This window comes from Trachypithecus francoisi, unplaced genomic scaffold, assembly GCF_009764315.1.
Source record: "Trachypithecus francoisi isolate TF-2019V2 unplaced genomic scaffold, Tfra_2.0 Lachesis_group4, whole genome shotgun sequence".
NCBI classification, from domain to species: Eukaryota; Metazoa; Chordata; class Mammalia; order Primates; family Cercopithecidae; genus Trachypithecus; species Trachypithecus francoisi.
In genome coordinates this window covers 112,498,939-112,786,213 of record NW_022681469.1, presented here as the reverse complement: position 1 = coordinate 112,786,213, position 287,275 = coordinate 112,498,939, and the positions used below count along the sequence as shown (strand labels likewise).

At 46.0% G+C, this 287,275-nt stretch overlaps 4 protein-coding genes, 2 long non-coding RNA genes and 1 other non-coding gene across 19 annotated transcripts in view; 3 read left to right on the top strand and 4 right to left on the bottom strand.

The window, feature by feature from the left end:
• The window catches only part of EIF2AK1 (eukaryotic translation initiation factor 2 alpha kinase 1), a 40,738-nt gene extending 6,429 nt beyond the window's left edge, over positions 1–34,309 (bottom strand). For 3 of the 6 annotated variants that reach the window (XM_033194903.1, XM_033194905.1, XM_033194907.1), the window contains exons 1-11: positions 34,055–34,309; positions 28,808–28,966; positions 21,849–21,982; positions 20,739–20,776; positions 18,272–18,371; positions 17,351–17,431; positions 15,423–15,522; positions 13,749–13,809; positions 11,670–11,997; positions 9,278–9,389; positions 8,137–8,237 (exon numbers count right to left, since the gene is read on the bottom strand). In XM_033194903.1, coding sequence (XP_033050794.1) covers positions 8,137–8,237; positions 9,278–9,389; positions 11,670–11,997; positions 13,749–13,809; positions 15,423–15,522; positions 17,351–17,431; positions 18,272–18,371; positions 20,739–20,776; positions 21,849–21,982; positions 28,808–28,966; positions 34,055–34,172 — 1,332 coding nt within the window. In that variant the 5' untranslated portion in view covers positions 34,173–34,309. Of the gene's footprint in view, positions 1–8,136; positions 8,238–9,277; positions 9,390–11,669; positions 11,998–13,748; positions 13,810–15,422; positions 15,523–17,350; positions 17,432–18,271; positions 18,372–20,738; positions 20,777–21,848; positions 21,983–28,807; positions 28,967–33,877 lie in introns of all 6 variants that reach the window. The other 3 variants (XM_033194904.1, XM_033194906.1, XM_033194908.1) reach the window with 2 other exon arrangements.
• Positions 1,811–6,937, top strand: ANKRD61 (ankyrin repeat domain 61). 3 transcript variants are annotated; one of them, XM_033194914.1, is made up of 3 exons: positions 1,811–2,240; positions 3,166–3,263; positions 5,833–6,931. In XM_033194914.1, exons 1-3 carry the CDS (start codon positions 2,106–2,108, stop codon positions 6,833–6,835), a joined length of 1,236 nt encoding a protein of 411 aa, XP_033050805.1. In that variant the 5' UTR covers positions 1,811–2,105; the 3' UTR covers positions 6,836–6,931. The 3 variants fall into 3 exon arrangements, with proteins under 3 accessions (XP_033050805.1, XP_033050804.1, XP_033050803.1); XM_033194913.1 differs by having other exon boundaries at positions 1,812–2,321; positions 3,169–3,263; XM_033194912.1 differs by having other exon boundaries at positions 1,813–2,321; positions 5,833–6,937.
• Positions 32,593–32,696, top strand: LOC117073833. Its single transcript, XR_004433393.1, has one exon. It is a non-coding gene; the product is annotated as a U6 spliceosomal RNA (small nuclear RNA).
• Positions 34,310–71,402: 37,093 nt separating the features above from the next.
• Positions 71,403–144,246, top strand: USP42 (ubiquitin specific peptidase 42). 5 transcript variants are annotated; one of them, XM_033194888.1, is made up of 18 exons: positions 84,097–84,271; positions 91,899–92,148; positions 96,958–97,158; positions 117,504–117,614; positions 120,764–120,866; positions 121,799–121,866; positions 122,584–122,654; positions 124,633–124,715; positions 126,077–126,188; positions 127,520–127,660; positions 128,154–128,254; positions 129,765–129,918; positions 131,576–132,295; positions 132,405–132,499; positions 136,450–137,889; positions 139,461–139,762; positions 142,175–142,218; positions 143,256–144,246. In XM_033194888.1, the coding sequence occupies exons 2-17, from the start codon at positions 91,908–91,910 to the stop codon at positions 142,180–142,182; spliced, it is 3,951 nt and encodes a 1,316-aa protein (XP_033050779.1). In that variant the 5' UTR covers positions 84,097–84,271; positions 91,899–91,907; the 3' UTR covers positions 142,183–142,218; positions 143,256–144,246. The 5 variants fall into 5 exon arrangements, with proteins under 5 accessions (XP_033050778.1, XP_033050779.1, XP_033050776.1 ...); XM_033194889.1 differs by lacking the exons at positions 142,175–142,218; positions 143,256–144,246 and adding an exon at positions 112,170–112,260 and having other exon boundaries at positions 84,128–84,271; positions 139,461–142,168; XM_033194887.1 differs by lacking the exons at positions 84,097–84,271; positions 142,175–142,218; positions 143,256–144,246 and adding an exon at positions 71,403–71,423 and having other exon boundaries at positions 139,461–139,794.
• LOC117073684 lies at positions 74,280–84,929 on the bottom strand. The gene is made up of 3 exons (XR_004433317.1): positions 84,815–84,929; positions 76,522–76,845; positions 74,280–74,992 (listed from the first exon to the last, which is right to left on the bottom strand). It is a non-coding gene; the product is annotated as an uncharacterized LOC117073684 (long non-coding RNA).
• Positions 144,247–144,454: 208 nt separating the features above from the next.
• CYTH3 (cytohesin 3) lies at positions 144,455–258,885 on the bottom strand. 2 transcript variants are annotated; one of them, XM_033194891.1, is made up of 14 exons: positions 258,721–258,868; positions 173,208–173,290; positions 170,484–170,548; positions 169,878–169,944; positions 160,956–161,074; positions 156,419–156,499; positions 153,896–154,008; positions 153,528–153,676; positions 153,228–153,339; positions 148,404–148,480; positions 148,216–148,287; positions 147,945–148,099; positions 147,596–147,690; positions 144,455–146,042 (listed from the first exon to the last, which is right to left on the bottom strand). In XM_033194891.1, exons 1-13 carry the CDS (start codon positions 258,752–258,754, stop codon positions 147,618–147,620), a joined length of 1,200 nt encoding a protein of 399 aa, XP_033050782.1. In that variant the 5' UTR covers positions 258,755–258,868; the 3' UTR covers positions 144,455–146,042; positions 147,596–147,617. The 2 variants fall into 2 exon arrangements, with proteins under 2 accessions (XP_033050782.1, XP_033050781.1); XM_033194890.1 differs by having other exon boundaries at positions 144,455–147,690; positions 258,721–258,885.
• On the bottom strand, positions 165,126–169,869 carry LOC117073685. The gene is made up of 2 exons (XR_004433318.1): positions 169,127–169,869; positions 165,126–165,347 (listed from the first exon to the last, which is right to left on the bottom strand). It is a non-coding gene; the product is annotated as an uncharacterized LOC117073685 (long non-coding RNA).
• Positions 258,886–287,275: the final 28,390 nt, after the last annotated feature.

Genomic DNA, 287,275 nt, shown 5'->3' with positions numbered 1-287,275 from the left:
ATTAATGTAGAGCATGCTTTGTACACAAGTGCCTCCCAATCCTTACTGCACATCATTACCCAAGAAGCTCTTAGAAATGACTGTCCTCGGCCGGGCACGGTGGCTCACGCCTGTAATCTCAGCACCTCAGGAGGCCAAGACGAGTGAATCGCCTGAGGTCAGGAGTTCAAGACCAGCCTGGCCAACATGGTGAAACCCCGTCTCTACTAAAAGTACAAAAATTAGCCAGGTGTGGTGGTGCATGCCTGTAATCCCAGATACTTGGGAGACGGAGGCAAAATTGCTTGAACCTGGGAGGCAGAGGTTGCAGCAAGCCGAGATCACACCACTGCACTCCAGCCTGGGCGACAGAGTGAGACTCTGTCTCAAAGACAGAAAGAAAAAAAAGGTAAGGGAAAGGGAAAGGGAAGGAAAGGAAAACTGTCTTGTCACATCCAGAGATGTGATTTTCTATGTGTGAGAAAATATTTTAAATGGCTTTTTCAAGGCATGATAAATCTAAGCACTGGCAGCTAGCCTGCATCCGCCTGGATCATCTACCTAGAAGATCACAATAAGCGAACAGGATGTAAAGGAGAAGTCAGCCCATAAAAGGGAAGACAGTTTCGTTATTGGAAAATCCAAACTTAAGTGGGGAAGGGACCAGGGTATAAACTTCTAAGGGGATAATGCAACTCAGGCGACTTCTGGGAAGATCCGTAACCTTGTAGTCCTTGACCAATGAGGAACCGAGGTAGGGACTTGCACGCCAGGAGATAAATTACCTGTTGTAACTGCCCTGGGTGTACCTGCCTACCAGACACACGACCTTACAAGACTGCTATTAAAAGTCTGACTTTCACTGTTCTTTGTGCCTCCAAGTTCATTCTTTGGGTTTGGATGGGTGAGCATGCTTCTTACACTATGAAAAAACTTTGATTTCTTTTTTAAAGACAGAGTCTCGCTGTGTTGCCAGGCTGGAGTGCAGTGGTGCCATCTTGGCTCACTGTAACCTCCGCCTCTCAGGTTCAAGCAATTATCCTGCCTCAACCTCCTGAGTAGCTGGGACTACAGGCGCATGCCACCATACCCAGCTAATTTTTGTATTTTTAGTAGAGACGGGGTTTCACCATGTTGGCCAGCATGGTCTCAATCTCTTGACCTCGTGTTCTGCCTGCCCTGGCCTCCCAAAGTGCTGGGATTACAGGCATAAGCCACCACGCCCAGGCAACTTGAATATTTCTTAAAAGCTCCCAGATAACTCATATGTATTAGCCAGGGTTAGGAACTAATAAATCACACTAAATGGCTTTATTTAAGCAATGAGTGCAGACCCAAAACATCTCTCAAACTATTCCTAGGCCAGAGAAAAATGGAACCTGTAATGGGGAGAGGGAAGATTCTATCATAATAAAAACTAAAAAATGGGTTAAAACTTTTCTTACTTTAGGCCGGGCGTGGTGGCTCAAGCCTGTAATCCCAGCACTTTGGGAGGCCGAGACGGGCGGATCACGAGGTCAGGAGATGGAGACTATCCTGGCTGACACGGTGAAACCTCGTCTCTACTAAAAAAATACAAAAACTAGCCGGGCGAGGTGGCGGGCGCCTGTAGTCCCAGCTACTTGGGAGGCTGAGGCAGGAGAATGGCGTAAAGCCGGGAGGCGGAGCTTGCAGTGAGCTGAGATCTGGCCACTGCACTCCAGCCCGGGCGACAGAGCGAGACTCCGCCTCAAAAAAAAAAAAAAAAAAAAAAAAACTTTTCTTACTTTAAAAGTAATAATTTTAACTTTGTATTTTAATGTATAAATTCCTCTTTTTTAGCTTTGATCATTGTTTCAGCTACACTTGAACTGGAGACAAATCAGAAATAAAGGTGTAAGATAATAGCTTGGATATGTCTTTATGATAGAGTAGAAAACCCTTAAAACTGCTGACATTTGACATTATATGATCAAGGAACAAAGTCTGGATGCTTGGTTCCAAACTTTGATGGACTGCCTTCACAGATACAATTCTTGACAAATTCTAGAACAGTTCTAGAACTGAACTGAAAGAATCATCATAAAGAGACTGAAACTGACCAATTCCATAACAACATTTTCCCTTGAAATCTTAACGTTTTTCTCATGGGGAATATACCCAGGAAAGGAAGCAGAGACCTGGTGGTTGACAGTGCCATGTCCCTGGAAGATGGCCCATCCGCAGCACTTCACTCGAAACTCTATGAAGCCATCATGAGAGAAGACTGCACTACGATCGAGGTACTCCTGAGAAATCACCCTGTCAACCAGCCCATCACCATTCTGCCCAACTCCACCAGCAGCAGATTACTTCTGAGCCAGGTACCCTCTTTTCTGCTCAGTCACTTCTGGAAAAAAGTCAGGCTGCTTAGAAAGGAGCATCATCGGCCAGGCGCGGTGGCTCAAGCCTGTAATCCCAGCACTTTGGGAGGCCGAGACGGGCGGATCACGAGGTCAGGAGATCAAGACCATCCTGGCTAACACGGTGAAACCCCGTCTCTACTAAAAATACAAAAAACTAGCCGGGCGAGTTGGCGGGCGCCTGTAGTCCCAGCTACTCGGGAGGCTGAGTCAGGAGAATGGCGTAAACCCGGGAGGCGGAGCTTGCAGTGAGCTGAGATCCGGCCACTGCACTCCAGCGTGGGCAACAGAGTGAGACTCCGTCTCAAAAAAAAAAAAAAAAAAGTTGGCACAAACAGCTCTACTAATCATAGACAGAACATATGCTGCGTTATATTTGAAAACCCTTAAGATTCAGGTTTTACTGCTGATAATACGACTTTGGCAATGACACAGCGCCTACTTGTCCATCACCCTGTGGGTTAATTTAAGGACTAAGTGACTTCATAGCAAGTACCATTAATATCACACCACAGGCTCTTCTGAAGAATCAACTTTCAAAACTTTCCAAAGCTTTCGAGTGTTATTTCTGTTGCCTCAGTAAATGTACGTTTCTGTAAAACACAGATTTTATAGTAGGGAATCCACTGAGTTTTGATCATTTAAAACAGGTAGTAGAAAAGGAAACTTTCAATGCACATACCAGAAAAAGAGTGAGCCAATGAGACAGTAAATAAATGTATTGCCTTTGAAATGGCAAGCTAACACAAACAGTATTTTTAACTACACAGGGCCACTTGTAATGTGTTTTGTTTTCCCTCCAAAGCAGACAGAGTCCATCATCCCCATCCATCTGGCTGCCAAGTACCACAAGGCCCAGAGTCTGCTCTGCCTATTACAGCATGGCGCTGACCCAGAAGTCAGGTAAGTTAACTCCACCCAAAATCGTATCTTTTTTTCTTCTGTTTTTTTTTTTTTTGAGGCAGGGGTCTCGCTCTGTCGCCCAGGCTGGAGTGCAGTGGCACAATCTCGCCTCACTGCAACCTCTACTTCCTGAGTTCAAGAGCTTCTCCCACCTCAGCCTCCCGAGTAGCTGGGACTACAGGCGTGCACCACCATGCACAGCTAACTTTTGTATTTTTAGTAGAGACAGGGTTTCACCATGTTGGCCAGGCTGGTCTTGAACTCCTGGCCTCAAGTGATCCACCTGCCTCAGCCTCCCAAAGTGCTGGGATTACAGCCTTCAGCCACAGCACCCAGCCTCACTGGCAATCATTTCTAAGTGAGGATATACCTGATGTAGATTTTTTTCAGTTCATACATTTTTTTTCCACTTAGGTTTGGACTTGTTCGTTCTTCAAGGTGATAGACTACACATTATCATGTTATGAATGAACCAATGTCTTTACTGAGTAGATGAGATAATCTGAAACACTGAGAAAAATTCAACATCACAAACATTTTGCCAAATTAATGCACATTCTGAGGATTAAGTGTTCAATGGTGGTGTTGTGAGGAATGCAGTAAAGTCCTTGCCATGGCCCTCAATAAGTTTAACCACCAAAGTTAGGTGTGAAAAATAAAATATAGGTAGACAATAGATTTTCTTTTTTGTTTGTTTTTTGAGATGGAGTCTCACTCTCTCGCCCAGGCTGGAGTGCAGTGGTGCAATCTCGGCTCACTGCAAGCTCCGCCTCCCAGGTTCATGCCATTCTCCTGCCTCAGCCTCCCAAGTAGCTGGGACTACAGGTGCCCGCCACCATGCCTGGTTAATTTCTTGTATTTTTAGTAGAGACGGGGGTTTCACTATGTTAGCCAGGATGGTCTCGACCTCCTGACCTCGTGATCCACCCGCCTCAGCCTCAAAAAGTGCTGGGATTATAGGCGTGAGCCACCGTGCCCGGCTGATAACGGATTTTCTTGTTTATTACTCTCCACTAGAAGGTAAGTTGCATGAAAGACAAGTTCACCTTGTGCACCACTGTATCTCCACCACCTCAACCAAATCAATGCCTGACACTTAGCAAGTGCCCAGTAATACTATCTGAGTGAATGAAAGAATTAAGTAGTAATTGATGACGGTGACTCACGCCTGTAATCCCAGCACTTTGGGACCCCGAGGTGGGTGGATCATGAGGTCAGGAGTTTGAGATCAGCCTGACCAACATGGTGAAACCCCATCTCTACTAAAAATACAAAAATTAGCCAGGCGTGGTGGCAGGCGCCTGTAATCCCAGCTACCAGGGAGGCTGAGGCAAGAGAATCACTTGAACCCACGAGGCAGCAATTGCAGTGAGTCGAAATCACGCCACCGCACTCCAGCCTGGGCGACAGAGCGAGACTCCATCCCAATAATAATAATAATAGAACTTCTTGCCCCAAATCCTTACCATGCTCCAGAAGAACCCACCCGACCTGTCTTGCTCCCAGACTCTCCCTGAGCACCTCACCCCAGCTCTGCAAGTCCTCTCGAAGTCCCTTCCACATCTCGACCATCACAGACTCGCCCCGTTCTCCTCAGGGGACCCTTTCCTACCCTGCATACCGCATGCGCTATGTGAGGCTTCTGCACCCCTCTAGAACTCTGCCGGCTTCCAATATTTACTGAGGCGTTTCACTGTTTCACGTCTATCTTCCCTACTAGACTGTAAGCCCTACAAAGGTAGGGGCCACCTGCTGTTTCACCATATCCATAGCCTAGGGCCTCACGCTAAACAAATATATGTGAACTAAAATCATTTTCTAATTTCAGCAGAGCAGTTAGATTTACATAATAAACCTTCCCTTTTCTCTGCCAAAACAAAGGAATTTTTGAAAGTGCTTCTGCGATGAGGGCCAAGTTGTAAAATGCTCATTCCACCTGGCTTGGAGCAGGGAATGAACTTCGGAATGACCACAGGTCTTCAGATTCAACCCCTGTCACTTCTTCTGCTCCCTACACACTCACGCATAAAAATGTCAGGTAGGAGAGCAGAGACAGAGCCACTAAGAAAGGAGTCAAAAGGAGTTTGGGCCTTCACGGCTCACTTCTATGGTGATAACAGATCACACTCGAGTCCACACAAGTTCAGGGAAAGCCAGTAACCCAGCCCAGCACTATGTGAGGTGCCAGGCTGCAGAAATCACTAAGATACAGCCTTGAAGGGACACAGCCCTAGTGGGGGCAGCACGGGTAAAAATAGGCCGCTCCAAGAAGCTGGGCCTCCTTCACGACATTGTAAAAAAGTGAAAAGAATTTTTCAAAAAAAAAAAAAAAATTTATATATACAAAAAATGAAGCTAGGCCCCATCGTGTAGGGATGCGTCCCACCACATCCCCCGAAAAACCCTGGGATAGCGAGAAACTACCCAGCAATACAGATTGTGAAACACATCCTTAAGGTAACTAAAGGGTCTGACTTCAAATAAATATTGGCTTCTTAAGCATTAACTGTTCACGTAGAGCCATTCCCACTGTGAATTCAGTGTAACGTGTAATCAGTACCCATTCTAGGGACACGACAGGCCTCACCACACTCAACTTAATGCTACTGCACTGGCCAGTCACTTCCACCACGTGGGCAAAACCAGGCAACAGAATGCACAGGATCCTAACAGACATTCAGAATAACGCCATCACGTGTCTCCGCATCTTGTGTGCACACGGGGCTCAAGTTAACGCTCAAGGGGAAAGCAACAAACGTTCACCACTCCACCTGGCCATAGCATATGATTGCTATCCAGTTCTCTCCATTTTGGCCCAAAATGGTGCCGATGTCAATGCTATTAATGAAGCCAGCATGACGCCCCTTCACATGGCCGCAAACATGCTGAATAAGGAGATGATGGAAACGCTCATTGCCTGTGGAGCAAACGTCAACTGTGTTGTCTCTTCCACGGGAAACACGGCCCTGAAGCTTGCAGTGTGCACCGCATCAAGCAAAGCAGGCCGACTGCTCGGGGCGGGGGTCAGCTGCATCCATCTGCTGCTCACTCACGGAGCCAAAGTCAATGCCCAGGACTACAAAGGCCAAACAGCCATCCACGAGGCATGCTTTGGAGGCAGAGAGGCAATCATCAATCTCCTGCTTGACTTTGAAGCAAATGTTAACATTTTAACAAGAAACGGGGAATCTCCAATTTATATGTACCTTCAGCGCAGTTTCAATGTAAGAGATACGGCACTTCTGGCCAGGCTACTTGATCACACTTATCCTCTGAGAATGACCAATAACCAAGGAATTCTCCCTGCAGGAATCATGCTACCAGAATTCCGCCTCTTAAGGGACACCCTAACAAAGCAATCGCGAAAACCTTTATCCCTACAGGGTATCTGCAAAAGAAACATCAGGAATATTTACGGGGAGAAATACAAACAGCACTTGAAGCAACTTCTCCCGGTGGCAATATGGAATTCTGTCTACTGCTGTTACGACCTGGCAAACCTCCTGAAACAAGACCTCCGAGCTTCACAGCAGCAGGGACTTTCAGCCACTCCAACTGCATTTTCTGGCTAGACATGTCCCAGAAAATGCTTAACCTATCACCTTTGACATCCCAAATGTACAAACTACTGGTTCTTGAACACTTTCCAAAAAATAAAATGATGTGCCTAGTAACATTTTTGTTCCTAGGTTTGTTTTTTCGTGCCCTTTCCATGATTTAACTTCGGGCTGAAAAGTAAGCAAATTAATGTCAGTCTCTTCAACCAAAGACACAAATGTATTTTCTCTCTTTCTTGATAGTCTTTTGCAGATAAAAAACAAATAGTCATTACAGACTTTTTTAAAACAGCAAAAAAAAAAATAAAATAAAAAAAAATAAAACTTCCCATTTTGTTAAACTTTAAGATGAATAATTATAGAGTTTACCTCTAAGTCTGCAACAATAAATGAGTATTTCTGTCAGCACTAAGTACATTTAGCACCACTGATTTTATCAGTACTCAGAGCACACTTACTACCTGAAAAAAAGTATTCATACTCCACAGAGGATTTTCAAATGCCCAAAAATTACTACTTTAAAAAAGTCAACTTACAACCAAGTGCAGTGGCTCACACCTGTAATACCAGCACTTTGGGAGGTCGAGATGGAAGAATCACTTGAGCCCAGGAGTTCAAGATCAACCTGGGCAATACAGCAAAACTCCATCTCTACAAAAAAATTGGCCAGGCACGGTGGCTCATGCCTGTAATCCCAGCACTTTGGGAGGCCGAGGCGGGCGAATCACGAGGTCAGGAGATCAAGACCATCCTGGCTAACACAGTGAAAACCCGTCTCTACTAAAAATACAAAAAATTATCTGGGCGTGGTGGTGGGCGCCTGTAGTCCCAGCTACTTGGGAGGCTGAGGCAGGAGAATGGTGTCAACCCGGGAGGCGGAGCTTGCAGTAAGCCGAAATTGTGCCACTGCACTCCAGCCTGGGCAACAGAGCAAGACTCTGTCTCAAAAAAAAAAAAAAAAAAAAAAAAAATTAGCTGAGCAAGGTAGCACATGCCTGTAGTCTCAGCTACCAGGGAGGCTGAGGTGGGAGGATTGCGTGAGCCGAGGTGTTGGAGGCTGCAGTGAGCTGTAATCGTGCCACTGCGTTCCAGCGTGGGTGACAGAGTGAGACGCTGTCTCAAAAAAAAAAAAAAAAAATTCAACCTAATGTTTTCTCACTCTGGATCTATTGAACAATGATTTGTCTGACAGTAATTATAACCTCCTAAACAAATGAACTAGGACATGTAATCTTATTTAATTCAATGAACCAACATCAAGTCATCCCTGATACAAAGCTACCACTGCTTTCAATGATTTCATCACCCCCACTTACCTTCAGATCTCGATGCACAATTCCCATGTTATGTATGTAAAACACACCTTCTACCAATTCTTGAAAAATTTTTGTTGCAACATTGGCCATAACATAAGGACCTTGAAGTAAAAAAAATAGCTTTATTTCTGTGATTTTTTTACTCATTACATTGGCATTTGAATATTAATGTCATTCTAAATACATTAACATCTGACACTTAAGAACAATCAGATTTTCAACAAAGTCAAGGCAGAATGGTCTGAAACCTAGAAATAAGCAGAAAGGGTTCCTCAGCTAGCAAACACACCATCACAAAGCAGCACTCAACAGTTGATGGACTCTGTCAACCAGAAAGAAAGTACCTGTAACTTCACTCAGAGCCCTCCCCTGTATTCATGACTTTTTTAAAAATAATTCTTGGGTATCAGGCAACTAGATGTGATAAAGTTTAAGTTCCCTTCAATTCTTGACATTCTGGGATTTAATGCTAATAAATCTGGTATCCTAGCCCACAGAGGATTAAAGATATTATTACAAATAACGGAGTAAGAAAAAAGATAAAATATGTTAGTTCCAGGAGTATGAGTCAATCATCCAGAATGCCTCACTTCCCAAACATGACACAGCATATGGCCGCAAAAATGTAAGTCCATTAATTCATCTATTAATATGATGACATACATTTAGAGGATGGAGAGGTTTTATAGCACTAACACAAAAATTGGTAAAGAAAAAATTCTGGCCAAGCGCAGAGGCTCACGCCTATTAATCTCAGCACTCTGGGAGGCGGGGACCGGAGGATTGCTTGAGACCCGGAGTTGGAGACCAGCCTGGGCAGGATAATGAGACCTGGTCTCTACAAAATTTTTTTTTTCAAAATCAGCCAGACATAATAACAAGCACCTGTAGTCCCAGCTACTCAGGAGGCAGAGGTGGGAGGATCGCTTGAGCCAGGGAGGCCAAGGCTATAGTGAGCAGTGAATGCACCACTGCACTCCTGCCTGAGCAACAAACAGAGCAAGGCTCTGTCTCAAAAAAATAAAACAAAATAAAGAAAAAAGAAAAATGAAAACAAAGCACCTGGAGGCAACTCCTACATGAGATGGGGAAGATGTGACTGTGTCTATTTCCTGGCCCGGCAGACCCAGATGGTACTCACAGGCAGACTCGTCCACACACTCCCGGCTGCGCTTGTTTCTCTCGGCTATCCAGTCCCACAGCGAGAGCTCACACAGCTGCATCTGGATGTGCAGCATCAGGTGGTATTGGGCCTAGGAGAGGAGGTAGTGCCGGCTCCCATCTTTGCACGATTCACTCGCATTATTCATTTAGCCAACAAATACTCATCTGCCTATTCTGGGCCAAGACAGTAGGCCTCTAGGGAAGTCATTTAATCTGTGTGGACTTCCCTTTGCAAGACAGAACTGCTGAGGACACAGGCCCACCCAAGAAGGCCAAAGTCTAATGAAAGCAACAGATAATGAGAGCGATAATTAAAACAGGGTGTTGTAATACCAGCAGAAGGGGGGGCCAGGCTGAAGTCAGGCAGGAGTCCAGTGGCAGAAACTCTCAACTGTGACCCGGAGTAACTGGTCCTGAAACTGGGCTGCTTGCTACATAAACAGTTTTTAAAGCTAAGAGAAAGCAACAAAGAATGGCTGTATGATATTCTACTACTCTATATATTTCTACAAAGTATATATACTTTGTCTGGCTTCACATCGTACATAACTAATAACTTATTCAATAAAAAGGTAAGCAAACATTAAGCTTACCGTAGCCCACTGTATATACCATCTGAATGAGGCATCGAACAAAATTTTCCAAATAAAATAGAGAAATGAATCAATTCTGATTAAAAGTCCCCCAAACTCAAATCATCCAGATTCAGGTGAAAGTGTTCAAAGTTCTATGTTTCATAAAAAAGCACAGACTCAGCCAGGCGTGGTGGCTCACACCTGTAATCCCAGCACTTTGGAAGGCCAAGGCAGGCAGATCATGAGATCAGGAGTTCGAGACCAGCCTGATCAACATAGTGAAACCTCGTCTCTACTAGAAATACAAAAAAATTAGCCAGGAATGCTGGCGGGCGCCTGTAGTCCCAGCTACTCAGGAGGTTGAGGCAGGAGAAGCGCTTGAACCTGGGAGGTGGAGGTTGCAGTGAGCCAGGATCGCACCATTGCACTCTAGCCTGGGCGACAGAGCAACATTTTTTGGAGACTCCATCTCCAAATAAATAAATAAATAAAATAAAAGCACAGGCTCGGTTGTGTACAGTGGCTTATGCCTGTAATCCTAGCACTTTGGGAGGCCGAGGGGGGCGGATCACTTGAGGTCAGGAGTTCAAGACCAGCCTAGCCAACATGGTGAAACCCCATCTCTACTAAAAATACAAAAAAATTAGCTGGGCAAGGTGGTGGGTGCCTGTAATCCCATCTACTCGGGAGGCTGAAGCAGGAGAATCGCTTGAACCCAGGAGGCAGAGGTTGCAATGAGCCGAGATCATGCCACTGTACTCCAACCTGGGTGACAAGAGCAAAACTTTGTCTCAAAAAAAAAAAAAAAACAGACTCAGAAACACATATTCCATGACAAGAATTAATTCTGCACTGTGTCTATGTAGATGGTATACACAGTTTTATAATCGTAACAAGACAGATTATGTGTAGACCTGTTAATTTTCATGGTTTTAGTTTTATTTATTTATTTATTTATTTTGAAACAGAGTCTTGCTCTTGTCACCCAGGCTAGAGTGCAGTGGCGCAATCTTGGCTCACTGCAACCTCCACCTCCCAGGTTCAAGTGATTCTCCTGCCTCAGCCTTCTGAGTAGCTGGGACTACAGGCACACACCATCACGCCTGGCTAATTGTTGTATTTTTAGAAGAGACGAGGTTTCACCTTGGTGGCCAGGATGGTCGCAAACTCCTGATCTCAGGTGATCTGCCCTCCTTGGCCTCCCAAACTGCTGAGATTACAGGCGTGAGCCACTGCACCCAGCCCAATGTTCCTGGTTTTAATATTACTACTTAAAATACTGGTGAAAGCATGGTGGCAGCATGGCCATGGAAGGAGGGTTATATCAGTATAACCCTCAACAAGAGCACCCTGAAAACTACAACTAAAATAAAATCAATTTTAAAACGAAAAAGAGTATCCTGAATACTGACCTGGTAATCCTACTGGGACTCACCTAAAGTCATGCTGCAAAATCTTTTTGCATAAATATATCTTTAGGGCATGATGCTAACATACAACAGAAACAGAGCGTGAGTGAGGCCGCTAACTCCAGGGTACAGACTCAAGATGATCTGGAGCTGAAAATGGCCGGGGAGGGGGGAGGCCAGAAAAGGATGTGGAGGAGTTAAGTAAGTGAAGAAGGGAGAACTGAACACAAAGGTCACATGGCAAGGGGAACATGGCTAGCACAAGAGACCGAATGCAGGGCAGAAGTGCCGGAGCTGAGAGTGGGTGAGAGAAGGCCACACACCTGCACAGTCCTCAATACAATCACTACTGGACAAACTAGGAAGGTCTGGGAAAGTAATCTACCTCTGTCTGACCCAAAAAGTTGACATTTTCTTCGGAAGGTTCTTCGGTGGATGTGAAACTATCCTCTAGGTGGGAATTACGCCTGAGTGGCAACTGCTGTTCCACAATTGAACTGGTAGACAAACCAGCCGAGTCATTTTCCTGGAGCTCCAGGGTTGACTCAAGTTCACCAGAGTCTCTTATGACTAAACTGGTGGTATACTTCACCGACTTGTTATTCTGATTTTCAGTGTCAGATTCTCCAAAGCGTTTTCCTTTTTCTGGGGTGGGCTCAGCAAAGACAATGGATGAGCTGCTACTTTCATCATTTTTAACATCATATTGTTCTCTGAAAAAAAAAATAGTAAACATAAAAGTCAATGGGCTGAGCGCAGGGGATCATGCCTTTAATCCCACACTTGGGGAGGCCGAGGCGGGTGGATCACTTAAGGTCGGGAGTTAGAGACCAGCCTACCCAACATGGTAAAACCCCATCTCAACTAAAAAATACAAAAAGTAGCCGGGTATAGTGGCATACGCCTGTAATCCCAGCTACTGGGAAGGCTGAGGCAGGAAAATGACTTGAACCCAGGAGGTCGAGGTTGCAGTGAGCCAAGATCGTGCCACTATACTCCAGCCTGGGCGACGAAGTGAGTGAGACTCCGTCTCAAAAAAAAAAAAAAAAAAAAAGTTGGCCAGGTGCAGTGGTTCACACCTGTAATCCCAGCACTTTGGATGGCCAAGGCAGGCAGATCACAAGGTCAGAAGTTCGAGACCAGCCTGGCCAATATGGTGAAATACCATCTCTACTAAAAAATACAAAAATTGGCCAGGCATGGTGGCATGCACCTATAGTCCCAGCTACTCAGAAGGCTGAGGCAGGCGAATTGCTTGAACCTGGGAGGCAGAAGTCGCAGCGAGCCGAGATCGCACCACTGTACTCCAGCATGGCCAACAGAGTAAGACTCTGCCTCAAAAAAAAAAAAAAAAAAAGTCAATGTACAGGTCTGGAATAGTGGCTCTCGCCTGTAATCCCAATACTTTGGTAGGCCAAGGCGGGAGGATCACTTGAGCTCAGGAGTTGGAGGCTAGCCTGAGCAACATGGCAAAACCCCATCTCTACAAAAAATACAAAAATTAGCCAGACATGGTAGCACAAACCTGTAATCCCAGCTACTGAGGCAGCTAAGGTAGGAGGATTGCTTGAGTCTAGGAGTTGGAGGTTGCAGTGAGTTGAGATCATACCACTGCACTCCAGCCTGGGCAAAAGAGCGAGACCCTGTCTCAACAAAAATAATAAAAAATAGGCCAGGCGCAGTGGCTCACACCGGTAATCCTAGCACTTTGGGAGGCCAAGGTAGGCAGATCACCTGAGTTCAGGAGTTCGAGACCAGCCTGGCCAATACGGTGAAACCCCGTCTCTACTAAAACTACAAAACTTAGCCAGGCATAGTGGTGCAGGTCTATAATCCCAGCTACTGGGGAGGCCAAGTCAGGAGGATCGCTTGAACCTGGGAGGCAGAGGTTGCAGTGAGCTGAGATCACGTCACTGTACTCCAGCCTGGACAACAGAGCAAGAATCCATCTCAAAAAAAAAAAAAAAAAAATACTGACAGGAATATCTGAAAGGAAGAAATAATTTAACATTTTGTAATGAAAATAAGCAAAGTCGAAAACACTCCTCCTAAGGTCCTTGTAGCAAAAGACAAAGATAGCTCAAAGCAGGCCAGGCGCGATGGTTCACACCTATAATCCCAGCACTGTGGGAGGCCGAGGCGGGCGCATCACAAGGTCAGGAGATCAAGACCACCCTGGCTAACATGGTGAAACCCTGTGTCTACTAAAAATACAAAAAATTAACCAGGTGTGCTGGTGGGCGCCTACAGTCCCAGCTACTGGGGAAGCTGAGGCAGGAGAATCGCTGGAACACAGGAGGCGGAGGCTGCAGTGAGCCGAGATTGAGTCATTGCAATCTAGTCTGGGCAATAGAGCGAGACTGTGTCTCACACACACACACACACACACACACACACACAAAACCCAGTGCAGGTGACAAGAGGTAATGTTCTAATATACAACAGGACACACCAGTTCACATACCTGTCCTCTTCCTGGTCGGAGAGTACTTCCAGAGTTGGCAACTCAATGGCAGCTCTGTCTGCTGCACAAAAACAAACAATCATCTTCAAACAGCCCAGTTTTTCAATTTGTAGTCAAAGACTGAGTTAAAATATACAAACTGTGTCAAATGAGACTATAAGTCTAAAACTGTCATGACCTTCTGGCAAAGTACAAAAAGTTTATTCAAATGGCACGTGTTAGGAACCATAAAAACAAAGCCATGCAACTACACTAGGGGTCGGCAAACATTACAGAGGACTTGATAGTAAATATTTTAGGTTTTAGGGCCCTCTGGGACCCTGCTGTAACTGATCAATCCTATTATGGTACAAAAGCAGCCATAGGCCCAGTGGCTCATGCCTGTAATGCCAACTCTTTGGGAGGCCAAGGCTCAAGGATCACTTGACCTCAGGTGTTTAACAACAGCATGCACAATATAGTGAGATTCCTGATCTCTATTTTTAAAACAAAATTAAATTTTTTTTTTTTTTTTTGAGACAGATTCTTGCTCTGTCGCCTAGGGTGGAGTGTAGTGGCATGATCTCAGCTCACTGCAACCTCCACCTCCCGGGTTCAAGTGATTCTCCTGCCTCGGCCTCCTGAGTAGCTGGGACTACAGGTCCTCACCACCATGCCCAGCTCATTTTTGTACTTTTATTAGAGATGGGGTTTCACCGTATTGGCCAGGCTGGTCTCAAACTCCTGACCTTGTGATTCGCCTGCCTCGGCCTCCCAAAGTGTTGGGATTATAGGCATGAGCCACCGCCCCCGGCTAAATATAAATGTAAAAAGCAGCCATAGACAATATATAAATGAATGAGCCTGTGTTCTAATAAGCTTTATTTATTGACATTTAAATTTTGGGCCAGGCACGGAGGCTCATGCCTATAGTCCCAGCACTTTGGGAGGCCGAGGCACATGGATCACTCGAGGTGAGGAGTTCGAGACCAGCTTGGGCAACATGGTGAAACCCCGTCTCTACTAAAAATACAAAAATTAGCCAGGCATGGTGGCACACACATGTAATCTCAGCTACTCGGAAGGCTGAGGCAGAATAATCGCTTAAGCCCAGGAGGTGGAGGTTGCAGTGAGCAAAGATCATGCCACTACACTCCAGCCTGGGTGACAGAGCGAGACTCTATCTCAAAAAAAGAAGTTATTTTCACAAATGAATTTCACAAAATCTTTTGATTTTGTTTAAATATTTAAAAATATAAAAACTGGCTGGGTGCGGTGGCTCACGCCTGTAACCTCAGCACTTTGGGAGGCCAAGGCAGGCAGATCACGAGGTCAGGAGATTGAGATCATCCTGGCCAACACAGTGAAACCCATTTCTACTAAAAACTACAAAAAAAAAAAAAAAAAAATTAGCCAAGCATGGTGGCAGGCACCTGTAGCCCCAGCTATTCAGGAGGCTGAGGCAGAAGAATGGCATGAACCTGGGAGGCAGAGGTTGCAGTGAGCCAAGATCATGCCACTGCACTCCAGCATGGGCAACAGAGCAAGACTCCATCTCGAAAAAAATAAAAATAAAAATAAATGTAAAAACCATTCTCACCTTGTGGTATGTACAAACACAAGGGCAGGCCAGATTTAGTCCACGGGCTGAAGTTTGCCAATGCTTCAACTACCACGTCATCAAAAACGGCTTACCTCGTGGCTGAATCACGTGAACATGTTCTATCCACGCAGTGTGATAGCCAACGATATTGGGGTGCTGAAGACCTGCCAGCACCTTCACTTCCCGTAGGACCTAGAAACCAAATGGAATTAGATCTGCCTTTTGCTGATAACTTGTTAAATGTTTATGCAATACTTCTTGTTCCAGAGCAAAATACAGACGGCCCCTGACTTACAATGGTGTGAAGACATCACAATTTTTGACATACTTTGAATTTTGATCTTTTCCCTGGCTTGCAATATGCAGTGCATGAGATATGTGGTATTTTATTATAAAATAGGCTTTGTGCTAGATGATTCTGTCCAACTATTGAGTGATGTAAGTGTTTGGAGCACATTTAAGGTAGGCAGGGTAAGCTACAAAGTTCGGTAGGTTATGCATATTAAAATGCATCTCCATAGCGTGAACCCAGGAGGCGGAGCCTGCAGTGAGCCAAGATCGCAACACTGCACTCCAGCCTGGGCGACAGAGCGAAACTCTGTCTCCAATTTACAATATTTTCAATTTATGATGGGTTTATCAGGACATAATCCCATCATAAGATGCAGGAGCATCAGTAATGAAAACTCCTCTGTATAAGGCATCTACATTATGTTAAAATAATGGAATTTTTTTTTTTTTTTTTTTTTTTTTGAGGCGGAGTCTCGCTCTGTCGCCCGGACTGGAGTGCAGTGGCCAGATCTCAGCTCACTGCAAGCTCCGCCTCCCGGGTTTACGCCATTCTCCTGCCTCAGCCTCCCGAGTAGCTGGGACTACAGGCGCCGCCACCTCGCCCGGCTAGTTTTTGTGTTTTTAGTAGAGACGGGGTTTCGCCATGTTAGCCAGGATGGTCTCGATCTCCTGACCTCGTGATCCGCCCGTCTCGGCCTCCCAAAGTGCTGGGATTACAGGCTTGAGCCACCGCGCCCGGCCTTTTTTTTTTTTTTTGAGACAGAGTCTCGCTCTATTGCCCAGGCTGGAGTGAAGTGGTGCCATCTTGGCTCACTGCAACCTCTGCTTGCTGGGTTCAAGTCTTGCTGGGTTCAAGTCATTCTCGTGCCTCAGCCTCCCAAGTAGCTGGGATTACAAGCATGCACTACCACATCCGGCTAATTTTTGTGTTTTTAGTAGAGACATGGTTGTGCCATGTTGGCCAGGCTGGTCTCACACTCCTGGCCTCAAGTGATCTGCCTGCCTTGGCCTCCCAAAATGCTGGGATTGCAGGCGTGAGCCACTGCACCCGGCCAATATAATGGAAATATTTTTGAGAGACAAATGGCAATTGTTATAGCAACTAAATAACATATTTATATAGTACTTTACACTTTTTATAGCACACTTATCACCATTCTCTCTTTTGATTCCTACCCCAGTCCTCCAAGGTAAGTAAAATCACTACTGTCACTACTATTTCAGGGCAGGTGACAGAAATGGCTCAGAGGACTGGGCAACTCATCCAGAACCACACAGCATGTCAGGGAGAAGACTGAACTGGAACTGGGCTCCTGTTTTTTCATAACTAGCTATATTATATATCAATCATTCATTTTAAGGAACTAATATATTTTTTAAATTATATATATATATATATATATATACACACACACAAATTAAACAGGCATGGTGGCAGGCACCTATAATCTCAGCTACTTGGGAGGCAGGAGAATCCTTGAACCCAGGGGGGTGGAGGTTGCAGCGAGCCGAGATCACACCACTTCACTCCAACCTGGACAAAAGAGTGAAACTCCATCTCAAATAATAATAATAATAATTTAATTTTGGTACTTTACTGTAACCCCGTTGCTAGTAAACTAGAAATCCACACTGCCTACTTTTGCCAAATATACACACATACATGTATAACTTTCAAAAAGAACTAAATACACAATTATTCAAAATAAGTAATTTTAAAAAATCATACCTTCATGCAATCTGTTTTAGTTGCACCCTTAATCAGGATCTTTTTTATTGCATAATACTGACCATCTAATTTATTCCTGACCTGAAAAGTAGAAGAAAAGACAAAGTATATTGTGTCATTCAACTTTAACTGAACAAAGAAGTTCTTTTAATCTGAGCTTAGACAATCCAAACTAGCCAAAGAGTTAAAATATAGCTAAAGACATGTCTCCTTACTATGTTCAGGGAAGTCAGCCAGATCAAGAGCTTTTCAGATAGTGTTGGGAGTGTAGCTCCGAGGAAGCTCTCAGTTGAAGAACAGGAATGTTAACAAAAAGTCTATGTAAGCTCAAAACACAGTGGCACAACTTTTTGTAGTAACACACTTTTAATTAAAATTAACTATAGGTCAAAAATTCAAAGTTTCCAAAACCCATGTAAAGAATCAACACAGTTAGAAAAACATTACAACCTGCCCACTTCCCGTAAATGACAAATGTTAAAGAAAAGTAAATATACGTGATTTCTTGGAATTTTCCTTTGAGTACTTTATATAATAATAATGAAAACAGGCCAAGCACGGTGGCTCACACTTGTAATGCCAGCACTTTGGAAGGCTGAGGTGGGTGGATCACGAGGTCAGGAGATCAAGACCATCCTGGCCAACATGGTGAAATCCCGTCTCTATTAAAAATACAAAAATTAGCTGGGTGTAGTGGCGCATGCCTGTAATCCCAGCTACTCAGGAGGCTGAGGCAGGAGAATAGCTTGAACCAGGGAGTCGGAGGTTGCAGTGAGCTGAGACCGCGCTGCTGCACTCCAGCCTGGCGACAAAGCGAGACTCCATCTCAAAATAAATAAATAAATAAAAGAATAATGAAAACAATGTCTGAAAACACAGTTATTTAGGGTACTAGGTCAAAACAAGTACGTGGAAGATTACCTTGTACACTCTTCCGTATCCACCTTTTCCTAAGATGGCAACTTCTTCAAATTCATTTAAGTAACGTGAAGTCTGTGCTTCAAAGGCTACTTCCCTTGATCTGAAAGTTAAATACAATCAATCAATATTAAAACGTGAGAGAATCAAAATGTTCTAGGATACTTCATGCTCACGGGATTACTAACCTCACAAACCTCATGTATCACTAAGTTGTGCTGATTTGGAAAGGATGGGCTAAAATGAAATTTTTCATCCCTATGAAGAAAACACAATCAAGTGTTTTACCAGTAACTGGTATTCCAAGTAGAAATCATTACCAGTGTTCTACAGCAGAAATCCTAAGAATCACTAACAGCCAGCAGTTGGTTTGCTAAGCTCAGAAATAAATTTACTGAAATTTCAGCTGGGCGTGGTGGCTCACACCTGTAATCCTAGCACTTTGGGAGGCCGAGGAGGGTGAATCATGAGGTCAGGAGTTCAAAACCAGCCTGGCCAACATGGTGAAACCCGTCTCTAGTAATAATTCAAAAATTAGCCAGGTGTGGTTGTGGGTTCCTGTAATCCCAGCTACTCGGGAGGCTGAGGCAGGAGAACTGCTTGAACCCAGGAGGCGGAGGTTGCAGTGAGCCAAGGTTGTGCCACTGTACTCCAGCCTGGGTGACAGAGAAAGACTGTGTCTCAAAAAAAAAAAAAAAAAAATCACTGAAATGTATTTTTTATTTCTTTTTCTTCTAAGACAGGGTCTAGCTATGTTACCCAGGCTAGACTGCAGTGGCTATTCCCAGGTGTGATCCTGCTACTAAGCAGCACCAGAGTACTGACCTACTCTGTTTTCAACCTGGGCTAGTTCACTCCTCCTTAGACAACCTCGTGGTCCCTTGCTCCGGGGAAATCAAGGTCACCATACTGATGCCAAACTTTATGCGGACATCAGACTGACATAGTGCACTATAGCCCAGGACTCCTGGGCTCAAGCAATCCTCCTGCCTCAGCCTCCCGAGTAGCTAGGACTACAGGTATGTGCCACCACACACAGCTACTTAAATTTCTTTTTTTTTTTTATTTTGAGACGAGTCTCGCTCTGTCGCCCAGGCTGGAGTGCAGTGGCCAGATCTCAGCTCACTGCAAGCTCTGCCTCCTGGATTTACGTCATTCTCCTGCCTCAGCCTCCCGAGTAGCTGGGACTACAGGCGCCCGCCACCTCGCCTGGCTAGTTTTTTGTATTTTTTTAGTAGAGACGGGGTTTCACCGTGTTAGCCAGGATGGTCTCGATCTCCTGACCTTGTGATCCACCCATCTCGGCCTCCCAAAGTGCTGGGACTACAAGCTTGAGCCACCGTGCCCAGCCTACTTAAATTTCTTAATGATGTAGACCAGTTAGATTTTTTTTTTTTTTAAATATAGAGTGCTTTATTTTTATCAAGCTATAATTCACACATTGTCAAATTCACCTCTCTCGAATGTACAATTCAGTGGTTTTTAGTACACAGAGTTGTGCAACCATCCTTGCTACCTAATTTCAGAATATCTTCATCACCCCCAAAATAAACACTATATCCATTAGCTTTCACTCCCCATCCTTCCCTTACCCGACTATTTACCCACAACCCCATATAAAACCCCTATTTACATCTCCATGGATTCACCTACTCTGGACATTTCATAGAAATGAAATCACACAATATGTGGCCTTTTATGACTGGCTGTTTTTACGTAGGATGCTTTCAAGATTCATCCATATTGTAGCATGAATCAGTACTTCACTCCTTTTAATAGATTAATAACACTTTATTGCAGGGATAGACCACATGCTTATCTATTCACGAGCTGATGAATATTTAGGTCAGACCAGTTAGATTTTAAACTAGTATTTAAACTAGCCAAAATTCAATGGTCCCCCAGCAGAGCCTGGGTATCAGGAATCTGAATTAAGAGTGTGACCATGGAATCCACACTAAATGCTGAAAGGCAGAGGATCAAAGAGGAGGGAATGAGAAGCAAAGTAAGTCTTGCAGCAGTACTCAATTGCTGAGAACCAAGTGTTTCATGTTCATAAACAATACTAGGCCGGGCGCGGTGGATCAAGCCTATAATCCCAGCACTTTGGGAGGCCGAGACGGGCGGATCACAAGGTCAGAAGATCGAGACCATCCTGGCTAACATGATGAAACCCCGTCTCTACTAAAAAAATACAAAAAATTAGCCGGGCGAGGTGGCGGGCGCCTGTAGTCCCAGCTACTCGGGAGGCTGAGGCAGGAGAATGGCGTGAACTCGGGAGGCGGAGCTTGCAGTGAGCTGAGATCCGGCCACTGCACTCCAGCCTGGGCGACAGAGCAAGATTCCATCTCAAAAAAAAAAAAAAAAAAAAAAATACTAACGATATTATGTTTTAACCTCAAACCAGTATTTTCTTGATATTGATTTCTTTTCAATAGTCTGCATAATCAAGAAAGTTTCTCACACATACCTGATTTTCTGAACATGAGAAATATCCTCACAGGGATCCTACAATTAAAAAATTGTTTTTTAAAAGCATTTGGAAAACTTGCATGGAATAAAGAATCTATCAAAATTCAGTATCACATAACAACCCCAAATACACAAACAGTATTTTAAAAACCATTGGCTTCTTCAGTATTACTTAAGAGTTTACAAATGAAAATATTTCAAAGCTGAGAATTGACCAGGAAGCAGACAAAACTGACATCATCTTCAAAATCCATGCAGGAGATCCCCACCCCCCTGCCTGCCCACCTCTCTTGCATGTATGGTGGCACCTGGCACCCTGCTTCTGCCTGTGCCCCCTCAGTTCATTCTCACCACAGCAGTCAGTGTGACCCTGCTAAAATGTAAGTCAGATTGTGTCACTCCTCTAATCAAAATCCTGTACCACCTCCTATTTTACTAAGTAAAAACCATAAATTAGGCAGGGCGCGGTGGCTCATGCCTGCACTCCCAGCACTTGGGAGGCTGAGGCAGGCGAATCACGAGATCAGGAGTTTGAGACCAGCCTGGCCAACATGAAGAAACCCTGTGTCTACTAAAAATATAAAAAAGTAGTTGGGCATGGTGGCAGGTGCCTGTAGTCCCAGCTACTTGGGAGGCTAAGGCAGGAGAATCACTTGAAACTGGGAGGCAGAGATTGCAATGAGCCAAGATTAAGCCACTGCACTCCAGCCCGGATGACAGTGCAAGACTCCGTCTCAAAACAAAACAAAACAAAACAAAAACAATAAAATCATCTCAAGATCCCAGTCCATCTATGCCCTCTCCTTTGCCTCTCCTCTCTCTCTCTCTCTCTTTTTTTTTTTTAGGCAGGTTCTCACTCTGCTGCTCAGGCTGGAGTGCAGAGGCACGATCATGGCTCACTGCAGCCTTGAACTCCTGGCCTCAAATGATCCTCCCATCTCAGCCTCCCAAAGTGCTGTGATTACAGGCAGGAGCCACCACCCCTGGCCTAGAGTTTATACTTTTAAAAACTTGTTTTATAATTAGAATTACATAGTGCTTTAAAATATGTTCTCTTAAAATTAAAGTATATTTTTGTCATACCCAAAGTACATTTTTTAGGGCTTACCTGACGAACTCTCTCTTTAGCGGACCTCATTAGGTGAGTAATAGCTCTGTTGTGATGTAGTCTCAATGAGCTAAACTCATCACTACAAGTGAAAGAAGACAGCAGTCCCATTTTGATAAAGGTCTGGCAAAGTACTATAAAAAGAATATGAAAAACTATTATTAGAAACATCTTTAATGGCAATTTTAAAGCGTACACAGAGAAGAGTGTGTAATAACAGCAATATATACCAAAACCTCAATAGGAAAAATACTACATTTATAAACACGTTAAACTTGGAGAATGTTCTCTAGAATAACTTAAAGTTTTTTTTTGGAGGGACAGTCTCATTCTGTCACCCAGGCTGGAGTGCAGTGACAATTATCTTGGCTCACTGTAACCTCTGCCTCCCAGTTTCAAGTGATTCTCCTGCCTCAACCTCCCAAGCAGCTGGGATTACAGGCATGCACCACCATGCCCAGCTACTTTTTCTATTTTTAGTAAAGATGGGGCTTGGCCAGGCTGGTCTCGAACTCCTGGCCTCAAGTGATCTGCCCAACTCCACCTCCCAAAGTGCTGGGATTACAGGCATGAGCCAACATGCCCAGCTCTTAGATGAATTTTTTTAAAAAGCGAAGAAATTTGGGGAATGATTCTCTAAAAGGAGCAACTAGTACACTACACGCATTGATGAAAAGCACAACTATACTTACTTCTCTTACCCTGTGCAGTCACTTGTTTACCAAGACTAGTCAGTAAAGTACTAAGCTTTCTAAAACAAGGGCAAACAAAAAAAAGAGTAAACAAAGTCTTCTGACATTCCACACATTACCCTTTGCTGTTAGTCAGCAAGAGAATAAGGGCAGGAGAGCAAACATATGATGAGAACTTACAACCAAAGTGACCATTCGTCGTCATGAAATACCTTTAAACAACATACAAAGAGCCCATGGTACACACATGTATAAACCAAATACCAAGCTCCTTAGAAAAAGAAGTTTCCACAAAGGTGTCTTCGCTCCTACTCATTCAACAAATACAGATACCAAAGAGGATATTGTTGGTTTTTTTGTTGTTGTTGTTGTTTTAAGACAGAGTCTCGCTCTGTCATCCAGGCTGGAGTGCAATAGCAAAATCTCGGCTTACTGCAACCTCCACCTCCAGGGTTCAAGCAATTTTCCTACCTCAGACGCCTGCGTAGCTGGGATTATAGGTGCACACCACCACGCCCAGCTAATTTTTTTTTTTTTTTTTTGAGACAGAGTCTCACCCTATTGCCCAGGCTGGAGTATAGTGGCATGATCTCAGATCACTGCAACCTCTGCCTCCTGGGTTCTAGGGATTCTCATGCCTCACTTTCCCGACTAGCTGGGATTACAGGTACCCGCCACCACACCTGGCTAATTTTTGTGTTTTTAGTAGATACGGGGTTTCACCATGTTGGCCAGGCTGGTCTCGAACACCTGACCTTGTGATCCGCCCACCTCGGCCTCCCAAAGTGCTAGGATTACAGGCATGAGTCACCATGCCCCACCAAGGATATTCTTTCTACATCAAAAACTCTACATTTATGAAAGCCAAATTTGTTGCTTAAAATAAAAAAAAGAAAGGAAATTCTCCATTTAGATTATCAACTCACTGATCACATCAAAAACATTTATTTACATAACCTGGTTTTAAAATTCAGTCATCTAGGCCAGGCGCAGTGTCTCACGCCTGTAATCCCAGCACTCTGGGAGGCCGAGGCAGGCAGATCACCAGGTCACCAGATCGAGACCATCCTGGCTAACACAGTGAAACCCCGTCTCTACTAAAAATACTAAAAAGACAAAAAATTAGCCAGACGTGGTAGCGGGCGCCTGTACTCCCAGCTACTCAGGAGGCTGAGGCAAGAGAATGGCGTGACATAGTAAGAGTCCGCCTCTAGAGAAAAAATAAAAAAAGAATAGTTCCAGCCAGAGATTCTGAGGTTCTTTTTTTTTTTTTTTTTTTTTACCAAAACAGTCTCAAACTTACACTTTTATGTGGTCTTAAAACTGAATGCGGTTTTAGTTAAAGATACATTATCAATGCTGGGCACAGTGGCGGAGGTTGCAGTGAGCCGAGATCACGCCACCGCACTCCAGCCTGGGCGACAGAGAGAGACTCCGTCTCAAAAAAAAAAAAAATGTTCTCTTAAAATTAAAGTAAATCAGTAAATTCTACTAATAAATTAAATCAGTAAAATTCACAGGATTGCTTTCATTATGGGGAAGATTGCTGTATTATCCTAATCTGCTTCTCTATTTGATGAGACTAATACAATAATCCCCAGGTACCAACGCTTCAGAACCTAAGGAACACACTTCCTGTTTACCCCACCTCCCACCACATATGCCACTGCTTGGAATGCAGAGTGTATTATTTGCTTTATTCAAGAAACAGTAAGTATACAATGTACAGATATTTGTACCATTTTTCATGTCCAGTCAAGTTTATCAAAATGATAATGTATCTTTTTGTTTTGTTTTGTTCTGTTTTTTTTTTTTTTTTTTTTTTTTTTTTTTTTTTTGAGGCGGAGTCTCGCTCTGTCGCCCGGACTGGAGTGCAGTGGCCGGATCTCAGCTCACTGCAAGCTCCGCCTCCGGGTTCACGCCATTCTCCTGCCTCAGCCTCCCGAGTAGCTGGACTACAGGCGCCCGCCAACTCGCCCGGCTAGTTTTTGTATTTTTAGTAGAGACGGGGTTTCACCGTATTAGCCAGGATGGTCTCGATCTCCTGACCTCGTGATCCGCCCGTCTCGGCCTCCCAAAGTGCTGGGATTACAGGCTTGAGCCACCGCGCCCGGCCTGTTCTGTTTTGAGACGGAGTCTCACTGTGTTGCCCAGGCTAGAGTGCAATGGTGGAATCTCGGCTCACTGCAACCTCTACCTCTCGGGTTCACGCAATTCTCCTGCCTCAGCCTCCCCAGTAGCTGGGATTATAGGCGCCCGTCACCATGCCCAGCTAATTTTTGTATTTTTAGTACAGATGGGGTTTCACCACATTGGCCAGGCTGGTCTTGAACCTGACCTTAGGTTGACCTGATCCACCCGCCTGGGCCTCCCAAAGTGCTGGGATTACAGGTGTGAGCCACTGTGCCCAGCATTGATAATGTATCTTTAACTAAAACCGCATTCAGTTTTAAGACCACATAAAAGTGTAAGTTTGAGACTGTTTTGGTAAAAAAAAAAAGAACCTCAGAATCTCTGGCTGGAACTATTCTTTTTTTATTTTTTCTCTAGAGGCGGACTCTTACTATGTCACCCAGGCTGGAGCGCACTGGCTACTCACAGGCATGATCAAAGCACACTGAAGGCTGGGCTACTTGAGAGACTGAGGCTTGAACCGGGAGGCGGAGCTTGCAGTGAGCCGAGATTGCGCACTGCACTCCAGCCTGGGGGACAGAGCGAGACTTCGTCTCAAAAAAAAAAAAAAGCACACTGAAACCTTGAACTCCTAGGCTCGAGTGCTCCTCTCACCTAAGCCTCCCGGGTAGCTGGGATTACAGGCACGTGCCACCATGCCCAACTTGTGACCAGAACTATTAAAGAAGCCACAATGGTCTCAGTCAATAAACTGAACCATAAACATCATAATCTATGATTCTACTCACTTTTGTGCTCAAGTTTCTCATATAAGTACCCTACAGCAGGCATAAAAATAAACATTTTCTTTTTTTTTTTTTTTTTTTTTTTTTTTTTTTTTTTGAGACGGAGTCTCGCTCTGTCGCCCAGGCTGGAGTGCAGTGGCCGGATCTCAGCTCACTGCAAGCTCCGCCTCCCGGGTTTACGCCATTCTCTCGCCTCAGCCTCCCGAGTAGCTGGGACTACAGGCGCCCGCCATCTCGCCCGGCTAATTTTTTGTATTTTTTTAGTAGAGACGGGGTTTCACCGTGTTAGCCAGGATGGTCTCGATCGCCTGACCTCGTGATCCGCCCGTCTCGGCCTCCCAAAGTGCTGGGATTACAGGCTTGAGCCACCGCGCCCGGCCAAAAATAAACATTTTCAACCACACAATGTGCAGTTGGTTCCAGTTCTCTGGTCAAGAATTGGTTCACAGCCGGGCGTGGTGGCTCAAGCCTGTAATCCCAGCACTCTGGGAGGCCGAGACGGGCGGATCACGAGGTCAGGAGATCGAGATCATCCTGGCTAACACGGTGAAACCCCGTCTCTACTAAAAAGTACAAAAAACTAGCCGGGCGAGGTGGCGGGCGCCTGTAGTCCCAGCTACTCGGGAGGCTGAGGCAGGAGAATGGCGTGAACCCGGGAGGCGGAGCTTGCAGTGAGCCGAAATAGTGCCACTGTACTCCAGCCTGGGCGACAGAGCGACACTCCGTCTCAAAAAAAAAAAAAAAAAAGAATTGGTTCACAATGAGTTTATGTGATTTTCTTTTACCTGCTCACCAGCTACACCATAACGGAGCTTCAAAAATTGTATGAATTAGTTGGGCATGGTGGTTCAGGCCTGTAATCCCAGCACTTTGGGAAGAAGAGGTGGGTGGATCACCTGAGGTCAAAAGTTTGAGACCAGCCTGGCCAACATGGTGAAATCTGTCTCTACTAAAAATACGAAAAATTAGCCAGGCGTGGTGGTAGGTGCCTGTAATCCCAGCTACTCAGGAGACTGAGGCAGGAGAATCGCTTGAACCCAGGAGGCAGAGGTTGCAGCGAGCAGAGATGGCACCATTGCACACTCCAGCCCGGACAAGAGCAAAACTTCATCTTAAATTTAAAAAAAAAAAAAAAAGGGCCAGGTGGTGGCTCACACCTGTAATCCCAGCACTTTGGGAGGCCGAGGCAGGCAGATCATCAGGTCAGGAGTTCGAGACCAGCCTGAACAACATGGTGAAACCCTATCTCTATTAAAAATACAAAAATTACCCCGGCTTGGTGACACGCGCCTGTAATCCCAGCTATTTGGGAGGCTGAGGCAGGAGAATTGCTTGAACCTGGGAGGTGGAGGTTGCAGTGAGCAGAGATCACACCAATGCACTCCAGCCTGGGTGACAGAGTAAGACTCCCATTTCAAGAAAAAAAAAAAAAAAATTTGTGCATTATCATAGTATAGATGAAATACTATCATAGTATAGCAAAAGAATTATCTTTCATTTATCCAATTTTATGCAATTATGAGATCCACAGTTAACATATTCATAAGGAATTACTCAAAGGAAAATGTAAGCTGAATTGAAGTGGGGAAATCATTAATATTTATTTTCTCCAGTTTTTGTATACCAGCTGCTTTCCAGACTCCCAGCATTAAATAACATACTTTATTTTGTATTTTTAATTTTTGTGAGTACATAGTAGGTGTATATATTTATGGGGGTACATGATTTATTTTGATACAGGCATGTAATGTGTAATAATCACATCAGGATAAATGGGGTATCCGTCATCTAAAGCATTTATCCCTTCTTTGTGTTACAAACAATCCAATTATACTCTTCATTATTTTTATTTTTTGAGACAGTCTCGCTCTGTCACCAGGCTGGAGTGCAATGGCGCGATCTCAGCTCACTGCACCCTCCACCTCCCAGGTTCAAGCAATTTTCCAGCCTCAGCCTCCCGAATAGCTGGGATTACAGGTGCCCGCCACCATGCCCAGCTAATTTTTGTATTTTTAGTAGAGACAAGGTTACACCTTGGTGGCCAGGATGGTCTCGATTTCTTGACCTCATGATCTACCCGCCTCAGTCTCCCAAAGTGCTAGGATTATAGGCATGAGCCACCATGCCCGGCCCATTCTTTTTTTTTTTTTTGAGATGGAATTTTGCTCTTGTTGCCCAGGCTGGAGTGCAGTGGCATGATCTCAGCTCACTGCAACCTCCACCTCCTGGGTTCAAGCAATTCTCCTGCCTCAGCCTTCCAAATAGCTGAGATTATAGCTGTGCGCCATTATGTCTGGCTACTGGCTACTTTTGGATTTTTTTTTTTTTTTTGAGACGGAGTCTCACTCTGTCGCCCAGGCTGGAGTGCAGTGGCATAATCTCCGCTCACTGCAAGCTCTGCTGCCTCCCGGGTTAACGCCATTCTCCTGTCTCAGCCTCCCTAGAAGCTGGGACTACAGGCGCCTGCCACCACGCCCGGCTAGTTTTTTTTTTTGTATTTTCAGTAGAGACGGGGTTTCACCGTGTTCGCCAGGATGGTCTCAATCTCCTGACGTCGTGATCCGCCCGCCTCGGCCTCCCAAAGTGCTGGGATTACAGGCGTGAGCCACCTGGCCCGGCCTACTTTTGTATTTTTTTAGTGAGACGGGCCTTCACCATGTTGGTCAGGCTGGTCTCAAACTCCCGACCTCAAGTGATCCCTCCACCTTGGCCTCCCAAAGTGCTGGGATTACAGGCATGAGCCACTGTGCCTGGCCGTCTTTTTGTTATTTTTAAATGTACAATAAATTATTGCTGACTGTAGTCACCCTGTTGTGCTACCAAATACTAGATTCGATTTATTCTAACTATATTTTTATACCCATTAACCATCCTCCACTATCCTCCCAGTCTCTGGTAACCATCATTCTACTCCATCTCCATTAATTAAAAGCTGTTTTAATTTTTACCTCCCATGAGTAAGTGAGAACAGCAACACAGTATTTTTACAAGATTTATTTATTTATTTATTTATTTATTTATTTCTGAGACAAAGTCTCACTCTGTCGCCCAGATGGGAGTGCAGTGGTACTGTCTTGGCTCATTGCAATCTTCACCTCCCCCATTCAAGTGATTCTCCTGCCTCAGCCTCCCAAGTAGCTGGAGTTACAGGCACCTGCCACAACACCCAGCTAATTTCCATATTTTGAGTAGAGAGGGGGTTTCGCCATGTTGGCCAGGTTGATCTCAATCTCCTGACCTCAGGTGATCCACCCACCTCGGCCTCCCAAAGTTCCAGGATAACAGGCATGAACCACAGAGCCCAGCCTTTACAAGCTTTATTTAGCAAGATTAATTTATTCTTACTTACACTTAAACACCTGTCTTGAACGAAGTGGATTTGGTTCATGCACATGGCTCAAGTGCTCCAGCAAAGAAACAAGCAAGAGTTGGTTTGCAACTGCAAAAGGGAAGGTTGGCTGTTGTAGGGGTTCTTTTAACACCTGGAGTTCTGCTGGAACATCAGATTCTAAAAATTAAAAAGGAAAATATTTTTAAGTTAACGGTAAACCTGTCTCATAATGACAAAACAGTATATTCTAATTACTGAAACACAAACTATTTAAATGTAAGCAGATAAAAACCAAAAGAATAGTTATGCTGAGTTGGGTTAATCAAGAAAGGCTTTCTGGAAGTGAGTTTGGAGTTGAATCCTGGAAGCTGGAGGATCAGCAGAAAGATGCCATGAGACAGAGGAGAAACAGTTTTCTGATGGGTCCAACAGTAGAAATAAATCAATATGCAAGGAAGTGGGACTAGAATGGCTTCCTTCCTTTGAGAAGACAGCCAAGACCCAGGCATAAAGAAAGAAGTTAGGCAGAAGACGGCTGGGCACGGTGGTTCAGGCCTATAATCCCAGCACTTTGGGAGGCCGAGGCCGGTGGATCACCTGAGGTCAGGAGTTAGAGACCAGCCTGACCAACATGGAGAAACCCCGTCTCTATCAAAAATACAAAATTAGCCGGGCGTGGTGGCGGGCGCCTGTAATCCAAGCTGCTAGGGAGGCTGAGGCAGGAAAACCGCTTGAACCTGGGAGGTAGAGGTTGTGGCGAGCCGAGATTGCGCCATTGCATTCCAGCCTGGGCAACAAGAATTTAACTCCGTCTCAAAAAAAAAAAAAAAAAAAGAAGTTGGCCAGATGAGAGAGGGAAAGATAGGAAAAATGGAAACTGTTCTTGTTGAGCATGTGCCATTTATGTACATGCACAATCTCCTTCAATGCTCAAAAAATGTAAGGTAAGTGTTCGTGTTCATCCCCATTTTACAGATGAAAACACTGATCTCAGAGCGGCTGAGGAACCAGTGAACCAGGCAGATCAGACTGACTCCCAACCCCATCCTCTTTGTGCCATATGAGACCATGCAGACAGACAAGTTGGCACTAAGGCTGAAGGTCGTAAGTTCTCACTTACTGTTTATTTAAGACATTATTAAACAGGTTTTAAAAAACTGGCTGGGCGTAGTAGCTCATGCCTGTAATCCCAGCACTTTGAGAGGCCGAGGCAGGCAGATCACATAAGGTCAGGAGTTCGAGACCAGCCTGGCCAATATGGAGAAACCCTGTCTCTATGAAAAATACAAAATTAGCCAGGCGTGGTGGCGCATGCCTGTAATCCTAGCCACTCGGGAGGCTGAGGCAGGAGAATCGCTTGAACCCGGGAGGCAGAGGTTGCAGTGAGCTGAGATGGTGCCATTGCACTCCAGCCTGGGCAACAAAGTGAAACTCTGTCTCAAAAAAAAAAAAAAAAAAACCAGCCAGGTGTGGTGGCTCACATCTGTAATTCCAGCACTTTAGAGAGACCGAGGCAAGCGGATCACCTGAGGTCAGGAGCTTGAGGCCAGCCTTGCCAACATGGTGAAACCCCGTTTCTACTAAAAATACAAAAATTAGCTGGGCATGATGGTGTGCACCTGTGATCCCAGCTACTCAGGAGGCTGAGGCAGGAGAATTGCTTGAACCCAGGAGGCGGAGGTTGCAGTGAGCAGAGACTGCGCCACTGCACTCCAACCTGGGCAGCAGAGCCAAACTCCATTTCATTCAATAAATAAATAAATAAATTGCCAAAAATGTTAAAGTTACATTTAGGTTTTGAACTTTCTGACTCTGCCATTAGCCGGCAGAGTGACTTCTTCAAATCATACAGACTGCCTGCCAGAAATTATTTACTTATTCATTTTTACATCGAGTGAAAAACGATCAGGTGAATTCTAGTGTTCTAAAATTAAAAATAAATACATGCAAAAATAAAAAGGAAAAAAATGAAATGGGCCGGGCGCAGTGGCTCACAACTGTAATCCCAGCACTTTGAGAGGGCAAAGCATGAGGACTGCTTGAGCCCAGGAGTTCAAAACCAGCCTGGGTAACATACTGAAACCCTGTCCCTACAAAGAAAAACTATAAAAAATTTGCTGGGCATGGTAGTGCGCACCTGTAGACCCAGCTACTCAGAAGGCTGAGGCAGGAAGATAGCTTGAGCCTGAGAAAACAAGGGTGCATTAAGCTGTGACTATACCATTGCACTGGGTGACAGAGCGAGATTCTGCCTCTAAAAAAAGTTTAAAAACATAAACTGTGGGCTGGATGCAGTGGCTCACACCTGTAATCCCAGCAATTTGGGAGGCTGAGGCGGGCAGATCACGAGGTCGGGAGTTCAAGACCAGCCTGGCCAACACAGTGAAACCCCGTCTCTACTAAAAACTACAAAAAATTAGCCAGGAGTGGTGGCGGGCGCCTGTAATCCCAGCTACTCAGGAGGCTGAGGCAGGAGAGTCGCTTGAACCCAGGAGGTGGAGGCTGCAGTGAGCCAAGATCAAGCCATTGCACTCCAGCCCAGGCAACAGTATACGACTCAGTGTCAAAAAAAAAAAAAAAAAAAAGGGCGGGCACGGTGGCTCACATCTGTAATCCCGGCACTTTGGGAGGTTGACGCAGGTGAATCACATGGTGAGGAGTTCAAGACCGGCCTGGCCAAGATGGTGAAACCCCGTCTCTACTAAAAATACAAAAAATTAGCTGGGTGTGGTGGCAGGCATCTATAATCCCAGCTACTCCGGGGGCTGAGGCAGAGAACTGCTTAAACCTGGAGGGGAGGAGGTTTCAGTGAGCCGAGATCGTGCCACTGCACTCCAGCCTGGGCGACACAGTGAGACTTCATCTCAAAAAAAAAAAAAACAAACCAAAAAACATAAACTCTGGACATTCCAGGCCTCTTTGGAAGAAAAGGCCATCATACGTCAGCACAACAGTATTATCGGCAACCCAGGAAAAGAAAAATTTTAAAAGCTTATCTAAGATCACTCCCTTCAAGAATAATCTTTAGTCTGCAGAAACGCTTATCACAATGTTACAGAAAAGACACACTTGCATGTTTACAGCTGGGACTTTTCCCATGACATAACACTTTCTGTATTATTGGGCTATAACATACCTACCACCTTATATGTGGTGGAAAAGTTGTTTGTCCGTTAAAAAATAGTTTTTAAAATTTTCTTCTGTTGGCTGGGCACGGTGGCTCAAGCCTGTAATCCCAGCACTTTGGGAGGCCGGGAAGGGCGGATCACGAGGTCAGGAGATCGAGACCATCCTGGCTAACACGGTGAAACCCCGTATCTACTAAAAAATACAAAAAACTAGCCGGGCGAGGTGGCGGGCGCCTGTAGTCCCAGCTACTTGGGAGGCTGAGGCAGGAGAATGGTGTAAACCCGGGAGGCGGAGCTTGCAGTGAGCTGAGATCCGGCCACTGCACTCCAGCCTGGGCGATAGAGCCAGACTCCGTCTCAAAAAAAAAAAAAAAAAGGCCGGGCGCGGTGGCTCAAGCCTGTAATCCCAGCACTTTGGGAGGCCGAGACGGGCGGATCACGAGGTCCGGAGATCGAGACCATCCTGGCTAACACGGTGAAACCCCGTCTCTACTAAAAAATACAAAAAAACTAGCCGGGCAAGGTGGTGGGCGCCTGTAGTCCCAGCTACTCGGGAGGCTGAGGCAGGAGAATGGCGTGAACCTGGGAGGTGGAGCTTGCAGTGAGCTGAGATCTGGCCACTGCACTCCAGCCTGGTCGACAGAGCAAGACTCCGTCTCAAAAAAAAAAAAAAAAAAACTTCAGCAGCACATATACTAAAAACTGGAATGACACAGAGAAGATTAGCACAGCTCCCGCACAAGAATGAAACACAAATTCCTGAAGCATTCCATAAAAAAGAGGAAAAAAAAAATCCCTGAATCAATACATTCTTTTTTTTTTTTTTTGAGACGGAGTTTCCTCTGTCTCCCAGGCTGGAGTGCAGTGGTGCGATCTCGGCTCACTACAACCTCCGCCTCCTGGGTTCAAGCAAGCGATTCTCCTGCCTTAGCCTCAAAAGTAGCTGGGATTACAGGCGCCCGCCACCATGCCCAGCTAATTTTTACATTTTTAGTAGAGAGGCGGTTTCACCATGTTGACCAGACTGTTGTTGAACTCCTGACCTCAGGTGATCCGCCCACCTCAGGCTCCCAAAGTGCTGGGATTACAGGCGTGACCTCATTCAGCCAATGTATTCTTTCTTAATAGCACAATTTAATTTTTAATATTGCTAAAACACCTGGCAGCAACTAAAGACTCTATTTCACTTTCATAAAAATAGTGGACACTTTTACCTAGAGTCAATGTTTTAAGCCTCTCTTACTCTATGCTAAGTAACTTAGCTACCCCATATCTCCTAGTAACCAAAAGCCTCAAGAAAACTTGGGGGCTGAGAGTGGTGGCTCAAATCTATAATCCCGGCACTTTGGGAGGCCGAGGCAGGAGCATCGCTTGAGGCCAGGCGTTCGAGACCAGCCTGGGGAACACAGCAAGATCCCATCTCTGCAAAAAAAAAAAAAAAAAAAATTAAAACATTAAAACATTAGCCGGGCATGGTGGTGTGCACCTGTGGTCCCAGCTACTCGGGAGGCTGAAGCTGGAGGATCACTTGAGCCCAGGAGTTGGAGGCTGCAATGAGCTATGACTGTGCCACTGCACTCCAGCCTGGGTGACAGAGCAAGACTGTCTCCAAAAAAAAAAACTTGGGCCTTTTTATTCTTTAAACCAAAGACGTTTATTTATTTCCACGCTGCCTCACTATGAGAAATCTTTAGTTCTCCTTCCAATTAACCAAAAGACAAGAAAAGTTACAAATCACAACTGTTAACCCAAACTATTCAGCTTACAGTTTGCAAACTCTCGCTGCAGTATTGAAAGAAGATCGTTCTCAACCAATGACAAAACCCAAGGTTGGGGGCAGGACGGTGACCTCAGGGATGTCCCCAGCCGTCCGAGGGCCTCAGTCCCCAGAGAGGAAGCCAAGGAACAGAAATGTAAACAAAGGAGCGAGAAGCAGACGTCCTTTTCAAATAATATTTACCTTACCCCGACGGCCCGCCCGCCGCCCCCCAGCACTGCGCGGCTGGTCCTCCGGTTCAACCCTAGAGGCAGCCGAATTCACCCGGGTCTTCAGGTAAACCTCAGGGCTGCCTATACCGCCCGCAAATGCGGGTGGACAGAGAGAGCAGAGCGGCGACACTGCGATCCGATCCCTCACCGTCATATTTGGGGTCCAAGCTCTCGGCGGGAAAGTCGATGGCCGGCGGCGCAGCCACAGCCCCCTCCCCGTCGCCCTCCTCTTCGCGCTTGCGGACCCCAGAGTTGCCCCCCTGCATCGCCGGCCGCGCGCGGGCCGCAGCCCGGCCAGCCAAGCACTACCACACTCGGCGGCTGCACCTAGCGCCGTCCGACCCGGAAGTAGCCCCTCACCAGGCGGAAGACCAGCCCCAGCCACGCGCGCACCTTAACTAGGAGGCGGGGCCTGTAGCAGACTCCGCCCTTTTTCGGACCAGAAGAGTTGGGCGTGTCTGATGCCGGAGCACCCCCTGCGCATGCGCTCTAGTGGGCTCATCTGCCGGCGGCGGGGCTTAAGCGGCGCCCAGGTAAAGCGTGGCCTAGTTCCCACCTATCCCAGAAGGGTTTAATGCTCACGTTTCACGCCCAGACTCGAGTGTCAGTGTAAGAATCAGGTGTCTGCGGAGACTAATCGAAATATATTTACCTTTTGCGGGTACAGCAATGACTTTGGTCATTGCTTTTTCCAGGAAAAAAATTTTAAAAAGCATTTTCAAAACCTGTCTCAATGAGACCTGAACCTATTTTGGTCAACCGTTATGCCACAAAGAAACGGGAGATGCCAACTACATTCCAAAATGCAAAGTGAATTCAACCTAACAGAAATTCCTCTTAGAATTTACAACTGAAATGTTTTCCTTAAACAAAAAAGAAACAAAAAAAAAAAAACAAAAAAAAACTTCTAGGTTCAGGGATACATGTGCAGGTTAGTTTTCCAAACTAAAACCCCCCGCCCTGGCCACACTCCATCCACTATGGTTTGAAACCCTCAGATTCAAAAATCCACCCTAAGCCGGGCGCGGTGGGATTACAGGTGGGATTACACCTGTAATCCCAGCACTTTGGCAGACCAAGGTGGGCGGATCACCTGAGGTCAAGAGTCCGAGACCAGCCTGGCCAATATGGTGAAACCCCCGTCTCTACTAAAAATACAAAAATTAGCTGGGCTTGGTGGCAGGTGCATGTAGTCTCAGCTACTCGGGAGGCTAAGACAGGAGAATCGGTTGAACCCTGAAGACAGAGGTTGCAGTGAGCAGACATCAGACCACTGCACACTGCACTCCAGCCTGGGTGACAGAGCAAGACTCCATCTCAAAAAAAAAAGAAAAAGAAAAAATTATCCTTAATTTTCATGGATCAGCTACAGTTGAAATAAAAATATTTCAGATTTTGGACCTCAACCACAGCACAATGTGTAAAAGTGGTATTGTTTAAGAATTCTATTTGAACTTGTTTTCCATAGACAGTCATACTTGGATGCACTCAGCCTGGTAGAGGCAATTAAAGGTGTAGTTCTCTTAAACAGCAACTCAAAGTACTGTAAAGATAGATAAAGAAAATAAAGAAAAATAAAAAATAAAGGTGTAGTCCTCCAGATAGATTAGATTCCAAACATTAGAGTTGGGCCAGGCACGATGGTTCACCTCTGTTATCCTAGCACTTTGGGAGGCCACGGCAGGTGGATCATCTGAGGTCAGGAGTTCAAAACCAGCCTGGCCAACATGGTAAAACCCCCGTCTCTACCAAAAACACAAAAAATTAGCCAGGCGTGGTGGTGCATGCCTGTAATCCCAGTTACTTGGGAGGCTGAGACAGGAGAATCGCTTGAACCCAGGAGGCGGAGCTTGCAGTGAGCTGAGATCCAGCCACTGCACTCCAGCCTGGGCAACAAAGCAAGACTCAGTGTCAAAAAAAAAAGAGATTAGAGATGTTCCTTCCTGTGCCTTGCTGATGTTCCAGAAGAGCACGCCCCTTCTGAGGAGTGTTTTGTCTCCATGTATTCACAGCTTTAAAAATACAAATACTGTAAAAAAAAAAAAAAAAAAAAAATACAAATACTGGCCTGGCGTGGTGGCTCACGCCTGTAATCCCTGCACTTTGGGAGGCTGAGGTGGGTAGATCACGAGGTCAGGAGATCAAGACCATCCTGGCTAACACGGTGAAATCTACTAAAAATACAAAAAATTAGGCGGGCGTGGTGGGCGCCTGTAGTCCCAGCTACTCGGGAGGCTGAGGCAGGAGAATGGCGTGAACCTGGGAAGTGGAGCTGGCAGTGAGCCGAGATTGCACCACTGCACTCTAGCCTGGGTGACAGAGTGAGACGCCATCTCAAAAATAAATAAATAAAATAAAAATAAAAATACTTTTTTTCTTCAACAATTCAACTGTCAGAAATGTATCTTAAGGAAAAAGTTAAAAACAAGCAAAAATACATAGTTTAAAAGCTAATGATTGAAGCAATGCTTATAATTGCCAAAACTAGAAGACAAGATAATTGGCTCAACTGACGACGAACATTCATACAATGGCACACTTTACTTGCATTAAAAATGTTAGCATGGGCCAGGCACGGTGGCTCACACCTATAATTCCAGCACTTTGGGAGGCTGATGCAGGAGGATTGCTTGAGGCCAGGAGTTCGAGACCAGCCTGGGCAATTTAGTGAGACCTCCTCTCTATAATTTGAAACGAATAATAATAACGTTAATATGCAATATCTGGTTCTCACCATTTTCCACCATCAATGGAAATGCCCAGTGTTACTGAAGGCATAGAGAAAAAAAGCAACACACTCTATACAGCTGCTCTAAAATCCCTGACCTCATGATCCGCCCACCTCGGCCTCCCAGAGTGCTGGGATTACAGGCATGAGCCACCACACCCGGCCGAAATTAATTTTTTTTAAAAAAATACAATAGCGCGGCCGGGCGCGGTGGCTCAAGCCTGTAATCCCAGCACTTTGGGAGGCCGAGACGGGCGGATCACAAGGTCGGGAGATCGAGACATCCGGGCTAATACGGTGAAAACCCGTCTCTACTAAAAAATACAAAAACTAGCCGGGCGAGGTGGCGGGCGCCTGTAGTCCCAGCTACTCCGGAGGCTGAGGCAGGAGAATGGCGGAAACCCGGGAGGCGGAGCTTGCAGTGAGCTGAGATCTGGCCACTGCACTCCAGTCCGGGCGACAGAGCGAGACTCCGCCTCAAAAAAAAAAAAAAAAAAAAAAAAAAAAAAAAAAATACAATAGCGCATATCAGCTTGCGATATTAAACATACAGTTAACCAAAGAGGAACACCAAATGACCAATAAGATAGAAAAGCTGCACAAGTTTCATTAGCTACAAGTAAATGCAAGTTAAAGGATGAAATATCGTTTCAAAATATATTTGCAAATTTAAACTTTCTCATACCAAGTGTTGGTGTGGATACGAAAAAAGATAAACTATCAGTCGGGCGCAGTGGCTCACGCCTGTAATCCCAGCACTTGGGGAGGCCGAGGCGGGCGGATCACGAGGTCAGGAGATGGAGACCATCCTGGCTAACACGGTGAAACCCCGTCTCTACTAAAAAATACAAAAAATCAGCCGGGCGTGGTGGTGGGCGCCTGTAGTCCCAGCTACTCAGGAGGCTGAGGCACCAGAATGGCGTGAACCCGGGAGGCGGAGCTTGCAGTGAGTGGAGATGGCGCCACTGCACTCTAGCATGGGTGATGGAGCGAGACTCTATCTCAAAAAAAAAAAAAAAAGAGAGAGAAACGATCGTACTTTGCTAATGAGCAATTTAGTAATCTTGAATAAAGTCAAATGGTTAATTAAGATTCTCTTCTTGACTTATCTCTAGTCAGACCCCTCTGATTTCTCAACTAGGCCCTGATTTTGGAGCTCACATGTTCATCTCTATATTGTCCAATTCTCACAAGAATCCTAGTAAGTCGCTTTAGCCTGAATCCCTCATTCTCAATATCTGGTCATCCTCTACAACTGGTTGGATTCCTCTTCCCCTAACATCCCCCAGGTGATGTCGATGTCTCATCACCCTGGCCTGCTTTCAGCAAGAATCCTATTAGGTGGATTCAGCCAGAAATCTGCCCTTAACCCCTGATTTTCCTCGTGGTAATTTTTGTTTGTTTGTTTGTTTGTTTTGTTTGAGACTGAGTCTGGCTCTGTCACCCAGGTTGGAGTGCAGTGGCGCTATCTTAGCTCACTACAAGCTCTGCCTCCCGGATTCACGCCATTTCCTGCCTCAGCCTCCCGACTAGCTGGGACTACAGGCGCCCACTACCACGCCTGGCTAATTTTTTGTATTTTTAGTAGAGACAGGATCTCACCGTGTTAGCCAGGATGGTCTCGATCTCCTGACCTCGTGATCTGCCCGCCTCAGCCTCCCAAAGTGCTGGGATTGCAGGCGTGAGCCACCATGCCTGGCCTCCTCATGGTAAATTTCCATGCACTGACCACCCCTGCCAACACTCTTATATTTGGCTATAGATTCTCACTTTTCCTTGTTGTCTTTGAAGTTAAATCTGACCTCCTCCCCAACTACAAAATGCCATTATAGTACTCCTCTGATATAGTTTGGCTCTGTGTCCCCTTCAAGTCTCATGATGAAATGTTAACCCATAGATACCTTTGTTTCCAGTTGAGCAGCCCGTTGGGAAGTGGGCATTGTAAACAAGTGAGTATCTAACACCTATATGCTACAATTAAAAAAAAAAAAAAAAAAAAAAAAGAGGCCGGGCACGGTGGCTCACGCTTGTAATCTCAGCATTTTGGGAGGCCAAGGCAGGCAGATCACCTGAGGTCAGGAGTTTAAGACCAGACTGGCCAATATGGTGAAACCCCATCGCTACCAAAAATACAAAAATTAGCTGGCCGTGGTAGTGGACACCTGTAGTCCCAACTACTCAGGAGGCTGAGGCAGGAGAATCGCTTGAACTCGGGAAGCGGAGGTTGCAGTGAGCCGAGATTGTGCCACTGCACTCCAGCCTGGGCAACAAGAGCAAAACTCCGTCTCAAAAAAAAAAAAAAAGAAAGAAAGAAAGAAAAGAAAAGAAAGAAATGTGAATCCCAATGTTGGAAGTGGGGCCTAGTGGGAGGTGTTGGACATAGGGGCGGATCCCTCATGAATGGCTTAGCGCCATCCTCTTGGTGATGAGTGAGTTCTCACTCTGCGAGTTCACGTCAGATCTGACGGTGATTTTGTTTTTGTTTTTTTTTTTTGAAAAGGAGTCTCGCTCTGTCCCCCAGGCTGCAGTGCGGTGGTGCAATCTCGGCTCACTGCAAGCTCCGCCTCCAGGTTCACACCATTCTCCTGCCTCAACCTCCTGAGTAACTGGGACTACCACGCCTGGATAATTTTTTGTATTTTTAGTAGAGACGGGGTTTCACAGTGTTCGCCAGGATGGTCTCGATCTCCTGACGTCGTGATCCACCCGCCTTGGCCTCCCAAAGTGCTGGGACTACAGGCTGAGCCACCGCACCCGGCCAGATCTGGTTGTTTAAAAAGAAGTCTGAGGCCGGACATGGTGGTACACGCCTGTAATCCCAGCACTTCGGGGGACTGAAGCGGGCAGATCATTTGAGGTAAGGAGTTTGAGATCAGCCTGGCCAACACGGAGAAACCTAGTCTCCACTAAAAATTCAAAAGTTAGTGTGTACCTGTAGACCCAGCTAATCGGGAGGCTGAGTCAGGATACTACTTGAAGGCAGGAGGTGGAGGTTCCAGAGAGCAGAAATGACACCACTGCACTTTAGCCTAGGTGACAGAGGGAGACCCCATCTCAAAAAAAAAATGAAATAGGCTGGGTGCCATGGCTCATGCCTATAATCCCAGCACTTTGGGAGGCTGGGGCGGGTGGATCACCTGAGGTCAGGAGTTCAAGACCAATTTGGCCAACCTGGTGAAACCCCGTCTCAACTAAAAATACAAAAATTAGCCGGATGTGGTGGCACCTGCCTGTAATCCCGGCTATTTGGGAGGCTGAGGCAGGAGAATCACTTGAAACTGGGAGGCAGAGGTTGCAGTAAGCCAGATTGAGCCACTGCATTCCAGTCTGGGCCACAGAGGGAGATTTGTCTCTAAATAAATAAATAAATAAAATTTAAAAATAAGTAAAATAAAAAGGAGTCTGGTGCCTCCCTTCTTTCTCCCTTGCTTCTTCTCTGGCCGTGTGACACACCTGCTCCAACTTTGCCTTCAGTCATGAGTGGTAGCTTCCTGAGGTCTCACCAGAAGCAGATGCTGGCACCATGTTTTTCTACAGTCTGTAGAACTATGAGCCAAATAAATCTCTTCTCTTTATAAGATACCCAGTCTCAGGTTTTGGGTTTTTTGTTTGTTTGTTTGTTTGTTTGAGATGGAGTCTCACTCTGTCGCCCAGGCTGGAGTACAATGACACGATCTTGGCTCACTGCAACCTCTGCCTCCCGGGTTCAAGCAATCCTCATGCCTCAGCCTCCTGAGTAGCTGAGATCACAGGCGCCCGCCACCATGGCTGGCTAATTTTTGTATTTTTAGTAGAGACAGGGTTTCACCGTGTTGACCAGGCTGGTCTCAAACTCCTGACCTCAGGTGATCCACCCACCTTGGCCTCCCAAAGTCCTGGTGTTACAGGTGTGAGCCACTGCACCTGGTAGAATAATTTTTTTTTTTTTTTTTTTTAGATGGAGTCTCATTTTGTCTCCCCCAGGCTGGAGTGCAGTAGCAACATCTTGGCTAACTGCAGCCTCAACTTCCCAAGCTTAGGTGATCCTCCCACTTCAACCTCCCGGGTAGCTGGGACCACTACCATGTGCCGCTATGCCTGGCCATACATACTGCTATGCCTTTGTATATTTAGTAGAGACAGGTTTTGCCATCTTGCCCAGACTGATCTCGAACTCCAGAGCTCAAGGCATCTGCCCTCCTCGGCCTCCCAAAGTGCTTGGATTAAGGCATGAGCCACCACACCTACCCTATTAATACTTTTTTATATTAACATGTTGCATACCCATGATCTAGTAAGCCCCCTCTAGGTTCCCTTTGGACACTCTTATGTATGTCCATGGATATTATATAAGCCTGTTTATTGCAACATTGTTTATAATAACAAATTGGAAAAAACCTAATACCCATCAATAGGAAAATAGAGATATGTATTATATATGAAAACAAATATTAAGTCAGCAAGGTGGCTCACACCTGTAATCCCAGCACTTTAGGAGACTGAGGTTGGGAAGATCACCTGAGGCCAAGATTTCAAGACCAGCCTGGGCAACACAGTGAGACACAATCTCTACTATCTATATATGTACAAAAATTAGGTCAGGCACGGTGGCTCATGCCTATAATCCCAGCACTTTGGGAGGCTAAGCGGGCGGATCACGAAGTCAGGAGATCAAGACCATCCTGGCAAACATGGTGAAACCCCGTCTCTACTAAAAATACAAAAAAAAAATCATCCAGGCATGGTGTCGTGCACCTATAGTCCCAGCTACTCTGGAGGCTGAGGCAGGAGAATGGTGTGAACCTGGGAGGCGGAGCTTGCAGTGAGCTGAGATCATGCCACTGCACTCCAGCCGGGGTGACAGAGCAAGACTCTGTCTCAAAAAAAAAAAAAAAATACAAAAATACAAAAATTAGCTTGCCATGGTGGCAGGAGCCTATAATCCCAGCTACTGGAGCTACTGGGGAGGCTGAGGCACAAAAATCGCATGAACCTGAAAGGAAGAGGTTACAGACAGAGCGAAACTCTGTCTCAAAAAAACAAAAAAGAAAAAGTGTTAACTGAATTCTTTTAACAAACTTACTAGCTAGATGCTAGCTATAATTATCTCATTTTATAGATAAGAAAAGGAAGGCAAAGAAAGCTTTTTTTTTTTTTTTTTTTTTTTTTGAGATGGAATCTAGCTCTGTCAGCCAGGCTGGAGTACAGTGGCACCATCTCGGCTCACTACAACCTCCACTTCCTGGATTCTAGCAATTCTCCCGCCTCAGCCTCCCGAGTAGCTGGGACTACAGGTGCACATCACCACACCCACTTAATTTTTATATTTTTAGTAGAGATGGGGTTTCACCATGTTGGATGCAGACTCCCAGAGTGCTGGGATTACAGGCATGAGCCACTGCGCACAGTGTAAAGAAAGCTTTTTTTCTTTTCTTTTTTTTTTTTTTGAGACAGGGCCTCATTCTGTAATCCAGGCTGGAGGTCAGTGGCATGATCTCAGCTCACTGCAACCTCTGCCCCCTGGATTCAAGCAATTCTCCTGTCTCGGCCTCCCAAGTAGCTGAGATTACAGGCTTCTGCCACCACACCCAGCTAATTTTTGTATTTTTAGTACAGACGGGGTTTCACGATATTAGCCAGGCTGGTCTCGAACTCCTGACCTCGTGATCTGCCTGCCTAGGTCTCCCAAAATGCTGGGATTACAGGTGTGAGCCACCGTGCTGGACCCATGAAAGCTTTTTAAATACCTTGTCCAAGGCCACGCAACTCATAGTGCATCCAGGGTTTTTTTTTCCCCCACATATCAGCTTTCATTGTTACCTGTCTTTTTATAATAGCTTTATTGAGATATAATTTACATACCATAAAAGTCACTCTTAAAGTGTAGAATTCAGCAGCTTTTAGCATACTCAGAGAATTGCGCAACCATCACCACTGTCTAATTTTAACCACTCTCATTGCCCCAAAAACAGATCTCTGGCAGGCAGAATTTATACCCATGCACTTTGACTCTAAATTCAGCCTCAAAAAGTGCAGAATAGGCCAGGCGCGGTGGCTCACGTCTGTCATCCCAGCACTTTGGGAGGCCACAGTGGGCGGATCACAAGGTCAGGAAATAGAGACCTTCCTGGCTAACATCGTGAAACCCCGTCTCTACTAAGAATACAAAAATTAGCTGAGCGTGGTGGCAGAAGCCTGTAATCCCAGCTACTTGGGAGGCTGAGGCAGGAGAATTGCTTGAACCCAGGAGGCAGAGGTTGCAGTGAGCCAAGATAATGCTGCTGACCTCCAGCCTGGGTAACAGAGTGAGGCCCTGTCTCAAAAAAAAAAAAAAAAAAAAAAAATGATTTCTTTAGGCTGGTCGCAGTGGCTCATGCCTGTAATCCCAGCACTATGGGAGTCCACAGCCAACATGGTGAAACCCCGTCTCTACTAAGAATACAAAAATTAGCTGAGCGTGGTGGCAGAAGCCTGTAATCCCAGCTACTTGGGAGGCTGAGGCAGGAGAATTGCTTGAACCCAGGAGGCAGAGGTTGCAGTGAGCCAAGATAATGCTGCTGACCTCCAGCCTGGGTAACAGAGTGAGGCCCTGTCTCAAAAAAAAAAAAAAAAAAAAATGATTTCTTTAGGCTGGTCGCAGTGGCTCATGCCTGTAATCCCAGCACTATGGGAGTCCACAGCCAACATGGTGAAACCCCGTCTCTACTAAAAATACAAAAATTAAGCGGGCATGGTGACGAGCACCTGTAGTCCCAGCTACTGGGGAGGCTGAGGCAGGAGAATGGCGTGAACCCGAGAGGCAGAGCTTGCAGTGAGCCGAGATTGCGCCACTGCACTCCAGCCTGGGCAACAGAGCAAGACTGTCTCAAAAAAAAAAAAAAAAAAAAAAGTGAATGATGCCATGTGTGTAAAAAATTTTGTATATACAAAAAATGTACGTTGGCCAGGTGCGGTGGCTCATGCCTGTAATCCTAGCAGCTTGGGAAGCCAAGGAGGGCAGATTGCCTGGGCTCAGGAGTTCGAGACCATCCTGGGCAACACGGTGAAATTCTGTTAAAATACAAAAAGTTATTCGTAGTGGCAGGCGCCTGTACCCCCAGCTACTCAGAAGGCTGAGGCAGGAGAATTGCCTGAACCCGGGAAGCAGAGGTTGCAGTGAGTTGAGATTGAGCCACTGCACTCCAGCCTGGGAGACGGCAAGACTGTGTCTCAAAAAAAAAGTATGTTATTTACGGACACATACTTTACTAGTAAAAATAAGATGAAAATGATGCCTGACTTTAAGAATGTGATTACATTTGGGCCGGGCTCGGTGGCTCACGACTGGAATCCCAGGACTTTGGGAGGCTGAGGCGGGAGGATCATGAGGTCAGAAGATCAAGACCATCCTGGCTAACGCAGTGAAACCCCATCTCTACTAAAAAATACAAAAAATTAGCTGGGTGTGGTGGCGGGCGCCTGTAGTTCCAGCTACTCGGGAGGCTGAGGCAGGAGAATGACGTGAACCCGGGAGGCGGAGCTTGCAGTGAGCGGAGATCCAGCCACTGCACTCTAGCCTGGGTGAGAGAGCAAGACTCTGTCTCAAAAAAAAAAAAAAAAAAAGAATGTGATTACATTTGGAGAGGGAGAGAAGACAGTAGGATCAGGAAGGGTTACCATTGGAATATACCTATATCTGTAAACTTTATTTCTTTAATTTTATTCATTTTTTTATTTATTTTTGAGATGGAGCTTCAATCCTGTCATGGCTGGAGTGCAGTGGTGCAATCTCGACTCACTGCAGCCTCTGCCTCCCAGGTTCAAGTGATTCTCCTGCCTCAGCCTCTCGAGTAACTGGAATTACAGGCACCTGTCATCGTGCCCAACTAATTTTTATATTTTCAGTAGAGATGGGGTTTCACCATTTTGTCTAGGTTAGTCTTGGACTCCTGATCTCAGGTGATCCGCCCGCCTTGGCCTCTCAAAGTGCTGGGATTACAGGCATGCACTGCACCCGGCCCATGATTTCTTTAAGAAAAGCAATTTTCCTCCAGGTAAATTGCCTGTAAATTCTCCTTGACTCATGCCTGTAATGCCAGCACTTTGAGAGGCTTAAAGGGGAGGATTGCTTGAGTCAAGTAGTTCAAGACCAGCCTGGGCAACGTAGCAAACCCCCATCTCTACAAAACAAAATTAAAAAAAATTTTTTTTGAATTAGCTGGTTGTTGTGGCATGTACCTGTACTCCCAGCTACTCAGGAGGCTGAGGTGGGAGGATCACTTGAGCATGGGAGGTGCAGCCTGAAGTAAGGTATGATTGAGCCAGGGCACTCCAGCCTGGGTGACAGAGAGAGCAATTCTCAAACAAATATAGCGTAACATCAGTGGTTGTTAAATTTGATTATGGAAACATTGGTGTTTACTCACATTATTCTTAGTAGCTTTTTATATGTTTGAAATATTTCAATTTTTTTCCAAGACAGCAAATATATTAGTCAGGATTCTCTGGAGAAAAAGAACCAGGAAAATAGGATGTGTATGTATCTAGAGAAATTTATCTGGCTGGGAGTGGTGGCTCATGCCTGAAATCCCAGCACTCTAGGAGGCGAAGGCAGGCAGATCACTTGAGGCTGGGAATTCAAGACCAGCCTGGCCAACATAGCGAAACTCCAACTCTACTAAAAATACAAAAAATTAGCTGGGTGTGGTGGTGCACGCCTGTAATCCCAGCTACTCGGGCTACTCGGGAGGCTAAGGCATGAGAATTGCTTGAATCCAGAAGTCGAAGTTTGCAGTAAGCCCAGATTGTGCCACTGCACTCCAGCCTGGGTGACAGAGCAAGACCCTGTCTCAAAAAAAAAAAAAAAAAAAAAAAAAACAGAGAGGTAAAGATAAATTTATTTTAAGAAATTAGCTCAGCCAGGCACGGTGGCTCACGCCTGTAATCCCAGCACTTTGGGAGGCCAAGGCAGGCAGATCACCTGAGGCTGGAAGTTCAAGACTAGCCTGCCCAACATGGAGAAACCCCGTCTCTACTAAAAATACAAAATTAGTCAGGCATGGTGGTGCATGCCTGTAATGCCAGCTACCTGGAAGGCTGAGGCAGGAGAATTGCTTGAACCCGGGAGGGCTGCGGTGAGCCAGGATGGCACCATTGCACTCTAGCCTGGGCAACATGAGCAAAACTCCATCTCGAAAAAAAGAAGAAAGAAATTGGCTCATAGGATCATGGAGACTAAACCCAAAATCTGCAGAGTAGACTGGCAGACTAGAGACCCAGAGAAGGAAGAGTCAATGTTATAGTTTGAGTCAGAAGGTTATCTGCTGGCAAAATTCTTTCTTCCTCAGGGCAGGTCAGTCTTTTTGCCACATCTGAGTTTTCAGCTGATTGAATGAGGCCTCCAATACTCCACATTATAAAGACAATCTGCTTTACTCAAAGTCCGATTTAGGTCAGGCGCAATAGCTCATGCCTGTAATCCCAGCACTTTGGGAGGCCAAGGCGGGCAGATCACCTGAAGTCAGGGGTTCGAGACCAGGCTGGCCAACATGGTGAAACCTCCTCACTACTAAAAATACAAAAATTAGGCAGGCGTGGTGTAATCCCAGCTACTTGAGAGGCTGAGGCAGGAGAATCACTTGAACCCTTGCAGTGAGCCAAGATTACACCACTGCACTCCAGCCTGGGCAACAAGAGGTAGACTCCATCTCAAACAAAAACAAAAACAAAAAACAAAACCAAAAAAAAAAAAAACAGGCTGGGCGCGGTGGCTCATGCCTGTAATCCCAGCACTTTGGGAGGCCAAGGAGGGTGGATCACGAGGTCAGAAGATCAAGACCATCCTGGCCAACATAGTGAAAATCCGTCTCTACAAAAAATACAAAAATTAGCTGGGCGTGGTGGTGCGTGCCTATAATCCCAGCTACTCAAGAGGCTGAGGCAGGAGAATCGCTTGAACCAGGGAGCTTGAGGTTGCAGTGAGCCGAGATCACACCACAACACTCCAGCCTGGCGACAGAGTAAGACTCCATCTCAAAAAAAAAAGAAAAAAGAAAAAAGAAAGAAAGAAAAGAAAAAAGAAACCAAGTCCAGCAATTTAAATGTTAATCTGGCCGGGCGTGGTGGCTCATGTCTGTAATCCCAGCACTTTGGGAGGCCGAGGCAGGCAGATCACCTGAGGTCGGGAGTTCGAGACCAGCCTGGCCAACATGGTGAAATCCTGTCTCTACTAAAAATATAAAAATTAGCAGGGCATGGTGCTGCATTTCTGTAATCTCAGCAACTCAGAAGGCTGAGGTAGGAGAATTGCTTGTACCTGGGAGGCGGATGTTGCACTGAGCCGATATCATGCCACTGCACTCCAGCCTGGGCAACAGCGAGATTTTATTTCAAAAAGAATAAATAAATAGACCGGGCACGGTGACTCACGCCTGTAATCCCAGCACTTGGGGAGGCCGAAGTGGGCAGATCACTAGGTCAGGAGATTGAGACCATCCTGGCTAATACAGTGAAACCCTGTCTCTACTAAAAATATAAAAAATTAGCTGGGCGTGGTGGTGGGTGCCTGTAGTCCTAGCTATTTGGGAGGCTGAGACGGGAGAATGGCATGAACGTGGGAGGCAGAGCTTGCAGTGAGCCAAGATGGCGCCACTGCACTCCAGCCTGGGTGACAGAGTGAGACTCCATCTCAAAATAAATAAATAAATAAAAAGTAAATTAAATTAATTAAATAAATGAAAGTTAAAAAAGAATAAATGTTAATCTTATCCAAAAACACCTTAACATAAACATCCAGAATAATGTTGCTGTTTTTGTCTTTTGATTCAGAATCTTACCCTGTCACCCAGGCTAGAATGCAGTGGCACGATCACAGCTCACTATAGCCTCAACCTCCTGGGCTCAAACCATACTTCTGCCTCAGTGTACTGAGTTTCTGGGACTACAGGTGTGTACCGTCACACCTGGTTAATTTTTGTAGTTTTCACAGAGACAGGGTGTCACTATGTGGCCCAGGCCCGTCTTGAACTCCTGGGCTTAAGCTGTCTATCCACCTTGGCCTCCCAAAATTTTGAGATTACAGGCATGAGCCACTATGCCCCTCCCAGAATAATCTTTGACCAAATATGTGGGCATCGTGGCCCACCCAAGTTGACATATAAAACTAACCATCGCAGGCCGGGTGTGGTGGCTCACACCTGTAATCATAGCGCTTTGGGAGGCCAAGGCAGGCAGATCACCTGAGGTCAGGAGTTCAAGATCAGCCTGACCAACGTGGAGAAACCCCGTCTCTACTAAAAATACAAAATTAGCCAGGCGTGGTGGCACATGCCTGTAATCCCAACTACTTGGGAGATTGAGGCAGGAGAATCACTTGAACCCAGGAGGTGGAGGTTGCAGTGAGCCAAGATCGCACCATTGCACTCCAGCCTGGGCAACAAGAGTGAAACTCTGTTTCAAAAAAAAAAAAATTAACCATGGCAAGTTCACCTCTCATCAACAGCATCCATGCACATCTTTTTATTTTTATTTATTTATTTTGTTTGTTTTTTGAGATGGAGTCTTGCTCTGTTGGCCAGGCTGGAGTGCAATGGTGCCATCTCGGCTCAGTGCAACCTGCACCTACCTCCCAGGCTCAAACGATTCTCCTGCTTCAGCCTCTCAAGTAGCTGGGACTACAGGTGTGCACCACCAAGCCCAGATAATTTTTGTATTTTTAGTAGAAGCAGGGTTTCACCATTTTAGCCAGGCTGGTCTGGAACTCCTGACCTTAGGTGACCTGCCTGTCTCGGCCTCCCAAAGTGCTGGGATTATAGGTGTGAGTCACTGCCCCCAGCCCATACGCATCTTTTTCAACCATGATATAACTATCCACCTAACGTGATACAACTATCTTGTAAATACAATGAAAACTGCACTAATCTCTCTCCCAGAAGAGGATGTAAGTTTCTTGGGTGATGTTTATGCTTCTCCTTGATATCTCATAACTTAAATGGTATGCTGTAAGGTTAACAATATTGAAATACTATGATATAAAGTCAATATATATCTTTTGTTACGTAAAAGGATAAGTGGGGAATGAAAACAAAGACATTTGTGATACACACACACACACACACATCCATCACAAAACAAAAAGAAACATCACCGGGCGCGGTGGCTCAAGCCTGTAATCCCAGCACTTTGGGAGGCCGAGGCGGGCGGATCACGAGGTCAGGAGATCGACACCATCCTGGCTAACTCGGTGAAACTCCGTCTCTACTAAAAAAAAAATACAAAAAACTAGCCGGGCGAGGTGGCGGGCGCCTGTAGTCCCAGCTACTTGGGAGGCTGAGGCAGGAGAATGGCGGGAACCCAGGATGCGGAGCTTGCAGTGAGCTGAGATCCGGCCACTGCACTCCAGCCTGGGCAACAGAGTGAGACTCCGTCTCAAAAAAAAAAAAAAAGAGGCCGGGCGCGGTGGCTCAAGCCTGTAATCCCAGCACTTTGGGAGGCCGAGACGGGCGGATCACGAGGTCAGGAGATCGAGACCATCCTGGCTAACATGGTGAAACCCCATCTCTACTAAAAATACAAAAAACTAGCCGGGCGAGGTGGCGGGCGCCTGTAGTCCCAGCTACTCGGGAGGCTGAGGCAGGAGAATGGCGTAAACCCGGGAGGCGGAGCTTGCAGTGAGCTGAGATCTGGCCACTGCACTCCAGTCCGGGCGACAGAGCGAGACTCCGTCTCAAAAAAAAAAAAAAAAATCAATGGCAATTACAGCCCTCACTTCTGCAACTGGTGATGGGGTTGTAGCTGGTGTTTATATCCATCTTCTTGCACCACACATCGTGTATTCCCATTCTTCTCAACAAACATCTCAGCTGGCTGTGGGTCACCTGGTGTGGTGACCCAAACCTTCTTTCCTGGATCATTCATAGTCCTGCCAAGATTGAGTTGTTGCGGTTTTTCCATTGACTCTAATCACAGGGCATTCTGATAGTAAGAGATACCCTAAGCGCTCTCCTGTATTTCAGACATACCCTTTCCTAGCTCCATTGTGGAGTAGCAGTCCAATTTCTCTTTGGTAGTCAGGATTAATCACCCAACCCAGCACAGTAACTCCTTTCTTTGCCTGTTGATTCAGAGGTAAGAGGAACTGAAAGTGGCCAGGTGGCACTGAAAAGTCAGTTTGATGAAATCACTGTTGTCACTTAGTCCATTTTCTGTTGCTTATGACAGAATACCTGAAACTGGGTAATTTATTAAGAAAGAAATTATTTTTTGCAGTGATGGGGGCTGAAAAGTCCAAGGTCAAGGGGCTGCATCTGGTGAGGCCCTTCTTGCTGACAGGACTCTGCAGAGTCCTGAGGTGGTGTAGGATGTCACATGGCCAGGGGGCTCCACATGCTAGCTCATGTCTCTCCTCCTTTTATTTATATAGCTTTATAGCCACCAGTCCCATTCCCGTGATAACTCATTAATCCATTAACCCATTAATTAATTAATTATTATTATTATTTTTTGAGACAGAGTTTTAGTCTTGTTGCCCAGACTAGAGTGCAATGGCGCTATCTCGGCTCACTGCAAACTCTCCCTCCCAGGTTCAAGCAATTCTCCTGCCTCAGCTTCCCAAGTAGCTGGGATTAGAGGCATGAGCCACCACGCCTGGCTAATTTTGTATTTTTTTTTTTTTTTTTTTTTTTTGAGATGGGGTCTGGCTCTGTCGCCCAGGCTGGAGTGCAGTGGCGCGATCTCGGCTCACTGCAAGCTCCGCCTCCCGGGTTTACGCCATTCTCCTGCCTCAGCCTCCCAAGTAGCTGGGACTACAGGCGCCCGCCATCTCGCCCGGCTAGTTTTTTTGTATTTTTTAGTAGAGACGGGGTTTCACCGTGTAGCCAGGATGGTCTCGATCTCCTGACCTCGTGATCCACCCGTCTCGGCCTCCCAAAGTGCTGGGATTACAGGCTTGAGCCACCGCGCCCGGCCTTAATTTTGTATTTTTAGTAGAGACAGGGTTTCTCCATGTTGGTCAGGCTGGTCCTGAACTCCCAACTTCAGGAGATCTGCCCACCTTGGCCTCCCAAAGTGCTGGGATTACAGACATAAACCACTGTGCCTGACCCTAACCCATTAATTTATTAATCCACGGATGGATTAATTCATTCATAAAGGCAGAGCCCTCATGACTGCATCACCTTTTTTTTTTTTTTTTCTTGGGACGCAGTCTTGCTCTGTAGCCCAGGCTGGAGTGCAGTGACGCGATCTCAGCTCACTGCAAGCTCTGCCTCCTGGGTTCACACCATTCTCCTGCCTCAACCTCCTGAGTAGCTGGGAATACAGGTGCCTATAACTACGTCTGGCTAATTTTTTGTATTTTTGGTAGAGATGGGGTTTCACTGTGTTAGCCAGGATGGTCTTGATCTCCTGACCTCGTGATCTGCCCATCTTGGCATCCCAAAGTGCTGGGACTACAGGCGTGAGCCACCGCGCCCGGCCATGACTCAATCAACTCTTAAAGGCCCCACCTCTCTAGGCCGGGTGTGGTGGCTCAAGCCTGTAATCCCAGCACTTTGGGAGGCCGAGACGGGCGGATCACAAGGTCAGGAGATCAAGACCATCCTGGCTAACACGATGAAACCCCGTCTCTGCTAAAAAAATACAAAAAACTAGCCGGGTGAGGTGGCGGGCGCCTGTAGTCCCAGCTATTCCGGAGGCTGAGGCAGGAGAATGGCGTAAACCCGGGAGGCGGAGCTTGCAGTGAGCTGAGATCTGGCCACTGCACTCCAGCCTGGGCGACAGACAGAGCGAGACTCCATCTCAAGAAAAAAAAAAAAAAGGCCCCACGTCTCAATACTGCCGCATTGGGGATTAAATTTCAACATGTGTTTTGGATGGGACAAATAGTCAAACCATAGCATGTCTCCTGGTGAAGGCATTGCTGTCTTTGGAACTAAGACCTCTAGGCTAACAGAGCATAAGGTTATGGGAACAGGAAGGAAAGATTTAACTAGTGGGCCATGCACAGTGGTTCACGCCTGTAATCCCAGACCTTTGGGAGGCTAAGGGTGACAGATCACCTGAGGTCAGGAGTTTGAGACCAGCCTGGCCAGCACGGTGAAACCCCATCTCTATTAAAAATACAAAAATTAGCCAGGCGTGGTGGCACGCGCCTGTAGTCCCAGCTGCTAGGGAGGCTGAGGCAGGAGAATTGCTTGAACCCGGGAGGTGGAGGTTGCAGTGAGCTGAGACCTTGCCACTACATTCCAGCCTGGGCAACAGAGTGAGACTCCGTCTCAAAAAAAAAAAAAATTGGCTAGTGGGTCAGTCACTAGGGGTAATACTAAGTGGTGCCATTCTCATTTCTAACACTTGATTCCTGGACCCATGCAGAAAGAAAGTGCAAGGGCCCTGGGGTAGAAATGAGCTTAGTGTGTTTCAAAGAAAGAGGACAAGAGTGAATAAAGAAGGCAGGAGTAGGCTGGATGCAGTGGCTCACACCTGTAATCCCAGCACTTTGGGATACTGAGGTGGGCAGATCACCAGGTCAGGTGATCAAGACCATCCTGGCTAACATAGTGAAACCCCATCTTTGCTAAAAAAAAAAAAGCACAAAAAATTAGCCGGGCATGGTGGCAGGCGCCTGTAGTCCCTGCTATTCAGGAGGCTGAGGCAGGAGAATGGCATGAACCCAGGAGGCAGAGCTTGCAGTAAGCCGTCGCACCACTGAGCTCCAGCCTGGGAAATAGAGCAAGACTCCATCTCAAAAAAAACAACAAAAAAAGAAGAAGGCAGGAGTAGAAGCAGGAAGATCAGCCTTGCGGGGAGTCAATCTATCTTTCCAACGCACTTGGAGCAAAGTATAGACTCCTTCCCTATGGCCTATAATTTCCATAAATACCTGTTTGTGACCAGGTGCGGTCACTCACGCCTGTAATTCCACCACTTTGGGAGGCTGAGGCGGGCGGATCACCTGAGGTCAGCAGTTCCAGACCAGCTGACCAATATGGAGAAACCCTTTCTCTACTAAAAATACAAAAAATTAGCCGGGCGTGGTGGTACATGCCTGTAATCCCAGCTACTTAGGAGGCTGAGGCAGGAGAATCACTTGAAACTGGGAGGCGGAGGTTGCAGTGAGCTGAGATAGGGCCATTGCACTCCAGCGGGGCAACAAGAGCAAAACTCCGTCTCAAAACAAAACAAAACAAAAATCTGTTCGTTGATTCATCCAATTGAAATAGTATCTTTTAACTCCTTGTTATATAGATAAGAACTGTTATGGCCGGGCGCAGTGGCTCATGCCTGTAATCCCAGCAGTTTGGGCGGCCGAGGCGGGTGGATCACCTGAGGCCAGAAGTTCGAGACCAGCCTGACCAACATGGAGAAACCCTGTGTCTACAAAAAATACAAAATTAGCCGGGAGTAGTGGCACATGCCTGTAATCCCAGCTACTAGGGAGGCTGAGGCAGGAGAATCGCTTGAACCCGGGAGGCGGAGGTTGCGGTGAGCTGAGATTGCGCCATTGCCCTCCAGCCTGGGCAACAAGAGCGAAACTCCGTCAAAAAGAAAGAAAGACAGAAAGAAAGAAGAAGGAAGGAAGGAAGGAAGGAAGGAAGGAAGGAAGGAAGGAAACGTTTATCTCTTCTCATTACTTCCAAACAGGTATGTTTAGACCATTAATTTTATATTTTCTTTTTTTTTTTTTTTTTTGAGATGGAGTCTCACTCCATCGCCCAGGCTGGAGTGCAGTGGCACAGTCTCGGCTCACTGCAAGCTTCGCCTTCTGGGTTCACACCATTCTCCTGCCTCAGTCTCCTGAGTAGCTGGGACTACAGGCACCTGCCACCACACCCAGCTAATTTTTTGTATTTTTAGTAGAGACGGGGTTTCACTGTTTTTGCCAGGATGGTCTCAATCTCCTGACCTCGTGATCCACCCTCCTCGGCCTCCCAAAGTGCTGGGATTACAGGCGTGAGCCACCGCGCCCGGCCAATCTTATAATTTTCACAAGTAAAGAGACAGCTTTCAAGAGCCGTCACAGTGGTCTGTGGGATCACACTGATGAATGGACAGAAAAGTAAGATTCATGACTTAAGCATTCATGATGGAAGGTTAGGGAGGGGGGCTTGTTCTTGAGGTCACAGCCTCTGGAGCAGGGACAGAGAGTCACCCAGAAGGACAGAAATCTAAGTGACTGATTGAATCATTGTTGGCCTGGCTGCATAGATGGCCCTTACCCATCTTCACCTATGTAACATTTACCAAGTATCTTTTCCCTCAAGGTGAAGCAAAGACAAACCTTCTAAAGCAGTGTAGGTGTGTGTCTGTGTATATCTACATCTATATATGTATCTTACCTGTGTGTATATCTATGTCTATATATGTATCTTACCTGTGTGTATATCTACGTCTATATATCTGTCTTGCCTGTGTGTATGTCTATGTGTGTCTGTGTCTGTGTGTTTATGTACAAATTGCTTGCCCACTCTGTTCCCTACCACCCTCATCACCAAACCCCCTAATCTGAGACCTTCCCCCCAATATCCACATGGACCTGCAAGTCAGTTCTCTCAATTAGGAGAGAGGTCACTAACATCAAAGGAAACCCCCTATTAGCTACCTTTCTTACTCATCAGGATTTCAAGAATACTTAATTATGGTTACTCAATAGAAGGTAAGTGCTGTAATCCATAATAGTATAAAATGAATGGTCTATCTATTCACGTTTGGAAGTAATAAGAAATAAACATTTATTTTCTTTCTTTTTTTTTTTTTTGACAGAGTCTTGCTGTGTCACCCATACTGGAGTGCAATGGAGCAATCTTGGCTCACTGCTGCAAACTCTGCCTCCTGGGTTCGTGCAATTCTCCTGCCTCAGTCGCCCAAGTAGCTGGGATTACAGATGTGCGCCATCATGCCCAGATAATTTTTGTATTTTTAGTAGAGACGGGGTTTCACCACGTTGGTCAGGCTGGTCTCAAACTCCTGATCTCAAGTGATTCACCCACCTTGGCCTCCCAAAGTGCTGCTGGGATTGCAGGCATGAGCCACCGCTCCTGGCCAACATTTCTTTTTCTTTTTTTTTTTTTTCTTCTCTTTTTTTTTCAGATACAGACTTGCTCTGTCTTGTCCAGCCTGGAGTGCAGTGGTGCGATCTCGGCTCACTGCAGCCTCTGCCTCCCCGATTCAAGTGGTTCTCCTGTCTCAGACACACGAGTACTTGGGATTACAGACATGTGCCACCACGCCCAGCTAATTTTAAATTTTTAGTAGAGACGGGGTTTCACCATTTTGGCCAGGCTGGTCTCGAACTCCTGACCTCAGATGATCCACCCGCCTAAGCCTCCCAAAGTGCCAGGACTGCAGGTATGAGCCACTGCGTAAGACCAACATTTCTTATCTATATAGCAGGGAGTTAAAAGATACTGCCTCAATTGGATGGATCAATAAACAGATATCTACAGAAATTATATAAGGTAACTAATAACATGTTTGGATATAACTGTAGTTGTATATATTTTATCATCTTCGTCTGATGTTAAAGAAATTGTACATCTATACATGTATAGCACCAGGGCCTAATGTTTTCTTTTTTTTTTTGAGACGGAGTCTTGCACTGTTGCCTGGGCTGGAGTGCAATGGCACGATCTCGGCTCACTGCAACCTTTGCCTCCCAGGTTCAAGCAATTCTCCTGTTTCAGCCTCCCAAGTAGCTGGGATTACAGGCGCCTGCCACCATGCCCAGCAAATTTTTTGTATTTTTAGTAGAGATGGGGTTTCACAATATTGGTCAGGCTGGTCTCGAACTCCTGACATCGTGATCTGCCTGCCTCAGCTTCCCAAAGTGCTGGATTATAGGTGCAAGCAACCGTGCCTTTTTGTTTTTTTTGTTGTTGTTTTGTTTTGTTTTGTTTTGAGACGGAGTCTCACTCTGTCGCCGGGGCTGGAGTGCAGTGGCCGGATCTCAGCTCACGGCAAGCTCCGCCTCCTGGGTTCACGCCATTCTCCTGCCTTAGCCTCCCGAGTAGCTGGGACTACAGGTGCCCGCCACCTCGCCCGGCTATTTTTTTTTTTTTTTTTTGTATTTTTAGTAGAGACGGGGCTTCACAGTGTTAGCCAGGATGGTGTCGATCTCCTGACCTTGTGATCCGCCCGTCTCGGCCTCCCAAAGTGCTGGGATTACAGGCTTGAGCCACCGCACCCGGCCTTTTTTTTTTTTTTGAGACAGAGTCTCACTCTGTTGCCCAGGCTGGAGTGCAGTAGAGCAATCTCAGCTCACTGCAACCTCTGCCTCCCTGGTTCAAGCAATTCCCCTGCCTCAGCCTCCTCAGTAGCTGAGATTACAGGCACATGCCACCACGCCCAGCTAATTTTTGTATTTTTGGTAGATACGGAGTTTCACCATATTGGTCAGGCTGGTCTTGAACTTCTGATCTCGTGATCTGCCCGCCTCAGCCTCCCGAGTAATCTGTAATCCTGTAATCTGGGATTATAGGCGTGAGCCACTGCGCCGGGCCACCAGGGCCTAATCTTGTTTGTATAGTGTCTCTAACTCCTTCATTTTGACTACAGCTCTTAGGCACCCTGTATATAGTAATTATCTATGAGAGGGAGAGTTTGAGAAATGATACCCTTGTCAAGTTCCCTCTTACATTGTACTAAGGTTGGTCTGTGTGATGATTCCTGTACAGAGAATTGATGGTATGTAACTTCTCAGAGAAGTTCAAAAGACACTGTGGCTTTCATCTTACTCTCTCCCTCTTTCATCTGTCGCCCTGGGGTGAGGAAGCCATGCTGTGAGTAGCCCTAGCAAGCCCTCATAGTGGGAAAGTGAGCCTGCCAAGAAGAAAGTGAGTTTGGAGCAGATTCTTCATCCCCAGTAGGCCACTGAAATATCTTATAAACTCAAGAGTCAGAAGTGACCGCGCGCAGTGGCTCACGCCTGTAATTCCAGCACTTTGGAAGGCCAAGGCGGGCAGATCACTATAGGTCAGGAGTTTGAGACCAGCCTGGCCAACATGCTGAAACTCCATCTCTACTAAAAATACAATTTTTTTTTTTTACTCTTATTGCCTAGGCTAGAGTGCAGCGGTGCAATCTCGGCTCACTGCAACCTCCGCCTTCTGGTTTCAAGCGATTCTCCTGCCTCAGCCTCCCAAGTCGCTGGGATTACAGGTGCCCGCCACCATGCCCAGCTATTTTTTTTGTATTTTTAGTAGAGACGGACTTTTACCATTTGGTCAGGCTGGTCTCGAACTGCTGACCTCGTGATCCACCCGCCTCAGCCTCCCAACGTGCTGGGATTACAGGCATGAGCCACCGTGCCCGGCCCTTAAAAATACAAAAATTAGCCAGGCATTGTGGCACATGCCTGTAATCCCGGTTACTTGGGAGGCTGAGGTAGGAGAATCACTTGAACCTGGGAGGCGGAGGTTGCAGTGAGCCGAGATTGTGCCATTGCACTCCAGCCTGGGTGACAAAAGCAAAACTCTGATCTCAAAAAATATATAAAAATAAAAATAAAGCCACAACCATTAAGCCACTCTGCTCTGATCCATGACCCAGAAACTGTGGGAGAAATGTTTCTGGGTAGGTAATTTGTTACATGGCAATAATTAATACATGTTAAACTATATTTGAAGCATCTTATTGTGGTAAGAAATAGCCTAAGCCAAGGCCTTGTGAAAAGTGTTGATCTGGCTGGCTACCAAGCAACAGTTGTGATGTCATCAAGATTAGAACCCTCACTTAACAGGGTCTTGCCAACTGTCTGATGGTAAGTCCCAGATACGAAGGCACTTGTCAGGTGAGCACAACTACTTCTGCTTTCTTCTTTACTTCTCCAAATAGGGTGAATAACTAAGAGATTCCCAAGCCAGATTTGGCTCTTGGTATTCCTTAGGTCAACTAACATATTTTAAATGTGAGTTTCTTTTTTTTTTTTTTTTTTTTTGAGACGGAGTCTGGCTCTGTCTCCCAGGCTGGAGTACAGTGGCCGGATCTCAGCTCACTGCAAGCTCCGCCTCCCGGGTTTACACCATTCTCCTGCCTCAGCCTCCGGAGTAGCTGGGACTACAGGCGCCCGCCACCTCGCCCGGCTAATTTTTTGTATTTTTAGTAGAGACGGGGTTTCACCGTGTTAACCAGGATGGTCTCGAACTCCTGACCTCGTGATCCGCCCGTCTCGGCCTCCCAGAGTGCTGGGATTACAGGCTTGTGCCACCGCACCTGGCCTTAAATGTGAGTTTCTAATGGTTACTATCAATTAAGAGCGAATTGCCCCTATTTCAATCTCTGAATTTATCCCTTTTGGTTTTGAAGCCTCCACCCCAGTGTAATGTACAAAATAGATGTTGCTAAGTGTTTTTTGTTTGTAACAATTTTTATATAGGGTCACAAAATTGTCAGGTATGAGATTGAGGCGTATCTTGAATTTTATTAAAGTGAAACACTTTACAGTAATCAACATTTAATACATGTATAAAATATTTCAACTGAAAATATGAGGAGCCATATTTTAAAAAGTACTTAGTATTGGCTGAGCGCGGGGGCTCACACCTGTAATCCCAGCACTTTGGGAGGCCGAGGCGGGTGGATCACGAGGTCAGGAGATCAAGACCACCCTGGCTAACACGGTGAAACCCCGTCTCTACCAAAAATACAAAAAATTAGCCAGGTTTGGTGGCATGTGCCTGTAATCCCAGCTATTCAGGAGGCTGAGGCAGGAGAATCGCTTGAACCCGGGAGGTGGAGATTGCAGTGAGCCAAGATCGCACCACTGCACTTCAGCCTGGGGTACAGAACAAGACTCCATCTAAAAATAAACAAGCCGGGCGCGGTGGCTCACGCCTGTAATCCCAGCACTTTGGGAGGCTGAGGTGGGCGGATCACGAGGTCAGGAGATCGTGACCGTCCTGGCTAACGCCGTGAAACCCCGTCTCTACTAAAAAAATACAAACAAATTAGCCTGGCTTGGCAGCGAGTGCCTGTAGTCCCAGCTACTCAGGAGGCTGAGGCAGGAGAATGGTGTGAACCCGGGAGGCGGAGCTTGCAGTGAGCTGAGATTGCGCCACTGCACTCCAGCCTGGGCGACACAGTGAGACTCCGTCTCAAAAATAAAATAAAATAAAAATAAAAATAAACAAATAAAAAGTACTTAGTATTATTTAGTGCCTCTAATTCTCCATTAAATATGAGCTATGGAACATAGACATAGAGTAGTTTTAGCTAACATTGTTTTTGAGATCCCTTGGACTAAATTATGAAATACTGCACTGTTTTAAAGTACTGTAAAAATTCTTTTGGAATTCCCTGAATATGCTTTATTTTTATGCTCATATTCTCATAACCCTCAAATCCTCACCCCCAATGGTAGATTTTATTTCTGCAATTATTCAAAAGCCGTTTATACTAGAGTAGGTGCTCAAATTATACAAAACGTCATTCTTTTTTTTTTGAGACACCGTGCTTTGCAAAACTTGTCATTCTTACTCAAATTTTTAAAATAATTTTTATTATGCAGACAAGATACAGTATGCATATATACATTTTTCTAACATTTCACCCCCCCAAAAAAAACACTTCATCAATAGGATAAAGATTCCCTCCACTATTGACTTACCAGTTTAGCGTATGTTACTAATATTCCAGGTCTTTTTATAGTAATGTGTATACACCTTTGTCTATTCGTTTACGTAAGTATATACCACAAGAAAACAGTATTGTTTTAAGGGTTTTCTGTGTAAAATAATTACTTCAAAAAAAAAAAAAAAGAATTACTGGCTGGGCGCGGTGGCTCACGCCTGTAATCCCAGCACTTTGGGAGTGAGGCCGAGGTGGGTGGATCATTTGAGGTCAGCAGTTGGAGACCAGCCTGGCCAACATAGTGAAACCCCGTCTCTACTAAAAATACAAAAATTGGTCGGGCGCAGTGGCTCAAGCCTGTAATCCCAGCACTTTGGGAGGCCCAGACGGGCGGATCACGAGGTCAGGAGATCAAGACCATCCTGGCTAACACAGTGAAACCCCGTCTTTACTAAAAAATACAAAAAACTAGCCGGACGAGGTGGCGGGCGCCTGTAGTCCCAGCTACTCGGGAGGCTGAGGCAGGAGAATGGCGTAAACCCAGGAGGCGGAGCATGCAGTGAGCCGAGATCCGGCCACTGCACTCCAGCCTGGGCGACAGAGACAGACTCCGTCTCAAAAAACAAAAACAAAAACAAAAACAAAAATTTGCCGGGAGGCTGAGGCAGGATAATCGTTTGAACCCGGGAGGTGTAGGTTGCAGAAAGCCAAGATCACACCACTGCACTCCCGTCTGGGCGACAAAGTGAGACTGTCTCAAAAAAAAAAAAAAAAAATTACTAATATCTTTTTCTGTAACTTTTAAAATCCACTCCCAAATATGTCTTGGGTGAACTTCCCATGTCAGTTCCTATGTCAGTATAGCATGTTATTCCATAACTGGATTCTGCATTAACAGTAAATCCAGCTATTTCCCCCAGCGGCATGGGAAATGTGTCCAACATTTCAAACATCTCGAAAAGTATCATCTGTACGCAATGTAATGTTTACAGCGAATTCTGCCACTACTCGCTGATTTTAAACAACTTACCCTGTGTCTCAGTTTTTTATTTGTAAATGGTATTTTACCACCTAATGTACAGGGCTGTAGTGACGATTTACAGAAACTGACATACTGATGGCAAGCTCTCAGCGAGTGCTGTACCTAATACCATTATTTGCTCTGATCCTTTAGTTTTGGCTCCTAGGAGACTTGATTCTGGCTGACGTGCTGCGACTGTCATCTTTCAGATCAGAGTAACTCTGAGTCTGGTGGGAGTGTCTTCCCCCGACACCCCTTATACCCCCGCTTTAAGGTGAGAGAATCTTCTGTCGGTGCTGGCGTTCAACGGCTAACGGAGGTGAGCTGGACACACGTTCCCCAACACCCTCCTCCTGGCCCGCGACCTAGACCCCCACCCAAGTCCCCACCATCACATTGGGGGCTGGGTTCCCCGCGGGGAAGTCGATGGCAGGCGGCGCGGCCACAGCCCCGGCCACGCCGCCTGCCACTTTGAGCTCGCGGGCCCCAGAACTCATTCGCCGGACAGGCAATCGCGCCTCGCTCCTTGCCCACAGCCATTGCCGTCCACTCCGGAAGTAGCCCTTCTCCAGACGGAAGACCTGCCCCCCGCAGCTTGGGGGCGGAGCCTGCCGCAGACCCCGCCCCTTTTTCCGGCGGGGCAGGCGGGGCGGGTCCCTGGCGGGAGCATCCATGACGCATGCGCTCTGGTGGGCTAGTCTTGGGGCGGCGGCCTGCGGAGCGCGGGTGAGAGTATGATCGCGGAGCTCAAAGCTGACTGCGCCCACGTGGACCGCAGCTTCGCTCCGGGCCGCTCCTCCGTGCTGTCTACGAGGAAACCTAAAGTCTGTGTTGACCCATGAAACCTGATCTCGGTCTTTCTCCCCTCCTCAGAGTTTACCAGCTGTTTCCTGACTTTTACTTTCATTAACACTAACATATATAGAAATATAAATAAAATACAGTGTACCTGTATATGTAAGTTGCGGAGCAACACATAAAGTAACGTATTCCGTGAGACAATAAAAATATAAACTCCAAATAATAGGTATTTTCTGAGGGGACTTTGTGTGTATTAAATCTATATGTATGTATACATATTTGTATTTGTAAATATATAATACATATACGTGTATGTATGCAGAAAATATATATTTATGGGTACATATTTATCCATCTAAACATATTAAATCTATTTTTAGGCTGGGTGTGGTTGCTCGCACTTGTAATCTCAGCACTTCAGGAGGCAAAGGCGGAGAATGGCTTGAATCCAGGAGTTCAAGACCAGCCAGGACAACATGAGGAGACTGCGTCTCTATTTTTATTTATTTATTTATTTTTGAGACGCAGTCTCGCTCTGTCGCCCAGGCTGGAGTCCAGTGGCATGATCTTGGCTTACTGCCACCTCTGCCTCCCGTGTTCAAGCAATTCTCCTGCCTCAGCCTCCCTGGTAAACTGGGACCACAGGTGCATGCGGCCACACCCGGCTAATTTTTTTGTATTTGAGTAGACATGGGGTTTCACCGTGTTGCCCAGGCTGGTCGCGAACTGGCACCAGTTCTGAGCTCACACCAATCCTGAGCTCAGGCAGTCCGCCACCTCGGCCTCCCAAAGTGCTGGGATTACAGGTGTGAGCCACTGCGCCTGTGTCTCTATTAAATTATATATATAATTTATTTATTTTTATTTTATTTTATTTTGAGATGGAGTCTCAGCTCACTGCAACCTCTGCCTCTCGGGTTCCAGCCGATTCTCCTGCCTCAACCTCCGGTGTGGCTGGAATTACAGGCAGGTGCCACCGCACCAGGCTGATTTTTGTATTTACTAGAGACAGGGTTTCACCATGTTGGTCAGGCTGGTCAACTCCTGACCTCAGGTGATCCACCCACCTCGGCCTTCCAAAGTGCTGGGGTTACTGGCGTGAGCCACCGTAACCAGCTTATTTATTTATTTATTTATTTTGAGATACAGTCTAGCGCTGTGGCCCAGGCTGGAGTGCAGTGGTGCTATCTTGGCTCAGTGCAACTTCTGCCTCCCAGGTTCAAGCAATTCTCCTGTCTCAGTCTCTCAAGTAGCTGGAATTACAGGTACGTGCCACCATGCCCGGCTAATTTTTGTATTTTTAGTAAAGATGGGGTTTTGCCATGTCAGCCAGGCTGGTCTCGAACTCCTGACCTCAAGTGATCTGCCCACCTTGGCCTCCCAAAGTGCTGGGATTACAGGCATGAGCCACCACACCTAGCTTTAAATACACATATATGTATGTATACATATATACATACACACACGCATATATATATACTCACAAACCCCAATAAATATGTGTAACACCAGAATATATAAATATATAGTACATTGAGATATGTATACACACACACACACACACACACACACACACTCATGCCTCCACAGGAAATACATAGTATCATGTGGCGTTTATGTTTTTATTGTCTTCCAGTACCTTGTTTTAGGAGCTCTCTATTTTAGAGCATGTAAATTCCTCTTTGTTTTTTCCCCTTGCTTCCTCAATCTACATATTCAGAGCCCTTAGGGGAGAAGTTAGAAACCAACGGGACATATTCTAGAGTCTCTAGCAAGGGTAGATTTGTACTGATCCCTAACTTAGTTAACCTCCTGCCCCATTTTTCTAACCTTAAAGTGGCTGAGGGTAGCTCCCAAGCTGGCTGTGTAGGTCGCCCGTGAGTTAAGTTATATACATCACACGAAGACGGGTTTTGTTTTGTTTGTTTTGAGACAGAGTCTCGCTCTGTCACCCAGGCTGGAGTGCAGTGGTATGATCTCGGCTCACCACAACCTTCACCTCCTGGGTTCAAGCGATTCTCCTGCCTCAGCCTCCTGAGTAGCTGGGATTACAGGCAAACGCCACCATGCCCAGCTAATTTTTGTATTTTTATTAGAGATGGGGTTTCACCATGTTGACCAGGATGGTCTTGAACTCTTGACCTCAGGAGATCCGCCCACCTGGGCCTCCCAAAGTGCTGGGATTACGGGTGTGAGCCACCACGCCCAGCCCTGAAGAGGGTTTTGATCTATTGTAGGTTTCCAGTAACTTTTAGTCCTTGTTGGTATCAATATTTTCTCTTGCTAATGCTGATGTTTTCATTTTTGCCCTAGGAGGCTTGACTCAACCTGTGGGACACTAAAGGACATCACTCGGAGCCTGAGGGAGGGGCTCTCCTTTGGTTTCCCTCTTTTGTCCAGCCTTGCGCCGGGATATTTTTCTAAGCTGAGTTAGCCACTAGGCACTCCACATCACTGCCCCCATCACCGCGGGAGGCATCTGCTGTTGCATCTGCGATCCACAAGGCCTGCACCATTCCCCATTGCACCTGGCTCTTTGCTGCAGATATTTCTCAGGTCTCTTTAATGCCCTGCTACACTCCTCACCTGATATCGCAAGGACTCTTTTTTTTTTTTTTGAGATGGAGTCTCGCTCTGTCACCCAGCCTGGAGTGCAGTGGCAGAATTTCAGCTCACCGCAACCTCCACCTCCCGGGTTCAAGCGAGTCTCCTGCCTCAGCCTCCTGAGTAGCTGGAACTACAGATGCATGTCATCACACCTGGCTAATTTTTATATTTTTAGTATAGATGGGGTTTCACCACGTTGGTCAAGCTGGTCTTGAACTCGTAAAATGGAAATCTAGTTTAATCTTCCTCCTAGTGTTGCACATAGTTAGTGAGTTAACATGTATATTCACACAGATTATATAGAAGAGAGACCTGGTGTATAATAGTGTCACAATAACAAGTATTATTACTATATATGTAATATATACTTATATATATATATATATTTTTTTTTTTGAGACAGAGTCTGGCACTGTTGCCCAGGCTGGAGTGCAGTGACACAATCTCAGTTCACCAGAGCCTCTACCTCTTGGGTTCAAGCGATTCTCCTGCCTCAGCCTCCCAAGTACCTGGCACTACTGGCGTGCACCATCATGCCTGGCTAAATTTTGTATTTTTAGTAGAGACGGGATCTCACCATGCTGGCCAGGCTGGTTTTGAACTCCTGACCTTGTGATCCACCCACCTCAGCCTCCCAAAGTGCTGGGATTACAGGCTTCAGCCACCATGCCCGGCCTATTAGCATATATATTTTTAATGCCCCTCTTTGTAGGAGACCTCAGTGCCACCACAGACACTGACTGCCAACATCGAGATGAGAGAAATCACCCTGGTGATAACCACACTTGTTTTTTTTTTTTTTTTTGAGACGGAATCTGACTCTGTCACCCAGGCTGGATTGCAATGCCGAGATCTCGGCTCATTGCAACCTTTGCCTCCTGGGTTCAAGCAATTCTCCTGCCTCAGCCTCCTGAGTGCCTGGGATTACAGGAGACTGCCACCTCGCCCAGCTAATTTTTTTTTTTTTTCTTTTCTTTTTTTTGGAGAAGGAGTCTCACTCTGTCTCCCAGGCTGGAGTGCAGTGATGTGATCTCAGCTCACTGCAACCTCTGCCTATCGGGTTCAAGTGATTCTCCTGCCTCAGCCTCCCAAGTAGCTGGGATAACAGGGATGTGCCACCATGCCCAGGTAATTTTCGTATTTTTAGTAGAGATGGCATTCACCATGTTGGCCAGGCTGGTCTCAAACTCCTGACCTCAGGTGATCTGCCTGCCTTGGCCTACCAAAGTGCTGGGATTACAGACGTAAGCCACCGCACCTGGCCTGTGCACTTTTTTTTTTTTTTTGAGACTAAGTCTCACTCTGTTGTACAGACTGGAGTGTGATCATAGCTCACTGTAGCCTCAAACTGCTGGGCACAAGTGATCCTCCCACCTCAGCCTCCTGAGTAGCTGGGAGTACATGCATGTGCCACTGTGCCTGTCTCATTTTAAAATTTTTTGTAGAGATGGGGGTCTTGCCATGTTGCCCAGGCTGATCTTGAACTCCTGGACTGAAGCAATCTACCCGCTTTGGTCTCTCAAAGTGCTGGGATTACAGGAATGAGCTCCCTGCCCTGCCTCATACTTCTTTAATTCTCTTTTATTATGCTAAGTTGAGATATTTTTCAGAAAGAGTGTGAATCTTCTCCAACAACTATTTGAGATAAGCTATACCCTAGTCTTGCCTTCTTTATTCCTTTTTATTCCCGTTTTTGCATATGTTGTCCCATCTGCCTAGAAAATCCCTCTGTCCCCAGTCCCCGGAGGAACATATGTTCGATACTAATTGTAAGACTGTGAACAACATACTTAACCTCTAACCTGTAAAATGGAAGTACTAATTGTATCTGCTTTGTACTCCTGTTGCAAATAGTAAATGAGTTAAGATATCTAAATCATTTAGGCAAGGGACCGGGGACATGGTCCCTCTCAACGGCTACCTGCTATTAATATCAACTCTAGGACAGGCATGGTAGCTCACACCTGTAATCCCAGCACTTTGGGAGGCCAAGGCAGGAGGATTGCTTGAGGCCAGGAGTTTGAGACCCACCTGGGCAACATAGCAAGACTTTGGCTCTACAAAATATTTAAAAACTAGCTGGGCACTGAGCTATGATTGCACCAGTGCACTCCAGCCTGGGCAACAGAGCAAGACCCTGTCTCTAAAACGTAAAACTTTTAAAAACCGGCCGGGCGCGGTGGCTCACACCTGTAATCCCAGCACTTTGGGAGGCCAAGGTGGGCAGATCACAAGGTCAGGAGATTGAGACCACGGTGAAACCCCATCTCTACTAAAAATACAAAAAAATTAGCTGGGCGCGGTGGCGGGCACCTGTAGTCCCAGCTACTCAGGAGGCTGAGGCAGGAGAATGGCGTGAACCCAGGAGGCCGAGCTTGCAGTGAGCCGAGATCGTGCCACTGCCCTCCAGCCTGGGGGACAGAGCAAGACTCCATCTCAAAAAAAAAAAAAAAAAAAAAACAACTTTTAAAAACCTTACTCACATTCCTTTTTTTTTCTTTTGTGACAGAGTCTCGATCTGTCACCGCAGGCTGGAGTGCAGTGGTGCAATCTCGGCTCACTGCAACCTCTGCCTCCCTGGTTCAAGAGATTCTCCTGCCCCAGCCTCCCGAGTAGCTGGGATTACAGGCACCCAGCTATAAACCACCACACCCGGCTAATTTTTATATTTTTAGTAGAGATGGGGTTTCACCATGTTGACCAGGCTGGTCTGGAACTCCTGACTTCAGGTGATCGCCCGCCTTGGTCTCCCAAAGTGCTGGGATTACAGGCGTGAGCCACCGTGCCCGGCCTCCTAGTCTTATTACTCTTATTGACGATCCTTCTTTGCTCCTAGGAGGCTAACTCGTCCTGCCAACCCTGACTGACGTCACTATCCCAGTGATAGTATCACGTCATCGATCTTTCACCATTAGAATCTCCCTAAACAGAAAGATTTCTTCTGAGAATTTATAATTTTCTCTTTCCACCAACTCATCAAGGTGAGTTCGACATGTTGCTCTCCTTCTCTCCTGTTCTTCCTCAAACCCCCTCCTTGAAGCCTGAAGTGTTTCAAGCATGGAGAGATGATGGACATGGTATGGGACAATCAGTGCACCCGCACGAGGGGGCAGCGAGTACCAAGCTTGGAAGGAAGATGTTTGTGTACTCGCAGGTCCAGGGAGGGGGCTCACCAAATGCCACGAAGGGCCATAGGGAGTGCCAGGTTTTGGTCAGGTGGCAGAAGGGCCATAGGGAGTGCCAGGTTTTGGTCAGGAGTGCCAGGTTTTGGTCAGGTGACAGAAGCCTGAGCCAGAGCCTGCACTGGGGTTTCTTTTCTTTCTTTCTTTATTTATTTTTATTTATTTTTTGAGACGGAGTTTCACTCTGTTACCCAGGCTGGAGTGAAGTGGCATGATCTCTGTTCACTGCAACCTCTACCTCCCAGGTTCAAGTGATTCTCGTGCCTCAGCCTCCTGAGTGGCTGGGATTACAGGCGCCCACTACCAAGCCTGGCTAATTTTTTTTTTTTTTTTGTATTTTTAGTAGAGATGGGGTTTCATCATGTTGGCCAGGCTCGTCTTGAACACCTGACCTTAGGTGATGCACCCGCCTTGGCCTCCCAAAGTGCTGGGACTAAAGACATCCTCCTGGTTGAGGTCTTTGGTGTCCTGAGGATTGGCTACCCCTGGGAGGGGGAGTTCTTTCAGGCCAGGAAGTTTTGTAAGATGTCAAAGCATCATAAATACAGAAAATTTAAAAAACGTAATACATACAGCTTCTGTTCCTTCCACCCAGAACACTCTTCTGACCCTGGACCCTGTCCCTGCTTCACCTGACTTTCTTTCTTTCTTTTTTTTTTTTTTTTTTTTTTTTGAGACGGAGTCTCACCCTGTCACCCAGGCTGGAGTGCAAGGGTGTGATCTCGGCTCACTGCAACCTTCGCCTCCCCGGTTCAAGTGATTCTCTTTCCTCAGCCTCCTGAGTAGCTGGGATTACAGGCATGCACCACCACACCCAGCTCATTTTTTGTATTTAGTAGAGATGGGGTTTCACCATGTCAGGCTGGTCTCCGACTCCTGACCTCGTGATCTGCCCACCTCGGCCTCGCAAAGAGCTGAGATTACAGTTGTGAGCCACCGCGCCCAGCCACTTCACCTGACTTTCTTTTTTTTTTTTTTTTTGAGGCGGAGTCTCGCTCTGTCGCCCAGACTGGAGTGCAGTGGCCAGATCTCAGCTCACTGCAAGCTCCGCCTCCCGGGTTTACGCCATTCTCCTGCCTCAGCCTCCCGGGTAGCTGGGACTACAGGCGCCCGCCACCTCGCCCGGCTAATTTTTTGTATTTTAGTAGAGACGGGGTTTCACCGTGTTAGCCAGGATGGTCTCGATCTCCTGACCTCGTGATCCGCCCATCTCGGCCTCCCAAAGTGCTGGGATTACAGGCTTGAGCCACCGTGCCCAGCCTGACTTTCTGATACTCATCTCTCAAGTGTCTGATGAAATATGGCTTGTTGTGGCTGGGTGTGGGAGGCACCAATGTGGCTTGAACCCGGGAGGCAGAGGTTGCAGTGAGCTGAGATCACTGCACTCTAGCCTGGGAGACACAGCAAGACTCTGTCTCAAATATATATATGGGGCCGGGCGCAGTGGCTCATGCCTGTAATCCCAGCACTTTGGAAGGTGGAGTTGGGCAGATCACCTGAGATCGGGAGTTCGAGACCAGCCTGACCAACATGGAGAAACCCCGTCTCTACTAAAAATACAAAATTAGACAGGCATGGTGGTGCATGCCTGTAATCCCAGCTACTTGGGAGGCTGAGGCAGGAGAATTGCTTGAACCCAGGAGACTGAGGTTGCAGTGAGCTGAGATCACGCTATTGCACACTAGCCTGGGCAACAAGATTGAAACTCCGTCTCAAAACAAAAAAGAAAAAGAAAAAAAATATATGTATATATATATGCCAGGCACAGTGGCTCACACCTCTACTCCGAGCACTTCAGCACTTTGGGAGGCCAAGGCAGGTGGATCACCTGAGGCCAGGAGTTTGAGACCAACCTGGCTAACATGGTGAAACACCATCTCTACTAAAAATACAAAAATTAGTTGGGCACGGTCACGTGTGCCTGTAATCCCAGCTACTCGGGTGACTGAGGCAGAAGAATCGCTTGAACCCAGGAGGCGGAGGTTGCAGTGAGTCGGGATCATGCCACTGCACTCTAGCCTGGGCGACAGAGTGAGACTCTGTCTCAAACAAAAAAACAAAACTAACTATATATATATATCATATACTCTCTATATAACTATATGTTACAAATATATATATATGTATCTACAAAAAAATACAAAAAAGTATTAGCCAGGCTTACTGGCATGCGTCTTTAGTCCCAGCTACTTGGGAGGCCGAGGTGGGAGGATGGCTTGAGCCTGGGCAGCAGAGATTGCAGTAAGCTGTGATCACACCACTGCACTTCAGCCTGGTAACAGAGTGAGGCCCTGTCTCTCTCTCTCTCTCTCTCTCTCCCTCCGCCCCTCTTTCTATATATATATACATAGCTGATTTAATAATCTGGTAAAAAAAATTTTTTTTGGAGATGGGAGGATGGGGGTGCAAAGTGGGGTGGTGTCTAGCTATTTTGCCCAGACTGGGCTTGATCCATCCCACCGCAGTCTTCCAAATAGCTGGGACTACAGGGGTGCACCACAGCACCCTCAATTGGCATTTGTTCCTGAAATGCTGGAATGCTGGCTGGCATCCTTTTTCTATTCGATATCTGCCTGGAAAAAATCCTACTTAGTCCTCACCTCAAGGACCTAGTTCTCCTTCTTCTTCTTCTTTTTTTTTTTTTTTTTTTTGAGGCATATTCTCGTTCTGTCGCCCAGGCAGTGATGTGATCTCAACTCACTGCAACCTCTGCCTCCTGGGTTTAAGCGATTCACCTGCCTCAGCCTCCTGAGTAGCTGGGATTACAGGCACCTCTCACCACACCCAGCTAATTTTTGTATTTTTAGCAGAGATGGGGTTTCACCATGTTGGCCAGGCTGGTCTTGAACTCCTGACCTCAGGGGATCTGCCTGCCTTGGGCTCCCAAAATTATGGGATTACAGGCGTGAGTCACCACGCCCGGACTCAAGACCTATTTCAAGTGTCATTTTGTTTCCGTTGTAAAACTTTTCCTGAACATTATCCACTTCAGAGTAAACCCACCAAGTATTACCTTCCTCATTTAAGGCATCATGACAATGTGTAGTAAATAATTAATACCCACAGCTCCAGGTTCCAAACAAAACAGTCTCTGGAAAGTAGGTACAGCATCTCCAATGACCCCCTCTCAATTCTAAGTTAATATTTTGTCAATTCATAAAGGAGAGATTTGGGATCTGTCTCCTAAAAACAAGCGGGGTCTAAGACCTGGCCAGCCACAGTTTCAGATTTCCTGTCTTCCTAGGAGGCACTGGTCCTCAGAAGATTAAATAATCCCTCCTTGAACACTTTCACGCTTTCATGTCTTATGTTGGTGTGCAGGGAAGTGGTATTAATCATCCATTAGGATAACTTGGCTTAAGATAAGTTAAAACAGCCTTTCATTTCATGAGAGTCTGAAGCAAGGCTCAGAGAACTTGACAGATAAATACAAGCCGGGGCTGGAATTTACACCTAGTGTGTCTGTTTCCAAACAGTGCTCTCTGTGACTGCGTCTCCGTGTGGGCTGCTGGGACAAGTCTATTGATTGGTGTCATCTGAGCACTCTGAGTGAACGGAAGGTACTCTTTTTTCCCTCCCTCTCCCTCCCTCCCTCCCTTCCCTCTCTCTCTCCCTCCCTCTCTTCCCTCCTTCCTTCCCTGCCTCCCTCCTTCCTTCTCTTCCCTTCCCTCCCTCCCTCCTTTCTTCCTTTCTTCCCTCTTTCCTTCTTCTCTCTCTCCTTTTTTTTTTTTTTTTTTTTTGCCTTGGGACCAAGTCTCACTCTGTCACCCAGGCTGGAGTGCAGTGGCGCAATCTCAGCTCACTGCAACCTCCACGTCCCGAGTTCAAGCGATTTTCATGCCTCAGACTCTTGAGTAGCTGGGATACAGGCATGCACCACCATGCTCGAGTGACTTTTGTATTTTTTGTTACAAATGGGGTTCACCATGTTGGCCAGGCTGGTCTTGAACTCCTGACCTCAGGGGATCTGCCTGCCTTGGGCTCCCAAAATTATGGGATTACAGGCGTGAGTCACCACGCCCGGACTCAAGGACCTATTTCAAGTGTCATTTCCGTTGTAAAACTTTTCCTGAACATTATCCACTTCAGGAGTAAACCCACCAAGTATTACCTTCCTCATTTAAGGCATCATGACAATGTGTAGTAAATAATTAATACCCACAGCTCCAGGTTCCAAACAAAACAGTCTCTGGAAAGTAGGTACAGCATCTCCAATGACCCCCTCTCAATTCTAAGTTAATATTTTGTCAATTCATAAAGGAGAGATTTGGGATCTGTCTCCTAAAAACAAGCGGGGTCTAAGACCTGGCCAGCCACAGTTTCAGATTTCCTGTCTTCCTAGGAGGCACTGGTCCTCAGAAGATTAAATATATCCCTCCTTGAACACTTTCACGCTTTCATGTCTTATGTTGGTGTGCAGGGAAGTGGTGTTAATCATCCATTAGGATAAACTTGGCTTAAGATAAGTTAAAACAGCCTTTCATTTCATGAGAGTCTGAAGCAAGGCTCAGAGAACTTGACAGATAAATACAAGCCGGGGCTGGAATTTACACCTAGTGTGTCTGTTTCCAAACAGTGCTCTCTGTGACTGCGTCTCCGTGTGGGCTGCTGGGACAAGTCTATTGATTGGTGTCATCTGAGCACTCTGAGTGAACGGAAGGTACTCTTTTTTCCCTCCCTCTCCCTCCCTCCCTTCCCTCTCTCTCTCCCTCCCTCTCTTCCCTCCTTCCTTCCCTGCCTCCCTTCCTTCCTTCTCTTCCCTTCCCTCCCTCCCTCCTTTCTTCCTTTCTCCCTCTTTCCTTCTTCTCTCTCTCCTTTTTTTTTTTTTTTTGCCTTGGGACAAGTCTCACTCTGTCACCCAGGCTGGAGTGCAGTGGCGCAATCTCAGCTCACTGCAACCTCCACGTCCCGAGTTCAAGCGATTTTCATGCCTCAGACTCTTGAGTAGCTGGGACTACAGGCATGCACCACCATGCTCGAGTGACTTTTGTATTTTTTGTTACAAATGGGGTTTCACCATGTTGGCCAGGCTGGTCTCGAACTTCTGATCTCAAATGATCCTCCTGCCTCAGCCTCTCAAAGTGCTGGGATTACAGGCATGTGCCTCTCTCTTTTCTTTCTTTCTTTCTTTTTTCTTTCTCCTTCCTTCCCTCCTTCCCCCACCCCTCCCCTCTCCTTTCCTTACCTCTTTCTTCCTTTCTCTCTCTTTTTCTCTTCCTCTCCCTCTTTCTCTCCCTCTCCCTTTATTTTTTTGTGGTGAAATATGGTAGGTGCTTCTTTTGAATGTATTTTGTGACCAATCTATTTTTCACTGTTTATATTATTTTCTTCGTTTTTTTCATAGTGGTTGTAAAATCTGTGAGAGTTAAAAGGCCTTGTTCATGTTTGCTCTGAGGGGCTCAGAAAAAGGAGGATCAACTACAAGGTTATTTTGTTTGTTTTGAGATGGAGTCTCGCTCTGTCACTCAGGCTGGAGTGTAATGGCACGATGTCAGCTCACTGCAACCTCTGCCTCCCAGGTTCAAGTGATTCTCCTGCCTCAGCCTCCTGAGTAGCTGGTGCGCACCACCACACCCGGCTAATTTTTTTTTTTTTTTTTGTATTTTTAGTAGAGACAGGGTTTTACCATGTTGGTCAGGCTGGTATTGAACTCCTGACCTCGTGATCCACCCGCCTCGGCCCCCTGAAGTGCTGGGATTACAGGCGTGAGCCACTGTGCCCAGCCTATTGTTTTTAAGACAGGGTCTTGCTTTGTCACCCAGGCTGGAGTGCCATAGTGCCATCATAGCTCACTGCAGCCTTGACCTCCTAGGCTCAAGCGATCCTCCCACCTCAGCTTCCTGAGTAGCTGGGACTACAGGCACGCACCAGCTCACCTGGCTAATTTTTTATTTTTTGTACAGTCAGGGTCTCCCTATATTGCCCAGGCTGGTCTTGAACTCTTAGCCTTAAGCGATCCTCCCTCCTCAGCCTCCTAAAGTGCTGGGATTACAGGCATGAGCCACTGAGCCCAGCCTGAGAGATTCTAAACACAACTCCACTCTGTTGTGGATGTAGAAGAACTCCAAAGGATGGAGTGGGTAGCGGTGGAATTAAGCTGGTGCTAGATGAGTCCTTGAGGATTACGTTTGCAGTAGTTCATTGTCATCTATGGGTCATCCAGTTTCTGCAGGGGTCAGACTGGTAAATTAAATGAGCATATGATGGAGACACCAGCTCTGCATCCTTTACCCACTCTGAGCATGGCACTATTCTCTGCCATTTTCTCCCATTAACCCCCACCCTCAGCCCCACCAAGTTACTCTTTTGGCCAGAGAGGGCAGTTTCAGGGCTTCCACTTGTTCCACTTGGCTTTTTAAAATTATTTTTATTTTTTTTTAATTTTTGTTGCCCAGGCTGGAGTGCAGTGGCATGATCTCAGCTCACTGCAACCTCCGCCTCCCAGGTTCAAGCGATTCTTCTGCCTCAGCCTCCTGAGTAGCTGGGATTACAGGTGCGCACCACCACACCTGGCTAATTTTTGTATTTTTAATAGAGATGGGGCTTTGCCATGTTGGCCAGGCTGGTCTTGAACTCCTGACTTCAAGGGATCTGCCCGTCTGGGCCTCCCAAAGTGGTGGCATTACAGATGTGAGCCACCGTGGCCAGCCAGCCCCACTTGGCTTTCTCCACTCAATAGCTCTTCAACTACAAGTCAAGGAACAAATTGCTAAGTATGACTATTTAAGTATCACATTTGGGAACCAGGGAAATGACCACTGTGGGCTCAGTGAAGCCAGTGAGGGATGTGGGTCAGGACCAAAGGTGTTCACTCGATCCCTTAGCAATAAGGGAACCCTGAGGGTGCTTTAGATCTGCATTAACTTGGACTCTGTAAGCAAAAGCTTGGAAATATCTGAGCAGGTCCCTTTCCCCAGCATATAATTACTGAGTAAACTAAATGATCAGAGGGGCCGGGTGCGGTGGCTCGCACCTGTAATCCCAGCACTTTGGGAGGTCGAGGCAGGCAGATCACGAAGTCAGGAGTTTGAGGCCAGCCTGGCCAACATGGTGAAACGCCATCTCTACTAAAAATACAAAAAATTAGCTGGGCGTGGTGGCAGGCACTTGTAATCCCAGCTACTTGGGAAGCTGAGGCAGGAGAATCACTTGAACCTGTGAGGCAGAGGTTGCAATAAGCCAAGATTGTGCCACTGTACTCCAGCCCAGGCAACAGTGCAAGACTCCGTCTTAAAAAAAAACAAAAACAAAACAAAACAAAACAAAAAAACATGGCCAGAGGTCTCTTTGGGGCAGGATTTGGAAAATCACTACTGTGTACACTTGCATGGGTCTGGCTTCTCCTTTACTGGATGGATATTTCGATTTTTGTTTTTGAGACAGGGTCTCACTGTTACCCAGGCTGCAGTGCAGTGATGCAGTCACAGCTCACTGCAGCCTAAACCTCCCAGGCTCAAGCAATCCTCCTGCCTCAGTCTCCTGAGTAACTGGGACCATAGGTGCCAACACACTTGGCTATTTTTTTAAATTTATTTTTTGTAGAGACAGAGTCTTACTGTGCTCAGGTTGGTCTCGAATTCCTAGACTCAAATGATCCTCCTGCCCCAGCTTCCCGAGCATTGGAATTCCGGGTCTGAGCCACGTCGCCCAGCCTGGATGCATGTTTTGGAATTGAGAGCTGGCTCAGGTTGGGGAATCTGGGCAGGTGTTTGTGTTTTTCCACTAAGATAGTTAACCTCAGTCTTCTACACAACCAGGTTTTTATAGATATATAGGTATATCTGGCCAGATGTGATGGCTCACGCCTGTAATCCCAGCACTTTGGGAGGCTGCGGTGGGCGGATCACTTGAGGCCGGAAGTTCAAGACCAACTTATTACTTGGTGCCAGTAAGGACACTGGGAGTATTCTCCAAAGCAGTGTCTCCCCAAGGGGAAGTGACAAGAGGGTTTTATGCGGTGAGGAGAGGGGAGATGGGTGCATCATTGCATGGAGAGGAGGGATCCCAATGGTGCAGAGTCATCCTGCCAGCCTATAGGCTGCATGTGATGGGAATGAAGCTATAACTTCTCCCGGGATGGATACTTTAGCATGGTCATGCAGAAAGTTCACTCAGATTCATCTGTACGTTGTCAGGGTCTGTCAGGAGCTGGTTTAAACTAATAAGGTGACTGCATTCCTTCCAAGGTTTGGGGAAGAACAGGTGCAGAGCAGGCGGCTGTAAAACATGCTGATTGCACAAGTTGATTAAATTCCAATAATCCCTGGAGATCCTCCTTGTCTGCTTACAATGATATATATTGTGCTTCTGTTGACAGCCTGTCTTGCCCTGTGTTCTATTAGCCATTGCCTTGGATCCCTGCAAGTCAGTGCCTCCCATCTGCTACTCTGGCTTGCTGCTCACTATAGCAATCATGCCTACCTTCTGCTGCGTAAGCACTGCTACCCAGCCTCTGACACTCCAGGATGCCATCATTCATTGTTTTTCTTTCTCTTTTCTTTTCTCTTCTCTTTTTTCTCTTCTCTTCTCTTTTCTTTCTTTCTTTCCATCCCTCCCTCCTGTCTTTCTTTCTCTCTTTCTTCTTTCCCTCCCTCCCTCCTGTCTTTCTTTCTCTCTTTCTTTCTTTCCCTCCCTCCCTCCTCCCTCCTGTTTCTCTCTCTCTTTCTTTTTGAAGACAGAATCTTCCTCCATCATCCATGCTGGAGTGCCGTGGCATGATCTTGGCTCACTGCAACCTCTGCCTCCTGGGTTCAAGTGATTCTCTTGCCTCAGTTTCCCAAGTAGCTGGGACTACAGGCACATGCCACCATGCCTGGCTGATTTTTTATGTTTAGTAGAGATGGGCTTCTATCATCCTTTTTGCTACCAGACAGCCCAGTTCTGTAACAGCATCTGCTGTTGTTAGCCCTGGCTTATAGATGACAGCCACCTCGGGGTACCACTTTTCCAACACAGCTGATGCTGCCTCTGCCCTCCATGTTCCTGGTAAAACACTGTTTTCCAGGCCTTGTGATGGAATGTCACCAGCTGGTAGCACACATTTTAGCATGTCCTCTTTCCTGAGAGTAGCACTCCCTTCCTACCGTATCTACCATGGAATTCATGGCATCTAAACTTTGGTCCATGTGGGTCTATGTTTTTTATTTGGAGACAGGCTCATGCACTGTTGCCCTGAAGACAGAGTACAGGTTGAAGTGTGCAGTTGCATGATCATAGCTCACTGCAGCCTCCAGTTCCTGGCCTCAAGCGATCCTCCCACTTCAGTCTCCCAAAGCGTTGTGATTATAAGCATGAGCCACTGCACCCAGATATGTGGGTTATTTTTTTTTCTTTCTTTCTTTTTTTTTCAGACGGAGTCTCACTCTATTGCAAGGCTGAAGTGCTGTGGCACGATCTTGCCTCACTGCAACATTCAATTCCCTGGTTTAAGCGGTTCTCCTGCCTCAGCCTCCCGAGTAGCTGGGATTACAGGCACGCACCACCACCCCCAGCTAATTTTTGTATTTTTAGTAGAGACGGGTTTCACCACGTTGGCCGGGATGGTCTTGATCTTCTGACCTCGTGATCCGCCTGCCTCGGCCTCCCCAAGTGTTGGGATTCCAGGCATGAGTCACCACGCCCGGCCCATGTAGCTTATTTCAGTTGTCAAATACCTGGGGTCCTAGGCTGTATTAGAACCTGCCACCCAGCACCCTTGACAAAGTATGAGATCTGTATTAAAGGATCACGTACCCACATATCTGTAAACTCTCTCTTACCTGCTCCCCACCCCTCAGCCCTTGATCTAGGCCCCTTAGTGTCCATTCCCAGGCTTATTTTCAGTTTCTGCTGGTGTATATTAGCCTGGTCTTGTAGTTCCTTCAATTTATGATTCCACTCCTCCCTTAGCAGGCCTGATGGGACCTGATCTTGGTGATTTATCTGGTGGCCAGGGGGATACAGGAACAGAAAGAATGCATTGTTTTCTTGTTTTTTTTTTCTTGAGACGGAGTCTTACTCTATCTGTCGCCCAGGCTGGAGCGCTGTGCTGTGATCTCAGCTCACTGCAACCTCCGCCTCCCAGGTTCAAACGATTCTCCTGCCTGAAGACAGAGCACAGGCTGAAGTGTGCAGTTGCATGATCATAGCTCACTGCAGCCTCCAATTCCTGGCCTAATTTTTGTATTTTTTAGTAGAGACGGGGTGTCACCATGTTGGCCAGGCTGGTCTTGAACTCCTGACTTCAAGTGATCTGTCTGCCTCGGCCTCTAAGAGTGCTGGGATTACAGGCATGAGCCACCACGCCCTGCCAAGAATGCATTGTCTTGTAGGGTACCTGCCTCATTTAAGGTGACTGCATAGTCTTCGGGTTGGTGGTACCATTCTTGAACAAAGGAACTTGAAGTTCTACATTAGAGTCCTGTCCTTAGTCTCAGTGTCTCACTCCTTTCTTATCAGAGTCCTGACTTTGGTATTAGAGACTGATTGTAGCTGACAATTCAACCTTTTCTAATGTTCTGCTCCTTTTAGGTTAAGACCCAGGCCTGGTTTTCAGGACTGTCTGCCCTCTGATTATAGACGCTAAATTGCTGAGGAGGCTCTTCTCTGTGGCTTTCTCACTTTATATTAGTGACTAATTGCCTGGAGCCCCATTGTTCCTTCTTTTTTTATTTTATTTTTATTTATTTATTTTGAGACCAAGTCTCGCTCTGTTGCCCAGGCTGGAGTGCAGTGGCACGATCTTAGCTCACTGTAACCTCTGCCTCCCAGGTTCAAGAGATTCTCCTGCCTCAGCCTCCCAAATAGCTGGGATTACAGGCGTGTGCCATGACACCCAGCTAATTTTTTTTGTTTGTTTTTTGTTTTTTTAAGACAGAGTCTCGCTCTGTCATCAGGCTGGAGTGCAGTGGCGCAATCTGGGCTCACTGCAACCTCCGCCTGCTGGGTTCAAGCAATTGTCTTGCCTCAGCCTCCTGAGTAGCTGGGACTACAGGTGCGTGCCACCACGCCCGGCTAATTTTTTATTTTTAGTACAGATGGGGTTTCACCATGTTAGCCAGGATGGTCTCAATCTCCTGACCTTGTGATCTGCCCACCTTCAGCTCCCAAAGTGCTAGGATTACAGGCGTGAGCCACCGTGCGTGGCCAATTTTTGTATTTTTAGTAGAGATAGGGTTCAGCATGTTGGGCAGGCTGGTCTCCAACTCCTGACCTCAGGTGATCCACCTGCCTTGGCCTCCCAGAGTGTTAGGTTACAGGCGTGAGCCACCGCACCTGGCCCATTTTTCCCTCTTTAAAGGATCTGTTATTACCATCTGGGCACAGTGGCTCATGCCTGTAATCCCAGCACTCTGGGAGGCCAAGGCAGGTGGATCATTTGAGGTCAGGAGTTCAAGACCAGCCTGGCCAACATGGTGGAACCCTGTCTCTACTAAAAATACAAAAATTATCTGGGCATTGTGGTGGGTGCCTATAATCCCAGCTACCTGGTAGGCTGAGGCAGGAGAATCACTTGAACCCAGGAGGTGGAGGTTACAGTTAGCCAAGATCACACCACTGCAGTACAGCCTGGGAGACAGAATGAGACTCTCTCACAAAAAAAAAAAAAAAAAAAACCAAAAACCTCTGTTACTACCAAGTTTCACAAGTCTATTTATTATTATTATTATTACTGGTAGACAGTGGGGCTCACTATGTTGCCCAGGCTGGTCTTGAACTCCTGGCCTCAAGTGATCCTCCGACCTCAGCCTCCTAAAGTGCTGGGATTACAGGTGTGAGTCACCACACCTGGCCCAATTTCACAGTTCTAATGACTACTTCTCCTATATCCTCAAAAACTAGAGAGACTGAATAAGCCAACACATCCCCTTCTACTCATACCCAGCCTAATAGTCTTCCGAGATGGGAGCCTGATACTGCTGCCCAGATGTTAGTGTCTCATCCATTGCCTGGAGATTTTTTTTTTTTTTTCAATACTGAGTTTCGCTCTTGTTGCCCAGGCTGGAGTGCAATGGCATGGTCTCAGCTCATTGCAACTTCCGCCTCCTGGGTTCAAGCGATTCCCTTGCCTCAGCCTCCCGAGTAGCTGGGATTACAGACACCTGCGACCATACCTGGCTAATTTTTGTATTTTTAGTAGAGACTGGGTTTCACCATATTGACCAGGCTGGTCTCAAACTCCTGACCTCAGGTTATCTGCTCATCTCGGCCTCTCAAAGTGCTGGGATTATAGGCAGGAGTCACTGTGCCCGGCACAGAGTACATTTTTATACTCTGTTTCTTAGGGATCATTCTTGGTATCCACTGTCTTTTTTTTTTTTTTTTTTGAGACGGGAGTCTTGCTGTGTTGCCCCAGGCTGTAGTGCAATGGCGCAAGCCCACCTCCAGGTTCCAGCAATTCGTCTGCCTCAGCCTCCCAAGTAGCTGGGATAATAGGCACGTGCTACCATGCTCGGCTAATTTTTGTATTTTTTTTTTTTTTTTTTGAGACGGAGTCTTGCTCTGTCGCCCAGGCTGGAGTGCAGTGGCCGGATCTCAGCTCACTGCAAGCTCCGCCCCCCGGGTTCATGCCATTCTCCTGCCTCAGCCTCCCAAGTAGCTTGGACTACAGGTGCTCGCCATCTCGCCTGGCTAGTTTTTTTGTATTTTTTAGTAGAGACGGGGTTTCACCGTGTTAGCCAGGATGGTCTCGATCTCCTGATCTCAAGTGATCTGCCCGCCTTTGCCTCCCAAAGGGCTGGGACTATAGGTGGGTGCCACTGAGCCTGGCTGGTACCCACTGTCTTAAACCAGGATATCTAGAAGTGGGGCTTGAGACAGAATTTAGTTGCACATGATTTAGGTGCAATTTGGCCTTGAGGGGAGCGCTCTAGGGAGGAAGGTAATGAAAGGAAAGGGCAGTGAAAGGAGTGGGGCAACAATATTGTCTCAGTTGGAGATGAGTCTCCCCTTCCGCTAAGAACAGCCTCAGGAGAAGAGGCAGCTGTGAGTTATAAGTAGCAGTGAACACCACAGCAGTGGGGAAGGGATGGGAGCATCCACCAGTAAGGAGGACCTGGGTGGGGCATTAACAGTGCGTACTAGGGGCTCCCTAAATCTGGAGGTCCTCAGAAAAGAAAATTCACCCCTCTTTGACACCTATTGTTCCATGATCCTGTGATCCTCTGGACTTGGGGGTGGGGCACTTGGAATCAGTTTGCATCTTGCATAAAAACCACTTTGGTAAAGGAAACAGGCTAATTTCTGTGGGTCACACAGCTTATAACAACAGAGGAAAAGGGAATTCTCCAGGCAGCATTCACTCTGGATTATACTCTGATCTGCAAAACAAGGTTTTGGGGCCAGTTTATCATCTCAGCCAAGGTGGTTTTGGGACCAGTTTATCATCTCAGCCAAGGCCCCACCTGTTTGTAGGCAGGAATGTCTTCAAATGCTTTGTGACTTCTCCATTAACGTTGCCGGTTTGCTAGAGTAAGTGGTGCTAGTTCCTTAGAGGAAAAGGGTCTCTATGTTTGCTTTGATGGCATGGGGCAAGGTAGAGTGGGGAGGTGTAACCCCCCATCCCCCTCCAACTTTAGAGCCTGTTCTGGGTAGATAACGCCAAGAGATGATTTAAAAAGAATTCCTTTTCTGGCTGGGAGCAGTGGCTCACGCCTGCAATCCCAGCACTTTGGGAAGCTGAGGTGGGCAGATCACTTGAGGCCAGGAGTTCGAGACTAGCCTGGCCAACATGGTGAAACCCCATCTCTACTAAAACTAAAAAACAAAACAAAAAAATTAGCTGGGTATAGTGGTGTGCGCTTGTAGTCCCTGAGGCAGAAGAATAGTTTGATTGTTTGAACCCAGGAGGTGGAGTTTGCAGTGAGCAGGGATTGTTCCACTGCACTCCAGCCTGGGAGACAGGGTGACACTCCACCTTAATTAAAAAAAAAAAAAAATCCTTTTCTATTTAAGTTGCTCAGGTAGTCTCCTAAGTTGTCTTTTTTTTTTTTTTTTTTTTTTTGGAGACAGACGGAGTCTTGCTCTGTTGCCCAGGCTGGAGGGCAGCGTCACAATCTTGCAGTGTCTCCCAGGTTCAAGCAATTCTCCTGCCTCAGCCTCCCTGTAGCTGGGATTACAGGTGCCTGCCACCACACCCAACTGATTTTTGTATTTTTAGTAGAGACGGAGTTTCAGCATGTTGGCCAGGCTGGTCTTGAACTCCTGATCTTGTGATCTGCCCGCCTCGGCCTCCCAAAGTGCTGGGATTACAGGCGTGAGCCACCATGCCCAGCCTCTACTAAGATTTAAGGGGCAGCCTGGAGGGGCCCATTTGTCAACAGCGTGACATGGAAAATGAAGCCGGGCTGGTGTGGTGGCTCATGCCTGTAATCCCAGCACTTTGGGAGGTCCAAGCAGAAGGATCCCTTGAGGCCAGGGGTTCAAAACCAACCTGGGCAACATTGTGAGAGCCTGTCTCTAAAAAAATAAAGATTAGCTAGGCGTGGTGGACTGTGCCTATGGGGACACACTGTGGGCTGCACGGAAAAGGCAGCATGGGTGGGCTTTCTACAAGCCGATGTAGTAGTGGGGTGGGGCAAGGTACTGGAATTGAGGAGTGTTATGGTTGAAACACATAAAAAAGGGAACTTGGAGTTTCTGACGCCAAGCTAAGGAATTTAGACTTTGCTGTGAGCCATAGAATGCTCAGGGGAGTCAAGTGATCTGGCGTTGTTTGGAAGACCACCCAAGCCACAGTAGGATGGGAAGGGAGTGCAGCAACAGAGAAGAGGCTGTTGCGATGGAATTGTTGAGCCAAGAAAGGCTGACTCAGGGAGGGTCAGAACAGCAGCCCCTGGGGAGGCCAGGTAAACATGAGTTGGTGTAAAGGGTTAGATCAGGAGGGGAGGGAAAGAGACAGAGAGAAAAGGTCTGGTGAGCATAGGAGAGTACCAGGTACTTAATCAATGCAGGGAGGAGCAGGGTCATGGTGGAGGAGAGATGCAGAGATGAACTAGCTCTGTTAGGCCGTGAGGTGGAGACAGCCAATAAATGATTGGAAGTATGGATCTGGCACTCGGGAGCAAGAGCTGGTCCAGTTGTCTCCTAAGCCTGTACAATGCTAGAATTTGAGGTAAAATCTGGACGGGGTGAACAGGGGTCTATCCCTTTCGGAGCCAGGTTTAAAAATTCCCCACCTGAGGTGAGGTGTTCGAGACCAGCCTGATCAACATGGTGAAACTCTGTCTCTACTACATACAAAAAATTTAGTGGCGGATATCTGTAATCCCAGGTACTTGGGAGGCTGAGGCAGGAGACACGCTTGAAACTGGGAGGCAGAGGTTGCAGTTAGCCAAGATTGAGCCATTGCACTCCAGCCTGGGGCCACAAGAACAAACTCCGTCTCAAAAAAAGAAAAAAAGAAAAAGAAAATCCCTTTCTGTAACTCAGTGTGTGAGTCTGATGGACAATGGAGCACAGGTGGGGTCAGGGGTACTTGAAGGCTGCCTCAGGTCTTGGGCAGATGGCTCCCGACTGTAATCCCAGCGCTTTGGGAGGCTGAGGTGGGAGAATCGCTTGATATCAGAAGCTGGAAACCAGCATGGGTAACATAGCAAAACCCGTTTCTACAAAAAAATTCTTTTTTTTTTTTTTGAGACGGAGTCTTGCTCTGCCACCCAGGCTGGAGTGCAGTGGCCGGATCTCAGCTCACTGCAAGCTCCGCCTCCCGGGTTTACGCCATTCTCCTGCCTCAGCCTCCCAAGTAGCTGGGACTACAGGCGCCCGCCTCGCCGCCCGGCTAGTTTTTTGTATTTTTAAGTAGAGACAGGGTTTCACCGTATTAGCCAGGATGGTCTCGATCTCCTGACCTCGTGATCCGCCCGTCTCGGCCTCCCAAAGTGCTGGGATTACAGGCTTGAGCCACCGCGCCCGGCCCTCTACAAAAAAAAATTTCTAAAAAATTAGTCGGCTGGGCCGGGCGCGGTGGCTCAAGCCTGTAATCCCAGCACTTTGGGAGGCCGAGACGGGCGGATCACGAGGTCAGGAGATCGAGACCATCCTGGCTAACACGGTGAAACCCCGTCTCTACTAAAAAATACAAAAAAAAATAAAAACTAGCCGGGCGAGGTGGCGGGCGCCTGTAGCCCCAGCTACTCGGGAGGCTGAGGCAGGAGAATGGCGTAAACCCGGGAGGCGGAGCTTGCAGTGAGCTGAGAACCGGCCACTGCACTCCGGCCCGGGCGACAGAGCGAGACTCCATCTCAAAAAAAAAAAAAAAAAAATTAGTCGGCTGAAGCAGCTCACGCCTGTAATCCCAACACTCTGGGAGGCCACGGAGGGAGGGCTGCTTGAGTACAGGAATTTTAGACCTGCCCGGGCAACCGTTAAGACCTCTGTCCCTATGAAACAAAACCCCAAACCAAAAACAAACAAAAACCCTAAAATTAAGTGGGCGTGGTGGCGCGCGTCTGTAGTCCCAGCTGCTAGGGAGGCTAAAACAGGAGCATCACCTGAGCCCGGGAGGTGGCGGCTGCAATGAGCTAGGTCCTGAAATTGCACTCCAGCCTGGGCGACAGACGCTGTTTCTTTTCTTTTCTTTTTTGAGACAGTCTCGCTCTAGTCGCCCAGGCTGGAGGGCTGTAGTGCAGAGGCGCGATCTCGGCTCACTGCAACCTCCACTTCCCGGGTTCAAGCAATTCTCCCGCCTCAGTTTCCCGAGTAGCTGGGACTACAGGCGCGCACCACCGCGCCCGGCTAATTTTTTGTATTTTTAGTAGAGACAGGGTTTCACCATGCTGGCCAGGCTGGTCTCGAACCCCTGACCTCGTGATCCGCCCGCCTCGGCCTCCCAGAGAGCTGGGATTACGGCGTGAGCCACCGCGCCCGGCCCAGACCCTGTTTCTAAGAAACAAAAAATAAAGTCTGGGTCCGCTAGGCCAAGGACGGCGCAAGGTAGTTGCAGACGGCTAAGCCCACGAAGCGTAGTCTTTCTCGGAGCCGGGTCCGTCTTCCGGGGACGGGGATCCCAGACTCCTGCGCCCCTAGATGCCCAGCTTCTGGAAACGCGTCTGGGGTCAAGCGCAGTACTAGGCGCAGACCCGGGGCCCTCAACCGGTCGCGCACCGTCTGGCTCTGCTCAGGGTAACAGAGGGCGGAAGAAGCCCTTTTGCCGGAGCGCAGACGCGCGGCCAGCCCAGCCAATCAGCACGCTCCCTCCGCCGGCCCGACTGGCGCTCTGGTGACGCGCTACGCTGGCCTTCACCCACGGCTCTTGGGCGACGGCCCCTCCCACACTCGCCGCGCCTTTAGCTGCGCGCCGCGCTTCTTGTGCGACGGCCTCTGGGCGGCGGCGCGTTCCGGCGCGGCCCTGGCGCGCCCCCTGGCGGCCCGGAGGGGCGCGGCGGGCGCGGCGCTGACCCGGAGGCGGCGGCGGCGGTGCCCGGATGGAGGCACGTCATTGTCCCCCGCCGGGCGGCTGGGCTGTGTGCGGCGGCGGCGGCGGCGGCGGCGGCGGCCGAGGGGGATGGAGCGAGCGCCGAGCCGGGTCAGGTAAGCTCCCGCCTCCTTCCCGCCCGCCGCAGGCCAGCATGGGGCCCGCGCAGCGCCCCGCTCGCCTGGGCAGCCGCTGGCCCGGCCGCCCCTCAGCCGGCGCGGCCCGCCGGGGGCTGGCGCGGCCCCTCGCCCGCCTTCCCCTCCACAGCCGCGGGCCGCCTGGGACCCCGCCGCGCTGGGGGCTGCGGCGCCACCGCCCGCCCGGGCCAGGCCTCTGGGGAGGGGGCGGCGGCCGCGGCGGGCGGGCGCCGGGGTAGCCGGGCTGCGCGGGGAGGCTGGGCCCCCCGGTTGCCATGGACACTGCGCTCCCACCCCCACCCGGCCCCAGCCCGCCCCCTCGGCCCGGGGGCCGGGCAGGCAGGCGGGAGGTTCGGGGCGGCCGGGGTGGGCGTGTGCTGGCCGCTGACCGCGAAGCCGGGCGTCCCCGGCCCGCCCGCCGCCCCCCGCGTGGCTGCCACCTCCAGCTCCGGAGCCCCCTCAGAGCCCCGGGCCGGCCTCCCCGCCCCCACTGCATCCCTAATAGAGACAAACTTTTCCCACCTTGGGCGCCCCCTCCCCGGGTCTGGCCACCTGGTTGCTCCGCGGAGAGTCCGAGGTGCCCACGCCGGGCGGAGCGGCCACCCCGAAGGGAGAGGAGAAGCCGGGCGGCGCGTCCCCAAAAGCATGTGTGGCTGCCTAGCCTTTTTTATCTTCGAGGCAGAAAGAGCCTACTTACCTGGGACAGGGGATCCGTTGCAGATGTTGGAAATGAAGATTGGACGGGACAGGTTTTCCCATCTAGGACTTTAACCCCTCTAACATGCATGCAGTGGAGATGACTTTTGTTGAATGACTCTTAGGAGGCCGTGGGGTCAATTGTTTATGAGAAAACATGTTGGTTATGTAAAATCAATACCCTTACAGCAAAACTGTTTGAGAAACTAGTTAACGCCTCCTTTTCAAGGTAACCACAGAATCCTAGGTTCTCATTTTGGTGGCCTCTGGAAACGTTTTGAAGAGTTGTAAATTTTAAACCTAATTCTTTTTACTGTGTTACTCATTCAAATTGCCTAGGGGATATGAATGATCAGTTTCACTTATTTGCTTTAAATTAGGATCAGTTTCACTTTCTTTTCTGTATCTTTGAATCAAGTCTACAGTAAGTATTTGGTTTGTAAAGTTTAAGGCCAGTTGTTTTGTTTACTTAAGTATAATTAAGGTCAAGGTTTTGGCTTTTTAAAGCGTGTGTGTTTTCTCTTATAACGGAAATGCTACAAGAACGTGGATTACATTGTTTACGAAGAAGCAGAGTGTAACAGTTTCTTTTTAAGTGTGTTGACATTATTATCTCAATGTATGTAGAGTGCCACAGTGTGTAACTGGTGTAACTTTTTACAAATGAAAAAAGAATAATGCGTTCTAGCGTTTGATAACAAGGGAGACATACCATGTAAGAGACTGGGAATTTTAAGGCTTTGAGTAAAAGACTAGTATTTAAAGCAAAGGAAACACTTGTGAAGTCTCATTCCTCCACACAGATCCAACCTCGATTCATGTTCGTGTTGTTTTTTTGAGACAAGATCTCCCTCTGCTGCCTAGGCTGGAGTGCAGTGGCACAATTGTAGCTCCAGCAGTCCTCCCAGCTCAGCCTCCCAAGTAGGTAGGACTACAGGCACACGCCACCACACCCAGCTTATTTTATTTTATTTTATTTTATTTTATTTTTCTTAAAGAGACAGGGACACACTGTTGCCCAGGCTGGTCTGGAACTCTTGGGCTCAAGCCATCCTCCTGCCTTGGCCTCCCAAAGTGTTAGGATTACAGGCTTGGGCCACCATGCCCCACCTGTAGGTGGTGGTGGTTGTTGTTTTTAATGCTCTTGTAACTTTTGTATATCATCAGAAGATGTTGCTTAAAAGTCTTGATATTTTTAACAGTAATATTTAGAAGCTTTACTGAAAGTGAAGAACACATAAGCATATGAATCTTAAGTCCTACATAACATTGTTTAGCTTCAAGAAAGGTTATGTGTGTAGCAGATGGAGTTTAGTTTGATGCCTGGTGGTTTTAGGTCAAGACTTCATTGGCCGAAGATACAAATGAAGACGAATGGGTAGTTTTGGTTTGTTTTTCCACAGTTACAATGCTGTATGGTTAACGATGACTTGAATTGTGCTTTCCTTAAATTTTTTTCATTTAAGAAGCTTTTGTCCCTTCTAAAAGGTAATTGGAGCAAGTAAAATGGTTTCATTTGGTCATTTGTTAGTGATTGTTCTGAAGGTATGTTTATCCCCTGAAAATCAAGGTTTTTGCTGCTGTTTAGTGTTACTGTAAATAAGGCTGGATTAACCTTTTCTTATATTTCTTTTTTTTTTTTTTTTTTTGAGACGGAGTCTTGCTCTGCCACCCAGGCTGGAGTGCAGTGGCCGGCTCTCAGCTCACTGCAAGCTCCGCCTCCCGGGTTCACGCCATTCTCCTGTCTCAGCCTCCCGAGTAGCTGGGACTACAGGCGCCCGCCTCGTCGCCCGGCTAGTTTTTTTGTATTTTTTAGTAGAGACGGGGTTTCACCATATTAGCCAGGATGGTCTCGATCTCCTGACCTCGTGATCCGCCCGTCTCGGCCTCCCAAAGTGCTGGGATTACAGGCTTGAGCCACCGCGCCCGGCTCTTATATTTCTTATAACTCTATTTGGGCTTTCTTCTTCGTTTTTTTTTTTTTTGAGATGGAGTTTTGCTCTTGTTGCCCAGGCTGGAGTGCAGTTGCACGATCTCTGCTTACCGCAACCTCTGCCTCCTGGGTTCAGGCGATTCTCCCACCTCAGCCTCCTGAGTAGCTGGGATTACAGGCAGCGCCACCACCCCTGGCTAATTTTGTATTTTTAGTAGAGACGGGGTTTCTCCACTTTGGTCAGGCTGGTCTTGAATTCCCGACCTCAGGTAATCTGCCCGCCTTGGCCTCCCAAAGTGCTGGGATTACAGGCCTGAGCCACCATGCCTGGCCTCTTCTTTCTTTTCTTCCTGCATTTTTTTCTTCTGTCTCCACACTGTTTCATAATTTCTTTTAACTGTTAGATGAGGAAAAATGTAAACTGTATTTGGAGGATAAGGCTCAGGCTTTCTTCCTGATTGAGGGTCAGCTACCTTTTATTGATTTAAAATTTCAATTCAGTTTTTTTCTTAGTTCGTTGAAATTGACAAACATCTATTCTATTTCTACTTGAGTTCAGAAACTTTAAGTTTTTTTTTTTTTTTTGGTGATAATCTTACCCTAGTAATAATCTTACCCTAATTAAAAATTGCACCAGCCTGGCCAACATAGTGAAACCCAGCTCCACTAAAAATACAAAAATTAGCTGGGTGTGGTGGCACGCACCTGTAGTCCCAGCTACTTGGGAGGCTGAGGCAGGAGAATTACTTGAACCCAGGAGGTGGAAAAGGTTGCAGTGAGCCATGACGGCACCATTGCATACCAGGCTGGGTGACAGAGGTAGACTTTGTCTCAAAACAAAACAAAACAAACAAATTACAAACAACAAAATTGATGCTTTTAAAAAACAAATTTGGCCAGGCTCTGTGGCTCATGCCTGTAATTCTAGCATTTTGGGAGGCAGAGGCAGGAAGATCATTTGAGGCTAGGAGTTCAAGACCAGCCTGGGGCAACATAGTGAGACCCTGTCTCTACAAAAAAGAAAAACCCCAGAAAGTTATTGTGAGCAGCCAGTGTGGAAAGTACATGGGTATTTTATTATCCATACTTCATAGCATGGGTAATACTTTTTTGTACTTTCACAATACCTTTTTTTTTTTTTTTTTCTTAAAGACAGAGTCTCGCTCTGTCACCAGGCTGGAGTGCAGTGACGCGATCTCAGCTCACTGCAGCCTCCGCCTCCCAGGTTCAAGTGATTCTCCTGCTTCAGCCTCCCAAGTAGCTGGGACTACAGACACGCGCCATCATGCCCAGCTAATTTTTGTATTTTTAGTAGATACAGGGTTTCAGCATGTTGGTCAGGATGGTCTCAATCTCCTGACCTCGTGATCCACCTGCCTTGTCCTCCCAAAGTGCCGGTATTACAGGTGTGAGGCACTGTGCCCAGCCTCAATATTTTTTAAAAACAAATTTTAGGCCGGGCGCAGTGGCTCAAGCCTGTAATCCCAGCACTTTGGGAGGCCGAGACGGGCGGATCACGAGGTCAGGAGATCGAGACCATCCTGGCTAACACAGTGAAACCCCGTCTCTACTAAAAAAAAAAAAAAAATACAAAAAACTAGCCGGGCGTGGTGGTGGGCGCCTGTAGTCCCAGCTACTCGGGAGGCTGAGGCAGGAGAATGGCGTAAACGCGGGAGGCGGAGCTTGCAGTGAGCTGAGATCCGGCCACTGCACTCCAGCCTGGGCGACAGAGCGAGACTCCGTCTCAAAAAAAAAAAAAAATTTTAAAGGCCAAATCTTTTTTTTTTTTTTGAGATGGAGTCTCGCTCTGTCTCCTGGGCTGGAGTGCAGTGGCCGGATCTCAGCTTACTGCAAGCTCCGCCTCCTGGGTTTACGCCATTCTCCTGCCTCAGCCTCCGGAGTAGCTGCGACTACAGGCGCCCGCCACCTCGCCCTGCTAGTGTTTTTTTGTATTTTTTGGCAGAGACGGGGTTTCACCGTGTTAGCCAGAATGGTCTCGATCTCCTAACCTCGTGATCCGCCCGTCTCGGCCTCCCAAAGTGCTGGGATTACAGGCTTAAGCCACCGCACCCGGCCGCCCAGCTAGTTTTTTGTATTTTTTAGTAGAGATGGGGTTTCACCATGTTAGCCACGATGGTCTCGATCTCCCGACCTCGTGATCCGCCCGTCTCGGCCTCCCAAAGTGCTGGGATTACAGGCTTGAGCCACCGCGCCCGGCCTTTAAAGGCCATTTCTACTCCAGAGTTTTTTAAGGGTCAAATGAGATACTGTATGTAAATCACTCAGCACAAGCTGGTGCTAAAAGCAAACGCTAGTAGTTTTCTGTTTCCAGACTTTGCTCATTAAGTTGTTCTTCACATGTATGGAAAGCTTTCTCTATACCAGGTCAGAGGATGTGAATAAGAACATGGTAGAGAGCAGCAAGTAAAACAGCTATGGAGTAGATGCCAGCACGCTGCCGTAGAAATCAGCACAGGGTGCTGTGGGGGCCTTGAGGAGGGGTTTCTAACCCAGTCTTGGGGGAATGATAGTGTCAAGGAAAGTGTACCAGAGGAAGTAAATTGTAAATTGAGAAGTGGAAGTGTGAACTGGCTGGAGGTGGAAGGATGGAAAAGAGTTGGAGAAAAGAACAGCATATGCAGAGCCCAGAGGGAGCAGTGACAAAAAAAAAAAAAAAAGGTTTCAGCATGGTGGGAACGTGACAGAGGGGGTGTTTGGAGAGGTTATTAGGTCAGACAGTGCTAAGTCCAGGCGTTAAAATGTTGTGCTATGGGCAGTTGGGCCACTCCTGAAAGGTGTTCTTTCTTTCCTTTTCTTTCTCTCTTTTTTTTGAGGCAGAGTCTCGCTCTGTCGCCCAGTCTGGAGTACGGTAGCGTGATCTCATCTCACTGCAATCTCTGCCCCCCAGGTTCAAGCAATTTTCCCTGCCTCAGCCTCCCAAGTAGCTGGGAATACAGGCTTGCGCCAGAACGCCTGGTTAGTTTTTATATTTTTAGTAGAGATGGGATTTCCCCATGTTGGGTGGGCTGGTCTTGAACTCCTGGACTCAAGTGATCCACCCAGCTTGGCCTCACAAAGTGCTGGGATTACAGGGGTGTGAGCCACCGCACCCGGCCTTTTTTTTTTTTTTGAGACTCAATCTTGCTTTGTCACCAAGGCTGGATGTCAGTGGTGCGTTCTTGGCTCACTGCAACTTCTGCCTCCTGGGTTCAAGTGATTTTCCTGACTCAGCCTCCCGAGTAGTTGAGATTACAGGCACATGCCACCACGCCCGGCTAATTTTTGTATTTTTGGTAGAGATGAGGTTTCACCATGTTGGCCAGACTGGTCTCAAACGCCTGACCTCAGGTGATTCACCTGCCTTGGCCTCCCAAAATGTTGGGATTACAGGTGTGCACCACCATGCCCGGCTAATTTGTTTTTCGTAGAGACAAGGTTTCACCATGTTGGCCAGGCTGGTCTCAAACTCCTGACCTCAAGCGATCTGCCCTTGGCCTCCCAAGGTGCTGGAATTATAGGCGCGAGCCACTGTGCCCGGCCTCCTGAAAAGTTTTCTACACAGGAGTGGCATGTAGATGTGGCTGCTGTTGGGCAGTTTCAGAAATATCCCTAACAGCATTCTTTTTTTTTTTTTTTTTTTTTTTTTTTTGAGGCGGAGTCTCGCTCTGTCGCCCGGACTGGAGTGCAGTGGCCGGATCTCAGCTCACTGCAAGCTCCGCCTCCCGGGTTTATGCCATTCTCCTGCCTCAGCCTCCCGAGTAGCTGGGACTACAGGCGCCCGCCACCTCGCCCGGCTAGTTTTTGTATTTTTAGTAGAGACGGGGTTTCACCGTGTTAGCCAGGATGGTCTCGATCTCCTGACCTCGTGATCCGCCCGTCTCGGCCTCCCAAAGTGCTGGGATTACAGGCTTGAGCCACCGCGCCCGGCCAACAGCATTCTTTTGACAAGGTGGCATAACCAGAAGGAAGCCTGGCTGGGAATGCTGGACCTGGCTCTCAGTCCCAGTTGCTGACTGGTTGCTGGCTGGTTGGGGTCACAGTTGCTTCATTTTATAGGCCCTGGGGATTCTGTCTGATCTCTCATAGGTTCCTTATGAAAATCAAGTTAATGTATGTCCAGCAGTTGATGCAATGCCTAACACATAGAAAATGCTCAATTAGTGTTAGCCCTAATATTTTAAAATAGGACTCAGAGAGAAAATTATAATCAAGTCCTTTCGTAACAGATATTTGTGTTTGAGTTTGATGTCAGTAATGGCTTATGGGTTTTATTTAAAAAGTCATACATTCCATATAAACGAGCCTCTTAGGGAAAATGGTTTGTTTTAAAGGTGAGATCTCTATAATTGTAATTTTTTAAAATGTTATGTATTTCACTTGATGCCATTTGCACTTTAAGCACAAAGTTAAGTCTAGATTTTCTGTGTGTAGTTGATGCTTTTCTCTGAGATATTATACTCAAATTGAAGATTTAGTCAAATGTATTCTTTTTTAATTTTTTTTTTTTTTTTGTATTCTTTAGTAGAGACGGGGTTTCACCGTATTAGCCAGGATGGTCTCGATCTCGTGACCTCGTGATCTGCCCGTTTGTATTCTGTGTATAATTTTTCTAGTTTTAAGCAGTAGAGAAGGAAAATATAGGTACTTAGTAAATAAATAGAATTGAAAATGGAAATACCTAATTATAAACTGAAATGCCAGACTTTTAGGGGACATGAAATGAGAAATTCTTCTAATCAAATACTTCACTGAAGATTTTAAAATAAAGATTGTTGACATTCAGATTATCATGATGCTAATTGTCCCGAGGAGTTTTATTACAAACACGTTAGAAAGTGCTACTGTTTTTGTATTTGGGTGATGTGTTTGAAAATAACTTTAAAATGACTGGGAACGATTTTCCAAGATGTAGTGGTAGGGTAAGGAGATTGCTTTTCTCACCTGATGAAGCAAATATATACTTTTCTTCTTTTGCAGAGTTGAACAATGACCATAGTTGACAAAGCTTCTGAATCTTCAGACCCATCAGCCTATCAGAATCAGCCTGGCAGCTCTGAGGCAGTCTCACCTGGAGACATGGATGCAGGTTCTGCCAGCTGGGGTGCTGTGTCTTCATTAAATGATGTGTCAAATCACACACTTTCTTTAGGACCAGTACCTGGTGCTGTAGTTTATTCAAGTTCATCTGTACCTGATAAATCAAAACCATCACCACAAAAAGATCAAGGTACTGTTTTTCAAAAGAGAGAATTATCGCCAGAAACTCCTGTGTAAATGCTGTTGGTGGCTTGGTGGTTTCAGAGAGGGGCTTATTTTGCAAGGTATGAGGCCACCTGAGTAGCCAGCAGAGTTGCATTACTCAATGGGCTTTGTTTTCCTGTTACTTGTTCGTGTTTGACTGACAACAAGGTAGATTGTTTTTGTTACTAGAATATTATTAGTTTCTTTTATTACAATTTTTTTAAGGATAAACTTTATTTTGGTGAGAATTGAGATGGACAAGCATTACATTAACTTGTTAACCAGTAGTTACTCTAGTTCCCTAAGTAGATGACTTTTACAAATTTTGAAGATGTTTTGTAAAATGGTTGTCTTTTGACAAATGAACTTTACCCAGTTTTTGGTTTTTGTTTTTCTCTTGGAAGTTAAAAATCATTCGTAGTAATAAAGCTCTTTGAAAGAGAACAGATAGGCCAGGCACGGTGGCTCACGCCTGTAATCCCAGCACTTTGGGAGGCCGAGGCAGGCGGATCACCTGAGGTCAGGAGTTTGAGACCAGTCTGGCCAATATGGTGAGACCCCGTCTCCACTAAAAATACAAAAATTAGCCAGGCATGGTGGTGTGTGCCTGTAATCCCGGCTACTTGGGAGGCTGAGGCAGGAGAATCGCCTAAACCTGGGAGGCAGTGGTTGTGGTGAGCCTGAGATCGCACCATTGCACTTCAGCCTGGGCAACAGAGCAAGACTCTGTCTCAAAAAGAAAAAATAAAAAATAAAAAAAAGAGAGTATGTAACACAAATGTTACATTTGTTATGATGATACAAATGTGGTTACATTTGTTAAAACTCATCCAGATAAATGAGACGTTAACATTTTAAGTTGGTACTTCAAGACCTTTGGATTTGAGGACATGAAGATTTGAAATACAGTAGAATTTCCTAGTTAGATTGTTGTTTGGCTTAGAGCATGTAGCCCAGGACAGCTTTGAATGCAGTCCAACACAGATGTGTAAACTTTCTTAAAACAGTGAGTTTTTTTGCGTTTTTTTTTTTTTTGAGACGGAGTCTCGCTCTGTTGCCCAGGCTGGAGTGCAGTGGCCGGATCTCAGCTCACTGCAAGCTCCGCCACCCGGGTTTATGCCATTCTCCTGCCTCAGCCTCCTGAGTAGCTGGGACTACAGGCGCCCGCGACCGCGCCTGGCTAGTTTTTTGTATTTTTTAGTAGAGACGAGGTTTCACCATGTTAGCCAGGATGGTCTCGATCTCCCGACCTCGTGATCCGCCCGTCTCGGCCTCCAAAGTGCCAGGATTACAGGCTTGAGCCACCGCGCCCGGCCTTTTTTTTTTTTTTTTGAGATGGAGTGTCGCTCTGTCGCCTGGGCTGGAGTGCAGTGGCCGGATCTCAGCTCACTGCAAGCTCCGCCTCCAAGGTTTACACCATTCTCTGGCCTCAGCCTCCCGAGTAGCTGGGACTACAGGCGCCCGCCACCACGCCCTGTGGTGGCTACAGGCTAGTTTTTTGTATTTTTTAGTAGAGACGGAGTTTCACCATGTTAGCCAGGATGGTCTTGATCTCCTGACCTCGTGATCCGCCCGTCTCGGCCTCCCAAAGTGCTGGGATTACAGGCTTGAGCCACCGCGTCCGGCCGCTTTTTTTTTTTTAAAGCTCATCAGCTATTGTTATTGTATTTTATGTGTGGCCCAAGAAAATTCTTCTTCCAATGTGGCCCAGGGAAGCCAAAAGATTGGACACCCAGTGGCTTCGAGTAGTTTGATCGCCATGTTGTTTTGAGTCCTTTTAGCAAATTTCTTTCTTTTTTTTTTTTTTTTGAGACAGAGTCTGGCTCTGTCACCCATTCTGGAATGCAGTGATGCAGTGGTGCAGTCTCGGCTCACTGCAATCTGCCTGCCGGGGTCAAGCAGTTCTCCTGCCTTAGCCTCCTGAGTAGCTGGGACTACAGGTGTGCGCCACCATGCCAGGCTAATTTTTTGTGTTTTTTTTTTTTTGAGACAGAGTCTTGCTTGCTGTGTCGCCCAGGCTGGAGTGCAGTGGCGCGATCTCGGCTCACTGCAAGCTCCTCCTCCCGGGTTCCCGCCATTCTCCCGCCTCAGCCTCCGAGTAGCTGGGACTACAGGCGCCCGCCACCGCGCCCGGCTAGTTTTTTGTATTTTTTTTTTTTTTTTTGAGACGGAGTCTCACTCTGTCACCCAGGCTGGAGTGCAGTGGCCAGATCTCAGCTCACTGGAAGCTCTGCCTCCTGGGTTCACGCCATTCTCCTGCCTCAGCCTCCCGAGTAGCTGGGACTACAGGCGTCCGCCACCTCGCCCGGCTAGTTTTTTGTATTTTTTAGTAGAGACGGGGTTTCACTGTGTTAGCCAGGATGGTCTCGATCTCCTGATCTCGTGATCCGCCCGTCTCGGCCTCCCAAGTGCTGGGATTACAGGCTTGAGCCACCGCGCCCGGCCAGTTTTTTGTATTTTTTAGTAGAGACGGGGTTTCACCGTGTTAGCCAGGAGGGTCTCGATCTCCTGACCTCATGATCCACCCACCTCGGCCTCCCAAAGTGCTGGGATTACAGGCTTGAGCCACTGTGCCCAGCCATTTTTTGTGTTTTTAATAGAGATGGGGTTTCACCATGCTGGCCAGGCTGGTTTCAAACTTATGATCCACCTGCCACGGCCTCCCAAAGTGCTGGGATTACAGGTGTGAGCCACTGCGCCCAGACAGCAGTAAGTTTCATATTGTGATGTGGGCGTGGGTGTTGCAGTTTGGCTTGCTGAAAGTGTTTCGGGTAGGGGGAAGTTTATATTGTGAAACACAACCTAATCGAATATTGCACATAGAGGTGGAAAGTCCTTCGGCTTCTCTCCAGCAGCACTTTCCCACAGGACCTCTTTCTCCACGGCCTTCAACCTCCTGTCATGTTGCTTGGACTCCTCTCTCTTCTTAGGACTTAACTCACATCTCCCCCCTCTGCCCTTTTTTGGGGCTCCCATCTCATTCTCCACAGAATCCTTTTTCTTGTCCTAATTTTGCTCTCCTTTTCCCCACCAAGCTGCAGCCTGCCTATGCCTGCCTAAATAACCACTAATATCTCTCTTCAAATGGAGAATGATTCTACATGGCATCTCAGCCTTTTTTTTTTTTTTTTTTTTTTTTTTGAGACGGAGTCTCGCTCTGTCACCCAGGCTGGAGTGCGGTGGCACCATCTCGGCTCACTGCAACCTCTGCCTCCTGGGTTCACATCATTCTCCTGCCTCAGCCTCCCAAGTAGCTGGGACTACAGGCACCCGCCACCACGCCTGGCTTATTTTTTGTATTTTTAGTAGAGACGGGGTTTCACCGTGTTAGCCAGGATGGTCTCCGTCTCCTGACCTCGTGATCCACCTGCCTTGGCCTCTCAAAGTGCTGGGATTACAGACGTGAGCCACCGCGCCCGGCCCAGTCTCAGCCTTTTGTTAGAACACTGGGGGCCTGCCAAAGCCTTTGAAAAATTAGTCTTACCATTGATGATTTTCAGCTTTCCTAAATAGGTGTTTCTTGAGCTTCAGCTGAGTTCCATTGTCATACTTAGTTATTAGTAATCTGTTGATAATCTTCAAAATGGATAAAACCTTTTTAGGTCACAGGTAGTCTACTCACAAGTGTGTAGAGCGGTGCCTGACAGCCTAAGTTCAAAGCCCGCTTCCTTAGTGGTAAAATAGGGATGACATAGGTACCAACCATTAGAATTGCAACCATTTGGCTTAGTAAGGGCTCCCTACACGAGATGACAAGGAGGACAGTGATGGTGGCACTGAATTTGCATCCATGGCAGATGTTACAAGCAATCAAATTTATCTCATTCTATTGATTGTGTTATTTTTTAAATGTTCAAAATGGATATAAAAGAGTAATTATAATGAACTTTCATGTAGCCATCAACCAACTTTGACATTTATCAACTTATGGCCAGTTATACTAGCACCTACTTATCTCCCCACGACATGATCTTAAATCCAATACTTCATCTTTCACTTGTATTTTAGTGTATACATCTAAAGAGTTTTTTCTAAAAGTCAAAAATGTCTTCGTATGAAAATGCCATTCAGTATTCATATTTCTCTGGTTGTTTTATGTATATATAAATATATACATACATAAAATATTCACAAAATACATGTGTATATATGTATTTTTTGTTGTTGTTGTTGTTGTTGAGATGGAGTCTCACTCTGTTGCCTGGGCTGGAGTGCAGTGGCCGGATCTCAGCTCACTGCAAGCTCCGCCTCCCAGGTTCACGCCATTCTCCTGCCTCAGCCTCCTGAGTAGCTGGGACTACAGGCGCCCGCCACCTTGCCCGGCTAGTTTTTTGTATTTTTTTTAGTAGAGACGGGGTTTCACCGTGTTAGCCAGGATGGTCTCGATCTCCTGACCTCGTGATCCGCCCGTCTCGGCCTCCCAAAGTGCTGGGATTACAGGCTTGAGCCACTGCGCCCGGCCAATATATATGTATTTTTTAAGCATTTGTTCAGAGCAACATCCAAATGAAGTCTACGCTTTGCATTTGGCAGATATATCTCTCAAGTTTCTTTTAATCTGTAACCCTCTCCCCTTTCTGTCGTTGCAGTTTGTTTATTGAAAAAACCAGATTATTGAAAATTTCTCATGTTCTGGCTTCTGTCATTTAAAATGTCCCTCTTCCCCCTGTATTTCAGGCAGGCTGGTCATGAGATTATGGATCTTGAACAGATTGAGGTTTGACCAAGTGTTACTATTTATTTAGCTTCAGTATGCAAAGCTTGGTTTCTGACTCTTTTTTGTTTATTTTTCTAGCCCTAGGTGATGGCATCGCTCCTCCACAGAAAGTTCTTTTCCCATCTGAGAAGATTTGTCTTAAGTGGCAGCAAAATCATAGAGTTGGAGCTGGGCTCCAGAATTTGGGCAATACCTGTTTTGCCAATGCAGCACTGCAGTGTTTAACTTACACACCACCTCTCGCCAATTACATGCTCTCACATGAACACTCCAAAACATGTAAGTATTCTGTGTTGTGTTTGTAGTGTTGTGGTATGCTAACCTACTTTCATTTTTTCCTCTGAAATGAAAGTAAAGAGTGCTATGATTACTAAGAAGTTGGTTTATTCTTTTAGAAACCAAGGAGGAGAACTCATTATTGGTATTCAGATTGCTTAAAAAACATTTTGCACCTAATTGGACCTGTGAAGGTATTTAAAAAGGAACATTTTATCAGCTCTTGGCATTTCTGAACTCCTTGTTGGTTTTCTACACTTACTGAAAAAAAGTGACAGAAATATCTGACATTAGCTGGCCTCACACCTGTAATCTCAGCACTTTGAGAGACCGAGGAGAGAGGATCACTCGAGCCCAAGAGTTGGAGACAAACCTGGACAACGTAGTGAGACCCCCTCTCTACTAAAAAAAAAATTTTTTTTTAAATTAGTCTAGTGTGGCAGCACACACCTGTGGTCCCAGCTACTCAGGAGGCTGAGGCAGGAAGGTCACCTGAGTCTGGAAGGTTGAGACTGCAGTGAGCTGTGATTGTACTGCTGTACTTCAGCCTGGGCAACAGAAAGAGACCCTGTCTCAACAACAGCAACAACAAAAGTCGGATGCCAGCAGCTTGGGACAAGCAGAGTTAAGAAATCCTGCCTCTCCTGGCATTTATACCATGTTGGAAGGCTCGATTCATTTACAGGCTTGTAAGCCTTAGAGAAGAGGGAGTCTCTCGTCACTGCCCCCAACCTCCTGGAATTCAGACTAGACTTTCCCTTTAGCATTTGAGAACCTCATCTTCAACCTACATGGCAGGAAATCAGTTAAAACTTATTAAAATGTCTTTAATTAGATGGAAGCCAACTCAGTGGTTGACTATCAACCTTCAGGATTTGGAACATCCGTTTTTGAGGTTTTTGGCCTTCTCCATATGTTGTAAATATCCTTCATTCTTTATAAATGCAGTCTCCGTGTTCTTTGATCTAAATTAATGACTCAGATTCATGTATGTATGTTCTGGTGCTATTCGTTAGTTACTAGGATCAAAGAAAAAAAAATCCTTGGTTTCTTTTTGAATGGTTCTTTACTTAATGGAGAATATAAATTGGTTCTTTTAAAACTGATTTTTTTTTTCCTCCAAAGAGCCGAGTAATGCTTGTAAAGAATTTGGAAAGTACAGAAAAATTTAAAGAAACCAAAGAAAAATCACCTAGAATCTCACCACCTACCTGGAGGTGTTTGTTATGCCAAGGGGTTTTAAATTACAGAATGAACGTTCTGTTTGCCCTCATTTTCTCTCTTTCTAAGTCCATAATTCATTCCCCACAGACAGCTTTCCTATCACTTTTGCGCTTAATGAAAGTAGGGTGTGGATGAAAACCCAGCACTAGCACCTGGACAGCAAGAGAGAGGACCAAGACAAAATTCAGAAGCTCCCGGTGTCCAGAATTAGGTGCCTATCTTTTATGCTACTGGTAGTTTTTGCGCTTGCTTCCTCCCTCCCTTTCTCCCTCCCTCCCTCTGTTTCTCTCTCTCTTTTCCCAGCTTTACTGAGGTGTGATTGATATATATCAAATTACACATATTTAAAATACATAATTTGATGAATTTTGACATCTGTATACACCCATGGAACTAGCATCAAGATCAAGATAATGAACATGTTCATAACCCTCAAAAGTTCCCTGATGCCCCTTTGAAATCACCCTTTCCATCCTTTCCCCACCCTCATCCACTCCTGCTAGGCAACTACTGATCTGCTTTCCGTCACTAGAGATGAATTAGTTTATATTTTCTAGAATGTTGCTTATGTGGAATTGTACAGTATATGTTCTTATATTATCTTGCTTCCTTCACTCAGCATAATTCCTTCAACATTATTCCATTTGTGCCATGTGGCATCACTTCATCGTATTGTTGAGCAGGATTCCATTTTATGACTAGATCACAATTTGTTTCTCCATTCATCTATTGATGGGCATCTGGGTCATTTTTCACTTTGTGCCATTACAAATTAAACTGCTATGAACGTTTGCAAACAAGCCTTTGTTAGGACATATTTTCATTTCTCTTAGGTAAATATCTAGGTGTAAAATGGCTTGGTCCTGGGGTGGGTGTGTACTTTAACATTTTAAGAGACTTCCAAACTTTCCAAAAGGGATTGCAGTGTTTTATAGTCCCACCCCTAGTGAATGACGCTTCCATTTGCTCCGCATCCTTCCCAATACTTGGGGTGGTCAGTGTTCTTCAGTTTTAGCCATCTCCATAGGTGTGTAGTGTGGTAGTATTTTGTTGGGGTTTTAATTTGTACTTTCATAATGAATAATGCTGAACCTCTTTTTTGTTTTGTTTTTGTTTTTGAACATCTTTTCATGTGGTTATTTGCCATCTGTATATTTCCTTTGCTAAAAATGCCTGTTGAAATCTTTTGCCCATTTGAAAACTGGTGGTTTTCTTATTGTTGAGCTTAGAGAGTTCTTTATATATTCTCGATATAAGTCTTTTATTATATAGGCTAGGATTTGTCTTTTGATTCTTTTCCGCGTCTTTTAAAGAGTGCATTTTTTGTTTTGGGAAATTTCATTTCATTTTTTTTTTTTTTTTTTTTTGAGACAGAGTCTCGCTCTGTTGCCCAGGGTGGAGTGCACTGGCCGGATCTCAGCTCACTGCAAGCTCCGCCTCCCGGGTTCACGCCATTCTCCTGCCTCAGCCTCCTGAGTAGCTGGGACTACAGGCGCCCACCACCTCGCCCGGCTAGTTTTTTGTATTTTTTTAGTAGAGACGGGGTTTCACCGTGTTCGCCAGGATGGTCTCGATCTCCTGACCTCGTGTTCCGCCCGTCTCGGCCTCCCAAAGTGCTGGGATTACAGGCTTGAGCCACTGCGCCCGGCCCTTTTTTTTTTTTATTCATTGTGCTATAGGTGTTTTAAGAAATCTTGGTTGAGTGCGTGGTTCATGCCTGTAATCCCAGCACTTGGGGAGGCTGAGGCAGGTAGATCATTTGAGCCCAGGATTTCAAGACTAGCCTGGGCAACATAGGGAGAACTCATCTCTATATAAAAAAATAAAAAATCAGGCCAGGTGTGATGGTTCATGCCTGTAAACCACTGTTTTGGGAGGCTGAGACTGGTGGCTCACTTGAGTTCAGTAGTTTGAGACCAGTTTGGGCAACATGGTGAAACCCTGTCTCTATAAAAAATACAAAAATCAGCTGGGCTTAGCAGTGCACACCTGTAGTCCCAGCTACTTGGGAGACTGAGGTGGGCAGATCACATGAGCCCAGGAGGTTGAGGCTGCAGTGAGCCGTGATTGTGCCACTTTATTCCAGTCTGGGTGACAGTAAGACCATGTCTCATGGAAAAAAAAAAGTCTTTGCCTACCTACAGGTCACAAATATTTTTCCTATATTTTCTTCTAGAAGTCTTACAGTTTTAGCTTTTTTTGGGGGGATCAGTGATCCATTTTGAGTTGATTTTTGTTTGTGGTGTGAAGATGGAGCAAGTTTATTTTTTTGCACATGGATGTTCAGTTGTTCCAGTACCGTTTGTTGGAAGGATAATCCTTTTGCCACTAAATTGTCTTTGCACCTTTATCAAAAATCAATTGATTGAAGCACCAGAGACAGAAGAAAAAAAATCAGTACTGTATAAATACGATCTATTTCTGGATTCTATTATGTTGTACTGATCACTTGTTTATCTTGACACCATAGCACAATATCTTGATTATTATATATGTTAAAGTTTTGTGGCCAACTTCAGTGGCTCATGTCTGTAATCCCAGTGTTTTGAGAGGCCGAGGCAGGAGGACTGTTTGAACCCAGGAGTTTGAGACCAGCCTGGGCAACATGTCAAGACTCTGTCTCTACAAAAAAAAAAAAAAAAAAAAATTAGCTGCATCTAGGAACTCATGCCTCTGGTCCTTGTTACTTGGGAGGCTGAGGCAGGAGGATTGCTTGAGCCTCGGAGTTTGAGGCTGCCACAAGCTATGACTGCAGCACTGTATTACAGCCTGAGTGACAGAGTGAAGACGCTGTCTCAAAAAAAAAAGTTTTGGAACCAGGTAAGTTCTCCAACTTTGTTCTTTCTCCGAGTTATTCTGTAGCCTGGGCAACATTGTGAGACCTCATCTTTACAAAAAATTAAAAAAATTTGCTGGGTGTGGTGGCAAACGCCATAGTCCCGGCTACTTGGGAGACTGAGGTGAGAGGCTCGCTTCAGCTTGGGAGCTGGTGACTGCAGTGAGCCGTGATCGTGCAGCTGCACTGCAGCCTGCACGACAGAGTGAGATCCTGTGTCAACCAAAATAAAAAAGTTGTTCTGGCTGTTCATGGTTGCTTGGCCATTTGTATTTTCAAATGAATTTTAGAATCACTTTGAGAATTTCTACAAATAATCTTCCTGGTATTTTGATTGGGACTGTACTGAATCTTTAAATCAATTTGATGTGAATTGACATCTAAATAGTATTATTTTCTGACTCACAAGCAAGGTATACCTATTTATTTAGGCCTGATGTTTTGTTTTGTTTTGTTTTGTTTTGTTTTGTTTTGAGACAGTCTTGCTCTGTTGCCCAGGCTGGAGTGCAGTGGTGCACAGTCACGACTCACTGCAGCCTTCAGCTCCTTGGCTCAAGGGATCCCCCTGCCTCAGCCTTGTGAATAGCCAGGACTACAGGCATGTGCTACAACACTTAGCTACTTTTTAATTTTTTTGTAGAGACAGTCTTACCATGTTGCCCAGGCTGGTCTTGAACTCCTGCGCTCAAGCAGTTCTCTAGCCTCAGCCTTTTTTTGTTTTTGTTTTTGATTTTCTTTTTCTTTCGAGATGGAGTCTTGCTCTGTTGCCCAGGCTGGAGTGCAGTGATGCGATCTTGGCTCACTGCAGGCTCCACCTCCCGAATTCACGCTATTCTCCTGCCTCAGCCTCCCGAGTAGCTGGGACTACAGGTGCCCACCACCACACCCAGCTAATTTTTTGTATTTTTAGTAGAGACAGGGTTTCACCATGTTAGTCAGGATGGTCTTGATCTGCTGACCTCGTGATCCACCTGTCTTGGCCTCCCAAAGTGCTAGGATTACAGGTGTGAGCCACCGCGCCTGGCCCTTTTTTTTTTTTTTGAGACGGAATCTCAGTCTGTTGTCCAAGCTGGAGTCAGTGCCACTATCTTCGCTCACTGTAACCTCCACCTCTTGGGTTTAAGTGACTCTTCTGCCTCAGCCTCCCAGGTAGCTGGGATTACAGGCGTGCACCATCACACCTAGCTAATTTTTGTATTTTTAGTAGAGTTGGGGTTTCACAATGTTGGCCGGGCTGGTCTCAAACTCCTGACCTCAAGTGATCTGCCTGACTCGTCCTCCCAAAATGCTGCTATTACAGGCATGAGCCACCGTGCCCAGCCTCTTGCCTTAGTCTTTCAGAGTGTTGGGATTTCAGGCATGAGCCACTATGCTCGGCCTACGCCATCTTTAGTTTCTCGTTGCCCAGGCTGGAGTGCAATGGCACAATCTTGGCTCACTGCAACCTCCGCCTTCTGAGTTCAAGCAATTCTCCTGCCTCAGCCTCATGAGTAGCTGAGATTACAGGTGCCTACCATCAAGCCTGGCTAATTTTTGTATTTTTAGTAGAGTTGGGGTTTCACAATGTTGGCCGGGCTGGTCTCAAACTCCTGACCTCAAGTGATCTGCCTGACTCGTCCTCCCAAAATGCTGCTATTACAGGCATGAGCCACCGTGCCCAGCCTCTTGCCTTAGTCTTTCAGAGTGTTGGGATTTCAGGCATGAGCCACTATGCTCGGCCTACGCCATCTTTAGTTTCTCGTTGCCCAGGCTGGAGTGCAATGGCACAATCTTGGCTCACTGCAACCTCCGCCTTCTGAGTTCAAGCAATTCTCCTGCCTCAGCCTCATGAGTAGCTGAGATTACAGGTGCCTACCATCAAGCCTGGCTAATTTTTGTATTTTTAGTAGAGGCAGGGTTTCACCCTGTTGGCCGAGCTGGTCTTGAACTCCTGACCTCAAGTGATCCACCTGCCTCAGCCTCCCAAAGTGCTGGGATTACAGGGGTTGAGCCACTGCACCTGGCTGGGATAAATATTTTCATTAACTATAATACAAAGGGCATTTTATTTTTAAAATTTCAGCTTCCTGATCGTTTATTGCTAGCCTATAGAAATACTATGTTTTTCAGATTTTGATCTTATATCTTGGAACCTTGCTGAAGTCACTTACTAATTCTAGTAGGTTTTTTTTTTAAAGATCCCTTAGTATTTTATAGATGCAACCATGTGATATGTGAATAAAGATAATTTTACTTCTCCATTTCCAGTCTGTATAGGTTCTTTATTTCTTTTTCTTGCTGTTTTGTTGTGATTAAGAGACCTCCATTACATTGTTAAATAGAGGTGATAAGAGTAAAAATCCATGTCTCTTTCTCAACCTTAGAGGAAAAGCATTCAGTCTTTCACCATTAAGCATGGTGTTGTAGGTTTTTCATAGATGCCTTTTACCAGGTTGAGTTGTTTGATGCTTGAATGTTAAACCAACCGTGCATTCCTGAGATGACTCACACTAGGTCATGATGCATTACTCTGTGTATTATTGGCTTTGATTTGCTAAAATTATAAAACAATTTTGTCTTAATGAGTATTATTAGTCTGTAGTTTCTTATAATGCCTTTTTTTTTTTCTTGTTTTGTCGTTAGGGTAATGTTGGCATCATGGCAAGTGTCGGGATATATTTTCTTCACTTCTATTTCCTGGAAGAGTTTGTACAGAATTGATGTTATTTCTTCTTTAAATGTTTGGTAGATGTCAGCAGTGAAGCCATCTGGGCCTTGCAGTTTCTCATGGACAGGTTTTAAACTACATACTGAATTTCTTCTTTTCTCTCTTTTGTTTTTTAGAAATCAGGATCTTGCTCTTTTGCCCAGGCTGGAGTACAGTGGCAAGATCATACTGCAGCCTCCACCACCTGGGCTCAAGCAATGCTCCCACCTCAGCTTCCTGAGTAGCTAGGACTAGAGGTGTGCATCACCACACACAGCTAATTTTTAAATTATTTTTGTAGAGACGAGGTCTCACTATGTTGCTCAGGCTACTCTTGAACTCCTGGCTTCAAATGATCCTCCCTGCGTGGCCTCCACAAGTGCTGGGATTATGCCACCATACCCAGCTTTCTCTCTTTTTTGTTTGGTCAATCTGACAAGAAGTTTTTTAATCTTACTGATCTTCTCAAATAATGAGCTCTTGGTTTCATTGTTACAGTTTTCTGTTTTATTGACGTTTGTTGTTATTGTCATTATTCCCTTTCTTCTGCTTACTTTGGATTTAATGTGCTCTGTTCCAGTTTCTTAAGATGGAGTCTTAGGTCATTTGATTTGAGATCTTTCTTCTTTTCCAATGTAAGTGTTAAATGCTATAAATTTCCCTATGAGTGGTACTTTAGTTGTATCCCAAACATGTTGATATGTCATGTGTCAATTTTTTTATTTTTTAAAGACAGGGTCTCACTCACTCTGTTGCCTAGGCTGGAGTGCAGTGGTGCCGTCATAGCTCACTGCACCCTCAACCTTCTGGGTTCAAGTGATCCTCTCACCTCAGCTTCCCAAGTAGCTGACACTATAGACATGCACCACCATGCCTGGCTTTTTTTCTTTGAGACAGTCTTGCTCTGTAGCCATGCGCCAGAGTGCAGTAGTGCGATCTTGGCTCACTACACCCTCCACCTCCTGGGTTCAGTCGATTCTCCTGCCTCAGCCTCCTGAGTAGCTGGGATTACAGGTGCACGCCACCACACCCAGCTAATTTTTGTATTTTTAGTAGAGATGGGGTTTAACCATGTTGGCCAAGGTGGTCTCTATCTCCTGACCTTGTGATCTGCCCGCCTCGGCCTCCCAAAGTGCTGGGATTACAGGCATGAGTCACCGTGCCCAGCCTAATTTTTTTTTTTTAAATAGAGATAGGGTCTCGCTAAGTTGCTCAGGCTTGTCTCAAATTCCTGACTTCAAGACAGTTGTCTTGAACTCCTGGCGCCCAGGCTAGAGTGGAGTGGCATGCTCTTGGTTCACTGACGCCTCCGCTGTTCAAGTACAAGTGATTCTCGTACCTCAGCCTCCTGAACAGCTGGGATTACAGGCATGTGCCTGTATTTTTGTATTTTTTAGTAGTGATGGGGTTTTGCCCGTGTTGACTAGGCTGCTGTTGAACTCCTGACCTCAGGTGATCCACCCGTCTCGGCCTCCCAAAGTGCTGGGATTATAGGTCTGAGCCACTGCACCTGACCTGTTATGCCCTCTTGATGAAGTCACTTGGTTATCATTTATGAAATGACTCTTCGTCCCAAGTAATTTTCTTGGCTCTGAAATCTACTTCAGCTGAGATAAATTTAGCCACCCCAAGCTGGGCATGATGGCTCACACATATAATCCCAACACTTTGGGAGGCTGAGGCAGGAGGATGGATTAAGCTAGGAGTTCTAGACTAGCCTGAGCTACATAATGAGACCCTGTCTGTATAAAATATTTAAAAATTAGCTAGGCACAGTGGTGTGCTTCTATAGTCTTAGCTACTCAGGAGGCCGAGGTGGGAGTATCACTTGAGCCAGGGAGTTGAAGGCTGTAGAGAGCTATGATTATGCCACTGTACTCCAACCAGGGCAATAAAATGAGACCCTGTCTCCAAAAAAAAAAAAATAATAATAATAATAAGCCACTCCAGTTTTCTTTTTCATTTCTTTTTTCTTTTTCCTTTTTTTTTTTTTTGAGATAGAGTCTCACTTTGTCACCTATGCTGGAGTGCAGTGACACGATCTTGGCTCACCTCACTGCAAACTCTGCTTCCTGGGTTGAAGTGATTCTCCTGCCTCAGCCTCCCAAGTAGCTGGAGTTACAGACATGTACCACCATGCTGGCTAATTATTGTATTTTTAGTAGAGATGGGGTTTCACTATGTTGGCCAGGCTGGTCTCGAAATCTTGACCTCAAGTGATCTGCCTGCCTCAGTCTCCCTAAATGCTGGGATTACAGGCATGAGCTACCATGCCTAGCCCACTCCAGTTTTCTTATGATTCATGTTAGCGTGATACATTTTTTTCTATCTTTTTATCTTTAACCTATTTTTGTCTATATATTTAAAGTAGATTCCCCCCCACCTTTTTTTTTTTTTTTTGAGATGGAGTCTCGCTCTGTCACCAGGCTGGAGTGCAGTGGCGTGATCTCAGCTCACTGCAACCTCTGCTTCCCGGGTTCAAGTGATTCTTCTGCCTCAGCCTCCTGAGTAGCTGGGACTACGGGTGGACACACCACACCTGGCTAATTTTTGTATTTTTAGTAGAGATGGGGTTTCACCATATTGGCCAGGCTGGTCTCAAACTCCTGACCTCGTGATCTGCCTGCCTCGGCCTCCCAAAGTGCTGGGATTACAGGCGTGAGCCATCGCGCCTGGCTAAAGTGAATTTCTTATAAATAGCTTGTTAATTTGATCTTGCTTTTTATCGAGTAGTAGCCTCTGCCTTTTTTTTTGAGGCATTATACCTTTTACATGTAATGAGATTATTGGTATGATTGGGTTTAAATCTACCATCTTGCTGGGTTTTTTTTTTCCTATTTGTCCTATTTATTCTTGGTTGTCTTTTAAAATCTTTTTTTTCTGCCTTCTTTTGGATTGATATATTTTAATCTGCTTTATTGGCATATTTTTGATATTTTTTTCATGGTGATTACTTCGGGTTATATCTTTAATTTATCAGTTTACCTTCAAATAAAAGTCCACTTCTCAGGCTGGGCACCAGTGGCTCATGCCTGTAGTCTCAGCACTTTGGGAAGCTGAGGCGGGCAGATCACTTGTGGTCAGAAATTCCAGACCAGCCTGGCCAACATGGCAAAACCGCATCTCTACTAAAAATACAAAAATTAGCCAGCTATGGTGGCTCATGCCTGTAATCCCAGTTATTCAGGAGACTGAGGCAGGCGAATCACTTCAGCCCGGGAGTCATAGGTTTCAGTGAGCCGAAATTGTACCATTGCACTCCAGCCTGGGCAACAGAGCGAGACTCCATCTCAAGAAAAAAAAAGGCTGGACGCAGTGGCTCACGCCTGTAATCCCAGCACTTTGAAAGGCTGAGGCTGGAGGATCACCTGAGGTTGGGAGTTCGAGACCAGCCTGGCCAATATGGTGAAACTTCATCTCTACTGAAAATACAAAAAATTAGTCTGACGTGGTGGCAGGCACCTGTCCTCTCAGTTAACTGGGGAGACTGAAGCGGGAGAATCGCTTGAACCTGGGAAGTGGGGGTTGCAGTGAGCCAAGAACGCACCACTGCACTCCAGCAAGAGTGCAGCAACAAGAGCAAAATTCTGTCTCAAAACAAAAAACAAAAAACATAACAATATTCTGCTTCTCATGTAGTGTAAGAACATTTTGATAATATACTCCATCTTTCGTTTCCCATCTTTGTGCTATTGTTGTCATGCATTGTTGTATTATTTTTTCCTTTAAATTCATTTTAAAAGTTTTGTTTTAGATAGTTTAAAGCTTTTAAAAAATCATTTCTATTTACCTACTTGTTTACCGTTTCCACTGCTTTTCATTCCTTTTTATGTATCCAGACTCCAGATATCCATTTTTTTCTTATTTATTTATTTATTTTTAATGGGCAGGGATTGCTTATTTTACTTTGTTGTTGATTTTCAGTGTTTTGTTTTGTTTTTTGGTTTGAAATGTCTTTATTTTGCTTTTTTAAAAAACGTTTTATTTGGGGGTAACTGTAGATTCATATGCAGTTGTAAGAAATAATACAAAGAAATCCCATGTACCCTTACTGAACCTCCCCCAGTGATGACACTGTACATGGAATATCACAAGCACAGTAGTGACATTGATATGGTCAAGATACAGAGCATTTCCATCGCCTACAGAACCCATCATGTTTCCCTTTCCCAAGCCCGTTTGTGTCCCTGCCTTCCCTTAACCTCTGGTGACCACTAATTCTCCATTTCTATGATTTTGTCATTTCAACAATGTTACCTGAATTATATAGTATGTAATCTTTTGGAATTGGCTTTTTCACCTAGCGTAATTCTCTCAAGATTGATCCAGGTTGTTGCATGTATCAATAATTCTTTCATTGGTAGGTAGTATTTCATGGTATCCATACGCCACAGTTTCTTTTTTTTTTTTTTTGAGACGGAATCTTGCTCTGTTGTCCAGGCTGAAGTGCAGTGGCGCAATCTTGGCTCACTGCAGGCTCCACTTCCCAGGTTCAGGCCATTCTCCTGCCTCAGCCTCCCGAGTAGCTGGGACTACAGGCACCCGCCACCATGCTCAGCTAATTTTTTTTGTATTTTTAGTAGAGACAGGGTTTCACCATATTAGCCAGGATGGTCTCAATCTCCTGACCTCGTGATCTGCCCGCCTTAGCCTCCCAAAGTGCCGGGATTACAGGCGTGAGCCACCATGCCTGGCCTGATAACGCCACACTGTAACTACTTTTACGTTAAAGGACATCCGGGTTGTTCTAGTTTTGGGATATGTGAGTGGAGCTGCAGTAAACACATCTGGGTTGTTTCTAGTTTTGGGATATCTTGAATGGAGCTGTGGTAAGCACATCCGGGTCGTTCCTAGTTTTGGGATATCTTGAGTGGAGCTGCGGTAAACACATCCGGGTTGTTACTAGTTTTGGGATATGGTGAGTGGAGCTGCTATAAACATGAGTGTATATAACTCTTTTTGTCAGCATGTCTTTATTTCTCTGGGATAAGTGCCCAGGATTGCAAATGCTGGGTTATATGGTAGTTGCATGTTTGATTTTATAAGAAACTGCCAAAGCAATATATGAGAGTTCCAGCTTCCCTGCATCCTTGCCAACATTTGCTGTTGTCACTAGTGTTCATTTTACCTGTACTGGTAGGTGTGTAGTGATAACTCATTGTGGCTTTCATTTGCATTTCCCTAATGCTTAAAGGTGTTGAACATCTTTTCATGTGCTTATTTGCCATCTGTTTGTCTTCTTTGGTGAAACGTGTCTGTATCTTTCCCTCATTTTCTATCATGTTCTTTGTTGTTGTACTGTCAAGTTTTGAGGATATGTGGTTTCCAAATATTTTCTCCCCATCTGTAAAATGTCTTCATCCACTTAGTGGATGTTTTACAGACAGAGGTTTTTAATTTTGGTGAAGTTCAATTGGTCAGCCTTTAATGGATCGTGCTTTTAGTGTCAAGTTTAAGATCTCTTTGCCTAGCTCTTGATCCTGCAGATTTTTTCCTATACGTTTTATTGTTTTACGTGTTACATTTAAGTCTGTGATCCATTTTGAGTTAATTTTTGTAGAAACTGCGAGGTTTAAGCTGAATTTTTTTGTCTGGATATCATTTGCTCCAGCGTCATTTTCTTGAAGAAGCTGTCTTTCCTCCATTGAATTGCTTTTGTATCTTTGTAATAAAAAAAAAAAATCATTTGGGCATATTTGTGTGTCTGTCTCCAGGTTTCTATTGTTGTGATGATGTATGTGTCTACCACTCTACACAAGTCCTTCTTACTGTAGTTATGTAATAAGTCTTGTTATCGGATAGAATGATTCCGTCCACTTTGTTTTTCAAAATAGTTTCAGCTATTCTAATTCCATTGCTTTTCATTACAAATTATAAAATAATCTTCTGTATACAAAATATTTTGCTGGGATTTTGCTAGGAAGTACACTAAGCTTGTATCTTAATTTGGGGGGATTAACATCTTTACTATGTTCCTGAAGTCTACTTTATTCTTTATTAATTTAACCATTCCTGCTTTTTTTGTTGTTGTTGGTTTCTTTGTTTTTGAGACAGAATCTTTTGAGACAGACCCAGGTGCATTGGTGTGATCATAGCTCACTGCATCCTCAAAATTTTGGTCTCAAGCTATCCTCCTGCCTCAGTCTTCCTATTAGCTTTGGACTACAGGCATGTCCCACCATGACCAGCTAATTTTTTTATTTTTTACTTTTGTAGAGATTTGGTCTCGCTGTGTTACCCAGGCTGGTCTCGAACTCGTAGTCTCAAGTGATCCTCCTGCCTTGGCCTCTGAAAGTGTTGGAATTACAGGTGTGCGCCACTGTGCCTGGCCCCTGCTTTTTTTTTTTTTTTTTTCCTTGAGATGAGGTCTCACTCTGTCACCTGGGCTGGAGTGCAGTGGTGTGATGGCTCACTGCAGCCTCCAACTCCTGGGCTCTAGCAATCCTCCATCTCAGCATTTGGAGCAGTTGGGACCGCGGGTGTGCACCACCACGCCCAGATAAAATTTTTTCCCTGCTTTGTTTTGATGAATGCTTGCATGACATATCTTTTTCATCCTTTTACTTTCAGCCTGCCTGTATCATTATATTTGAAGTGAGTTTTTTTGTAAACAGCATATAGTTGGGTTGTGTTGTTCAATCCATTTTGTCAGTCTGTGTCTTTTAACTATCTGCTACTGTAGGCTGGGTGTCCTTCACCCTTATTTGTTTAGAACATTTACCTTTAAGGTGGTTATTGATATTTTAAGACTTAAGGCTTATTTTGCCATTTAATATTTTGTTTTTGGTTCTGTCCATTTTTGTATATCTTTGTTTTCTTAGTCTTGCTTCTCTGTGGGTTACTTGAATACTTGAAAGTATTTTTCAAAATTACATCATTTTGCTTTACTTGAGTCTATCTTTCTTTCTTTGGGGGTGGGTCGAGGACAGGGTCTCACTCTGTCACCTAGGCTGGAGTGTGGTTGCCCGATCTCAGCTCGCTGCAGCCTCAATCTCCCAACCTCAAATGATCCTCCTGCCTCAGCCTCCCAAGTGGCTTGGACTACATACAGGTGTGTGCGACCGTGCCTGGCTAATTTTTGTAGAGACATGGTTTCACCATGTTGCCTAGGATGATCTCAAACTCCTGGGCTCAGGCGATCCGCCCGCCTTAGGCTCCCAAAATGCTGGGATTACAGGCGTGCGCCACTGTGCCTGGAGCCTTTTTAGTGGTCACTTATAGGGACCACATTTACACACACACAACTTACCACAGTTTACTGGTATTGTCATTTTACTAGTTTGAGGGAAGTATAGAAACATTACTTCCCTATGTCCTTTACTCTCCACTAGTTACAATTGTTTAAAAATGTTTCTTCTAGGCCGGGTGTGGTGGCTCATGCCTGTAATCCCAGCACTTTGGGAAGCCGAGGCAAGTGGATCACCTGAGGTCAGGAGTTCGAGACCAGCCTGGCCAACATGGCGAAACCCCATCTGTACTAAAAATACAAAAAATTAGTCGGGCATGGTGGCAGGCACCTGTCATCTCAGCTATTCGGGAGGCTGAGGGAGGAGAACCACCAGGAGGCAGAGGTTGCAGTGAGCCAAGATTGTGCCACTGCACTCCAGGCTGGTCGACAAAGTGAGGCTTTGCCTAAAAAAAAGAGCGAGCCTGGTGGCTCACGCCTGTAATCCGAGCACTTTGGGAGGCCAAGGTGGGCGTCACCTGAGGTCAGGGGTTTAAGACCGTCCTGGCCAACGTGGTGAAACCCCGTCTCTACTAAAAATACAAAAATTAGCCAGGTGTGGTGGCGTATGCCTGTAGTCCCAGCTACTTGGGAGGCTGAGGCAAGAGAATCACTTGAACCCAGGAGGCAGAGGTTGCGGTGAGCCAAGATCGTGCCATTGCACTCCAGCCTGGGTGACAGAGTGAGACTCCGTCTCAAAAAAAAAAATTTTTTTTTCTTCTGTATACATTTAGAACCATATCAGGCAATGTTGTAATTTTTGTTTGAGAGATTCTTAGTTCTTGGTATGATGAGTGATTTTCAGTTGAAAGCTGGATTTTAAAACAACTTATTTTTTTGAGTCAGGGTCTTACTCTGTTGTCCAGGCTGGAGTGCAGTGGTGTAATCATGGCTCACTACAGCCCCCACCTCCTGGGCTCAAGCAGTCCTCTTGCCTCAGCCTCCCAAAGTGCTGGAATTGTAGGCATGAGCCACCATGCCTGGCCATGGATATTTTGGTATTATCTTATAAGACACTGAGTCTTATCTAACCTTTGTTTTAGCCAGCTTGCTCTGACACTGCTCTGGCAGAGGAAGTGATGTCAGATGGAGTAGAAGCCCACATTCCCCACTCAGCCTCCGTTGGCACCCCAGGTGGGAATTGGGGATCTTTGTCCCTGCTGGGTGGAAGTGGAAGTTCCTGCTCCCCACATGGTCTCCGTGGACACTCCAGTGGGAGTGGTTTTGTTACCACTGAGTGACGGTGACAGTCCTGACTCTGACCCTCACCGGGGGCTGGGGAGGCCATAGTAGGGGAGAGTTGTAGAGGTGGCTTTTTACTATTGGGTGGGTGGAAATCTGGGTTCCCCATGTGATTGTCACCAGCAACATGGGGTGGGACAGGGTTTGTTCATACAGTATGGTTGCAAGTCCCAGCTCCTAGTCTGCTTTCTCTACCGTTAACCCAATGTGGGTTAGGGTGCCTTGCTACGGCCTGTTGAGTGTAAGTCTAGGCTCTTTTCTTGTGGCTTTTGCTGGTGTGGGTAGAGGTGAGGCCATAGTTCTTCTGTGGTATTTGAATGTCTTTTGTATTCTTTTATGAGATGGTTGGTCAGGTGCAGCCACAAGAGGAGACACAGGAGAGGCTCAGGAAGACAGAGATTTTATGCTCACATGTCACACCATGCAGGGCCGTGTGGTAAGGACCCCTGAGGGGTCAGGAAGCAGAAGACAGGAGCAAGGGGAAGGCATTATTGGCCAGAGCCTTCGTTGAGGTTTCCGTGGGAAAAGCAGGGTAGGGCAGGGGGAAGAATTTGGGATTGGCTGATTTGAATAATTTCAGTGGGCTCTAAGCCACAGGCGTGGCCCAGAGTTGCCTGGCACCTGGCCCTGAGATGGTTAGGGCAGAGGAGTGTTGCCTCCTGGGGTGCACAGGCAGGTGGATGGAGAAGGAAGAGCTCTGGATTGGTTAGTCTATATAGCAAAGGCTTGCAGGAACGCTGAGCCCTTTGCTACCTCTAAGAATTGGCTAGCCTGAGGGGAAGCCTCTCCCCAGCCAGAAAGATCTTTAGAATGTCAAAACATGATCATAATTCTTACACTTCCAGCAGTTTGGGAGGCAGAGGAGAGCAGATCACTTGAGCCCAGGAGTCCGAGACCAGCCTGGCCAACATGGTGAAACCCTGTCTCTACTGAAATACAAAAATTAGCCGGATATGGTGGTGGGCGCCTGTAATCCCAGCTACTCGAGAGACAGATTAGGGGATCTCCTGAGCTTTGGAAGGTAGAGGCTGCAGTGAGCTGTGATCCCGCCACTGCACTCCAGCCTAGGTGACAGAGTGAGACCCTGTCTCAAAAAAAAAAAAAACAACAAACCAAACCAAACATCATAACATACAGAAAAAAATACACACAGAAGCTGAAGTACAGCGATGATTTCTAAAGGTTTCTGTCACACGAGGCTGCCCCTTCCTCCTCCTTTGGCTGGAGAGAGCGGGAGGGATTTTGCTGGGCTTGGTTGTCTGCAGTTGTTGGGGTTTCCAGGTTGCTGACTTCTTAGCTCCAAGTCTAGACTAGAAGAAGCACAAAGAAACCCCAGGGAACTCACCACCGTGTCTTCCTTGGGTCCTGAGGTCCCTAGCATGTCTCTTTCTCTACTTTTCACAGACTTTTAAGGTTCGTTTTATATACAATGGGCAGGATTTGTTGTTGTACTTGGCAGGATGAATAGAAAACTACCTCTACTCTGTCTCCCAGAAGTGCTAGTCTCATGCTTGTTTTTGAACGATGTTTTCATGGGGTGTAGAATTCTATGTTAACATTATTTGTCTTTTTTGAGACAGGCTGTCACTCTCACCCAGGCTAGAGTGCAGTGGTGTGATATTATATAGCCTCAACCTCTTGGGCTCAAGTAATCCTCCCACCTCAACTTCCCGAGTAGCTGGGACTACAGGCATTGACCACCATGCCTGGCTAATTTTTTGTAGAGACAGGATTTTGACCATGTTGCCCAAGCTGGTCTTGAACTCCTACGCTCAAGCGATCCACTTGGCCTCGGCTTCCCAAAGTGCTGAGATTACAGGGCAGCCACCACACCTGGCGCGTTCTTTTTCTTTTAATATTTGGAAGATATTATTCCACTGTCTTCTGGCCTGTGCTGTGCCTGAAGTCTGTTGTTGGTTTTACCTTTGTTCCTATATACATGATGGTTTTTTGTTTTTGTTTTTGTTTTTGTTTGTTTCCTGTGTTGTTTTGAGACCGAGTTTCACTCGGTGGCCCAGGCCGGAGTGCAGTGGTGCAATCTCAGCTCACTGCAACCCTGCCTCCAGGTTCAAGTGATTCTCCTGTCTCAGCCTCCCGAGTAGCTGGGATCACAGGCATGCACCACCATGCGCAGGTAATTTTTTGTATTTTTAGTAGAGACAGGGTTTTACCATGTTAGCCAGGCTGGTCTGGAACTCCTGACCTCAAATGATCCCCCTGCCTCCGCCTCCCAGAGTGCTGGGATTACAGGCATGAGCCACTGCACCAGCCTATGTAATGTTTTCTTTGTTTGTTTTTTGAGATGGAGTTTCGCTCTGTTGCCCAGGCCGGAGTGCAGTGGTGCGATCTTGGCTTACTGCAACCTCTGCCTCCCTGGTTCACGCCATTCTCTTGCCTCAGCTTCCTGAGTAGCTGGGACCACAGGCGCCCGCCACCACGCCCGGCTAATTTTTTTTTGTATTTTTAGTAGAGACGGGGTTTCACCGTGTTAGCCAGGATAGTCTTGATCTCCTGACCTTGTGATCTGCCTGCCTCGGCCTCCCAAAGTGCTGGGGTTACAGGCGTGAGCCACCGCACCCAGCCCAGCCTACGTAATGTTTTTATCTCCAGTGCTTTTAAGATTTTTATCACTGGTTGTAAGCAGTGGGGCTTTGTGTAGTTTTCATGTTTCTACTACTGGAATTTGTTGAGATTCTTAGATCTGTACATGTATTATTTCTGTCAAATTTTGACAACTTTCAGTGACTTTTGAAAACAACTTTTTTGGTGTAAGTTTCCCTTGAATATTAATATAGACCCATGTGAACTGACAGCTCAGTCAGGATACGAAACTGTGCCTCTTCCCAAAAACCTCCCTTGCGCTTTTCCTTTGTAGATAATTGTTATTTCTTGAAATATTTATGCTGTCCTTTTACCTTCAGGCTCTAATGATGTGTATCGGGGCAACGTAAACTTGTCCCATAGCTTACTGGTACTCTGTGTTGTTGTTTTGAGATTTGTTCTTTTTATGTTTTATTATGGATATTTTCTACCCATAATGAGTATCTTCAGGTTCACTAATCTTTTCTTATATGGTGTCTAATCTGTTATTAATCACATCTGGTGTTTTGTTGTTGTTGTTTGTTTTTGTTTTTTTGAGACAGGGTCTTACTCTGTTGCCCAGGCTGGAGTGCAGTGGCGCTATCACAGCTTACTGCAGCCTCCAACTGCTGGGCTCAGGTGGTCCTCCCATCCCACATCAGCCTCTGGAGTAGCTGAGACTGCAAGCACGTGCCACCACACCTGGCTAATTTTTGTATTTTTAGTAGAGATGGGGTTTTGCTATGTTGCCCAGGCTGGTCTCAAACTCCTGGGCTCAAGCGGTCCGCCTGCCTCAGCCTCCCAAAGCGCTGGGATGACTGGCGTGAGCCACCGCACCTGGTGCATCTGATGTATTTTTCATCCCAGAGATTCTACTGTTCATGTGTATAAGTAGATTTGCATCTATTTCCATGTTTCTTCGTAATGTGTTCTTCCATTTTTCATTTCCTTGAACATAGGAATATATTTGTAATATCTTTTTTAAAGTTATTGTCTTCTGATTATATTTTCTGTGTTATTTCTGGTTTTTTTTCTATTTATTTTCTCCTTGTTACTGGTCATTCCTGCATCTTTGCGTGCCTTGTACTGTTTGATTGGGTGCCAGACAGAATGAATTTTATGTTGTTGGGTGCTGAGATTTTTGTATTTCTTAAAAAGTATTTTTGAGCTTTATTGCGGGACAAAGTTAATTGGAAATAGTTTGATCCTTTTGTGGTGTTTTAAGCATTATTAGGTACGTCTGGGCAGCCTTTAGTCAGGTAGTTCCTCAGCCTCAGTGCTGTCGACACTTTGGGCAATTCTTTGTTGTGAGGGGCTGTCCTGTGCATTTGAGGCTGTTTAGTGGCATCCCTGGCTTCTACCCACTAGATGCCGTAGCATCACTTAGCATGTGCTAAGAATGAGTTTTACATTTTTAGAAAGTTGTAAAAAAAGATATGCCATAGAGACCACCATCTGTGTCCAGCAACGCCAGAGTATTTACACAGAGATTATTTTCTTTTTTCTTTTCTTTCTTTGTTTTTTGAGCCAGGGTCTCGCTCTGTTGCCCAGGCTGTAGTGCAGTGGTGTGATCACAGCTCACTGCAGCCTCAACCTCCCTGGGGTCAGGTGATCCTCCTACCTTAGCCTCCTGGGTAGTGGGGATTACGGGCTTATGCCACCACACTGGGCTGATTGTCTATTTTTTGTAGAGACAGGGTTTGGCCTTCTTGCCCAGGCTAGTCTCAAACTCTTGGCCCCAAGAGATGCACCCATCTCGGCCTCCCAGAGTGCTGAGATGATAGGCATGAGCCATGGTGCATGGCCTGCACAGTGATGTCTAATCCCTGCTGTGGGAGACATTCTTTTAGCATTTGAGATAAATGGTGGTATGAGGGAAAAAACCTTGCTTTTCCAGTATAGAGAGTAGCTAGGATCACTGGCTTTCAAATTTGAAAGGGTATGATTTGAATCCAATTATGTGTCTGTCACATAATAACTGACATTATGCAAACTTAAACTCTCTGAGCCTTTTTCCTTTCTTGTGAAAGAGAGCTAATATGTACTTATCACTTAGGTTTGTTAGAAAAGTAAATGAGGCCAGGGCGGTGGCTCACACCTGTAATCCCAGTACTTTGGGAGGCCGAGGTGGGCGGATTGCCTGAGGTCAGGAGTTCGAGGCCAGCCTGGCTAACATGATGAAACCCCATCTCTACTAAAAATACAAAAAAAAATTAGCCGGGCATGGTAGCCCACACCTGTAGTCCCAGCTACTTGGGAGACTGAGGCAGGCAAATCTCTTGGACCCAGGAGGCAGAGGTTGCTGTGAGCCAAGGTCATGCCACTGCACTCCAGCCTGGGCAAAAGAGTGAAACTCCATCTCAAACAAAAAAAAAAAAAAAAAAAGAAAAAGAACAAAGAAAAGTAAATGAAAATGCATAAAAGTAGCTAGCTTAAGGCATGCATATAGCAGCTATTATTTCATTTCAGGTAGTGTGCCCCTGATTTGTAATTAGCCTTGATGTGTGTATATAGTTGTATTTTGCTAATTTGGAGGATTATCATCTATCTTTCAGGTCATGCAGAAGGCTTTTGTATGATGTGTACAATGCAAGCACATATTACCCAGGCACTCAGTAATCCTGGGGACGTTATTAAACCAATGTTTGTCATCAATGAGATGCGGCGTAAGTATTAACTATTGTAGTTTTATATTTGTATTTATTACCTATTCTTTTTTTTAATTTTTTTTTTTGAGACAGAGTCTTGCTCTGTCGCCTAGGCTGGAGCGTAGTGGCGCTCTCTCGGCTCACTGCAGCCTCCACCTCCCAGGTTCAAACGATTCTCCTGTCTCAGCCTCTCAAGTAGCTGGGATCACAGGCATGCACCACTATGCCAGGCTAATTTTGTATTTTTAGTACAGATGGGGTTTCTCCATATTGGTCAGGCTGGTCTCGAACTCCTGACCTCAGGTGACCCACCTGCCTCTGCCTCCCAAAGTGCTGGGATTACAGGTGTGAGTCATCACACCCGGCCTATTACCTAGTTATTCTTAATGTCCAGCTGGTGAAAAACCGAACCCCCCATGTATTAGAAAACAATTATATTTTGTCATGCGTGGCTGTGTCTTTAATAACAAATTTTTAATAAAGCATTTGCTATATAAACACATTTTGAAACTTTAAAGCAAAAGATGACAATATATTAAAGACTATTCAATTTAATAAATGTTAAACTATTAAAAATCAGTATGTTAAAATAATTGGTAAGTTTTATAGTGTTTTTGCTGTGACACTTGGATTTCTATGCTGAGTAATACTAATTCTGATATTGTCTCACAGGTTTTTGTAAACAGTTTTCGGTTAGTTTCAGTTTGGTGAATGAATATTATACTATACACAGTGACAGAAATTGTCAAAATAAAGTTAATTAGGCTACTCTGGACACACTGCCTGTGGATTAGCCCTGCTCTGCAAACAGCAGTAAAAATAAATAAGAAATAAATAAGGTTAATTCTCTTTTTTCTTTTGCTTTGTTTTGTTTTGTTTTTTTAAGTGAGACTGTGTCTCACTATTTTGCCCAGGTGACTCTTGAACTCCTGGCTCAAGTGATCCTCCTGCCCCAGTTGAGTAGCTGGGATTACAGATGTGCACCACTGTGCCCAACTTAATTACAGTCTTAAAAGAATATATACTCAGAGCTTAGCAAATTTGTGGATAAATTTTACTTTTTTCTATTTAATTTTTAAATTTTAAATGGATAGGTGCATGACATTTTCTTACATACTTTGTGTGTTTTTGCAGTACACTTTTACATCATGTTAATTAACTGAGTTGGAATAAAAAATGCATACAAACAAAACTATAACTCAATCTGGCATCTAACTGGGTAATTATAGGGATGTGAAATTATACAGTAACAAACTGTAATCTTTTTGCCTAGAAAGCCACTAAAGATTAAAGAGGTCTTATATTGGTCCTTGGCATTATTGATAGACCACAACAGACAAGCCAAAAACCTTTGAAATATTGTTGAAGCCTGGCAAAATTTAGCCAGGGAGGTTTGGATTGTTTATACATGTATGCATTCATTCATTCATTTATTCCTTCATTTGAGACAGAGTCTTGCTCTGTCGCCCTACCTGGAGTGCAATGGCATGAGGCTCACTACAACCTCTGCCCCTCGGGTTCAAGTGATTCTCCTGCCTCAGCTTCCCAAGTAGCTGGGATTACAGGTGTGCACCACCACACCTGGCTAATTTTGTAGTTTTAGTGGAGACAAGGTTTCACCTTGTTGGCCAGGCTGGTCTTGAACTCCTGACCTCAGGTGATCCACCCACATTGGCCTCCCAAAGTGCAGGGATTACAGACGTGAGCCACTGTGCCTGGCTAATTATACATATATTTATTTATTTGTTTTTATTTATTTATTTTTGAGATGGAGTCTCGCTCTGTCGCCCAGGCTGGAGTACAGTGGTGCGATCTTGGCTCACTGCAACCTCCGCCTCCCGGGTTCCAGCGATTCTCCAGCGTCAGCCTCCTGAGTAGCTGAGACTACAGGTGTGTGCCACTGCGCCCGACTAATTTTGTGTATTTTTAGTAGAGACGGAGTTCCACCATGTTAGCCAGGATGGCCTCGTTATCCTGACCTCATGATTCACCCGCCTCTGCCTCCCAAAGTGCTGGGATTACAGGCGTGAGCCACCACTCCTGACCACATATATTTATTTTTATACATACTTATATAGCAGGCATGACTAACATTTTTAAACCTAGTCTTTTAAGAAAATGTCATTGCTCTGTGTGTGTGTGTATATGTGTGTATCCACTGATACACACATGGTTAAATCATGAAGTTGTCAGGTTTGTAGGTCTAAACTGGTGGAGTGTTGGCAGTTTCATATGATTTAAGCTGGAACATTTTATACCTTCATACACATGTAAAATTCAGTATATATGTTTTAGTGTGATGTTGCTTATACTTTTGTGTTAATTTTTTATTGTAATTTTAAAAATAATTTGGTTTTGTAGCTGTGTAATCAATTAGAAACAGGACTGAAATGTTTCTCTGCACCTGCAAATATAATTTCTTCTGTGGGTCATTGGGATAGAATTAGATAGGTTGGGATATTTATGTTTTGAATGGATTCTCTTATTATAGAGATGTAGCGCCAATTTAAAATCACCAACATAGCATTTTGGACAAACTTGAGACAAAACAGCCAGTTTATTCAAGTGTAACTTTATTAACTTGCTAAAAACATGAGTCACTCTGTAGCTACCCTGTAGACTCTCAGAAACTCTAGCTGCTGTGGACTTTTAATGGTGTAAAGCAGGGGTCCCTAACCCCTGGGCTGTGGACTGGTACCTGATGTGGCCTGTTGGGAACTGGGCCTCACAGCAGGACATGAGCAGCAGGTGAGCATTCCCGCCTGAGCTCTGCCTCCTGTCACATCAGTGACTGTGTTAGAGTCTCATAGCAGCGCGAACCCTGTTGTGAACTGTACACGCATAGGATCCAGGTTGCACGCTCCTTAGGAGAATCTCGTGCCTGATGATCTGAGCTGGAACAGTTTCATTCCAACCCCCTCTTTTGGTCTATGGAAAAATTGTCTTCCATGAAACCAGTCCCTGGTGCCGAAACGGTTGGGGATTCTGGTCTAAAGGCCTGATCCTGCTTATAGCTTATGTTAGTAACTTATGTTAGTGCTATTTCCTCATAAAATAAGTATTTGGGAGTTTTCCAACCAACATATTATTGTAAGATATATTTTGGGGTGTACAACTTAGGCTTATTATGTGTAATGATAAAACCTTGTCTTTCTGAAATTTTACAGGTATAGCTAGGCACTTCCGTTTTGGAAACCAAGAAGATGCCCATGAATTCCTTCAATACACTGTTGATGCTATGCAAAAAGCATGCTTGAATGGCAGCAATAAGTAAGTACAACAAAGCGCCAGCCATTTCTTCATTTGAGATCTCCAGGTGTAATTTATTCTTATCAGAATTCATTTTCACCTTTTTTGTTGGAAGCACACAGAACTATGTTCACTTTACCTTTTGGCTTTGCTCTGCCTCTTCCTTAGGCGATGTGCATTAGTTTTAAATGGTTGAAGTTTACAGATGTATCTTACTGTAACAGTTTGAGTTTGCTCAGTCATAGATGTCAGGAAATAAACATTGGTCTTGCAGCTGTTTAATTTCTGATTATCAGCAGACGTCTGCAAATCTGAAACTAGCTGCTTCTCCTTTTTAGTTGTGCCTGACGTATTCTTTTCTCTGCTGCCCTCCAACCTGTATTTATTTCTTGGACCCCCACCCCAATCAGTTACTGATTCCTGTAGCTTGTTCCTTAAAATCTAAACTCAAGAGGAAGAACGAGGAGATAGTTCGATAATGCATCCTAAGCCGCTTGGTGCTGTCTGAGCACACCTGGTAGATCTCCCTCTGCATTCTCCCTGCCCCAGCACCGCCTTGTCTAGGCCCTCATCGTCCGAGTGGTGACAGACTTGGGTCAGAGGAAGACTCTTTGCCTTTTCCGCCTCCGCTCCCTTTCCTCCTGCACAGGCCGCAGCCCCCGGAGGCTGCCGTCTTCCTGCTTCAGGACCAGACTCCTGCCTTGCTTCCCAAGTCCCTTCTTGACAGACACAGCTCCCACAGCTCTGCCTCTCCTCCCACCACTCCCAGACCTCCCTGTGTTCTGGCCAGGCAGGGATGCTCTTGGGCTGCCACACGTGCCATCCTTTTATTTTCCATGGCTGTCCTGTTAGAATTCTTGATCTTTGTAAGCTCACATGTGTTTGAAATCTGGTCACAGCATCTGGAGTTTTTGCAAAGCTCTTCTCTCATGTCACTGTTTGATGTTTTTCAGATTAGACAGACACACCCAGGCCACCACTCTCGTTTGTCAGATATTTGGAGGATACCTAAGATCTAGAGGTAAGCTTTTGCTTGTAAGTTGATAAAATGATACACGCATGTGGTTAAAAAATGGTAAAAGTAGGACAGTGTTAGTCCTGCTAGGAAGGAAGGAAAAGTACTTCTCTCCAGCCCAGATTCTCATTCCTTTTACCCAAAGGCAACCCCGGTGCCAGGTTGTAGTAAATCCTTCTGGTAGTTTCCTGTGCATGAACAAACTGGGAGCATACTGTGTGCACTGCTTCCATTTGTCTCTTCGTATTAGCTGTCTTTTACATTTCAGCACACAGGCCTAGCAGCCTGCGACAGTTGGAGTAGTGTTCCTTTGATTTTAGTCCCCTATCGATGGGGATTTAGGTTATTTGTGTTTTGTTGTCCATGGAGCATCCATACACATGTGCTTTCTGTCTGGGTAAAAGTATATATGTAGGATGAATTCTTAGTATTAGAATTTCTGGATCACAGGGAGTGTGTATTATAAATTTTAATTCTGTCAGCTTGTCCTTCTAAAAGGTTATACCAGTTTTGATTCTAACCAATAGTATATGAGGGTCAAATTCATTACACTTTTCACCCATATTATGAGTAGTATTAATTTAAAATTTGTTTTTGTTCAATTGATAGAAAAATTACAGTTAAAAAATTTTAAATTTCAAAATTGTATTTTGTCATTTCAATAGTTGATGTTGCTGTAATGATTATACTTTGCTCATCTTTTGCATTTTATTTTTATTTCAGTCAAATGTTTAAATTGCAAGGGCGTTTCAGATACTTTTGATCCATATCTTGATATAACATTGGAGATAAAGGTAAATTTCATAATTATGCGAGTAATTACATTTTTAAAATAAGTCATGTAACTATTTATAGTTCATTTGTAATTTAGACTACTTGTTAGAGAATATAAATTGAAAAATTCAGTATGCTAAGATTTCATTTGGAGGGATTATTCAAGCTTTGTAGTAAGCATCATGAAAAAGCTTTTAAAAGTTTTTTTTATTACTCTTTGAATTTTCTTTTTCTTTTTCTTTTTCTTTGTCTTTGTCTTTTTCTTTCTTTCTTTTTTTTTTTTTTTGAGACGGAATCGCACTCTGTCGCCCAGGCTGGAATACAGTGGCGTGATTTCGGCTCACTGCAACCTCTGTCTCCAGGGTTCAAGTGATTCTTCTGCCTCAGCCTCCCGAGTAGCTGGGACTATAGGCACACGCCACCATGCCCAGCTAATTTTTGTATTTTTAGTAGAGATGGAGTTTTACCTATTGGCCAGGATGGTCTCGAACTCTTGACCTCGTGATCTGCCCACCTCCCAAAGTGCTGGGATTATAGTTATGAGCCACTGTGCCCGGCCTGAATTTTCATTTAATATCTTAATAAAACTAGATTTTCTATATTAGCCAAATATAGATGGTTATTATTCCTTTTTTTTTTGAGACAGAGTCTTGCTCCGGCACCCAAGCTGGAGTGCAGTGGCGCAGTATCAGTTCACTGCAACCTCCGCCTCCGGGGTTCAAGCATTTCCCCTGTCTCAGCCTCTCGAGTAGCTGGGACTATAGCCACTGTGCCCAGCCTGCCTCTTGCATTTTCTGAATTCCTATTTTTTTTGTTGTTGTTGTTCTTGAGCTTGCATTTTTCTGGTTACAGATGTAATACATGCTTATGATAAAAATGAGTAACATTGCAGATATATGTAAAATGCTATCCCTCCGAATGCATTCTTTTTAACAGTTTGATATGTGCTGCTCCAGAATGTACTGTTTACTTTTTATATAAACAGGATTGTGTCTGATGTCTGTGTGGCTACTCACTGTTTCATGTAATTCTGTTGGAGACCTTTCTGTGTGAGTGTGCTCTCTGGGCAGTGTGTGGTGCAGTGAATGGATAGACTAATTCCTATGCCAAATTCCTTGCTGGTGGATATTTGGTTTGATTCCAGTTTTATGCAGTTTTAAGTAATGCTGCGATGAGCATCCTCTGTGTTTTTGTTAACTTTAATCTGCTCATTTTTAATGGGAGGGGATATAATTTGGTGTTTAGATGTATAAAAGTGAACATCATACTACTAAAGGAAAATTTTCTTCTTCTTCTTTTTTTTTTTTTTGAGACAGAGTCTTGCTCTGTTGCCCAGGCTAGAGCGCAGTGGCTCGATCTCGGCTCACTGCAGCCTCCACCTCCTGGGGTCAAGCAATTCTCCTGTCTCAGCCTCCCAATTAGCTGGGACTACAGGCGCGTGCCACCATGCCCTGCTAATTTTTTGTATTTTTAGTAGAGACGGGGTTTCACCATGTTAGCTGGGATGGTCTCGATCTCCTGACCTCGTGATCTGCCTGCCTCGGCCTCCCGAAGTGCTGGCATTACAGGCGTGAGCCACCCTGGAAAATTTTCTTTTTACATAAAACGTCTTATTTACTTTTATATCTTTGAGTCTTCTGTTCTTTCTTTTAAAAAGTAAGGGGCATGGCAGGGGATGATGGCTCATACCTGTAATCCTAACAGTTTGGGAGGTCGAGGTGAGAGGATCACTTGAGCCCAGGAGTTTGAGACCAGCCTGGGGAATGTAGCGAGACCCCTGTCTCTACAAAAAAATGAAAATTTTAGCTGGGCATGGTGGCCATGCCCGTGGTCTTAGCTGCTCGGGAAGCTGAAGTGAGAGGATTGCTTGAGCCCAGGAGGTCGAGGCTGCAGTGAGCTGTAATTGTGCCACTGCACTCCAGCCTGGGCGGCAGAGCGAGACCCAGACACAAGTGGCAGTGTATGGTGATGTGGTGCTTGTGCCTCTTCTCTTTCCAGGCTGCTCAGAGTGTTAACAAGGCGTTGGAGCAGTTTGTGAAGCCGGAACAGCTTGATGGAGAAAACTCATACAAGTGCAGCAAGTACGCTGGGTGATGACTTGGTTCTTGATGCTGGCTGCTCCAGTGGGGGTGGCCGGCAGGCTTGGTTGGAGAGAGTTTGGTGTGTCTAGGTTGCTTGAGTTTCTGATACCCTCTGGAAGACACTGGGTCCCTGTCATCCAAAGGCCAGAGCCCAGAGTGTCTTGATGTGTGCATTTCTGCAAGACGCGCAGCTCTGTGCCGGTGAAAACCTGGGGCATGACATTGGGCAGATTTTGCGGGAGGAGAGAGGTAAAACTGTCTTTGCTCCCCTGGCAGTGCTGTTTCAGGTGTGGCTGGGCACCCCCTGTCTGCCGAATAGCATTTTCTTTGACTTTCTTATGATAAGAGGGCTGCTGTCAGGTGGGGAGTCACTTTCTTCTGGGATAGCTAGGCTCCTTCTCTCTTAGGGAGGGTTCCCAGGGATAGCATTTGCTGGAAAACTCTAATTTTGATTATTTGTTAATGTTTCCCCATGAAGTCAGGAGTGCCTATTTTAAGAATGCTCTTTCATATGTTTTTAAGTAGATTTCCACTTCGTGGTCAGGTAATATGAGTAATTTCTTTAATCAAATCTTCAAGACCAGAGGGATTTTGCCTTTGTTTTAAATTCTACAGACATTTCTAATATTTATTTTTATTATTTTTGTTTCTGGTTAGGGCTTTCTTTTCATATAATAATATTATTTTTAAATTAGATGAATTTAAGACATTTTCACATAATTATACCAGTCTGAACATGTTCATTTTTCAGTTTCTTTTGAATTGAGAGAAAGTTGTGTTAACCTAATTTTAACATTATTGGTGGCACACATGGCTTGGTTTTTCAGAATTGTCCTAACTTCCTTTCCCTTCACGCTAAGTAAGCAGTTCCCCCTATATTTTTTTTTTTTTTTTTTTTTTTGAGACGGAGTCTCGCTCTGCCACCCAGGCTGGAGTGCAGTGGCCGGATCTCAGCTCACTGCAAGCTCCACCTCCCGGGTTTACGCCATTCTCCTGCCTCAGCCTCCCGAGTAGCTGGGACTACAGGCGCCTGCCTCGTCGCCCGGCTAGTTTTTTTTTGTATTTTTCAGTAGAGACAGGGTTTCACCGTATTAGCCAGGATGGTCTCGATCTCCTGACCTCGTGATCCGCCCGTCTCGGCCTCCCAAAGTGCTGGGATTACAGGCTTGAGCCACCGCGCCCGGCCCCCCTATATTTTTAATGTTAATATTTTCACTGTTGGTTGAAGACTGGTGGTTCTCATCCACTGTCCTTTTTGGAACCTTAATGTGGAATGTTTGAGAATAATAACAAAGACCAAAATACCAAAAATTGTGTGCATATATTCGTCTCCTTAAACTTTTGTTTCTGTTTATTTCAAGGTGTAAAAAGATGGTTCCAGCTTCAAAGAGGTTCACTATCCATAGATCCTCTAATGTTCTTACACTTTCTCTGAAACGTTTTGCAAATTTTACTGGTGGAAAAATTGCTAAGGTATGTGGATGATGTCATTAATCATCTTTTGTGTCGAGCCTTTCAAGGCTTACGTGTCTGTAGCTATTAAGGATTAAGGATTTGACTTTCTCATGACAAAATTGTTAACTATTACCTACATTTGGGCTTCATTGTCCAATTTGTTGGTATCCATGGTTATGAGGGATACAGGGAGAGCCTGTATAATCTGAAATCCAAAGAGGACTTCCTGCTAGACCCTGCCACCTTTTCACCAGAGTTCATTTTGTCTTGTGTGTTTGTTTTCTGATTGGTAGTACACTGAATTTTCCCATTTTCTTCCCACTTTCTGAAGATTGAAAGTGGTCAAAAACTAAATAGCGTGCAAGAGAAATAAACTATCCATTCCCGAATTATTAAAAGTAAATAATCGGCCGATTGTGGTGGCTCATACCTATAATGCCAGCACTTTAGAAGGCCTAGTCAGGCATATCACTTGAAGCCAGGAGTTTGAGACCACTCTGGCCAACGTGGCAAAGCCCTTTTCTACTAAAAATACTAAAATTAGCTGGGTGTGGTGGCAGGCACTTGTAATCCCAGCTACTCAGGAGGCTGAGGCAGGAGAATCGCTTGAACCTAGGAGGCAGAGGTTGCAGTGGGCCGAGATTGTGCCACTGCGCTCCAGCCTGGGCTATAGTCAGATTCTGTCTCAAAAAAAAATAAAAGTAATGATTAATGTTGAGAGTTGTCATTTTGTTACTCTGCCCTTTGATGGATTTGAAGAATTCACTTAATGTAGATCTTGACTTGTTAAAAGAAAATAATAAATACAGCAGGATTGCCTTAAATACACTTAGATTCAGCTGTCCTTCTGGTTAACCATGCCCTTTCGAAGGTGGCTAGCCCAGGCGCAGGGACTCACGCCTGTAATTTTAGCACTTTGGGAGGCCAAGGCAGGTGGATCACGAGGTCGGGAGTTCAAGACCAGCCTGGCCAAGATGGTGAAACCCCGTCTCTACTAAAAATACAAAAATTAGCTGGGTGTGGTAGTGCACCTGTAATCCAAGCTACTCGGGAGGCTGAGGCAGGACAATCACTTGAACCTGGGAGGCAGAGCTTCCAGTGAGCCGAGATCATGCCTCTGCACTCCAGCCTGGGTGATAGAGTGGCACGCCATCTCAAAAAAAGGAAGGAAAAAAAAAAGGTGGCTAAATGCATTAGGTTTTTTAAATGCATTAGGTTTTTCTAGAACATCACAGGACTCAGGTGTTCTGTGGGTCTCCCCTCCTAGGGAGCTCTAAATACGCTCTACCTGAATATGTGGAATGATGTGTGCCCTCAGAAATGTTTCTCCTTTTTCCATTTCTGTTTAGGATGTAAAATACCCTGAGTATCTTGATATTCGGCCATATATGTCTCAACCCAACGGAGAGCCGATTGTTTACGTCTTGTATGCAGTGCTGGTCCACACTGGTTTTAATTGCCATGCTGGTCATTACTTCTGCTACATAAAAGTAAGCTGTGCAGATTTGCTATTAACTATTGTTACATACATGCTGTAAGACAGCAGTAGCATTCTTGAGGTAGGGAGAGGTGGAACTTTTACAGTTAAAATGTGAATACCCGTTGTAAAAATATTTCTCTTGACCAGGTGCAGTGGCTTACTCCTTTAATCCCTGCACTTTGGGAGGCTGAGGCTGGGGGATCACTTGAGGTCAGGAGTTGGAGACCAACCTGGGCAACATGGTGAAACCCCGCCTCTATTAAAAATACAAAAAATTATCTGGGTGTGGTGGCACCTGCCAGTAATCCCAGCTGCTCCGGAGGCTGAGGCAGGAGAATTGCTTGAACCCAGGAGGGGGAGATTGCAAGGTCATGCCACTGTACACCAGCCTCGGTGACAGAGTGAGACTCCATCTCAAAAAAAAATAAAAAGAAAAAAAATTTCTCTTGTGTTCCACATTTAATTAAATCTAATCTCTGTCTTTTATTGGCCCTCATTTACAGGCTAGCAATGGCCTCTGGTATCAAATGAATGACTCCATTGTGTCTACCAGTGATATTAGATCGGTACTCAGCCAACAAGCCTATGTGCTCTTTTATATCAGGTATTGTCATGAAAACAAACTGCCAAATTTTCTGGTATGTTATTTTTTCTTGTCTTATCAACATATTTAAATTCAATATTCAGTGTGTTTTAAAAAAAAAAAAAAAAAAAAACCCAGCAGCTTAAAGATCACTTCTAGCCTGGGCATGGCGCCTCATGCCTATAATCCTAGCACTTTGGGCAGCCGACATAGAAGGATCACTTGAGCCCAGGAGTTCAAGACCGACCAGCCTGGGCAACATAGTGAGGCCACATCTCTACAAAATACGAAAAAAATAGCCAGGTGTGGTGTTGTGGGCCTGTGGTCTCATCTGCTCGGGAAGTTGAGGTGGGAGGATCACTTGAGCCTGGGGAGGCTGAGTCTGCAGTAAGCCGTGATTGAGCCACTGCATTCCAGCCTGAGTAACAGAGCAAGACTCTGTCTCAAAAAAACAAAAACAAAAACTATCAACTCTGCCGTGTGCTTGGAGAGTAAGAAAGGTAGTGTCTGAGCAGGATGATGAGTTTGCTCCGCATCGCACTCTGTGGCTGTGAGCGCTGAAGGTGCAGCTGCAGGGAGAGGGGGTAGCTGAGGAGGGTGGGCTTCTGCTGCAGGCAGCAATGGAGTGGACCAGGAGCCACAGGACAGTGAGTGGAGACCTCGGAAAGGGGCCTCTGAGTGCCTGGTGTGGTCACAGCCAGCGCCTCCCAACCTGGAGCACAGGTCAGTTGCCTTCCAGGCCAAGGCCAGGGCCCGTGCCCAGCTCTGTCCTGTTGTGGCTGCATATACTTTTCACTCACTCACTCACTCACTCCACTTTTGGAAAAAATGTTTGATAGCTGAAAATTAAGAACATCCTCAAATGTCTAACTGGCAGAATGCTCATGTCTGCACGTTGAAATATTAAACACTGGCATTGGATTTCGGCAGTTGGGCTGAAGCACAGATGACAATCAGAGAAGGCCTCAGGCCAAGATGAGGGGTAGAATTTTGTTTCTGACTTTTTTGGACACTATAGATATTCTACAGTGGCATATATTTATAATTAGAAAAATATAAGCCTGGGCAACAACGTAAGACCCCCATCTCTACAGAAAATTAAAAAATTAGCCAGCTGTGGTGGTGCATGTCTGTGGTCCCAGCTACTCAGGAGGCTGAGGCAGGAGGGCAAGGCCGCAGTGAGCGATAACTGTTCCACTGCAGTCCAGCCTGGGCAACATAGCAAGACCCTGTCTCAAAAAAAGGAAAATATGAATAAACAGAAAAAAAATACCTTTCAGATGAAATAGTATCTTCAGAATACACAGTTTAAAAAGCCTCATTTACCCAGTTATCCTTGTTGTCTCCTGATCTGAGTGCCTGATGTTAGCCTGAAGGAAAGGATGTGTATAGCTCCATATGGTGTAGCATAAACATGCTATTTTTTTCATCATTTTTCTGCCTGAGGGGTTAAATGCTGTTGAATTTATAAATGAATCTCTCCTAAGGAGGTATCCTGTGTCACCCTAAGTATCACTCTCTTTGTCTCCAGGTCTCATGATGTGAAAAATGGAGGTGAACTTACTCATCCCACCCATAGCCCCGGCCAGTCCTCTCCCCGCCCCGTCATCAGTCAGCGGGTTGTCACCAACAAACAGGCTGCGCCAGGGTTTATCGGACCACAGCTTCCCTCTCACATGATAAAGGTAACAGTCCATAGGGAGAATAACATTTTTATGTTAATTTTTAAAATGTAACTTCAGACTCTCAAGTTCAATTGTAGTGATTCTGTGTCCTCAAATACCTCTGAATGTCTTCTCACAGTTTAATCAAACCCTCTTACACAGTATTTCAAATATACAGAAAACAGCTGGGTGCAGTGGCTCACGCTTGTAATCCCAGCACTTTGGGAGGCCGAGACAGGTGGATCACTTGAGCTCAGTAGCTTGAGACCAGCCTGGGCAACAGGGTGAAACCCCGTCTCCACAAAAACTACAAAAATCAGCGGGTATGGTGGTGTGTGCTGTGGTCCCAGCTGCTCGGGAGGCTGAGGCAGAAGGATCACTTGAGTCCAGGAGGCAGAGGTTGCAGTGAGCTGAGATCGCACCACTGCATTCCAGCCTGGGCAACAGAGTGAGACCCCGTCTCCAAAAGAACCCTCCGAAAAAACAAAAACCCCAAAATACACAGCATACCGCACCAGTGGGGAGGAAAGAGGAAAGCCTGGGTGTCAGCATCCTTACATTCTAGGTCCCCTCTGGACTTCCATTCTTAATTCCTCTTGGACTCCAGGAAAGCGATCTGTTTACAACAACATGTTTGTTAGGTCCATTTAGTCGTTTCAGGGGTGTGGTGTTTCTGGCTGCTGTCCCCCTGGGTTTGATTTTACTCCCTGTTGGTCCCGTCGGGGCGAACAGTAGTGAGCTAGTGTCACAGGGAACACAGAATTCCAGAGTGGGGGCCTCATCTGGGCTGTGGCATCTTCACAGCTTTTCGGCTTGAGTATGTTTTGGATGATCACATACACTGTCTAGCTGTGTGCTTTATTTTATGGACATCAGACAGTATTTGAGGTATAACAGAGTCACACATCAAATGCCCAGTGGTCTCCCCTATTGGGCTCTGCTCCAGAGTGACATCAGGACTCTGGCAAACAGGAGGGCATGTGCCCTGTAGGAAGGGGTGGTTGGCATTGCTTTTCCAGACTGTTTTTGTTTTTACCATGAAGCTTTTCAATGTTAAGATGGCAGCTAATTCAGGTATTTGAGAAGACACCGTGAAGGCCACACATGATCTATTAACTGGCGTTCAGGCCTGTGCCTCCATGGGGATGCAGCAGCCATGGTGGGAACCTGCAGCGAATGTATTACTGCATGAGGAGAATGTGGAGACATTGTGGGGCAGTGGTGGGGGTCATGGCTGAGCGAGCAGCGGCTGAAGCAGCCCCTACTCTCTGCCCATGTGACCGTCTCCTTTGCTCCGAGGCCAGGGTGATTCCTCCTTCCTGGCACTCTGCAGCGGTGAGCTCCCAGGAAACCCAGCCAGGGAGCAAGTGTGTGACTCCATGCCACAGGCCTGCTGATTTCGATCAGATCTGGAACAGAAAGAGTTTGGTCTGAGGATTGTATCCTGTGAAACATGTATGTCCTGTTTGTTGATTTATTGCCAGAAAACTAAGGCCTGTGGAAAGTATGCGTGGGTAGGAGGGATTGAGAAAAACAGAGAACATTTCCAGGTGTATGAAACTTGTTAGTCCTGAAAAAAAAAAAAGCAAAATGGGAAGGACCCATTAGCCAAAATGGGTTGTGTTTCTGTGACCATGTTTCTGGAGCTCTGACTGGCTGGTGCTTTTCTTACTTCCAGAATCCACCTCACTTAAATGGGACTGGACCATTGAAAGACACACCAAGCAGTTCCATGTCAAGTCCTAACGGGAATTCCAGTGTCAACAGGGCTAGTCCTGTTAATGCTTCAGCTTCTGTGCAAAACTGGTCAGTTAATAGGTCTTCAGTGATCCCAGAACATCCTAAGAAACAAAAAATTACAATCAGTATTCACAACAAGTTGCCTGTTCGCCAGTGTCAGTCTCTGCCTAACCTTCATAACAATTCTTTGGAGAACGCTACCAAGCCCGTTCCCTCTTCTACCATTACCAATTCTGCAGTACAGTCTACCTCGAACGCATCCACGATGTCAGTTTCTAGTAAAGTAACAAAACCGATCCCCCACAGCGAATCCTGTTCCCAGCCCATGATGAATGGCAAATCCAAGCTGAACTCCAGCGTGCTAGTCCCCTATGGCGCCGAGTCCTCTGAGGACTCTGACGAGGAGTCGAAGGGGCTGGGCAAGGAGAATGGGATTGGTACGATTGCGAGCTCCCACTCTCCCGGCCGAGATGCCGAAGATGAGGAGGCTGCTCCGCACGAGCTCCAAGAACCCATGACCCTAAACGGTGCTAATAGTGCAGACAGCGACAGTGACCCAAAAGAAAACGGCCTGCCGCCCGATGGTGCCAGCTGCCAAGGCCAGCCTGCCCTGCACTCAGAAAATCCCTTTGCTAAGGCAAACGGTCTTCCTGGAAAGGTGAGTGTGCGTCGGGGTCTTCAGCCTCGTTCGTGGCAGTTCCCTTGGCTGGATTTCAGGAGGCATGGAGCTGGCAACTGAAGCTGAAATATTTTTGTTTTTATTGCAGTTGATGCCTGCTCCTTTGCCGTCTCTCCCAGAAGACAAAATCTTAGAGACCTTCAAGCTTAGCAACAAACTGAAAGGCTCGACAGATGAAATGAGGTAACGCAAGAGTAAATCTGAGGCACGTGTGGCAGCATAGTGGGAAATCCAGTGGCCTGCAGATGTATCAGTATAGGAATGCTGTAGAAATTTTATAGTGAATGTTTTGAATCCTAGAATGATTTGAATTATGACATATAGGATTTATTAACTTGCCTTTTAGAAGAGTAAAGAAAAAATGTGGCATACAGGACCGAGTCCACGGAAACTTAATGTACTCACCATGCTATTTCTCCTCCTGCGTGGCCACCTCTCTCTGGTTAGCAGTGTTACTGGCACACCTTCAAGCGCCATCTCATTTCATCTTTCTCATGAAGAATGATTATGGGAGGGTGTGCTGAGGGTCTAGGCCAGGGCTCTCAGTCCTGTCAAGGAGCACATACAGTCAACCGTCCATTCACAACAGGACGTCCATTCACAACCGTCCATTCACAACAACCATGTGGTTGTCATGTCAGCACCACAGTGGGTCACACAGACCGAGATGGTGTGTGGCCTGCTGCTCCTGGGCCACAAACCTGCACAACCTGTGACTGCACTGGATCCTGTAGGCAGCTGTAACACAGTGGTATTTGTGTATCTAAACATAGAAAAGGGACAGTAAAAATACGGTATAAAAGGAAAACTGGCACACCCGTACGGGCACTTACCATGAATGGAGCTGGCAGGACTGGAGGGTGCTGTGGGTGAGCCAGTGAGTGAGCGAGTGCTGAGTGAATGTGGGGCCTGGGACTGTGCACTACTGTAGACTCTAGAAACACTGCACACTTCGGCTACACTCAATTTGTTTAAAAAATTGATTTCTTCAATAGTAAACACACCTTTGCTTAGTGTAACTTTGTTACTTTATAAACTTTTAATTTTAAACTCTTTGACTCTTTTGTAATAATACTTAGCTTAAAACACAAACACTATACAGCTGTACAAAAATAACTTCTTTGTTTGTTTGAGACGGAGTCTTGCTCTGTCACCAGGCTGGAGTGCAGTGGTACGATCTCAGCTCACTGCAGCCTCCGCCTCCCGGGTTCAAGCAATTCTCCTGCCTCAGCCTCCCGAGTAGCGGGGACTACAGGCACGCACCACCACGCCCAGCTACAAGAATAGGTTCTTTATATCCATATTGATAAGCTTTTTTCTACTTGTAAATTTTAAAACTTTTTTTTGAGACAGAGTCTCGCTCTGTGCCCTGGGCTGGAGTGCAGTGGCACAATCTCGGCTCACTGCAACCTCCGCCTCCCAGGTTCACGCCATTTGCCTGCCTCAGCCTCCTGAGTAGCTGGGACTGCAGGCGCCCGCCACCACACCCAGCTAATTTTTTGTATTTTTAATAGAGACGGGGTTTCACCGTGGTCTCAATCTCCTGACCTTGTGATTCGCCCGCCTCGGCCTCCCAAAGTGCTGAGATTACAGGTGTGAGCCACCGCGCTCGGCCAATTTTAAAACTTTTTTGTGAAGACACACACACACACATTAGCCCAGGGTCACAGGATCAGTGTCATCCGTATCACGGGAAGGTCTCGAGGGGCAGTAACACCCATGGAGCTGTCATCTCCTCTGACAACAATGCCTTCTCCTGGAGACCTCCTGAAGGACCTGCCTGAGGCTGTTTTACAGTTACCTTATGTTTTGTAAGAAAAAGGAGCACACACTAAGATAATCATAAAAAGTACAGTTAGTAAATACATAAGCCAGTGACAGTCATTTTTTTTGTTTTTGTTTTTGAAATGGAGTCTGTCTCTGTCACCTAGGCTGGAGTGCGGTGAGGAGATCTTGGCTCACTGCAGCCTCCGCCTCCTGGGTTCAAGCGATTCTCCTGACTCAGCCTCCTGAGTAGCTGGGACTACAGGCATGCACGAACCCACCCAGCTAATTTTTTTTTTTGTACTTTTCGTAGAGACAGGGTTTCACCATGTTTTTCAGGGTGGTCTCAAACTCCTGACCTCAACTCATCCACCAGACGTAGCCTCCCAAAGTGCTGGGATTCCAGGCGTGAGCCACCGCGCCCGGCCAGCAGAGTCGTTTATTACCGTTATCATCTATTATGTACTAATTGTATGTGCTAGACTTTCATGGGACTGGCAGTGCAGTGGGTTTATTTACACCAGCATCACCACACTCATGAGTCATGTGTTGCCCTTGGACTGTTACAGTGATGGGAGTTTTCAGCTCTGTTGTGATCTTACAGACCGCCATCACTAGGATGTTAGGACAGTTAGGGTGACAGGGATTTTTCAGCTCTATTGTGATCTTACGGACCGCCATCATGTGTGAGCTGTTGACCTTATGTATGAGGTATGTTGACCTTATGTATGAGGTATGTGACTATACTTCGTAAAGGCCCCTCAAGGATTCTGAAATTATAGATAATAAAACCTGCCCCACAATTTTTAAAAAATCATGTAATGTTAGTCAAAAATGTAAATGTAATGTTAGTCCAGAGTAAGAGGAAAGGAATTTGTCATGCAGTGACAGTGGCTTCATGCAAAGAACCAGGCAGGACGGTCCTGTGGCGAGAGGCTGTGTGCGAGCAGTGCTCGCGTCTCTGCACAGGTTGGCTGTGAATGACAGCTCAGAGCACGGCCAGATGTCACCATACTCGGTGCCAGGTGCAGGTTCGCCTTCAGGAAGTCATGTTCTCATGGCGAACAAGTTCTGGTGAAGTGATGAAATCACGGCATAATCGACTCTAGATTTGTATACTAGGTATCTTCCTGGAAACAATGTCTGTGAAAACCGTGCCAGTAACACACCCTAAACCGCATAGTCGTTGGCACGCACTCACCTGTGGGGTTGCTCGTCGTCCTGGTGGGGCTCCCATCACTGTGGCAACCCCAGAATGGCCCCCGGCAGCTGGGAGTGCCCTCACTGAGGCCCTCTGTGAGGAGGGCTTAGATGTTAAAACGGAATGGGGTGAACCCTGCAGGCAGGGAATGCTCATTCCCAACCTACGGATAGGCTGGCTTGGACACTCGCTCCCTCGGCCAGAGGACTCTGGCCTTTCCTAGGCCAGGTTGCATGAGGGTGAGGTAGATGGCTGTGCAGACAAGCCCAGGCCAACAGCAGCTTTCATTATTAACCCTGAAGACATATTGAAAGCTCTGCGGGAATCAAAGGACAGAGTTAATTTACTACAGCAAGTTTTGCTAAAGCCTCTGATTTCTCACAATTTGTCAGTAATGGGAGGAGCTGCTGGCTTTGTTTGGAGGTAGCCGCTCTACCTTTGAGGGTTCAAGAGAAATTAGAGAAAGGGAGTCCAGAGGAAAAGGAGGAAGCCCTGTCATCACTGGAGGTTTTTCTTTAGTCTTGGTTATTAGGAAGAACTAGAGGAATTGCAGCCAGGTGCGGTGGCTCACGCCTGTAATCCCAGCACTTTGGGAGGCTGAGGTGAGCAGATCGCCTGAGGTCAGGAGTTCGAGACCAGCTTGCCCAAGGTTTAGTGAAACCCCATCTCTACTAAAAAATACCAAAATTAGCTGGGCGTGGTGGTGGGCACCTGTAATAATCCCAGCTACTTGGGAAGCTGGGTCAGGAGAATCGCTTGCGCCTAGGAGGTGGAGGTTGCAGAGAGCTGAGATCACGCCATTGCTCTCCAACCTGGGCAACAGAGTGGGACTCCGTCCCTCAAAAAACAAAACAAAACAATAGAGGAATTGGAAGAACTAGAGGAATATCCAAAAACAGGAAGAGCCTACAACTGTAGGATTATTGCTTTGAAAAATAGGGTAGGAGCTGGGCTTGATGATAAAACATTTTATTTTTGTTTAATAAGGGAAACAGAAAATTGGGAGTTTCCAGAGATAGTAGTACTAGCCTAATACTGGGCTTCAGCGAGATGTATTTAAAGAGACGAAATAGCAAGTGAACGTTTTAAGTATTTCTCCCTGTAATGCAATGACACGAGCCTGTGAAGCCCACGCTAACGGGTGTGTTTGTTTGTTTGGGGACTGCAGTGCACCTGGAGCAGAGAGGGGCCCTCGCGAGGACGGCAATCCCGAGCCCCAGCCTGGCAGCCCCGCCGCCGAATCCCTGGAGGAACCGGATGCGGCCGCCACCCTCAGCAGCACCAAGAAGGCTCTGCCGCCCCCGGATCCTGGCACTCCCACTACCAAAGAAGGCGCTTGGGAGGCCTTGGCTGCCGCCCCGGAAGAGCTTCCGCCCGGCGCTGGGCAGGACATCGCGGGGGACACAGCGCCCCCTGACCTGTGTGATCCCGAGAGCTTAACGGGCGACGCGAGCCCGCTGTCCCAGGACGCAAAGAGGATGATAGCGGAGGGCCCGCGGGACTCTGCGATGGCGGAAGCCCCGGAGGAGTTGAGTCCGGCTCCGCCTGCGCGGTCGGAGGAGCCCTGCGAGCAGCCGCTCCTTGTTCACCCCAGCGGGGACCATGCCCGGGACGGTCAGGACCTTCCCCAGAGCTCGGGCGCGCCCGAGTCCGCAGAGGGGCCGCTAGCTCCTATGCCGGAGGCGGCCCCGGCCGGTCACCCGGAAGGGGATGCAGAGCCTAGCCCCGGCGAGAGGGGCGAGGATGCCACGGCGCCGAAAGCTCCAGGCCCTTCCCCGGTGAAGGAGAAAATCGGCAGCCTCAGAAAGGTGGACCGAGGCCACTACCGCAGCCGGAGGGAGCGCTCATCCAGCGGGGAGCCCGCCAGAGAGAGCAGGAGCAAGACTGAGGGCCACCGCCACCGGCGGCGCCGCACCTGCCCCCGGGAGCGCGACCGCCAGGACCGCCACGCTGCGGAGCACCACCCCGGCCACGGCGACAGGCCCAGCCCCGGCGAGCGCGGCTCTCTGGGCAGGTACAGTCACCACCACTCCCGACACCGGAGTGGGGCGGAGCCGGACTGGGTCAGACACCACTACACCGAGGGCGAGCATGGCTGGGGCCGGGAGAAGTTCTACGCCGACAGGCCGCGCTGGGACAGGTGCCGGTACTACCATAACAGGTACGCCCAGTACGCCGCCCGGGACTGGAAGCCCTTCCACGGCGGCCGCGAGCACGAGCGGGCCGGGCTGCATGAGCGGCCGCGTAAGGACCACAGCCGGGGCCGTAGGGGCTCCGAGCCAGCCCGGGAGAGGGAACGGCACCGCCTTGGCAGCCCCCGTGCAGGAGCGCCCCACGCCCTCGCCCCGCACCCCGACCGCTTCTCCCACGACAGAACTGCACTTGTAGCCGGAGACAACTGTAACCTCTCTGATCGGTTTCACGAACACGAAAATGTAAAGTCACGGAAACGGAGACACGACAGCGTGGAAAACAGTGACAGCCATGTCGAGAAGAAAGCCCGGAGGAGCGAACTGAAGGACCTTCTAGAAGAGCCTAAAGCGAAGAAGCACAAAAAATCAAAGAAGAAAAAGAAATCCAAAGACAAACACCGAGAGCGCGACTCCAGGTGAGCCTGGGGCCTGTGCTCCTCGCGGGCTGCGGCGCTGTCAGCAGTGGGGCCTGTCCCTTCTCACCCGACTCAGGAACAAGTGACGGGCCAGGCCGTAGTTGTATCCGTTTGATTTGTGTCTCATTTCTGTAGGTTTTGAGATTCCACTCTTTTTACAGATTTGTAAAAATTTGCCCTGTTTTTAAGCTGTATCTTTATTTCATGGTGTCGTTAAATGCCTAACAACCTCCTTTTTCAAAATGGTAGTGCCATTTTTGGTGAATGCTTTGTAACTCTTCCAGGAGTAAGCATGCATGTTCCATAAATGAAAAATTGGGAGTCTTTGACCTTAGAATTGGTGTTAATATTATTATTTGTCAGATGTAGTTCTGTTTTCCTGTCTGTTATATTTTCTTGAAATTCAGTGGCAGTGAGGTAGGCAGACAACAGGAGGTGCACTTTTCCTGTTCCTGCCCTCCGGTCCAGCGTGGGCCTCTGAGACACCTTTGTTTCCTCGGCCTTTATTTTTGGCTCCATTTTTCAACTTGAAATCCAATTGGGAAATTTGTTTCTGTATTTTTTAAGAGATAGGGTCTTCCTCTGTCACCCAGGCTGGAGTGCAGTGATGCCATCATAACTCACTGCAGCCTTGACCTCTTGGGCTCAAATGATCTTTCTGCCTCAGCCCTCAGCCTCTAGAGTAGCCGGGACTACAGACATGTGCTACCACCCTCAACTAATTTTTTGTTTTTGTAAAGACAGGGTCTCGCTATGCTGCCTGGGTGGTTCTCAAACCCCTAGGCTCAAGCGATCCTCCTGCCTGGGCCTCCCAAAGTGCTAGTATCACAGACATGAGCCACTGCACCTGGCCTGTTTTTGTATTTTTAAAAAGCTAAATTGGTGGGTGATTGTCTTGAAAATGACTTATCCGTGATGAGATGGATGAGCAGGAACAGAATTAGTAATTTTAGTTGACATCTCTTGAAATTGAAACCCTGGGAAAAGATTAGCAAAAGCCATAGGGAAAATAGGCAGTGGTTACTTGAGGGAAAAAATAATATTGCTGCCAGGTGTCTCAGGCACATGGGAGGGAAGGAGGCTTAGTATTTCCTTTCCCTTCAAGTAACCACTGGTTTTGGGAAAAGCCAGCAGAATCCTCCCTGCAGTGTTTGTCCAACAACCTTAGTCCTGAGAAAGCTGAAGCAGAGGTGGGGCTGTTCAGCGATGGAGCTGAAGTTGGTGAATTTATGAGCCTGGGCTGAAACAGTCATTACACTGAAGGCAGACTTGTTAAAGTTTTGAGACAGGGTCTGGCTCTGTTGCCCAGGCTGGAGTGCAATGTTGCAGTCGTAGCTCACTGCAGCTTTGTCAACCTCCTGGGCTCAAGTGATCCTCCCGCCTCAGCCTCCCTGGTAGCTGGGACTACAGGTGTGCGCCACCATGCCTGGCCGACGTTGTTAATTAGATAAGAATTGCGCCTGTTTGTGCAGTGAATGTTCTCCATGAACGGGTATAGAGGCCAAGCTCCAGGGTCTGCTACAGGTGGTTTTGCGTTTTAGGGGTTTGAATTCTGGCTTTTGCTTCTGCAGGCATCAGCAGGACTCAGACCTTTCAGCAGCATGCTCTGACGCTGACCTCCACAGACACAAAAAAAAGAAGAAGAAAAAGAAGAGACATTCAAGAAAATCAGAGGACTTTGTTAAAGATTCAGAACTGCACTTACCCAGGGCCGCCAGCTTGGAGACTGTTGCCCAGTTCCGGAGAGCCCAGGGCGGCTTTCCTCTGCCCGGTGGCCCGCCTCTGGAAGGCGTCGGACCTTTCCGTGAGAAAACGAAACACTTACGGATGGAAAGCAGGGATGACAGGTGTCATCTCTTTGAGTATGGCCAGGGTAAGAGGAGATACTTGGAATTAAGAAGATAGAAACTATTTCTTAATACATTTTCTTTGCAAAGGGCAAATAATACATAGAAAACCTCAGGTGGCATCAGAGGGTGCAGTTACTCAGATCACCCCTGCCAGATAGGGTGCGGCCTCAGTGCTCGTCCCTGCAGTGCGGTGCTGTTGCCCAGTTTGGCTCCTTAGCACCAAACCCTTAGCGTTTATTGAAAGCCTAAGTGACACAGGACTGAGGGCAGCACCACCTGTGTGTCACCAAAGCCCTGGAACGTATGGCTCTGGGCGTCTTGAGTGTTTGCTTTGCGAAGCACCAGAAATCTTGGTTTTATTTTATTTTATTTTATTTTATTTATTTATTTTTTGAGACGGAGTCTTGCTCTGTCGGCCAGGCAGGAGTGCAGTGGCGCCATCTCAGCTTACTGCAAGCTCCGCCTCCCGGGTTCACACCATTCTCCTGCCTCAGCCTCCCGAGTACCTGGAACTATAAGGTGCCTGCCACCACGCCCAGCTAAATTTTGTGTTTTTAGTAGAGACAGAGTTTCACCCTGTTAAACAGGATGGTCTCGAGAACTCTTGGTTTTAAAGCATTTTTGATAGAAATACTTTTACAGTATATACATTACTCTCCTGAATTGTTAAACCTGCAGCATTCTGAGCGTGCCCTGGTGCTCGGTACTGATTTGCTTGCTTGGGTCGTTAGAAGCACGGGCGTCGGCCTCTGCCTGACACCACAGAGGGGGTGTGGCGGGCCGCTGACTGTCGCTGCCAGGTGTCCTAGATTCTCTTCTGCCCTGTGGGGCTGTGTCTCTGTCATGTGGCCACGCGCTGTGCTCTGACTGCACTTGAGGCAGCCTCCCCGCTTCCTCTCTGGTTGGTGTCCAGTGACCGCTGGTCCTGGAGAGGAGCTGTGAGCCTGTTAGAAGGGGATGTCACTCGAGTCAGTGGACCTAGAGCAGAAGTTGGCAAACTGCAGCCCTGCGGCCAGCTTCGGCCAGTCTCCTGGCTTTGTATGAACTTGGAGTGAAGAATGGTTTTAACCTTTTTAAGTGGTTGGAGATCATCCCAAAGAAGAACAATGCGTTTCACATGAAAATGATGTGAAGTTCAGACCGCAGTGTCTGTAGCTTGATCGGGGTACAGCCAGGCGCGTTCGCACGCTGTCGGGTGGCTTTGCTGTCACTGCCTGACAGAAGCGAGTGGCTGCAGCAGGGCAGGGACTGTGTAGCTCGCCAAGCGGAGAGTGTTTATTATTTGCCCCTCACAGAAAAAGTTGGTCATCCTTACCTGAGCGCCGGTTGTTTGCATTCACGTATGAAGCGCATGCCCTCCTCCCAGGGACTTGTGATGAATCATCAGGGCTGCCCCTGAGGCCTTTGCTTCTCAGCTGTATCGTGGGTGAGGTGGAGCTGTGTGTTCTGGGGAAGGCCTGTCCCTGCCAGCAGCCTAGAGCCAGCGTGCATTGTTGATTGAGGGGCAGGTGGTCCTTAGAGTGTGTAACAGAGAGCCGGGGCTGCGGGGCGAGCCCCATGGGGCACACTTGCCTGTGGAGTGCTGGGGAAACAGTCGGAGCCCAGGACAGGCACCAGCGCTGTCAGCGAGGGCGGGGAGCCGGCAGGTCTTTGCTGTCTGTGTTGTAGACATTCTGGACATTTCAGAATTGGTTTTGCCTTCCCATTTCAGCGAGTCGGGGAAGGGGATTCGTGAGGGCTGCTTGGTGCCTGAGGATGCAGTGAATGGGCTCATTCTGCGTGTGGTGCGGGCTCCCAGGATCGTGGGCTCCCAGCCGGGGCTGCTGGGAGACACTGATGGTCCCCAAGGCAGCTGGTCCAGCAGGAGGGAGGTTGAACGTGAACTTGTTTGCGTCCTGTCTTGGGTGCTGTGGTCAGGCGTGTGTGTGTGGTGGCCTGCGTTTCCGTGCCCATCCCACTGCACCGATGACAGAGTTTGCAGCTGGCACTTATGCTGTGAGCACAGACTGAGGAGCCTTTCTCTTCCTCCCGAGAAGGCCGCTGCCCGGCCTCGCCTCACCCAGCGTCCTGTGGTCCTGCAGGCTCCCCTCTGCCCTGGACTTCGGCTCCTTGCCTTTCTCTTTCAGACTCCTCCTCTGGCTCTGTTCCGCCCAGTTCAGTTCTTGGGCCTGAGATCTGTTGTCCTAATGTCAGGGTGTGCGTGGGTTGGATGGAGCCCTCAGTCTCAGTCATCACGTAAACCCTTTGATGTCAGTAAAACCCTGGGAGCAGCAGCTGAGCGCTGGGACATCCCTGCTCACCTCGCGGGGAAGTGGCCTCAGGCACTCACAGGGAACCGCAGTGACTGACCATAGCCACTTGACGCAACGCAGAGCAGAGGCACTGGCAATTTTGCAACCATCATTAAAATCTCTTTCCTGACCTTTGCTTTCTAGGTGATTGAAAACTCAGCCTCAAAACAAAAAACTCACTAGTTATGGTAAGCTGTTTTCCTGTTTCTTCATTGTTTGTGGTGGCGCTGAGGGGATTCAGGCAGAGGAGTTTTAATTCTGTGGTTCTGCCTGTGGGCTGGGCCCATAGGAGTGGGCAGAGCCATGGAGAGGCCCTGGCAGGTTCCCAGCCAGCCCAGACCCAGGCCACGTGCTTGGGGACAGACCTAGACCCTCCACCTCATCACCTTTGCATTACTGGCTGGGAAGACCTGCGTCCCTCTCGCAGGTGGAGTTGCCCTGTTCCCTTGCCCCTCACTGGGAAAAGCCAACCTGGCTCACAGCAGCCGAGCCCACGGGCCTTTGATAAACATCTGGGAAGGGAGAGGCCCGGTGCCCACTCCCTCCCCGTCCCATCCCATCCCATCCCCTGTGCTGCTATTTGCGCCCCGAGGTCACACTGAGCCAGAGCCAGCACCCACCCAGCACCCACTGTACAAAACCGTGGGAAGGTGACCGAGTGGCAGATCAGGACCTCAGAGCTGCAGGGCGGTGTTGGGTCAATTTACACAGGGGTCCTGGGAGAGTCACTGGTTTTATACCTGACCCTTGTGGACCTAAAGGGGACAGCGAACCATTTTTCCCTTGAAAGGAAACTTTGTCCAAATGTGTCTGTCACATGTAGTCAGCAAGAGGAATTTAAAATGAATTTCCAAGTGAAGAGTCTGTGGATCAACTGGCCGTTAATTAACAGGCTTTATCAATGTGTCCTCAAGTGAGAGGCCCAATCCTACGTAAGGAGCTAAACTTCCCAAGTGAGGGGCTGTGAGGACGGAGGTGGAGGAGGCAGCTGGGGGCTGGCGGCGGCGGGGCCCAGCAGATGGCGCCTCCCTGGCTGAGCTGCTCGCACCGCCAGTTCCCTCACTTCCACCCAGAAAGGCAGAGTGACCTCCTCAAGGAAGAGCTTCCCCAGCCTTCTGGAGCAGCTGGCAGGGCGTCCGGGAATAAGCTCTACGTACCGGGAATAAGCTCTACGTACCGCCGCCGCCTGCCTCCAACTCACTAACCGGCGCCTCTTGTCTTTCAGATTCAACGCGTTCAACAGAAGCCATCCCCAGCCCAGCTTAAATTATAAAGATAGAAAATAACTCTGTTCCAATCTGCGTGGTGCTTCTTTAGTAAATACTGTACAGATTTTACCATGGAGAACTTTTTTTTTAGTTTTTACCTTTTCTTAATTACCCTTATTCCGAATGGACGAACACTTTCTACCACTGCTGACCATTGTAAAATACCGTGTATATAAATCCCATTGAAATAATGCCCTGGAATAGAACATCTCAAATGCTGCTTAATTACAGACTCAGGTCGATTACTTGTATTTCATGTAATGTTCCTCCAAGTTAGATATCTGGTGCAAGACCAACCGGGAGACCATGGAATTGTCAAAAGTACAAGCTGACAGTGTGTATATTTAATTTAAAGACTTCACAAGCCCTCACCTAGACTTTGGAGAGCAGTCTGTTTTCTGTAATGTCTGATACTAGAAACTAATTTGCTTATTTTAGTTGTATTCAAGATTTGAAGATGTATTTTATAGACAAGTTCTGTTTCTGAACTTTGTGGAACTGTTCCAATTTCCCAGTTATGATGAGTATTTACATTATGAATGTATAACCCAGACATGATTTGTAAAGCCGACAGTATGTTTCTATTACACAACACTTTTTGATACAGCGTCTCTTGTCTTCACTGATACTGGAGTCTCCGTTGTCTGCTTGGTCCCTTCGAGTTTCTAGTTACAGACACAATCATACTGTGATTTTATTTTTAATATGGATATGCTATCAAACTGTGATACACTTATAATTCACTGGTCCTGCATCAGGAGATGGAGTGGGGAAAACTGTATTTAATACAGTTTGTATCTGAATAATCTGTATGGTTTATACAGTTTGTGTTGTTCAGAGATGTTTAAAGTTTGATCTTTGTTTTTTTAAAGATTAAAAAAGCACTTGCCCCACTGTAAATATACAGCATGTAAAATTTCTATAGTATATAAATGGCAGCAAATCACACACTTGGCGTCTTTTTACTGCTGTTTTCCCCATTTGCTTCCAGACTCCTTCCTGTCATCTGAATTCACTTTCTTAAAACCTTCAAGTGCTCCTGCTGAAGTCAGTACCGTCGGCCAGGCCTTCCCACCTGGGACGGGCAAAGGAAACTTGGAGGGGTGTTTGCTGAACCCAGCAATAGCTGTTGGAAAGAACCAAGTCTCAGACAGGCTTGTTTTAACAATACATGTGATTTTTATTTAGTGAACACAGTATTTGCAAGAGCACTGACAGCCATCTACCCTCCAATCTTACTGTTCACTTTACAACCAAATATCGAGAGAGAGAGGCTGTTTCTTCATGCGAGTCATGGCAGTATATACATTGAATAACAAACACTCCAGAAATCAACAGATGTACATTATTTACATATTACTGTATTTTCCGCAAATAGAAATATTTTCTAAGAAAAAAAAGTCAATTTGTAGTTTCTGGTCTACCACAGACCTAACTTCTCGGCAAAGCACACCTATGTAGATAGCTGCATTTGTAACTTTAAAAGTAGGCATTGCTTTCTATGAAGCACTAAGTGCTGCTCCATCTATAAACAGCTCCTAGTTTCACTCAGTTTGGTAGCACATTCAACTGCCCCAAAATGTTCTGTGACCCCCAAAGACACTGCTGCTTATCTGGGTCCAGGGCCAGTCCAATTAAACTCAAATGTGAACCAGGGCCCAGCAAGACAGGCTGGAAGGGCTGTGGCAGCCGCCGCCTCCCCGCCGGGCTCCTGTCGCTGCCTCCTGGCCTCTGTCTCTGGAAGAAAGTGTCTTTGGCCAGAGTTGGGACTAACAATTCGAGCCCTGTGCTCACACATCGGGGCGGGGAGGAGGAGGATCATGATTGTGACAGGGCCTGCCCAGGGTGAGGGACAAAAACAGATGTCCTGCTTCAGGGCCGTCCTGGTGGCGGCTGGCCCTGCGCAGTCATGACCCAGAGAGTTTCCTGGACCAGGCCTGCCTCAAGGCTCAGCAGGCATGATGGCTACACGGCCTTTATGCTAATACTGTCATCACACAGCCTGGAGCTAGGCGATTTCCTGTAACACTCTGACCACAAAGTACCTGGAGTCTAACTCAGCACCACAGCCTCTGCACGGCTCCCGGGTGCCCACCACCCGGTGAAGCTCATTCACAGATGACAGCAATGGAGGAGCTTGATCTGGAGACTCCTTCCTGCCACGGCTCCCAACACCCAAAACAGAAAGCTCCGACCCCCAGGTCACACCTGCGTTGGTCAGAAAGAAACGGCTCATCTGAGCACGACATGCTGACAAAGCTGGCTGTGGCCAGTCCTGGGTGCGGGGCCAGCCTGAGGGGTGGGCACCGCCGGGGCCGGCCGTCAGTGTGTGGTCTGGGTGGGGGTCCAGGCAGCATTTATTTTCATGGAAGACTGGAGGCCAGAATTGCATATCTTACCAGCCAGGTTTCAAGAACGCTGACTTGCCTTTCTCAAAACTAAAATTTCCAATTTGAGGTATCAGTAACAAAGCCTAAGAGCTTGGGAATGAAAGTCTGATGCAGGACGGGGGCTTCTGGCCTTGGACCCCTCTGCAGTCTAGTGCGACTTAAAGCTACATCAAGGTCAGCCGCAGGGAGGCGGAGGGCCCGCAGCCGCTCGGCCTCCACTTCAAGGCAACTCAAAGGAACAGTCTCCGCTGCTGAGAAGGAAGCCTAGGTGCACAGTCTGAGGTTTTGTCTCTGGACTGGGCATTTTGCGCGGGAGTACAGATGCCCTCCAGAGGGTGCAGATTCAAGGTGTGCCTGTGCAGGTGGGGCGGGAAGAGGAAGTCCGTGGAGGAAAAGCCAGCCACCAGCCCAACAGCCCCGTGTGCAACAGGGTCTGTGCAACAGCAGCGCCTGCCACTGGCCTGTGTCGGCCCAAGCACGCAATGCCCCCGTCCAGCCCTGTGCCCTCTCTGGAGGTGGGGCCCAGATCCACCCTTGCTTGAGTGAAGCACCAGGCACCTGCTATCCTTACATCCACAGCAACCTGACGACCTCCCAGGCGGGCGTGGAGCTTCGCCAGTTCCACCACCGGCATCTATCTGGGGTTCTCAGCTCCCCAGAAACCCTACGTGCCGGGCCTCTGCACACCAGAGGCTGTTCTTCCCTCCTCGTAGGGAGGGCACCTCTCTCAGGACATGGCACGCTACATGGGGTGAGGCTGTTTCTGGTTACTTCTGTGTCTATTCATTAAGAAATCTGGTCAAATTACAAGGTCTGTAAAATAAGCGTTCATTTTGCCACAGGTTTTAAATAGCGATGAGTAGGTCAAAAGCCGGTCTACATGGACTCCGCTGACCTGTATGAAACGCTGCCGTGTGTGTGTGTCTGAACAAAACATGAGCAGTTTCACGTGATTCAGCATATGGGCCATCTGTGTCCAGAGAAAAGCTGTTTCCTAGGAGTTAGCAGTTACAGGCTAAACACTCCAAACCATTAACTGTTATCATTTTAATGATTTGCTTAAAGTACCTGTGGGGCCAAAAAGCCTGGGTTGAAGGGAGGCCACATGGGAGTCACCCTGGAGCCCCCAAGTGCCATGGCCATCCCTCCCCGAGCCCATCCAGAGCCTACCTGCTGCCCCCGGGGCTGGCTTGACAGCCTGACAGGGCAGGGCTGCCCGTGGCCCCCGTGCCGGTGGCCCCCAGCCCTCCCCTTGGGTGCTGCGTCTAGATGGATATTTTTTCAGTGCACAGTATATACTTGTGTCTAGGAGTTAACTTTATAGCTGCCATTCTAAAAATACTACTGTTAGAAAGTATCTTTTGTTATAATTTCAGAATATAAAAAGGCATATAAAAGCTATAATCCTATATATCTGAGAAAAAATTCTGAATAAAAAACTGGTAGCTTTTCCTTTCCTGTTTTGCTATAAAACAGTGGCTTTCTAGAACGGTTAACACTGCCCCGAGTGAACGCGTTTGGCATGGTATGAATGAGGCTCCCATCTGTGGAATCCGTCCCGTGTCTGCTGTGGAGAGAGCGGAAACTGCTGTCCTGGCTTCTCCCCCCAGGGCCGCCGGGGACGGTCGCAGGAAGGAAATGCTTCTGGACACGCGCAGCCGACCATGACCCCAGCCACAGCACAAGGCCTCGATCAGTCTGGGCCACAGTACGCTCTGAAGCAGCAGCTTACACTGCAGGGCGACCACCTCCCAGGACCCCAGCCACGGCACGAGGCCTCGGGGATGCCATCTGGGCCACGGTACACTCTGGAGAAGCAGCCTGCACCACAGGGCGACTGCCTCCCTGCCACACCTTCCGCGGAGGGGCAGCCCGCGGTGCCTTTCTGCTGGGGTTGGGTCTTTTACCTGGGTCTTTTAGCCAGGAAAGCTATTTTTTATTGGCAATCCTTCGTTTCCTCGTTGCCAACATGTCATAGAAGGGATCCCTGCTGATACTGGCTCTGGTGAAAGAAGGAAAACATGCAGGTTAGGTGGTGGGTGACACACAGACCTTCCCTTCCCCACCAGCCCCAGAGGCTCCTCAGACAGGACCGCAGGCTCAGATCTGAGCATCAGCTTTGGCAGCCCGGCCCTCGGGTTTCTGGAGGCAGAGGGTCCACTCTTGCACATGGAAGCATCCACGTTCCAGACCATCCTCCGCCCTTCAACCAGCATGAGAAGACAGGCCTGGCCCCGCCCCCGAAGCCCCGCTCACTTGATGGATTTCATCCACTCCTCCTTCTCCTCCGGGCTTGGGGCTGAGATCCGGTACACCACGTGGTTCCCCTCTACCACGCGGCCGTCCGCCTCCGTCTTACAGGCCTTGATGACCTGCCCTTTGTGGCTGGGATTGTAGAGCTCAAAACAGTTCTGGTGGAGAAAAAGAGAGGGGAGACCGTCACAGGGGCTGGGGGCCAGGTTCCCTGCAGGCAGGGAGGATGGCTCCCAGGGGGCTGGCAGGACAGAAGGTTCAGGAGGGAGCTTACGGGTTTCCGGGGGTCCTCCACCTCCCTGATGCTGAGGTTTTCCAACGGGATGATTCCCCTGGGCTCCTTATCCTACAAGAGAGAAGTACACGGCGGGGCTCACTGTGGGCCACCAGCCTGGGGGTCCCCTGGCCCCAGGGCAGCTCCGTGACTGCTGGGAGGCGGCCAGGAGGCCCAGCCTTACTTACTGTTGTGTATTCAAAGTAATAGAGGCAGTTGTCAGTCAGGATGAACCACCTGCGCTTCCAGGTCTTCACGCGTCCTCCTGGAAGCAGAAGGGGCCCCGTGAGGCTGTGCTCCGTGCACGGGGAGCCCGCGGGTCCAAGAGGGGCCCTGGACCTGCACAGACCACTGCGTTTTCAGAAAGGCCACCAGGCGCCAGGCTCGGGTTTAGGTGCCCTCCGGCGTTCCCACCGTGGGGCCCCGCATGCACCCACCCCGCCCACACCGGTGCCCCGCCACAGCACCGAGGGGCCCCTTGATGACAAGACCGCACTCCAATTCGCTTCCTGGGAGTTAGTGGGATGGATGGCGTCATTTCCCCACATGAGATGGCAGCGTGATGAAGTCAGGACGGCTCACCTGGCTCTGTCCAGGGCCTGACCCACTATGTCAGGTGGCTGTCACATTACAGAGGCCGTTGGGCAGCCCTGGGATCCCCCAAACTCAATCACCCCTGGGCCCAGGGAATCGTGAGACTGAATTAATTCAGTAACAAGATCTGGAGCACACGTGCGTACCCCTACCTGTACCTGCCCTCCTCTCACTAAGGGAAGGACATCTCTGATCCTTAAACACTGAGCAGACACAAACTGACTTCAGCTGCTAGCCTTGCCTGTGTTTGTTTTTTAAATAATTCAAAGAAACGCACGCCCAGGGCAATGAACTCAGTGCTCCCTGGGGTACTAGGCCGCTCTGCCCCACGCCTCCCCAGCACCACGGAGCTCACCCAGCTCTCTCCGTGACAGGCTGGCCGAGGGCCCCAGGCCTCCCTGTGTGGGGCCAGCACGGGCGCTGAGGCCTGGCGGCAAGATGCTGTGAGAAGGGCTCTGCGGATCACCCGGAAGGTTTCCCTTTCGGGGCCTGGTGTGCAGAGACGCTGGGTGAGGAGGAACCAGCTGCAGGTGGCAGGAAGCCTGGCTCAGCCGTACTTGAGGCTGGAAGGGGTCTCCGCAGCCCCTCTGGGATCCTCCGGCCCCTGCCTCACTCAGCACTGCCATCCACCATTGATGCCCAAGGCAGCCTGCAATGTGGTTGCCACCGCCAGCCTGGGACAAGAGCCCAGTCTCCAGCTGTTCCTCCCCTCCCCACAGGCCCCAGTCTCATCAGTGTCCCACCAGGCCACCTGTTAAATAAAGGGTCTGTCTAGACCCTGGTCTGGGCAAATATGCCCCCCCCAAGCTTCCTCCTGCATCTCCCCAGCCCTCAAACCCTGCCCCCAACATCTCTCCTGAGCCCTGGCGGGGCTTCCACTCCCCAACCCCTGCAAGCTGCTCCGTCACTGGAACCCGCTGCCCCAACTGTGTGGGGCCGCCTCACTGGTCCCCTGAAGACCCAGCCAGGCCCCAGCAAGGCCCAAAGTCCTTGTTGCCCTCGTGTCCCTGTCACCACGGGCTCGATGCTCCGTGCAAGCCCTCGGCCTTCACCTTCCCCACCTCCGTTGCAGCACACCAGGGAGGCCTAAGTCCACAGGGGAGGGCAGGAGACCCTGGGGGCAACCCCGCCTTGTCCCACAGTATTCCAGTGAGCAGGGAGAGGCATTTTATGTCCCCGAGACCCTGGGGACAGGGGGACAGTGCTGATTCCTTCCAGGCACTTGCTCCAGCTCAAGCTGCTGTGGCACAATCAGCTGACAGCAACTCCACTACCCTGACATCGGTCGCTGTCACAGTCGCCTCTGCTTCCCTCCAGAGACTCCAGAGCAGGCCCCGCTCCAGCTGCACTGGTGCCAGCTGCCAGCCCCCAAACAGCAGCCAGCGGCATCTTTTCAAAAGCGTGTGGCAATCATGCCCCTCCCGGCCTGATGCCCCCGCAAAGGGTCCCACTGCACTGGGCTTTAGACCCAACTCCTTGGGCGGCTGCAGGGGGCGCCCTTCCTGGCTCCCCAGCTGTGGCCTTTCTCCCTGCCCAGCTATCTGAGTCTCCAGTTCTTGGGGAGCTCATCCAGGAGCCCCCAGTGTGCTTCTGTCCAGCACCTGCTCTGTTCCTCCATGCTCCTGGCATGGTGGACAGCGAAGGGCCCGTATGTTCCACTAGCCTGCCCACCCGGCCCGCGCCTGGGAGGGGTCTGCCTGGGCGGGGTCTGCCAGGCTGCCTCTCAGCTCCACCCTCAGGTCCCCTGCTCACACCCCCCACGGACAGCCCCATCCCTGTCCAGTCGTCAGGGCCAGGGGATTGTTGCAGACCAGGACTGCAGGCCCAGGGTAGTGGGTGGTGAGCTTGGTCTCAGAGCCCAGCAGGCTCTGCTCGTGCTTGCTTCTGGCCACACCACACAGCATTCTCGCCTGCAGACAAGAACCTGGCTTCTGGAACCTGCAGACAGGAGCCACTTTCTCTCTGCAAGTTTCTATTTTCATTGCCGTTAGCAGGCAGGTGCGCACATAGATCCACACGCACGAACACTCACAGCACGTGCACACACTTTCTGCATGATAGCTCGGATTGGACCACCTCCTGTGATTTTTTTTTTTTTTTGTGGTAATTGATTCAAGACTCAAAGTCTTAAGTTACCAACAATCGTAAGCCACGCCTGTGTACACAGCAGGGCTCCTAAGCTCTGGCAAAGCATCCTGGCCTTTTTAAGACCATCTGCTCTAAAAGCCAATCTACAGTAAGAATACAGCCACGTCAGGTCGTGCTCCCCGCTCAGCGCACGCCTGGAAGCACATTCTAGATCCTGCACCCATCTCGTCTGCCTCCAGCCAGGACCCTGGCTCGCCAGCCTTTGGTCTCGAACTCTGCTTCTGAGAACACAGTAGACACACAGGGTGCCTGGGTGGGAGAGGACAAGGAAGCCAATAGCCGAGAGCGGCAGCCGCTCACCAGGCCGCCCACCACACTGAGGCCATGCCAGCTGCACCAGCCCCTCCAGGGCCCCTGCGCTTGGCACCCGGCGCCCAGCCAGCTCTTGGTTCCCGTGAGCGCTGTGTGCACTCATTTTGTGGCCTGTTTATCTGCCCAACCAGAAAACAGGTTAGATAACACGAGCTCTGCTGTGCCTTCATTTCATTCACGCATTTACATCTCTAGAGCCGACCATTCCCTGGTGGCACAGTCCACATTAACTGCCAGGCAGGCTGACGGCGTCACTGTCCCTCGAGGGGACACTGGTGGGCAATGCAGGAACCAGAAGGGAGGCATCTAATCAAACGAACGTCCCACTTATCCCGGCCCCAGAGTGCCTGCTGGTGTTTCCGGTTACATCCCCCCTGCCCTCACTCTAGAACCCTCACAGAAGTGATCTGAATCTGGTCTCTCAGGCACCCAAGCCCAAGACCATGGTGCTAGGTTTTCAGGCAAATACCTAGAACTCCTCTAAACCTCCGCATAGCCAGAAAAAAGTCAAAGAGCAATGGCCAAGGTCGAAGACCCTAATGGGAACAGCAGACCTGTGGGACTTACACTCCTTCCACTAGCTGAGGAAGCCTGTGCCTGTCACAGTGTGTCTCATCCTTCCTTGATAATTTTTATTTTATTTATTTATTTATTTATTTATGAGACAAGGTCTCCCTCTGTCGCCCAGGCTGGAGTGCAGTGGCACAGTCATGGCTCATTGGAGCCTCAACCTCCCGGGCTCAGGCGATCCTCCTGCCTCAGCCTCCCTAGTAGCTGGGACTACAGGCACACACCATCGTGCCAGGCTAATTTTTATTTTTTTTTTTGTAAAGACGGGGTTTCACTATACTGCCCAGGCTGGTCTCAAGCTCCTGGCCTAAGCAATCCTCCCGCCTCAGCCTCCCAAAGCAGTAGGATTACACACATGAGCCACTGCACCTGGCTGATAAATTGTTTTTAAATCACCAGGACACTCCACTCCAGGTCTTATGTGCTGCCCGGTGGCCGCCTGCTCTCAGAAGGGCTTGCGTGAACCCAGCCATCGCATCTGGAAGGCTTCACTGTGGGCACAGGGCAACCATCCCCACGCCCCCTCAGCATTTCGAAAACTGCACGGGAGTACCCTCAATTGCTCCAGGGGCCTTTAGAGAGCTCCTGAAATCCCTCCATGCGCTGCTGGGTTAGTATGGGGTGGAGGGTGATGCCGCAGGGACAGGGCTAGCTGGCTGCTTCTCTACTGCTGCAGACCCCTAGAGACACGGGGTGGGGCAAGCCGGCTCCCACACAGCATCCCCGTGTGCTCCAGGTCCCGGCCTCTCTCAGCCCCGCCCCTGGGGTGGGTGGAGCGTTCTCCGCACCGAGCACGGCGCGGCCCCGCAAGTCCACAGATGGGTCGGATGAATGGCAGCCACACAGCGGAGCTCACACAGACCAACGTGGGGAGACCGAGAGGAATGAGCCGCTGGGGGGCGGGAAGCCACTGGGTACCTACCTCCTAAAGCAGGACAAGCAGGGACAGCCCGTCACAGAACAGAAAGGTGGGAGCCACAGGCAGAAGGAAAACAACAAGAAGGCACATTTAAACCACGCGTCAGAAATCACAGCCACACCAAACCGAGAGAGAGGCACACAGGTTCTGTGGAGATAACGCGCTCGCTTCTCGTGCGGGACGCTGCCCTGGCTGGATCTGGATGCTAACTCAGCAGTGTTCTGGGACCGGCCGTGCAGCCTGGGCGTTCCTCTCTGCCGCGGACATGCCTCTGATGCCCCGGCTCAGAAAAGCAGCCGTGGGTCGTGCGGCTACCGAGAGCGGGCTCTGGCTTAACTGCGGTTCTTTTTAACGTCTCTGCCTGTGGTGGGGGCGTTCCTACATTCCTATGACGAGCTTGGGAAGAACCCGAGGGGCTGCTGCCGTGGGCCGAGGGGTTACGCCCGGGTCCCGTGGGCAGGCGGCTCACCCAGCTTCAGGAGCCAGCCCTCGCGGTCGGGGTTGAAGAAGGTGTGCGTCAGGTCGTTCCCGTCGTCCTCCGGGATCTTAAATGGCTCGTTCTTAATGCTCTCATACAAATTCTGCAAGGAGGAAAGAACAGCAGCCAGTTCAGAAACTCACACAGAGACCAGCGGCCGGCCGCGCGGAAAGCGCAGCAGCACCAGGGCGGCAAGGAGACTCGGGAGGCGCGTCTGGAGTCACAGGCGCTGCGGCCGCTCACAGCGAAGAGATCCTGCAGACAGCAGCGGCCGCGGGCTGGGGAGCTCACCCTCAGCAGCTCCTCAGGGAGGTCCCCGCCCTCGTTGATGCCGCGGTTCATGGCGATGAACCGTTCTGCCGTGGGCTTGTCACGCACGTTGTGGTTGTGCAGGCTGGTGTTGAGCATGATGATGGCGAATGACAGCACGTAGCATGTGTCTGCAACGAGTCCGGGGTGCTGGGCTCAGCCAGAACCTCCAGTGGACAGTGGGACCCTGCGTGCTGGGGGCCCGCCTGCAAGAGGTGCCCGGCCCACAGGTCGTCCTCGCTCAGGGAAGGCAGGTCCCCAGGAACACACGCTGGACTTTGCCGGGACCGCCCCCTCCAAAGCTGGAGGCTGTGCCTGGCGAGGGGCCAGTCTGTGAGCTCTACACTGACCTGTGGACTGGAAGACCCCGGGGTTGCACAGACAGTAGCGAGAAGCAAAAGCCTCCATCATGCGATCAATCTTCTGCGCCTCCCCCGGCAGCCTGAAGCTCCATAAGAACTGCCTGTGGAGACACCAAAGCCATGGGCAGCCGCATCAGAACCAACACCGCCTCAAAGCCAAGGGCGGCTTCTGCCCCGCTTTCCTCCCGAGCTGGGGTACAGCCCTGGAAGGGGCTTGGGGGTGCAGAGACAGAAAGGAGAAAACCCAGGACAGTCTCCTTCCGTTCCATAACTCAAGACACACTTACTGATGGCTCATCTTTTCGTAACTACAACCGATTCAGCAGCGAGGCCGGTTGTCTCTGCCTAAAAAGTAAATATCCAGAATCCCAGCACTTCTCTGTCCCCATTGCCACCATCTCCTGCTGCTGCCAGGTGATCACCAGAGCCCTGCATGTCCCGAGCTGCCACTGGCCAGTCCTCACAGCATCAACAAGACCACGTCCTCCTCTCAGAACTCCCACACATAAGGCAGAGCCATAGTCCACAGGACGGTGTCCAAAGCCCCACCTACAGCACTGGGCACTGCGGCCAGAAGCTGTTGCTGCCTTGCTGGGGAGACACACGCCTGCCTCAGAGACCAGGCCCAGCAGACACTCCCACCCTCAGACATCCCCTCTGGCTGAGGTCTGCCTGGCTGCCCTGCCTGTAATTGCAACCCCCAGCCCAGTCCCCCCACCCACCTCCTACCGCTTCCCTTCCTTGCTTTCCTCGGCTGGCTGCGGCTGCGTGGCACCGTCTCTGCTACCTATCTGCCTTATCCACTGTCTGGTTGCCCAGATGTGAGCCCCAGGGGCAGGGGCTGCAGTCCCCAAGGCCAGCTGTGGCCTCCCGCACCAGCTATTCAGCAATGTCTGATGCTGCCGTGGATTTAGCAGAAGGATCAGGACCAAGTTACACCTCAAGACTCCAATTAAGTATCTGGGCTTTTAAAAATACTGATCCCACCAGCCATCGGGGGAGGATGCAGCCTGGCCCCCCGGGGGGTCCTGTTCCTCTGCATGTCCCTCACACAGGGCAGCTCCCCAAGGTCCTTCTGCTCTCTCCTCCCGGGATTCCAGCCATGTCTGGCCCCACTCTCTACCAGGCCCCATCTTCTCCACCAGGCCTGCACCAGCAGCCTTCAGACTCAACACAACCGCCCCTCCTCCACTCTCACCCCCTCCACCCCTCACTCTCTGTCGTTCCCACGTTCACCAGCAAAGCATGCACCTGCCCACCAGCCCACTACCATGGCCTCCCTGCCCACCCCACGGCAGCGAAGAGTCTCGAGTCAGCCCCCACACCTCTGCCCCACACAGGCTTGCTGTGTCCTTCAGGACAAAAGCTAACATTCTCAGGGCAGCTCCTCAGGCCACAGGACCTGCCTGCATTCCTGTCCACCCTGTGCCTTCATCAGGCCCTCTACTGGGCTATGCCAGGCTCCCACTGCTGTGGGAATTAATAGGAACCTCTCTGGCTGTGGCCAGACTGATGGACTGAAAGAAATGGAGTCACAGCAGCAAGGGCCGTGTCAGATGCCCCTCCCAGACTCGCCAGGCCTGCACCCTTCTCTGGATGTACAGCTTCCAGAAACGGAATATGATAAGCCTGAACTGCAGCAGCAGGATTCTCAGATGTTGCTAACTCTCAGCGCACTGTTCAGCTCCAGGCTGCATTATGAGCACAACATCACGAGGGTCCCACAGAAATGCTGCCAATGCTGCAGTCTGCAGCTGAGGTAAGGCCATGAGGAAACAGGCCACATAAAAGAGAACAAGGTATGAAGCAGAAGGTCTGAGAACACGACAAGATGCGGCCTGATTTTCTCAGCCTAAGGGCCGGCTGAGGTGGCTCCCACCAGAGGCCCTGCCTCCTCTCCCCCGGATGCTGGTGAGTACTGGCTCAGGGTCAAGGCCCAGAACAGAAGGCCCAGAACAGATGAAGGCCCAGAAGAGAACAGCTGGGGCACCAAGGAAGGAGGTGAGACAATTTCCTGCTTGCAGAGCAGGAGGAAGAAAACGTGCAGGAAGGGCAGCTCAAGGGGCATCCAGGGAGTGTGTCCCAGACACCAAAATGGCGAGAAGACTACATCCTCTCTGGCACACTCAGGTATTCATGCGTTTGGTGCTTTAGGTCAAATCTGGAAGGAAGTAACCCCATGTAGCACCAATGCCACGCCATACAGAGCTTGGGAAGAAGGCACTCAAACTACTGCCAAAGAGCATTAAAAATAGAAGGAAACGGAATGGAAGGAGCACCAGTGGCCACAGTGAGGAAAACGTGGCCCTTATCTTAAGCGTGTGCCCCAGTTCCTGTCTAGGGCTGCTCTATGTCACACGGCATTAGCTGGATCATTCGGAACAGGAGCCAGCATCTGTGAGACTCACGTGGCACCAAGTTACCTAGAGTCAATTCATGGCCACTGCTGCCCAGGCAGCGGTCCTCTGGCCTGCCCCATCCACTCTACACCCAGCAAATGATCATACTTACCTTAAGGCTTGTACAAGGTTGAGATCAGCAAACTCATGGAGTTCAACAAAAGCTTGAAGAACTTTAATATTAAATTCATCCCTGGGAAAAAAATAAGTAAGCTTCAAACCTAATGTACATTATCCCAATTATTTTAAAAGACATGGCTTATGAATAATGTGGCTATGAACATTCAAGCACAAGTTTTTGCATGGCCATACTTTTCTAAAACATTTGTATTTTTTGCAGAGGCAGGGCTCGCTATATTACCCAGGCTGGTCTGGAACTCCTAGGCTCAAACAGTCCTCCCACACCTCCCTCGACCTCCCAAAATACTGGGATTACAGGCATGAGCCACCACACCTGGCCACATTTTTATTTCTATTGAGTAAATACCTAAGAGTGAAATTACTGGGTTCCATGTTAAAGTTTATGTTTTACATTTTGAGGAACTGCCAGACTGATTTCCAAAGCATCATTTTATATACTTTTTTTTTTTTTGAGCCAGAATTTCACTCTTGCTGCCCAGACTGGAGTGCAATGGTGCAACCTCGGCTCACCAAAATCTCTGCCTCCTGGATTCCAAGCAACTCTCCTGCCTCAACCTCCTGAGTAGCTGGGATTACAGGTTATGTGCCACCACACCCGGCTAACTTTTGTATTTTTAGTAGAGACAGGGTTTCTCCACATTGGTCAGGCTGGTCTCGAACTCCTGGCCTCAAGTGATCCACCCACCTCGGCCTCCCAAAGTGCTGGGATTACAGGCATGAGCCACCGTGCTAGGCCGCATGATTTTATATCTTATCAGCAATAAGGGTTTGACTCCCTGCAGCCTTGCTGGCATTTGTTACATGTCTTTTTCATTACAGCCAGCCTAATGGGTGTGAAATGGTATCTCACTGTGGTTTCAATCTGCATCTCCTTGATGATCAATTGAGCATTTTTTCCTGTGCTTATTTGCCACTTGTATATCTTCTTTGCAGAAATGTCTATTCAGATCCTTTGCCATTTGATAACTGAGTAATTTTTGTTATTTTTACTCTTATTTGGAAGAGTTATTTATATAATCTAGATATAAGTCCTCAGCAGATTATAGGGACTGATTATCAGCCCTGAGGACTTATATCTAGATTATATAAAGACAAATATATGAAGATATTCACAAGTCATACTGATTTATTTGTATTTTTTTGTAGAGGCAGGGCTCACTATGTTACCCAGGATGGCCTGTGGGTTGTCTTTTTACTTTTTTTTTTTTTTTTTAAGACTAGTCAAGTGAAGCAGTGGGAGTGGGCAAGGAACTAAGGAATCTATATCTGGTGATTAGCTGTAAAAACCACCATGCCTGGCCAGCCTTCACTTTCTCGATGTCTTCTGAAGCACAATATTCTGATGAAGTAGAGTCTACCTACCTTTTTCTTTTGTTATTTGTGCTTTTGGTGTCACATTTAAGAAATCCTAGCCTAATTTGAGATCACAGAGATTTGCCCCATATTTTCTTCTAAGTGTTTTATCAGTTTTACTTCTTACATTTAGGTCTTTGATCCATTTTAACTTTTGTATCAGTAAGGTGTCTAATGTCATTCTTTTGCATGTGCATTTCCAGTTATCCCAGTACCATTTGTTGAAAAAGCTATTCTTTCCCCTACTGAAACTGTCTTGGTACCTGGTTGAAAAATTATTTGACACTAATGTGAGGGTTTATTTCTGGATTCTCAATGCTATTCCATCATTTATATATGTGTATCCTTATGCCAGTCTTACAACGTCTTGATTATACATACACTTTAGTCGTTTTTTTTTTTTTTTGAGACAGAGTCTCACTCTGTCACCCAAGCTGGAGTGCAACAACATGATTTTGACTCACTGCAACCTCTGCCTCCTAGGTTCAAGTGATTCTCCTGCCTCAGCCTCCCGAGTGGCTGGGATTACAGGCACCTGCCATCATGCCTGGCTGATTTTTGTATTTTTGTAAAGATGAGGTTTCACCATGTTGGCCAGGCTGGTCTTGAACTCCTGACCTCAGGTGATCTGCCCGCCTCAGCCTCCCAAAGTGCTGGGATTATAGGCGTGAGCCACCGTGCCTGGCCACTTTATTTTGTAATCAGGAAATAAACGTGAGTTCTGCAACTTTGTTTTTAAGACTGCTGTGGTGATTTTGGGTCCCTTGAATTTTCCATAGTAATTTTAGGAGTGCAACTTCTGCAAAGAAGTCAGCTGGGATTTCAATAAGAAGTACAATAAATCTGTAAATCAATGTTGGAATATTGGCATCTTAGCAGTAGTAAGCCCTCCAATCCACGAACATGGATGCTTTTCCATTTAGGTCTTCTCATTCTTTTTCAACAATGTTTTGTGGTTTTTAGAGTAAAAATGTTGCTTTTTTGTGAAATTTATCCTAAGTATCTTATTCCTTCTAATGCTATTATAAATGGAGCTGTTTTCAGTTTACTCATTGCTATTGTATAGAAATACAATTGAGTTTTTTTGTTGTTGTTTTTTTGGCCAGAGTCTCACTTTGTCAGCCAGGCCAGAGCACAGTGGCACAATCTCGGCTCACTGCAAGCTCCGCCTCCCAGGTTCACGTCATTCTCCTGCCTCAACCTCCAGAGTAGCTGGGACTCTAAGTGCCTGCCACCATGCCTGACTAACTTTTTGTGTTTTTAGTAGAGATGAAGTTTCACCATGTTAGCCAGGATGGTCTCGATCTCCTGACCTTGTGATCCGCCTGCCTCAGCCTCCCAAAGTGCTGGGATTACAGGCATGAGCCAAAACGCCTTGCCAATTGAGTTTTGTATATTACTTATATCATGCAACCTTACTGAATGTATTACTTCTAATAGTTTTTAATTATTCCTTAAGATTTTCTATATACATGATTGTATCATCTGCAAATAGAATTTAATTTCTTCCTTTTCAATTTGGATGTATTTTCTTGTCTAACCGCCCTGGCAAGACGTGCCAACACTGGGCTGAACAGCAGTGCTGAGAGCAGACATTCTTGTCTTGTTCTTGATCTTAGGGAGAAAGCAGTCACTCTTTCACCGTTAAGTTGTGGGGTTTATTATAGGTACCCTCCATCATGTTGAACAAGTTCCCTGCCTGTCTTAGCTTTCTAAGTGTTTTTATTGTGAAGGAATTTTGAGTTCTGTCAAATGCTTTTCCTATATTTGTTGAGAAGATCATGTGGGTTTTGTCCTTTATTTGAATGATATGGTATATGACTTTAATTGCCTTATATGTTGAACTAACCTTGCATTCATGGGGTAAGTCCCCTTGGTACAGAATCCTTTCTACATATTGCTGACTAGAGATTACAGTCATAAGGATATGGTCTGCCATTTTCTAACGGTGTCTTTGGTTGGGTATCAGGTAGTGCTGGCCTCAGAGAATAAGTTTTCCACTTTCCACTTTCAATCAAGTATTTTTTTAAAAAAAAGCTAAAAATCGAAACCTCCTGACTTTAGGAACTATTGGGCTTTTGTTTAAAAATACTTTCTTCTGGTGTTTGACAAAAGTCTGTTTTGGCATACTCAGGGCATGTGCTGCCTCAGCATTCCTGCCCTAACCTCTGCTAAGCCAGTAGCGGTCAGAAAGTAAATCTGTCCTGCTGCTTTCCATGAAAAAAATTCACCTTCCACCTTTATTCACTCTGCAAGTAACACGAGAAAGAAAACCACTGAGAAACCTGGTGTATTTCTGGGTAAAACAGAAGACGATTAAGATGCTTTCCACTGCCGGGCGCGGTGGCTCACGCCTGTAATCCCAGCACTTTGGGAGGCCGAGGCGGGCGGATCACAAGGTCAGGAGATCGAGACCATGGTGAAACCCCGTCTCTACTAAAAATACAAAACTAAAAAAAATACAAAAAATTAGCCGGGCGAGATGGCAGGCGCCTGTAGTCCCAGCTACTCGGGAGGCTGAGGCGAGAGAATGGCGTAAACCCGGGAGGCGGAGCTTGCAGTGAGCTGAGATCCGGCCACTGCACTCCAGCCTGGGCGACAGAGCGAGACTCCGTCTCAAAAAAAAATAAAAATAAAAAAATAAATAAAAAAAAAAATAAAAATACAAAAAATTAGCCGGGCGCGGTTGCGGGCGCCTGTAGTCCCAGCTACTCAGGAGGCTGAGGCAGGAGAATGGCATGAACCCGGGAGGCGGAGCTTGCAGTGAGCCGAGATCCGGCCACAGCACTCCAGCCTGGGTGGCAGAGCGAGACTCCGCCTCAAAAAAAAAAAAAAAAAAAAAAAAAAAAAGATGCTTTCCAATCTAAGGAGAAAGGGCAGCTGTATTGTCAGTTCTGTCATGGTTCCCTGAGAAACAGGATTCCAGAGGAGTCCCAGGATCCCAGAATACTCTAAGGCCTCTCTCCTCCCACGGACACGAGAGAAGAACTGATTGCACTGGGCCCACCTGGTATTGAGATGGGCATGTGGATGCCCACAGCCTGTGGCTATATCATGCCTTTAGGCTGTGACGGCCCCGAAAGTGGAGTGTGACCTAGGTCAAGCTGCAGGGCTGAGTGGCCCCAGGTAGGGCTGTGCATCCTCCTCAAACTCACCTTTCACCCAGGTAGTCCCCAATGACGGTCTTATTTAGGCCTTCTCCTTTATAAAGGAACTGGGCGACGTCTTCTGGGGAACTCTGCAGCAGGTCATTTTCTATTAGAAACTGAATTCCCTGAAGAACATTAGAAAGGAAGCACCGGTTAGGAGTGTCACTCAAACTCATTTTTCTTTTTTTTTTTGAGACGGAGTCTTGCTCTGTCGCCCGAGCTGGAGTGGAGTGCAGTGGCCGGATCTCAGCTCACTGCAAGCTCCGCCTCCCGGATTTACGCCATTCTCCTGCCTCAGCCTCCCGAGTAGCTGGGACTACAGGCGCCCGCCACCTCGCCCGGCTAGTTTTTTGTATTTTTAGTAGAGACGGGGTTTCACCGTGTTAGCCAGGATGGTCTCGATCTCCTGACCTCGTGATCCGCCCGTCTCGGCCTCCCAAAGTGCTGGGATTACAGGCTTGAGCCACCGCGCCCGGCCTCAAACTCATTTTTCAAAGACAGAAATACACTTAGTGTCATGATTTTACTGGTATGGACACAGCAAAAATAATACCAGAGACACCCATACAACTGCACAATCTGATTTTCCCAACTCCATACTACATTTTGTCCATCAAAGAAATGCACATTCATTCCTCCTGGCAGTTAAACAAGTTAAAAGACAAACAAATGGGTTATTGAACAAACCATTACAGGTGGTTATTAGAAATTATAAAGGCAAGAGTAGCAATAATATTAGATTTTCCAAGCTTAGGAAGATGGTTTATTCTGTGTCTGCGAGGGACACTTTGTGGGTGGTGGCCACTGCCAGTTGGCCAACCTGGCCCCAGTCCCAGGGAGGCAGTGAGCGGGTGGTGCCAGTCCCCACTCCCTGCCACCCCCTTCACTACAGAGGCAGTTTCTTGGCTGCCTTTAGCAGTAGAAATGACCTGTGACCAGATCTGGCCAGACAGAAAGACAAGCCTGGAGAGAAAGTTTTTGATTTCCTGGTAAAAAGGGGCCCATGAGCCAGCACTGCTCTTCCTCCTCCTTTCTGCCTTGAACACGGATGTGATGACCAGAGCCACAGTGGCCATCTCACATGGGAAACCCTGAGATGGGCACAGGGACCACCTTCTTGTCACTTGGGAGCCACCCATTGCTACGCAGCTGCGTGAGAAGACAAACCTCCACTGTGTAAGATACATTTTGTTGGATTTTCTGTTACCTGATACCAAAAACATATTAACTGACATGCTGTGCCACCAAGCTTGCCATCAGTCAAAGCTTATGTCCACTCTGAGGGCTGCAGCACAGCTGACAATCTCAAAAGGCAATAGGCGCCCCTGGCCTGAATCAGCTGAGCACTGTCTCATGAGAAGTCCCAGGAACCTATAAGAGAAATTTTTACCTCTAACATAGCTTTGCAGCCAGTTTCAAAATATGTGTTGGCAAGGTTGGTAAGGGAATAGGGAATTCAGAAATCAATTTGCCAGGAGGCCATTTCCACAAATTCAGAGAGGCTCTATCCAGCTAAGACTGTCAGTACCCAAGACCAGGGCTGCCTCATACCCTCACAGTCCATCCAGAAGATTTTCTATTTCTTTTACACACACGAACGTCCACATTTCCAAAAACTGAAAACAGTCAATAAGAGAACCAATCAATACATTCTGGCATAATCACACGATGGAAGACTCTACAGCCATGAAATGGAATGAACACTCACAAGAACGAATCTCACAGACATCATATGGAGCAAAAGACGACATGGAAGAGGATTTCAATTCCATTCATAGAAGGTTTGAAAAAGGCAAAACTAACTTATGGTGATTAAGGATTGGCTACCTTGGGGAGTGAATTCCCTAAGATGAGGCAGCAGCAAGGTGCCCTGTAATATTCTACAACTGTGGCTTGTTCTGGGTTACAGTTATGTGAGTATATTAATTTATAAAGATTCTTTAAGCTGTACATTTAGAATTTGTGTACCATGATTTGTTATTCTCCAAAAACATTAGCGAGTCTAACAATCCTAAATCAATTTTCATATGTATCTGGTAGGAGTTTAAGTGGGTACACCCACAGGGGCACCATCTAAATTACAAGACGCACACACGCACACTGTAGCAACACAGGTCTGCTCCTTCGAGAGGCCTAATGTAGCCCAAGTTCCCTGAAAACAGAGCCTGGGGCAGGAGACAGTGCTAGGGCTTTGCTATTGGCTCTAAGTGAGGAAAACAAGTGAGGCAGGTGGAGAAGCCAGGTGAGGCCATCCGCTGCAGGTGGGAGGGAGGCAGGACACCCTCAGGGATCACTAGTTGTCCTGTTATCTCTGGGGATGCAAGGCTGCGGGCCTGACCTTGCATGGTGAAGGCCCCTGCCACTGTCAGCTGAAGCCCAGGGAACTGAATGGGCCGGGGCATGAGGCTTCCATTAATTCCTCTGGAAGCTCAAGACCTGCCCTAAAATTCAGAACATACAAAAAACTAGGACATTTCTTGGAGAATGCTATTTGGGAGGTGACAAAGAGACAAGCAGAGGAGGAGGACACAGAGCTCTGCGTCCAATCACACTTGTCCTATGAGACAGAGAGGAGAAGGTACAGAGAAGGCCACAAGACAATGGAGGCCGAGACCACAGTGAGGCACCCCCAGCTGCGGAGAGCAGAAGGGCGGCAGCCGCCAGGAGCGAGGCGGGAAGGGATTCTCCCTCAGAGTCTAAGCCGCAATCCTGACCACACCCCGGATCTTGGACTTCTGGCCGCCTGAACTGAGCAAGAATAGATTTCTCTGGTTTTAAACCACCCAGTTTGTGGTCATTTGTCATGGCAGCCCTAGAACACTAATACACTAGGTAAATACTCATAGAAGAAAGTGAATGTTCTCACATTATTGGAAATTTTTAATATTTTAGAATACCATTTAGAAAGTCAAACAGCAGAAATGGGGGCAGTGGCACCATGTGACCCACTACACCTAACTCTATCTTTTTTTGTTTCTCTTCTAGGTGTGGGTCTCAATCTGAAGCTGGATGTTACTTATTTAAATTCATATCCAAGTGTCTGTCTTGTCATTAATTTAGCCCAATCAAATCTACAGTGAGCACTGATTGGTTAGCACTTCCTCCTGACCCCTTATTTGGTGCTTTCTATTTCACATGCCTTTCCAGCCTTGTGTTGAATTGATCCAACTTTCTTTGATGTTTGTTAATAATTTTAAAATCCTATTTCTCTTTAGTGATTACTCTTAAAATTTTGACAAGTATTTAAACTTATTTTTATCTATCAACATCTAGAAAACCTTAGCTGTTACTTCCCTCCTTCCTTTCCCCCTTGCTACTTATATACTGACATAAATTTGGACTAAATTTCTCACTTTGACGTAAAAAGTTTTGCTTGTTTCTTTCCTTTTTGATCCTGTGTAATCATTTCTTGTTTTGAGGTGTCATACTCCAATTACACAATTCCTAGAGATCAGAGAAGCCCTTGTGTGTCTGAACATGTCTTTCCTCACCTTCTCTCGTGAGTGACAGGACAGACAGAATTTGGGGTTTTAAATCATGTTTCCTCAGGCCTTGAAAGGCACTGCCTTCCCTCCTCTCTTTGATCCAGTGTCCCTGATAAGCTTGCTGTGCTCCTCATTTCTTCTTAGGTAATCTGATCTTTCCTTCCTGGAAAATTAAATGAATTTCTCTATCCATGAGTTTTACAACATTTCACTTGACACATCTAAGTGTGTAAGTCTTTTCAATTTTCAGCCTGCTTGGCATTTGGTGGGGCCTTTGAATCTAAGGATTTTTCTTAGTTCTAAAATATTCCAAGATTTCTTTGAAATATTTCCTCTCCTCCATTTTCCATTCTCTCCTTCTGAGACTTCTGTTAGATGAAATTTGGGCTGCTGGACCCACCTCGCATGTTTTCTTGTAGTTCTCTGCAAAACTGAATAGAGAAATTCTTTAACTCTCTTCTAGCACACGTCCACTCTTCAGCCACGTCTTCTCCATATGCTCAAGTGACGACGTGACAGACACTCCTAGTTTTCATTTCCAAGGTTCTTTTTCACAATCCCCCATTTTTGTGTCATGGATAAGAAACATCCTATCGTATCTTTTTGATGATATTTATTATATAGACAAATATTCTACGATAAAAAGTTGCTTTTTTTTTTTTTTGGCTGCTTCTTCTGTTTTATTTATTTATTTTTGAGACAGAGTTTTGCCCTTATCACCCAGGGAGGAGTGCATTAGCACAATCTAGGTTCATTGCAACCTCCACCTCCCAGGTTCAAGTGATTCGCCTCCCTTAGGCTCCCAAGTACCTGAGATTACAGGTGCCTGCCACCATACCCAGCTAATTTTTTTTCTATTTTTAGTAGAGATGGGGTTTCACCATGTTGGCCAAGCTGGTCTCAAACTTCTGACCTCAGGCAATCCACCTACCTCGGCCTCCCAAAGTGCTGGGATTACAGGCGTGAGCCACCACACCCAGCCTCCTGCTTCTTTTTTAAGAGACAGGGTCTCGTTCTGTTGCCCAGGCTAGAGTGCAGTGGTGTAATCGCAGCTCACTGAAGCCTCAAACTCCTGGGCTCAAGCGATCCTTCTGCCTTAGCCTCCCAGTAGTTGGACTACAGGCACATGCCACCATACCTGGCTTGATAAAGGATTTAAAAGACAAAGTCTTATTGTCACCCAGGCTAGAATGCAGTGGTGCAATCACAGTTCACTGTAGCCTCAAACTCCCGCGCTCAAGTGATCCTCCCACCTTAGCCTCTCGAGTAGCTGGGATTACAGGTGCATACCACCATGCCTGGCTGATTAAAAAAAAAAGAAAAAAAATGTTTGTAGAGATGAGGGTCTTGCTATCTTAGGCTGGTTTTGAACTACTGAGCTCAAGCGATCCTCACACCTAGGCCTTCCAAGATGTCGAGATTACAGGCATGAGCCGCCCTCCCTGCCTCTACTGTTTCTATTAAGTGTTTCCTCCAGTCTTAGTTCTTCTGTTTGTAGGGTTTTGTTGTCTCTTTCATGGTGCTGGATTCCTCAAACGCTTGGTGGTGCTTGGTGGGTGTTCGTCTTTGTATTGAAGGGTCACTGCTGGCCTAACAGAATGCTACCTGTGTCTGGTTTTTGCTGCAGCTGCCTCCAGTGATCTGGCAGAGGAGCAGGTCAGGCAGCCAACGGCTGGTCTCTGAGAGTGGGTATTTCTCCTTCTTGGTGCTGCCACCCACCAAGGACGCTGCTTGTTTTCATGGATTAAGTGTTCCCTCTTGCTTTTCCCACCTGGAGACACAATCACTGCTAGGCACAAGGTCAGGAAAGGGTGACCAGTCTCGATGTCCCTCCCACAGTCCTGTTCCCTGAATGTACCTCCTCTGCGCTCGGGGAACTCTGAAGCTGCTCTTGCTGCCCCCGGCAGGTCCTTTCTTGTATGTTCTGTGGGCACTGTTTCCTTCTTCAGTTGATCCCATTTACCTTCTTCCAGGGATTCCTCAATTTCTAGTCCACTCAGTAAACCCCTGCTTGTCATATGATTTATATATTTTATTTAAGGCATTTCTAGGAAATCAGGAAGAGAGAGGCTACAGAGTGTTTTCAGCTTCTGTGATCTAATCAAACCTTCCCTCTTACTCATTTATGAACTCAAGTGCTACTTCTACAAATAATGCACCTGAACAAACCAAAGCTCCCTGTTTAAAGTGTCATCACTCTGAGACGTAGAAAACGCCATCCTAGCCGGAAGGAATGTATTTACTCTGACAATTACTCTTCATGTTTCACAACGTTACAGGTTTAACAGGGGCGTGGGGAGGTAGATGTAATTCTGAGTTGTGTCTGAAGCATGTGACATCATCCATCACAGCTGTGAACGAAATGTCTGTGTCCCCCCAACAATTCGTATGTTGAAGCCCAAACCCCCAATGTGATGGTATCTGGAGATGGGGTCTTTTGGAGGTAATCAGTGTTACATGAGGTCCTGGTGGGGGCCCTGGTCTGATGGTATTTGTGCCCTTATAAGAACAGCACCCTAGAGTCAGCAAGTTCTCCTTACTACCCAGCATGTGAGGATACAGCAAGAAGTTGGCTACCAGCAGGCCAAGAAGAGAGCCCTCACCAGATGCCAATCATGCTGGAACCCTCATCTTGGACTTCCAGTCTCTAGAACTGTAAGAAAATACATTTCCACTGTTTAAGCACCCCCTCTATGGTATTGCGTTAGGAAGCCTCAAGTAGACTTAAGACAAGTGCTATATTCAAGTCTACAAAACCAAGGAACTTTGATAATTTTTCCCAGCAAAAGGCTACATGAAGACTAAATGTGCCATCTGCTTTTATCAAGCAGCATAATTATAGATAAGTACAACCAGTAATCAAGATTCTTAAAATCTTGTAGGTGAAGAGGAACAAAAAATGAAGCTGGTGAGCAATCTGCCACAGCCCAGGCAAAGCAGGTTATGCCTAGTGTTCCATTATTGGAACACAAAGCATGTGGGGGTTGTTTACATCCTACTGCTCAAGGTCATTGCCAAGGTCTGACCGCAAAAATTCAAAAACCAGCAACCTCAGGCATAATAAATGGGTTAAACGCCAACTTCCCTGGCCATGGTGAGCCAGTGCCACAGGGATGACCACTTAGGGCCACCTAGAAACCAGCCCCAGGGGCTTCCACCCAGTGCAGCAGACGGCAGCAGTGACAGGCTGCCTTGGAGTCAGGTTCCCTCCTCAGGACAGTGGTGACGGCAGCAGTGACAGGCTGCCTTGGAGTCAGGTTCCCTCCTCAGGACAGTGGTGAATTCCTTAGCTGTTCTGTGCCTCATTTTCCCCAACTGTGAAAGAGGAATTAAGACGAACCCTCCCTACCTCATAAGGTTACTATAGGAACTTAAGTGTATGAATTAAAGTACTTCCTCATCATGGTTCTTGACAAACGGTAAGTTCTCAATGTTGGCCCTTACTAGAAATCTGACATGGCCGGGCACAGTGGCTCACACCTGTAATTCCAGCACTTTGGGAGGCTGAGAAGGATGGATCATGAGGTCAGGAGATGGAGACCATCCTGGCTAACACGGTGAAACCCCGTCTCTACTAAAAATACAAAAAATTAGCCGGGCATGGTGGCAGGTGCCTGTAGTCCCAGCTACTTGGGAGGCTGAGGTAGGAGAATGGCGTGGACCCAGGAGGCGGAGCTTGCTATGAGCCAAGATGGCACCACTGCACTCCAGCCTGGGCAACAGAGTGAGACTCCATCTTAAAAAAAAAAAAAAAAATCTGACACACGGTATATATAAAACAGGAAGACAGGCAAGAGCCTAACAGAGAGGGCTTCACAGGCATGAAGACAAGTTTACGCTCATGAAGCTGAACCCTGATGCACAGTGGTGGCATCACTTTGTTTATTTATTTTGAGAGAGTCTCTCACTCTTGTCGCCCAGGCTGCAGTGCAGTGACACAATCTCAGCTCACTGCAACTCGCCTCCCAGGTTCAAGTGATTCTCACGCCTCAGCCTCCTGAGTAGCTGGGACTACAGGCACACGCCACCATGCCCGGTTAATTTTGTATTTTTAGTAGAGACAGGGTTTCACCATGTTGGCCACACTGGTCTCAAACTCCTGACCACAGATGATCCGCCCAGCTGGGCCTCCTAAATTGCCGGGATTATATGCGTGAGCCAGCACGCCAGGCCTCAGTAGCATCCCTTTACAAAGTAAGTATCTATCTGTATGTCTTTCATGAGATGAGCATTTGCCCATGAACTTACTGGAGTGCTGCCCTGTGCTGCACCACCTGGGTCCCCTTAAAACATAAGGTCCAGTTTTGAGAACATCCACTTTCGTAAAGAATCCTGAGATGCTTCCAATGCTTATTAAATCTGCTGATAAATCTAACTCCACAGTCCCAACTCCTTAAAGAAAAGCTGTTACCCAAAATATCAGATCATTTCCAAATTCACAAAATTGACAATTTTCATTCCATCGTGGAGATGACTGATGCCCCACAAGCAAAGAATGAGAAAGCAGCAGGGCAGTTTTCACAGTGGCCAGAGTGTATGCGCTAAACAAAACCCTCCTCTGGCTGCAGATGTGTGCAGCCTTAAGAAAATCCAGACATGGCCGGGCGCAGTGGCTCATGCCTGTAATCCCAGCACTTTTGGAGGCCAAGATGGTCGGATCACCTGAGGTCAGGAGTTCGAGACCAGCCTGACCAATGTGGTGAAACTCGGACATGCCATTCCTCTCCCAAACCCTGAAGACTCAGGTCTACCCTTCTTTCTCAAAACCAAAACGTCCACCAAAAATCTTTACAGATTCTGCCAAATCCTTTAGCTCAGTCTCAGAAACAAGCAGCTACATGTTTCAGGTTTCACTGTTTTCGGGTGTTTCCCTAGAAAATCCAACTTGAGGAAAGAGGAAGATGCTGGTTTAAATGTGGAGGATCCCTTGTTTTTTTCACAGATACCTGCTTTTTAAGGTGAATGGAGAAATAACGTCCTCTTACGTGAACCACTTAACCCACCCAGATTATAAAGTCCACAACCTCTGGACACCCGGGTTCCACTCCCACCGCTGCTCCTTCCTAATCACGTGGTTCCCTGGCTGTAGGGCCCGGCTCAAGTGGGAAGACAGGAATATGAGCCTCGACAGCAAGGGCACTGCCTGGAGTCAAGCCCGGCCTGCCCCGAGTTGTCCAAGCTGGGCCCGTGAGGCTGCTTCCTCACCCAGAAGCTCACTCGGCAAGAAAGGCGTTTCTGCCCAGGGTACCAGCCCTACAAGGCACTTCTGCTTCACCCCACTCGTCAACAGCCCCTTTTTGATCGAAATGTGCCTTCAACTCCCCGTCTTTTATGAGGTGATAGGACGGACCGCCTCTGACCTCTGTCCAAAAGGGACACGGCAGTTCAAATCAATGGATGAGTCCATCTCCTGCAGGCCAGAAAAGGGAGAGCATTCTCTTACCTTTTTGGGATCCATGTTGAATTTCTTTCTTCCCATGGCTATCTGTTTGTTCCTCTGAGTTGTTTTGCTGTTGGTGTGGAATAATTTGAAAATCACTCACGCTGTTTTCACGGTGCAGCCGAGTCACAGCCCTCCACCAGTGCACTTTCCCCCACAACAACGGACTCAAGGAAGGGAGGCACAGGCACACACGGAGGGGCCTCCAGCCTCCACAGTGGCGGAGGGGTGGTGTGGCCGCCATTGCTCTTCACATTTGATAACTTGAGACACTTCAGAAAAAGCTAATGATGCAAACCAGTGATTTCAATAAAGCACAGCTCCTTATGACGCAGGCAGGTAACTTCTGTGCAGGTCAACCCTGAAGTGCCTGTGCTTATGCCTGAACCTATAAAGGTAGGCGATGACTTACAGAGGAGGCGATGAGAAGTAACATCCAGGGAAATACCCCAGGTCCCCTCCACGAGGAGTGGGGGGAGAGGAGAGGAATTAACTCCACAGGCTCCCCCCATCCCAACCACTCTCACCCCACTTTCTGCAAGTTTGACTAGAAGATGGAGGTAGAAAGAAACGAGTCAACAGCTTGAAGGTGTGGCCACAAATTGTTACCTCTCCTCTACGGAAGTTAGATTGTCGATCTCTGTCATCACTTCTGCAATTTCATATTTCAGCCTCTGTCAAAAAAGAAGAATTTTGAGGTGAGGAGTGGGTCTTAACCTTCCTCCCCTGAGACGGAAATGTTAGTCCTCTTGTGACAAGCTTCCCTGAGGTCTCATCTGAGCATCGCAGGGATGGAAAAACCAATACTATTATCAGTACAGCTAGAGTTTTACAGTCAAAGCCACCACAACTTAGGAGAAAACAAAATTATTTGCTCACTTTTCATCAGATACCAGATTCAGAGGGGTCACTATGCAGATCCTAGGGTATCTGTATATAAAATCAGGCAGGGACATTGCGGGGGAATATCACAGCTGTGAAAAGATAAAACCAAACCAGGAGTGGTGGCTCAGGCCTGTAATCCCAGCATTTAGGGAAGCTGAAGCAGAGGGATCACTCGAGACCAGGAGTTTGAGAACTCCTGGGCAATATAGCAAAGCCCCATTGCTACAAAAAAGAAGAACAGAAAAAGTAGCTGAATGTGGTGGTACACACCTCTAGTCCTAGCTACTAGAGAGGCTGAGGAGGGAGGATTGCATGAACCCAGGAGTTTGAAGCTACAGTGAGCCATGATCATACCATTGTACTCCAGTCTGGGTGACAGAGCAAGACTTTACCTCTTTAAAAAAAAAAAAAAAAAAGATAAAACCAGCAAAAGGAAAGCCGTGAGTCCTTAGTTCACTTAACTGCACTATTCAGCCCTGCCACGCACACAGTCACCTGCCTCCTCCTTCAAGACTGCCTTTGTTCCTGGGGAGAAGCTGAGGCTCGAGTGTGTTTAGATCAGTGGTCTCAGGCTGAAGCTCAGGTGTGTTTAGGTCGGTGGTCTCAGGATCACTTCTATCACCTTGAATGAGATGAAGCACCATGGACAGAGCCCAGGGGGTGAACAGAACTGACTCAGGGCGCTCAGAGAAGCCAGAGGCATCCAAGGGGACAGACCTCTGGAAGCCTCCAACTTCCCTTGGCCTCAGTGTGCTCACTGATAAAATGAAGTAGTTAAAGCTAGATTACAATTCCACATTTATCAGCAGGATGATTACTAACGTCCAAATAATATACATCCTTATTCTTCAACCAGAGACCAATTCTGGGTTATCTCATTTTCCCAAGAATGAATGGTAACCTTAGAAGAAAAATTTCCATGAATTACCTTTCAAATACAAAGACATTTTTATTTGGGACCCTATTATTCTGTACGCCAAGACACAGAATTAAAACGCAAGCTCCTAGAAAGGAGCTATTGTCTGGGACAAGGCCTGTCCCTGCCGTGGCCTGTGAAGCCACATTTACTTTGGCAATGACAATGACTAGGAAGCTTTTCAAAGAAGACCTCCATGTCTGCTTGACGCTCCCGAGGAAGCCCCAAACGGAAGGAGCCAGGGCCGGCCCTCTGAATCACTTCTGTAACACTCACAGGCTCTCCCACGCTGAGACTGCAGCTTTATTCATGTGCCTCTCCTATGGGACCTGCCTCTACCCTGTCCTCTGAGTAAAGTACACAAGTGTGGAAGAGCCCATGTTTGTATGCCTGTGTTTTTATTTGTCTTGGTTTAATGTTTTTTGTTTTGTTTTGTTTTGTTTTGAGACAGGGTCTTGCTCTGTCACTGAATCCGCAGTATAGTGGCACCATCACAGTTCACTGTAGCCTCAACTTCTTGGGCTCAGGTGACCCTCCCACCTCAGCCTCCCGAGTAGCTGGGACTATAGGTACATGCCACCATGCCCAGCTAAGTTTTGTGTTTTTTGTAGATCTGGGGTTTGACCATGTTGCCCAGGCTGGTCTTGAACTTCTGGGCTCAACAGATCCTCAGGCCTTGGCCTCCCAAAGTGCTGGATTATAGGTGTGACCAACTGTGCCCAGCCTAACGTGTCATTCTACTCCTAACACCTAGTAGGCACTTGGTACGCAGCTGGAACCCAAAACATGCCTATACATTCATTCAAAGGGTATCTGAGAGCCAAAAATGGAACAGGCAATGTTCTAGGTGCTAGAATATTAACATATCGGTGGCTGGGCATGGTGGCTCAGGCCTGTAATCCCAGCACTTTGGGAGGCTGAGGCAGGCAGATCACAAGGTCAGGAGATCAAGACCATCCTGTCTAACACAGTGAAACCCTGTCTCTACTAAAAATATAAAACTATAAAAAATTATAGGTGGACGCCTGTAATCTCAGCTACTCGGGAGACTGAGGCAGGAGAATGGTGTGAACCCAGGAGGCGGAGCTTGCAGTGAGCCCAGACTATGCCACTGCACTCCAGCCTGGGCAACAGAGCAAGACTCTGTCTCAAAAAAACAAAAAGCAAAAAATAAACACATTGGTTAACGAAAGAGGATCTCAGTGCACAGTCCGATAGAGCAATGCGCTGGTGGCTTGCTGCTGCTTTAGATGGCTGGCTGTGGCTTTGGGTTTGCAAGCTGGCTACTGCTGACCTCAGTTCCACGATGTCTTGATTTCTACCCAGGGTCTCACTGCCTGTATGAAGTCTTTGCTTTCTCAACTTGATAACTTTTTCAATCTGTCTCTTTGTGTAGTTCTTATATGCACACACTGAACACCTTTTTTTTTTTTCTTTTACATTTTTGTGAGGCTACTCTTTTACTGTTTTACTCAAAAGCAAAACAGAGTTTTGGATTTTTGGGGTTTTTTTTTTTTTTTTTTTTTTTTTACCTCAATGTCATCAATAAGTTCCTTTTTTCTTCGACGAATGTCTAGAAGCTCTTCTCTCTCTTCTAATGAGAGGTCTTCAGGCACTGAAAGAAGAAAAAAATTATCAATTAAACAACTACTTTGGAGAACAAACTGGCAACATCTAGCAAGGGTGAGGTGGGTAAATGCTGCCACTCGGCAATTCCATATGCAGGTATTTATCCTAAAGAAACACTCCCATTGAGACTGTATCTAAGACACTCATAGGAGCGCTCTTTATAACCAGAAAACAGCCTAAATATTCATCAATAAGAACTCGAATAAATTGTGGTACATTCATAAAACAGAATCCCATCCAACAAAAATATTTTTTCAGGCCAGGCACGGTGGCTCATGCCTGTAATCCCAGCACTTTAGGAGGTTGAGACAGGTGGATCACTTGAGGTCAGGAGTTTGGGACCAGCCTAGCCAACATGGTGAAACCCCATCTCTACTAGAAATACAAAAATCAGCTGGGCGTGATGGCGGGTGCCTGTAATCCCAGCTACTCAGGAGGCTGAGGCAGGAGAATTGCCTGAACCCGGAGGCGGATCACATCACTGCACTCCAGCCTGGGCGGCAGAGGGAGATTCTGTCTCGGAAAAAAATAAATTAATTAAAAAGAGAATGAGCTAAGTCTGTCAATATGGATGAGTCTCAAAAATAAAATGATGACGATAAAAGAAGGCTAAGGCCAGGCACAGTGGCTCACATCTCTAAGCCCAGCACTTTGGGAGACTGAGGCAGGAGGATCGCTTGAGCTCAGGAGTTCAAGACCAGCCTGAGCAAGATGGTGAGATCTTTTCTCTACAAAAATTAAAATAAATAAATAAATGTAGACAGTGTCCAGGAAAAGACCACAGCCCAATGAAAACATGATTCACAGCAGAGCTGACACTCGGCTCAAAGACAGACTGGACTCTTCAATAAATATGTGTGAAGACAGTTATTTATATGGAAGAAATAAAAGCAGATCGTATGTTATCAATCATACATATTTTCAATCAATTACAAGTGAATTAAAGACTTAAATGTGAAGGGGAACACTGTACAATTTTTAGAAGTCAATATAGGAGAATGTTTTTTATAATTTCAGGGTAGCAAAGGACTTTTTTTTTTTGAGACGGAATCTGGCTCTGTCGCCCAGGCTGGAGTGCAGTGGCACAATCTTGGCTCACTGCATCCTCTGTCTCCTGGGTTCACTGCACCCAGCCAGGGAAGGACTTCTTAAACAAGATAGACAAATTATAAATCACAAAATATTAATACAGTTAATTATATCAAAATTAAGAAATAGGCCAAGCAAGGTGGCTCATGCCTGTATCCAAGCACTATGGGAGGCCAAGGTGGGAGGATCACTTGAGGAGTTTGAGACCAGCCTGGGCAATACAGTGAGACCCCCATCTCAACTAAAAAAATGAAAAATAGCCAGACATGGTGATGCATGCCTGTAAGCCCAGTTACTTGGGAGCCTGAGGTAGGAGGATCACTTCAGCCCAGGAATTTGAGGCTGCAGTGAGCTATGATCATGATTGTGCCACTACACCCCAGTCTGGGCAACGGAGTTAGAATCTGTGTCTCAAAAAAAAAATTAATAAATAAAAATGAAGAAACTTCATTCACCAAAAGTTCCACACCACAAAGTAAAGAAGAGGCTGAGCTAGAAACTGCCAAAGAACTGGGATTCAAAATATATAACCCCTACAAATTATATTATTGTTTTTTGCAGAGACAGGATCTCACTCTGTTGCCCAGACTGGAGTGAAATGCTGTGTGATCATGGCTCACTGCAGCCTTGAACTCCTGGGCTCAAGCAATCCTCCCACCTCAGCCTCCCAAGTAGCCAGGATTACAGACGTGTGTCACCATGTCTGGCTAATTTTTTTTTTTTAATTTAGAGACAGGGTCTTGCTGTGTTGTCCAGGCTGGCCTTGAACACCTGGCCTAAAGCAAAACTCCTACCTTGGCCTCCTAAAGCACAGAGATTACAGGTGTGCGCCACTGTGCCCAGCTACAACTCAATTTTTAAAAGACAAAACAACTCAGTGCTTAGAAAATGGGCAAATGGGGCCAGGCGCAGTGGCTCATGCCTGCAAGCCCAGCACTTTGGGAGGCTGAGGCAGGTGGATCACCTGAGGTCAGGAGTTCTAGACCAGCCTGGCCAACAGAGTGAAATCCCATCTCTACTAAAAATACAAAAAATTAGTTGGGTGTGGTGGTGGGCGCCTGTAATCCCAGTTACTTGGGAGGCTGAGGCTGAGGCAGGAGAATCACTTGAAACAGGGAGACAAAGGTTGCAATGAGCCGAGATTGCACCACTGCACTCCAGCCCAGGTGACAGAGTGAGACTCCGTCTCAAAAGAAAAAAGGAAAATGGGCAAATGACTTGCACAGGCACAAGACCAAAAAATTTATATGAATGGGCATATGAAAGGATGTCAACTCTCTTAATAGTCAAAGAAATACAAATTAAAATCCCAACAAGAGACCTCCACTAAAACTATAGTAATCATAATTAGCGATTTTAAAAATTCAAAATCCATTACAACAAAGAGAATGGAAACAAAGAACCACCATCACATTTTTATTAGCCTGAAGCCAAAATGGACTAGCCATAGCTGATTTAACCCACATGGAAAAGGAAACTCTTAAGCCCACAGTGGCATAGACCAAGTAACCTAATTTACATGTGAGAATCCCCAAAAGGCTTAGGCTCTGGCTGCACCGGATAACTCTGGAGGGGGGCTGTGAAGGAGGGTCAACTAAAATAAGGAGAACTGGTTGAGAGACTCTTTGAAATACCATTGGATGCCTGCCTCTTCTCTCCCACACCACAGTACACTGCTTATTTATCTTCAGAGAGCAAAACAGAGAGACTAGGGCACTTCGAACATGTTTGAGGGCAAGGGTACCCTACCAAAAACAGGGGTGAGAGGCAAATGCAGACATACTCATCACCACGCCCTCTTCCCCACTGGGCTCCCAGACTGCAGGCCATGGGCCATTTACTCCTCTTCCACTGCCCTGGACAGAGGCTGGGACAAGCGTCTTCTCTGAAGCATCCCACAGGCTTCAGCTCTAAAGATACTGACGTGAGGGGCAGACACCAACAAGCGGCACACCCACATCACCCTAGAGAGAAACAGTCAGCACGGCCTCCTGCTGCACTCAGAGCTTCTAATACACTTTTCACTTCTTCCTTCTCGAACTGGAGGTAAGCCTCTGACACGCAAAACAGATACCAAAATAGACCCAAAAAAGCAAAAAGGGATAAAAGTGGTTACACCTTGGGGACAAAAAAGTGACAAGGCAAGGCAATGCTCACCCCCATTACAAACTTTACAGCTGACTCTTTAATACGTGTACAACTGATAAAATACAAAATCTTGGGGAAAAAGTCAGATGTGATGGCACACACCCACAGTCCCAGGAACTTGGGAGGCTGAGGTGAGAGGATTGTTTGAGCTCAGGGGTTCCAGGCTGCAGTGACCATGATCACGCCACTGGATCTCAGCCTGGGTGACAGAACGAGACTCTCATCTCTTTAAAACAAAACGAAAACAAAAAACAAAAAAAACCTTGAAAACAACATATGCATTTCAATCTCACCAGACTGTGACCTTTCATCCTGAGAGAGAGAAGAAAGAAAGACGGGAGGGGGGGAGGGGGAGGGGGAGGGGGAGGGGGAGAGGGAGAGGGAGAGGGAGGTCTACTGCCATTAACAGCCACTTTGGAAAACAATTTGTCTATTAATATCAAAGAAGTACATATGCTATGACCCAGCCATTTTACTCCTAGGTATATCAGAAAAGTTCCTGTGCACTGCAACAGAAGATATGTAACAAGAACGTCAAAGAAGCCCATTGTGTAGATTTAAAAAGAAAACAGGCCAGGCATGGTGGCTCACGCCTGTAATGCCAGCACTTTGGGAGGCCGAGGCACGCAGATCATGAGGTCAAGAGATTGAGAGCATCCTTGCCAACATGGTGAAACCCCGTCTCTACTAAAAATACAAAAATTAGCCAGGTGTCATGGTGGGCGCCTGTAGTCCCAGCTACTCGGGAGGCTGAGGCAGGAGAATCACTTGAACCCACGAGGTGGAAGGTGCAGTGAGCCGAGATCGCACCACTGTACTCCAGCCTGAGCAACAAGAGCAAAACTCCGTCTCAAAAAAAATAAAAAAGAAAAAAAAAAGAAACAGACAAACGAAAAGAGAAAAAGTAGGCCATATTCTCTTCCTAAATAAGCCAATGGTCATCTGAAACCAAAAAGCTGTTCATCAGAGAAAGTAACTTTTGGATGGCAATGGTAATGCCTAAAAAAAGAGAACAAATTTATTAATGTTTTCAAGGACACTGTACTGTGTCTGATCCCGCATCAGTTAAATGTTTTCATTACAATATAATTAAGACCAAAATGTTCAGCTCATGACAAACATGGCAAAGGAAAAAAATTTTGCAAAAAGATACATTTTCTTCAGATCTTTCTTAATAAACTTTTGTCTCAAACAGAAAAAAATAAAATGTCCTTTACAAAGATACAGATAATACAATTAACATAAAATTTGTAATTTCCTGCTTTCTGTATTAGATCTAAGCGTCGATAAATTCCACACTGTGGTTTTTTCTTTTTCTTTTTTCTGAGCTGCGTCTCACTCTGTCGCCAGGCTAGAGTGCAGTGGTGCGATTGGCTCACTGCAAACTCCACCTCCCAGGTTCAAGTGATTCTCCTGCCTCAGCCTCCCAAGTAGCTGGGACTACGCCCACCACCATGCCCAGCTAATTTTTGTATTTTTAGTAGGGATGGGGTTTCACCATGTTGGCCAGGCTGGTCTCAATCTCTTCACCTTGTGATCCAACCACCTCAGCCTCCCAAAGTGCCGAGATTACAGGAGTGAGCCACCCTGTGGCTTTTATTTATTTATTTATTTACTTATTTATTTATTTGAGATGGAGTCTCGTTCTGTCACCCAGGCTGGAGTGCAGTAGTGCGATCTCAGCTCACTGCAACCTCTGCCTCCCAGGGTCAAGCAATTCTCTTGCCTCAGCCTCCCTGAGTAACTGAGATTACAGGTGTGTGCCACCACACTCAGCTAATTTTTTTTTTTGTGTATTTTTAGTAGAGATGGGGTTTCACCATGTTGGCCAGGCTGGTCTCGAACTCCTGACCTCAGATGATCTGCCTGCCTTAGCCTCCCAAAGTGCTGGGATTACCAGCATGAGCCACCACGCCCAGCATTTTTTTTTTCTTTTTTTTTTTTTTTTGAGACAGAGTCTCACTCTCGCCCAGGCTGGAGTATAATGGTATGATCTCAGCTCAGTGCAACCAGGTTCAAGCAATTCTCCTCCCTCAGCCTCCCAAGTAGCTGGGATTACAGGTGCCCACCATCACTCCTGGCTAATTTTTTGTATTCACACTGTGGTTTTCTTAAGTAATCCTCTATGTCAAGCAATGAATGAGGAAGAAACTACAATTTACTGATCAACTATACTGGGCTGCATGCTTTAACAGGTCATCTCCATTAAACTCCCAAATAACTGAGAGCAGCCATTTTATAAATGAAGAAACCAAAGCCAGGGAAAGTCTAATGATTCTTTCCCAGGAGAAAGAGAAAAATATTTGAAGAAATAATGGCTGAAATGTCCCAAATTTGATGAATGACATGAACATACACCTCCAAGGTGCTCATCAAACTTCACATGGGATAAGCTCAAGGAGATCCAAAGTCATGCAACATGCTGTTGGGTGGTCTAGTAGCTCAACGATGTCATCAGTAACCCAGTCTGTTCATCCTGACTTCCAATGTGTCAGTTTCATGCTAAAGTCGGTCTCTTTCTGGCTCTAGGCTTCCCCAGCAACTGAAGCTACTTGCTTCCTTAGTCCTGTGTCTCTTTCAAGAGTGAGAAGGCTTCCTTCTGAGAAGGCCATGAAGTCTACACTCAATTCGCCTTGGCTCAGCCTGACTCCACCTGAGATTACTGTGATTGGCTGAAGAGCACGAGTAGAATGAATGAATGTGCACCACACTTAGCATTGAAGGAGAAGAAACACAAAGAAATCCAGATCAAGAGATAATGTGAGAAGTAAGAGAGAATGAAGGCCAATCAAGAATTTCACCAGGCAGAAAAACCAACATCGGATCCCCAGAGACCAAAGAAAACAAAGAAGCAAGTAGGCAGTTCTCCAATCTTCAAAGCTATTACTCTTACGCATCTGAGGGAGCATCTTCTTTTTTTCTTTTTTTTGAGACGGAGTTTCACTTTTGTTGCCCAGGCTGGAGTGCAATGACGCGATCTCAGCTCACTGCAACCTCCACCTCCCACATTGAAGTGATTCTCCTGCCTCAGCCTCACAAGTAGCTGAGATTACAGGCACGCGCCACCACGCCCAGCTAATTTTCTGTATTTTTAGTAGAGATTTCACCATGTTGGCCAGGCTGGTCTGGAACTCCTGACCTCAGGTGATCCAGCCGCCTCGGCCTCCCAAAGTACTGGGATTACAGGCGTGAGCCACCACAACCGACCGCATCTTATTTCAATATGGTAAAAAGTATATCTAAAAGTAACCAGCTGACTGACACTATCCTGTTACTAAAAAGTAAATGTACCTGAAGATTCAAATCAAGTCTGTCAACAAGGCTTATGAAAAGAGTTTTCTTCCGCTGAGCTCTCCTGTGCAGATACAGGAAAATAAGAGCCTGTAAGGGTAGAGGTTTAATTCAATCAGCACACATTTTTATTTCCTTTTTAAGAAAGTCTATCTACAGTTTCAGTCTATCTACAGTTTCTCTCCTCCTACCCTGAGGATGAGCAGGGTTGGTTGTTAACACAGAGTGAAGACATACAAAGTGAATCTAAACACCAGAATGATTTAATTCTGAAGATCCTAAAATACCTTTTAATCAGAATCAAAGGATTTCCTTGATTTTTATCTTTCAGTAATACCTATCTTTTCCTACCCCCTTAAGGCCCTAAGGAGTTAAATAAGCACTAGCCATTTACTTTACCAGTATTGCAATCAGAATTTCCATGTCTAAAAGAAAATTTTGTACAGTGGGACAAAGATATAGTGGCTGTGTAGAGAAATGTCCTTATTTTCCAGAGATTCAATGCCATAGTATATAGGGATATAATGCTATTATGTCTATACTTTGAAATACTTCAGCAAAAAAAGAACTGAGGCTGGGCGTGGTGGCTCACAGCTGTAATCCCAGCACTTTGGAAGGCTGAGGTGGGCGGATCACCTGAGGTCAGGAGTTCCAGACCAGCCTGGCCAACATGGTGAAATCCTGTCTCTACTAAAAGTACAAAAATTAGCCAGGTGTAATGGTGGGGACCTGAAATCCCAGCTACTTGGGAGGCTGAGGCAGGAGAAAGAGGGGGAGGCTGCAGTGAGCCAAGATCATGCCATTGTCCTCCAGCCTAGGCAACAAGAGCGAAACTCTGCTTCAAAGGGGGAAAAAAAAGAATTGAGCAAAATTATAACAATTATTAAATCTATCTGATTCATTATCCATTTTAAGAGTTTGAATTAAAATAAAATAATCCATTTGAAGAGTTTGAATTAAAATAAAAAATTAAGTTTCAGGTATTTGGCCAGGTGCAATGGCTCACGCCTGTAATCCCAGCATTTTGGGAAGGCAAAGCCAGAACACTGCTTGAGGTCAGGAGTTTGAGACTAGTCTGGACAACACAAAGAAAGTCTGTCTCTACAAAAAATAAAAAAGAAATTAGCCAGACATGCTGCACCTGCCCACAGTCCCAGGTACTCAAGAGGCTTGAGTGGGGGGATCGCTTGAACCCTTGAGTTTGAAGATGCAGCAAGCTATGATTGTGCTACTGCACTCCAACCTGAGTGACAGAGTGAGACACTGGTCTAAAAACAAAACAAAACAAAAAAACAAAAAAAACATTTCGGGTATTAAGTGGCTAGTAACATCTGTAGCAGTATCACTCAGGATATTTGGGGAAAGCATTACTAGGAAGTAACAGAACGATCCTTGACATGTGAAAAGGAGTAAATCAAAGGAATAGGAGTATGTGATAAAATATTTCTGAACCGGGTCTGGCGCAATGGCTCACACCTGTAATCCTAGCACTTTGGGAGGCCGAGGTGGGCAGATTACGAGGTCAAGAGATCGAGACCATCCTGGCTAACATGGTGAAACCGCATTTCCACTAAAAATACAAAAAATTAGCCAGGCGTGGTGGCGGGCGCCTGTAGTCCCAGCTACTTGGGAAGCTAAGGCAGGAGAATGGCATGAATCCGGGAGGCAGAGCTTGCAGTGAGTCAAGAATACACCACTGCACTCCAGCCTGGGTGACAGAGCGAGACTCCTTCTCAAAAAACAGAAAAAATTTCTGAACCAGTCTCTGAGGAGCTTCTCTCATTTAAGTACCTTGCTGTCCTATTGTGTCTTTGGACACCCAGATTGCATAGCAAATACCAACATTTAGCTGTTAGACCAGCTGTTTAGTGACGTTCTATCAGTATCTCTCTGCATCCAAAATAACTTCGCAGTCACAGAATCTGCTGATCCACTGACAATTTCACACATGTGACTGCCATACTAAAAATGGGAAGATAAGCAATGTTCAGAGAAGGTGTCCGTCATTATCCAGATCTTTTCCACAGCAACAAACCAGCCTTCACTCAGTCACAGTTACCTAAAGCTTGGATTCACTGATATCATGTATGTTTTGTCACTCTGACTCTGTTAGGTAAGAAGAAACAAAGGTCAAGTGGTTGATTTTTTCCTCCCAAGAAATCTAGCAGTTTATTTTTGAATGGATAAAGTAATACATGGATATGGTTACACATACAGAAACATATTAAAAAGGCACACAATGAAAACTTCCCCTCCAACCTCAATAAAGCTGCTTTAAAAAATAAATAAATAAAGGCAGGTTAACTGGAAATCACTGGTCTGGCATGAAATCTCTAAAGCTGGTTGAATGCACCCACCATGAGCTTCCCTATAAAATCCTGACATTCCAGACACAGGCTAGGAAAAGGTCCTTCAGATTCAGTTCTCGTCTGTGAATTGATGGAGGAGGTTGGACACACTGGATTATTTCTAACAATGCATCAGGCTCTAAAAGAGAATGAGTCTGTGCAGCACATATCGTTTCAACATTCTTACTCTAATTCTTGATAACAAATATAAATGTTTCCACAAGGAAAAAACAATGTGGAAAGGAGGCAGGAAATCCTTCATTTTAGTAAAACGGTGCTGCCAGTGAAGCTTCAGAATAAGAATCAGGAGCAAATTCACATCATTCAGCCAAAAATCCTTACCTTTCTCAGGCACTAGCCTTCCATAAACTTAGATCTGCAAAATCACAGAGACTCACAGCTGGTGAGGTCTATGTTTTGGGTTCAGGTTTGTAGGAATTTAATTAAAGTACGTTAAGTGTGGACTTTCTGCTTCCAGCCACCAGTAACAGGGACTGGATTTATCCTGTTGCCTGAAATGATGGGAGTAGAAAAACAGCCAGGCACAGTGATTATGTGCCTGTAGTCCCAGCCACAGGGGAGTCTGTAGCAGGAGGATCTAGAGCCCAAGAGTTGAGGCTGGCCTGGGCAACGTAGCAAGAACCTACCTCTAAAAAATAAACAACAACAAAAAACAAGCTAACAAAATAACAAAATTCTACACCCTGCAAAATCTCTTTCACAAATAAAGATGAAACAAAGACATTTTCAGATATAAAAATTTAAACTAACTTGCCACTATCTGCACTACAAGAAATGTTAAAGTAGTCCTTCACGCAGGGGAAAAGAAAAGATTCCAAATAAAAATGTGTTCCCGATGCAAAAGAATTAAAGTATTGTAAATGATAACTATGTGAGTGAATACTTTTTCATGACAGATACCTCTTTACAAGATTTACTGTTGGCTGGGCGCGCAGTGGCTCAAGCCTGTAATCCCAGCACTTTGGGAGGCCGAGACGGGCGGATCACAAGGTCAGGAGATCGAGACCATCCTGGCTAACATGGTGAAACCCCGTTTCTACCAAAAAAATACAAAAAACTAGCCGGGCGAGGTAGCGGGCGCCTATAGTCCCAACTACTTGGGAGGCTGAGGCAGGAGAATGGCGTGAACCCGAAAGGCGGAGCTTGCAGTGAGCTGAGATCCGGCCACTGCACTCCAGTTTGGGCGACAGAGCAAGACTCCGTCTCAAAAAAAAAAAAAAAAAAAAAAGATTTACTGTTATTGTTTAAAGCACAAATAATAAAAAATGTAAGACAGAACAAAGGTTGGGAGGGAGAAAGGATAAGCTGCTTATCCCACATGTGAAATGGTTAACATCATTTGATGGTAGACTGAGAAATGAAAGATGTATATATAAATCCTAAACCAACTACTAACAAAGTGTGCGATAATATTAAGAAATTCAGATTACCTTATTTACCATCTTTAATAAAATCTAAGAGCCCGTCAATTATTAGATGTATGCTTAATTTCAGACAGTTTAAAAGGTATACAAATTTGTATCTCCGAATCAATGAAAAATGGGAGATTGTCACACACATTGATACTAAAAAATAAGCAAGTGGTATCTCCAAGTTGATTCAGTACTTTCTTTCAAGTTATATTAATAATCTGGTTATCTAACAGATTCCAATCTACCAAGAAGCTGCAGCTTTCCAGTTTGCTGCTATAAATGGTGACACCCGGACACATTTTATATACACACATCTACAAACACATGAGATCTTCCACGGACTTCACCTGCAGTTCTGTGACTTCTCCTGCAGAAAGATGGAGTTTCACAGGCATGAACTGTGGCCAGAGCCCTCACTAGGTTTTAGTCGCTATAAGTCAAATGTGATAATACATACACTGAACAAAACTTTGGTCATTTAACTCACAACTGTGTATTTTTGGCTACCTAGTCCTAACTGAAATTGATTCTCTCACCCTTAAGTTTACCTTTATTACTAATCAATACTACTTTTTTGTTTTGATATGGTGCTTTTTAGACTTTTGGTCAGTTCAGGGACTGGCCAATTCTGCAGGAAACTAAGAACACTGGCAAAGCATGGGCTCTGAGCGCTGGTTCCAGTTAATCCACTACATGGAAACTACATGGAGCCGTGGTTTAACACACACAGAAATAACACCTATCTCATAACACTGTCATACCTAGCAATTTAAACTCGTTGTTTATTTTGAGAACGGATCTTGTTCTGTCATGCGGTCTGGAGTGCAATGGCACAATCACAGCTCACTGCAGCCTCAACGTCCCAAGCTCAGGTGATCCTCCCGCCTCAGCCTCCTGAATAGCTGGGACTACAGGCATGTACTGCCATGCCCAGCTAACTTTCAAATTGTTTTTGTAGAGACAGGGTCTCACTATGTTGTTGCCCAGGCTAGTCTCAAACTCCTGGGCTCAAGTAATCCTCTACTTCGGCCTCCCAAAGTGCTGGGATTGCAGGTGTGAGCCACTGTGCCTCGCAAAACTGAGCATGAGTTTCTGGAGACTACTGAAGCAGTACAATGACACACAGAACAAACAGGCAGGCCCTGAGCTGCCAGGGGCTGCGCTCTGCCTCTCCTCACCACTTGACAGTTATGTGACCTCAGTGGGTGATAAAGCAGTATTCAATGACATCCAAGTGGGTAACAGGGCAGTCACATGTTAGCAACAACGGGAAGGGCCAGGTGAGTGGGGTGCTGCAGCTAGCCAAGATGCTGCACTGAGCTGCAGGGGCGGGCAGGAAAGCCACAGAGGCTCCAAGGGCCCGATTCTCGCCACCTCCTTGGAACCTTCTCTCTTGTCATTTCTCCTCAATCTCCATGTGCTGATCGTTACTGTTGCAGGACACTGGTTCCTTGCCCAGCCTTCTTTGGATTAGGTGAAAGGTAACATTTTCAGACACAAACCCGAGTTGGCCACTGGTGCACCATTATCACTAATAGAAATTCTTAAATAAAGTCCAATCAAGAGAAAGGATCCAATACAGGAGGTGTGAGCAGCAAGAGAAAATTATGAGCACTGGTTTCCATAAGTAAATCTAAAAAAAAATCTGACTGTGTAAGATAATAACGTCTCATAGAATAAGAACAGAACTAAAATGCTCAACAACAGCATGTAAATAAGAAGGGAAGCAATTTGTTCTGAAGTTCTTAGGGTTCGAAGGCGCAGGGGATATATGATTAACTTTAGACTTGGCAAGTTAAGAATGCATACTAAAATTTCTAGGGTAAGCAGGAAAGGAATGGAGCTCAAAATGCCCAAATTGGGAAAGGGAAATTAAAACTGGAATGAGAAAAAATAATCCAAAAAAAGGCAAGGAAAGAGAAAGAGAAACACAGAACAACTGTTAGAAATACAAAATGCAAAATATTGGCTGCAGGAAAAAAAATCCAAATATACTGATCTTTACCATGGTAGACAGAAAAACACAGCCATGGTTTTTTGCGGTTCCTCCTCTCAAGAAGGGAAGCCTATTTCCCACCGTTTTCTCTGGACTGGCTTTGGGACTTCCTTTGACCAAGAGAAGATGGCAGATGTGACAGTGGGCAGGGCCCAGCACCCAGGCCTCAAGGTCTTGCCCCTCCCCTATCCTGGAACCTGAGACCACCATGCCCTGGGCCAGCAACCTTTAACATGAAATCCATTGTGTAAAGAAACCACACGGAAGAGTCTCTGAGGTCCCAGCTGCTGCAGCACCTCAGCCAAGGCCCCAGACGTGTAAGTGAAGTCATCTGGGATGGGATCAGCCTCCGGCTGGCCTTCCAGCTGAATGTGACAATGTGGGTGAACCCAGACAAGAGCAGCACATGAACCACCAGCCAGCCTGGAAACTCGGGTGGTGAGACAAGAGGCCATTGCTGGGGTTTTTCGGTTTACTTTTTTGAGATGGAGTTTTGCTCTTGTTGCCCAGGCTGGAGTGTCATGGTGCCATCTCAGCTCACCACAACCTCCGCCTCCCGGGTTCAAGCGATCCTCCTGCCTCAGCCTCCTGAGTAGCTGGGATTACAGGCATGCGCCGCCACGCCCAACTAATTTTGTATTTTTTAGTAGAAATGGGGTTTCTCCATGTTAGGCTGGTCTCAAACTCCCGACCTGAGGTGATCCGCCGGCCTCAGCCTCCCAAAGTGCTGGGATTACAGGCATGAGCCACTGTGCCCAGCCAGGCCACTGCTGTTTTAAGCCAATTCCTTTGGAGAAGTTTGTTATGCAGTAAGAAGTAACTGATTCATTTACAATGAACATAAGTGAAAAAAAGGAGTATGTTTTAGAATTTGCACTTAAAAACCAGAACAAAAAACATCCCACTAAATGCTCTTTAAAAGAGACACATTTAAAACATACGAATACATAAAAGTTAGAGGTAAAAGGGTAGAAAGTAATATACCAGACACATTCTTACGGAAAAAAGTTGGTACCGCTGTAAGAAAACATAGGCAAAAAAAACTTTAAGAAAAATAGACTAAAGCTATGATGAGTCACTAGATAATGACATTTTGTTCAGTTATTCACAAAGTCAGAATTTATATGCATCTAACAAAATAGCCTGAAAATATATAAAGCAAAAATTGACAGATGTACATGTAAAAATAAAATTTTTCCCAAAGGCAAAAAAAAGAAAAAAATGTTGAAGATCTTACTAACACAATAGCAAGCTTGATTTAATGGGCATAATATACTTCACTGATTATAAGATGTGCTTTTTTTTTCACATTTTAACATATTTGAAGTGAATTGTGACATTTACATATTATTGCCTACATAGCTGTGAATCTGATTATTGCTAGAGGCAAAACTAAACAACTGCTACTCCTTAATGTTTCACGCAAAAACAAAATTTAAGAATAATCTGATGAAGGATTATGAGTCTAGTCATTACCACAGATTATTCACTGATACTTTCTGGTAAGATCAACAAAGCCTCAGCACAAAACTCTGCTAAACATTAGAAAAAAATCCAGGAGACAATATAGGAGCACTCTTTAAGAACCGCTGTGTCACTAATGCCTTCTATGGTGACAGCACTGTGTAGAAAAACACAAATATCAACTATTCTGAGTAGACAACTGATTCAGGAGTGGGAATCTGTAAATAAGCTTCAGGAATACCTTGACCAACTTACTGCACTCATATTTCACTTTTTTTTTTTTTTTTTTTTGAGACGGAGTCTCGCTCTGTCGCCCAGGCTGGAGTGCAGTGGCGCGATCTCGGCTCACTGCAAGCTCCGCCTCCCGGGTTCACGCCATTCTCCTGCCTCAGCCTCCCGAGTAGCTGGAACTACAGACGTCCGCCACCATGCCCAGCTAATTTTTTGTATTTTTAGTAGAGGCAGGGTTTCACCGTGTTAGCCAGGATGGTCTCCATCTCCTGACATCGTGATCTGCCCGCCTCAGCCTCCCAAAGTGCTGGGATTACAGGCTTGAGCCACCGTGCCTGGCCTCATATTTCACTTTTTATATATGTTCACAATAGTTTAAAAAAAAAAAAAAAAAGAAGAAACCAACATTGAAGTAAGTTGAAAAAAATATCGGACAGTATAAAGATTCTAAGTGAGAAGGATGCATTGCTCCTGGTTTAGGTACCAGCTTTTTTCTTCTTAATGGAACATAAGCTAATGACGCATCTTACAATTGATACAGACAGACTCAATGGGATCATGGCACCCAACAGGCATGCAATATACATTCAAGCACATATGAAAAAGAAAGTCTTAATAAATTTCAAAGGATTGGTATAGTGGAGATGAAGATGCTTTGCTCAACCTCTGGAGGTGCCTTCACGTAAAGCAGAGTTTAGAAAGCTCAAAATTACATCTCCGGATCCTCTTATAATTTAGGCTTCCAAAACGAACGAAGCTCTGCCAATCAGAGGCAGTGTACAGGATTCAAAAGAGAGCAGTGAAGCAGAGGTCTTCATCCTGCCCTTTTACACAGGCTGCTTCTCAGCTGGCCCACAAAGATGTGAAAGGTGAGGATTTTCTGGAACAGCATTCTATCTAGTGTTCGTTCTCTAGATTCCTAGGAATTGAGAGTTCATTCCAGCACTGTGGCCTCTTGATTCAGGTTCTGTGGACCCCATCACAGCTGGGGATATGCACGGACCTCCATGGTTGCAGGAGTTGCCGCAGGCGAGAATTCCTCTGGTGCCTCGATTCTGGAGAGCCAAGCTAGGGCCCACTCTTTTAGCCAACCTATGGCTCCCCAATCAAATCATTCCTTCCTGCTCAAAATACTTGGAGTGCTCTGTATTTCTTGTATGGAACTATACCTGAAACCACTGCTGTCATAAAGACCACATTCTCCGAACACAAAACAATAAAGTTAGAAATTAATTGCAAAACAGTGACTAGAGGATGAGTGCGGTGGCTCATGCATGTAATTCCAGGACTTTGGGAGGCTGAGGTGGGTGGATCACTTGACCCCAGGAGTTCGAGACCAGTCTGGGCAACATGGCAAAGACCCTGTCTCTACTAAAAATACAAAAATTAGCCAGGTATGGTGGCACACACCTGTAGTCCCAGCTACTTGGGGGCTGAGGTAGGAGAATTAACTGAGCCTGGAAGGTCAAGGCTGCAGTAAGCCATGATCATGCCACCGTACACCAGCCTGGGTGACAAAGCAATACTCTCAAAAAAGCAAAAACAAAAAACAGTGACCAGGAAAACCTATTTGTTTGGAAATTAAATTAAGAAACACAATTCTAAATAAATCATTGGTCAAAGATAACAACGTAATATAAATTAGAAAATACGAACAAAGGCCAGGCACAGTGGCTCACACTTGTAATCCCAGAACTTTGGGAGTCCAAGATGGGCAGATCACCTGAGGTCAGAAGTTCGAGACTAGCCTGCCAACATGGTGAAACCCCATCTCTACTAAAAATACAAAAATTAGCCAGGCGTGGTGGTGCATGCCTGTAATCCCAGCTACTTGGGAGGCTGAGGTGGGAGAATCACTTGAACCCAGGAGGTAGAAGTTGCACTGAGCCAAGATCTTACTACTGCACTCCAGCCTAGGCAACAGAGTGGAACTCCATCTCCAAAAAACAAACAAAAAACAAGAAGAGAAGAGAAAGATAATGTCAAAATATTACTTGGATGCTACAGCTAAAACAACTTGGAAAATCACAACTCAAGGTGCTACCACAGCCTGGGCAATATAGAAAGACCCTGTCTGAAAAAAACCAAAACACATTAGCCAGGTGTGGTGGTACACACCTGTAATCCTATCTACTTGAGACCGGATAGCTTGAATCCAGGAATTTGAGGCTGCAATGAGCGATGATCAGGCCACTGCACTCTAACCTGGGTGACAGAGCAAGGTCCTATCTCTTTAAAAAAAAAAAGCTTATTTTAGAAAATAATTTTGTTGTTTGGGCACGGTGGCTCAAGCCTGTAATCCCAGCACTTTGGGAGGCCGAGACAGGCAGATCACAGGGTCAGGAGATCGAAACCATCCTGGCTAACACGGTAAAACCCCGTCTCTACTAAAAAAAAAAAAAAATACAAAAAACTAGCCGGGCGAGGTGGCGGGCGCCTGTAGTCCCAGCTACTCGGGAGGCTGAGGCAAGAGAATGGCGGGAACCCGGGAGGCGGAGCTTGCAGTGAGCTGAGACCCGGCCACTGCACTCCAGCCTGGGCGACAGAGACAGACTCCATCTCAAAAAAAAAAAAAGAAAAGAATTTTGTTGAAAAATGATAAACTAAGCACTCACCTTTAAAAACTAGAAAAACTGCTTAAACCCAAAGAAGAAAATAATACAGAAATCAATTATTAAAATGCAATCAAGTATAGCCACTTTTGAAAACAGTTTGGCAGTTCTTCAAAAAATTAAACAGTTTGCATTCCAGCAATTCCACTCCTAATTATATATCCCAAAAAGTAAAACCGTATGTCCACACAAAAACCTACATGAATGTTCATAGCAACACTATTCACAAATAGCCCAAACAACCTAAATGTCCATCAACAGATGAATGGATTTAAAACTATATGGTATATATGTACAAAGGAATGTGATTCAGCCATAAAGTACTGATACATGCTACAACACAGATGAACTCTGAAGACATTATGCTAGGTGAAATGAGCCAGCCACAAAAGACCACATGTTGTATGATTCCATTTATAGAAAACATCCAGAGTAGGTCAAGAACAGACAAAACTAATTTGTGTTGATAGGAATCAAAACAGTGGGTAATCTGGGGAGGCAGAAAGTACCGCCTGAAAAAGGGCATATCAGAGCCTTCTGCGATGTTGCAAATGTCTACTTCAATTTAGGAGGCAGATACACAAGGGTGTGTGTACATTAATAGATGGAAAATAGCTTAGTCCTAGGTACGCTTAACATTTGGGCACTTTACTTATTGCCCTTAAAAGCCTATGTCTGAATAACTGATCCCTTTTAATCCTTAACAGAGAAAGGGAAGAATTTCCTGAAAAAGACACTGAAATAACATTCAAAAATGCATCAAACACTAACAGAACCGATGCTAATTGCCCTAGGATGACTTCAGGACAATCCAGTCTAAGATACAAACGTGAGTCAGGTGCCCTCAGTGCCACCTCTGCCTTACATCCTGCGGCTCTAAGCATCAAGTAAAGGGCAAATTCCAGCAGTGTTTTAAGGGACAATGGGGGAGACGATTTTTTCTTTTTAGAGAGATTACTAACTACAGAATAAATGCTTCATAAAATCTAAAACCCATCAATTTTAAGTAAACCATTATCTTTATGTCCTGTTTAAAAGATAAAACACCAACATTCCAAACTTTAAGATGCCGTAAGACACATTCCAATTTCACAGAATTTAAATTCACTTTTTTTTTTTTTTTTGAAACAGAGTCTCACTCTGCCGCCCAGGCTGGAGTGCAGTGGCGCGATCTCAGCTCACTGCAAGCTCCACCTCCCGGGTTCACGCCATTCTCCTACCTCAGCCTCCCAAGTAACTGGGACTACAGGTGCCCGCCACTACACCCGGCTAATTTTTTGTATTTTTAGTAGACACGGGGTTTCACTGGCCAGGATAGTCTCCATCTCCTGACCTCGTGATCCGCCCACCTCGGCCTCCCAAAATGGTGGGATTACAGGCGTGAGCCACCACGCCCGGCCTAAAATGTGCATCTTAGAATCAGTAATATACAGCTATAAACAATGCCTACTTTTTAATGGAATAGCATTTAATTCAAACTTGATGTTTGAGTCCGGTAGAGTGGCACACACCTGTAATCCCAGTACTCTGGGAAGCCAAGGGGGTTGGATCACGTGAGACCAGGAGTTTGAGACCAGCCTGGGCAATATAGGCCACAGTGAGCTATGATCACACTACTGCACTCCAGTCTGGTCACAGAGCAAGACTCCATCTCAAAAAACAAAACAAAAGAAGGCTGGGTGCAGCGACTCATGCCTGTAATCCCAGCACTTTGGGAGGTCGAGGCAGGCAGATTGCGAGTTCAGGTGTTCAAGACCAGCCTGGGCAACATGGTGACACCCCATCTCCACAACAAATACAAAATTAGCTGGGTGAGGTGGCATATGCCTGTAGTCCCAGCCACTTGGGAGGCAGAGGTGGAAGGATGGGTTGAGCCCAGAAGGCAGAGGTTGCAGTGAGCCGAGATCATGCCACTGCACTGCAGCCTGGGTGACAGAGCCAGATCCTGTCCTGGGGGGGAGAAAAGAACGTGTTAGGAGCAGATTAAAAAACCATTAAAACTGTTCTGTAGGTTGATACTTTTGAGCACTACTGTTCTTATTCTTCCAAGTTTCCTTCTACCTTAGGTATACACATCTATTTCTTCTCAGACTTTTGGGTAAGATCAAGTGTAGGTATACACATCTATCACTGGATAAGGTAGATAAGAATTTTTGTACACTACAAACATGACAGATAAACTTAGCAATAAACTAGGAATCAGAGCAGCCATTGCAAGTTTTTAAAATAACTGCTTTGTATTTACATGGTGTTACATGTAAAACAAACATAGTGTTACAACCCTACCCAAATCATCCTTTTAGACTTATACATAAACATCCTCTTGACAACAAACATGCCAACCCACAACTGCTGCTCTTCCTGTTTGGTGATGCAGCCAACCACTAACAAGCAATGGAAGAACCAGTGCAGTGGCATGTGTCTTACCAAATGCAGTAGTCAAGGACAGTTTATTCCCCAGTTCCACAGACCAAAACTAAACATAAGGGCCAAGGACATAGCCAGCTCTTTGGGATCCTTAGCACAAGTGCTTCATTCCAATCATTCATTCTAGCTCATTTTCTTTTCTTTTTTTGAGGTGGAGGCAGGATCTCACTGTCACCCAGGTTGGAGGGCAATGGCCCAATCATAGCTCACCGCAGCCTCCAACTCCTAGACTCAGGCAATTGCCCTGCCTCAGCCTCCCAAGTATCTGGGACTATAGGATTCTGCTATCATACCCCACTATTTTTTATTTTTGTAGAGATGGGTCTTGCTATGTTGCCTAGGCTGGTCTGAAGCAATCCTCCCTCCTCAGCCTCCCAAAGTGGTGGGATTATAGGTGTGAGCCACTACACCTGGCTTGGAGCTCATTTTCTGTAGCAGGTTTTTTTTTTTTTTTTTTTTTTTGAGGCAGAGTCTTGCTCTGTCGCCCAGGCTGGAGTGCAGTGGCCGGATCTCAGCTCACTGCAAGCTCCGCCTCCCGGGTTCCCGCCATTCTCCTGCCTCAGCCTCCCAAGTAGCTGGGACTACAGGCGCCCACCACCTCGCCCGGCTAGTTTTTTGTATTTTTAGTAGAGACGGGGTTTCACTGTGTTCGCCAGGATGGTCTCGATCTCCTGACCCTGTGATCCGCCTGTCTCGGCCTCCCAAAGTGCTGGGATTACAGGCTTGAGCCATCGCGCCCGGCCTGTTGCAGGTTTTTATAACATGGTCTAAAGACTTTCTCCATCAGAAACACTTGGAAGTACTTGTCTACAACAGAGTTCCTAGACCCTATCCCAAACCCACCAAATCAGAACCTCTAGGTGTCAAGCCCAGGACTCTGAATTTTAACAAGCTTCCCAAATTATTTTGTTGAACAGGGAAACTTGAGGATCACTGCTAAAATACAGCACTGAATGGATAAGTCCTTAACACAAATCATGAACACAATATATTAGGTAGAGAGGCAACATGACACAGTCAATCTTGCAGCTGGACTTGTCTCAAATATTCTCTCTGCCACTTACTAGCTCTGTGTCCTTAGGCAACTTACCTAATCTCTCTGTGCCTCAGTTTCCTCATTTGTAAGTGGGATACTACTACTATCTCAAGCTAATCAAACTCTTCTTGAATATTACCAGAAATTTCAAATACTGCATCTCAAAACAAATCAATACAAAAAATATTTTAAGATCTTGAACGATGAATATGTTGACCTCAGTCATGAAAAACTAGTAATAGACATTGAGACTTTCTACCCTAGCTAACTGAAAAACAGAGTAAAATAAACAACTTCTGAATAACTGAGTTTCTTTCACAGCCAGAAGCTGTCGTTGGCGGTGCGGGGGAACAGCTTCATAAGTGCACGTGACTAAAAACCATGTGAGGACACTTTGGAAGACAGTTTGGCAGTTTCTCTCAAAGCTCAACAGCCTTACAATACGATCCGGCAACTGCCCTCCTTGGAATTTACCCAACTGAGTTGGAAACTATGTCCACGTGAAAATCTGCCATAAATATTTATAGCAGCTTTATTTATAATTGCCAAAAACTGAAGCAACCAAGATGTCCCTCAATAGGTGACTCGATAAACTATGATGCATCCAGACAATGAAATGTTATTCCGTGATAGTAAGAGATGAGCTCTCAAGCCTTGAAAAGACATAAAGGAACTTTAAATGTATATTGCTAAGTGAAAGAAGCCAATCTGAAAAGGCTACATACTATACAATTTCAACTAGATGGCATTCTGGAAAAGGCAATGCTACTGAGACAACAGAAGGATCAGTGGTTGCCAGGGGTTCAGGGGGACATGGAGAGGGATGAATAGCTGAGCACAGGGGACTCCTGGGCAGTGAAACTCTTCTGTATGATATGGTAACGGTGGATCCATGTCATTATGCACCTGTTAGAACCCCAAGGACCCCAAAAGGAAATCCTATGGTAAATCATAAACTTCAGTTAGTAACAAGGTATCAATATTGGTTCATCCATTGTAAGAAATGCACCACACTGATGTAAGATGTTAGTAACAGGGAAACTATGAGCTGGGAGGCGGCGAGCAGATGGGAACTCTATACTGTCGGCTCGATTTTTATGTAAATCTAAATTTGTTCTAAAAACTAAAGTCTATTAATAACATCTTTAAAGTAGGGATAATGACATCCAAAGCTACCAAATAATTCTCTAAGACAACTTTGTGAAAGTCATCTCTGACAATTTCATCAACCCGAACTCCCAACAAGTCCTCTTGAACATCTGACAGAAGATGAAAGAAGATTCCTTATCAAATTTCAAATGAGTTTTCAACTACAATGTCAGGGACATGTCACCTAAAATTTAAGATGAGATTTTATCCTTTTCATTGAAGTTTTTTCAAAATCTTTGGCCTTGAGAACTTAAGTTGGGAAGATAAAAACATTTTTATAACCAGTCTGCTATATCCATAGGTGGAATTTTGGCTAAAAATGCGTGAAATCTAAGACAGTGTTCATGCTGCTGGTGTTCCCAAAAGAAACCCTCAGTGCACGTCAGTCATTTTTTTCTAATCCATTTCATTAACTCTGATGGATTCTGACACAACTTCACACATCATCTTGAGTAGTGCTGTCAGGCTTAGGAAAGCAGTATTTTTTCCTCCTCAGCATCTTTAAGTATCTTCCAAGAAAACAGTTGGGCATATTGCCTTCATTGATAGAGTTGTCACACTTAAAACGCGTAAACAGCACCAAAAAGCAGGGTGAGGATTAATCTTTTGTAAAACCTGAAGTATTCTATTTGATATTTGATCACAAAATGGAGAAATCGATATTCCAGAATTTCTTCTCAATTTCCTTTCCAAGTGAAGCTTTGGCAGTACTCACTAAAATATAAACCAAATCATGTTTCTTCCCTGCTTAAAACACATATGACTTCCTACTGGGTTCAGAATAAAATCCAAGTTCCTCACCTGAGGCTACAGTGCCCTCCCTGATCCGACCCCATCTGCCACAGGGGCACCAACCCTTCCTGTGAACCACTCTCCTGGGCACCTGGCTGGCTCCAGCTCCCTCCAGCTCCCTTGCTCAAAGCAGGCCATCCCTGATCACCCTGTCTAAAGGACAGACTCCCAGCTCCCTGAACAATCGTTTTCTATCAGACAGGGCTGCTGTATTTCTTTCATAGCACTTTTTACCCAGAGTGTTTTGGAAGCAGAACAGAATGATGGCTGAATGCACGTGTTGTGAAGCTACACTGCAGAGCCGGACTCCTGGCTCTACCACTTCATTAGCTAGGCAAGACCGGACACCTGTGCTTTACTTTTCTCATTTCAAACATTTAAAAATTTTTAATTGTGGTAAAACACATAACACAGCTGGGCACACCTATCGTCCTAGACTCTCAGGAGATTGAGGCAGAAGGCTCATTTGAGCCTAGGAGTTCAAATCCCAAAGTGCTGGGATTACAGGAGCAAGCTACGGTGCCTGGCCTAATTATAGTCTTTTATTTTTAAACATACAATTACATTATTATTGACTATAGTGACTCTGTTGTGCTATCAAATATTAGGTCTTGGCCAGGCACCGTGGCTCATGCCTGTAATCCTAGCACTTTGGGAGGCCAAAGCACGTGGACCACTTGTGGCCCAGAGTTCGAGACCAGCCTGGCCAAAAGGTCTCTACTAAAAATACAAAAATTAGCCAGCTGTAGTGGCTTGCATTTGTCATCCCAGCTACTCAGGAGGCTGAGGCACAAGAATCACTTGAACCCGGGAGGTGAAGGTTGTAGTGAGCTGAGATTGTGCCACTGCACTCCAGCCTAGGTGACAGAATAAGACTCTGTCTCAAAAATAAGCAAATAAATAAAAAATACTAGGTCTTATTCATTCTTTCTAACTGATTTTTTTGTGCCCACTAACCATCCCTATCTCCCCTTTACCCTTCCCAGCCTCTGGTAACCATCCTTCTATGCTCTACTATCTCCATGGGATCAATTTCAACCTATTTATTTATTTATTTATTTATTTATTTTATTTTATTTTATTTTATTTTATTTTGAAGCAAGGTCTCCCGATGTTTCCCAGGCTGCAGTATGGTGGTGCAATCATGACTCAGCAGCCTTGAACTCCAGGGCTCATGCAATCCTTCTGCCTCAGCCTCCCACGTAGTGGCTACAGGCATGTGCCACCATGCCTGGCATCCATTTTTTTCTTTAGTCTCCAGTGCAGTATGGTTTTTTTTTTTTTTTTGAGACGGAGTCTTGCTCTGCCACCCAGGCTGGAGTGCAGTGGCCGGCTCTCAGCTCACTGCAAGCTCCGCCTCCCGGGTTCACGCCATTCTCCTGTCTCAGCCTCCCGAGTAGCTGGGACTACAGGCGCCCGCCTCGTCGCCCGGCTAGTTTTTTGTATTTTTTAGTAGAGCCGGGGTTTCACCGTATTAGCCAGGATGGTCTCGATCTCCTGACCTCGTGGATCCGCCCGTCTCGGCCTCCCAAAGTGCTGGGATTACAGGCTTGAGCCACTGCGCCCGGCCCTGTTTTTGTTTTTTTGAGACAGAGTCTCACTCTGTCCCCCAGGCCGGAGTGCAGTGGCGTGATCTCGGCTTACTGCAAGCTCCGCCTCCCTGGTTCAGGCTGTTCTCCTGCCTCCGCCTCCTGAGTAGCTGGGACTACAGGCGCCCGCCACCACACTCAGCTAATTTTTTTTTGTATTTTTAGTAGAGACAGGGTTTTACCGTGTTAGCCAGGATGGTCTCGATCTCCTGACCTTGTGATCTGCCCATTTCGGCCTCCCAAAGTGCTGGGATTACAGGCGTGAGCCACCACACCCGGCCCAGTTCAGGACTGTTAAGTATATTCACACTGTTTTGCAACCATCATCACTATCCATCTCCAGAACTTTTTCATCTTGCAAAACTCTGTACCCATTAAATACTAACTCTCTAACTCTCCCTTTCCCCAGTCCCAGGTACCCACCATTGTACTTTCTGTCTCTATGAATTCAACTACTCAGGTACCTCACATAAGTAGAATCACACAGTATTTGTCTTGTGACTGGCTTATTTCACCTGGCATAAATATAAAAAAAGTCCTCAAGGTTCATCCATGTTGTGGCATGTGACAGAGTTTCCTTTTTTAAAAATAAATTATTTTCAATATATTTTTAAGATTAGTCAAATGCAGTAGTGAGAAGAGAGAAAAGAGTAGAATAAGCAGTTAGACCTGTAACTGAACAATCGAGATAACTTACTACCTTCAGACCAGCCTTCCTTCCTTTGTAAGGCTGAGTAATGTTCCATCGTACGGAGAGATCACATTTTGCTTATCCACTCATCTGGCCATGAACACTCGGGCGGCTTCAGCTCTTGCCCATCGTGAAAGGCATAAGGTAGTGCTATTTTTAATGTTTGGAGGAATCTCCACAGTTTTTCACAGCAGCTGCACCACTTTACATTCCCACCAACAGTGCACAAAGTTTCCAATTTTCCGCACAGTCATCTCATCTTTAATAGGGATAACAGTAACTACTCCACCTAGAAGTGCCATGTATTAATATTAATAGTAGTATCCTGCTGACTGACGGTTTAGTTTATGTCTCCTCCTATAAGAATGTCAACTCCCAAGGACAGGGTTCTTGCCTGTCTGGTTCATTATTAAATTCCCAGCACCAAGAACCGTGACTAGCACATAGTAGGAACTCAGAGATATTTGCTGAATTATCAGACTACTCAGAACACAGGCTTTTCACAAAAGGTGCTCCAGAGATGAGACATATGTGTATTAGCTCTCTGCAATTAAAAGAGCTATTTCATTCATTTTCATGGTCTTTGTGAATTCCTGAAAATATATCCCAGCACTGTCCATTGCTGCATGGTATAGAAAACAGTCTGGGGAAAGGAGGAAACTGCAACACCATTTTAGTAAGATTTCCACAATTTTCTGTCAATCTTAAAGTCAAGAGGGCTTTAATAACATTGGTGCCTATCTACAACAGTGAGGTTGTTGCAATACAATACAATACAATATTGTATTCTTTGCAATACAATCTCAATCCCAGTAAAGTGTCCCCACATTTTTTTGCCATTGTCTTTAATTACCCAATTTGAAAAACTTAATCTCCTTGGCCTTCAACCCCCAGGGGCCTTGAGAACCAATGGTCTAGGGAAGCACAGTTCTGCGGTCTCAGTTTTGGTGCCCTCTTCGGGTGTCTGAAGACAAAATCTCATGCACTTTCCTAGATTCCTCAGTTAATCTGAGATTACACCCAAGCAGAAGATTAACACTGTTCCTTGGAAGCCAGCAAGGCAGGAACCCATCACAGGGGCCCAGCCCAGAAGACAGCCCATTCTGTCTGGATGTTCTCTCTGCCCACCAGAACTCGGCTCCATGAAGTTTCAGTGCTTCTCAGCCACATACACATCTGAGCACAGGAGTTCTTCTCAGCATCCTTTCAGGAAGGCTCGTGGAGTGCAGGGAAAGCGGAGCATCACAGACTCCCCTGACCTTGTGAAAGGAACTAGAGCTTCTCAGAAGATACATTTTGATTCAAAGTTTTTAGAGGGTCCATCTTGGACCAGACAAATAAGAGAAAAACAGGACCAAAAGATAAAGGACACTGATACCTCCAGCTTTGAAATGTCTAAGAAATAAGAAGCACTGATGGATTGATGAGAGGCGATAAACGGACATGTGATAAAGCACGTACAGTGAAAGATTAACCGTGGATCCCAGGAGGTGGGTTTACACCTAAGCCACTGTATATCCTTTCAACATTTTTGTATATTTGAAATTTTTCATACTAAAATGTTGAAAAGTATTTTAAAAATTCAAAACATACGAAATAAATTTTAAAAGCCTTGACTATTAGAGAACTCTACAGATTTCCAAATGATTTTAATGGCATTTTCCCTTAATTTTGTGTATAAGGAATGCTTTAAAAAAATACTACTTTTATTTTCTCTTCAAATATTACTAAGTATTCCTAAATAACCTACACCATCTGGCTCTTCAAAACCATACAAACTGGTAGTATTGCCAAAGAGAAGTGTCATTTTCAGCCCTGGAGTTCCCCACCATGAGAGCTGGTACCTAACAGGGCCACATTCCACCTGGCCCAGAAATGACCTTAGAACAAAACAAACTGAGCATACTCTCACCAAATCATACAAAAAAATGTTTTAGTAAGAATAACTTGCTAGTTCAAGAGACAAGTAGAGCCTATAAGATGTGTTGTTTCCTTCTCATCTAACCTGAAGGACACGTGATTGACAAGATTTCCCACAGTAATATCAAATTACCACCTATGACAAAAACGGATGCCAAAGTGATTCACTCTGGAAAGGCTGGGGTTCCTTGCAACCACAGGCAAAAAGCTGCCTAGTCATACTATTAGTATAGAGACAATAGTATTTTCTTATCTTGATTTTGATTGGCTTGAAAAAAAAAGAATAACGTTATTTTGGTAAATTTTCAAAAAGACAAAATTTAAACAGAATCCACCCTACATAAAACTACAGTTACTTGTGGGTGAAGAAAATGGGATAGGATGCCCCCTCTTCCTCTGAGAATTGTTACTTCCAGTGTCCTGAAGGAGTACTGGATGGATTCTAGAATGCCACTCCACAACGTGGAACACGTGAGAGTTGATAAGGAAAATCGCAGCTGAGCAACACCAGAAAGTTCTTCCTGATTATTCCCCCTGCTCTAGCCACCCAAGAGCAGAAGATGCTCCACAGTTCAGGCGCCTTGATAGTCCAGAAACGTACAGATAATTTCCCTAAAGACAAATGAGGACAAAAAGAGTGGGCTAAAAAAACATTTTTTAATGGGTGAAAACTTCTCAAATTTGGCAAAAAACATAAGTCTACAAATTCAAGAGGCTAAACAAACTTGAAACAGATTAAACCCAGAGATCTATGCCAAGACACATTATACACATTATTCTGAAAGATGAAAAAGTTTGAAACCAACCAGAGAAAATAACACCTCACCTATACAGGAGAAAGATAATTCAAATGACAATGGGCTTATCATCAAAACCGCAAAGGCCAGAGGAAGTAGCAAAACATTCTTCAAGTGAAGAAAGAAAAGAACTGTCAACACTGAATTCTATATCTGGTGAAGTTATCCTTTGGGAATGAAAGGAAAATTGACACATTCTTACTTGAAGGAAAACTAAAAGAATCTGTCACCAGCAGACCTACCCTAAAAGAATGGCTAGAGGGAGTTCTCTAACTAGAAGGGGAATGATCAAAGAAGTTAACTCAAAATATTAGAAAAGAAGAACAAAAGAAACAGTAAAAATATGTGTAAGTATAAAAAACTTTCCTTCTCCTCTTGGGTTTTCTCAATCACGTTTGATGGCTGAGGCAAAAACTAACACCATCTGTTATAGTTCTCATGTATATAGAAGACATATTCAAGAAGATTATAAACTGGAGAGAGTAAGGGACACAGAGGGAGGCAAGGGTTCTATATTTCATTTGAACTGGTAAAGTGACACCACCAGTAGATGGTAATTATATAAATATATATATTACTTATTATACATACATATATACATATATGCAAACATACACCTAGAGCAACCATTTGAAAAGCTATACAAAGAGATGTATGCAATCAAAAACATAGAGGCCAGGTGCAGTGGCTCACACCTGTAATGCTAGCACTTTGGGAGGTTGAGGTGGGTGGGTTGCCTGAGCTCAGGAGCTTGAGAACAGCCTTGGCAACACCGCAAGACCCCATCTCTACAAAAAAAACCCAAAAAATTAGCCAGGTGTGGTGACGCATTCCTGTGGTCCCAAGCTACTCAGGAAGCTAAGATGGGAGGATTACTTGAGCTTGGGAGGCAGAGGTTGCAGTCAGCCAAGATCACACTACTGCACTCCAACGTGGGTGACAGGGTGAGACCCCATCTCAAAAAACTATGTGTGTGTATGTATATATACACACACACATACATACACACACATATGTCAAACTGGAATTCTAAAACATGTTCAAGTAAATCATAGGAAAAAGAAAACAAAAAGCCAAACCGAAAAGAAAAAAAAGGAAATGTCAGACCTAAGCCCTATTATAATCAATAATGACTTTTTTTTTTTTTTGGTGTGACTGCTGAGTCTCACCCTATCACCTAGGCTGGAGTGCAGTGGCATTATCTCTGCTCACTGCAACCTCTGCCTCCCAGGTTCAAGTGCTTCTCCTGCCTCAGCCTCCCAAGTAGCTGGGATTACAGGCATGCGCCACCACGCCCAGCTAATTGTTGTATTTTTAGTAGAGACAGGGTTTCACCATGTTGGCCAAGCTGGTCTTGAACTCCTCATCTCAGGTGATCCCACCAGCCTCGGCCTCCCAAAGTGCTGCGATTACAGGCGTGAACCACTGTGCCTGGCCGATAATCATCTTAAATGTAAAAGGTCTAAATATAAATGTTAAATATTAAAAGATTGGCAGAGTAGAATTTAAAAATTATACATGACCCACCTAGATGCTGTCCACAAAAAACTCACTTCAAATACATGTACATGATATTTGAACATATTGGCTGAAGGTAAAAGGATGAAAAAGATATATCATGCAAACATTAACAAAAAGAAAGCAGGTGTGGCTATATTAATAAAAGAGCTACAGTAAACTTCAGAGCAAAGAAAATTACCAGAGACAGCTATCATACAATGACTAAAGGGTCAATTCATCAAAAAGACATAGCAATTCTAAATGTATATGCACCAAAGCTGCAAAATACGTGATTCCAGCAACAAAAGAGCTGAGACAGAGAAAAATAACAATTACAGTCAGAGAACTCAATGTCTTTCTCCCTTGTTAATAATTAACGAACCAAAAAATCAGCAAGTATAGAGAAGAACTCACTGCCACCATCAACCAACAAGGTCTAAGAAAGATTACAGAACACTCCCTCCAACAGCGTAATATTCATGTTTTTCAAGACCCCACAGAAAATTGTAGTAGGCTGAATCACTGACCCCCAAAGATATCCAGGTCCTAATCCCTAGAACTTGTGAATGTTAACCTATATGACAAAAGGAACTCTGCAAATAGAATTAAGAATTTTAGATTAAAAAAAAAAAATAGATGGACAGGGAGGCACGGTGGCTCATGCCTGTAATTCCAACACTTTGGAAGGCTGAGGTGGGCAGATCGCTTGAGCTCTGGAGTTCAAGTCCAGCCTGGGCAACATGACAAAACCCCATCTCTATGAAAAATACAAAAATTAGCCAGGTATGGTGACGTGCACCTGTAGTTCTAGCTATTCAGGAGGCTGAGGTGGGAGGTTTGAGCTGGGGAGGTGGGAGGTTGCAGTTAGCTGAGATCACACCACTGCACTCCAGTCTGGGCAACAGAGCCAGACCCTGTCTCAAAAAGAAAAGAAAAAGCATTTTAGATGGAGATGATTATCCTGGATTATCCAGAGGATCTAAATCCAATAAAACATGTCCATATAAGAAGAAAGCAGGGGAGATGTGACACAGAAGAAGGCGATGTGATGACTGAAGCAGAATGCTAGGCTGCTGGGTTTGAAGATGGAGGGAGGGGTCATGGGCAAAGAAATGCAGCTCTAGATGCTGGGAAAGGGAAGAAAATGCATTCTCTCCTCCAGACGGAGCACGGCCCGTTGGACACCTTTATTCTGGCCCAGTGAAGCTGATTTTAGACTTCTTACTTCTAGAACAGAACAAGAATAAATGTGTGTTATTTTAAGCCACAAAATGTGTGGTAACTTGTTACAACAGCCTCGGGAAACGAATACAGAACTAGGGTGCAGCTATAACAAATACCTAAAAATGTGGAACCAGCTTTCAAATTGTAAGGGACAGAGGCTGGAAGAATTTTGAACACGACGATACAGAAAGCCTAGATTGCCTCAAACAGATTATAGAAATGTGGATGTTAAAAACTCTGCCACTGGCCAGGCACAGTAATCCCTCACACCTGTAATCCCAGCACTATGGGAGGCCGAGGCAGGCAGGTCACAAGGTCGGGAGATCGAGACCATCCTAGCCAACATGGTGAAACTCTGTCTCTACTAAAATACAAAAATTAGCTGGGCATGCTGGTGCGCGCCTGTAGTCCCAGCTACTCGGGAGGCTGAAGCAGGAGAATTGCTTGAATCTGGGAGGTGGAGGTTGCAGTGAGCTGAGATTGTGCCACTGCACTCCAAGCTGGCAACAGGGTGAGACTCCATCTCAAAAAAAAGACTGCCACTGAGGACTCAGGAGAAGTGAGGAGCAGAGTAGAGAAAGTCTGTATCATCTTAGAGAATATCTCCATCTTCATAAGCACACTGTTGGTAGAAAAATGGACATTATAAAGGTACTACTGTTAGGACTCAAAGAAATGAGCTACCTCTTTTTGGAAACTATTATATACTAGCAGAAAGCATAGCTGAATTATCTCCTACAACTGTGTGAAAAGCAGAACGTGTAAGTGATGAACTTGGATATTTAATTGAGGCAATTTCCAAGCAGAGTGTTAAAGGTACAACCTGGTTTCTTCTTGTTGCTTATAGTAAAATGCAAAAGAGAGAAATTAGGAAAAAGTATTATGCAAAAAGGAACCAGGACTTAATTTGGGAAATTCTGAGCCTGTATGGATGGCAAAAGACAATAAAATTCGGAGATTCACTGGCAGGAAAAAGTGCTCTAAGCAAAGACAAAGGTGTGGCTGGCCAATGTTTTATAGTATGTTGGAAGAATTAAAAGATCAGAGTATTCATTCACACAGAAAGCTCTTTGAAGAGATTTAAGCCTGTCACTCATGAATCCCCTCAACCCACTCAGCAGAAGCCAAGAACAGAAACAGAACTGCACAGGTAAGATCAATGGAGGGCCCTCTTGTCCACCGTGAAATCCCTGTGAAATACAGAGGAGACGCACAAGGTTTTTGAGGATGTTATAAAAGTAGAAACTCCACTAGCTTGGAATGAAAAAGACTCATTCCTATCAAATTTCCACTAAGTTTTTTTTTTAAGAGACAGCAAAGCCCATTCTCAAATTCATAATGGCAAGTCAAAGGAATCAGAATAGCTAAAACAATTTTGAAAAAAGACTGATTGGAGGAATTATTCTCCTCAATTTCAAGGCTTACATAACTGCATTATTCAAGACTGTGGTGTTGGCAGAGGGATAGACACATAGATCCACCGAACAGAAGAGAGAACTCAGAAGAGCCCACACTCACAGAGCCAACTGACTGGGACCGCAGGCATGCACCACCACACCCAGCTAATTTTTGTATTTTTTTGGTAAAGACGGGATTTTACCATGCTGGTCGGGCTGGTCTCAAACTCCTGACCTCAAGTGATCTGCCTGCCTTGGCCTCCCAAAGTGCTGAGGTGTGAGCCACCATGCCCGGCCTAGCCAAGTGGTTTTTGACAAAGGTGTAAAAGCGGTCCAATGGAGAAAAGATATTCTTTCGAATAAATGTTGCTGCAGTAATTGGCTATTCATATGCAAAAGAATGAACCTTGACCTAAACCTCACATTTTATACAAAATTAACTCAAAGTAGACAGTAAGTTTAAATGTAAAACTATAAAACTTCTAGAAGAAAACATAAGACAAAAATCTTTGAGAGCTACGTATTGGTAATGACTGAGAATCCACAGACATGACTGAGAATCCATAAAAGAAAAAAATCAATACATTGGACATCAAAATTAAAAACTTTTGCTCTGCAAAGCATTATAAAGGATGAAAAGAGAAGCTACAGACTGGGAGAAAGTCTCAAAAGATCCTGTCTCAAAAACAAACAAACCAAACAATACCAAAGGCTGGCAAAGATGTGGACAATCTGCATCTCTCATACATTGCTGCTGGCAACATAAAATGTTATAGCCCTCTGGAAAATAATTTGGCAGTTTCTTTTTTTTTCTTTTGAGACGGAGTCTGGCTCTGTCTCCCAGGCTGGAGTGCAGTGGCCGGATCTCAGCTCACTGCAAGCTCCACCTCCCGGGTTCACGCCATTCTCCCGCCTCAGCCTCCCGAGTAGCTGGGATTACAGGCGCCCGCCACCTCGCCCGGCTAGTTTTTTGTATTTTTTAGTAGAGATGGGGTTTCACCGTGTTCGCCAGGATGGTCTCGATCTCCTGACCTCGTGATCCGCCCGTCTCGGCCTCCCAAAGTGCTGGGATTACAGGCTTGAGCCACCGCGCCCGGCTGGCAGTTTCTTATAAAACTAAACATACACGGCCAGGTGCAGTGGCTCACGCCTGTAATTCCAGTACTTTGGGAGACCGAGGCAGGTGGACTGCCTGAGTTCAGGAGTTCGAGACCAGCCTGGGCAACACAGTGAAACCCCATCTCTACTAAAATACAAAAAATTAGCCGGGCATGGTGGCAGGCACCTGTAGTCCCAGCTACTCGGGAGGCTGAGGCAGGAGAATTGCTTGAACCCGGGAGGCGGAGGTTGCAGTGAGTCACAATCGTGCCACTGCACTCCAGCCTGGGCAACAGAGTGAGACTATGTCTCAAAAAAACAAAACAAAACAAAAACAAAAAACAAACTAAACATACACTTACTATGTGATCCGGCAATATCACGTGGGCATTTATCCCAGAGAAATTAAAATGTATGCCCACTCAAAAACCTGAACATGAATGTTCACAGCAACTTTACTTGTAATATCCTAAGCCTGGAAACAACCAAAGTGCTACAATAGGTGGATGGAGAAATAAACTGTGACACATCCATACCATGGAATATTATCTAGCAATAAAAATGAATGAACTATTGATACACACAACAGCCTGGTTGGATTGTAAGGGCATTAAGCTGAATTTTAAAAATCCCAAAAACCACCCCATTCTCAAAAGGTTACATATTATATAATTTGACATATGTAACATTTCAAAATGATAACATCACAGAGGTGGAAAATGGATTAGTCATTGTTTGGGGTTTAGGGTGGTTGAAGAGAGGACAACTAGGGTAGTATCAGGGAGCCTGAGGCCTTTGTGGTGATGGAACAGTTCCGTATCTTGATTGCAGTGGTGACTACATCAATCTACGCATGACACAAAACTATACACACAACTCATACCAATGTCAGCTTCCTGATTTTGATACTGTATTGGTTACATAAGATATAACATAAGATGTAACCAGTGTGAGGAAATGAGTGAAGGGCAAGTGGAACCTTTATGTACTGTTATCTTTGCAACTTTCTGTGAATCTACGAATTAGTTCAAAATGAAGTTAAAAAAAAATTAGGTGAGGCATCGTGGCTCACGCCTGTAACCTCAACACTCAGAGAGAGTGAGGTGGGAGGATAGCTCTACAAAAAATAAAAAGAAATTAGCCAGACATAGTGAGGCATGTCTGTGGTCCCAGCTACTGGGAAGGCTGAAGTGGGAGGATCATTTGAAGCCTAGAATCTGAGGCTGCAGTGAGCTATGATGGTACGACTGTATCCCAGCATGGGTAACAGAGCAAGACGCTGTCAAAAAAAAAAAAACTTAAAAATGATCTTTATATTGCATAAGGCAAGGAAAAACCAGATGTTTCCTGTACCCTTGTGACCAGAGAGAAGGACTTGCACGTCTGACCTCCAGTCATACAGGTCCTGGGAGCCATCCCAGGGAAAAGCAGCAGGACAGAGCAGAGTATGTGGCAAAGAGTTTTGGTCCTCCTGCCAGGGTGCCCTTCACAGCCTCTGAGTGGGATGTGATGAAGGTGCTAATGAATCAGCAGCCGGACTTCCAAAGGCAGAGATGTCAAGGGACATCACTGAAGGAAGATTAGGGCTTAGTCATTTAAAATGTGATACCAGACGAGCACCTGTCCAGAATGCCTAACTCTGTCTCTGTTCTCAAGGCAAGCGCCTCGCGTTTCATGCATTTCCCCCCGTATCCCTGTCACAGTGATGACACCTGCTGAAGGGAGGAGTCATTAACATTTTTAACATACAGAGAAGAATCCCAGACAAATGTTACTCTGAAGTGCTGAGTCTTACTGAACCAATTTTACATAACCATTATTATAATTCATTATAATAAAGCGTTCTACATTTTTGGGTGACGGTTAACTCCTATTTGACAAAACAGCTAATATGACAAAAGAACATTTTAAAAGACAGTTTCAAACAACACTCCAGTTGGCCTGCTCATAATAGTCAATCAATCAATAATTAATAAATGTAAAGTGAACTAACTAAACACTTGCTGGCAGCCTTTACTGACAGGTAATTTTTTCCCTCATTATTTGAAGCAAACAAAAATGAGTAAGGATGTTTCACTTCTCTTCTTAAATGCAGATGCGGAACTTATGCCCAGATTAATTCTACAGAATTGCAAGACAAATCATGTACATAACTACAGCAGTCAAATCATCGAACCCTATGAATGATGCAAACACTGTCTTTTCTACTTCCACATATATAATCCTCACTGATTCACAACTGTATCCTATTCACATATTTTTCCATTGCACAAAAAGCAAAAACACGTGCTCATAGAGAAAAAGTAAATGAGAAGCTGGACTCAAACTCCTGGACTCAAGTGATCCTCCTGCCTCAGCCTCCTGAGTGCTGGGACTACAGGTATCCAACACCATGCCTGGCTAATTCTGCTTCTTAAACAAAGACAAAGATGACTTGAATGCTATTAAAAGGCTTGAGTCAGTAGGTATACACGGAATACGTATACATTCCCTGAAGCGCTGTTAATGAAGTGTGACACTGCTGCAAAAATAGGTTTAAAAAAAAAAAAAAAAAGATCAATGGAACAGACTATAAAGCATAAAAATAAAACCATATATTAAAAGTATTTAAGCCGGGCGCGGTGGCGCAAGCCTGTAATCCCAGCACTTTGGGAGGCGAGACGGGCGGATCACGAGGTCAGGAGATCGAGACCATCCTGGCTAACATGGTGAAACCCCGTCTCTACTAAAAATACAAAAAAAAAACTAGCCGGGCGAGGTGGCGGGCGCCTGTAGTCCCAGCTACTCGGGAGGCTGAGGCAGGAGAATGGCGTGAACCCGGGAGGTGGAGCTTGCAGTGAGCTGAGATCCGGCCACTGCACTCCAGCCCGGGCCACAGAGCCACACTCCGTCTCCAAAAAAAAAAAAAAAAAAAAAACTAGGATGGCTATACTTTTAAAAACATACTAACAAATGCTGGCAAGGAAGTAGAGAAATTTGAACCCTCATACATCGCTGGCATGAATGGAAAATGGTTCCATTTTGTCACTGTGGAATACAATTTAGTGGCTGCCCAGAAAATTAAACATAGAACCACTAGTAATTCTACTTCTACGTATATATCCAAAGAGCTGAAAACAGGTATTCAAACAAATATGTGTACATGAATGTTCACAGCAGCATGACTTGCAATAGCCAAAAGGTGGAAACAAACCAAATGTCCATCGATGGATGAATGGTTAACAACCTGTAGTATTTCCAGACACTGGGATATTCAGAGAAGAAGAATAAACTATGAGTATGTTACAACACACATGAAACTTGAAAACATTATGTCAAGTAAAGGAAGTCAGATGCAAAAGACCACATACTGCATGATTCCATTTATGTTAAATATCAGAAAGGACAATTCTATAGAGACAGAAACCAGATTAGCCAGTGGCTCGGGGTGGGGTAAGGACTGACTGCAAACGGGAGTGAGGGATCTATTAGGAGTGATGAAATATTCTAAAATTAGATCAGGTGATGGCTGTAATTCCAAAACAAATTACAAACAAATTATTAATCTATTATTATTGAATAAAATATCTATTATTAATAAAGCCTGAAATTAAGACAATACAATATTATATATGTCATATTGTCCAAAGACATGTACATATTCACTATCACATATCCAGTGAATTGTGCATAGAAACTGTTCTGGATACAAAGGTCAAGGTATGGGATAAACTGTTAAGACAGAGTCTACGTTATGATGAAGGAAAAAAAAAATTTTTTTTTTTTTTTTTTTTGAGACGGAGTTTCACTCTTGTTGCCCAGGCTGGAGTGCAATGGCACAATCTCGGCTCACCGCAACCTCTGCCTCCTGGGTTGAAGAGATTCTCCTGCCTCAGCCTCCCAAGTAGCTGGGATTACAGGCATGAGCCACCATGCCCAGCTAGCTTTTTGTGTTTTCAGTAGAGTCAGGGTTTCTCCATGTTGGTCAGGCTGGTCTCGAACTCCCGACCTCAGGTGATCCACCCACCTTGGCCTCCCAAAGTGCTGGGATTACAGGTGTGAGCCACCAAGCACAGCCTGAAATATTTATTTTTTTGAAGATTTTTTTTTTGAAATGGAGTTTTGCTCTTTTCGCCCAGCCTGGAGTGCAGTGGTGCGATCTCGGCTCACCACAAGCTCTGCCTCCTGGGTTCAAGTGATTCTCCTGCCTCAGCCTCCTGAAGAGCTGGGATTACAGGCGCCTGCCACCACACCTCGTTAATTTTTGTATTTTTAGTAGAGAAGGGGTTTCACCATGTTGGCCAAACTGTTTTTTTTCTTTTTTTTTTTCTTTTTTTTTTTTGAGGCAGACTCTTGCTCTGTCACCCAGGCTGGAGTGTAGTGGCGCAGTCTCAGCTCACTGCAACCTCCGCCTCCTGGGTTCACGCCATTCTCCTATCTCAGCCTCCTGAGTAGCTGGGACTACAGGCGCCCGCCACCACGCCCGGCTAATTTTTTGTATTTTTAGTAGAGACGGGGTTTCACCGTGTTAGCCAGGATGGTTTCGATCTCCTGACGTCGTGATCCGCCCACCTTAGCCTCCCAAAGTGCTGGGATTACAGGCATGAGCCACCGCACCCAGCCCAGACTGGTCTTGAACTCTGACCTCAGGAGTTCAAGACCACAACGCCTCAGCCTTCCAAAGTGCTGGGATTACAGGCGTGAGCCACCACACCCAGCCTGAAAATAAAAAAAAAATAAAAAAAAGGAAAAAGAGAAAAAAACTGTCTTTAAACAAAGAGAACCTAAGGTGAAATATTCATCCCTAGGTGGCCGAGAACATAAACTCATGTCCCTAGCTTGGCAAACCCTACGTCAAAGAAGGTGTTTTTTTAAAAAATTAAAAATAAAAAGCAATGCATCTGTGATTGGCTTCCTTTTAAAACTGAAGGGCTCTGAGAGGTCTCCCTAAAGATCCAGACATCGTCCTGTACACACACATCCACACACAGAAACAATATTCCCTGCAATGCTTTGATTAGAAAGCACTAGAGATACTTCCTCATTCCTTGCTGGGAAGCCTGAACCACATCTCTGTCTTCCGCAGACTGGATACAGCTGTACAACATCTGGTATTCCACTTCCCATTCACGAACATCTAAAAGGTGGAATACTTGAGGAATTTAATGTTTAGATGAGGATGGAGAGGTGGAAGAGCGCTATTTCAGGGCACGGCAGGCAAGCTGGAGTAGAATCCATCTGCTTTTTATCTCACAGTCCAGGAAAGAAGGTAAAGCTGGAAGTCTTGGCTGAAGCTCCAGTGAGGATTCTTCCAGCCACTCCACGGCTAATGCCCTGATTAACTTTTTAGTTAAGTTACTTCCCAACATTTCAACCCATGTTGTGAGGATCTGTATTCCCAACTCTGATTCTCAGTCAGCATCTCAAAGTAAAGCAACACAACATCTCGAAGGTTGTAAGAACTTGAAGGTTCCTATGTAGCAACCTGACCAAGGAAGGATGGCATTTTTAAAGTCCCAGAGACTGGTTTAAGAGGAAAGGGCTGGCACAAGATGTGTCCGCTCTCTTGACAAACCCATGAAATGACAGAAGAGGCTTTTTAAAGAATAAAAAATCACCAACAGCACAGAGATGCTGAAATTGCTACAAAAAAAGAAAGCAGATAGGAACAGATTGATGGAAAAACTGAATTCAAAGAAAAACACATGCAGAAGACGGTTGTAAAGTTAGCATTTTGAAGGAATTTTAAGCCTCAAGTCAGTGGATACAATATGAGCAAATGGTTTCTTTAAAAAAAAAAAAAGTCAAATAGTACTGAAAGGCTCATAATGAAAAACATATGTTCATCTCAATAGATGGAAAAATAGCATTTGATAAAATTCAACAGCCCTTCCTGATTAAAAAATAAAAAATCATTAAACCAAGAATAGAAGATGTCTTAACCTAAGTGAAGGACCTCTGGCAGAAACCTACAACAAGCATCAGACTTGGAAGCATTCCCACTACAGACAGGATCAAAACGAGGATGCCACTATCAGGGCCCTTACTCAACGCAAAAGGCTTTAGGCAGCTTTGCCAAGGCTGGAAAACCTCTGGTTGGGGCTCAAGTTAGCAAACCAAAGGGAAGCATTTACAACAACTATGTTTTCAATAATTAGCAAGTTTATATTCCTCCACCCAAATGGGTTGTCAAATTCTTTGTGCATGTTCCAAGCCAATACAGTATCTCATGAACTTTATTGAAAATGTTCCTGAACATGATGATTTCCCAAGCAGAGAATTCCACAGTGAATGTGAACAAGTAACCTTACTGGACCTTGGCTGAACCAGGGTATACAAGTGCTCACTTTCTGGAGAATGAGAATCCGATGGTTTGCCTCAGGCCTGTGTTTAATTATGAAAATGTGGTAGGTAGGCTAGATTTCAACAACAACCAGATAATTGCTGGGGTTCATTCTAACTCAGATTCTTCTATTTTAAAAGTATTTAATAAGGAATGTGGAAATGTGAAGCTTTCCCTTACTTTGTGTTCTTATTTAAGTATTTAACTCTGCTAACCCAAGGCTCAAAAAAGAATGGTCAAAGAAATTATTTTCTTGATTCTCTATTCCCTTTCATTACCTCCAGCCATTTCTGGTCACCTTTTTTCCAGTTTCAAAGAGGTAAGTTAAAGAGAATGAGTCATGCCGGGCACGGTGGCTCACGCCTGTAATCCCAGCACTTTGGGAGGCCGAGACGGGTGGATCACGAGGTCAGGAGATCGAGACCATCCTGGCTAACATGGTGAAACCCCGTCTCTACTAAAAAATACAAAAAACTAGCCAGGCCAGGTGGCGGGCCCCTGTAGTCCCAGCTACTTGGGAGGCTGAGGCAGGAGAATGGTGGAAACCCCGGAGGCGGAGCTTACAGTGAGCTGAGATCCGGCCCCTGCACTCCCAGCCTGAAAAAGAGAATGAGTCATATAAGTACAGCACATTCATAAAAGAAAATCGTGTGTCCCTGGCTTAGAGGGACATTTTCCACTTTTTATATACATTTGCTTTAAAGCTTATATTTTTCCATGCACATGGGACAGAACAACATATGTAACATGCCCTCTGGGCAGGGCCCTGTTCAAAATACTCAGCTCCAAATATGGAGTCTTCCAGGGGGAGAGGAGGGGTTGGAAAGAAGTCTTTGTGAGAAAAGAATCAAGTTCTCAAGTTGTGTGGGAGGGTAGGATTCAGGGGTCAGGCCACACTGAGAGATCCAGGCTGGAAGCAAAGAAACTCCCCCCAAATGACCTTAAAAATAAAAAACGAACAGTTTTAACGCAAGTAGAGGAAGCAAAAGAACTTCTCATCTGCATCCAAACCATGCTCAACTTTAACATTTCGCTTCTGGAAATCCGGGCTGCCTCCCGCTCTGAGCCGGGTCCTCCCACACTTTCTATCAACCCCTCCCACAGACCAGATCCACAAAAGGATTCCCTCACACTCAAGAACATGGCTGTGTTTTTAAGAATGTAAAATCCGCCCTTTTAAAAACAGATTTCTTCCTTCCACTTAATCTTATCTTCTTTTCCTTTATTCTTCTGGTGGGAAAAATATCTAATTTTGTTAGACATTTTTATTGGTAATTAGTGAGTTATTAAGGATGCAGTGACAAGGAAAACATAAGGCACTGTGCAATTGCTGTCCAAGCCCCTCCATTCGGAAGGCTCCTAGGGCACATACGAACAGGATACAGAGAGCCACTGTGTAGACATATGAAAATAACCACACGCCCTCTGAGCAGAGGGAACAGATGTTTAACAGCTGTCTAGCAACAGAGTAAAATAGTGGAACAGAAGTAAAACCTGAATTAGCCAAATAAAGTGTAGAGGACCTAAAGAGGAACTATGTCGTTATCAAAGTTGGCCAGAATGCCAGCGTCCCCTTACTTACTTGCTTCTCTTCATCTGCTACTCCTCTACAGCCAAAGAAAAGCAATTACACCTAATTTTACATATGTCTAAATAATGACAAAACATTTGTTTCTAGTTTTAAAATAGTCCTTTAAACTTACAAAGAAATTATACCTCACTACCCTCAGGTGTGCTCATTTTCCTACAAGACACATGGAATGAAGCAAGCATGCTAGCTGCGGCAGACTCCAGGAACAAGCAACGTGGTCCACCGCTCAACTGCACCCGTACAAGCCTGTGCAAGTTATCTGATCTGCTTAAGCCTCAGTTTTCCCAGCTGGCTAGTAGGGCTCATAGAACATATCTCACGGCCAGGCACAGTGGTTCACGCCTGTAATCCCAGCACTTTGGGAGGCCGAGATGGGTGGATCACCTGAGGTAAGGAGTTCAAGACCAGCCTGGCCAACATGGTGAAACCCTGTCTTTAAAAAAAAAAAAAAAAAATTAGCCAGGCATGGTGGCAGGTGCCTGTCATCCCAGCTACTCAGGAATCTGAAGCAGGAGAGTCACTTGAACCCAGGAGACAGAGTTTGCCGTGAGCTGAGATCACACCACTGTACTCCAGCCTGGGCAACAGAAAGAGAATCTGTCTCAAAAGAAAAAAAAAAAATAAGGAATTGTCTATCTCAGGCTGGGCTGGGTGGCTCCTGCCTATAATCCCAACACTTTGGGACGCCAAGGTGAGTGATCGCTTGAGGTCAGGAGTTCAAGACCAGCCTAGCCAACATGGTGAAACCCTGTCACTCCTAAAAATACAAAGTCAGCCGCGCATGGTGGTACACGACTGTAATCCCAGCTACTCAGGAGGCTGAGGTAGGAGACTCGTGTGCTCCCAGGAGGCAGAGGTTGCAATGAGCCAGAGATTGTGCCACTGCACTCCAGCCTGGGCGACAGAGTGAGACTCCATATCAAAAATAAATAAAAATAGGCCGGGCACGGTGGCTCACGCCTGTAATCCCAGCACTTTGGGAGGCCGAGGTGGGCGGATCACAAAATCAGGAGATCAAGACCATCCCGGCTGACACGGTGAAATCCCATCTCTACTAAAAATACAAAAAATTAGCCGGGCGCGGTGGTGGGCACATGTGGTCCCAGCTACTCGGGAGGCTGAGGCAGGAGAATGGCGTGAACCCAGGAGGCGGAGCTTGCAGTGAGCCGAGATCGCATCACTGCACTCCGGCTTGGGTGACAGAGCAAGACTCTGTCTCAAAAAATAAAATTAAATTAAAAAATAAAATTAAAAAAAATAATAAAAAAAGAACCTGTATCTTGAGGATGATTGTGAGAATTACAAACAAACTCAGTCCAAATGGAAAGTGATGCATGTGACCGTTATTATTGTTACTATTACTGTTCCGAGTACCTTAACTACTATTAACATTGGTGCGCCTCAGCTGGAAACCTACAAGGAGTATATCTCCATAAAGCAGAGTCTCAGACACCTAAAGTTAAAATACCTAATCCCGTTCTACTGTGGGGGGAAGGGAACTTGAGCTGTATAGAATAACTAATGCAAATCCCAAAGAGACAAAACTAGTCAAAAATTAAAACTTGGAATCCTAATTCTCATTCTACTTATTCTATTATCCACCAGACTTAAAATTCTGCGTCTTAGGGGACTGAAATTACAACAAGAATAATCATCACAGTGGGGTTTACATGGTGAAAAAACAGAAGAGACCTAAGCGTCCACAATACTAGACACAGCAAGTTTCATGCAACAGATACAATGCAGCCATTTAATGACAATGTAAACCTTTACTACATGAAAAGAAGTCTACAACATACTAGTAAATGAAAAAAATGGGTACAACATGCTAAGTACATAAAATTCCGTATTTTGAAAAAAGTTATACAAACCAAAAGGTAGAATTATAGGTAATTATAGGTAATGTTTATTTTCTTCTTTGAAATTTTCTATAATTTTTTTAGGAGCCTGTACTTTTACAACCTGAGGAAAAAAGTCACTAAGGCCACTTTCATCTTGAAATCAGTGATTTTGTGGCTCCATACAGAGCTGTACTCACAGACTTCCCACTCTTCACTTTCCCCACAGTCACCCCAGCCACACGGGCTCCCTGAGTTACCCAGGCCTTTCCCCCTCTCACCTGTACCAACCCACGCCTTAGACTTCATCAAACACTACTGCCTGCCGCTCTCTCCAGACAACTGTCTGCAGTTGGATGATGCATGAGTGGGGACGGGCAGAGGGCTTCTGCCCTCCTCATGCTTTCTGTTTAGTTAGTAGGGAACGCAGCACTTAACACTCAAACGTATTATTTCAAAACACTGATAAACTCTACAAGAGAAAAGAGAAAAGGGACCTGGAGGAGGAGGAAGAGTTGGCCAGACAGAGGGTGGGGACTGGGAGAAGAGCTTCCTGGGCAAAGGAAACAGAGTGAGCACGAAGACTCCAAAGAGCTCTGCAGGAGGGCAGAATCTGCACACAGCTCAGGTGATGTCAAGAGGGTCTCAGTCTTCGCAGGGTGGTGAGGCCAGGGTGTCTCCCAGGGAGCCTCACCCAGTGGTGCTCATCTCCAGGACTGGTTTACATGCCAGGAACAGATCCACCTCTCAGGTACGCACACACATTTAGCACACTGGAGAAATGTATGTATCCAATCAGTGTGCCCATGTATAAATTAACAATAAGAAATAACAACTACCCAACAAGGATGAGTCTTTGGCCACAGAGTTTACTGCATTCTCTCAATTGATCAATTCACAGAAACAAATATAAACTTATCACAGGTAAGAGAATCCTAGAAATTAACATGATTATGATCTCCTAAGTGGGGATCCCATTTATAATTGAAAAATTGTCATGTGAGCATATGATCAAACCAAAGGGCAGGAGCTCAAATAATGGTTTAAAGGCCTGGGGACCTGGGCCTCAGGCACCCGGCTACCACCACCTGAATCTTCACTGTCAGAACAGGCTCTCCAACGAGCCTGACCTCCTGAGGCCGTGCTACAGCTCTGTCTCGCCTGAGCCAATCCTTTCTTTCAGCGGACATCAACCAGGATGGCACACTCTTTCCTTGTCTCTGACTTACTGCACAGGCAGTCATCCATTTTCCTCCAAGAAGGAGAGATTGTACTGGTTTTGTTTTTCTTCTTCTTCTCTCTTTTTTTTTTTTTTTTTTTTTTTTTTTTGAGACAGAGTCTTGCACTGTCATCCAGGCTGGAGTGCAGTGGTGCGACCTCGGCTCACTGCAACCTCTGCCTCCCGGGTTCACACCATTCTCCTGCTTCAGCCAGCCTCCCAAGCAGCTGGGACTAGGACTACAGGCGCCCGCCCACCACCACCACGTCCAGCTAATTTTTTGCATTTTTAGGAGAGACGGGGTTTCACTGTGTTAGCCAGGATGGTCTCGATCTCCTGACCTCATGATCTGCCCACCTCGGCCTCCCAAAGTGCTGGGATTACAGGCATGAGCCACCCGCCCGGCCTGTACTGGTTTTAAAAAATAGATTTCTTCCTTCCACTTAATCTTATATTCTTTTCCTTTATTCCTCTGGTGGGAAAAATATCTAATTTTGTTAGACATTTTTATTGGTAATTAGTGAGTTTTTACTATCTGTAATGGATTTTACTATCTGTAACCATAAGAAAAGAATCAGTTTCCCCTCATACATAAAGTCTTTGAGGGTATCTCATCGCGGTCCTGAAAAGCTGACACGACGCTCTTCCAAATTCTCTAATCCTAAAATTCTTCTCTGGCCATAACCCGCAACAATCTACCTGTTCTGCTTTCTTGCCCCCATCTGCATCTGAGTTTTAAACTTGCCTCTATTCCTGATCTCTTTGCACCCTCAAGACTTTGCTTCCCTCCCAGTTCAGCACCAAAGATGCACCTTTTTCCAATGGCTGTCTTACCTTTTATCCTTCCATCAGATCCACTGCCAATCCCCAATCCTTGATAAACATAACCACCCTTAACCTCATTCCAGACATATGCACAATTCTGGTTACTGAAACAAACCAGCAGGCTAATTGGTTCTCCAATCTTGGGAATACCACAGCCAGACTCAAGGAGGCCTGAGGAGTTGCGACTACAAGAAGCACCCAGGGACACACTCTTAGATTAAGCAAGCTCTGGGTCTGACTGCTGGCCTTGGGGATGCTCTACCTGGCACTCCTACTTCCTATTCTCCATTTATTCTTCTCCCAACTGCTATTCCCCTGCTCCTTCTAAGGCTACCATGACAGGTGGACCACATGGCCTGTACTGATGGACCACTTGCCATCACAGAAGCAAAAGAGCCAGGCCCTGGTTCTCCCCCGCGGCCTCCTGCTGTGAACCTGGCCAATCACAGAAGCCCAAGCCTCTGCCCAGGGCTCAGACCAAAAAGAATGTGACAAGAAACCGACAATTTGGAAGTTATTTTGCCAGTGCCAGCAACAGCCAGGACTGTAGCAGTGGTGGCTGCAGCAGCAGCCACTGGGCAACCTCAACCAGACTGTGTGGTCTCGGCTGCAGCTGTGGTTTTGACTGTCCCGCTTACCTCTTCTATGGTCAGTTTTCTAGGCGTGGCTCTCTATACTTCCTGTAGGTTCGGTAACTTCCCCCATACCCTTCCAATGATTTCCTTATACACTTAAATTAGCCAGAGTCATTTTCTGTGATTTGCAACTAGGACCCCTGACTGTACATCCACTTTGGGTGCCAGCCTCTTAGCCATGGTATTTGGCACTCCTGATCCCCACCTCCTACCTCCCTGCAGCCCTCTGCCCCTTGGCTCAGTTGAAACCACTCTACCACTCCCACTCTCTTACTTCTACAGTCCATTCTCTCTCAGCCTCCTGGTATCCCAGGATTCCTCTTTCTTCCCAGGCTCCTTAAATACTGCAGCTCCCCAGGCTTCGTTCTAGTTGTCTACCTTCCTCATTCCAAAGGTGCTCTGAAGTTGCTTTTGCAACTTCAACGATCACCCAGGTTTTCAGCACACCAGTGTACTCAATGCCAGCTAGACATCTCCAACAGGACGGCAGATATATCAGTGTGTCCAAAAAGAAATTAATTACCTCATCCTCTACACAGTTTCTCCTACTCCATGCCTTTAAGTCTTTACTATCAAGTTAGACAAGCTTTAGCTTTGACCCATATCTAAGAGGTCACCAAATCCTGCCAATTCTACCTTTATAACAAGTTTCTGTTTTGTTTAAAACAGTAAATGACTTTGGAAGGCCAAGGTGGGCGGATCACGAGGTCAGGAGATCGAGACCATCCTGGCTAACACAGTGAAACCCTGTCTCTATTAAAACTACAAAAAATTAGCTGGCCGTGGTGGCAGGCGCCTGTAGTCCCAGCTGCTCAGGAGACTGAGGCAAGAGAACTGCTTGAACCCGGGAGGCAGAGGTTACAGTGAGCCGAAATTGCGCCACTGCACTCTAGTCTGGGCAACAGAGCAAGACTCCATCTCAAAAAAAAAAAAAGTAGTAAACGTAATCTTCATCTCAGTCCCAGCGCCTACCCTGTTTCAGGACCTTATCGCGAGTCCCATCTTCGTAACTGTCTTGGTCAGTTTAGGCTGCTGTAACAAAATGTGGAAGACTGGGTGGCTTGTAAACAGACACCTATTTCTCACAGTTCTGGAGGATGGGGAGCCCAAGATCAAGGTGCCGGCAGATTCAGTGTGTGGCGAGGGCTGCTCTCTGGTTCTTGCACAGCTGCCTTTTCTCTGTGTCCTCACTTGGTGGAAGGGGCAAGGTAGCTGTCTGGGGACTTTTGTATAACGATCTCATTCACAAGCTAATCACCTACAAAGGCCCCACCTCCTAGTACCATCCCTCAGGGCTAGGATTTTAACAGGAGTTTTTGGGGTACACTAACATTCAGTCCATTACAACATCGTATCATTATCTTTCTCAGTCGCACAGCTGATCAACTACCTGGTAAACTTTATCAAGTGTAGCAGGAGCCTTGTGAGGGGACCTTCCCACGTGTTAGAGGCCACTGGAGATCCCTGTTATCAAGGGAGAGTTCTGGGGTGGTCCTCTCTTAATTATCCAAAGATCAGGGAAGGAGGCACCCACTGCCCTGGAAAAAGGAGAGATGTATCTTCTGGGTTCTGACCAAGGACTGCCTTCCTGAGAATTCAAAACTCACTGGCCAGTTCTGCATCTGAGCCACAGAGACTATTGGAGGAAAAGGAGAGACCCTCATTCCTTCCCATTAGAAGTTCAAAAGGAACATGATTTACTGATGTCCCCAACTGAGGTCTGCTGCATGCAAGGACATCAAAAGCCCCACAGAGGAAGTCACCATGGGAGAATGACTCAGGTTCAACACCAAGGCCTGGATGCTCATGAAGAGGGCTGGTCTTGGGACATCCCACACCTATGACTGGAAGCCCCCGGGGACCCAGTGACCTGTCGAGCAGCTGTACTTAGGGAATAAGAACTGGGTGCACAAGTGCAAACTCAAAGAGCTGTAGCTCTAGGGCCCTCCAGCTCTCCCACCACACGGCAGGACTAACCCCTTTGAACATGATGAATCCTTGGAGTTCTACAGGACAAATCTTGGTCAAGGAAAGTCATCCTGAAGGAGACATTGGACTTCCTGCTAATCGGTAATAAGAGAGCTTGAGCAATTTGTTGAAAATAATAGTAAGAATATGGCCGGGCGCGGTGGCTCAAGCCTGTAATCCTAGCACTTTGGGAGGCCGAGACGGGCGGATCACGAGGTCAGGAGATCGAGACCATCCTGGCTAACACGGTGAAACCCCGTCTCTACTAAAAAATACAAAAAACTAGCCGGGCGACGTGGCGGGCACCTGTAGTCCCAGCTACTCGGGAGGCTGAGGCAGGAGAATGGCAGGAACCCGGGATGCGGAGCTTGCAGTGAGCTGAGATCCAGCCACTGCACTCCAGCCTGGGTGACAGAGCGAGACTCCGTTTCAAAAAAAAAAAAAAGAATATGAGACATGGCCCAAGCTGGTAAAGAAAGTCATTCAGTTGTCAATGGTTCTTCCCCAGCTACTCAGCAAAAGAATGAGAGCCTCTTATCCCTCACTTAAGTGCCTTGCATCTGGTCCTAAATGATGTTCCCAATTTCGTGTCTCACCAAACCCGTAGTCACACCCACCACTGATTCCTATGAGATGTTCCACTCATAGGAACACCATGCTCTTCTGCCACGCACATGTGTATTTCCTCACAGAATGCCTGTCACTTAACCTTTAAGGCTCGATGACCACCTTTCCCAGCACCTGCCCTGATCCAGGCAGTCAGAACTGTTTAGTGGGCCAGGTGTGGTGGCTCATGCCTGTAATCCCAGCACTTTGGGAGGCCAAGGCGAGTGCATCATTTGAGGTCAGGAGTTTAAGACCAGCCTGGCCAATGTGGTGAAACTGCTGTCTCTACTAAAAATACAAAAATTAGCTGGGCGTGGTGGCGCACGCCTGTAATCCCAGCTACTCAGGAGGCTGAGGCAAGAGAATCACTTGAACCTGGCAAAGGTTACAGTCAGCCAAGATTGCACCACTGCACTCCAAGCTGGGGGACTCTACCTCAAAAAAAAAAAAACAAAAACTGCTTAGTGCTTGCTAGATCATGCACCACATCTCAGCCAGTTATTTCCACATGAAGCTTCCCAAGAGCAGCCATTAGGTCTTGCCTAACTCCGTACTCAGAAACCTACCATGGGTTCTTTCTTACACATGGGAGTTGTTAGGTACTATACTGAAATAAAAAATAAAAAATGCCACATGTGATACCTAATGTGAGTAAAGCAATACAACAGCTGGTAGTATCTTGCTGCTCATTTACAGTTTTTTCTAGTCTGGAAATCAAGCAAATTATAAAGCCATGAGAGATAGAAACCCCATTCAAATGTAGAGCTTTCTATTCTCTTCTCCACAACTCTATACTACCAAAAGAAGAAAAGTCTCCCGCTATAAAACAGAACAAAACAATGAGTAAGGTGAATCAGTACAGGTCAGTAGCTCCAATCTATTGCTGTAATTATTTTGAAATGTTTATATTTACATTTCCTCATCTAGGATTGGCTATTGCTTAAAAATCAAACCAGTCAAGCCAATTCAGGAAGTCACACATGTATATCCCCTCCAACACTAAGAGCTTCAGCAAACCTGACTACCTGATACTTAACTAACTACTCTAGGATTACATCCTGATGTGTGAAGACAGCTGCGCAATCTTAAACTGTATTATGCAGACACAGACAAGGGTTTTGGAAATGTTAATATATAGGCTATATTAACAGCAAATAACCCTTTTTTTTTTTTTTGAGACAGAGTCTTGCTTTGTCACCCAGGCTGGAGTACAGTGGCGTAATCTCAGTTCACTGCAGCTTTGACCTTCTGGGCTCAAACAATCCTCCCACCTCAGCTTCTTGAGTAGCTAGGACTACAGGCACACACTATGCCTAACTTTTTTTTATTTTTTTTTACAGACAGGGTCTTGCTATGTTGCCCAGGCTGGTCTTGAACTCCTGGGCTCAAGGAATCCTTCCACCTTGGCCTCCAAAAGCACTGGGATTACAGGTAGGAGCCATCGCGCCTGGACTGCAAAGAACTATTTCTTATGATTAAGTCCCCCATCCCTCTTTTTTTGTTGCTGTTTTGTTTTTGAGACAAAATCTGGTTCTGTTGCCCAGGCTGTAGTATAGTGGCATGATCTTGGCTCACTGAAACCTCCACCTTCTGGGTTCAAGCAATTCTCCTCCTGCCTCAGCCTCCTAAGTAATTGGGATTACAGGTACATGCCACCATGCCCAGCTAATTTTTTGTATTTTTAGTAGAGACGGAGTTTCACCATGTTGGCTAGGCTGGTCTTGAACTCCTGACCTCAAGCGATCCAACCGACTCGGTCTCCCAAAGTGCTGTGATTACAGGCGTGAGCCACTGAACCTGGCCAAGTCTCCATTTTTATGACAGTGTACCTGTTATATATGAAGCAGTGTTTCAAAGAGATTTTCAAAATTTACAAATTTCCCAATTAATGTTCTACAAAGGCTCTCATGGTCAACAGGCCTAGATCAGCTTCTGAGTTTTGGTGAAATGCATTTCTTTTCACAACGGCTCACAGAAGGCTCATGTCAAAGCAGAGGTGTACTTGTTGGAGAAGCAGTTCAGAGAAGTCCTGATCAAAGGAGACATCACTTAGAACCAGAAGAGCTCCCACCATCAACACCTCGGCAGGCATTGCTTCAGCTCTCCCAGAGCTAGTTCTATACAAACTGTCTTCTCAATCCACTTTTAGACTAGAACTGTTGATCTGATAGGCACTGGAGGTACAAGTGCAACAACACTGCCGCAGGGAACAGTTGCCTGGGGAACAGTCTGAGCTATGTTAGTTTTCAGAGGACAGCTCACATCCCACCGATAAAAGGCTGAGAAAATAAATCTACTACATTGACGAAATTAGTTACAACGAAGGAAGCACCCACCTTTTCCCATCCTACTCTCTGATTTCTATTAAAAAACACACTTGCGGCTGAGCACGGTGGCTCACACCTGTAATCCCAGCCCTTTGGGAGGCCAAGGCAGGCGCATCTCGGGGTCAGAAGTTTGAGACCAGCTTGACCAACATGGTGAAACCCCGTCTCTACTAAAAATACAAAAATTAGCCAGGCATAGTAGCAAACGCTTATTATCCCAGCTACTGAGGAGGCTACGGCAGGAGAATCACTTGAACCCGGGAGGCGGAAGGTTGCAGTGAGCCAAGATCACACCACTGCACTCCAGCCTGGGCGACAGAGCAAGACTCTGTCTAAAAAATAACAACAAAAAAACCCACACATGTGATGTTTATTTCCAGAAGTATTATTGCCAATTAGAAGGTTCCACGTATATGTCCAAGCAATACACAGGAACTTGTCTACTACTTATAAACGTACCTTTACTCTCTTGCTGTAAGTCTCAAAAGCCAACTTCCAAGGACAGCAGGAGTGGCAAACCCAAGGCTAAAGAACACCTGTGCAAGTATTACCCTATAATGCTAGAATCTGGCCTGCAAATCAATTTGGCTGAGATGTTATGCAATGAGTACAGAGTCAGCTATAGGTAAAGATACCAGGGTCTCCACTCATTGTAACATTCTAATTTATAGAAGAAAATACATTTTAAATATCCTAGACAATTTTTATACTTCATCAAGTCCCTTAGAGGTTATTATTGAAATCCAGGAAAATGACCACAGAACTTACTCCAACTAGAATAAGAATGAACTATTAATATTTTAAGAGTTAGATGTGTTCGTTTGAATTGCTTTTTAAATTCACTTCAACACATTTTTTTAAATTGTGAATCTTAGTATCTATTTAATTCATTCACTTATAATCAAAAGAAACAACCTTGAAACACAATTCCTCCCTACAGGCTTAAACAATTTCTACTAAAGGAAATGATTTACTCCTCCTTTAAAAAGAACAAATGGACAGAGAAATAAGTACTGAAAGATTAAAGAAATGATGGCTAACAAACAAGATGAAGTTCAATAAAGACTAATGAAAGTACTATGCTTAGTAAATACATTACAGATAATGTCAATAACCTATACAAATGCGTAGGCATATTGAGTAAGCAAAAGTAAATTTAAAAACAAAGTCCTTCAGCGAAACTGTTCGGGATTATACTATCATGGTGGGTACACATCATTACATCATTATCCATTTGCCCAAACCTATAGAACGTACCATAACCAAAAGTGAACCCTAATGGAAACTCCAAGTGACAATGACATGTCAATGTAGGTTCATCGATTGTAACAAACGGACCACTGTAGTGAAGGGAGTCGATAGCTGGGGAAGGCTGTGTGTGTTTTGTGGGGCAGGGAGTATATGGGAGCTCTTTATTTTCTGCTCAATCTTGCTGTGAACCTAAATCTGCTCCAAAAATAAAGTCTATTTGAAAGAGGAAAAGACTGGAAATCAGAACTCCAGGTTAAAAAAAAAAAAGCCAAGCACAGTGGTTAGCACCTGTAATTCCAGCACTTTGGGAGGCCAAGACGTGCTGATTGCTTGAGGCCAGGAGTTCAAGACCAGCCTGGCCAACATGGCAAAACCCCATCTCTACAAAAAATACAAAAGTTAGCCAGGCATGGTGGTACATGCCTGTAGTCCCAGTTACTCGGGAGGCTGAGGTGGGAGGATCACTTGAGCCAGGAGCTGAGGGCTGCAGTGAGCTAAGATCGCACCACTGTACTCCAACCTGGGCGACAAGGCAACTTTTATACTTTATCAAGACAACCTTTATACTTGTCGAGAAGGGAGGGGAGGGGAGAGAAGAGGGGAAGGGAAGAAACAGAAAGAGAAGTGAGACACAGGCAGCCCTTCCTTCCCAGTCTCTGCCCACCACTGCCCTGTCTCCATCCCCAGCTCTGACCTCTCCCCTTTAGCCAACATGTAAGTTCCCAGTGTTTTAATCACCATCTTTAAGTTAATGACTTCCAAAGTTGATGTCTAGCCCTGTAATCTCTCCTAAGCTCGAAAACTACATCTCCATATGGAGGGTTCAAGTGAACATTTTCAAAACAGAATGCATTGGTCAATGCAATTGGACGAGACTAAAATCAGAAGAAAAATTAGAAAAGAGGAGATAAAACTATCACTTGCCAAAGAAATGACTGTATAAGTGGAAAAATCCAAGAGAACCAAATGAAAAACTGCGTTTCTAAAAACAGTAAGATAATTTGCTAAGCAAATGAGATATAAAATATACAGAAATCAATACCTTTCATAAATTCAAATAACTAGTCAGACAATAAAGTGGAATACTTCATTTATGATAGCAATAAAATACCAAATACCCACAAATAAATTTAATAATAAATGTATAAAACATATGTAAGTAGAAGGAAAACTAACACACTTGAATGATAACAGACTTGAACAAATAAGAAGGCATATCATGTTCTTGGAAAGAAAACTGCAATGTCATAAAGACATACTTTCTAATTTATAAACTTAATGTCATCAGAAACTGCAACATCATAAAGACACATTGTCTAAGTTAATTTATACATTTAATGCAATCAGAATGAAATCAGAGGCTGGGCGCGGTGGCTCATGCCTATAATCCCAGTACTTTGGGAGGCCAAGGCAGGTGGATCACCTGAGGCCAGGAGTTCAAGACTAGCCTGGCCAACATAGTGAAACTCCTTTTCTACTAAAAACACAAACATTAGCCAGGCGTGGAGGCAGACACCTGTAAATCCAGCTACTCCGAAGGCTGAGGCAGGAGAATCGCTTGAGCCTGGGATGCAGAGGTTGCAGTGAGCTGAGATCGTGCCATTGCACTCCAGCCTGGGAGACAGAATGAGACGTCATCTCAAAAATAAATAAATAAATCAATCAATAAATCAGAAGCTGTTTCTTTTCTGTTGATGAGCAGATTCTAAAGATCACAAGGAAAAACAAGTAAGCAAGAATAACCAGGAAAACTCTGGAAATAAAGAAAAATGGGGTGGGGAGGGAAGGAGATTAACCCTAACTGATACTAAAATACCATGGTCTCAATAAGTAAACCCATGTCATATTGGTATATGAATAGACAGAATGGAACAGAATAGTAAATCCAGAAAGACTCAGATGGTAATTTAGTATATGATAAAAGTGGCAGGGTAAAGATGAACTTGCTAATAACTGGTGTTGGGACAATGCCGCCTTTTGGGGAAAGAAAGTTAAAGCTGTATCTATACTTCACGCCATACATCAGAATAAACTCCAGCTGGGCACAGTGGCTCAAGCCTGTAATCCCAGCACTTTGGGAGGCCGAGACAGGTGGATCACAAGGTCAGGAGATCGAGACCATCCTGGCTAACACGGTGAAACCCCGTCTCTACTAAAAAATACAAAAAAAAAAAAAAAACTAGCCAGGCGAGGTGGTGGGTGCCTGTAGTCCTAGCTACTCGGGAGGCTGAGGCAGGAGAATGGCATAAACTCGGGAGGCGGAGCTTGCAGTGAGCTGAGATCCGGCCACAGCACTCCAGCCTGGGCGACACAGCAAGACTCCGTCTCAAAAAAAATAAATAAATAAAATAAACTCCAAACAATGCAAAGCTTTAAATGTAGAACACAAAACCACAGAAGTACAGGAAGAAAACAGATAACACAGACAGACTTCTTTATAATCTTGGAATGGCCTTCCATTCTAAGTACGACTCGCAATTTAGGTGTAGAAAATAAAAAAATAAATACATTTGGTTGCATTAAACACACACACAATCTTCTGTATGACAAAAACAAAACCCAAACCCAAACCAAACCAAAGGAGTCAAAAGAGAAATGGTAAACTGGGAGATGACATTTGCAACCCATGGGAACTAATTCCCTACTATGCAAAGACCTTCGAGAATCTGAAAAAGACTAACAACCCAACAGATAAATGGGCATCTAACCAGGTAAGAGCAAAAGCAAACAGAAATACCATTTCTGACCCATCAGACTGGCAAAAATCCAAAAGTTTGACGGACTACTCTGTTGACAAAACTGTGGGGAACCAGGCAATCTCATACATTGTTGACGGGTGTAAAAAACACTCAGTGAGTGTGGAGGGAAGTCTGATAACATCTACCAACATTTTAAACACATTTTCCTTTCAGCATAAGAATCCCATTTCTGAAAATTTCTCAGATAAATGTGTAAAAAATGGCATATTCACATTCTCTACAACATAATAGCGAACGATTAGAAACAATCCAAGTGCCCATCAATAAGGTACTGGATAAACTGATCCATTAACACAATGGAATACTACAGAGCTGTTTTTAAAAAGTGGTGGGATTGCAGTGGGGAGGGACGGAAAGGGCTAGAAGAAGGCCTAGAGTGCAGAAGAAGCTCAATTATGACAGCCATTAGTTTTAAAAAAATAAGGTGCAAAAGGGCTCTGTGTAGTGAAATGAAATGGATCTCCAGATAATACAAGAAAAAGGCGAGGTATAACAGAAGGCAGTGATAAGAATTTACATTTTTATTATAATTGCATAAATAAATATTGTAAGAATAAAGAAGAAACTAATAATTATTTCTAAGCAGTAGGACAGGGGACAGAATAGGTTCATTCATGCCTGCATATACCACTGTAACACAATGAACATACCTTTACACAAAGGAAGGGAACGGGGCAGAGGCTTTATTTATTTATTTATTTATTTTTTATTTTTTTTGAGACGGAGTCTGGCTCTGTCACCCAGGGTGGAGTGCAGTGGTGCCATCTTGGCTCACTGCAAGCTCCACCTCCCAGGTTCACACCATTCTCCTGTCTCAGCCTCCTGAGTAGCTGGGACTATAGGCGCCTGCCACCACGCCTGGCTTTTGTGTATTTTTAGTAGAGACAGGGTTTCACTGTGTTAGCCAGGATGATCTCGATCTCCTGACCTCATGATCCGCCCACCTCGGCCTCCCAAAGTGCTGGGATTACAGGTGTGAGCCACCGCGCCCAGCCTTTTTTTAAAATGGAGTCTTACTCTGTCGCCCAGGCTGGAGTGCAGTGGCACAATCTTGGCTCACTGCAACCTCCATCTCCTGGGTTTCAAGCGATTCTCCTGCCTCAGCCTCCTGAGTAGCTGGGACTACAGGTGCCCGTCACCATGCCTGGCTAATTATTGTGTTTTTAGTAGAGATGGGGTTTCACCACATTGGCCAGGCTGGTCTCGAACTCTTGACCTTGTGATCCGCCCGCCTCAGCCTCCCAAAATGCTGGTATTACAGGTGTGAAGAGGGGCCTTCTTAAGGCACTCTATGTAGGTCCAGGATCATTTACATTTCCAACAAGTGAAGGCCTAAAGGGGGATGAGCTCAAGATTGGAGCCAGATGCTTTGAGTCACAGGAATTCCCCGTCATACTAGATTCAACACCATCCTACCCAGTGCCTCCCATACTCCTCCCAGACCCCACTGCCACCCCCTAGGCAGCCCGTGCTGGGACTCCAGAAGGGACCAAGGGTCACCAATCGTGAGGCTGCAGAGAGACCTGGGAACAAAAAAAGAACCAGGTGAGGGAGACTTGGGTTCTATAACGCAAGTTTCACAGCTTTCCATGGGTGTCCTGGGGCATGTCCCTTCAGTTCTCTGGGAGGTAAAACTTGTGCCTCCCAAGGTGATTGTGGTTAATAGATGCACACCTAGCCTCATACTTAATTGCAGGTACTCAAAAAATTTTATTTCTTCCCCAAAACTTGTCAAACCAGCAACTCTCTGCCATAAGTCTGGCCTGAAAAGTTAATAGAGATTGAGAGCAAAAATTAGGGCTTCTCACCTCCAGGCATGAGAGCGCAAACTGCCCTTAGTAAACTGCCCTTGTTAAGATGAAAAGAGCCCACCCAGCGGGCTGGGCCTGTGTCTCTGTGGGTGGAGGAGCAGGTCTGTGAAAAGGCAGCAGACACCTGTGACTGGCCAGGTCTGGCTCTACACCTGACCCCCAGCAGCGGTCAGTGACAGCAAAGCTAAAGGAGCACACGCTTTGGGTCAAAGCAGTGGCGGGATGGGGCGGGATGGGTGTGGGGAAGCAATGTGATAACACGGTCAAGATCAGCATGCTTGAACCTCCAGAAAGCTCTGTTGGTTAAGATCGTTGTTTCCACACTTCTCCTGGCAGGTGGCATCTTAAGGGGATGGGTATTTTGGGAATCTGTAAGGGAAGGTTCAGTCAGAAATACATTTGGTTTGGGTTTAGTGGAATATACTTAGGTAGGTTTCAGCCACTTCTGCGTATAACTAAATTATAGCCAGCCATTCCAAATGGACAAATGACTTCCCAGAATATTCTTTCTGGCCCTGTATCAACTTACCCAATGAATTGATGAAAACTGTAGGGTCAGAGATGGGATTTTATTATGACGATGTCTTAAAGTAACTAGCACCAGAAGTGTGAGGAAATGGAGGAGAAATGAGGTTTAAATCATATAGAGTCAGAGATAATCTATGAGAAAACTTTCCAATCACCAGAGAAGTCAATTCTTAAAAAGATTTCATTCTCACTGATTTCTAATCAAAATGGAAATTCTCTCCTGTTAGGAATATACTTGATTGTTCAACATAGGTTACAAATACACCATGTTTTGACATTTTGAAGAATTTATTAGAATTCCTGTATTTACAGGCTTTAAACCTGTACTGGAACTAAAATAGTAAGTAAGCCTGTGTTGAAGTTGCATGTTCTATGCAGCCCAAAGTATAGAACTGCATCTTATGTATCTGATGCACCTTGTCCTGTCAAAGTTCAACACTTTCAGACTTCACAAAAGAAATGGCACAAAAGAATGTTACCAAAGCAACAGAACAGCCTGGGGCGTTGGGGGGCAGGGGCGGTGGTGGGGAAGCAGGTTTTCAGATGACAAAACTCCTAAACCTATTCATCTAGAGTCATGATTGAATGATGTAACTCAACTTCGTGGCAATTTTTAATGAATTTATTTCAACTGCTTTTGCATGTGCATTAATTACAGACTAATTGTTTTTATAATGCTTTATTTTGTGTATTCTGAAGTACCCTAGTAGAATTCAAAAACAAACTGAAACAAAAAAGACTGGAAGATGCTTCAAAATGTCCAAAAAATTAATTTTTGTTTTGTTTGAGACAGGGTCTCACTGTCACCCAGGCTGGAGAGCAGTGGCACAATCATGGCTCACTGCAGCCTCAACCTCCTGGACTCAAGCGATCCTCCTGCTTCAGTCTCCTGAGTAGCTGGGACTACTGATATACACCACCACACCTGGCTTTTAATTTTTTTGTAAAGATGGGGTCTCACTACATTTCCTAGGCTAAATTATTGTTTTCAAATGGAAACTTAAAATTTTAATGGTCAAAACTTTGAAAGAAAGTTTCTTCAATGTTTTCAGTAATCCTGGAGGAAAGACTGGATTATCTTTAGTCTAGTCTTTTATTTTATTTGAGATACAGTCTTGCTCTGTCACCCAGGCTGGGGTGCAGTGGCGTGATCTCGGCTCACTGTAACCTCTGCCTCCCGGGTTCACGCCATTCTCCTGCCTCAGCCTCCTGAGCAGCTGGGACTACAGGCGCCCGCCACTACACCCAGCTAATTTTTTTTTTTTTTTTTAGTAGAGATGTGGTTTCACCATGTTAGACAGGATAGTCTCGATCTCCTGACCTCATGATCCACCCACCTCTGCCTTCCAGAGTGCTGGGATTACAGGTGTAAGGCACCGCACCCGGCTTTCTAGTCTTTTTTCATAAAATGTTGTGCAAAATTACTATGTGAAGAGATTAGAGTAGGTAACCAAAAATGCAGGGGGAAAGTTGAAGGTTGTGTGCCAAAGAAAGAACTGTGTTATACACTTCTAGGTTTTGAGTTGTTTGTAGTTTTAGCTTTTTAAAATGTACAACTAGTGACTTCTTTTTCATTCTAAATTTTCATTTTAATACCTAAATTTGTATTCTTTTTCTGAGAGAGGGCCTTCAGAATTAGAGAGTTTCAAGGCCCCACAAATTCTGGCTCCTCCTCCACTGACCACTGATACTCTGATGGGGAAGCTCACATTGCTCTCTTTCTTTTAATCTCAGCCTTCACGACCCTGGGAGAAGGTGCACCCTAGAGAGAACACATCCAGTGGGAGCAGGCTTCTTCCCTACTTTCACTCATCTCCAGCCACCACTCAAGCCTTTCTACCTCCAAGACCTTTAAAGGTTTGTCCAAAATTACCTCAAAAGAGTTTGGGGGCTGGGCACAGGGGCTCATGCCTGTAATCCCAGCACTTCGGGAGGCCAAGGCAGGCGGATCACCTGAGGTCAGGACTTCGAGACCAGCCTAACATGGTGAAACCCCGTCTCTACTAAAAGTGGTGCGCACCTGTAATCCCAGTTACTCAGGAAGCTGAGGCAGGAGAATCACTTGAACCTGGGAGGTGAAGGTTGCAATGAGCCGAGATTGCGCCATTGCACTGCAGCCTGGGCAACAAGAGCAAAACTCTGTCTCCAAAAAAAAAAAGAGTTCGTGGAGGAATCACAAATGATCTAAATTTCTAAACAAATACATTTCACAAAATGGATTATCTCCCATTAACCCTCTCCCCAAAAAAAGGTATTTGCTTCTTAAAGATTTTCTAAAACACAGGGCAAAATAGGTAATTATCCTCTAAATAATTTTTAATATTTTTTTAAAACTTTTTCGAGATAGTCTTGCTCTGTCACCCAGGCTGGAGTGCAGAGACATGATCATAGCTCACGGCAGCCTCAAACTCTTGGGCTCAAGTAATCGCCCTGCCTCAACGCATGCCACACCACCTTTTTTTTTTTTTCTTTTTTTTTAAAGAGACGGGGGTCTCACTTTGTTTCCCAAGCTGGTCTCGAACTCCTGCCTCAAGTGTTCCTCCCGCCTCAACTCCCAAAGCCCTGGGATTATAGCCATGAGCTACCATGAAAGACCAAAATTCTAAATAAGTTTTAAAAGCTAATTGACAAAACCAAAAATCATAGAATTTTTGCCTGACATGGCCTTATCCTGTGATCAAATTTATCTTTTGTTTTTCTTCCTCTAGAGAGGAATGCATATATCCTCACACATGTAGATGTGTGATGTGGAATGTGAACATTCTACTTTGAATTTTCTAGCGATTATTTTTAAATTTTTTTAAAACCACACCACTACCTATATTTTTCTAATTATCAACAACAAAAATAAAACAGTAAAAAATAAAGGCTGGGCTTTTACTTTCTCCTAACAGTTCCTGCCCCACCCCCACCTACTTCTCAGTTTCTACTAGTGAATCTGACCCAGATTTATTATTGTTGGCATTGTTACTGAATAACTGGGATTTTTCTCTTTCCATTACATATCTTCTCTTTCAATAATTATTTACAACATTTGAATTTTCATTTGTAACATCTGTAACCAAGTTTATAATTTAGACTTAAATTTATGTTTAAGTGATTTCAATTCAATGTCAGTTTTTTTTAAACCACAAGTTCCCCATTCTTGAGTTATTCAATCAATCTTTTAGTTGGTTAGAATATATTTATGAACAAGTTTTAAGAAAAATTTACAGATAGCATACAGAAAAATTTCAGGTACAGGTAGTAGAAAAAAAGCTGATGGCCTTAAACAGTAAGGAAAGGTACCGGCTTACATAGTTTCCAAGTCCAAAGGCAGGGTGAGCTCCCACTGAAGGCAGTGTGCTAGCTCCAACTTCTGTACCTTCAGAGAACATCTTTCTGCTGCCTTCACAAATTAACAACAATTAGTGTGACCATTTAATTCTTAGTTACAACCTTTTTTCCATTAAAACTTAGCTTCAGCTCCACGACACTATTTTCTGGCAATGTTATAGAGAAGTCTAAAACTATCCCAATTTCTTTATAAGTAACCCTCTCCCCAGGTTCCGACTGGCTGTTTGCAGGGTCCTCTCTTGTTCTTTCTTGCTCTTCCCAGTAATTTCATCTAAGGCAGAATGAGCTCTTTGAATATACAGAAACAGCTGGTGTTTTTTTCAGCTCAAAGATACTTTTTCCCATTGAATCTGATTATTGTTTCTTCTGTTCTATTTGTTTTGGTATCTTCTTCAGGAACAACACTTACTCAGATCACAGCAATAATTTAACTTTCTACATTGTAAACTTCTGCTCTTCATGAATCCTAAGGGAGTTTAAAATTCTGCAAATGCTTTTACTATCATTACAGTTTCTTTCAGCTCTTTCATTTCACTTTGTAATTTTTATTTCCTTATTTCTGAGACAGGGTCTGTCACCCAGCCTGGAGCACAGTGCCACAATCATAGCTCACTGCAGCCTTGCCAACTTCTGGGCTCAAGCGATCCTCTCACCTTAGCCTCTGAGTAGTTGGGACCACAGGTGCAGTATGTACCACCACACCTGGCTAATTTTTCCCTGTGTTTTATAGAGAAGGGGGTCTCACCATGTTGCCCAGGCTGGTCTCGAACTCCTGGTCTTAAACTCCTGGGCTGCAATGATCCCCCCACCTCAGCCTCCCAAAGTGCCAGGAATACAGGCGTAAGCTTGTGTGCCCAGCCTCATTTTATAATTCTCTCTACCCTAGTTTTCAGCTTGGCCTGTTGCTTTATCTCATCTTTCAACCACTTATGTGTGTTTCTTGAATTTTATTAAGAACAGCACAAAGTAGATTCAACCTGAAATTTACTTCTCATTTCTATAATTACTATTTTCTAAATTATACTCTTCCTCTGCGTCAAAAACTATATCCCCCTCCTATTTTCTTTTGGAAACATGTTGCTTTATTCTTTATTTTTGAACAATAGTATTTAGACCCATCTTGCCCCCACTCCCCCCCGACCAAAAAAAAGAATAGCTGGACCTCCTCCTTAGAATGCTGCTAAATGTTGGTGGGTTTTTGTTGTTGTTGTTTTCCAACTCTAAGTTTATAGGCTGGAGGATGCATATATAAACTGCACTGCCTATTCAGAGATGTGGTCCATCTTCCAGGGAATGTCAGCTCTGGGAGCCTCCTTCTCTGAGCCTATCATGTCGCTTTCGTATTCTAGTTTCTGCATCTAACTCTGTCTGGACCTGGCTTCCACTCCAGATGGGTGGGAAGCCGCCCAATGCACCAGGAAGGAGAATTGCGGCACCCAGGAGAAGCTCTAGTAGTTTCGAGCGTGTTCAAGCCGCATGCGTCCTCTGGCCTCCCAGTTCAGCTGCTCGTCAACACTGCTGCTGCACAAGCCCACCCCGGCTGCCCGTGGACATTCAGGGTCGTCAGGCCTCCCTCGCTCTCTGCTCTCCCAAGTTAGCACAGCCAACACCACATCGCCGTACGTTCCTCACAACTCTGCACTGAGTTCTCAGGAAACAGAGTGATGAGTCAGGCCCTGGTATTTCTTCACCCTGATCCCACTATCCATTATGATTCAGCTTTTCATCTCTCTTTTTCTCAATCACTTCCATCGGGATCTGGTGATTCAAGGGAGGGGAGGTAAAAAGTCAGATAAACACTAGTGCCTAAGTCACATCTTCATGGAAAATGCCAATGACCATTTTTTAGTGTTCTTCTATCTTCTAAATTCTTTGGATGTCAGCTTTCTGTTTCTACAGAAATTTTATTTTAAATTTTCTCTTTCACCCAGTTGGGTTTTTTCATCCATCTGGAGGTCCTTGCTGTTTGTACGCATTTAAAAATGAGATGAAGCACCCAGGCACGGTGGCTCAGGCCTGTAATCCCAGCACTTTGGGAGGCCAAGGCAGGTGGATCACGAGGTCAGGAGATCGAGACCATACAGTGAAATCCCATCTCTACTAAAAATACAAAAAATTAGCCGGGCGTGGTGGCGGATGGTTGTAGTCCCAGCTACTCGGGAGGCTGAGGCAGGAGAATGGCGTGAACTCAGGAGGCGGAGCTTGCAGTGGGCCAAGATCACACCACTGCACTCCAGCCTGGGGAAAAAAGCGAGCCTCCGTCTCAAAAAAAAAAAAAAAAGAGAGATGAAGCTAGCTGTGTGTCTTCCTTTGGTGTTGCGTGTAGGTAAACTTTTCTCACTAGATTTCCCTCTCAAATGGGAAGGTTCATTATGTTCTGTGTTTTGTGAGCAGAGCTTGTCCATTGGAGGGCTTCCCTTGGGGATGAAAAGATAGGGCCCTTTATTGGAGAAGTCACATGAAAAGAACAAACAAACAAAAACGTTAAAAAGCTTTACTTGGGGTGTTGGTACATACCCACTGAGTTCCAGTTCTCCCCAGGCAAGGAATCTAATCTCTGTAAAGAAAATTTGCTTGTGGGTAAAACGCTGTAGACTGCTCAAAACAAGAGGAACAGGAGAGGAGAACAGAAAAGAGTGTAGAGAGCACTCCCAGCACAGTGGCTTCGGAGGGCCTTTGAATTCTCCTTGTTTGCAGTACGATTTCTATGATTACCAACAGAATCCAAACCCGAACACTAACTAGTCTGAGCAGAGCCCCGCGAGGGGCTGCCCAGAAGCTGCTCCTGCTTACTCTAAATCGTCCTTCTGTTTTATCTGCTTATAGGTTTCCCATTTCTAGTTTCTTTCCAAAAGTGTGTTACACTCTATCCTTTGCTAAAGGTCCCTTCCAGGCTCTTTTTTCCCACCTACACTGAGGTACAACTGACAGCTAAAAATTGGATGTATTTAAGGTGTACATCTCGATGTCTTAAGGAGACATTGTGAAATGATGACCACAGTCAGGATTAACATACCCGTCGCCTCACATAGCTACCTTGTACATGTGTGGTGAGAATACTTAAAATCACTCTGCAAATTTCAAGTATACAATACCTTATCTCTAACTGTAGTCACAGGGCTGTACATGAGGTCTCCAGAATTTATTCATCTTATAAATGCAAGTCTGTACGCTTTGACCAACTTCTCCCCATTTGCCCCCCATCCCAGTCTCTTCCCTATCATTTGCTGAGAATTTGGGGTGAACAGGGGATGAAAATTTGGTGTCCTATGTCCACCACTGGGATCACACTGGAATCCCTGAGAAGTAGACTCTTCACGCTTCTATTAACAGAGTTCAGTATGGCTCCCTTGGGGAATCCTGTTTCTTGAACCCACTACTGGTCTTCAGAGAGAGTAAAAACTTTCTACAGACAACATGATTCTGCTCCAGATGCAACTGTTCATGAGATTATCAACTAAAGGACTGCAACAGCAAGGATTTGATGTGGTCCTTCAAATAATAAGGGTTAAAATAAACTTCAACCTTTCAACAGGAAGAAAACACAAACAAACCTAAAAACCTTCAAGACAGCACACAGCCACAGATCCAACCATGTGACAGAGGTGAGCAAAACCTCTCTGACCACTCCCAACACTAAAACCAATCCAAGTCTCAGTTCCATCCATAGGAGAAGCACAGACACTGACACTGAATCGAGCTGCAACACGGATGAACCTGGGAAAGTGACTCATGCCACAACATGGATGAACCTGCTGAGTGAAAAATGCCAAAAACAGAAGACCACATATTCTACAATTCCATTTACATGACTTGTCCATGGAAATAAAAAGTCAATGAATGACTGCCAGGGGTTGGAGAGGAGGGAATGACGGCTAATGGGGACCAGGTTCTTTTTTTTTTTGAGACGGAGTCTTGCTCTGTCACCCAGGCTGGAGTGCAGTGGCCGGATCTCAGCTCACTGCAAGCTCCGCCTCCCGGGTTCCCGCCATTCTCCTGCCGCAGCCTCCCAAGTAGCTGGGACTACAGGAGCCCGCCACCTCGCCCGGCTAGGTTTTTTTTGTATTTTTAGTAGAGACGGGGTTTCACCGTGTTAGCCAGGATGGTCTCGATCTCCTGACCTCGTGATCCGCCCATCTCGGCCTCCCAAAGTGCTGGGATTACAGACTTGAGCCACCGCGCCCGGCCAATCTTTTTGAGGTGATAAAAATGTTCTAAAATTAGATTGTGGTGATGAGTGCACAACTTTATGAATACACTAAAAGCCATTCAATTGTGTAATTTAAAAGGATGACTATAATGGTATGTGGATTATAGTGATTTCTAAAAAGAGAGTAAGTGCTTTATTACCAAATAGACTGAAGGTGCAGTCCCTCGCTCCTGTAATACTTCACTGGATCAGAAATTACTTCAGAGCACAGGATCTCTGCTACAACACAAAGCAGCAAACCAATCATATATAAATCTGAGAAGAGCCGGACTCAGTGGCTCATACCTGTAATCCCAGCACTTTGGGAGGCTGAAGTCGGTGGATTAACTGAGGTCAGGAGTTCAAGACCAGCCTGGCCAACATAGTGAAACCCCAGCTCTACGAAAAATACAAAAATTAGCTGAGAGTGGTGGCAGGCGCCTGTAATTGCAGCTACTTCAGAAGCTGAAGCAGGAGAATCGCATGAATCCAGGAGGCAGAGGTTGCAATGAGCTGAGATCGCGCCACTGCACTCCAGCCTGGGCAACAAGAGCGAAACTCCATCTCAAAAAAAACAAATAAATAAAATAAAATAAAATAATAAATCTGAGAAGAAAGCTACCAAACTATTTTTTTTTTCTAAAGGGGTAATAACAAGGCAGGAGAGAAGGAGAGGAGACATGTAGGAAGTTTCTTGAAGGGCTACAAAAGCATTTCTTTCAGTGGGAGGCAGAAAACAGAAACGTGTGAGAAGCATGGAGACGGAACCCTCTTAGTGTAAAATAGGAAAAGATTCTTCAAAATACCGTTCAGGCCGGCACAGACAGAGCAGCAATCTGTGAAGGACCGCAAAGTTCTCCATCCTTAAATTTGCTGAGTAGTGCTAGTATATTATACCCACTGAAGTGCCACTGGTTTATTATTTCCATAAAGTTTAAACAGCCTTAAGACACTGAACAACATTTTTGGGCTGAATAATAAATATGTTTATGACCGATGCCCTGAACCACGGAAACGTAAAAAAGAGCACCCAAAAATAGACTACAGGACTTCAAGGAAGCCTGTCCATAAAATCAAATCTACAAAGAATAGCTCAGATGGTTACCACAGAATCACATGAGTTCTTCACAGGCACCATTGGTATTTAATAGTCCCCAAACAGGCTACAATTACAAGAAATATGAGAAATCTGACCCCCTTAACATGAAAAAAACAAAAACTAAATGCTTGAGACACCCAAGTATGCGAAAATCACTAGTCTTATGATCACTACATTGATCATAAAAACATTTTAAAACATACAATTCATCTTCAGCTACAGGGTGATGATATGGACTTGGTCCTGATAAGACAGAGCAGAAGATGCAAATCTTTTATAGAAATTACACTGAAACAGGCAAATTTGGAATTTAATTTGATTGAATTGCTGATTCTGAATTTATTTGCTGTATGGTAAATGCATAAATTTCAGTACTACTGAACAAATTTAAGAAAACTTGGCTTTCTTTCACGAGTCCTTGCTATCTCCATACCAGCATGAACATGAACGGTACTTTGAAGAATATTTGCCCTATTTTACAAGAGGAGGGTTTAGTTCTCTGGGTTCTCACATTTTACTATTTTCTGCCCCCAAGGAAAATAATGTGTCAGCCTCACATATATTCTCTGGTTACGTGGTGTGTACATAATTAAAAGGGAAAATTAAAATGCCTTCTAGACTAGTCACGAACAAAATTAATACTTCAGAATGGAATTTAAATCAGTCATCTGAAAGGGAGACTCCTAGATCCTGTTGCTACTTCTTGAATACTTTTAGAGGAGTGTCATTTTTTTTTCCCACCCTGCCCTTTCCTTTATTGACTTTTCATACAATGAGTTTGCTGTGCCCATCACCGGATACATGAACAACAACAAAAAAGCTACAGCTGGATCCTGTATTAGTCTCAGCTGCAGCTAAAGTTCTTTTTTTAAATCAATAGGAAAGTGTTGAGGGAGGGAAGAAGAAAAAGATGCATTCCTGAGAGATTTAAGGTTTAGTCTTCATCCAAGGATCTGACAGCAAAAGTATGTCTTTTGAATATTATGTAAATATAGTTTGTCTTACTAAATTTTCCAATTCTTAACTTCATTTCTTTATAAAACCATGGCCAAATATTAAAATAAAATCCTTACTATGTTAAGCCAGATAACTACCTCCAGATTGGTGTGAGTCTAGAAACCACTGTGTATGCTTGTTCCAAATTCACCCACACACATATTCCATTGACATCTGAACCATTTAGTAACTCCTTCTGGATACCAACTTAATCCACACTTACCAAAGAACAAGAAAAATGAATGTCACTTTTATCTTGAATCAAAATGATTTTTAACATATTTACAATAAAAAAAAATTAAAGAAACCGAGGTACTTATCTCTTCTGCTTACACATGCAATCTAGTCTATAGGATGCAAATAATGGTATGAGGCAATGAGCCTAGAGTCTTCAAAAAGATGTCACCAATTTTTTTTTTTTTTTTTTGAGACAGAGTCATACTGTCACCCAGGCTGGAATGCACTGGCAGAATCTTGGCTCACTGCAACCTCTGCCTCCTGGGTTCAAGCAATTCTCGTGCCTCAGCCTAGGATTTCAGGCATGCACCACCACGCACGGTTAATTTTTTTTTTATTTTTAGTAGAGATGGGGTTTCACCATGTTGGCCAGGCTGGTCTTGAACTCCTGGAGTCAAGTGATCCGCCTGCCTCGGCCTCCCAAAGTGCTGAAATTACCGGCATGAGCCATTGCGCCCAGCCACCAAAACACATTTTAAAATAAAACACAGCCTGGCACGGTGGCTCACACCTTGTAATCCCAACACTTTGGGAAGCCAAGGCGGGCAGATCACAAGGTCAGGAATTCCAGACCAGCCTGGCCAATTTGGTGAAACCTCATCTCTACTAAAAATACAAAAATTAGCCAGGCATGGTAGCCGGCACCTGTAGTCCCAGCTACTGGGGAGGCTGAGGCAGGAGAATCACTTGAACCCGGGAGGCAGAGGTTGCAGTGAGCCGAGATCATGCCACTGCACTCCAGCCTGGGTGACAGAGTGAGACTCTGTCTCAAAAATAAAAATAAATAAATAAAAATTAAAAATAAATACAAGAGGCCAGGTGCAGTGAGCTACTGGTAACAACTGGGGAAAGTAGACAGAGGTTGCAGTGAGCCGAGATCACACCACTGCACTCCAGCCCTGGCCACAGAGCAAGACTCCACCTCAAAAACAAACAACAAAAATAAATAAATAAATAAGACTGAAGAGAGTCGGGCCTGGTGGCTCACAGCACTTTGGGAGGCCGAGGTGGGCAGATCACAAGGTCAGGAGATCAAGACCATCCTGGCTAACACGGTGAAACCCCATCTTTACTAAAAATACAAAAAATTAGCCGGGCATGGCAGCGTGCGCCTGTGGTCCCAGCTACTTGGGAGGCTGAAGCAGGAGGATAGCGTGAACCTGGGAGGCGGAGCTTGCAGTCAGCTGAGATCGCACGACTGCACTCCAGCATGGGAGACAGAGAGAGACTCTGTCTCAAAAAAAAAAAAAAGACTGAAGAGAGATAACTAAATAGGAGGTGTAAATCTTAATTAGAGCCTAGGTAGGTTAAAAAAAAAAAAAAGCTATATAAACATTTTGGTAACAACTGGGGAAAGCAGAATATGTACTATTTTGGAATAATATTATGGAATGACTATCAGTTATCTTAAGAATGATAATGGCTGTAGTTATGTAGGAGCATGCTCTTAGGAGATGAGTGCTGAAGTATTTCTGTGAAGTGTTATGATGTTTGTAACTTTTTGAGACGGAGTATCTTTCTGTCGTCCAGGCTGGAGTGCAGTGGCATGATCTCAGCTCACTGCAACCTCCGCCTCCCAGGTTCAAGTAATTCTCATGCCTCAGCCTCCTGAGAAGCTGGGATTACAGGCGCGCACCACAATGCTCGGCTAATTTTTTGTATTTTTAGTAGAGACAGGTTTTCACCATGTTGGCCAGGTTGGTCTCGAACTCCTGGCCTCAAATAATCTGTGCACCTTGGTCTCCCAAAGTGCTGGGATTACAAGCATGAGCCACCGCACCCGGCCATGTTTGTATCTTGCTTTCAAATGGGTTCACACACACACAAATTGTAATATAAAGACAGACAAGCAAATGTGGCCAAATGTTAGCAGCTGGTGAATTCAGGTGAAAGACACATAGGATTCATTGTGCCATTCCTTCAACTTTTCTGTAGATTTGAACAGTTCATTTTCAAAATACAAAGTTGGGAAGAAAAGATACGATAATCATATTGCCAATCATCGGTTATTCCTAAGCCCCAATGCAACCATTCTTCCAACTCATTCAGCTCAGTATGTAAACACAGGCAGGCCAGAGGCTTAACACTTTGATGACTAACAGTTTTGAATGCCTATTATTATAATCGTTGAGATTTTTGATAAATTCTTCATATAAATAATTTCACTTGGGTTTTTTAACACCCATCTTGCATATGAGAAAACTGAAGCTTAGGGAGATTAAGTAACTTACGCAAAAGCACAAGGCTAGAAATGACAGCGCTGCAGATACTTACTTAAAAATATGTCAACACCAAATATTTGTCAACACCAAACGATCAAGCTCAAATGTTTAAACAAACTTATGTAAGCATACAGAAGGTATGAATACAAATTCTCAGAACTATTAACATTATAGTTGACAATATTCTGCCTTGAACAAGGGGAATTACCTGAAATATCCTCAATGGCTGACCTGATACAGCAAACAGGCAAAAGTTCTGATATCCTAATTCCCAGAGACCCCAAGGGAAAACCTCTCCACTCCCACAGGACTAAGACTATTTAGGAAGGAATGGCTACATAGTTATCTCCAGCATGATGCATCTCAACAGAGTCGGCCATGAGGAAGCTGGGCTAAGGACCAGAAAGGCTCCCCCCACAGCACTGCAGTAGCCCTGGGGGTCCAGCACCTAATCAGGACAGGGAGGGAGGGATATGTTAAGGACATCAGGAGAAAACAGCTTCAAGTCTCATGAAATTAAGGACTTACAGACTCCCCTCTTTAGAATGCGGGGGAGACGCTCAGGTCTGTGTGACTACCCAAGCTTGACCTTTAATCTTTTTTTTTTTTTTTTTTTTTGAGACGGAGTCTCGCTCTATTGCCCAGGCTGGAGTACAGTGGCAAGATCACAGCTCGCTACAAGCTCTGCCTCCCAGGTTAAAGGGATTCTCCTGCCTCAGCCTCCCAAGTAGCCGGGACTACAGGCACCCGCCACCACACCCAGCTGATTTTTTGTATTTTTAGTAGAGACGGGGTTTCACTGTGTTAGCCAGGATGGTCTCGATCTCTGGACCTCGTGATCCACCCGCCTCAGCCTGTCAAAGTGTTGGGATTACAGGCGTGAGCCACCGCCCCGGCCGACCTTTAATCTCTTTAACCAAAGTAGAAATGGCCCTGTCAATAACTTTACAACTCTAAGGAAACAGCACTCCTGTAAAATCTGTTCCTGAAATTCCCAGTCACTGATCCAATCAACTACATTTCTTGATGGCTGAAACCAAGATAAAAAAAACCACCTACACCAAGTCCTGACACTCGAGAACTTCTGCTGGGATATTCTCTCCAAAGGGAGTCGCTGACCACTGGTTCAGGCAGGGGGCCCTAGAGCACACTCCCATTTGTGGAACTCTTGGGCAGGCCTGCACCAAACCTCAAGGTGGGTGGAAGGACTAGGATAGTGGACTTCTCTCTGAAGACACAAATTCTTTGCTACCCTTTACAGGTAAAACAGAAATGGGAGATAAAAGTTTTAGTGCAGAACTTAACAACAGACTTCTGAAATAGATGGTCTTCATTACCTGTAGATGCAAGACAGTCAGGTCTTACCAGGATAATAGGTAATACTTGACAGGAAGACATGAAAAGAGAGAAGCCCCCAGACTCTTCTACTGAGAAGGGAAAAGTGGGGAGGGGTGGAAGCAGTGGGAAGGTAATACAGACTTAAATCCTAAAACAAATGTCTAAGTACTAATAGCAGCAAAACCTAGGGGAAATAGCTTATGTTCTTTCCAGATTAAAAAAATTAAAGTCATGTTCTGCTGTCCAGCCAAATTACTGGGCACTTGTGAGGCAGAGCAACTAATAGGGGAGCCAAGGGAGGGCAGGATACAGTGCGTCCATTTGGACTCTGCTCCCTCCGTGAGCTGTCATCAACAGTGAGTGCTAGCAGGACAATGTGTGGGGAGTAACAGCTAGCAGACTTCAAGACCAGTCTGACCACAAAAAGGAAGGAAAGAAGGCATTTGACTTTCTTTTGTGAAAACTGAAACATCCTAGTAACCATCTGACTAGTATACAGCTTAACCACTACTTCAAACTAAATTTCAGGAACACAGTCCGTAACAGACACCCTGTGATTCCCGAGAAAATGGCAACACTTTAGAAGAAGACTTATCTAACGTGAAGATTCTTTTTACATAAGGCAATGAAAGGCATCACTTATTCTCGAAATGTGTCATGCTCTCAGAAGCGTGGTCATATACTGAATCAAAGTCTACAATCGCTCATCCTCCCACGCCTGGGAAATACAGCCTCATCATGTGAACAGGCCAAACATTCAAAAGACACTAAAATTCTTCAATTTTCCCATACTCTAACACAAACAAAACTGAATTCATTTGTCTGATCCTTTCTCAACTCAAAAAAATTTTAATCTAATTACTGAAACTTGGAAAAGGACATTCTTATTTCCTCTCTGTGAAGAACTAAAAGGAAGTCCTGTCTTCTAACAGAATATTAAATTGCCAATGTATGCCACCTTTGATTACTGCATTCTTCTAAATGGACATGTTAAAATAAAGATTTGCCAAATGAAATTATTAATGTATTTCTAAGAATATGAAAATATATTTTGTTTTATTAAAAGGGGAGAAAGTGTTAATCTCAAAAAGAAAATATAACCTAAGTTCTTAAAGTAATATTTATATGCTTAATGAATATTTATGGAAGAGAAAAGGTGTTTTTCTCTTTGCACTCTATGGCGAGGAGATCCTTACTGAATGAATGAAAGAACGAAACCTACCTGCTGCTACAGCCGGTATCACGCCAGATGCCTTGAGCTCCAAGTTACAGTACACTGCTACTCAAGCATTTAAACAAGAGGGGTATTTACTGCCCCACATGACGGGAAATGTGGAGGCAGGGAGGGTCCTGGGTGGGTGAAATTCAGCAAGAGCACCATCTAGAATTCCGCTGGTCATCCTCAGGGTGTGGGCTTGGAAATGGACAGGCTTAATTAAGAGCCATTGTGAATGCAAGCTGGCTACTCATCCAGGCCCAGTGAAGTCTAGCATAAGAAATTTAACGGGGCTGGGCACGGTTGCTCACTCCTGGGTGGATCACTTGAGGCCAGGAGTTTAGGACCAGCCTGGGCAACGTAGCAAGATCTTGTCTCTACAAAAAATATTTCTTTTTCAAAAAATATTTTTAAGTTAGCTGAGCGTGGTGGTGAGGGCCTAGCTAGCTGAGAAGCTGAGGTGGGGGGATCACTTGAGCCAAGGAGGTTGAGGCTGCAAAGAGCCATGATCATGCCACTGCACTCTGACATAGGAGACAGAGCAAGATCCAGTCTCAAAAAAAAGAAAAGAAACACAACTCCTCATATTTATCTGTGAAGGAAGAAACTTCTTGGAGAAATCTCCCTGCAAACCGCCCTGCACGTTGGCCAGACGAGTGACACTTCCACCTCTCCTCCACTCGCGGATAAAGAAAGAGGAATTATCCCAGCTGCTTAGACTTTTAAGATATAGCTCTTTGTGGTGATAAAGTCCTCTTCCCTGATGGATAAATATCTAAACAATTCATGGTTCTGTGGGCAAGGAAGCAAAGAAGAGTGGATTTGCAATAGGGCATCAACAATGTCTTCTACACAGAGTCAAATACGGCTATAACAATGACCACAAGATACACAGCAACGGGCAACAGAGAAATAAACTGGTTGATCAATGCTTCTTCTGCCCTGCAAAATATCTATGTCCCATTTTATGGTTTCAAATCAAGAGTTGTTATTTAACTTACATTTTACAGAAAGGAAAAAAATATTGTTTAAAGTCTATCAGCCACCCTAATTCTTGAATCAGCTATAAAAATAGCTCAGTAATTACTGCTTTAATGAACCCTCATATTATCAAATTGTGGTTTTACAGAACCTCCAGAATGTGAAATAAATGCAACCCAGATGTTCACTAAAAAATGAAAACAAGATTGTTTTTACTTCATAGCAACCGAATAGGTCAACCCATTTCCTCCTTCAGAGAATTCTCAGAGGGCCACAAACTCCACTCAAAGAGCATGTGTTTCATATGTATCTGTCCAGAGAAAAAGGAAACTCTGCTGTCCAAAATAAACAGAGAATATTATATGTTCCCATGAAAGTGAATTAGAAAGTTGCAGTAAGGCTGTGTCTACACATTGCCAAACATCTGGATGAAAACTTGGGGGGAAAAATCACGAATTACCTAGATATTGGGAAATACTTTCTGATCATCATCCAAATGTTTTGTTTTATAGCAAATTGCTGATTTTATTAATTACAGACGTAAGTTTTTCAAAAGAAGACTACAGTAATTAACAATAGCCCTGTTGAGAGTTTAAAGCAGGAACTTTTATTCTCTCCTATTTGAACAGTGTTCCTGGTGACTTACTAAAAACCAAGTCAGCTAAAAGAGTAAATTTGCTCTAGGAAAGTAAATCAAAAAATCTTCTTGGCCAACTGAAATTGACTCAGGTGAGTCTCTTCTAATATTTACATAATACTGAAAAGATATTTATCTGAAATAAATGCTTGCTGTATTGGCTCTAGCCAAATTATAAAGCACTACAGAATCTCATATCTATTCTCCGTTAACTGGGTGCTTGACATTAACTATAAAAAGTTTGTTTGGTTAACTTCAAAAATCAGGATGGAGAGTCATGTATTTTCTACTCTCATTTAAATTATTTACTATTTTCCCCACAAACTCAAAATATTTTACATATATATATATATTTTTTTTTTTTTTTGAGACAGACTTTCACTCTTGTTGCCCAGGCTGGAGTGCAATGGTGTGATCTCGGCTCACCACAACCTCTGCCTCCCAGGTTCAAGCGATTCTCCTGCCTCAGCCTCCTGAGTAGCTAGGATTACAGGCATGCACCACCACACCCGGCTCATTTTGTATTTTTAGTAGAGACAGGGTTTCTCCATGTGGTCAGGCTGGTGTCGAACTCCCAATCTCAGGTGATCCACCCTCCTCAGCCTCCCAAAGTGCTGGGATTATAAGCGTGAGCCGCCGTGCCCAGCCAATATTTAACATATCTTAAGTAGCTTTTAGGATAGTTTGACAAAACCTATTTTTTTAATTTCATTTCATTTCAAAAGTTTCAATAGTCCCACATTACAGGCTGACAAACCCGCTTTCTAAAGGATCTGCCAATAATTTCTTAAAACTAATCTACCTCTCCCAAAGTTACACATACTAAGAGTGTGAGAATGCAAACAGCATTATTATTCTAATGTGCCTGATATAAATTATTACTGGTCTCCTGTGAAAACTTCCCGAGAAATATTTCACTGCAAAACAGACATACCCTTCCCTCACTTAGCTCCAGCCACGCGGGCTTCCCCTCTATTCTCATAACATGCCACATTTCCAATTAAGGCCCATGGCACGTGCCTTTCCTTCAGCAAAGACACACCTTCCCCCACTAGCTCCTTAGCCCATTCCAATCTAGCTAGCTCCCTGCCTCTCCCCAAACTGTTTTTCTTTAACATCACCAAGTCCAGTAGACATGTCTCCATCCCATTTTAGGCCATCTCTAAGTGCATTCAACACAGCTGATCACTCCTTCTCTCTTCTGCAATGCCACACAATCTTCAAGGCTTCCTGGGCCTCACTGGTTACCCTCCTAGTCAGCTTTGCTGCATTGTCCTCAGTCCTAGGATTTTTCTCCTCTCTCAACTCTCTTCCCTATGTGAGCTCATCCACTTATATGAATTAAAATCTCCCCAATGTTTATCTCCTACTCAAATTAGTCTTCTGAGCAGCAGACTGACACAGCCAACTGCCTACCTACCATCTCCACTAGGATATCTCACTGACTAGTCCATTTTAAATAGCAAAATTGAATTCCTGAGAGTCTGCTTCCAGTAAAAAGCTGACTAGCTCATTGTAGACCAACCTTTCTGCCAAGAACAACTTAAAAAGCTGAACAAATTATTAGAAACAACTGTTTGAAGGCATCAGAGAGCTACCCATGCAGGGAGGACTCTGGAGGCCAGGATTCCAGAGAGAAAAGGGGAGTGCAGAGAAGTGAGTCCAATCACCGGGGCCACTTTCCTCCTTGAGGGATTTGCCAATTCACAGCAGAAGCTGGGAAGCCAAAACACCAAACAGAATCAAGTGACTGAGAATCCAAGAAGGTCAGCAGAATAGCCACCAGTCTTAGGGGACTGAAGGGACAAAAATTAGAGTTCAGGGGCTTGCCAAGTAGAAGAGGCCCTGGGAAGCATCCCAAGCTTTCAGTGGGAACCACTGAAGGCTATAACCTAGGAGAAGGGTAAACCAGAATAGACCAAGCCTCATAATTTTAAGGTGATGTTCCGGCCAGGTGAGGTGGCTGAGGCCTGTAATCCCAGCACCTTTGGAGGCTGAGGCAGGCAGATCATTTGAGGCAGGAGTTCAAGACCAGTCTGGGAAACATATTGAGACCCTTGCTCTACAAAAACAAAAGCGAAAACAGACAACAGAACACGCTCACTCACAAGGCATCCAAATATCGGAGTTATCAGACACAGACTTTAACTGTGATTTGTTTAATAAAGCAGTTGACAAGATAAAAAATGCCAGCAGAAAATTGGAATCTTAAAAAAAAAAATCAAAAAGACAATAATGGAAATTAAGAACTCAGTAAATGAGTTTAACAGCAATTACAGTTGAAGAAAGGATTAGTACAATGCAATATAAGTCAGAAGAAGATAAAGAATGAACCACAGAGAGGCAAAGACATAAAGAACACAGAAAAGAATCTAAGACATCCAGGACGCGACACAGAGGACATGTTTAATGCACAGGTAATCAGTCCTGGAAGGAGATGAGATAGGAAATGCAGCAGAAGCAATCAGTGAAGAGATAATGAACAAGAATTCTGTAAATCTAATTTAAGATCAAGCTTTGTCACAGCACTGCCAAAAAGAAAAAGAACAACTAATCCCAGCAGGATACATTTGAGGAAAACCACATCTGGACACACTACATAACAGCTGAAAACCAAACCCAAAGAGAACATCTTAAAAGCAGCCTAAAGGGAAGAAAAAACACTAAGTGGAAAAGAGTGACAGTAAGACTGATGCAGCTGACTTCTCCACAGAATCAATGGAAGCCAGAAGGCAATCAAATTACCCCTTTGAAACGCTGCAGGAAGGCCAGGCTCAGTGGCTGATGCCTGTAATCCCAACACTTTGGATCACTTGAGGCCAGTAGTTCAACACCAGCCTGAGCAACATAGTGAGACCTCCCATCTTTACCAAAAAATTTAAAATTGCAAGAAATTAACTTGAAAGCCTACAACTATAATCCTGATGAAACTATCCCTCAAAAACAGAGGCAAGCTTAGCACAGTGGCACATGCCTGTAGTCCTAGTTACTCGGGAGGCTGAGGCAGGAGGACTGCTTGAGCCCGGGAGTTCAAGGCTGCAGTGAGCAATGATGGCATCACTGCTCTCCAGCCTGGGCAACAGAGTGCGACTCTGTAATAAAAAAATTTTAAGTGGAGGCAAAGTAAAGATATTTTTGACCCAAAAAACAAAGAAATGAACCCTCAAAATAGTTTTTTCCCGTTCATTAAGCAACACCACTACCAAGCCAGAAACCTAGTCCTATTTGATTCCTGCAGTTCCTGTACCTCTAACCTTCACCAAGCTGACAGTATGTCCATCTGATTCTCCAAAATACATTCTATCCCGTAACAAGAGCTCACTTATAACAAACCTTCACATGTACCCCTGAACCTAATATAAAAGCTTTAAAAAATATATTTCATCACTATAAAGCAACACAAATTAAAACAATACATCATTTCTTACTCATGAGATAGGCAAACATTTAAAAGTAAGGCAAACACTGTGTGCTCATTACAATGCTGGGAAACCACACTTGGTTTGTGAATTTGGAAATTCACAAGCCCCAAATGAGAAAGCAATCTGTTATCTATTAAAACTGAAGCATGCCTATAACTCACAACTGCAATTCCAGAAATACACTTTAGCTAAACTGTGAGGGGAGAGAAGAGTAAGGAGCACACCTCAGTACCGTTTGTACCACCACCAGCGTAACACTGACATTAACAAGTTCAACACAGGGCTAGGCCCAGTGGCTCACACCTGTAATCCCAGCACTTTGGGAGGCCAAGGCAGGCGGATCACTTGAGGTCAGGAGTTCGAGACCAGCCTGGCCAACATAGCAAAAACCTGTCTCTATTAAAAATACAAAATATTTAGCAGGGCACGGTGTTGCAAGCCTGTAATCCCAGCTACTCAAGTGGCTAAGGCAGAAGAACGGCTTGAACCCGGGAGGCGGAGGTTGCACTGAGCCAAGATCGCACCACTGCGCTCCAGCCTGGGCAACACAGTGAGGACACTGTCTTAAAAAAAAAAAAAAGGCCGGGCGCGGTGGCTCAAGCCTGTAATCCCAGCACTTTGGGAGGCCGAGACGGGCGGATCACGAGGTCAGGAGATTGAGACCATCCTGGCTAACACGGTGAAACCCCGTCTCTACTAAAAATACGAAAAAACTAGCCGGGCGAGGTGGCGAGCGCCTGTGGTCCCAGCTACTCGGGAGGCTGAGGCAGGAGAATGGCGTAAACCCGGGAGGCGGAGCTTGCAGTGAGCTGAGATCCGGCCACTGCACTCCAGACCGGGCGACAGAGCAAGACTCCGTCTCAAAAAAAAAAAAAAAAAAAAAAAAAAGTTCAACACAGGACAAGATAGACAAAACGTGATTGCAATTAAAATAAACAAGGTCTATATATAATCACAAGGATAATCTCTAATGCAAGCTGCAGAAGATTACATACTGTGTGATATCGGCTTTATAAACTTTTTAAAACAAATTAGGGCTGGGTACGGTTGCTCACACCTGTAATCCCAGCACTTTGGAAGGCTGAGGTGGGCGGATCATCTGAGGTCAGAAGTTCAAGACCAGCCTGGCCAACATGGTGAAACCCCATCTTTACTAAAAATGCAAAAAATTAGCTGGGCATGGTGGTGGGCACCTGTAATCCCAGCTACTCGGGAGGCTGAGGCAGGAGAATCGCTTGAATCAGGGAGGTGGAGGTTGCAGTGAACCAAGATCGCACCATTGCACTCCAGCCTGGGCAACAACAGCGAAACTCCGTATCAAAAGAGGAAAAAAAAAAAAAGAGACCTGTACATTACTTATGGAGGCACACGCACACCTGTTAAAGTATGAAACATATACCAGACCAGGCACAGTGGCTCATGCCTGTAATCCAAGCACTTTGGGAGGCCAAAGCAGGTGGATCATTTGTGGTCAGGAGTTCGAGACCAGCCTGGCCAACATGGTGAGATACTGTCTCTACTAAAAATACAAAAATTAGCTGGGTGTAGTGTCGCCCACCTGTAATCCCAGCTACTCGGGAGGCTGAGGCAGAAGAATCGCTTGAACCTAGGAGATGGAGGTTGCAGTGAGCTGAGATCACACCACTGCACTCCAGCCTGGGTGACAGAGTGAGACTCCATCTCAAAAACCAAACAAAAGCACCATACACCAGAGGGCCCCATATCAAATTCATAATGGTTGCCTCTAGGAAACATGAAAGCAAAGAGCAAAAGGACCAGCGATTGCCAGACAAAAGTGACTTCAACTTTATTCAATATTTATTAACAAATATTTACTGAAAGGCTACTATGTCCCAAGCACTGTCCTAGATCTTGGAGATACAACTGTGGATAAAAGCAGAAAATACTCTTACTTTCATAGAACTCACATTCTAAGAGAAAAGAAACACATAGATAATAGGTAAGGGGTGACACGTGCTAAGGAAGAAAAATAAAGCTGGGAGGAACAATGAATGTGATTTTAGACAGGTGGTCAAGGAAGACTTCTGTGATAAGGAAACATTTGAGCAGAAACTTGAAAGAGGCAAGAATACACCACATGCAGGTATCTGAGAGGAAACCACTACAGGGGCAGCAAGTGCAAAGGCACTGAGGCAGGAGTGTGCTTGGCAAGGAGACCAATGAGACAGACCAGAGTCAGGGAGGAAACAGGATAGGAGTGACGGGAAATGTCAGACAAAGCAGGGGACTAGCGTAGTGGTCAAGTGCAGTCCCCAAGGTCAGAATTTTTTTTATATATTGAAAAGGTTATGAAAAAAAAAAAGACTTGTGACAGAGACCGTATGTGACCCACAAAGCCTACAAGGTTTACTATCTGGCCCTTTTGTAAAAAAAAAGCTTGGCCGGGCGCGGTGGCTCACGCCTGCATTCCCAGCACTTTGGGAGGCCGAGGCGGGCAGATGACAAGGTCAGGAGTTCGAGACCAGCCTGGCCAATATGGTGAAACCCTGTCTCTACTAGAAAAAAAAAAAATGACAAAATAATGAGCCAGGAGTGGTGGCACACGCCTGTAATCCCAGCTACTCAGGAGGCTGAGGTAGGAGAATCGCTTGAACCCAGGAGGCGGAGGTTGCAGTGAGCCAAGATCGCTCCACTGTACTCCGACCTAGGTGACAGAGCAAGACTCCATTTCAAAAAAGAAAAAAGAGCTTGTAGCCTCCTAAACTATAGCGTGTGGGCCACGGTAAGGTCCGAGAATAGGATTCTGAATAAACTGAGGAAAGAGCAAACTTTAAGCGTGGAGTGACATGACCTAAGTGTCAAAGGGAACCGCCCTGGCTGCAGTGTGAACAAGGATGACAATGGGAGAACCGTCAGAAGGCTTAAGGCAAAAGAAGTGAACGATGGCACCAAAATTTTGGTCTGAGCAACTGGAAGAATATCACCACAATATACTGAGATGGAGAGACTTACCAGTAATGCTTTATTTTTTTAAAAGTAGACCTAAAAAATGCAACAGAACATTGACAGCTATTATGTCAATTCTGAGTAGTGGGAACAAGAGTGCTGGTTTCATTATTCTTTGTATTTTTCTGTATGTTTTATGCAGATGTGTTTTATATGTATCTTTCCCTCCGTATTTTCCACTACCACCCTAACCCACCAAGCCCCTGTAACTCTCACCTGAACCACTGCAACAACTCCCTTCTCCCAAGTCCTCCCTTCTCCTCCTCCAATCCATTCTCCACTCAGGAGTCAAGAATACGCTTCTTTAAAAAGGAGGGGGGCAGTGGTTGAGAGTACGGATTCTGAAACAGAAGGCCTGGGTTCGAATCGCAGCTCCACCACTTGCTAGCTGTGAAATTTGAGACAAATTACTTAGCTTCCCTATGCCTCCATTTTCCAATCTGTAAATAGTAATATTTTGAAGAGTTAATAAATTAAGACATAGAAAGTACGCAGGACATACAGCATCAAGCAAATATTAGCTAAAATTATTGAAATGTAAATCAAAGGAGATATTCCTGTTTAAAAATCTTTCAGCAGCTTCATGTACTTAGAATAAAATCTGCATTCCTTAGCTACTGAATGCCCAACATGGCCCCAGCCTATCTCTCCCGCTTCACTGTCTGTTCAAGCCACACAAAGCTGCTTTTAATTCTCTAGAATACTCAGCTCTTGCCAGCTCCATGCCTTTCCTTCTGTCTGGTCCACTATCCCTACAGGTTACACTCGAAGGGCATTTCCTCAGAAGCCTTCCCTGGCCACGGGCTTTCCCTACACTTCTCCCATCCTACACTTTCTCTTCCTCAACCTCTTGTTGATTTCCTTTAACACACCTAGCATAATATGTGATTATTTTACAGATAGCTGTTTACCTCTTTTGTCTGTCTCTCCATCTAAACATGAGCTTCATGAACATGGGAAATTTATCTGCCGTATTCACCACCATTAGGCACTGATATAGTTTTGATACATGCCCCGCCCAAATCTCATATTGAACTGTAATCCCCAGTGTTGGAGGGGAGGCGACTGGATCATGGAGGCAGATCCCTCACGGCTCAGTGCTGCCCTTGCAACAGTGAGTGAGGACTCCTGAGAGCTGGTCGTTTAAGGGTGTGGCATTTCTTCCCTCTTGCTCTTGCGCTGGCCATGTGATGTGCCTGATCCTGCTTCACCTTCCACTATGAGTAAAAAGCTCCCTGAGGCCTCCCCAGAAGCCGAGCAGATCCTGGCACCATGCCTGTGCAGCCTGCAGAACCATGAGTCCGTGAAATCTCTTTTCTTTCTATACAACCCAGGCTCAGGTATTTCTTTAGAGCAATGCAAAAACGGCATAACACAGGCACTAATAGCTCTTGTGTCATGCACAGAAGAACCTGGTATTTGGTAGAAACACTATCATCATTTGGGTAAATGACTACAGAAGAATATGCTCTAAGCATAATCTAAAAGCATCCACTTTTTAAACTCTCCAAAGTACAGTAGTTAACTTACTACAGACTGAAAAACAGACATTTTATAACCTTACATTGTATATCACGTTATCTTTCTGTTGCTGTCTTCCCAGAATATTTTGTTTGTTTTGAGACCAAGTCTCACTCCGTCGCCAGGCAGTGGTACTATCTCCGCTTACTGCAACCTCTGCCTCCCGGGTTCAAGCAATTCTCCTGCCTCAGCCTCCCAAGAAGCTGGGACTACAGGTGCCCATCACTATGCCCAGCTAATTTTTGTATTTTTTAGTAGAGACGGGGTGTCACCGTATTGGCCAGGCTGGTCTCGAACTCCTGACCTCATGATCTACCCACCTCAGCCTCCCAAAGTGCTAGGATTACAGGCGTGAGCTACTGCGCCCCGCCATATTTTTTAATCTATAAAAATTCTCTCAAAAAAGGTGCAAAATGGGTGTTTTCTTTTTTTTTTTTTTTTTTTTTTTGAGGCGGAGTCTCGCTCTGTCGCCCAGGCTGGAGTGCAATGGCCGGATCTCAGCTCATTGCAAGCTCCGCCTCCCGGGTTTACGCCATTCTCCTGCCTCAGCCTCCCGAGTAGCTGGGACTACAGGTGCCCATCACTATGCCCAGCTAATTTTTGTATTTTTTAGTAGAGACGGGGTTTCACTGTATTAGCCAGGAGGGTCTCGATCTCCTGACCTCGTGATCCGCCCGTCTCGGCCTCCCAAAGTGCTGGGATTACAGGCTTGAGCCACCGCGCCTGGCCAAAATGGGTGTTTTCTTACCAGCACACTATTTTTCTATGAAACTGCTTTCCAATTTTAGAAAAAGTAAAGATAGATTATTCAAACTTTTTTGAATTTCAAAAAATAAAAAGGCACACAGTGAAAAGTTTCCTCCCCACAAATATTCCCCATCCACTCAGTTCCCATCATCCTCCCCAAACAGGTAACCACTGTTATTGGTTCCTCGTTTCACCTTCCAGGGAATCTGCATGTATCAACCATCACTTCCTCTTTCAAAAAACAAGAATGGGAGCACGCAATGCATATTTTCCTATACTTTGCTCTTGTATTTTTTTTTTTTTTTGAGACAGGGTCTCACTCTGTTGCCCAGACTGGAGTGCAGTGTGTAATCTCAGCTCACCGCAACCTCCGCCTCCCAGGCTCAAGCAATTCTCCTGCCTCAGCCTCCTGAGTAGCTGAGATTACAGGTGCACACCACCAGGCCTGGCTAATTTTTGTATTTTTTTTTTAGTAGAGACAGAGTTTCACCATGTTGGCCAGGCTGGTCTCGAACTCCTGACCTCAAATGACCCACCCGCCTCGGCCTCCCAAAGTGCTGGGATTATAGGTGTGAGCCACCGCACCCGGCCTGCTCCTGTAACTTAACAAGATATTTTGGAGATCTCTCCAAGTCAACTAAGAAAAGAGCTTCCTCGTTCCTTTCTACAACTTCACAACCTCATTAACCATCTGGGTATGGATTTATCTGATAAGTCCCCTGCTTGCTGATGGACACTCAAGGCAATAAATAATCTCGTACCTATGTTATCTCACACGTGTACAAATATATCTGCAGGTTACATTCCTAGAACTGGATTGCTGGGTCAAAGGATTTACAGGCCTGTAATTTTTAAAGCTACTGCCTAAAGCACTTGTATCTATCAGGGTCCACCCAGAGAAACAGAGACATCCAGAGCAACCATCCCTTTAAGAATCTGATATAGAGGGAATTTAATATAAGGAATTAGTGACAGGCGTGTTGGAAAAACTGAAAAGCCAAACAGGAAATGATAACCCAGAGATTAGCAAGAGCAAGCTGCTGTTACCACTTCTCAAATAGAGGGTAAAAGGGAGGAGGTATTTCCAAGGCTCAAAGGCTAGGACCAAGGGGCAGAAGCTGGAGCCAAAAGGAGACAAGGCACCTGCCAGAGACTCTGCCTGAGGCAGACCTAGGGGAAATAACCTGTTTTCGTCCTTCCTCCTGCCATTCCTCCTGCCAGTGGCTCCCAGTGGCCAATCCCAGCCAGAAGCTAGCTGACCAAGGGCCTGGGAAATGTTGCCTGCAGGGGTGAGTCTCTGCAGGGAAAGGGCAAGAAATGGACCTGAGCCAACAGGACATGGGTTGGCCCTGCCTGTGACTAATTTACACTCCTACCCGTCAATGTTTGAAACAGCCTTGCCGTTCGAACGTTTCAAACTTGAAACAGACTTTTCACACTTGGGGGTTATCGCCTGTCTGAAGGTGAAAGGTGGGAGCTCAGTCTAGTCTTAATTTGCATGTATTTTATTATGAACAAGGCTCAGCATCTCTTCACCTGAAGCACAGACACCTACACTGATCAGGGAGTGAAGGGGGCAGAGAGAGGAATGCCAATTAGAGTTAATTCACCTCATCTGCCAGGGATGATCCATTCAGGGCCATACCTCAGACAGATGCCCAAAGAGAGCATGAAAACAATCTCAAGGGGCCAAACTAGTCAGCCACCCTCCATGTAGAGACTTAGCTCAAGAACTGTTCTGGAAAAACTGAAAGGCAACAAAGTCCCAAAGGAATTAAAAGTGCCTTAACTACACTCTGCACACACGGTAAGGAACAATGTGTTCTTGTAATCTTGTAACCCCCTACTCGCTCCTCTTGTAACTGCCTTCCAGCCATTCACGCCACCATCCTCTCTCTCCTTATCTTGCATTGAAAGAACAATACAGTGGACAAAAAGCTAAATTAACTTATAAAAACAGCAAGTAGGAATCCATTTTTCAAGTCTTTTAACCTGACCATTAACAAAAAAAGACCTTTTCAATTATCTTTGGCCTCTTCGATAACTACTGTTTGAATAGATTATTTACCCTATCTTTTAAACAAGCTGAAACTGACTCCCCCAGATACTGTTCAACATTATGTACCACACTCTAAAAATATACCAAAAAATGTTATGCTTTATAATCTGCTGGCAACTGAAACGGTTTTCTTTCAAAGAGCTGAACTTTATTTTTTTAAACATGAATTTTAAAGCATTTTTTTAAAAATCTAAATGGTATTAACTGTAAAGAGGTATGTTAACTTCAAAACTCCCAACCGCCAAGAGTTACATATAAGCACATAAAGTTTATACAATTACAATATCACTCATATTTCAAAACGTTTTCACCTGTTTCAAAAATAAATATCCCCCCAAAAAAATCAAAAATAAATATCCTAATATTGCCAAAAATATTTTTAAGTGTCTGTCACACAGCAAGGGAGAAAGCTACTAATAAACTAAATCAATAAAGGTTAAAAGTTATTTTCCAGCACCTAACATGCTGGTTGGCATTTTGATGGGCAATCAATAAATAAATCCTCATTGTTGAATGTTCCAGTGAGATTAATTAAATGATACACTTAAAACATTCACGTCTTTGACGAGGTTTTTTTCAAATCTGAAATACACACTTATTTCAGAAACTTGGAAAATATAAAAAGAAAATAATCCAGGTCACCAATTTTTATGTTTAGACCATGACATATAAAACGGCTTATTTTAATGGTTGTAAAATACTTCAATAAACTTCCCATAATTTACCTCACCATGCCCCTACTCTTGGCATTGCTGTTTCCAATTTTTTGCTATTATAAACAGCATAATACACATCTTTATATGTGAGGGGTTTAAGGTTGCTACCCTGTGATATATTCCCAGAAGAGATATTAACAACCCAAGGACAGTTTTAAGACTTTTGATATTTAATATCACGCTTTGTTACAGTACTCAAGATCTGCAAATTGCTGGAGCACATTAAAGCTGCCTTTTTTCCTCTTTATTCTTGCTTTTATCTTCAAGTCTACATTTCTTTACTCACAAAGCCCAAAGCACCTCACAAACAAAACTGCCAAGCCAGCTTAGCTGCCTTGACGCTAATGTCCAACGTTTGCATATTACAGTTGTCTTTCTTTTCTAACAAGGGAAAACTGCTATGCCCAAATTGTGACAGGCAGGAAACACGACATCCACCGGGAATCCATTCCTTAGGATCTCATGGCTCCAGACGGACAGCCTGACTGTAGGAGGGTTCGCAACTCGGCTCCTTCGTTCCACAGCGCTCCCTTTTCATCAACACACCCACTCGGTGCCACAGTGCTACCCCTAGCTTCAACTATGCGAACTGAACTCGCCAAATGCCATGACGGGTGCCAACTTCCCACCATCCTGGCTGCATCGCGTCTTTCAGCAAAAAAGAAAAAAAAAAAAATCACCCTCTGAGCAGCACTTGAATTCTAGAAGGCACCTTGATGAACCACTTCATCCTGAAGCATTCGATACTGCTGATTCTTACAGGCAGCTGCTCCGGCAGCCTGTAATTAAGATTTCTCTAAACTGCTCCCTTATTACATGGGGTTCTGATGATTCTGATTTCTGTCAGCTCAAAGGAGCTCTTTAAAAAAAAAAAAAAAGTCTAGAGAACCTCAACTTCGGCTGTTCCTATAAAAACACGGGCATTAACCCTTTGCCTTCCAAAGCGAACACCCACTCCATACAGAGGCACGTTCTTCTGTTTTTAAAATCTAATTCCCAGCATGACCTAGCAGTCATTTGTATTCCACGAAATAATTTCCAACAAACACGACCCCTCCAGCAAGAGGAAACCGAACGTCAGACACAAGACCACCTGGGCCACGCCGGGCACCGATCCGACGCACTCGGGAGCACACCTGGCTCCGGGCACACCTGGCTCTCCGGTCTCGCCTCGGTGCTGGGTGCAGCTCGTGACCCCCACCCTCGACTCCACGGAGTTTTTTGCTCACTCTGTCGCGTCTGCCGTTTCCTAAAACGTCTACCCTGACCTGGACTCCAGCTGGCCCCCTCCCCGTTCGAGCAAATCCAGCGACAGTTTCTGACCCAAAGCCAAGCAGACTGTCACGCTTTCCAACCGTTCCCCTGCCCTCCCCTCCTGTACCCCCGAGGAGCCTCCAGTGCAAAACTTTCCCCTCCCGGTTTCCCACCGGCTCAGCCGCTTCCGCCCACCTGAGCTGAAAGGGGGAGTCCGAAACGCCGGACTCTGGAGGGCGTGGACGCCCTTGGCGACAAGATGCGGGGAAGGTCGCCCCGCAAGGTCCCCCGCCCCAGAGGGGCGGTCCCCGAACCCCGGCCCGAGACTCCGGGGCGACCCTGGCCCGCGGCAGCCCTGGCCTGGTACCCAGACCCTCGCCAGCGGTGGACGGCGACCCCGGCCCGCCCCCTCCCTCGGGCCCCCGGAGACCCCGCCTCGGCCCCGGCCCGGCGCGCCTCAGGCCTCCAGCAGGCGCCGCCTCCGCTGCCTCCGACCCCCTCTCCTCCGGCGACCCCCGGCCCCAGACCCCAGGCCGCCGGCGAGCCCGCCACACCTCCGACACTCACCGCCACCACCCTCGCCGCCGCCGTCTTCATCCATCTTGAGGCCACTCTCGCAGCCGGCTAGCCAGAGGCCGGTAACAGAGGGCCCGAAGGCTGGGGACGCCGCCGGAGGGAGCGCGCGGGAGACCGGGCGGCTCCTCAGCTCGCGGCCAGGGTCGCGGTCGGGCCTCCTCCCGCCGGGCGGGGCCTCTCTGGTCGGCGTGCCGTCACGTGACCCATGCCCCGCCTTTGCTCGCGGTGGGCGGGGCGTGGGGCCGCGCGGCCCCGCCCTCGGGGACCGGCCGGGACCGGCCAGGCCCGGCGGCGTCTGCGCTGGGGGAGGCGGTAGACCCGGCCCCTGGGTTGCAGGCCGACGTGGTTCGAGTGAAACGAAGCCCCCTCGCCCTCAGCATTCCAGTAGCCTGCGGACGGGCGTGGGGCTCCGGACACTGGAATGCCACACTCTGCAAAACCCAGTGGCCAGGGGTGCAACATACACGTGCACTCAGGGTAAAAGATCAAGAAATGAACGCATTCAGAAGTCAGGCCTGGCTAGGCTCCGCGGCTCACACCTGTATTCCAATACTTTGAGAGGCCGAAGTGGGAGGATGGCTGGAGACCAGAAGTTGGAGACCAGCCCCGGTAACATAGCGAGACCCCGTCTCTACAGAAAAATTTTTTAATTACCTGGGCATGGTGGCGTGTGCCGGTAGTTCCAGCTACTGGGGAGGCTGAGGTACGAGGTCACGTCAGTTGAGCCCAGTAGGCAGAGGCTGCAGTGAGTTATTATTGCACCACAGCACTCCAGTCTGGGTGACAGAGTGAGACCCTGTCTCAAAAAAATAGAAAAAGATCAGGCCTTCTCCTTCCTAAGACATGCATGTCAGAATAATTCCAGTCTTTCAGCTGTCTATATCTGTTGGAGGCTCTCCTCCTTCCCTCCCGGTGAGTGCATTTTTAAATTAACAAAATGCAGGGCTTGTAAATGAACGTGGTCGCGAGGTTAGAACGGAATCCCAAGCCCGCACACCTGGGGCTCAGCTCTCAAAGGACATTGTAGGCATTGGCCAATCTGGTGGCTGATGCCCTTGGAGTTTAGCGCCAGTCTCCCTTGGAGAGCTGCCAGCTGTCCTGGATTTATGATGCAGAAGGAGCTCTGAATTCAATTTCCCTTGGGCACAGCCAGGGTCCTCAGCGCAGACCTCCTGGGCAGAAGGCCTCCCCTGGCTCCTGCTCCACATCGATGGATCTCCTCTCTCACTCCCCATATCTCGCTTCCAGTAACTCCTGAAGCATTGCTTGTGGCCCCTCCCAAGCCTTTCTGCTGGAACTCAATTGCATTAAAGAAAAGCAAACGTTGTAATGGAGGAGATAGCTCATCCCTAATATAATTTTCCAGCAACTGTTTTATATTTACAAGCTGTCCATTGAACCAAAGGATCCTTCCGTTGTCATCTATCAAAGTGGACAACTTTCACATTTTGGTTCATAGCTGGGACCATAGGTACACGCCACCACGCATCGGCTAATTTCTGTGTTCTTTTGTAGAAACGAGATCTTGCCATGTTGCCCAGGCTTGTCTCAAACTTCTGGCCTCAAGCAATCCTCCCACCTTGGCCTCCTGAAGTGGTGGGATTATAGGCATGAGCCACCGCACCCAGCCAAGGGACACTTCTGTGTGCAAAGGTGTTTGATGGCTTGAGCGACAAAGAGGCACCACAAAAGGGGTCTGGGAGTCAGGAGATGTAGGGTTCAACTCCCAACCCCGAGACTCGGCTTCCTGATCTTGTTCCCGTCAGCTTTGTTATCTTGGAGATAAGAGCTTAGTTACTGAGAAAAAATGACAGTATTACTTTGAACTTGATAATGAGATATGTGGAGCTTTGAACTCAAAGATACTATCAATTATAAATGCTTTTTCATGTCAATTCTTAATTCTTTAGGTGTCTTAGAATGTGATCCACAGGTGCTTTTCTCAGGGTTTTAATCTGAAAGTGGCTTCTCTGATCTCCATGTAATCTAATTTTAATCAGACTAAAGCACAGCCCAGTTACATAAGCAGGATATTATATTATCCCCATGGTTTAGCCTGGGCTTGCATTTCAACAAATTCTGCAAAAACGTTGGGGGATAAAGGCTTTAGTTGTCATCTGTGCACTTTAATGGGGAAGTTGGAAGACTTCAAAATCTTCACAACTCAAAGGAATTAATATCTAATGGAAAAATTAGATATTTGCAAAAAGAAGTGTTTTCCAGCATCTCTCAAATCCCACCAAGATAGCAATGATCTAATCTGCTTACACACATTATCTCTACATACGGGAACTTTAACTATTTTAGTTATCCACTAAGATAGGCACTCACTTTATGCATAGTTTATGATGGTTTGCTCAGATGTTGAAAGTTTTATAAGTGAATTTGTAAGGAAAATAATTCATGCAGCAGGCAACACTGCAGAATAACAAGTATTAAACCCAATTATTAAATCATTGCAATCATTTGGTCAGATGATAAATATTTAGGCACCTCCTGTATTCCAGACACTGTCCTAGGTGCTGGGAAAATGATGAAAAAGATAAATTCAGTCCCCAGGATTTTTTTTTTTTTTTTGACACGGAGTGTCATTCTGTCATCCAGGCTGGAGTGCAGTGGCACAATCTTGGCTCACTGCAAGCTCTGCCTCCCATGTTCTGGCCATTCTCCTGCCTCAGCCTCCTGAATAGCTGGGACTACAGGCGCCCGCCACCACACCCGGCTAATTTTTTGTATGTTTAGTAGAGATGGGGTTTCACTGTGTTAACCAGGATGGTCTCGATCTCCTAACCTCATGATCCACCCTCCTTGGCCTCCCAAAGTGCTGGGATTACAGGTGTGAGCCACCATGTCCGGCCCAGTCCCCAGGTTTATGGAACGGATGGCCTAGAAGGAATACAGCCATTAAGCAAATAATTATTGAATTGTAATTTTGACGTCTGACTCTGTAGACTTTCTCATAGTATTTGCTGTTTCAAGTGAATTGGCTTTGCAGCCTTAAAACTGCTTTAGGGGCTGGGCGTGGTGGCTCATGCCTGTAATCCTAGCACTTTGGGAGGCTGAGGCCGGCAGACCACGAGGTCAAGAGTTTGAGACTAGCCTGGCCAACATGATCAAACCCCATCTCTACCAAAAATATAAAAAATTAGCTGGGCATGGCCAGGCACGGTGGCTCATGCCTGTAATCCCAGCATTTTGGAGGCTGAGCTGGGCAGACCACTTGAAGTCAGGAATTCGAGACCAGCCTGGCCAACATGGTGAAACCCCGTCTCTACTAAAACTGCAAAAATTAGCCAGGCGTGGTGGCAGGCGCCTGTAACCCCAGCTACTCAGGAAACTGAGGCAGGAAAATCACTTGAACCCAGGGAGGGGAGGTTGCAGTGAGCCGAGCTCGTACCACTGCACTCCAGCGTGGGCAACAAGAGCAAGACTCCATCTCAAAAAAAAAAAAATTGTAATTTTGACATCTGACTCTGTAGACTTTCTCATAGTATTTGCTATTTCATGTGAATTGGCTTTGCAGACTTAAAACTGCTTCAGGGCTGGGCATAGTGACTCATGCCTGTAATCCCAGCACTTTCAGAGGCCAAGGCAGGGGAATCGCTTGAGCCCAGGAGTTCAGGACCAGCCTGAGCAACATAGCAAACCATATCTCTACAAAAAATAAACAAAACATAAATCACACCTGTAATCCCAGCACTTTGGGAGGACGAAGCAGGTGGATCCTTTGAGCTCAGGAGTTCGAGTTCAGCCTGGGCAACATGGCAAAACCCCATCTCTACAAAAAATACAAAATCTAATTAGCTGAGCATGGTGACACAAGCCTGTAGTCCCAGCTACTTGGGAGGCTGAGGTAGGAGGATCACTTGAGCTTGGAATGCAGAGGTTGCAGTGAGTCGAGATCGCACCACTGCACTCCACCCTGGGTTACAGAGCCAGACCCTGTCTCAGAAAAAAGAAAACAAATGTATTAGCTGGATGAGGTGGTGCACACTTGTAGTCCCAGCTACTCAGGAGGCTAAGCCCAGAGGCTGAGGCTACAGTGAGCCATAATCCCAACAGTGCACTTCAACCTGTGCAACAGAGTGAGACCCTATCTCAAAACAAAACAAAACAAAAAACTCCTTCAGGACACAGACTGTAGTCTGTATTTATTCTGTCTCTGCTGTCTGCTGCAGGGGGTGGCCATGTCAAAAAAGCGACAACAACAATATTTGTTACCACTGCTGGATGAATAGGGCCATCAAAAATGGGAAACATTTTGAAAACACGTTGAAATCCATTTATCAGCGTTCTGACCACTGCAGAAATAGTTTAAGAAATCAAGAATGTGAACATTCCAGAAAGGTCAGAGGACTTCTTCTTTGAACATTCATCCATCCTCCAAGTGAAAGTCTGTGAAATCAGACAGAAGTGTCCTCTCCCAGCGCTGAGGGTCACAAGAGCCAAAACCCTGCCAAGTTTATTGATGCTTGGCCATAAAGAGGCTTCCCGAGCTACCCAGGCTAGAGCTACTCCAGACCCTGCCTGGAGCAGCTCTCATCTCCCCTGCTAATGATTAAGAAATGCAGGCACAAATGTGACTGTCAGCCGATGGGGACTCAAGTAATCTGTTACATCAGGGAACTGTCACAGTCCGGAGAAGACACGCACTGTGGCTAGCTCACTGTCACCTTACAGGTAGGAAAGGAAAGGAATGTTTTCTGCAACCTAATTTCATTTAGGAAAGAAAACATCTCATTGGAATGAAGATGATCTCGTGCAAATTAACATGCTCCGTTCTGCTCAGGCAAATGACAGGGTCCAAGAGTCAAGTCACATCCTTATTAAATTTTCAAAAGCCCAGACATTCCAGCCTTCACAATACTCTGTCTCTCTTTCCAGCCGTTCAGTGCCATCCACCTTGGCCTTATTCTTCTATCCCCAGAATAATCCACACAATTGACATCAGTTCCCTGGCCTCACATTACCAAGGGCAGCTTAATTCCTTTTAGATTGATTAGTGACTTGCATTTTTGTAGGAACAAAGGTAGTCAGATTTCTCTATGGTAAACTTGGAACAAATAATTTGACCACAGTTTGAACTATTTGTCATTGGAAGAAAAACATTATATCCACTCAAAGCAGCCTCAGTACTAAGAGTTATTATATACAAGGTGTTTTCTATAGTACTAAAAATGGTTATTCTTATCTACTTATTATTTTTTTTGAGAGAGAGTCTTGCTCTGTTGCCAGGCTGGAGTGCAGTGGTGCAATCACAGCTCATTGCAGCCTCAAACTCCTGGCCTCAAACAACCCTCCCATCTCAGCCTCCCGGGAAACTGGGACCAGAGGCAAGCACCACCACACCCAGCTAATTTTTTATTTTATTTTTATTTTTGTAGATTCTCACTGTGTTGCCCAGGTTGGTCCTGAATTCCTGGGCTCAATCAATCCTCCTGCCTCAGCCTCGCAAAGTGCTGGGATTGCAGGTGTGAGCCACTGCGCCTGGCCTGGTTCTTCATTTTTATAGTATGTCCCTGACCTACTAAAATCAACAAAAAAAATTAATTTAAAAAATTAAGTTGGTCAGAGTCTGCAGCATGCAGCTTAAAATCATCAAGAGAATCCATCCTGGGGTGCAGAGTGTACTACTGGACAGGCAATTAAAAAGAAAAAGGGTGAAAATGACAACCAGCAAGATGTAGCACATCTGTGTCTGCGATCATGGTTCTTGGAATAGAAAATGTGCTCCAAGGCCGGGCACGGTGGCTCAATGCCCGTAATCCCAGCACTTTGGGAGGCCGAAGCAGGCAGATCACGGGGTCAGGAGTTCCAGATGAGCTTGACCAACATGGAGAAACCCCATCTCTACTAAAAAATACAAAAATTAGCAGGGCATAGTGATGCATGGCTGTAATCCCAGCTACTCAGGAAGCTGAGGTGGGATAATCGCTTGAACCCGAGAGGCGGCGGTTGCAGTGAGCTGAGATTGCGCTACTGCATTCCAGCTTGGGAGACAGAGCGAGACTGTCTCAGAAAAGAAAGTGCTCCTAGCCGGCAATCAAGCGTCTGAACACCAGTCACAGGGCATTGTGAGCTGGAGGGCCTAACGGCACCCAAGCCAATGTGATACTGTAATTTGGCTTACAGGACAGCAAAAGCCATCCATGAGTTCTGGTCATTACACCGAGTAATGACCTGTAATTGTCACTGGGTCCCAGCTATGATATATCACAAGGTACCACCTAGGCTCTAAAATCAGATGGCCCAGGCACTTTTGTTTCTTGGCTGTGTGACCTTGGGCAAGTTGCTTCACCTCTCTGTGCCATAGTGCCTGTGAAATTTCTGTGAAATGGAACCAACAACAACCCCGGCCCATACAGTTACTGTGAGAACTAGATGCTGTTGTATACAGTGTGTAGCACACAATAAGCACTCAATAAACACTCATCATTGTTATCCACAGAAGTAGGAAGTTTTCCCCACTTCTGATTCACAAGCCGGAGGGAATCTGTCTGCCAAGCTGGGAGGCAAAGCTGAGTTTCGGTGAGGGCTCCCTCCTTCCACCGCCACCTTCTCGTTGCTGTCTCTCCCTCCAAGTCTGCCTTTTGGAACTCACCCCTGCCATGGTCCGTGATCCCTGCTTATGTGTCTCCACTGCATACCTCATCAGTCTGCCAAATAACTAGGTTCTTAGCGCCAGACACACGTGTGCGTTTTCATAAGGGAATCTGGAGACTCCAAGCCTCCTCTTTTTGTTAGTTTCTTGATTCAGCAACCTGCTTCTGGACAGGCATGGTGGTGCACGTCTGTAATCCCAGCACTTCGGGAGATTGAGGATGGCTTGAGGCTAGGAGGTCAAGGTCAGCCCGGGTAACAGAGTGAGACCTTGTTGCTACAAACAAAACCAAACCTGTTTCTTCACCTCTCCACCACGTAGACCGTGGGGATTCAACAGAAGACAGCAGACAATGACTTTTTAATTTTTATTTATTTTTTTTTTTATTTATTTTTGAGACAGGGTGTCAGGCCCAAGCTGGAGGGCAATAGTGTAACCATGGCTCACTGCAGCCTCAGCCTTGCCAGCTCAAGCGATCCTCCCACCTCAGCCTCCTGAGTAGCTGAGAGGGGCACACCACCACGCCTGGCTAATTTTCAAAAACCATTTGCAGATACGAGGTCTCGGTATGTTGCCCAAAGTGAGCTCAAACTTCTGAGCTGAAGTGATCCTCCCACATTGGCTTCCTGAAGTTCTAGGATGACAGGCCTGAGCCACCGTGCCCAGGCAGTCAGTGACCTACCTTCAGTGAAGGACTTGTCAGAACCCAGCACCTGGAATCACCATGAGGGCCCCAGAAACCTTTACAACACCCTTATAGCGGCCAACTCTCCTTCGCTTAGAAAAGTTTAAAAAGAGACCAGCCTGGGCAACATAGTGAGACCCTGTCTCTACAAAAGACTTAAAAATGAGCTAGATGTGGTGTCATGCACTTGTAGTCCCAGCTACTTGGGAGACTGAGGTGGGAGGATTGGTTGAGTCCAGGACTTTGAGGCTGCAGTGAGCTGTGATCATGCCACTACTGCATTCCAGCCTGGGCAACAGAGCGAGACTCCGCCCCCCCCCAAAAAAAAAGTCTATATAGAAAAAATGTCTACATAGAAAATTCCAGTTGGGTGTGGTGTCTCACGCCTGTAAGCCCAGCACATTGGGAGGCTGAGGCGGGGGGACCACTTGAGCTCAGTTTGAAGATCAGCCTGGTCAACATGGTAAAACCCTGTCTCGCCGGGCGCGGTGGCTCACGCCTGTAATCCCAGCACTTTGGGAGGCCGAGGCGGGTGGATCATAAGGTCAGGAGATCAAGACCACGGTGAAACCTCGTCTCTACTAAAAATACAAAAAAAATTAGCCGGATGCGGTGGCGGGCGCCTGTAGTCCCAGCTACTCAGGAGGCTGAGGCAGGAGAATGGCGTGATCCCAGGAAGCGGAGCTTGCAGTGAGCTGAGATCGTGCCACTGCACTCCAGCCTGGGGGACAGAGTGAGACTCCATCTCAAAAAAACAAAACAGAACAAAAAAAAAAAACCCTGTCTCTACTAAAAATACAAAAATTAACTGGGCGTCGTGGTGGGCACCTGTAATCCCAGTTACTGGAGAGGCTGAGGCAGGAGAATCGCTTGAACCCAAGAGGCAGAGGTTACAGTGAGCCAAGATGGTGCCACTACTCTCTAGCCTGGGCAACAGAGTGAGACTGTCTCAAAAAAAAAAAGGAAAAAAGAAAATTCCAAAGAATCTATAAAACCTCCTAGAACTCATAAGTGAATTCAGCAAGGTTATAGGATATGAGATTAATATATATAAATCAATCATATTTCTATTAGTATGTACTAGCAACGAACACGTGGAATCTAAAATTTGAAACAAAATGCAATGTACAATTTCTTAAAACAAACAAACAAACAGGTGGGGACTGAGCCCAGTGACTCACGCCTGTAATCCCAGCACTATGGGAGGCCAAAGTAGGCGGATCACCTGAGGTTGGGAGTTCAAGACCAACCTGACCAACATGAAGAAACCCTATTAAAAATACAAAATTAGCCGGGCATGGTGGCACATGCCTGTAGTCCCAGCTACTCGGGACGCTGAGGCAGGAGAATCACTTGAACCCAGGAGGCGGAGGTTGCATGAGCTGGGATCGTACCATTGCTCTCCAGCCTGGGCAACAAGAGCGAAACTCCATCTCAAAAACAAAACAAAACAAAACAAAAAAACACGAGTGTAAATTTAACAAAACATGTATAGGATTTGTATGTTGAAAATGACAAAGCACTGAAATAGAAGAACTCAGACTCTATCCAAATAAACAAGGAGGCATGTTGTGTTCATGGATTAGAATACTCAACATAGTATACTAATTATCCAACAACATACCAATTATCCTCAAATTGAGATACATGTTTAAAGCAATTCTATCAAAATTCCAGCAAGATGTTTAGTAAATATAGCCAAGATTATTCTAAAACTTATATAGAAAGACAAAGAAACTAAAATAGCTCAAACAGGCTGGGCGCAGTGGTTCATGCCTGTAATTCCAGCACTTTGGGAGGCCAAGGTGGGTGGATCACTTGAGGTCAGGAGTTCAAGATTAGCCTGGCTAACATGGTGAAACCCTGTCTCTACTAAAAACACAAAAATTAGCTGGGTGTGGTGGCGCATGCCTGTAGTTCCAGCTACTCCGGAGGCTGAGGCAGGAGAATCGCTTGACCCAGGAGGCGGAGGTTGCAGTGAGCCGAGATTGCGCCACTGCACTCCTACCTGGGCGACAGATCGAGACTTCGTCTCAAATACAAATAAATAAATAAAATAAAATAGCTCAAACAATTTGGAAAAAGAAAAAGTAGGAGAAATCACTGTACCCAATTTCAAGACTTACTATGTAGCTCTAGTAATGAAGACCATGTGGTATTGGTTGAAAGGCAGATACACGGCCAGGCGCGGTGGCTCAAGCCTGTAATCCCAGCACTTTGGGAGGCCGAGACGGGCGGATCACGAGGTCAGGAGATCGTAGACCATCCTGGCTAACCCGGTGAAACCCCATCTCTACTAAAAAAATACAAAAAACTAGCCAGGCGAGGTAGCGGGCGCCTGTCGTCCCAGCTACTTGGGAGGCTGAGGCAGGAGAATGGTGGTAAACCCGGGAGGTGGAGCTTGCAGTGAGCTGAGATCTGGCCACTGCACTCCAGCCTGGGCGACAGAGCGAGACTCCGTCTCAAAAAAAAAAAAAAAAGAAAGACAGACAGATACACAGGTGAATGGAATACAGTAGGCAGGAGTAACACCACACAAGTACAACCACCTGATTTTTTTTTTTTTTTTTTTTTGAGACAAGATCTGGCTCTGTCACCCAGGCTGGAATGCAATGGCATGACCTCGGCTCACTGCAACCTCCACCTTCCAGGCTCAAGCCATCCTCGCACCTCAGTCTCCCAAGTAGCTGGGACCATAGGTGCACACCACCATGCCTGAATAATTTTTGTACTTTTTGTAGAGACAGGGTCTTGCTATGTTGCCCACACTGGTCTTGAACTCCTAGGCTCATGCAGTCTGCCCACCTCAGCCTTCCAAAGTGCTGGGATTACAGGCGTGTGCTAGGATTACAGTCAACTGATTTTTTGACAACAGAGAAACAGTCATTCAATGGTCTTTCAACAAATGGTGCTGGACCAATTGGATATTTATAGGCCCAAAAAAAGTATAGCAATGTAAGAGTAGCCAATAAAACTGAAAAAAAAAAAAAAAGAAACCTGACAAAAAATAACTTATACAAATATTAACTCAAAATGAATCATAATGTCGGGTGCAGTGGTTCACGCCTGTAATCCCAGCACTTTGGCAGGCCGAAGTGGGTGGATCACCTGAGGTCAGGAGTTCGAGACCAGCCTGACCAATATGGTGAAACCCTGTCTCAACTAAAAATACAAAAATTAACCGGGCATGGTGGCAGGTGCCTGTAATCCCAGCTACTCGGGAGGCTGAGACAGGAGAATTGTTTAAACCTGGGAGGTAGAGATTGCAGTGAGCTGAGATCGCGCCACTGCACTCCAGACTGGGCGACAGAGCAAGACTCCGTCTCAAAAAAAAAAAAAAAAAAAAGAATCAGTTTAAATGCCAAGTGTGAAAACCATGCTTTTAGAAGGCAACAGGAGAAAATCTTTGGGACTTACAGCTTCGTGAAAAGTTTTTAGACATGACACTTCCAAAAGCACAATCCAGCCGGGCATGGTGGCTCACGCCTGTAATCCCAACAGTTCGGGAGGCCAAGGCAGGCAGATCGCTTGAGCTTAGGGGTTTAAGACCAGCCTGGGCAACATGAAGAAACCCTGTCTCTGACAAAAACACAAAAATTAGCTGGGCATGGTGGTGCATATGCCTGTAGTTCCAGCTACTCAAGAGGCTAAGGTGGGAGGATGGCTTGAGCCTGGGAGGCAGAGGCGGCAGCGAGTCAAGATCACACCGCTACACTCCAGCCTGGGAAAAAGAGCCAGAGTCCGTCTCAACAACAACAACAACAAAAAAAAAAAAAACATACACTATCCATAAAAGAAAAAACGTCAATAAACTGAACTTCATCAAAATTTAAAACTTACACTCTGCGAAGGACCCAATTAAAAGGATAAAAAAACAAACCACAAACAGGGAGAAAATAATTTCAAAAATATTTCCAATATTTGCAGCGAGACATTGGTTGCATATCTGAAAAATTACTCATTTCTAGCATGTATAAAGAACTCTAAAACTTAGCAGGAAAAAAAAGAATCCAGGGTTGGGCGCCGTGGCTCGTGCCTGTAATTCCAGCAATTTGGGAGGCTGAGGCGGGCAGATCACTTGAGGTCAGGAGCTTGAGACAAGCCTGACCAACATGTTGAAACCCCATCTCTACTAAAAATACAAAACATTAGCCAGGCATGGTGGAGGGCACCTGTGATGCCAGCTACTCGGGAGGCTGAGGCAGGAGAATATCTGGAACCTGGGAGGCGGAGATTGCAGTGAGCCCTCAAGATTGCGCCACTGCACTCCAGGCTGGGAGACAGAGCAAGATTCCGCCTCAAAAAAAAAAAAAAAAAAAACACAAGTTATGTTCGCCTGGGCATGGTGGGCCATGCCTGTAGTCCCAACACTTTGGGAGGCTGGGATGAGCGAATCCTTTGAGACCAGGAGTTTGAGACCAGCCTTGGTAACATAGCAAGACCCCATCCCATCTCTACAAAGAATACAAAAATTAGCTGGGCGTGGTGGCATGCGCCTGTAGTTCCAGCTACTCGGGAGGCTAAGGTAGTAGGATCACTTGAGCCCAGGAGGTCAAGGCTGCAGTGAGCCGTGATCCTGCCACTGTACTCCAGCCTGGGCAATGGAGTGATTTCATTGTCTCAAAACAAACAATCGAAAAAGTTATGTCCCAACAAAACCATACACATGAATACTCACAGCAATTTATTTGTAATAACCAAAAACAGAAAACAACCAAAGTGTCCTATAATAAGTAAAAAATTAAACTGGTACATCTATACCATAGAATACTACTCAACAATGAAAATACGAACCAACAATATGAGCATCAGTTTGGACGCATCTCAAGGGCATTACGTTGAATGAAAAAAAAAATCTTAAAAGATCACATACTATAGGAATTCATTTATGTAACATTTTCAAAATGACAACATTATAAAGATGGAAAACAGATTAGTGATTGACAGGGGGTTAGTATATTTGTGGGGGAGAAGAGTGGGGTGACTGCAGCGGGGAAGTAGGAGGCTCTCTGGCATTTGAGATCATGGAACAGATCTGCATCATTTTTCGGGGAGTGGGAGACAGGGTCTCACTCTGTTGCCCAGTCTGGAGTGCAGTGGCACAATCATAGCTGACTGCAGCCTCAACCTCCTGGGCTCAAGTAATCCTCCCACCTCAGCCTCCCAAGTGAGTAGCTGGGACTACAGGCACGAGCTACCACACGCAGCTAATTTTTTTTTTTTTTTTTTTTAGACGGAGTCTCACTGTGTCGCCCAGGCTGGAGTGCAGTGGTGAGATCTCAGCTCACTGCAAGCTCCACCTCCTGGGTTCACACCATTCTCCCGCCTCAGCCTCCCGAGCAGCTGGGATTACAGGCGCCCACCACACGCCCGGCTAATTTTTTGTATTTTTAGTAGAGATGGGGTTTCGCCGTGTTAGCCAAGATGGTCTCGATCTCCTGACCTTGTGATCTGCCCGCCTTGGCCTCCCAAAGTGCTGGGATTACAGGCGTGAGCCACCAAGCCGGGCCCCAGCTAATTTTTTAAGTTTGTTGTTGTTGCTGTTGTTGAGACGGCTATTGCCCAGGCTGGTCTTGAACTCCTGGCCTTAAGTGACCCGCCCACCTCCACCTGCCAAACTGCTGGGATTACAAGCATGAGTTACCAAGCCTGACCCAGATCTGTATCCTGATTGCGGAGATTGTTGCATGAATCTACCCGTGTAATACGATGACACAGAACCACATACACCCCTTATGCCAATGTCGAACTTCTGGTTTTGATATTTTACTACAGTTACATGAGGTGTCACCTAGCGAGGAAACTGGGTGGACAGCAGGAGACAAGAGCATCCTGGGGCTCCTCCCCTGGCAGCTGCTACTCTGGGCCCCCATCAAGTTGGCCATAGACGCTGAGAGCTGCACCAAAGCAGAGGCCCTTCCTTCCTGTCTTTTCCTGACGTCCCATCTGCACTAGAAGTTTCCCCTGTTATCCAGCTCCCTCTCCATGCAGCCCTGAATGAGCTCTCCCACTTCTAACAGCCTCCTAGGGGGCCCCAACTGCACAGGGGCTAGTTGGGTGACATTGACTGGGAAGGGCCACAAGGGAATAAGGATGATCAAACCTCAAAAACAAACAAAATGCAGTATTGCTTAAAAGAGAAGTAGAGGCCGGGTGCAGTCACGCCTGTAATCCCAGCACTTTGGGAGACCGAGGCAGGTGGATCACCTGAGGTCAGGAGATCAAGACCATGGTAAAACCCCATCTCTACTAAAACTACAAAAAAGTAGCCAGGCGTGGTGGCAGGAGCCTGTAATCCCAGCTACTCAGGAGGCTGAGGCAGGAGAATGGCGTGAACCCGGAAGGCGGAGCTTGCAGTGAGCAGAGATCGCGCCTCTGCACTCCAGCCTGGGGCAATACAGTGAGACTCCATCTCAAAAAAAAAAAAAAAAAAAGTAGAGCTGGGCGCAGTGGCTCACGCCTGTAATTCCACCACTTTGGGAGGCCGAGGCGGGCAGATCACTTGAGGTCAGGAGTTCAAGACCAGCTTGGCCAACATGGTGAAACCCCATTTCTACTAAAATACAAAAAAGTAGCTGGGTGTGGTGGCAAATGCCTGTAGTCCCAGCTACTTGGGAGGCTGAGGCAGGAGAATCGCTTGAACCCAGGAGGTGGAGGATGCAGTGAGCCAAGATCACACCATTGTATTCCAGCCTGGGTGACAGAATGAGACTCCGTCTCCAAAAAAAAAAGAAGAGAAGACACACACAAGGAAGAAGGGCATGTAACAATGGAGGCAGAGATTGCAGCTGCATCTCTGGAATACTAAAGATTGCTGGGAGCCACCAGAAGCTGGAGGAGAGGCCTGGAAGGATCCTCTACTTTTTTTTTTTTTTTTTTTTTGGTGCGACCATAGCTCACTGCGGCCTTCAACTGAGCTCAAGCAATCCTCCCACCTCCAGCCTCCCAAGTAGCTGGGACCACAAGTGGGTGCCACCACATATTGATAATTTGGGGGGTTTGTTGTTGTTGTTGTTGTTGTTTGTTTGTTTTTTGAGATGGAGTTTCACTCTTGTCACCCAGGTTGGAGTGCAATGGCATGATCTTGGCTCACTGCAACCACCGCCTCCTGACTTCAAGTGATTCTCCTGCCTCAGCCTCCCGAGTAGCTGGGATTACAGGCGTGCACCACCACGTCTGGCTAATTTTTGTATTTTTAGTAGAGATGGGGTTTCACCATGTTACCCAGACTGGTCTCAAACTCCTGGCCTCAAGCAATCCTCCTGCCTCAGCCTCCCACAGTGCTGGGATTACAGGCATGAGCCACCAAGACTGGACAACTTCTGTTCCTTTGAAGACCCCGGTCTGCAGTCATTGTTACAGCAGCCTGGACCCTAATACTGTTTGATTTTTGTCTCTTTGATGGTCTCTGGTAAGTGGAGTCTTTTGCTAAGGACGCCCAGAGAAGGCAGTCTCCACCATCCCGGAGCTGTGCACATGGCTGGCTCACAAAGAAAATGCATCCCAGATTGATTCCATCTGGGAGGTGAAGGATTGTCTTCTACAAAAGGAAACAGGAGACACACCCTCAAGCATGCAACATTTTGCTGTGTGTAAAAAAGGAGCTGGAAAACAAGCAAACAAAAATCCCATTCTGGCGCTGCCACATAAATGCACTGCCTAGGGCACAGTCTCCCCTCGGTGCCTACCTGCTCATCAGAAGATGGCCAGTCAGCTGGCTGAAAGCTTAGTCACGGCCCTTCTAACCCCTCCACACTGCCAAGTTCAAAGGAGGCAAGAAATGAGACCTCCGGGACCTTGGCAGGGACACACCCTGCCTGAGCAGGTGGGTCACGGGGAGAGTGCTTTAATCTTTCTTTCTTTCTTTCTTTCTTTCTTTCTTTCTTTCTTTCTTTCTTTCTTTCTTTCTTTTCTTTCTTTCTTTCCTTCTTTCCTTCTCTCTCTCTCTCTCTCTCTCCCTCCCTCCCTCCCTCCCTTCCTTTCTCTCTCTCTCTCTCTTTCTTTCTTTCTTTTGACAGAATCTTGCTCTGTTGCTCAGGCTGGAGTTCAGTGGCACAATTTTAGCTCACTGCAATCTTTGCCTCCCAAGTTCAAGTGATTCTCCTACCTCAGCCTCCTGAGTAGCTGGGTTTACAGGTGTGTGCCACCGCTCCATGCTAATTTTTGTATTTTTTGTAGAGATGGAGTTGCACCATGTTGACCAGGCTGGTCTCGAACTCCTGACCTCAAGTGATCTGCCCACTTCAACCTCCCAAAGTACTGGGATGACAGGCATGAACCACCATACCCGGTCTAATGTCTCCTTTTTCTTTCTTCCTTCCTTCCTTCCTTCCTCCCTCGCTCCCTCCCTCTTTCCCCTTCCTCTTTCTCTTCCTTCTTTCTTTTCCTTCTTTCTTTCCTTCCCTTCCTTCCTTCCTTCTCTCCTTCCTCCCTTCTTTCTCTCTCTCCTTCCTTCCTTCTTTCCTTCCTCCCTCCTTCCTTCTCTTTTTTTCTTCCTCCCTCCCTCCCTTCCTTCCTCTTTCTTTTGCTTTCTTCCTTCCTTTCTTTTCTTTCTTTCTTTCTCTCTCTCTCTTTCTTTCTTTCTTTCTTTCTTCTTTCTCTCTCTCTCTCTCCTTCCTTCCTTCCTCTCTCCCTCCCTTTTGCCCTTCCTTCCTTCCTCCTCCTTCCTTCCTTTCTTGACAGGGTCTCATTCTGTTGCCCAGGTTGGAGTGCAGTGGTAAAATCATAGCTCACTGCAGCCTCCAACTCCTGAGTTCAAGCAATCCTCCCACCTCAGCCTCCTGAGTACCTGGGACTACAAGCATGTGACCCCAAACTTGGCTATTAATTTTTGTTGTTTTTTTTTTTGAGATGGAATCTCGCTCTGTCACTGGCTGGAGTGCAGTGTCACGATCTTGGTTCACTGCAACCTCCACTCCTGGGTTCAAGTGATTCTCCTGCCTCGGCCTCCCAAAGTGCTGGGACTACAGGTGCACACCACCATGCCCAGCTAATTTTTGTAATTTTAGTAGAGATGGGATTTCACCATCTTGGCCAGTTTGGTCTCAATCTCTTGACCTTGTGATCCACCCGCCTTGGCCTCCCAAAGTGCTAGGATTACAGGCATGAACCACCGCGCCCGGCCTAAAAAAATTCTTGTGTAGAGATGGGGATCTCACTATGTTGTCCAGGCTGGTCTTGAACTCCTGGGCTCCAGTGATCATCCCACCTCAGCCTCCTGAGTAGCTGGGATTTTTTTTTTCCTATTTTTTGTACAGATAGGGTCTCACTATATTGCCCAGGCTGGTCTCCAACTCCTGGGCTCAAGCAATTCTCCCGCCTCAGGCTCCCAAAGTGCTGGGATTACAGGTGTGCACCACCGCACCCAGCTGAATGTCCTAATTCCTGAAAAGGCTTTCAGTTCTCTCAGCTTCTCCTGAATGGAGGCAGACTCTTTCAGATGTCTCTCTCTTGTTATTCACCATCCTGCATCATTTTCTTTCCTGGATTTAGGATAAGTGAGCTACTGGGGGCAGGGTGCGGTGGCTCACACCTGTAATCCCAGGAGTTTGGGAGGCCGAGGTGGGTAGATCACAAGGTCAGGAGATCGAGACCATCCTGGCTACCGCAGTGAAACCCCGACTCTACTAAAAATACAAAAAATTAGCCAGGCGTAGTGGCGGGCACCTGTAGTCCCAGCTACTCAGGAGGCTGAGGCAGGAGAATGGTGTAAACTCAGGAGGCAGAGCTTGCAGTGAGCCGAGATCGTGCCACTGCACTCCAGCCTGGGCAACAGAGCGAGACTCCGTCTCAAAAAAATAAAACAAAATAAAATAAAATAAGTCAGCTACTGGGGCTTGGATTTTGCCTGGCACTTCCATCAATACCCCCATCACCATCACCATCACAATCTTCATCATTTAATAAGTACAACAATATTATAAGTAACTACTTTTTTTTTAGATAGAGTCTGGCTCTGTCACCTAGGCTGGAGTACAGCAGTGTGATCATAGCTCACTGCAGCCTCCACCTCCTAGGCTCAAGCGATCCTCCCACCTGAGTTTCCTGAATAGCTGGGACTACATGTGCACACCACCATGCCCAGCTAATGTTTTTTCATATATGTACTTTTTGGAGAGACAGGATCTCACTATGTTGCCCAAGTTGGTCTTGAACTCCTGGGCTTAAGTGATCCTCCTGCTTCAGCCTCCCAAAGTGTTGGGATTATAGGTGTGAGCCACCACGCCAAGTCTTGAATTGCTCACTCTAAAATGGCTAATTTCATGTGAATTTCACCTCAATCAATTAAAAAGGTATGGAAACGGCACAGCACAGAAATTCCATGTCTGATTATTTCTAATGCCATTGACGCCTAAAAGCCCACTGTCCTTTGCTGGAAGCTCACTGTGACCACCGGCTATGTTCAGGCCTCAGTAACCATTCCCAGAGCCTCCCGTGGTAAGCCTTGCTGGGCAGAGTTTCGATCTCACTGTCCTCCCCTCCCATTTCAGTGTCATGTCTTACACATCCTGTTAACACTAAGGTTGAAATGAGACAGGATGTCCACAGACTTAAAGGCTCTCCAAGCAGTGACTCAGGGAGGTGGATTCTCGCTGCACCTGCCCCACAGAGGCTGGGACATCTCCTGGTTGCTTCCAGAAAACCGACAGACAGAACTGCCAGGCCACATACTCAGGTACTCTCTCCAGAGAGCATGACAAGGCAGCTTCCTAATTGCTGGGTGGCCGCCGAGTGCTGTGACCCTCTGAGACATGTCACCCAGCAGGTTCTCCAAGAAGCACCACTTGTCCCACAAGCTCCAGGACGCCCCAGCAGGACCAACCTGGCCACAAGTGAAGAAAGGGATCTGGGAGCCCTCTTGGCAAGGCCAGAAAGAAACTGAGAGCAAAAAGCAGCCAAATGTGCCCAGCAGAGGCACCCAAACAAATCCTTGTATCCGAATACTCGCAGCAGCACTGTTCACAATAACCAAAAGGTGGGAACAGGCCATATGTCCATCCACAGATAGAGAAACAAATGGTAATACATCTACACCATGGAATACTACTCAGCCATCAAAAGGAAGGAAGCGGCTGGGTGAAGGGTCTCACGCCTGTAATCCCAGCACTTTGGGAGCCCAGGTGGGAGAATCACATGAGCCCAGGAGTTCAAGACCAGCCTGGACAACATAGCAATATGCTGTTTATAAAAAATAAAATAAAATTTAGCAGGCATAGTGTCGTGCACCTGTGGTCCCAGCTACTCAGGGAACTGAGGTGGGAGAATCACTTGAGCCCAGAAGGTTGAGGTTGGCACAAGTTGTGATCATGCCACTGCACTCCAGCCTGGGTGACAGAGTGAGACCCTATATCAAAAAAAAAGAAAGAAAGAAGGAAAGAAAGGAAGGAAGGAAGGAAGGAAGGAAGGAAGGAAGGAAGGAAGGAAGGAAGGAAGGAGGGAGGAAGGAAGCGCTGATGCATGACACAATGTGAATGAATTTCAGAAACTTTTTTTTTTTTTTAGACGAAGTCTCGCTCTGGTGCCAGGCTGGAGTGCGGTGGTGGGATCCCAGCTCACTGCAACCTCCACCTCCTGGGTTCAAGTGATTCTCCTGCCTCAGCCTCCCAAGTAGCTGGGACTACAGGGGCTGCACCACCAGGCCCAGCTAATTTTTGTATTTTTAGTAAAGACAGGGTTTTATCATGTTGGCCAGGACAGTCTCGATCTCTTAACTTCGTGATCCACCTGCCTTGGCCTCCCAAAGTGCTGGGATTACAGTCGTTAGCCACCTCGCCCAGCCAGAAACATTATCTTTGATAGAGATGGGGTCTTGCTATATTACCCAGGCTGGTCTCAGACTCCCGACCTCCATTAATCTTCCTGCCTCAGCCTCTTAAAATGCTGGGATTATAGGCATGAGCCACCATGCCTGGCCCAAAAACATGAGGCAAAGTAAAAGAAGCCAAACACAAAGACCACATATTGTATGATTCCATTTATAGGAAATATCTAGAGTAAGTAAATCCATAGAGACAGAAAGCAAATTCGTGGTTGCCAGGGGCTGGGGTGGGAGGAGAATAAGGAGTAACTACTTAATGGGATGAGGTTTCCTTTTCATGATGTTAAACTATTTTGGAACAGCCGGGCACAGTGGCTTCAGCCTGCAATCCCAGCACTTTGGGAGGCGAAGGTGAGAGAATCACTTGAGGCCAGAAATTCTAGAGCAGCCTGGGCAACATAGCAAGACTTTGTCTCTACTGAAAAATTAAACATACAGGCCAGGCGCGATGGCTCATGTCTGTAATCCCAGCACTTTGGGAGGCCGAGGCAGGTGGATCATGAGGTCAGCAGTTCCAGACCAGCCTGACCAACATGGTGAAACCCCATCTCTACTAAAAATACGAAAATTAGCTGGGCTTTGTGGCACGCACCTATAATCTCAGCTACTCAGGAGACTGAGGCAGGAGAATTGCTTAAATTTGGGAGGTGGAGGTTGCAGTGAGCCGAGATCGCGCCATTGCACTCCAGCCTGGGCAACAGAGGGAGACTCCATCTCAAAAAAAAAAAAAATTAAATATACACACGTATGTATATTGGAACTAGATAGAAGTGGTGGTGGCAGAACTGTGGGAATGTACTAAATGCCACTAAATTGTATATTTTGAAATGGTTATTATTAAAGTTTTGCATATATAAAATATACATACACACATATATATTTTTGTTTTGTTTTGTTTTTGTTTTTGTTTGAGATGGAGTTTCACTCTGTCACCCAGGCTGGAGTGCAGTGGCAAGATCTCAGCTCATTGCAACCTCCGCCTCCCACGTTCAAGCAATTCTCCCACCTCAGTCTCCCAAGGAGATAGGATTACAGTCATGTGCTACCACACCCAGCTATTTTTTGTTTTTTAGTAGAGATGAGGTTTTGCCATGTTGGCCAGTCTGGTCTCAAACTCCTGATCTCAGGTGATCTACCCGCCTAGGCCTCCCAAAGTGCTGGGATTACTGGCCTGAGCCACCGTGCCTGGCCCTTTTTTTTGAGACAGGGTCTTGCTCTGTCGCCCAGGCTGGAGTGCAATGGCACAGTCTTGGCTCACTGCAAACTCTGCCTCCCAAGCTCAAGTTACCCTCCCACTTAAGCCTCCCAAATAGCTGGGACTGCGGGCACATGCCACCACTCTGGTTAATTTTTGTATTTTTTGTAGAGACAGGGTTTTGCCATGTTACCCAAGTTGGTCTCGAACTCCTAGGTTCAACTAATTTGCCCTCCTCAACTTCCCAAAGTTCTAGGATTACAAGCGTGAGCCACTCACCACACCCAGCCATATATATTTTATGTGACAAAATATATAACATATATATTTTATTGTGATACAATATGTGTCCATTTTACCATTTTAACCACTCGTCAGTGACCAGTTGAGCGGCACTAAACACATTCACAGTGTTGTACAATCATCACCACCATCCATCTCCAGAACTTTCTCATCTTCCCAATCTGAAACTCTGCACCCGTTAAACACTCCCCATTCTCCTTCCTCCCAGCCCCTGGCAACCACCATACCTTCTATCTCTATGAATTTGACTACTCTAGGGACCTCATATAACTGGGATCATACAGCATTAGTCCTTTTGTGACTAAAATGGTTGATATGGTTTGGCTGTGTTCCCAGCCAAATCTCATCTTTTTTTTTTTTTTTTTTTTTTGAGACGAATTATCGCTCTTGTTGCCCAGGCTGGAGTGCAATGGTGTGATCTTGGCTCACTGCAACCTCCGCCTCCCAAGTTCAAGCAATTCTCCTGCCTCAGCAGGAGGCCCATGAGTAGCTGGGATTACAGGCGCCTGACACCACGCCAGCTAATGTTTGTATTTTTAGTAGAGACGGGGTTTCATCATGTTGACCAGGTTGGTCTCGAACTCCTGACCTCAGGGGATCCGCCTGTTTCAGCCTCCCAAAGTGCTGGGATTACAGGTGTGAGCCACTACACTCAGCCCCAAATCTCATCTTCAATTGTAGCTCCCATAATTCCCATGTGTTGTGTGAGAGACACAGTGGGAGATAACTGAATCATGGGAGTGATTTCCCCCATACCATCCTCATGGTATGTCTCAAGAGATCTGATGGTTCTAGAAGGGGAAACCCCTTTCACTTGGCTCTTATTTTCTCTCTTTGCCTCCTGCCATGTAAGACGTGCCTTTGGTCTTCCCTCACCTTCCACCATGATTGTGAGGTCTCCCCAGTCACGTGGAACTGTAAGTCCGTTAAATCTCTTTCTCTCTCTCTCTCTTTTTTTTTGAGAAGTCCCCCTCTTGTCCCAGGCTGGAGTATGATGGTGCATTCTCAGTTCACTGCAACCTCCGCTTCCCAGGTTCAAGCTATTCTCCTGCCTCGGCCCCCTGAGTAGCCGGGATTACAGGCGCCTGCACCATGCCCGGCTAGTTTTTGTATTTTTGGTAGAGACAGGGTTTCACCATGTTGGCCACGCTGGTCTCAAACTCCTGACCTCAGGTGATCCACCCGCCTCAGCCTCCCAAAGTGCTGGGATTACAGATTTGAATTACGGCGCTTGGCCTAAACTTATTTTTCTTTATAAATTACACAGTCTCGGGTATATCTTTATCAGCAGCGTGAAAGCACACTAATACAATGGCTAATTTCTTTTTTTTTTGAGACTGGACTACAGGCACCCCTCACCACACCCGGTTAATTTTTTATATTTCACCATGTTAGCCAGGATGTTCTCAATCTCCCGACCTGGTGATTCACCCACCTTGGCCTCTGGGAATTACAGGCATGAGCCACCGCGCCCGGCCTACAATGATTAATTTCATGTTATGTGAATTTCACCCCTATTTCAAAAATTTTCATAATCCCAGCACTTTTGGAGGCTGAGGCAGGCAGATCATTTCAGGTCAGGAATTTGAGACCAGCCTGGCCAACCTAGTGAAATCTCTACTAAAAAATACAAAAATTAGCCAGGCATGGTGGCGGGTGCCTGTAATCTGAGCTAGTCGGGAGGCTGAGGCAGGAGAATTGCTCCAACCTGGGAGGCAGAGGTTGCAGTGAGCTGGGATTGCGCCATTGCGCTCCAGCCTGAGCAACAGAGCGAGACTCCAGCTCAAAAAAAAAAAAAAAAAAACAACAATGTCAGCCTCGTCTTTACCCTGTTTTAGCACTGAATCTGAGTTGAGGTGACCACAATCCCTTCTGAATCTACCCACCACCGTCATCCTCAGGGACAAGACTGACTTGGCAGGGGATCAGAATCAGTGTGTGCGGTGGCAGCTGCAGCCAAGCCCTGTCCTTAGGGGGCCTGTGAGATCCTGGTAGGAGGAAATGCTGTCTAGGGCCTCAGACAAGGGCTCCACGGGCAGATCTCAAGTTTAAGTGCATAAGAAAAGTGATTCCACTGTGGTTTCCTCTCTAAGTGTTCAAGAGCAGACAGCTCATTTCTGCTAATGGAAAGGGCTGTATCCGCTTCCCGGATTTTGTGAACGGGATAAAAACCCATGAGAAAAATCTCCTATGCAGCCCTGCCAATTGCACCCCATCTATTTGTTTTCTGAGCATAACTTCAGGTTAATTATTTATAATGGGACTACAAATGAAGTGTGAGCAGCAGACAGGCTTCCTCTTCTCATTACTAGGTTTCTGAGAAGGAGCCTCAGCCTGGAGGGATTTTTGTGATGAGAATGAAAGAAAATGGAAAAAGATGAAATGTGCTTTGGCCTGCTCCAGAAAACAGCCACAGTATTAGTGAGAATTAAAAGGAAAAATTACGGCCAGTTGCAGTGGCTCACACCTGTAATCCTAGCACTTTGGGAGGCCAAGGCGGGCAGATCACAAGGTCAAGAGATCGAGACCATCCTGGCCGACATGGCGAAACCCCGTCTCTACTAAAAATACAAAAAGTAGCCAGGCATGGTGGTGGGCCCCTGTAGTCCCAGCTACTTGGGAGGCTGAGGCAGGAGAATCACTTGAACGCAGGAAGCGGAGGTTGCAGTGAGCCGAGATTGCGGCACTGCACTCCATACCAGCGACAGAGCAGAAACTCCATCTCAAAAAAAAAAAGAAAAATTAATCTCTAGTAGCCAGATTACAGAAAGAGATGGAAGTCCGAGGAAAGATGGTTTCACTGAAAGTCCTCTCGCTACTTGGAGTTGGACTTTGTTTTTCATTTGGGTTTTTTTTTTTTTTTTTTGACAGTCTCACTCTGTCGCCCCAGGCTGCAGTGCAGTGCCACAATCTCAGCTCACTGCAACCTCCTGCTCCCGAGCTCAAGCTATTTTTCTGCCTCAGCCTCCTGAGTAGCTGGGACCACAAGCCTGTACCACCACACCTGGCTAACTTTTGTATTTTTGGGGGCGGGGGGGATGGAGTCTCGCTCTGTCGCCCAGGCTGGAGTGCAGTGGCGTGATCTCGGCTCACTGCAAGCTCTGCCTCCCAGGTTCACACCACTCTCCTGCCTCAGCCTCCCGAGTAGCTGGGACTACAGGCGCCCGCCACCACGCCTGGCTAGTTTTTTTGTATTTTTAGTAGAGATGGGGTTTCACTGTGTTAGCCAGAGTGGTTGTATTTTGAGCAGAGTCAGGGTTTCACCACGTTGACCCGGCTGGTCTTGAACTCCTGGCCTCAAGTGATCCACCCACCTTGGCCTTCCAAAGTGCTGGGATTACAGGTGTGACCCACCACGCCTGGCCTGCTGCTTGGACTTTATCTGAATCTCCCACAGCCAGAAGTTAAGGGGAGCTGCCCACTAAGTCGCCTGCCTGATGCACAGCAGACTCATTGCTGATTCTGAAGATGAAACAGCACAAGCCCACCTTCTGCTGGGAAATTCCAGAGCCACCACCTCTGGGGTGGAAGAGGCTTGGCCATGAAATCAAATTGAACTTTGGGTAGGGCATGGTAGCTCATGCCTATAATCCCAGCACTTTGGGAGGCTGAGGCAGTGGATCACTTGAGTCCAGGAGTTCAAGACTAGCCTGGGCAACATGGAAAGACTCCATCTCTGCAATAATAATATTTTTAAAAACCTACCCTGATATGGTGGCACATGCCAGTAGTCCTAGCTATTCTGGAGGTCAAGGTGAAAGGATCACTTGAGGCCAGTGAGCTGCAGTTGGAAGCTGCAGTGAGCTATGATCTATGATCACACCACTGCACTCTAGCCTGGGCAACAGAGTGAGACCCTGTCTCAAAAAAAAGAAAAAAAAAAAAAAAGCTGGGAGCTGGGCATAGTGGCTCACACCTATAATCCCAGCACTTTGAGAGGCTGAGTTGGGCAGATCACTTGAGGCCAGGAGTTCAAGACCAGCCTGGTCAACATGGTGAAACCCCATCTCTACTAAAAATACAAAAATTAGCCAGGTGTGGTGGCGGGTGCCTGTAATCTCAGCTACTCGGGAGGCTGAGGCAGGAGAATCTCTTGAACTGGGGAAGCGGAGATTGCAGTGAGTCAAGATCACAGCACTGCACTGCAGTGGGTGACTGAGCAAGACTCTATCTCAAAAATAAATAAATAAATAAATAAATAAACAAACAAATAAATAAATAAAAAGGTTCTATGGAGAAGACACGATTAGTAGCTTGATTTGATTTCAACTGCTGGAGGATATTCCCATCCCACCACATAGGTCTAAGTTTCTGTGGATTCTGAGGCTCATGTTACTTCCTCACATTGTACTCTGTGCACCTCAGCAAGAATTATTCATTTAGGGGTGAAATTTAATAACACATACATTTATTCTAGACATTGCATTTGCCTGTCCCCGAGTATCAAAACAAAGTGTCTCCTAGAAAACCCAAGACAAGGAGTGAAGATGAGGCTGTGACTCTCAGGTCAAGAAACACCACAAAAGACTGAAGACATGGGAGTGTGATATCAACCGTCCTCTGATGTTAACCACCAAACCACCAGCCCCCTGAATGGGGCGGGCATCATAGTGCACAGGGCCAAGTTGGTAAATGTTGCTTGCAGCCAGGTGCAGTGGCTCACGCCTGTAATCCCAGCACTTTGGGAGACTGAGGCAGGTGAATCACCTGAGGTCAGGAGTTCAAGACCAGCCTCACTAAGAGGGTGAAACCCCGTCTCTATTAAAAATACAAAAATTAGCCAGGTGTGGTGGTGCACACCTATAGTCCCAGTTACTCAGGAGGCTGAGGCAGGAGGATTGCTTGAGCCTGGAAGCTGGAGGCTGCAGTGAGCTATGATGGCCCCACTGCACTCCAGCCTGGGCAACAGGGCAAGACCCTGTCTCAATAGTAAACAAACAAAATAGGCCGGGAACAGTGGCTCACGCCTGTAATCCCTGTATTTTGGGAGGCCAAGGCAGGTGCGTCACTTGAGGTCAGGAGTTCTAGACCAGCCTGGCCAACATGGTGAAACCCGGTCTCTACTAAAAATACAAAAATTAGCAGGAGTGGTGGTGTGCACCAGTAATCTCAGCTACTCAGGAGGCTGAGGCAGGAGAATCGCACGAACTCAGGAGGCAGAGGTTGCAGTGAACCGAGATCACACCACTGCACTCCAGCCTGGGCAACACAGCAAGACTCCATCTCAAAAAAATAAACAGAAAATGTTGCTTGTGACTTTTCCTCTGCCAGAAACACACCTTCCTGCTTTCTTTCCCTGGTCAACTCAACACATCCCCTCCTCTGGGGGTCCTCTCTGAACCACTACTTTTTTTTTTTTTTTTTTTTTTGAGATAGAGTCTGCTCCGTTGCCCAGGCTGGAGTGCAGTGGCACAATCTTGGCTCACTGCAGGCTCCCCCTCCCAGGTTCATGCCGTTCTCCTGCCTCAGCCTCCCCAGTAGCTGGGACTATAGGTTCCTGCCACCACGCCTGGCTAATTTTTTGTATTTTTAGTAGAGACAAGGTTTCACCGTGTTAGCCAGGATGGTCCCGATCTCCTGACCTCGTGATCTGCCCGCCTTAGCCTCCCAAAGTTCTGGCATTACGGGCGTGACTAAAGGCATAGATTTCTGTTCCAAAGAAAGGGGAGAAGGGTTAATGATGTAACTGTCCATGCCACACTGATGTGAACACCCCATCACAGGACGCACTCAAAGGGAGGTGAGAGAGAAGATACGTTCGACCTGCATTTCCTCCAAAGTCCCTCCCAGCTCATACAATTGTGTGAAATGTCAAGTTAAAAGAATTAAAGGGGGCAGATGTGGTGGCTTACACCTGAATCCCAGTGCTTTGCAAGGCTGAGGTGGGAGAATCACTTAATGTCAGCAGTTTGAGACCAGCCCGGGCAACATAGTGAAACCCTGTCTCTACTAAAAATAAAAATTAAAAAAATCAGCCATATGTGGTGGTGGGCACCTGTAGTCCCAGTTACTTGGGAGGCTGAGGTGGGAGGATGTCTTGATCCTGGGACGTTGAGGCTGAAGTGAGCTATGATCGTGCCACTACACTCCAGCCTGGGTAACAGAGAGAGACCCTGTCTTAGGGGAAAAAAAAAAAAGTAAGGGCCGTTATCAGATCCCAAAAGCTGGCCCTCGATCAACATTCCATCATGTGAATTGCAGAGGGAAACAGCAGTGGAGATTATGGAAACCGATTATGAGTAAACCACGTGACAGAGAATCAGAGAAGGTCCACCCATCTTCAAGTTATGGTTCCTGGCTGGGCACTGCGCTTCACGCCTGAAATCCCAGCACGTTGCAGGAGCTGTTGCAGGAGCTGAGGCAGGAGGATTGCTTGAGCCCAGGAGTTCGAGACCACCCTGGGCAACACACTGATATCCTCACCTCTATCTCTACAAAAATACAAAAATTAGCTGGGCATGGTGGTGTGCGCCTATAGTCCCAGCTACTTTGGAGGCTGAGGTAAGAGAATCACTTGAGTTCAGGAGTTCAAAACTACAGTTTGATCACACCACTGCACCCCAGCTTTTGTTTTTTATTTTTATTTTTTTATTTTTATTATTTTTATTTTTTTTTGAGACGGAGTCCCGCTCTGTCGCCCAGGCTGGAGTGCAGTGGCCGGATCTCAGCTCACTGCAAGCTCCGCCTCCCGGGTTTACGCCATTATCCTGCCTCAGCCTCCCGAGTAGCTGGGACCACAGGCGCCCGCCACCTCACCCTGCTAGTTTTTTGTATTTTTTAGTAGAGACGGGGTTTCACCGTGTTAGCCAGGATGGTCTCGATCTGACCTCGCAATCCGCCCGTCTTAGCCTCCCAAAGTGCTGGGATTACAGGCTTGAGCCACCGCGCCTGGCCGCTTTTGTTTTTAAGAGTGAGATTCTCTCTCTTTTTTTTTTTTAACTTTATCATATTTTAAGTTCTGGGGTACATGTGCAGGACGTGGCAGGTTTGTTACATAGGTAAACATGCTCTATCTCTTAAAAAAAAAAAAGGCTGGGCACGGTGGCTCACGCCTGTAATCCCACCACTTTAGGAGGCCAATACGAGCAGATCACCTGAGGTCAGGAGTTTGAGACCAGCCTGATCAACATGAAGAAATCCGTCTCTACTAAAAATACAAAATTAGCTGGACGTAGTGGTGCACGCTTGTTAATCCCAGCTACTCGGGAGGCTGAGGCAGGGGAATCACTTGAACCGGGGAGGTGGAGGTTGCAGTGAGCTGAGATCATGCCATTGCACTCCAGCCTGGGAGACAGAGCGAAACTCCGTCTCAAAAAAATAAAATAAATTTTTAAAAACTGGGCCCGATGAGTCACTCCTGTAATCCCAGCACTTGGGAGGTCAAGGTGGGAGTATCACTTGAGCTCAGGAGTTCGAGACCAGCCTGGGTAACATTGTGAGACCCTGTCTCTACAAAAAAAATTTTTTTAATTAACTGAACGTGGCTAAGCTAATTTTTTTTTTTTCTTTTGAGATGGAGTCTTGCTCATCGCCCAGGCTGGAGTGCAGTGGCTCGATCTCGGCTCACTGCAAGCTCCGCCTCCTGGGTTCACCCCATTCTCCTGCTTCAGCCTCCCGAGTAGCTGGGACTACAGGCACCCACCACCCTGCCTGGCTGATTTTTTTTTTTTTTTTTCAGTAGAGTTGGGGTTTCACCATGTTAGCCAGGATGGTCTCCATCTCCTGACCTCATGATCCGCCCGCCTCGGCCTCCCAAAGTGCTGGGATTACAGGCATGCATCTGGTCTGCTAAGCTAATTTTTAAAAAATTAAGATTACAGCTCACTGTGGCAATTCCTGGCCTTACGTGATCCCCTCACCTCGACCTCCCCAATTGGTAGGACTATAGGCATGTGCCGCCATATCAGACTATTTTTTTTTTTTTTTTTTTTTTTTTGAGGCGGA

Bases quoted from the DNA above. Each gene is read 5' to 3' on its own strand.
- ANKRD61 (XM_033194912.1), top strand. From the start codon at position 2,106: ATGGGGAATATACCCAGGAAAGGAAGCAGAGACCTGGTGGTTGACAGT. The intron at 2,322-3,165 runs GTACCCTCTTTT...TTCCCTCCAAAG, and splicing joins GCAGATTACTTCTGAGCCAG to CAGACAGAGTCCATCATCCC. The intron at 3,264-5,832 runs GTAAGTTAACTC...TACCCATTCTAG, and splicing joins GGCGCTGACCCAGAAGTCAG to GGACACGACAGGCCTCACCA.
- USP42 (XM_033194885.1), top strand. From the start codon at position 91,908: ATGACCATAGTTGACAAAGCTTCTGAATCTTCAGACCCATCAGCCTAT. The intron at 97,159-117,503 runs GTAAGTATTCTG...TCTATCTTTCAG, and splicing joins ACATGAACACTCCAAAACAT to GTCATGCAGAAGGCTTTTGT. The intron at 124,716-126,076 runs GTACGCTGGGTG...GTTTATTTCAAG, and splicing joins AACTCATACAAGTGCAGCAA to GTGTAAAAAGATGGTTCCAG.
- CYTH3 (XM_033194890.1), bottom strand. From the start codon at position 258,754: ATGGATGAAGACGGCGGCGGCGAGGGTGGTGGCG. The intron at 148,100-148,215 runs GTAAGCTCCCTC...TTTCTCCACCAG, and splicing joins TGGAGGACCCCCGGAAACCC to AACTGTTTTGAGCTCTACAA. The intron at 147,691-147,944 runs GTGAGCGGGGCT...TTCTTTCACCAG, and splicing joins GAGTGGATGAAATCCATCAA to AGCCAGTATCAGCAGGGATC.